At 38.8% G+C, this 288,358-nt stretch overlaps 5 protein-coding genes across 19 annotated transcripts; 1 reads left to right on the top strand and 4 right to left on the bottom strand.

Moving 5' to 3' along the window:
* Window positions 1-11,681: 11,681 nt before the first annotated feature.
* LOC100489510 (P2Y purinoceptor 8) lies at window positions 11,682-17,318 on the bottom strand. Its single transcript, XM_002933630.5, has 2 exons — window positions 17,139-17,318; window positions 11,682-13,150 (listed from the first exon to the last, which is right to left on the bottom strand). Exon 2 carries the CDS (start codon window positions 13,118-13,120, stop codon window positions 12,080-12,082), a length of 1,041 nt encoding a protein of 346 aa, XP_002933676.1. The 5' UTR covers window positions 13,121-13,150; window positions 17,139-17,318; the 3' UTR covers window positions 11,682-12,079.
* A 7,494-nt stretch (window positions 17,319-24,812) lies between these two features.
* Window positions 24,813-33,682, bottom strand: akap17a (A-kinase anchoring protein 17A). Its single transcript, NM_001134815.2, is given in 5 exon segments — window positions 24,813-25,869; window positions 26,075-26,315; window positions 28,561-28,709; window positions 31,019-31,793; window positions 33,565-33,682. Coding segments are annotated over 4 exon segments (1,986 nt in total). The 5' UTR covers window positions 31,781-31,793; window positions 33,565-33,682; the 3' UTR covers window positions 24,813-25,035.
* A 3,036-nt stretch (window positions 33,683-36,718) lies between these two features.
* Window positions 36,719-47,506, top strand: asmt (acetylserotonin O-methyltransferase). Of its 2 annotated transcripts, none has more exons than XM_012956873.3 (8): window positions 36,719-36,838; window positions 39,179-39,353; window positions 40,820-40,949; window positions 42,931-42,999; window positions 43,710-43,828; window positions 45,103-45,237; window positions 46,030-46,152; window positions 46,734-47,506. In XM_012956873.3, exons 1-8 carry the CDS (start codon window positions 36,767-36,769, stop codon window positions 46,943-46,945), a joined length of 1,035 nt encoding a protein of 344 aa, XP_012812327.1. In that variant the 5' UTR covers window positions 36,719-36,766; the 3' UTR covers window positions 46,946-47,506.
* Window positions 47,507-111,173: 63,667 nt separating this feature from the next.
* On the bottom strand, window positions 111,174-263,639 carry dhrsx (dehydrogenase/reductase (SDR family) X-linked). 5 transcript variants are annotated; one of them, XM_002933618.5, is made up of 7 exons: window positions 257,731-258,399; window positions 221,051-221,158; window positions 218,777-218,845; window positions 172,669-172,770; window positions 148,956-149,163; window positions 140,618-140,825; window positions 111,174-111,603 (listed from the first exon to the last, which is right to left on the bottom strand). In XM_002933618.5, exons 1-7 carry the CDS (start codon window positions 257,831-257,833, stop codon window positions 111,418-111,420), a joined length of 984 nt encoding a protein of 327 aa, XP_002933664.3. In that variant the 5' UTR covers window positions 257,834-258,399; the 3' UTR covers window positions 111,174-111,417. The 5 variants fall into 5 exon arrangements, with proteins under 5 accessions (XP_002933664.3, XP_004911797.1, XP_012813062.1 ...); XM_004911740.4 differs by lacking the exon at window positions 257,731-258,399 and adding an exon at window positions 256,045-256,666; XM_031896696.1 differs by lacking the exon at window positions 257,731-258,399 and adding an exon at window positions 263,559-263,639 and having other exon boundaries at window positions 111,176-111,603.
* zbed1 (zinc finger, BED-type containing 1) lies at window positions 240,405-257,817 on the bottom strand. 10 transcript variants are annotated; one of them, XM_012957604.2, is made up of 2 exons: window positions 257,731-257,817; window positions 240,405-244,245 (listed from the first exon to the last, which is right to left on the bottom strand). In XM_012957604.2, exon 2 carries the CDS (start codon window positions 244,192-244,194, stop codon window positions 242,113-242,115), a length of 2,082 nt encoding a protein of 693 aa, XP_012813058.1. In that variant the 5' UTR covers window positions 244,195-244,245; window positions 257,731-257,817; the 3' UTR covers window positions 240,405-242,112. The 10 variants fall into 10 exon arrangements, with proteins under 10 accessions (XP_012813058.1, XP_012813059.1, XP_012813056.1 ...); XM_012957605.3 differs by having other exon boundaries at window positions 240,405-244,248; window positions 257,731-257,815; XM_012957602.2 differs by lacking the exon at window positions 257,731-257,817 and adding an exon at window positions 256,045-256,132.
* Window positions 263,640-288,358: the final 24,719 nt, after the last annotated feature.

The following is a 288,358-nucleotide window of genomic DNA, read 5'->3' as shown; positions in this document are numbered from 1 at the left end:
TTTGAGCCAATAAATGGTTGTTTGTTTAACTGGTAAAATTGTCTATCATTTTTATTTATATTGATATGCAGGACCTATCAGTGAGACATAACTCTTAGATGGTCTCTTTCTCTGTCTATTATTTGTTGTGTCTCACACACAACCTGCTAAAATGTTCATCAGTATATCCTAAAAATAAATAAACAGTGCGTGTACTGACTGTCTAGTACTGACACAGGAAGCCAAAAGGGCCGCACCCTAATGTATAGGAACAGGAAGGGTGTTAGCCAGCAACAGGTTTCAACTTTTAGTGATTTCATGAATCTGATATAAAATCTACTGTAACAGATAGTCACACTGAAGCAATGCTAATAATAAGTGAAGGGTACACAAAACCTCAGCACACCCCCTGCCCTATCTGTCTGTTTGCAGTGTGACGGCAGTGAGATACAAATCTCTGCTGTCTGCTGGCAAAGCAATTTTTATAAAGTTAAAAGAATACTGCCATGGAAAAACGTTGTTTTTTTTTTTTTCTAAATTAATCAGTTAATAGAGCTTCTCCATATTTTAATAACACAAAAAGTTTTTTTATATTTAATTTTAATATATCAGCCATATTCTTTGTTTCCCAGGGTGCCACAGCCATGTAACCTGTGCTCTGATAAACTTCACTCACACTTTACTGCTGCGCTGCAAGTTCGAGTGATATCACCCTCCCTTTCCCCCCAGCAGTTGATCAGCAGAACAATGGGACGGTAGCAAGATACCATATATAAAATATTCTGCACTAAACTCAGTCTTTCTGATATGGAAAATCCAATAGTGCACAAACTATTCAAGCTTGCAGCTTCCTCTAGATACACCCCTCTGATCAGGCTTCAAAAAATACAGCAGAAGATATAGGGAAGTGCATAAAGAAAAATGAAACAAAATAACATGGTGCAATAAATTCAAAACTTATTGAGTGATACTCCCAGTGTATGGTGCAATGTTATAAATAAATGTATATATAAAGTGCTCTGTGCAAATGCTTAAAATTCCTCCACCGGTCACGATTTGGTAAGTTTGCCTACTCACCAGACCCTGGGGAATAATTCAATAAATTACTCCAAAGTGCCCTCTTCTGCTTTAGACTTAGCGATGAGGTCTTATGAGGAAAAGAAGAAAAAAAGAAAAGAGAAAAAAAAAAATATATATATATAGTGTAATACTGTTATTGCTTCACAATGTGCACTCTCATGTGCTTATTAACACCAGTGATGACTTTTACTTATATCACCCTTTTGTGCCCAGTTGTGATATCCCTTTCCGATTGCCAATTTACTTACAGACCCCCTTGGGTTTAAATGGCATCCAATTGGTTCGCTTGTAGCTCACGACTCTCTGCTTTCCCACCTCTTAATTTCAGGCAGTATTAGGAACCACTTCACATAGGTAAATTTCCAACTTTAGCAACTTTAGGAACTGAGGAATAATTGTCAAACATAATAAAGACTCAATCAGAAGCTCTGATTTACTGGAACAAGCGGATCAAGGACGAGCATACATATCAAAGAAAAAATGGTGAAATAGTGTAAAACTGTTTGAAATAAACATATATAAAAATATTGCTGCTTAGTACAGGCTACTCACAGTGTAGGATGAATCAGAAAGCTTATCACAATAACTACTCAGCTCAACGCGTGTGATATCGTCATCCCTCTTCAGGAGAAATCATGAATGCAAACTTTTTTTCGCCATTCATTTAAATACCTTCCCACAGAGATACTTCCTGTGACCCCCTTTTTTTCTCACATCGCTTAAATGGAAATGAACAGATTGCGCAATATTACAGATAGAAATAAATACTTTTGTTGGTTCAAGAATACACTTTTAAATGGCAGAGTGAATTGTTCTCTATGTAAACAGTGTAATTTAGAAATAAAAAGTACCCCATAAAAATCATGATAGAATCCCTAATTATAAGCATGCAGACGCTGTACATATAAAAAAAAGTATTTAACTGAAAGTCCTTAGTTAAATGGAATTATACCCCTAAATATTACAGGTCTCCATAAAAACATATTATTATTATTATTATTATTAACATTTATTTATAAAGCGCCAACATATTCCACAGCGCTGGGTTTCATACATTGGACATACAGAGTAACATATAAAGCAATCAATAACCGATACAAGAGGTGAAGAGAACCCTGCCCCAAAGAGCTTACAATCTACATATCTGATAAACCAGCCCATATGTAATCACTGTTTCATAGAACTAAAGCCTTTTTCTAATAGTGTGTGCCATTGGATAATCCTGTATTTTAGAAAAGTTAAGGGGGCAATTCATGTTTAAGTTAACTTTTAGTATTTTTTAGAGTGTGCTATCCTTAGCAACCTTTCAGTTGGTCTTATTTTTTTTAAAAATATTTGCTTATCTATTCTGCCTCTTTCAAATGGGTGAAACTGGTCCCAGCAGCCAAAACTATTTGAATCTCTGAGGCAAGAATTCTATTGTTATAGTTACTTTTTATTTCTTATCTTTATATTCAGGCCCTCTCTTATTCATCTTCCAGTCTCTCAGTCAAACCACAGTCTGGTTGCTAAAGTAATTTGGACTCACTACAACTAAAAGTGATTTTAAAGGGAACTACCCCTTTCAGTACCAATGCCTGTCCTTCTGGCTCCTGTAAAGCACTGTATAGGTATGGGACCCATTATCCAGAATGTTTGGGATTTGGGGTTTTCCAGATAAGGGGTCTTTCCGTAGTTTGCATCTCCTTCCTTAAGTCTACTAAAAAAATTATTTAAACGGCAATTAAACCCAATAGGATTGTTTGCCTTCGATAAGGGTTAATTATATCTAGTTTGGATCAAGTACAAGGTACTATTTTATTATTGCAGAGAAAAGGAAAGTCATTTTTAAAAATGTGAATTATTTGACTACAATGGAGTCTAAGTGAGATGGCCTTTCCGTAATTCAGAACTTTCTGCATAATGGGTTTCCGGATAATGGGTCCGATACCTGTACTAACACATGCATGCATACATTTGATCAGGCAGTTTAGACAGCTAATAGGGTTCTTAGTTATAGAAGAGAATTGCCTTTTCTTGTGTCAAATTAAGCTCCAAGCAGTTCAATAAGTGACCAGGAGGGGTCACTGATCTAAACTATATAAACATGTCAAAGAGGACACCCATGTAGTTATATAAGCTCCTCGCCATTAATTTACAGCTCATTTTGAGTTCTATCTAGGGACCAGCTACTTACTGCAAAAGGTGATGACACATGCCATAGGTAAAACATATACATTGCCAGAAATGGCCTTCCCCTGCTTTATAATTCACAATGAGACCAATGCTAAGGTTTGCCTCATATGCCTTCCAGTGCTCACAAGCAGGGGTGCCGCTTCACTTTGAGTTGAGAAACTTGCCTCAGGCAGCAGTGCCCCACAAGTTACCTTGGGCAGCAAAAGGCTGCTTCTGGCAACTTTAAAATCTAAATTTCCGGTCATTATACTGGGAATTTAGCTCTTTTAGTGCAGAAAGAGCAATGAGGCAATGAGACCCTCTGGACTCCCTCCAGCACAGGAAAGGTTAGCACTGGGGGGCAAGGTTCAGCAGCATAGCAGGAGCTACCTCAGGGCAGCTCAGGTAATAGAACATAGATCTGTTGCTCGTATGTCAGTTATGTACAGCACTGTGGAATATGCTGGTGCTTTATAAACAAATGTATAATAATAACTGCAGGAGAAAAAGTGTCCCCTTATATGCTGTAGATGGATCCCTTATATAGATAGAAGAGCCACTGTATATAATATAAGGAGGCATGCTTGAGTTACATATATTAGACACTATGTAGGGGCATATTTATTATAGTATGTAAGACATTACCGGTGATGTTGCCCATAGCAACCAATCAGCAATTAGAATTAAAGGGACACCTACAAGTTAGAAAACAAAAGCAAAGATGTGACTGGTTACTATGGGCAATATCACCGGTGATGTTGGCTTACACACTGTAATAAATATGCCCTAAAGTATGCCACAGACATAATAAAATATAGATAACTTTATAGGACATAATAGATAGTTCCCAGTGGTTCCTATAAATTGCAAGACACATAAAAAGTACGTCACTTGAAAACCGCTTCTCTGATCAGGGAGTAACTGGGCATTGGCATGGTTACCCAGACATTCCTCTGAACATATCCCAAAACCTACTTTGGGGAATGTTTCTATATAGTGCAATTGTACATTATTCAGTAGCAATTTTCTTTATTATTTTTAAAGGGATTGTTTACAGGGCCGGATTTCCAAATTGCCCGCCCCGAGGCCGCCCCCGGTCGCACGCCCCCCCCCCCCCGAGTGGGGAGAAGTCCCCCATTGCTCCGTATAGGTAGAAAACTTTTTAGATTTTGGTGCGGCGGGGCCTAGGGCGGCCAGGTTTCTGTCGCCCTAGGCCCGGGCCTTTGTGGCCTCTCCACAAATCCGGGCCTGATTGTTTACCTTTGGGTTAACCTTTAGTATGATATAGAGCAGTGATCCCCAACCAGTGGCTCAGGAGCAACATATTGCTCCCCAACCCCTTGGATGTTGCTCCCAGTGTCCCCAAAGCAGGTGCTTATTTTTGAATTTCTGGTTAGGAGGCAAGTTTTGCTTGCATAAAAACCCAGTGTAATTCCTTCTGCCTTCTGTATGCTGCCAGTCAACATAGGGGCTATCAAATAGCCAATTTATCTCTTATTGGCACCTCCAGGAAATGTTTCATGCTTGTGTTGCTCCCCAACACTTTTTGCATTTAAATGCGGCTCAAGGGTATAAAAGGTTGGGGATCCCTGATATATATATTTATTATTTGTATTTTTTTTTAGTTATTTGATTTTTTGTTCAGCAGCTCTTCAGATTGGAGTTTCAGCAGCTATCTGGTTGCTGTGATCCAAATTACCTTAGCAACCAGGGAGTAGTTTGAATGAGAGGCTGGCATATGAATAGGAAAGGACCTGAATAGAAAAAGAATTTAAAAATAACAAAGTGGTAGTGGTTTTTTTTTTTTTTTTGGCAGTGACCCCCATTTGAAAGCTTCAAAGAGAAGAAGAAGGCAAATAGTTCAAAAACTATATGAAACTTAATTAAGACCTATGGAAAAGTTGATTAGAATTGGCCATACTCTATCATACTAAAAGTTTACTTAAAATGTAACCACCCCTTTATGTCTATGGTATGAAACTCTCCATGAACCACCTAAAGTAATTATATACACATTTGTTCAAACAATTGATGACAAAGTGTGTTCTTTTATTTCTATTAATAAAATGCTTAGTTGGCTGCCAAAAACATTCTCAATAGGAAAACCCGTTATATACTTTATAATGAGTTTGTACGCTGCTTAGGTACAAGGTTATCTACCAATAGCTCTCAATGCTAAGGGGCAGATTTATCAAAATGTGAGTTTAAAATTTCACCCATTGATAAATATGTTTCTAAAAAAGGAATGAATAGAACGTGGGGGAGTTTTTATATATTAAGGTCTAAACTCACATTTAGCTAAATCTGCCCCTAAATGTGTGACTCGCAAAAAACACATCTTTGAAAAGATTATAAATATAGGGATATTAACAAATTATATTTTTAGATTTGTATCTTAAAATTGACACATAAGAGTAACTGATGATACATGTTGCAATAGAAATCTATGGAGCTTATAGTAGTTTATAGATTTTTAGTTTAAAAATGAGTTTGATTACAATACTTCCATATTTTTAAGTAAGGATCACAGAAGCACTATGGTTTTCCCAGCATGCCAGTGTTCCAATAGTGAAAAAATAGTGAAAAATCCAATTTTATTCACTCATTTAAAAGAACAAAACCTAACTAGTTTAGTGCATGAAACTAGTTAGGCTTTGTTCTTATAAATGAGCGAATAAAATTGGATTTTAATTGACTCCTTTGGATGGTCCTGGTGTATGAGCACAGCTATTTTTTCATGTATGGTTGCTTACCCTTTCAAGCTACAGGTTGGGGGCTTTTGCACCTGGACCACCCGTTGACAGTGGTGAGTTCCTTGCCTAGTAAGTTTTTGTTTTGACCTCATTTCAACCTATGTTTGAAGCTTGCAACTGACCCGGGGTTATATATACACCCGGGTCACAACTATTCCTAGGTACGTTTGCTCTAGGTTAATGTATTAACTTTGGGTCGCTAGTGATTAACAGTTATGATTTAAAGTTTAGTTTGGGTTGTTTTGTTTTCTCTTTTTTGCTATCAGTGTTCCAATAGTAAAAGGTGCATCTCTCAAGCTTAAAGTGTTCTTATTACTTATATCACTGCATGTGTTACTTCATGATCCATATAGAGGGGCTGTCAATGGCCAACAAGGTACATGTGGCACAACTTTTAGTATATTATTGAACAGAGGTCCCCAACCTTTCTTACTCGTGAGCCACAGTCAATGTAAAAAGACTTGGAGAACAACACAAGCACCATAAAAGTTCATGGAGGAGCCAAATAAGGGCTAAGATTGGCTATTAGGGAGCCTCTATGCACACTATCAGCTTACAGGGGGCTTTATTTGGTAGTAAATCTTGTTTTTATTCAACCAAAACTTGCCCCCAAGTCAGAAATTCAAAAATAACTACCTGGTTTGGGGGCACTGAGAGCAACATCCAAGGGGTTGGGGAGCAACATGTTGCTCATGAGCCACTGGTTGGGGATCACTCTTATCGAATGTCTTATTCATAGCAATCTTGCATTCAGTCTTAATTCCTTCTCTGAGGAGGTCAACGATCTTGGCAGCCAAAAACTATTTTTCTGCGAGGCCACAATTGTACTGTTATTGGCCATTATTATTATTGTCTTTCTAATCAGCTTCTCTCCTATTCATCTTCCAGTGTCTCATTCAAACCACTATGGAGGTTTGCTATGGTAAATTGGACCCTAGCATCCAGATAGCTCCTGAAATCCCACACTGGAACGCTGCTGAAGAAAAAATGAAATCATTAAAAAAACCACAATAAATAAATAAAGGCCAATAGCAAATTTCCTCAGAATATCACTGTCTGCATAATGAAACATTATAAAAATGACATTGTAATATAACTGTATTCCTATACTGACTGTAGGCTTTATCTGTTGCTTGTGTTTGAGACACTGAGTATTTACTTAGATTAGGCGAGGCATTAACACCGTACGTAATAAAATCTTCTCATTGGGCCAATCACTGGTGAATTTTCAGGGGCATTACCCCTGAATACACATTTGTTTTCTGTTGTATGTAAATAATTATGTAAATATCATGATATTTTACATATGTCCAGCAGGTGTCAGTATATATTAATAGATTCCACTTTGAAAATGAAAATGTCTGGCTGCATTTCTTTGAGTCAGAACCTCTTGCAACACAGTGGGGTCCCTTGGGGGTGTGTGGGCCCCAGGGGTGGCACATCATTGGGCCTTTCACCCCCAGTCCGACCCTGACCCCATCCACCCATTTACCAGTCCATCCTGACTATTTCCCCACCCTGTTACCTCATTGCCCCATGCCAAGTGACGTCACTGCCAGCCCCTGACTTGAAGGCTGAGATTTCCTGGGAAAAAGATGTGCTTTGTATACTGATCTAAATATTAGATCCCTACTCCTTTAATGGAATTTTCTCCCATAGAGGAGGGGGTTATTCTTCCCCTTTACAGAGCGCTGGTAAGGCCCCATCTAGAATATGCTGTTCAGTTCTGGTCTCCAGTGCTCAAACGGGACATTATTGGGTTAGAGAGGGTCCAGAGAAGGGCAACTAAGCTGGTAAAGGGTATGGAAAGTCTCAGTTATGAAGAAAGACTGGCCAAGTTGGGTCTGTTTACACTGGAGAAGAGGCGCTTAAGAGGTGACATGATAACTATGTATAAATATATAAAGGGATCATATAATAACCTTTCTAATGTTTTATTTACCAGTAGGTCCTTCCAACGGACACGAGGGCACCCACTCCGTTTAGAAGAAGGGAGGTTCCATTTAAACATTCGGAAAGGATTTTTTACAGTGAGAGCTGTGAGGTTCTGGAATTCCCTCCCCGAATCAGTCGTGCTGGCTGATACATTATATAACTTTAAGAAGGGGCTGGATGGATTCTTAGCAAGTGAGGGAATACAGGGTTATGGGAGATAGCTCTTAGTACTAGTTGATCCAGGGACTGGTCCGATTGCCATCTTGGAGTCAGGAAGGAATTTTTTCCCCTCTGCGGCAAATTAGAGAGGCTTCAGATGGCGTTTTTTGCCTTCCTCTGGATCAACTAGTAGTTAGGCAGGTTATATATAGGCATTATGGTTGAACATGATGGACGTATGTCTTTTTTCAACCCAACTTACTATGTTACTATGTTACTATGTGTGCACACTGGTTTATAGCATAGATTTCATTTAATTCTTCCAGTTCTGACCTGGGCACTGTCTGCAAAGAGTTTGCATGTTTACCTGTATCTTAGTTCCTTGTGGTTTTGTCTAGTTACTTTGGTTTCCTTTACATGTCTCCACCCATGATTCCTTGATTAAGATTTAAAACCACTCATTGAGGGAATGTTAGGTGTGTACAGTGATGCTAAGGTGATGATAATGATGATAAGTTACTACTTCCCTTATAAGAAGGCACTCATAAAAGGCAATTAAATAAGTCTGGCAAGATCTGTTAAACATAAAACCAAGCGGCACAAACTCACAGTATTGCGATTTGTAATGTATTCAAGTATACAATCCCTTATTCCCCCTTTCCAAAAGCTTTCCTACCACTGATGTCAGACTAAGGGCTCTGGGACACGGGGAGATTAGTCGCCCGCGACAAATCTCTCTGTTCGCGGGCGACTAATCTCCCCAAATTGCCATCCCACCGGTGAAAATGTAAGTCGCCGGTGGGATGGCAAACGCGGCGGTGTGATTTCGGCAAATCGTTGAAAATGCCTCACGAGGCAACTTCGGTGATTTGCCGAAATCGCGCCGCCGCGTGTGCCATCCCACCGCCGACTTACATTTTCGCCGGTGGGATGGCAACTGATTGCAACTCGGGGAGATTAGGTGCCCCCGACAGGGAGATTTGTTGCGGGCGACTAATCTCCCCGTGTGCCAGAGCCCTAACAGGTCTACAGTTTGTAGCCTGAGAACAGGATCCCTTGTTGAATAATGGCACCACATTAGCTATTTGCCAATCTCTTGGCACATTAATTAATCCTGAAAAATTAAGTAAAGAGGTTTGGCAATCACAGAGCTAAGCTTGTTTAATACCCTGGAACGTCTCTTTTTCTTCCTGAGTGACCCAAACATCAGTAGTTTTATTACTAGTACACAGTGCATCAATGCCATGTATTACAATTACAGACATAATTCATTGCAAAGAGTTAACTGGCATATTTAGAAAGGTGTGTATTCCAATTACACCCATATTTCACACCACTCTAGACTTGCTGTAACTCTAAATTTCATTTGACACATTCAGGAAACAAAACATTTCTGGTGTGAAAATTGTAAAAAAATGCTTTGTAAAGCATTTGTTAAGAAGTATTTTATGCAGCTTTTTTTCAGGCAGAATTTTACTCTAGTTGACAGCTTTGTTAAGAACTGAGATGCCACAAGGCATGCCATAGCATTAAAGTGATGATGTTTGATATACTCCACACTTCTGTAAATATGAACCAAATAAGTGATATTTAAGCAGGGATTTGAGTTTTGGAGCCCTTAGGGGATCAAATTGGAGCTCAGTAGAGCTAATGCCTTTGCTTATTGTGCCCATGTTCCTTCCCCATACACAGTGTGTGCTGCACCTACATGATTGGGTGCTCCCTAGCTTCTAAATGATGATCAAGTTAGGACTTTCCAGTGCATGCCCACATACCATCCACAGCCTGCACCCTTCCACCCTAAAGAGTTAATGCTAAAGTCCAAGGGGCTGTATAGACACAAAGTGGAGCAACATGGAGCTTTGTGCCATATTTTGTACTTGCCCTGTCATAGTAAATGAGCCTGTGTGTGTTTGCTTAAGGTAGCTCTTCATCTTTTCAGCTATAACCTTTCTTTTCTTAAGAGAATATAAAATATGGCTTTCTCATACCCACATACAGTATTTCCCTCAGCATATATAGAATACGCAGTTCACTGTTCTGTGAAGAGCTCTTTGGCTCCTTCTGGCCCTTCTTACCTAACTGTGATGTTTCTTCAGTTCCCTGCCCTTCAAGTCCTTCCCTTCAAAGACCATGTTTCAATATTTTGCACTGATGAGAGCTATAGAGATCAGGTTGCCTGCATGTTTAGATGTATGGCTTTGAATTATTAGGCTGTATCTTTGTTACAGGGACATTAAGGAGTACTTTCCATGCCTCCACCCATAATTCTCAAGTATGGTTAAAGCCTTTTATTTTAGGTATTAGCTATGTGTAGCATGACTCCCCAGTATTCACCAGGAATGGTTTTTGGTTGATCCAATGGAAAATCCTGAAAGATCAGAGTAAACTTATTAAAACTTTTAGTATGTTGTAGACTGGGCAGTTCTAAACAACTTTTCAATTAGTCTTCATTATTAATTTTTATAGTTTTTGAATTATTTGCTTTCTTCTTCTGACTCTATCTAACTTTTAAATGGGGGTCACTGACCCCAGCAGCCACAAACTTTTGCTCTGTAAGGCTACAATTTATTGTTACTTTTTATTACTTTCTTTCTATTTAGGTCCTCTCCTATAAATATATTGGTCTCTCATTCAAACCACTCCCTGGTCAGTATGTAATTTGGACCCTAGCAACCAGATAACTGCAGAAATTCCATCGTAACTAAAAGTTAACTCAAAGGTGAACAACCCCTTTAAAGCTTTAGAAATGGGCTGCAGCAGTGTTGTAGACTATTCACATTTTTGGTGATTATGTTCATGTGTGGCAGTGAGGTGTGTATGAAAAGTTCCAACTCATTTCTGAACCAGTAGGGTCAACCTGGATCAAAAATACATGGGTGGCCTTGTTTGATAGATGGAAAGCTAGTGTCTCTGAATATCGTAGTAATCTTGTAGCTGTGACCAGATGTTTGCTGGTAAGTAGATGGAAATATCTTACTGTAGTATAGTATGGTATGCTGGTATGGTGCATTGTGAGGAATGAAACAATAGCATAGTGTGTTTGTTCCAGGGGTGATAATTTTGAGTTGGTATGGTTAGGGCATAGTGTGGGACATACTGAGAATTTTTGAGGGCATGCTCACCAAGAATATAGATCTTATTTGTATACTTAAATGGGCAAAATACATCATTTTGAATAAATAGTAATGCTGAAGTATGCTAGTTTAAAAAAGTTTTTGAACAGTGGGGCAGGTTTTAGCGTTTAATATGTTTGTATATTCAGAATCCAGAACTTGGGTTGATCATCTACCACGAATAAACCCCTAATATTAATGCAAGTCTGTTACTATACACTGTTGTCATGTTGGCACCAACCACCTTATTTTGTTTTATTTTACCATTTACTTAGTACATCTTTGCATGCATGAATGTATACAGTATATGGTTATTAACTCCTCTTTACACATTAAAAATGAAGGCCATCAGCAATATGCAGCTCAATATGCAGTATTCAGGTTATAAATTGAAAATGTACTGTAGCCAGTTAAAAACTGGTATAAAAACTCTAACCCTGTAACCAAAATGGGAAATTACAAAAAGACACAATGAAATAAAGTGATAAAACAGTATATTATCAGTTACATTTTAATAGAAAAGCTTCATTAACATGCCAGGATTTTCTGGTTATATTATCTGGTGTTAATAGAGTATATGCTGTGCTTAGAAGATGGTAAATATACAGTAACCACTGTAATATTAGCTTTGTCTCATTTACAGTCTGTACAGTATACACAGTGTTTGCAAACATGCTTCTTATGGGTTTAAGGCCCAACGGGGTATGTGATCATACAAGTACAATAAGAGCAAGAGCTCTGCTTATATCAAGGTTGAAAATGCTTGTTTATAAACTTTCATCATTAACTCAATGCCTTTTAAACCACTTTGGCACTGACTTTCACACATGCACTAGAATGCCTAGCATTAAGACTAGTTTTTATTCAAAAGCTGTCTCAATGCATCAAATGCATGGACTCCATTTAATAAGATGACACAGGAGCTTTGTACTCGTAGGTCAATGTACGTGTATTTTCCTGTGCATTATTGTCAGATTTGCAGCAGCCTGCCTTATGCTGTACTTTTTGGCGAAACTGTTTAGAACCAAAGAAATATACCACTGGGTCCAAGCAACAGTTAAGACTGGTCAAGGCAAGAGAAAGCTTGTATTCTATGTACAGCGGCTTCCCCTTTGAATAGAAATGATAATGAGTGATTAGCAGTATGTTATTTGGAAGGTAGCAGACCAAGAACACAGTGAACAAGACCACAATAATATGAATTGTTTGTCTCTTTGTCTCTGCTTTGATAGTGTCGGACCGAAGAAGAGCTATAATTATAGACAGGTAACATATTCCCATAATAACCAATGGAAAAAAGAAAAACAATATAAGGCGGCATGAAATGTACAAAGAAAAATAAGTTTGACTGGAAAACAGTCTTTTCGGTAAGACATCAAAGCAAGTGACTATGTGTAGCTCTTGTACGTGGAATGTCAGTTTAGAAATCATAAGTGGTAAATCTACCAACAGAACAAGCGGCCAAATCAATAAACAAGTAAGCAGAGCCCTCCTGACAGTGACGCAGTTCTTAGAGCGCAAGGGAAGTACAATTCCGATGAAGCGTTCCACACTAATACTTGACATTGTCAGTATAGAACAATGCATGTTTCCATAGAACAAAATGGTTGCTACAGAACAAAATGTATCTCCAAATGGCCAGTCATTTCCTCGAAGATGATAAATTACCTGAAAGGGGAGTGTAATTCCATAAATCAAATCAGTGATGGCCAAATTGAGCAGAAATACAACTGTTGGTGTCCATGGCTTGTTACCCCAGAGCATGACCAAAGACGAGAAATTTAATGGTACACTGATGCAGAAGATCAACAAGTATAGGATTGGCAAAGCTGTTTGCAGCATTTTGCTTTGCAGCATCTCCAGTGTGCTATTAGGCAGAGTCTGTGAAATAGTATTATTGGCTGAATTATTTCCATTGATTCCAAACATGTGCAAATCAGTCATCTTTGCTTTGCATATACTGAGGCAGAGTCCCTAGATGTTGGAGAAAGGAAGTAACACATTACAATCTGAGAAAGCGTTCAGTAGTTTTCGTTATTAAAATACTACATAGCTCCTCTTCCTTGCACCGGCCCTTCACCCATCTTAAAGGGGTTGTAAAACCTGCGACACTGCACTGCTTAACCACCTTTATGCAGCTGTTGCTGGACTACAAACCCCAGAATAATGTAACATATAATGAAAGTAGAGGCATACTGGGAGCTTTAGTCCAGGAACATCAGGATTGTATTCTAAAAGGGGTTGTTCACCTTTCAGTTGGCTTTTAGTATGATGTAGAGAGTAATATTCCCAGACAATTTGCAACTGGTTCTCATTCCCTGTTATTTGTAGTTTTTCCAAAACTTTCCCTCAAATCTCCGCAGCCTGCAACTGCTTTAAAATGCAAAAAATCCTCCAATAAGAATCCCAGGTGATTTGTATAAATCTGACTCTCTGTTCTCTGTTCCTGCAACTGGGGTTGGAAGCATTAAGTACAGTTTCCTATCAATGAACAAGTCTGTCCTTTATTCCCATGTTTGATTCCACTGTAATATAATTATATTACAATGGAATCAAACATGGGACTTGTTCAGAAAAAAAAAACCGACATAATTATCTCTATATGTAAGATAACAGCAAGATGCCTGACATAGTGCTGGGAATCAGCATTCTCATTGGAAGATTCTTTTGCATTTATAAAGAAGTTTTTTGATCAGTAGAATGGTCATTGGTAAATTTTCTTCCACAGTTACATTTTCCAGAACCTTCTATAGCAAAACTAGGGGGCACATTGGGACATTGTTCGGTTTACAACCCCTTTATAGAGTCTGAAAGCAAGTTGTGGTTTTATTGTGCCTCTTGCTGTTCTTCCTGCTTGCTGACTCACAGCTGCAGATATTGTGCTCCAGATGTTTTTATGCACTTTCCTACAAAAACCCTGTGCTGGGTACAGTTCACTGCTCTTGCTTTGTCTAGGATCTGTGCTGTTCTCTACTGTTTTAGCTTTAGGAGACTGCACCTTGCCATTCTAAATCTGCTCCATTTTCTGGTTTTGGTTTTGTCCCTGGTTTTCCCTTTTAACTCTGTCCTGTATACCTTGAGCCTTATGTTTTATCTAAATTCAACATTTCTGGGCTTCTGACTTGTTGGCTTCTTCCCATTCTGCCCTTTTTGTCCCATACAGAGGGCAGAATGGGCTCCTTCCTACACTTATGTCTTAAATACTTCTGTTAAAGTTTGACTAGTTCTGTACCACTTGCTAACCCTAACCTTCCTTTGTGGACAATACAGGGATAGGAACTTGGTGGCAGCTAAATAGATGAGAGGGTTGGTTAAAACATAATAGGTGCAATGCTCCATATGCCAGTACTGTTATGTAGCAATAAAGGGTGTTCTAGCTCTATCAACTCTCTGAAAAGTACAATTAGGAAAATGTTAAGGTTATGCTCTGTATTAAACTAGGGTTCACTCAAATTTTAGAAAGTGGCTATAAAAAAGAATATATGATATACAGTATAGGTAAGGCTAGTATTAATATACTCAAATTACTTAATCATTTGCTGTAGCAGCTTAAGGTGGCCATACACGTTCTCCCGATATCCCCACCCTGGGGCCAAACGATCGAATTGTAATGGCTGAAATAGGCGCAGTCGGTTCTGGGACTGCATCAATGAGCTGATGCGGTCCCCGATCCGACTGAATTTTTTAACCTGCCAGGCCAGTCGTTGTTTCCCCTACATGGGCCGATAAGCTGCCTAATTGGTCAGATATCGGCAGCTACAATCGGCCCGTTTATGGCCACCTTTAGAGTCAAAAGGGAAAGCTCAGCCCATGCAGCAAGTGAAAAAATATTTGAAAGGGAACCAATGAGGGACCAGTTTTATGTGAGCCCTATCATGACTTTTTAGGCCAAGCATGAGTGGTCATCTCAGAAAGAACAATGATATTGTAGTAAAGGAGGGCTGTACTAATATTTAAATACATGTTAGTAAAAGTAGTAAGTATATCATGAATACTGTGCATGTTGGGATCAGTATGTCCATTATGTGTCTATAAACTATATACATTGTTGTACTGTCAGAGGCAAACATGAAGCTGGTTCATTCACTGGTAAGATATGGACAATAGTAGAGAACAATAGTAATATCAGACTAGCTGAGTCAAAACCTGCATTCAGTGTACAGAGTAGAGCAAGTGGGCTGGAAATATAATTCTGTCACTGAATAATACAAAAAGAAAGTATGAACTACATATATGGAATGTGTTATCCTATACCTGTACCTTAAATAGCAACACTCATCCATATGGATCAAATAATTCAAAATTTTAAAAATGATTTCCACTTTTCTCTGTAATAACTTGTATTTGATCCCAACTAAGATATAATTAATCCTTATTAGAGGCAAAACAATCCTAACGGGTTTATTTAATGTTTAAATAATTTTTTAGTAGACATAAGATCTGCAAAACACCAGGTCCTGAGCATTCTGGATAACAAGTCCCATATTCGTCCCAGACAAATATGTAGCATTCACCATTTGTAACTTTCCCTTTCATTTAGTCTAAAACAACTGGTCTTTTCCTAGTTTTCTTGAAAACGTTTCACCACTCATCCGAGTGGCTTCTTCAGTTTGAACAAAAGAAGCTACTCGAAAAAGTGGTGAAATGTTTTCAAGAAAATTCAGAAAGCCCAGTTGTTTTAGATTAAATTCTACTAGATACTGTATAGCATGACCTGGATGAATGAGAATCTTCATAGACATATTTTAACTTTCACGTTTTCCCGACCACATCTTTATTCTCACCATTTCTCCCACATGCTGCCACCTCATCGTTTGTCACCGTACCCAAATGACCGGTGACTTAATCTCATCTTTTCTCACCTCTACCTTTCCCCTTATTGGGGGTGTCCCTGCACCCAGGCTTATGCTAACGCAGTGCGTAACTAATCATGCATGTGTTCTGCCCAATAAAAGCAGCATAGTCAGGAATCAGCAGTTGGACAGTCTAGTTGCACTTGTGCTGTTGGCAGTTAGCCTGCATATTCATTTTTAGCTATTTCTCCCCATCTCCTATTTTTGCTGTGATGTTTGTAAAGTATTGAACCAGGGGAAGCTGCTGTGTGACTTCTAAATCCCACTGAATCTTTAATCTGAATCTTTAATCTATCAGTGGAATACTAATTATGCCACTAGGAAGAGAGGAATTTCAGATCAGTAGCATTCTATACTTTAAAGGGGAACTTTTCCTATTCCTAGCAATTTTTCACTTGGTCTTCATTATTTACTTATTTTTTTTATAGTTTTTGAATTATTAGCATTTCTCTCTATATCTTTCCAGCTTTCAAATGGGGGCCACGGAGCCCGGCAGCCAAATATCTGTTGCTCACTAAAGCTACATCTTTAATGTTATTCTTACAATTTATTATTTAACCTTCTATTCAATCCCTCTCTTATTCATATTTTATTCCTTATTTTTATAGCTGCTGAACAGAAAATTAAACTGATCAGGAAGATAACTGGAAAAGAACAAAAAAAATGAAGACCAGTTGCAACTTGTCTTTGAATATCAATGTCTATATCACACTAAAATTTAACTTAAAAGTGAACTACTCCTTTAAAACTCCCCAAGATTACTGCATACTAATTATAAACAGTTTTATAATCTTAGAAAAGTCTAATATATATATGTACGTACGTAGGTACGGGCACATTCTTACATAGTGCAAGTAACTAGTAAATAAAGTTTACAGCATACTGCTGGTATAGTTTCCCCATGTTCTCGCAGCTCCTGTCATGGTGCAATCACAATGCTCCTTATATCATGTTCATACCCCTAGATTTAGTCTTATCTAAGCAAAGCTAACACGGGTTGATTAGAATCAATACAAGGACGACTATCAGTCACTACAACCCAGTAATGTTATTTGCCCTTTAACAGTACATACATTGATAATATACATCTATATATTGCTGATACATACCTAGAAAAGAGACCACCGATGTGCGAAAGAGAAAATGTGGAGCTTGAAGCCAAGTACTTCCTTTTGTATCTCGTTTATGTGTCAACCACAGGACACGATAAAAAAAAAAAATACAAAACACTAAAATGCTGAAGCTCAATCCTAATCTCACTTTCTCTGACTGAAGCAGAGACAGTCACGCGAACATCAAAAGGTTGGTTCATTTTTTTGAGTAAATCTACTGTATCCTTGCTGAGGGTAATTTCCTGACAATGACTTGCAGTAGGTTGCTTAAAGGGGCGGTTCACCTTTAATTTAACTTTTAGTATGTTATAGAATGTCCTATTCCTAGCACCATTGAAATTGGTTTTGGTTATTGTTTATAGTTTTTTTTTTTCAAATTGGGTGTCCTGACCCCCAGCAGCCAAAAACTATAGCCCTGTGAGGCTACAATCATTGTTATTGTTACTTTTTATTACTTATATTTCTATTCTCTATTTCTCCTACTCATCTTCCAACATCTCATTCAAACCAGACTGGTTTCTAGGGTAAATAAGGCCCTAGCAACCAGATATCTGCCGAAATACCAAACTGGAGAGCTGCTGAACAAAAGCTAAATCTCTCAAAAACCATAAAAAATAAAGACCAATTGCAAATTGTTTCAAAATATCAATATCTACATCATACTACAAGTTCATTGGAAGGAACAGTAACAACAAAAAAATGGTGTAAAGTAATTAAATATAATGTACTGCTGCCCTGCACTGGTAAATTATATTTAATTACTTTACACCATTTTTTTGGTGTGTGTTTGCCTCAGAAAGACTACTGTAGTTACTAATTAAAATAAGCTGTTGTTTAGCCACAGGGGCAGCCATTCAAGCTGGAGAAAAGGCACAGGTTACATAGCAGATAACAGATACGCTCTGTAGAATACAATGGGAATCTATGCAACATGTCTGTTATCTGCTATGTAACCTGTGCCTTTTCTATTTTTTTCAGTTTGAATGGCTGCCCCCATGGCTACACAGCAGCTTTGTTTATATAAAACATAGCAAAGTTTGTTAGGCAAACACACAACTTTTACATTTTCATTTTTTTGTTAGTTCCTTTCAAGGTGAGCTACCCCTTTAAGTTGTGCCTCACTTCTTTTAAACTTCCGAGCAGAACAATGGCTATTAAATGCCATGACTCTAACATATATGAATATAAGGTTTCATTATTTAATGTAGTAGATCCAGTTGAAAAATCATTGATGAGTGAAAATGTAGCTCATGTGGTTGTAGGTTCTTTCTAAAGAGCAGTTTTATTTCTGTATAAGGAAGGTTGTACCTTACCATGTTATTTACAAATATCTATAATTTCTATAAAACATAATTTTCAAGTTCTAACTCGGCTCTTGTGACGCTATTTACTGTCAACGTGATAGAAAAGTGATTGCTTACTATTTCTATGTAATTCTTTTATTTGTTACCCATCTTCTGGGTTAGAGATAATGTGGAATCTGTCATGTGTATTGGAGAATGAACTACTCTTATACGCAGAGTAAAGTGGATAATTCATTCCTGCTTAAAAGGCGCCAAAGCATTCCTTGACAATACGCGTCTTAAAGGGGACCTGTCACCCAGACATACAGACTGTATAATAAAAGTCCTTTTCAAATTAAACATGAAACCCAAATTCCTGTTTTATTAACACATCTGTAGCAATTATGAAGAATATAGACATCCCAGCTGTCAATCGTATATTGCTTGCCCCGCCTCTATGCCTTAGGCATAAGGCGGGCCAGGCAATTCATTTCACTTTCCATTCAGAACTTCCTAGATATCACTGCACTCCTTACTTTCTCCCCTCCCTCTTCACTATCTAATTGTGTATCCTGTGCATGGGAATATACATCAGGCCCCCCATTCTGGCACATACACAAAATTTTGGTATGAGGCAAAGGTTGCCTTAATAATGGCAGCTGCCTGATTATATAATTTCAAAACTGAAGGAAACAAGATTTGTATTGTTTGTATAGTGTAATTAAAGTTTATTTTGCTTGACAAACACAATAGAAAAGAATATGAAATGATTTGTTAGGGTGACAAGTCCCCTTTAAATCTCCAGTGTGACTTATAATAGTACTAAAGTGGTGGAGGTCTTATTGTCACTTACAACTGTACTTTGTATTTTCCTGCATATTTAAAGGGGTTGTTCACCTTAAAATTAATTTTTAGTATGATGTAGAGGGTGATCTCAGACAATTTGCAGCTGGTCTTTATTTTTTGATTTGTGGTTTTTTAATTATTTAGCTTTTTGAGCAGCAAAGTGGACCAGTTGCACCAATTTGGAATTTCAGCACTAGTTGCTATAGTCTAAATTACCCTAGTAATCAGGCAGTGGTTGGAGAGGGAGACTGGAATATGAATAGGAGAAGACCTGAATTAAATGATAAGTACAGGTGCAGGACCCGTTATCCTGAATGCTCGGGGCCAGGGGTATTCCGGATAAGGGGTCTTTCCGTAATTTGGATCTCCATACATTGTCTACTAAAAAAATCAATAAAACATTAATTAAACCCAATAGGATTGTTTTGCATCCAATAAGGATTATTTATTTCTTTTTTGGGATCAATTACAGTTACTGTTTTATTACTACAGAGAAAAAGGAAATCAATTTTAAAAATCTGAATTATTTGATTAAAATGAAGTCTATGGGAGATGGGCTTTCCGTAATTCGGAGCTTTCTGGATAATGGGTTTCCAGATAAGGGATCCCATACCTGTAATAAAAAGTAATGAAACTAAAGTGTCAAAAAGCAATAGTTTTTGGCTCCCCATTTGCCACCTATTTAAAAGCAAACATCTTATTGGTTGCTATGGGTTACTGCTCCAGGGCAAAAGCTTAATTTTTATTGATTTTTAGATTTTCGAGAAAGAAGAAAACAGAGAGAATCATACAAACAATGCATATGAAGTGCCACTGAATGGGGTTGTTTTTAGACAGAAAGATGCATAGGAAACCTACATAATAGGTAAACATTGTGCCTTTTATTATACATGGGGGTAGATTTATAATGCTAGACAAGTGAAACTAATATAGTAAAGGAAAAAATCTAAAAAGGTCACCGGGTGTAGTCTACATAAAACTATCGGGATCTGCCTGAGGCTTTCTTTTTTATTGTGAATATTTGGCATTAAAAACTATTGTCAAAGATGTAGGGATCAGCCATATCATGTCTGGTCAAGTGAAATAGCCAAGACACAACAATCCAGAGAATCATGTAGAAGTTTGGGTTTGTTGCAATTCTGTGCAGCAATGCCTATGTGCTAACACCTCCTCACAGGATGCCTGGCAATACGTTGCATTCTATAAGTGCCCTGCCTGGCTGCACACACCACACAGTGCCCATAATTCCTCATTAATACACCCCATGCTAAACACACAAGTCAGTCTTCCCAACAAAGTGAATGGTTTGGAATGGCCAATAAGTCCTGACCTTATTCTTATAGAAGCACCTGAATAGGGCAGTTCATGTGGGAAAGCCCACCAACATACAGGGCCAACATACAGGGCTGATTACTTGTGAATGGAAGGGTTTAGGTAAATGGGCACATTATTGACAGCACACACACAACTTTGGATCATTTTCCTTAATAAATAAATGAACAAGAGTTATGTTTTTGGTTCATTAGTATAATTTTTCTTATTGTCTAGTTTTGGACTTTGGAAAAACAGATTCTGATTTAGGTCATATTTATAAAGGAATATTGGACATCTAAAAAGGTGCAAAACATTCAAGCAGCCTTGTATAAGGGCTTTCATGAACTACTGTGAATGATATCAGATAAGTTGGGCTTGGGAGAGCCCAACTGAAACCTGGAGGGCAACCATCAAAGTAAGAACTTTTTATGTAAACTGGAGTACAGCTTCTGATATAAACACAAAACTCTCATTTTATGGGGTTACTGGCCCTTTGGCTTTTAATTGTGGTTCATTGCTAATTTAAAGGGGACCCGTCACCCTAAAAAATAATTCCAAATTCTTGTCTATCATATTAGTTGAGCAGAATAAACTTTACTTACACTGTATAAAATGTTTACATTTTTTTCCCTTCAGTCTTAGAATTGACAGCCACAGCCCGGCGCCATTTTGTGTACACTGTTATTAAAGGAACAGTAACACCAAAAAATGAAAGAGCTTTAAAGTAATAAAAATATAATGCACTGTTGCCCTGCACTGGTAAAACTGGTGTGTTTGCTACAGTAACACTACTATAATTCTTATGATAAGCTGCTGTGTAGCCATGGGGGCAGCCAAGCTGGAAAAAAGGAGAAAAGGCACAGGTTACATAGCAGATAACAGATAAGCTCTGTAGAATGCAATAGTATTGTATCTGTTACCTGCTATGTGCCTGTGCCTTTTCTCCTTTGAATGGCTGCCTCCATGGCTACATAGCAGCTTATTTATATAAATTATAGTAGACTTTCTGAAGTAAACACACAACTTTTACCAGTGCAGGGCAACAGCACATTATATTTGTTACTTTTATACACTTTCATTTTTTGGTGTTACTGTTCCTTTAAGGCAAAGCTTTGTAGCACCCCAAAATCTTATGCATTTGCCATCTAGGTGATATCTGGGAAGTACTGAATGGAAAATTAAAGTAATTGCAAATAAAAATCTGAGCTGTCAATCATATATTGCTTGCCCCGCCTCTATGCCGCAGGCATAGAGGCGGGACAGGCAATATTTGATTGACAGCTCAGATTTTTAAATCCATTTAGAACAGGTATGGATGATTTAATTAAAAAAATAATTTGGGATTTAATTTTTAAAGGACTTTTATTATACAGCTTTTTATGTGGGGGTGACAGGTCCCCTTTAAGTCACTGCATATACATTTGCTTGACTTGCATATTTTATGTATGTGACTTGTGCCAGCATGTACTTGTCATGGTATTGCACAGCTGCTAATTTCTACTGAAGATAAGATTTTTGAGGTTGCAAGAGCATCAGCTGTAGCTGGACCAAAGTGTTGAAATGCTGCAGCAGATTACTTACTATATGTGCTGTGTTTCAGCATAATCATAAATGGAGAAGCTGCTGTATATCGTAGCTGGTTTAACGAGACAAGAACATAAGGTGAAGCATCTCTAGCATAAGCCTTTTTTGGGCATTAGTTATCCTTTAAGCCTATTAACTAAATCTGTTTCTTAAGCTGGAGAAATGCATTTTCTACTCCTTTCACATTAGAAATCTCTTTGTAATAGTTATTTAGAGAATGGAAGATCATGAATAACAGATGGGGTTAGTTTACCATTTAGTATGTAATAGAATGGCCAATTCTTAGAAGCTTTTTAATTGGTCTTCATATTTTATTTTGTATAGGTTTTGAATTATTTGTCTTCTTCTGACTCTTTCCAGCTTTCAAAAGAGGGTGACTGACCCAGACAGTCAAAAAAACTATTGCTGTTTGAGGCTACAATTTCATTGTTACTTTTCATTACTTATTTTGCTTTCAAACCTACTCCTTTTCATATTCCAGTTACTCATTCGAGCCACTGCCTGGTTGCTAGGGTTATCTGGACCCTAGTGACTATATAGCTGCTAAAATTCAAACCTGGAGAGTTGCAGAATATAAAGCTAAATAATTAAAAAACCACAATAAAAATTGAAGACCAATTGAAAAATACCTCACTCTCTACAACATACTTAAATTTAACATAAAGTTTAACCTCTTTAACAATAGAATTTATTGTGTAGATTAAAGCACTGATGTCTGCTACTGCTGGGTGTTCATTAGTAACCCCTAACTAGATAAAATCATTATAAAAATATCAGAGTGCTGTAGAACGATAAACACCTTTCTCAAAAACCAATATGATTTTATTAATAAACGGTGAACTGAACCCAGTCCATTCATTTACATTCTGTAATTCGGAGAACTTTTTTTTTTTTTGCATATGTACCATCATGGTTCTTAGTGGATTATCCACATATATTATGTGCTCCCTTAAAAACGTGTTATTTGACCAAAATGCCCTGAAATGGACCCGGATTTCCCCTGCTCTTCTTGATTTTAAAATCAGTTCATGCAGAGCTAGATTTCCTAGGCACATCATTTGCTTTCAGAAACAGAATGGTACTTCATTACAGCAGATCTTATATGAAATGTCAGTGAGGTACCATGGAATGACTAAGACAATGGAAAATAAACTGCCCACACACAGGCTTGCCTTTTTTTTAACCTTCTGCATAGAATTATGTGTTAATGTTTCTGTCTTTGAATGCCAGTGCCCTAGATTTTTTGCTTTCAGGTTGCTATTTGATGTATAAAGCCCCACGTGTAGTGGTAATATGCAGCACTTCAAGATCAAAAGATTTGCTAAACGGATCCTTTGCAGTGCAGAACATGAACAGATATTGATATATGCTGTCATTCCATTTGCATATGTACAACCATGACTCAGGGCAACATACCGTATTAGCACTGAAACTTACTATCTAGCCTATTTTTAGAAACTTAAATCAGCACATTTCTACTGGCATCTACCTGAATGTCAGGTACCTGAAACATATCCATCCCATATTCATTTTGTGAAGGAAAAAAAACCCAAAGGGCTTTGCAGGACCCACTGTTAAGTGATTAGGGCAATAAACTGACCAACATGGTATCCAACCTGGAGCCAAATGGAAGGATACTGTAACACGGGCCATACACAGGAATTGCCAAATGCTTAAGATCCGTTCACAGTCTGAAAAATCAGATCTGCAAGAAGAGATAATTTGCGGTGCAAACTTATAAAAACAGGGGCAAGTCACCATGTTTTTATATATGTTGACCCAAAAGAATTTGCTCATTGCTGCATGAGAAACAACTGCTATAGAGCTCCAATTTCTTTATGCAGCAATGCCAACATTCAGCAGCGCTGCAAACAAAAATTACATTCTATATTTAGAATGCACAACTAGGACCCCCTGTGGCTGACAGTGCTGTGCTCGGAGAAGGGTGCAGTAGCCAAAGTCAAAAGAGCTAAGCACAGTAGTTTGTGTGCCCAAGGGGTTCTGCAGTTGCACTTATCCCTTGTAAATAAGCCATAACATTTTCATTTTAGAGATATCAACTGCAATCCACCAAGGTTACAGTATGGTCTGTTCTTGAGACAGCCAATATGGTAGAATTTGGCTAAATGTGTCTGAGCATGTATGGTCAAGCATTAGTAATCTGCGCTGGGTTGGAAGGAAGCAACTGCTTCATCCAAATGTCAGCACAGCCTAGGAAACATATTTAGCATAGTATCATCTGAAGACCCCAAACTTACAGGAAACCCCAAATGGCATATTCAGTTAATTATCATGTCATTCACACAGCACCTCTAAACGAGAGCTACAAAACTAAAAGCCCATCATGAGCTGTGGAAATCTCCTGACATGTCCCTCCACTGGCAAAGAAACACCAGTGCCCACATTACTTTCTCTGCCACGCTGTCCATTTTGCACGAGGATTTGGGTGTGAAAACTCTAAAGCGTGCATTTTCAGGCCCAAATCATTTGTGTGTGTAAAGTGACAGATGCAAACAGTATTAGGTGGTCACTAGCATTTTTCCAGAAGTGGAGGATCTCCTGGCTATTTGACAGTAGAACCCCTTTAAGGCAAAATAACAACAGCCCATCATATGTAGAAATGCAGATATAAAGAGATGGAGTGTTAAAGAGCACCAAATAAGCATGTATTTTAAGGACAGATCAATAAAGATATCCAAAGTATTTCCCCTTGAAACCCTTTAAAGAAACAAAGACATTAAAATGACATTGAAATTAAAATGTTGACCACTTTAAAATAAAACATAAAAGAGTCACTATTTAATGCATTAATTATACGGAAATAGCCTGAGGTCCCCTGTCCAAGAGCCATGCATTAATTGGTCATTTTAGCTACTCCAGGATTCCCTCTCTCTACTGTAGGATCTTCTACGATGCCTTTTACGTTTATGATCATGTCTGTCCTTTAGATGTTTACTTTTATGTTTGGAAAATTTAGGGCTGCCACTACTTTGTTGGCGTGGGCTGCGGTCTCCGGAAAAATGGGTTTTGTTGGACTTCTTTACTTTTTTACGTCCATCAACATCACTGCTTACATCACGTTTGTGTTTTGACTTATGCTTGCGTGCTTTGTCCTCGGTTTGACAGTGTATTTCAAATGTCTGCTGTTCTTTTTCTTCCTGTTCAGTTCCATTTTTGTGAACTTCTGATTCTTTCAAGCTGCAATTTTGAACATTAACTGATGTGTTATGCTGAGCACTGTTACCCAGAATGCTGTGCAAAGACATAACGTGTCCAGGGATAACACTGGCTTGCTTATACTCCTGCAGAGCAGACATTTCACAACAAACTCCATTTTTAGTCGTTGAATTTGCATAGAGACTGTGTAACTTAAGGGGCTCATTGCCTGAAGGCGTTTGAGTGGAGGTAGATGTGACATAGTTTCGTGGTTCCTGATGTGTATCTTCATTAGGTTTAAGTGGGAAACAAAGGACTGGACTGCACTGGTCTTGCTTTTGATGGTCAGAACACATACTTCTATTAAGAAAACTTTTTACAAGCTTTTCTCTTAATTCTCTTTCTTTGCGCTGAAGCCCAAGAGCCCGTTGCTTTTCTTCTTCCACACGCTTAAGTTCTGCCTCCTGTTCCTTTCTTCGTTCTTCTAACTGAAGTAGGCGCAATCGTTCTGCTTCCATCTCTTCCTGCTCATTGAGCTTTGTTGCCTGCAATAGAGTTGTTGGGAAACTGCTTTTATTATCAAATACATTTGTCCCTACAGAGCTCAATAAAATTTTCTTTTTCCGTGACAAAAATAATATAATGGTGTTGCTGCTACTCTACCCTAAACTGATTTAAAAGCAATCTTTTAAACAGGCTTAAATCCTATATATCTTGTTTTTGCCTGGACAATTAATAAAACGTGTTTACCTTAACTTGGCTTAGCAACTCTGCAATTATCCTGATGGACTGCAAATTCCTCTGAGCCAATAAGAGTCTTCTCTCTTCAAATCTGATTTTCTCTTGCAATTTTTTTTGTTCCTCAGCCTGGATTTTCTGTAATTTCTTTTTGTTTCGTCGTGCTTCTCGCTCTTTCTGTTTCTCTTCTTTCCGTCTGATTTTCTCAATGCGCTTTCGTTCTTTCTCTACTTCTTCCAGCTCCTTCTGCTTACTTTAAAACACAAAAAAACTCAATTTAATTACACAAAATGTTGCGGGTTTCAGTCATTTTCTATATTGTTTGTAATATCATTAAGGATTCTCCCAATCTAGCTTTCATTTTGGGTTGAGTCAAGGTAAAGATTTTCTGCTTACTTTACATTCAGAGCTTGTGTCAAAAGTGGGGAAGTACATAGCTTTTGGTCAACCAATACATTTCCATAAGAGGAAGGAGCACTCATGTACATTTAAATCTGCTAGAAATATCCAAAAATGACCAAAGCAGTCATAATAAGGGTAAAGGCACACTCTGGGCTTTTATTTTTGTGCTCAATTTTAATTACAACATTAAAGTGCCCAAAATCGGCCAGTGCTGCCAACAATCATAGTAAAGCGCCATCGCAGACAATTCAAACCAAGCCTTATTGAGGGAGACGTAAGGCCACTTTGACAGTGGCATTATAGCAGACAAAAAGGTTTCAGTAAACCAATCAAAATGTAAAATTGCACTATTGCCCTCTGGGTTCTCTTGTACGGGGTCTAGACAAGGCAAAGTTGAAGTGGACTGTCAACTGCAACAGCAAATTCATGGAAAGCTCACCAGAATATGAGAAGACACATTCTTAGCAATACATATTTCTTTGCGGAGGGCAGTTATCTGAGGGTCAATTAGAGTGGGGCCTGGATTCTTATTTGCGAAGAATTTATACATATTTAATTTTTTGTAAGGGGGTGAGACAATAAAAATAAAAGTGCTTTAAAGTAATTCAGATTTAATGTAATTATGCCCTGCACTGTTAATACTGACCTGTTCCCTTCAGAAACCCTACTATAGTTTATATTAACAGGCTACTGTGTGGCAACCAAAATCAGGCTTAATGGAACATGTTAAATAGCAGATAACACAATTATATTCTACATAGCATACCATGCTACCTTGCTCTGTAACCTGAATGGCTGCTTCCATCAGATCATTTATATATTAGTGTTTCTGAAATACACCAATTTTAGCAGTGTAGGAGAACAGTAGATTAAATGTTAATTATTTTGAAACACTTTAAATTGTTGGTGTTACTGTGCCTTTAAGGCAACAACTTGCCTGTAAAGCGATTCTGTTGCGATTTTTATTGTGTACTTTTCATTTCTAAATTACATTTTTTACATAGCATAAAATTTTATTTCTGAACCAACAAAAGTTATTTATTTATTTACTTGTAATATTGGTGTTTAGGTGTCATCTCAGTGCATTGTGCCTGAGTCTGAGCTTTTAGAAAGAGCCAGCGCTACACATTAGAACTGCTTTCAGGTAACCTACTCCCATGTAACTGGAGGAGTCCCAAGGCGGACCTGGATTTCTTACTACTGAGTGCTATTCTGATATGTACTGGGAGCTGCTATCTTGCTCCCTTCCCATTGTTCTGCTGATCAGCTGCTGGGAGGGTGGATATCACTTTGCATTTTTGAAAAATGGATTTCAATGCAGGATTCTGCTGGAAGAAGCTTTATTAACTGATGTGTTTTGAAAAAAAAACATGTTTTCTTGTGCACTAAAAATGTTTTACAATCTGCACAAATTTTTATGGTAAAATTTAAAGCCAGAAAAAGAATAACATAAGAAAAGAAGATCTTAAAAGAAAATTATCAGAATTTTTTGATACAACATGAAGCAAATAGGATTTGGTGATGACAGTGCCGGAAGCCTAAATCATGTTATCTTTTCCTTTTTAAAAGTTAAAGGCACAGTATAGCCCTTTTACGATATTCTTTCATAGTATTTTATCATTTCCTACACATATTTCAAATACAACACAACAGGGAACACAGAGACTTTGCAAAGTAATGCACTAGGTAATTCCTTGGCACAGTTGTTGTGGATACTGTATTCCCAAGTGGATATTTGCATGAATACTTAGTGTTTATACCTGTACTGTGCATGATGCAATTATAATCAGACAAAAAGTGATATTGCTCTTCTCTTCATTTGTATAATAATTAAGCAATTACCTTTCATTCTATTTAGCTGATGAATTTTGTTGCAAATGGACAGTAGTACCACATCAATAGGTAAGCTTTCCATCACACTGGCCCCTGCCATTTGTAACGAGCATTAACTTTTTCTCCTGACACCAGTGCTGATGGTAGTGCTTACCACAAAGCAGCAAGAAAAGCATCACTTATGAAATTGCTCTAAATATGATATTGCCCTTAACAGCTTTTAGAAGATGCTACAGTTACTACCTGCACTTCCAAAACCTTACCGCTCTTCCTCTTTTTGTCTCTCCTCTGCTTCCTTTTCTTTTCGTTTCTGCTCTTCTCTGCGTTGTTCCAGTTCCTGCAGTTTCTGCCTTTCTAGTTGGCGCTTTTTAATAGATGCCTCACTTAGGTGTTTGGTTGAGTCAAAAGAGACCTTTATTGTAGAAAAAAAAGGAAATAAAGCGGTGAATAAAATTATAGGAAAAACGTACTTTTCTATTACTGGCTTCCTATAACGTTAGTGATATGGTAACTGAAACATATACTAACTAACTAACTATATGGTGAAAGTATGGATTAAGTATTGTTCTTCATAATATTAATAAAGGCAAGACTTACAGGATCATCATTCTTAAGAGATCTGCTCGTTTGCCAAATGAGTGAATCTTTTCCCGATATGCCCACCTACAGCTGGGCAGTATCAAGCTAATTCAACAGTATAAAAATGGCGGATATAAGCGCCGTCGGATCGGGGACCACATCAACGAGCCGATGCGGCCCCCAATATGACAGAAAAATCAAACCTGCCCAATTTCAGGCCAGATGTTGGTCGTCGGGCCATTGGGGGAGGCCATACATAGGCAGATAAGCAGCCGAATCGGTCTGAAGGATCGATATCGGCAACTGAAATCGGCCTGTGTATGGCCACCTTTAGTAATTGACCTCCATTATTATCTTCCTTATCACCTAACAGGGCCGCAAATGGAATTCTCTACACCAGGGACAACTCCTTTGTTCTCTTCTAGTTTATACAAATAGATACTATAAAATTCTGCACTCAAACGTATTCAAAAATAGTGGCTCTTCAAAGTGAAAAAAATAGTCCCTGGAAACCATGAATCACAATTCTCATTAAGGAAAAAAAAATAATTGAAGACTCTGAAACGGACAAACTGAAGCTCACTTAAGCTCCTTATAAACCTTAAATCGCCAAATGAGCAGATATTTCTCCCAATATGCCCTATAGGAGATATCTTGCTAATTTGATTGTCTGGCCCTAGGGCTATGGACTACAAGCCATTGGAGTGGGCAATGCATCTATGAGTCAATGCCGTCCTCAATCAAATGGTCAAATCAATTTTCTGCCTAATTTTTGGCCAGATGTCGTTGGGTAGGCCTGTCGGAGGGCACCATACACAGGCAGATAAGCTGCCTAATCAGTCTGAAGTACCTGAATTAGCAGCTTAAATCTGCCTGTGTATGGCCACCTTTAGCAGAGCTAGCACATGATCTGGATGCCAGTATAAATGCAGATATGTAGGCTCATGTACAAACATTGGTGCTAAAGATCTGTCTAAGTAACCCTATAGCTAAATGGGGAGATCACAGGCCAAACTAATTACACAATGGTAGCCACACTGGCTAATACAAGCCCTAACCCAATCTTACAGTTTTTCACTCACCTGAATAACTATCAGGAGAGCAACTAAAAATCTCTAACCCTGTGTATATACACAATCATTGACAAAATGGATTATCTGCCAAATAGACACGGGCAGATGTCCAACCATCTGATCAAAAATTAGCTGAAATTATCTTATTTAAGCCTGCTTGAAAGGAATGTTGACCTTCAGACAACCATCTTAAAATAAACAGCCTAGAGTTATTACATACATAAATGTAATTGTTTGCTCTTCTCTGATTCTTAAAGTGATATTGAATCTAAAAAAACCTCTTCAGAATATTAATATATGTAAATGTTACATATAGGCCATGTTGATGGCTTTCTTCTGATAGGGCTGCTTTTGTAAGTAATTGTTACTTGAAGTTCCTAAACCTGACTGTTTTGCCAACCTGACTTTTCCTTCTAAACCTGTCAGTTATAGCTTCTAATGTCACCGCCCTTCTGCTGCACAAATATGGCAGCCCCCTCATAGAGGACATGACAGATTAGACAGATAATGTAAAAGCATCAAATACTTTTACGGAAAAAAATAACTATCATGTTATAATGGAAGTAAAAAAAGTTTTAATTTCTGGTGTTGGTATCTTAGCCAGTGACTTCATATATGCCTCAAAATGTGCAGAAACAAATTGCTTCTGTGCTGCCACAAAGTTCTACTATGCCAGCCAATTAGATTAATGCAAGTAATCCTATAATGGACTAAGCATAGATGGTAATGATTCATGCCTGTATTCTCACATTGTCATTGGGACGGTTCCAAAAACACACCCCTAAAATGTAACGTAAGAATCAGAGCAGTCCTGCTTTAAAAAGCTTCAGTTTTGAAAATCTTTGAATTTAAAAACTGAAGATCAGTTGCAAAAAGCTTATTACTTAACCGTACACATAGATCTATAAATGGTTTCAGCCTTTTAGCAATACTAAGAATACATTGCCAGAAAGGCTTTAGTAATGTTTAATAATTTGCAGAGCAAAGCTCAAGTTGCTCAATAATTCCAAGCCTGTTCTAGAAGACCACAGAATGGATTTGCATGAAATAACGCTGCACAAAAGCACACCTTAATATTGCAGGCCACAGCTTTCCCATCTTCGCCTTTGTACATAAGTTTCATACCACGCAGTGCGTTCATGGCTTTTACAAATCCTACATATTCCTTGTATTGTACGTAGGCTTCAAAGTTCAAGTGGCCACCAAAGCTAAAAGTATGGAAACTCCTGCCTGTCATTTCCTCTCTGTAGGGATCCAGCATAGGTATGTCCACCATCCGAATTTCCCCAAACAAATTGAAAACCTTAATAAGAACATCTTCATTTGGCTTTTCTGAGCCAGAATCCTTCAACGCAAACCATTTGCAAGGCAGGCCTTCCAAATGAATTGTATCAGGTCTTTCTCCTGGAAGGCTCTCATTCATATCTTTTGCGTCACGGAAAAAAGAATCCCAGTCATGTCTGGTGGGAAAGTCTAATTTGTACTCAACCGCTCTGACTTTCAATATATCAGAGAACCCACTTAGCTTTATACTCTTCCCATCAAGAGCTGCTAGAAAAGTCTTTACTAAACTTTTGTTCTCTACTTCCCCTTCAAATCTGATGAAGTCCATGGTGCTTTTTGAAATGCGTAAGGTGGAAAATTGATGGTTGTTCACCATGCCTTTCAGACGTTCCATTACTTCCCAGTTAGATATGGACTTTCCAGGTTGCTTCAGCTGCGGTAGTGCCACGCTGATAATCATCTTTGTGATAGGCTTCAAGTAAAGCCCACAAGAGCCACACAGCTCTACAGCTTCCGATGTATCATGCACTATCGTAGCTGCAGCCATAATCTTGAAGGGGCTGTTAATATATAAAGTAGAAATGTTAGGTAATATCTGCAACTTCTTTTATTAAAATGTTGCCTTTAAAATCAAAAGACAAGCAAGTGAAATAATTTATATGTACCAAATTACACAGCACATATTCCTAATATATTAACAAGCATCCCATTTGTAAATAAAACAGACCTCAAATACTGTGTGTACTGCATACAGCTGCTACAAATGGCTGCATCCATACCAGCAAGTGAGACTGACTGTGACACCCTTGACTCAACTATGCCCCACTTACATTCACAGATGAAGGTAATTATGTACATTCACACTTATGATTATTGCTCTCTCTGCATCTCAGCAAAGGGTTCATACTGTCACTGTGATTGATTTTTAGAAAAGGTACCAGAGAAATGAGTAATTAAACGGTTACCCTACCAAACTCAATTGCTAGGTTGGTAGTTTTACATATCAGAAGGCAAAATGCAACACTGAATAATTATAACATGGTCTACAGGATATTTGAGCAATGGCAAACATGGCATCATATTTTTAGCAAGTCAATTTCCCAGACAAGATGCAGCGTAGCTGCACAGCCATCTCATTAGATTTTGAAAGAGAACTGAACCCTAAATAAGAATCTGTCTAGAAATGCTGTACTCTGTATTAAGAATTTGCTGTATGGGCCAAGAACTTTCTCACAGCTGTAACAGTAATGTTTCAGGCCTTCAGTGTTCAAAGCAGCTCCATATCATGAAATCTAGTTAGGCCATCTTTTGAGTGTCAGTGACATTGCACATGCTCAGTGTGCTCTGGGGTACTGCAGAGAAGCTAAGCTTAGGGTTCAACTCAATTCATAAAAACATTACAGAAAATAAGTTCACATCTGTTACAGAGGCTGATGCTACAGGGCTAACGCCAATTCTGCTGCACTGATTTCTGCGCTGCCATATACTGTGATCTGGGATATAATACCTGAATGTGCTGCCATATACTGTGAATTTGGATATAATACCTGAATGTGTTGCCATATACTGTGAATTTGGATATAATACCTGAATGTGCTGCCATATACTGTGATCTTGGATATAATACCTGAATGTGCTGCCATATACTGTGAATTTGGATATACGGTAATACCTGAATGTGCTGCCATATACTGTGAATTTGGATATAATACCTGAATGTGCTGCCATATACTGTGAATGGGATATAATACCTGAATGTGCTGCCATATACTGTGAATTTGGATATAATACCTGAATGTGCTGCCATATACTGTGATATGGGATATAATACCTGAATGTGCTGCCATATACTGTGAATTTGGATATAATAGCTGAATGTGCTGCCATATACTGTGAATTTGGATATAATACCTGAATGTGCTGCCATATACTGTGATCTTGGATATAATACCTGAATGTGCTGCCATATACTGCGAATTTGGATATAACACCTGAATGTGCTGCCATATACTGTGAATTTGGATATAATACCTGAATGTGCTGCCATATACTGTGAATTTGGATATAATACCTGCACTGTATTGTGCATTGTCACTAAACTCGGGTATCTGACCAGCAGCAAAATATGGGGAGCATTTTCAGAGGCATAAAGTCTTTCTAGCAGGTACACAAAACAAAATGAACTGTAGCATTCCTAGTCTAATTCATTGTTGAGGTTCAGTTCCCCTCAAACAAACCAGCAAGCGGAAGGCTTTGCGTGTGACATCCCGTATTGTTGTTTTCCCTACGCGCATGAATCCCAAGGAGAGGTAGTACAGGGCAGGTGCATACCGCTCTCCCGCTTTCCGTAACACAACCCGGAGTCCCAGACGGCTGCTTAAACGTCCCGAAACGCCATTAGCGCCCTACTCTCTAGATCCTGCCGTACAGCCAACTCCAACGTTCCGCCGCTCATCTCGCGAGACTATGATGTCACGGAGCCACGCAGAGCAGCGCAGTGACGCTAAATCCTTCCGCCGTGAGGCTCTGTCGTGCAAGGTGTCACGCAATCATGTCTGTGGGGGCTGCAGCAGGTCCCACTGCCCGCATTTCCTGAATTAGAGTGGGCTTCAGCTCCCAATATTTGGCCATTCATTGCTTTCTTCACTTTCTCTCCTCCTTACACATTTTAGAAATTACACCTGTGCCAGGAACAAAAAAACCTCCTCCTCAGGGTGGGGGAGCATATTTTTCACACTACATGGTCAGAACAAGGGTAAAACGGAAGTTGTATTTTACTCTTCCTTTATACTTTTATAAACTTGGAATTGTGCAGGTTCCTTCCCTAAGAAAGTTCTGGAACCCAAAAGAACATTGGCAGGGAGTTCCCAAACAAAATGAGACCCATTTCTTTGCTGCTTGCCAGCAATACCCACTACCACTGGTGCCTCTGCTCCCAAAAAATAGTAATTCATGTTCAAATTAAGGCAAAGTGAAATGAAGTAATCTATTTTTCTGAGCTTTTTGTGCAAATGAGGCAGATGTTTCACAGATTAGGGACAAAAGGGCTAATTTAGCAGAATACAACGAAAAGTTAACAAGGTTTTAGGCTCTTTTGTTTTATCCTTGGCTGAAACAGAAAGGCAGGAGCCTCTGCCATAAAAAAAAAATGTGCCAGTGAATTATACTCCTCTAAATATAGAAAGGTTGTGCTTAAAAAGTTGTGCTTGAACTGATTTATTGAGAAATTCCACCTAAACCCCACTAGTATGGGCCATCTGTCCCACTTCCTGCTGGGTGAATTCTCTGGATGTGCAGGGGAGCCACAGGCTCTCAGTACAGATACTGTAGTAAAGGGACCAATCAGCAGCTAGGCTGACCTGATAGGGAACTGAAGCCTGTCTTTGCTTGTGTGAGTGCAGGGCTGTGATTGGCTATCCCCCTCCTACTGTGCTTCTGGCAGGGACCGTTAGGACACGCCCACTCTTCATTTCAAACTCGGACAGAGAACTGATAGGATCTATAGGGAGCTCCAATAAAGGGGCCATTTTTACAGACTGTATTTAATTTTAGCCCAAAGTGAAACCAGCACCATATATTATTCATAATTGCCTACAAAATAAGGGTTTTTCCATTTATCCAATGAGTGTGTAGGGACAGAGGCAGCAGGGAATGTGTGATTTTAGAAGAAGAGAGAAGGGGTGGCACTCGGGTTCAACTTGCATAGATGTTGGTTTGCCTTAGGGCTAAACTACATGGGAGATTTTGTAGAATGGTACAAGTTGGATGTAGATGCATGGGTCAAACTAATCAGAATGATAGAAAAATGTGATGTGCAAACTACATGGAGTATTTGCCATCCAAATGGAACACTGCATGCTTAGTCTGCATCTAACAAGATAAAGCTTATGTTTTTAAAGGACTTTATCTCTTGTTGAAATACATTTGCTGTTGGATCTAGATGCGAAACTCACCATCCTATTTTGACTGATACAACTTGCTTAGCTGCTGTGGGGATAATATTTTGTAGGATCCTATAAAATCTTGCACGATTTTGTGGGTCAAATAAAATGTGGAGCATGGATTGGCAAACTTCCAAGAGAACCCTGATCCTTGTTCAGCACAAGTGTCTAGGATTGTCGCTGTACCCCTTGAGGGTCAAGGTCTCTTTCTCACAGCTGATGGTCAGTCTGCTCCAAGTGTGCATATGAGATACCCTAAAACAAGTTTATAAGTTCAGGAAACTGGTGGCAGTATTCCAGGGTATTCCATATACTCAGATCCACTCCATGCTTCAGTGGACCATTGGATTCTTCTCTCACCTTTCATCATCACTTTTATCGTAGCTGAACCCAGCACTTCCTCTGCAGAGGAAATCCTTTCCAACTCATTTGTGGATTTTGATACACACTGATTCCAGCACCACAGTATGGGATGGAGTTGGCCTGAAGAAGACAGCCCAAACGCTATGGCCTCTCTTTGGTTTTGTTGGGATGGCTCTTGAGGTTCTAAACCTGGGGTCCATTGTTGAAAATGTAACTTCACTGGAATACACTAAGAGAAACCAGCCAGTATTTTAATGAATAACAACTATTTGTGAAAGTAATATTTTAAATATGAATAGAAAGTATCTGGCTAATGGAATTATTTGTTGACAGCACTGGCCTGTTTTGATCCACTTATTGCCAGTTTGAGATGTATTGGTAGTCTGTCATTCACCATGCCAACAGCCAGTCTATGGCAAAATACTGTATGTTGTTGGGTTTACTTTCCTATATGCAGTTTTGTATGTCAAACTGGAGACCTTCAGGAGAATGGACTTACTGACCGCTTTTCAGGTTGGGTTTGCTTTAGGATAATGAGGTAACTATACTTAAGGCAAATATATAATTTTCAAAATATTATTTGTGAGGCCACCAAAATGGAAACATTTAAATGCATACAAATTAATAAATATATATATTGTGAGTGTAACACCAGGAGGAGCAAAGATTGTGTAGTTCTTAAACACCCCTCATACTATACATATATGTATCAGAAAATGTTCATCTTATGTACAATAAAAGGTGGGTTGCTTATCCATGGGTTTGACCTGAAAACAACCACAAAAAAACACTTTAAAAATATTTGATTTAATTTAATAAAAAAAAAGTCATGAAAGACGACTCCTGAAGGTGCAAGTGCAGGAATACTAAGGGGTGCAGCCTTTTTTGCACTTTGCCCACTCTGTGGGGCATTGTACATATGCCCTCTTAGCATCCAGACCAATATGTTTTAAAGGGGTAGATCACTTTTAAGTTGACATTTAGTAGTGCATGTTATAGTAAAGTATTTTTCTTCATTTTTGTTCTCTGTTTTTTCAATCATTATAACAAGCACTTATAATCAATGGTTTTGTGTTAAATACCACGTGGTATAGTTAAAAAAAATCAGTGTGGCTAAAAGAACACGGGAGTAAGTTAAATAGTTTAATACCTCAAGGATTTTAAATCCATAGTCCACAAAGCAGCTTATATAGATACACAGGGCTAGATCCCTTGCAGTCCAACTAAACATGAGCTCTGTACAGGATCTTGACTATCCAAAGCAACTCCTTGAATATAGAGATGGTTTTCTTTTTTCTAAGGTGAGTGTTTTTTTACTTTGTCCTTTTTGCTAACAATTTGGTTTGAAACCACATTCAATGCCTTCTGAATGATAAATGTGTAGACATATGGCAGGTATAAGCTTTGTTATAAAAGGTATTTATCAGCTACAAAATAGTATTTGTCAGCAAATTGACTCAAAACATCTTTGTCTTTGCTTAGTAATTCAGTCAGTGGCATATGACAAAGTAGCGATCCTCTTTAAAAATAGCTTCAAGCTTTTTTGTTTTTTGCAGCCATTTTTTTAAGTAACTGAACATTCTGCAAGCTGCTGCATTGGCCTCAGGCAGATCAGGCTATCACTTTGACTATGGTTGCTATTTTATTTATTCATTTAACTGTTAACTTGTTATTGAAATCTAATATGAAAAATACTTTTTTAGGAATTATTCAATCACAGTATATGTAATATATATAGTACAACCCTCATTTAGGGGACCAGAAAAAATGCTGAGAAATCTGGAAAAATGTGAAATAAGGGAAATGTGTTTAGGCAACTTGGGTTATAAGCACAGGAGTCAATTGAAATACTGAACAGGTATGGGATTCCTTTTCTGGAAACTCGGTGTCCATTATAAGAGCCAAATTATGGGAAGGCCATCTCCATTTTAAGCAAATAACTCTGTGTTTTTTAATGATTCCCTATTACTCTGTAATAATAAAACAATAACTTGTACATGTTGGTAACTAAGCTGCATGAATCCATATTGGTGGCAAAACAATTTGATTGGGTTTATTTAATCTTTAAATGATTGTTAGAAGCCTTAAATTCTTTCGATCCAAATTATGGGAGAATAATTTGTGCATTAAACTCCAGGTCCCAAGCATTCCAGCCAACAAACAAAAAATAGATTAAAAGGAATATAAAATCAAGGTTTGAAAATGTAGTTGCAGTCATATAAAAATGTTGGTGTTACATTTTAGAGAATTTAAAAAAAAAAAAAATGGTTATCTTGCAATGTGATTTGGAGGTATTTGGGTGATAAAAATATTAATTGGTCCCTATCATACAGTATTATTGGCCACATTGAATTTAATGAGAAATGGTATCTCTTTATTCAATGCCAATGTCTTCAGGAGATCACATAAATTGAATCTGGCTCTGTTGGGGGTATTGGGAGTTTTACTTTTCCGCAAATTGGAGAGCACACTTGGATTAATAACTCATGGAACCAGCATTCTCAAGAAAACAATTTTTTTTTTGCATATTAACCATTATAAACTGTATGTGCTAAATAGAGGAGCTGGTATTGTGGCATAAACAGGTATGAGATCCATTATCCGGAAACCCATTATCCAGAAAGTTCAGAATTACGGAAAGGCCATGTCCCATAGACTTCCATAGCAAATAATTTTAATTTTATAAAATGATTTCCTTTATCTCTGTATAATAAAACAGAACCTTGTACTTGATCCCAACTAAGAAATAATTAATCCCTATTGGGGGCAAAACAAGTCAACTGGGTTTATTCAATATTTAAATGATTTTTAGCTGACTAAAGTTATGGAGTTCCTTATCCGGAAAACACCAAGTCCCGAGCATTCTGGTGGAATGTATGGTTTTTTGTGGTGGTGGAAAATTGAAATGTTTGGATCACCTTGCAAGGGCTATAAAGGGCATTTATTAGAGAGCTATATTGAAAAATTATACTATTTTGTGCAAAAATGCTTGTAGTGAGTGCTTAGCTACCTGACCTGGTGCGGGTGCTCATTTTTGGCCACACATATGTACTCCTAGCTTGGTCATTATGCACATACATGTGATGTCATATCAGTATCAATACTGCATCATATATGTCAATTCTAAGATGAACCTCCCATTTCACCCCATTAATCTTCCTAGAAATGCTATGTATAGTGGAGTGGTTGATAGAAAGTAAAGAAGATCTTGTGCTTGATTGATTTCTCAGTTAAAGACGCCAACCAGTCAGGGGCGGGCCAAGCCGACCGGGCGCCCTAGGCAACCCGGTCGGCCAACTCCGCCCACCTCCCCGCGGTGCAGGGGGGCGATTAGATCGGTCATTGCCACTAATGACAAGCGGCGGAGGCAATGACAAAGTAGCACTAGGGGTAGGCAGGAGAGGCTCCTGCCTGGCACCCCTCAATCGTTGCACCCTAGGCAGCTGCCTCTTCTGCCTACCCCTAGTTCCGGCCCTGCAACCAGTTGTTGAATGATGTTGAAGGAAACTGTGCATTACAGCTCTACAAATGGTTGAATGTTGAACAACATTGTTCTGAGTAATATGTTATCAAACTTTTAGGCTTTTCTCACTACCTTTGGGACTACTAAATGCTCTAAACAGAGATATATACTTTTTTAGACTTTGTTTACAGCCTGTGAGCTGGGAATATTCGATTTGTTACATAAATCAGGTGAAGCTCTGTCTACCCTGGCTATCTCCTCTCAGCTGGGCACCAACACAGATGCAACAGATCGCCTCCTTAGTGCCTGCGTCGGACTAAAGCTCCTGAAAGTGGAGATGAAAAATAATGAAGGTAGGATATTTCAGAATTTTTTTCTTAGTGTGACTGACAGTTATGAATATACTTTGTATTTACATAATAAAAAGTTTGTGGCAATACAGGTATGGGATCTGTAATTCGAAAACCTGTTATCTAGAAAGCTCTGAATTATGGAAAGGCCATCTCCCGCAGACTCCATTTTAATGAAATAATTCACATATTTTAAAATTATTTTTTTTCTCTGTAATAATAAAACTGCACCTTGTACTTGATTCCATCTAATTTATAATTAATCCTTATTGGAGGCAAGTTTAGTTAATCTTTAAAGGACATGTAACCGATTAAATTGTTTTCTGGTAACCCCGAGAAAACAATTTAATCAGTGAACAGCCTTTTTGAATTCTTAAAATACCTGCCACTTCTGTTGTTCAAAGTTCAGTGGGCAATATCGGGCTAATCCCTAGGGCCAAACGATCAGATTAAAATGGTGGGCATAGGCGCTGTCGGACCAAGGACTGCATCAACAAGCTGATGTGGCTCCCGATCTGATGGGGAAATCAAACCAGCCCGATTGCGATCTGGTCAATTTTAGGCAGGGGGAGATTAGCTGCTGAATCAGTCTAAAGGACCCAAATTGGCAGATGAAATCTGCCCCTGTATGACTGCCTTAACCCCCTCGCCCCCTTCCTTAGCAATTGACTTTAGCTCTTGGCTTACTGAGCATGTTCATTTCTTCTCAACTGCCAAGAAGAGAAGAGATGGCTCTAGCTGTGCACTCTGCTGGACAAAAATGTTTTTTCTTCTAACCTCCTGTCCTGAGCTCAGATTAACCATTACAGGGCACAATCCAAGCAGAACTTTTTTTATCAGAGTAAGTTCTGCCTGTGTAAGCCGCATTTTCATGTGGTCCCCAATCGAGCTTGAGCATTCATATCCCAAAACGATGCGAGAGTTCCCAAACTAAAAAGCTTGGCACCTAAAACCTGAAGGCTCAAGCATTCATAAATGTTGCATGTTGTGAATTACAATTCAACATCTTGTTTCTCGCACTGTAACATCATTCTAGTAAACCCCACAAATTGTTAAACATGGATTGCTTCCAGCCTCAAGACTCTCTATAGTTTTTAAGTACTGTATCTGTATTCCCACCCATTCAATAGGCTTAAGAGGTTCCTACATTTTTTAATATCTGCATTAGCACCCTGCAAAACATTTCAATCGTCATTTCAATCGTAGAGACAAACTAAAATTTGTTTATGCAGAATAAATTCTGTAAACACAAAGGTGATGTTCATGTTACAAAATGAATTTTAAAACACAAAAATTATACTCATAGGATGATGGATTTGTTTCCAAGAAATTGATTTTTATATTCACAGAATGTTTTTGGGTTTTTTTGTGCTCACAAAATTACTTTTTTGATATCTGTGCACCAGTGATGTGTCTAAGTAGAATGTTTAACTGCAGCACCACATTCAATTGTTTATTTTCTTTTTTAGCTTTCTTTTCAAATACAGATGTCTCCAATATGTATCTGGTAAAATCAAGCCCAAGATCATTCTACCAAATGATGATGTATTATTCCAAAACTATATACATGTGCTGGCACTTCTTACCTGATGCTATAAGGTACAAATTACTGATATTTCTTATAACAAGTGACCTATTAAAATACAATTATGTAATCTGTGCTTTTGCAAAAAAAAAAAAAATTAATTTATTTTCAGTTTCTAAAAATAAAGAGAGCTATTTCATATATTTTATTGCAAGCTAAAATTTGCTGCATAAAAATATATATATTTTATATACATGACAACGAATGCTACTTAAACCTTCTTGTCCTTCCTTTAAGCATGGCAGCAGCGGGTGGCTCCACTGTTGCAGTTGACATTAGAGTATAGTGAGTCAGTATAGTGACATAGCACGTACCATCCTGTGATGCCAGTCACATCATAGGAGCTGTATGCTGCTGTGAATAGAGACTGAGAGCTTCCAACTGGCACCAAAAAAAATATTTTTTTGCTTACGCTGGCCATACATTATAAGATCTGCTGGTTTGGCACGGTCACCAATCAAGCAGGTCTTTCCCCAATATGTCCACCTAGAGTGGGACCTAGGGCCGAAAGATCAGATCACAACAATGGCTATTCAGGCTATGGGAGCGAGGACTCTATCACTGACCCGATGCAGCCCTAGATCCAAGGGGAAAAGCCTGTCCAATAGACATCAGCCATATTTTAGGCAAGATATCAGTCGGGTAGACCCATCGCAGGGCCCAATACACAGGCACAATGTGTCTGAAGGACCTGAATTGGCAGCTTATATCTGCCTGTATATAGCCACCTTTAGATGGTAGGGGAGCAAGTAGTGGTGTAAGTAAGTATATTCAACAAGACTGCTCATGTATTCTCCTTAATCATAAAATTGCTATTCCATCACACCAGTATCAATTTTTCCTTAGTTCTTACTATTAACAGTGGGCGTATTTTTCACAGGCTTGTGACTTCTTTCCTGTTTGCACTGTTTTGGCAATCTGACCACTGCCCAATGTATTGGTCCTACATGATGAGTCTCAAAATTGTGACTTTTTATATAGCCACATACTGTATGGTGGTCCCAGTTATTGACTTCTAGTCTTTGTTCTTTGGGAAAAATGTCTTCTGATTATTGAACTGGTTCTATAGGCTGATCTACTCCAGATGTGGCTTTTATGTGCACACATAGACATCCGTCATCACTGTCTGAACATGATCATCAAGGCAAACAGTATATCCTAAAAAAGCAGGAATATTTATAAGGACAGTATTGTTGAAAAGACAAACATACTTTTGCTAAGTCCTTCTTCTACCTCTTGCCTAGATGTTCTGTACTGCACCCAATGCTTTTTAGATTGTAAGCTCTTTTGGGCAGGGCCCTCTTCACCTCTTGTATTGGTTGTAGGTTTTTATGTTTAATGTATATACATATTTAATATACAACACCACAGAAAATGTTGGTGTCTTTATTACCTGATAGAAGTCCCAGTGAGGCCGAAACATTGCCAATCTGAAGTACTGTATGTCTTTTTGAGCATAAATAAATCACTTTTGAGCACAATTTGTCCAGTATGCTGCAGGTACTATGTATATAAAAATTATTTTTGTCCTTAGGCAGGATTGGGTCTATATACTGTACAAGCACCTGGAACCTAATGGTAGAGCCCTCTAACTATAAATGGAATCTTAGGGTTTCCTTGTCTGACCTCCCTCATCTTCCCCTATAGTATTGTTATGGCTTCTTTTTTACCCTCTAGTCTGCTAATGACCTCAGTTGGCACTCATCCAGTCACTTTGCTGCATGTTTGGTGATAATTTGGTTAGCCTTTTTCACTTTTTATATATGAGGTCAAGGCTTCCTCTTTTATATAGGTTGGGTTTAGGTTTCCACCTTTTTTATAAAATGGCCATAGACAGACCGTGCAGTTGCCAGAAAAAAACACAGAAAATAGATTCAGTTATATCATAAAAGGACAATGAAATGTTTAAACATTTAATTCTGTAAACAACTTCAATTTTTGGGTTATAACACATTAACATGTGGCCTTGCTAATACTTCCAATTTTTAATTTCAGGGAAGGCAAAAGGCAGTATGAACGAGCTTTTGGAATAACTTCAGAGGATATATTTAAAGATTTGTACAGGTAATGCATTTAAAACTTCTAAAATAATGTTTGAATTTTTATTTTGTCTTTTGTTTAGCATTCAAGTGTATAAATGATGAATCCGTGTTTTTCTAATAAGCACAGAATAGAGGTTTTTTTTGGTTTTGGAGTGGCTGCCTGATACCATGCAGAAACAGTTAGTGATGACCGAATCCGTACTGTTTGGCTTCACCGAAAATTTTGCAAACCTGCTGTGACTTTTTTTTGACGCAACCTCAACTTTTTTTGATGCAAATGCACCTTTTTCCTCACTGGACAAATTTTTGCTGCAGTTTAAAAAAATTGCCAATGGTGAAATCCTGAATTTTGCAGCGAACTTTGACCCAAAGTTGACATGTGATTATCAGCTTTCTGGTTTGACACTAGAAGCATTTAAAGGACCTGAATTTTTTCTCATGTAGTACATGAACTTAACCAGAAGATGTCAGTAGGATACCTGCTCAGATCTTTTAAGGAGAAAATCAGTATTGTTAGGTCCTGTAACTGGAGAGTACTGTCCTATTTTATAGATTTATAAATATTTGATTATACATATTAAATATTACAAAGTATTTTTTTGCAGGTTTCTCAGTTTTCTCATGGTTGTGTCTTGCTTTATTATCAGTCACAATCCTTTCTATTAACCAGTGCTATTTATTTTAATTGCCTGTACAACTGAAAAGCAATAATGTATGTATGTTTTTGATTAGGTCAGAGGAAGAGACGGTGAGTTTCATGCATCATATGGAATCAATATGGCATATATGTGGAAAAGATGTTCTTGCAGCCTTTGATCTATCTTCTTTTAAGGAAATCTGTGATATAGGAGGTAAATGTTTATATAGGATAACCTTTTTGGAAACAACTAAATCTTTGGCTGAGACGACCTTGTGGGTAGTACAAATTCTGAACCACATATAACCCATATCCTGTGCCCATAAACTTGATCAGAAAGTTCACATGATGCAATAGTACTCCTTTTCCCCAAATAATGTGTTTTATTCCTAGTTACTGCTGCCTTAAACTAAGCATTTATAGTAAAACTGTGTCCTGATATCTTTTAACTAGAATTAGTGGATTTATACATAATAGATCCTACAGCAAGAATTCTACCAAAATGATAAATTCAGAGGCTGAAATCTACTAGGCACCTTTTTTTTTATAATATAGTTGGTGGCTGGATAGGCACTGGCCAGTCAGCTTCTGGTTTGTGCTAAACTGGCTTAAGGTGTGTTATAAGTTACTTTATATTTAAACTATTATGACACGATAGTCAGCCCCTTGAGTTCTGTCTCTGCATTTGTTTATTGTAGGGACAATATGGCCGTATAGGCAGGAAGTTATATAAAATGGTTTGTATTTATGATAGCCACTTGCAGGATTCCGTACACAGCTGTGCCCTGTGGAAAAAAGGCTGAATGACCTGTGAATGCTCATTTATTTAAAAATTGTGTCTTTTTTTATTACAGTACATGTATAGCTGGACACTCACAGCTTGTTAATGTTAATTATTTGTTACACATCTTCTACTTATAAAGCAATGATACCTCTGCTTGACCTTAGAGAAAATAATTATTAGGATATCCAATGTAATAATGGTCACACTTGCACAGATTTCCTATGCAATCTTATACATTTCCATCCAAATACTTTATAGTCTGCCTGTGTGTATGGCCGGTAATATTTAGTTGGTCAGCGTCTGGAGCAATCATGCCATAGTGGAAAACTGGCACACATTTCTACTGTGTCATACACACTACTATAATATGTACTTTAATATACTATCATATCTACTATCATGTTAATATATAAGGATAAGTGGAAATAATTCACTATTGATGAAGTGGGAATTTTTCAATCATGAATAAAGAAAAATAAAATTCTGTTAGGGGAAATGGTTTGCAAAAAATAGTCAGCAGGGTCATTTAATACAGCCTGGGATGCAAGTGCAAGATGTGATAATTACTGGATCTGTGTCCTTTAAATAATAAATAATATACAGAGAAAAAAATTGCCCTTTAGCATTAAGAGACTAACATTTTTTATAGACTGTTTATGTTTGGTTTGTACCTTTTTACTCATTCCTATATTATGTAATTTTAGGATGCTCGGGTGGTCTTGCCAAGCATTTTCTTTCTCTGTATCCTTCTTCTTCCGTGACCATTATGGATCTGCCTGAAGTAGTGCAAATGGCAAAGAAGCACTTTATAACAGATGGAGACATTGTTTTCCTTGAAGGTAATGTCTTTTTCTCCCTGTTCTGCCATCAGCCTGGCTCAAATTATAGGCTTTTCTATGCAAATACAGTAGGTGTATTCTAGGGTGAAAGTCACCCTAAAAGTTCATAGGGTAAAACACACCCTATTAAGGGTGAAACACATTCATAAAATGTATAGCTCTATTAAATACAACTCGGTGGCATGAAACAGCATTGGTGCCAATACAGGAGCAGGTTTGAGGAGGCAAACAAGCATGCTGCACTACATTTATATCAAGCATGAAAATGGACTCCATAGTGTATATAACAATATCTTATATAAGCAGGCAGTAAACAAATCAGAGGACACACGCACGAAAAAGAAGGTAGGATGACAGCAAAAAGCAGTTTTCCATTAGGACATCGTTTTTTTGTATTTTGTAATGCTGCCAAGATCTTTTGGTGACATTTAATAAAAGCTTCCTGTTTGCTTGTTGTTTAGAAAGCATTTGTCACACATTTCTAAACATGCTGTATTACATTCTAATGTACCTGTAATTGGCAGCTACTGCAAATACTAGTGTTGATGTTGCTTCGAATACATGTAAGACTACTTTATAAATGTGCTTAAAATGAGTTGTCAGTGCAAACCACCTTAGAAACTGTTAGAAGCACTAGAATAGGCATTTTTATTTATAGGCACTTCAACATGCAGCAAAGCAAGCACAGAAATGGATAAAATGTGTGTCTAATATAATATTAAAATGAATTAATATGTTTTTGTAAGTTAAGTAAAAAAAGAAAATTTCTTCTTTTTTTTTTTTTTTCCAAAGGAGATTTTTTTAATGATCCCCTTCCGGAGTCAGACCTGTATATATTGGCTAGAATCATCCATGACTGGACAGAAGATAAATGCCTCCGTCTGCTAAATAAAATTTACAAGTCTTGCAGACCAGGTGAGTTTCTGTGAAAGTTACCACTTCTCTAGTACTTTGAACTAATTGTATTGTATACAAACAACCACTGGCACTGCCATGCTGGCACCTACTGGAAACAGGTGAGTGGGGGGTGAATTTTGTAGCTGAAAAGTAAGTTGAAGACTTCCATACAGCAGATCTGTGGTCTGGGCCCTCTTGTACCTCCTCTGACCACAGTGTCTGTTATAGTAGTTACACCACTGAGAACAATTGTGAAGAGTAGTGCAACTCACAGCAGTGCAATTCAAACAAATCTAATCTTATACATGCCCATTAGTTAATTTCAGATGTAAGCTATTTAATTTAGCAAGATAATTAGTAGTATATGAGGTGTGCAGGGTCTTTATTTTGAAATAGTTGAGCCAGACACACACACGTAGACACAGGGGGCAACTTTTTAAAAGGTTGCTCTGACTTATCGCCTGTGTGTCTTTGCCATTAAAAGTATAATTGAACCTGCTATTCCATACTCTTTTCTGTAAGTACAGATGATTAGGGTCTCATGAAGAACAGCATAAGAGTATTTAGCCCTGTGTGTTTTTATTCTGGGATAAAAACAGGAGGTGGGGTCCTGCTAGTCGAAGCGCTGCTGAACGAGGACAGAAGTGGCCCATTGTCTTCCCAGATGTTTTCACTGAACATGTTGCTGCAGACAGAAGGGAAGGAGAGGAGTGCATCTGAATACCACAAGCTTCTGGCTGATTCTGGCTTCAGGGAAATTCAAGTGAAAGCAACTGGAAAGTTCTACGATGCTGTACTGGGGAAGAAGTAAACTAATATGCATCCCTTCACTTTGTTGCCTGTCAGCAAAAGAACTGCATATTTTGTTTCACCTTTCTTGATTACTTGTTTAACATCTTTACTCAAATATTTACCCAAACATCAGACTAATTAGTAACTAATTGCAATCATTTTTAATATATATTTCATGGCGAGTTTTGAAGCCTACTGTTAATTTTATATTGATCAGTTTATATCTTGTGCAATAACTGATACATTTATGGAGCAGTATTGTACAGTTCACTTGATATCTCATATTTATCATTAACCCATGCTTGTGATATAATTCAGTTCTTACATGTAATTTCTGTGCTTATTTTATCGTGTCCTTGTTTACAGTGATATTCTCTCCAATTACACAGCCATCTCACATAACAGTGTAATGTAATTTCAGTGTTAGCACTTTCCTTTAGCTGACTTAGATTTGATGGTAATGACATTAAAGACTTGATTTACTGCATTATCCGATTATGCGATACAATTATTATTGTAATAAAACATGTAATGTGGTCCTTTGAAAAGCTCAAAATACAATCTTTTTTTCATTTCGCTACATCACTTTTTCTTTTTAAACCCTTTTCTACCCTTTCCCCATCTTAACTCTCTCTTACGTTTTTTTCCTTCAATCACCAGTAGGGTTTATTTCCTAGCGACCTCTATGACCCTGGGCTGGGCAATGCTCTAATAGACTTGAGTGACAATCACCCAGACCAGTTTAATGGAGGAATGTACACCTTTAAGAAAAGAGCTCTAAAGGGATAAACTTTAAAGGTCCATTTGACCATATCTTCTACAAAAGCTCTTCTAGCAGATTTGTCGTTTTAATAGACCTTTTTAGATAATTTACTTTACTAAGTAAGTCAAATTGCCAAGAAAAGTTTTGAAATAGGCCCAAATAGTACCAAATCCTGACACCCAGAGGAATTGAGAGAGATTACTTATCTGGGAACTAAGCATAGATGTATTTACCAAAAAGGCCAGAGAGACCCATGGAAGCAACTTTACGCACATTGATATTGTTCAAATTTGTATATGCATTCTAGCACTTTTTAGCCTTGCTATTTAGGGAAAGGGTTAAAACTGAAGGGATTTGTGAAGCTAAAAGGGGCAGAGAAAAATATTTGTATGGCATATTCCAAAGGGCAAGGGGTCACTATCTTCTATAATGGCCTAGGGTAGCCCAACTAAATGAATTATTTTGCTGCCAACACATTTGTTATATCTAGGACTTGGCTAAATCATTTTTTTTAAATGCACATTTAGGGTCATTTATGACTGCAGGTGCAGTAAGCAAAGTACAATATTCAGTGCAGTCACCATGTTTTTTCCTATAATAGTGTTTTTTTCCCAGAATTTCAGTGTTATTGTGCATGCCAGTGGGCGTGATACAAATGTAGTAGATGTATCAAAATTAAACCCATTGTACTTGTACTACATTGCAGTCACACCACTGATGCAGGGCACTGAGGGATACCCTGACACTACCTAGTCTTGATATGGCAATAGGTCCAGGGTTCCTCTGCATCAGAAGATGTAACTGCACTTCAGAATGGGAGGCAGGAAGGACTAAGTAGCACAAAGCACCACTATACAGAATTGCAAAGAGTAACACAAGTATGTGTAATAAATGGGGTTTTACGTGCAACTGTGCAATTTATGGGACTGAAACTGCCCTTTTGGTCATAAATAAGCCCTTTGTTTAGAATTTATAAGAAAACAAATGTTTTATTGTACTTTTTATATTTGTGTTAAAGGAGAAGGAAACTCATTTTAGGATTTTACTGCCAATAGATTTGCTACATTGGTGCAAGTTAGAACGCTATATTCTGCAGAAAGCTTTACCATACCTGCGTAAAGAGCCTTAAAAATACATGTATACGCAAAAAAGTCTGATACTGAAGTACATGTATACACAAAAAAGACAAGAAATCCTGTGTTTATTTTGATAGAGGACTCAGTGCAGCATTACTGTAAGTACTGATAAAGCTTACTTGGTTTTTACCTTTCCTTCTCCTTTAATGGAAGCACTGTCTCTGCTGTTAGGGGATCCTGGAAGTTGTATATCATCACTCTTTTTACTAAAGCAAAAATGTTATGTTGAGGGCTGCTGGTTCATCGCATTATTCTCAGATATGTCTCCTCACTTCAAAAAATGTGAATGTCTATGAGATGATTTTCCCTTTTGCTCTGCACCAACAATGATTCATGGCTTCTGTCATTGGTAGAACCTGATGGAAAAAAAAATTTAAAATCTTTATACAAACTACATAACTATATTATGGGGAAAATTTAGCAACTGCAGAATTTTTAATCTAATATTAATTTAAAAAGATCTTATGATTACTGCATATTTATTAAAGTACAAAGTCTTAAGAATAATTACATGGAAGTGGCCAAAAATTATTTCTTTGTTTAGTTTATTTTCCAATTTCAGGGACTTATTATGAAAGCTGTAAAGGTACCTTGATAATACAGACTTGTTTAAATGTGTTTTCTTCTAGTGAGGTCAGATGTCACTCCTTAGTGTATCATCAATCATTATATCCAATTTATTCAATCTCATGAAGTTAGAGCACCCTTCACCTTTGCCCAAATCTACATATTACGCACAAGGGACTCATGAAGACTCAGAGCAAATCACTAAAATGTATCACACTATAGATCCAAGCAAATGATTTACATTAGAGGCATCAGGGTCCAACTACACTCTGCACATGTGGAGATGGTTTGAAGTTTGGTTTGAATTTTATCATTTCAAATGCTATATGGTCAAATGACCCCACTGTATTTAATCAAGTAAACACATGCATGAGTGTGGTGAGTTTTAAACATTTAAAACTGCAGGTTAGAGGAATGTTTGATAGGGTGCTACTCTATTAAAGACCTGTCAATGTACATGTCAGGAAATTACCAGTGAGGAGGAAGGTCTAGGGATCATTGGACTCATGAAGCAGCCAATTCTAAGATAAAGATAATTTCATATGGTAAAGTTGGGAATTTAGATAGATAGATAGAATTATTTATGGGTAGCCAGTGTGTCGATTTGCATAGAGGTAAATTAGAGGTATTATGGGTGAGGTAGATAAGCCTATGAACTTCATTCTGGTCCAACTGTAAAGGTGACTTATGACTGTAAGATAATGCAGTAGAGGGAGGTTGCATTAGTCTAAGCAGGAAATGATTAATTGGTGGATTAGTATTCCAGTGCTTTCCCAAGTGAGAAAGGATATACTCTTGCAGTAATTGTATGTACCATGCAGGGACTTTGTGACAGATTCTACTTAAATCATCCAAGGCAGTGAACCAGTGTACTGGGCATAATGATAAATTTACAATGGCTTTTGGTCAGGCTTATGTGACTAGGTGGAAATACAGGAGTCATTTGTACAGTAGCACAGGAAATAAAAGTAAGGCTTTATGTTGTGTGACAAGGTTTTTGGTGTAAAAGATTGAGAACATACTGGATAGGGACATAGGGTTATGTGCAGAAATGATTTAAAGGCATTAGTTCAAAGGGGGAGGTGGTTAGATTTTATTAAGACTATTAAAAAGGGTGATTAGTTTTGTTTAACCTCTAGCACCTCATTCTGAATAGAGACATGTCCCTTTGAGAAATATACACTATATATTTATCATAGGGTGTAAAGAAACATCTCCACAAAATTACTGAAAAAAAAATGTCTTCACCATTTGTTTTTTTTTCAATTCATGTTGTTAAAATACTAAGATACTTTTTATAATTGAAATTTAAATTATCTGGCCTGGTAAAACACCTCCAGAGATCCTATTTCTCAGTTACAAAATATACAAACACAAAATAGAACTGCTAATGTGGGCATTCAGTGGTAATTTCCTTTTTCTTAAATTGCAGACTTTATAGGAGACCAAATAGCTTTTTAATCAAATGTTAATGAATGTACTCAGGTGGAACAGTTAATATCATGCATTACCTGTAGTCAGTTCAATAATGGTTTGGATGCACCATTATTTTCTTACCGTGTCATTTAATTATGCTAATTCCTGCAAAATTAAACTGATTGCTATATACATATACAAAAAAATAATTGAAACTACAGAGATATTGTTCTTTTCTAGTCTCTAATTTTAATAAGCCTTCAATGAATGATCAGTATTCAGAAGTGAGCTGATAAAATAGTATAAAATAAAAGTCAAAAATGGGGGGGACCTGTGCACTTGTTTTCAAGAGCAATTATATAATTAATTATTTAGCAAACTGTACAGTAGCACATGAAATAAAATGAAACAGTAGGCAAAAAGTATGTTCAGCACAAGCCCTATTCATTGCACTCATGTTGAACAAGGAGTTTACTGTCCCTTTAAAGGGGAACTAAAACTTAACTATAGCAGTAGGGCAGAAGTGTTGTACGTTAGGTTTTAGGCTTCTGTATCAGCCCAAGGCAACCTCAGCCCTTTAGCAGGGAAGATCTGTGCCTCCAAAGATGCCCCAGTAGCTCCCCATCTTCTTTTCTGCTGATCACTGCTCATGCTCTGTGCTGCTGTCACTTACCTGACTTAGGGGCCCACTCACAATATACTGTATATACAGAATAAAAATGACATAATATAAGGTAAATTACACAGATTATTAGTACATGGCAGCTCTGAAACCAGTGCAGTTACAATCAGAATGTAATAATAGCATCAGTCTCTATGATAGACAAACCTCAATTTCTGCTTGATAATTTGTGACAACCCCTAAGCTTAGCTTCACAACAACTGCCCAGAGCCCACTGTATTGTAACTGTATTGTTGCATGGGGATATAAGCAAAAAATTTGGTGGTAAGTATTCAGGCATGATGGTGATGCAGTGCTGTTTTTCACATTATAGGGAACATTCTAAAATGTCAATTGGCTATTTTAATACATTGCCTTTAGAATAAGAGTCACTGTTGCAGACATATTTGGATGGCCCCACCGAACAGCACAAGCAATACAGATGAACAGGTTTTCATTTGCCTCCTGGAAATGTCAGATTTACAACTTCATTGAATTCTTTTATCGGGACTTTGTGTCTCTAGCTCTTTAAAGATGCAGTATACACTAATATACACCTCTGTAAAAAATCAGCTCAATAAATAGAACTCCTATTGCGAATGTATTCTGCCAATTATTTTAATTAAAAAAATTCTTAATTTCCTTTTTTTTAGCCCTTATAAACCATTAATGGGAAATTGTTATGTCTTTCATTGACCACACACACCCCTTTCCGCCATAAACAGAGTTATATGTAGAAATGGAAAAAATACATACACCTGTCCCATACCCAAGCTGCAGCCTTTTTAATAAGAAGCAGTTCATTATGCAGAGGGCTTATCTGTGGACTGGAAATGTGTTTTATCATCTTCTCTTCTGCTTGGCAGAACCAGGAAATGGTGTATTCCAAAAAGTAAACAGGTATACATTGCCTTTTTAAAGGAACAGTAACACCAAAAAATTAAAGAGCTTTAAAGTAATAAAAATATAATGCACTGTTGCCCTGCACTGGTAAAACTGTGTTTGCTACGGTAACACTACTATACTTAACAATGATAATATGGAAGAAAATTAAACCCAATAAAAAGAGGAATGATGAGGACACAAATATATTTTCTTTTAGATTGTTCTGTTTGATTGCAGCGCCCTCTTCACCTTTTGTATCGGTTATTGGTTGCTTCTTATGTTTTTCTATATATTCAGTGTATAAGCCCATTTACCATACAGCACTGCAGCACATGTTGGCGCTTTAAGAAAAAATGTTAATAATAACTTTCTGAGGTGAGAAAAAATAGGGGCATTTCCTCTAAATCCTCCTGGGTTGCTTCCATAATTTATTAATAATTGGAATTATTTTCCCCTTTGTCTGAGAATAAATCAGTCTCTTTCCTTTTTGCTCTGGACAGGGACTTGGTTGAACCTTCTGCCCTAGTTATTCCAATACAGTGCACTATATGGCTCATTTACACCAGCACAAGTGCAAAGCACTAAACTGAGCACTATTTTGTGTGCACTCATATAAATGCTATTAACAAAGCTACTTGCATCTGTACATGTGCCTTATGAATTCAGTGCTGTATTCGTTGGGAAGCACAAGGCCTGCAGCTATTGTGCTATAAGCAATCCTAATGAGTTTATTTAAGTTTTAAATGTTTTCTTATGCAGACTTAAGGTATAGTGATCCAAATTACAGTCACATATTATCTGTAAAACCTTAGGTCTCAAGCAGAATAAATCCATACCTGTACTAAATGCCCCTTACAGTCTCTTGAACATAATAGGTTTGCCAGGTCTGGAACTTCTTTGATTCCTCTTTCACATTCAAATATGTATATTTGTTTATAGAGAGAAAAATATAAACCAGTTTAAATGACATTCTGACTGTGTTATTCTCATCTTTTTAGTACTAGTAATTGCTCATATTAGTATACATAGGATAACAGGTTATTCTGCATTTTGACACTTTACTTCCCCAGGTTCAGAAGGTACATATACAGGAATCATACCTTTATTACTCTCTACTTTCATTACTCATTGGCTATTGAAATACATTATTATAGTAAGTAAATAAGAAAAATGTGGTATTCCCTATTAATGATTTATATAATTTAACAGTAAAGTGTGATTTGCTTAAAGCATTTAAAGAACAACATCAATCTGTATTTATAAATATAGTTCATTCTAACAGACAGCCATGTTAAGGCTTGGATATGTACGTGGGGATTTTTGGACCAATGAAGTGTTGGGGAAAGACAGACAGTAAATATCAGGGAGATATTTATAATGGTGAATGGTGATGATGCTTCAGACAAAGCAGCAGAACTTAAATAGCTGCACAAAGACTGCTTTTAGATTGTTAGCTCTAGTGTGTAGGACCTTCCTTTCCCTTTGGATCAACATTAAATGTATGCGCCTTTCTGTTGTACAATGCTGTTAGGGTTACCGGCCTAGCCAGTAGAATACCAGCCGAGATCAGCATTAGAAATGTAGCTATGATGTACTTCGCCCCAGCATGCCTCCGCTCTGCCGCACTCTCTCCTCCCAGCTCCCACAGGCACTAGCCCAACAAATTCCCCCTCCAATTCAGCTGCTGACATCACAAACTCCACCCCTTTATGGCAAAACCCACCTCTTTGTGTCATAGACCCAACCCCACTTCGGATGGTATTATCTGGCAACCATAAGCTCTGCAGAATATGTTGTTGCTCTATAAATACATGTTGGTAATAGTAATAATAATAATTGTGCACAGGTACCTGTCAGTGATCTGATGCTACATTCTGGTCACCATTTGAAAACAATAAAATAGATCTAAAATCATTTGCAAAAATGTTGTGAAAGTAAATCTTACCTTTAATAACAATTTTTTTTTGTTCAAGCATAGTTTACAGAAAGACATGCTGGCATAATTGCTGTGCCAGTTTTCTACCTGCCCTTAATTGTGACCTATGCTGAACTGATATGAAACTAATCCACTTACTAGACATACTAAGGGTTTTAGCCAATTAATTAAGTAAAAAAGATTAAGTGGTACAGTGTTTATTTCAGGACCCAAGAGCATTAATCCTTCCTCATTAGATATAAGCAAACAGAATAACAGAATAAGCAACAATTATATAGAGAGAAAAACAGTACCTGTAGGGCGGGAGTTACAAGTCTATAATAGGCCCAATTTATGGTCCACTGGCCTCCTGTTCTATGTAATACCAAGGCCAATTAATATCAGGGGTGTACCTGTATAGTCTGTTATATTGTATATAATCAATGTATAATCCTTAGTGCATACTAAGGAAAATGTATTGTTCCATGAAACAGAATGATATAATCGGTCATTTACGGAGTGCTACCATAGTTGTGGTTGTGCAAATTTTGGGCATAGTTGTTTTGAAAAAAAACATTTATTACCGTTATTTGGTACTAAAGCTATTTCTTACACTTCTGCTTGGCACCGCTGCCTCTGCCCCACTTAGGGCCCAGCCAGTAAATCACCAGCTAGGGCTAGAGTATGTATTAACAGTTTACAAGCAACATACTTATGTACTACTAGTAAATTTGTAATACCCTATAAATGCTTCCCTCTTCTCAATTGTCCGATTCCCCTTATATGAACATTTCCCTGCCCATGATACCCAATTCCCCACCCGCCCTTCCATTTCCCTGCCTCATCTGCTTATTTCCCTACCCCATGTCATCATTGCCACCCCACACACCGGTATAATGCAAGCCAAAATGTAGCGACACTAGTCCCTTCTCCTTTTGCGAATCACATGCAGTGCCTCTATTTACATAAGGGAACCCTGGAGCTGCCACCCAAGGTTCCCACAGCAGCCTATTGCAGCACAGCAAAGAATCAGGCACATATGTAATTTTGATAGTAAGTGGTGGAAATGACAATATCTGAGCACTGAAGATTTTTGTTTTGTGTCAAAGCACACAAATGCAGTACATTAACTCTGAGCTTTATTTAGCATTTTTTAAATTCTATAATTATGCTGGAATTTTGGGGGAAATTGCTGCATGAGGGTAAAAACATGGTTTTCCCAAAATAGCAAAAAACTGTGTTTTACATACTGCACTTGAGATTGTATTTAGCCCTATAAAATCATGTTTGATCCTAGGTAGGTGTAATTTCCATCTCGACCAGTAGGTGTCACTTAGTAGCAGCATTAAAATGGGCTGTATTTGTTTGAGAAACAGGTGTCAGGGTAATACTCAATCTCTCAGCTTTTTTCCACATTATCATATACAGTTATAAAAAAATGTTAATGGTAAGCTTAGCTTTCCTTTATTCTCTTTTAGTTCTCTTATAGTCATCACTGCTGATCTGTATATATTAAGCTTCAAAGGAGCTCATTTATACATAGACTGTAGAAGTATGGGGCATGTTCCATTTGCAGAGCATAGTCACCAAAGACATTGGTCTGTGTAATGTCAGCTTTAGTTAGAGCCCAGCGCTTTGCTGGCACAAACAGTTGCCCATTTACCCATTCTGCTCCTATAAAAAGAAACATTTATGAACCTGTAATGCCAGGGGAGAATGGGGTATGGTAAACAATGTAGCATCCCGGCACAGCTTGCAGCTTACTGGTCACATCGTTCCTTAATGTATCCCTTTACTGTAGAGTTAGTGGAGGTCTCATACATTGCAGCTTGTGTCCTTGGGCAGAGTGGCCTGCATTACCCCTCACTCCATCTGTATCAGTGGGTTAATTCATTGACCTCTGGAGAGCTACTAACGTCATGCAAGGGTTTTAAAGTTATCAACACAATTAAACAGGCCTCCTGTGATTCCACAAGAAAATACTGCAAGACTGTGAGATTTGTAACCAATAAAAACATGTAATAAAAGGCCTTCTTTTCGAGATTATACCAATGTATATATGGCATTTGCATAATGAAGAGCGGTGGGTGCTGAGAGGCTGGTTGGCAAATGTTATCGGGCAGAAGGCTGTAAACACAAATGTCTGAGCAATTAGAGTAGATTGTAACATTTGCTTGCTTTCTCATATCTGGAAAGGAATGTTTTTTAACTTGCCCATAAACCATTTCAGCGTGCAGCTAAATGCTCTTGGAAGGTTGCTAAGCCCCTACCATGAATGGCTGCCATTTCTTAGTGAAACAGATGGTGATGAAAAGCCGTACTTAGGCTTGTACTTTCCAGAACATTTATTGCTTAATGGGCTAGGAGAAATGACTGCAAAATATATTTCATATGATACCGTAATAGGCTGAGTGGAGGGGTTCTGCAACATTTCTTTGAACCACATAATATGGCTGCGAAGATAAAAATAATCACTTTAAAAAAAAAATTGTATCATTATTTATCAACTATTTTCTGTGCTTTTTTATTTTTTAAGAGCAAATTTAGCACCATGGAACCCTATGACTACGTGCAATACAGTGAAATGATTGTTGGATGTTGTGAGTCAATCATCAAGCTAACGTTTCTCAGCAGTACTCTCCTCTGTGTGTCCTACAGGGAAAGTAACTTTTACGCTTAGGGGACAGATTTCTCAATGTCAAGTTTGAGTTTCTACTGCAGTTCGAGTTTTTTGGTGCTAACTAGGGTTTCAGAAACTCAAATGCTCAAGAAGTATATACGTTTCTATAGCAATGATTATAATGTGGGTGAGTTTTTATATATTAAGCTCTAAACTCACATTTTGATAAATCTGCCTCAGGAGTTTTAGAAATTCTTGTTTGTGAGTTTTAGAGCTAAAATAATTGAATTGTAGTGAAAACTTAATTTGGAATAATAACAAATCAGCCCCTAAACATGCATAAAATAAATACTCAAATATGCTAAGCTAAACTAAGAATGTACTTGTAATTAATAAAGATCTAATCACATATAAACATTGATGTGGTAAATACATCTATATACAGAACATTGTGCATGTACAGTAACAGTATCTCGGCACACAAGCAATCCTTGAAGTAATCTTCAAGCTGAAAACAATCCCCTACAGCCACTATTTATAATGTACAGCACTCTAAATGTATCCACATTGTCATCGGAAAGGGTAAATGTGCAAAGCAAACACGTGTAATTTGCTTTCCAGTGTACTCCAGGTTATAAATTAGAATAAGCTAACATGGTTATACAGTAGTAAGCTGGCATGACAATATTATGACATCTATGTTTCAAGGAAAGTGAATGCTGCAGAGCTGATTAAAATTGTATTTTTGGATGATAGTGTAAAAGTTAACATTTCTAGTTCTCATCTAAAGTACCAATTAAATCCTGTGCTGTGCAGTTGCAGTCCTATAGGGAAAAAAAACATTTCTTCTGATATCTATCAGTCCAGTTACAGTTTTATAATTCTGATCTGGACTTCTATCAGGGGAATAACAAAAGCCCAAAAGCACATGTAAGCACAAAGTATGGGGATTTCATAATATTTAAAAAAATATTTGTAATCCCACCCCCCAGACCACGTTAGGCCAAATAACACCTGTAAGTATGCATTCAAAATGTTCTTTTATAATGGCTTGTCCTGTATCCCTCCTACCATTATATCATATGTATATAAATAAAATGTATCTAAAGGAAGCTTAAGCTGGCCATATAAATACAGCTAAAAATCTTACAAAACAAAGTTTATGGTGGCATGACAGTCCAAATGGATATTTGTGTACTTCTGATATTGATAAACAAAAACAGAAGGTATTTACATGCCTCATGCTACACACATAATTGTCATGCACAATTCTATATTGAATGGAAGTATCAGCCCTACACCGAGCATCCCAGTTTCTCATAATAAGCGGAGGCTTAGGTTTGCTGTTACCTAACAGGGGCACCAATTCACACATTACTATGAATACATATTACCACCCAGTTTATAAGTGCAAAATATTGGAACATGGTTGCTGAGTGGGTAGGGCTTGAATGTTTCTCTGCTTTGCTGCTCTCCAAGTCTTACCTACTTAAAAGACATGTTCCAGTATCAGCGGTTCTGCCTCAGGGACATTAAAAGAACAGTAACACCAAAAAACAAAAGTGTATAAAAATAATTACAACATAATATATTATTGCCCTGCACTGGTAAAAGTTGTGTCTTTGCTACAGTAGCACTACTATAGTTTATTTAGTAGTGCTACCCTGCTGTGTAGCCACAAGGGCAGCCATTCAAGCTGCAAAATAGGAGAAAAGTCCCAGGTTCTATAGCAGATAACAGATAAACTATGTAGAATATAATGGCATTTTATCTGTTATGTAACCTGTGCCTTTTCTCCTGCCCCCCCCCCCCCCCCCGGCAACACAGCAGCTTAGTTTATATAAACTATAGAAGTCTTTCTGAGGCAATCACACAACTTTTACTAGTGCAAGCAACAATATATTATATTGTAATTATTTTTATACACTTTCATTATTTGGTGTTACTGTTCCTTTAAGGAGGAATTTGCATATCTGCTAAAATTCATTATGTGAGAGTTAAAACCTCTATTTTTTTTTGTTTTTTAAGTAGTGCTATGTGAGTAGCATGAGGTCGACCGGAGTGCAGCTGTACAAATCTCTGCTCCGTGTAGCTGCTCTCAGACCAATGCTGTGCCTGTTAGTGGAGCTAAACATAGAAGTGTATTAGAGTGCATCCACTTTTCCCCACCTGGAGGCAGGCAGAGTGCAGTGTGGCCCTCAGATGTTCCTATCCGATCAGGTCTCAATCAGGCAGGTTTAAAAATCCTAATAAAAAATGATGGTTCAAAAAACTCACTGTCCGATATTTATAAAGTACAATAGAAACCCGAAAACTTGAATGTAAAACCTGGCAAGTTTATGTAGAAGTCAATGGGATTTGTCCTAGGGAAAGTCAAGCCATATTTTCAATTTGAGATTTTTGAGTTTGTAAACTCACAAGTTTGAGGTATTCTGGTTTTTTTTATTTAAACGAGTTTGCCAAATTAATAAACAAGCATTTCACAAACTTGAAAATTAATAAATAAGGTCGTTACAGTTAAGAATCTGAGGCAAATTGTTATTTACAAATTTAGAAATAAATAGAATAAGTCTGATTGCTCTAGATATAATACGGTTGGGCTGTTTGGTATCCAGATGGTGGAAGACAATTTCCCTCTGCTACTGCTGCTTCTAAACTGAAGGGACATTAGAAACCCACAGTATACACATTAAAAAAAATATATCCATATCTTGGAACAATTCTATTTTGCCGTTAAAATGACAAAGGGAGGTGCAAGATCCATATTTGTGTAATAGCAGAATACGGCTTTTCAATATGTGATGCAAAAATCAATACTCGTTTAATTAACTGCCATTCTTTAGCACTTCTTCATCAGTTATCGATCATTTTGTGTGAAACAGACAGCTGGGATATCTGTTCTACTTTTATCTCCTGCTGCCCATAAAAAATCCCATGTGTATACAACAAGAAATAGTTACATAGATTGAATGGGTTTCAGTGGTTAAATCCAATTACAAGAAAGAGAAATGTAACACCTAATATCACATAAGTTATAAAACTATAACTAAGAATGATGTTCTTTAATTCACATTCTGAATATTACAACTACTGAGAGTATATCCTTACTGTATTTATACAATATAAGTCTCGTGACTACTTGTAAATAAAAGGGGAGAGGGAGATAAATAACTATTTGCCCTAAATTCAGAAACTAATACTACATTAACTATTCTAACCCAAGGAATTATTTCATTAAAATGGAGTCTTTCCGTAATTCGGAGCTTTCTGGAGGGTCCGATACCTGTACTACATTAATTTTCTGTTTTAGCCCAAGAAACATTTCTGGTAAGGTTAAACCTACTGTATGTGCAGTCCATTTTTTAAAAAGATGTGGTGAAAGAGGCACAGTGTGTCGGAAACAACTAGGTTTTGGTCCAGAATTTACACTATGATAGAGTTCAGCTAAAAAAAACCTGGCTGTTCTCAAAAATATATTGGAAGAATAAATAAATGTAGCAATAAATTAACCCAATTCGTATTAATTGCAGCAAAAAAAAATCTTGCCTAAAGCAAACTACTTCCATTCCACAATTTAGAGATAAGTTGGATATGATATAATAAATAAGAAACTTACCTGTTTTTGATGCAGGCTTCCTAGACATATGAGGTCATTTACAACCACAAGCGCAGTCAGTTGTGTGTAAAACCCCATTGTTAAAGGTACTTGGGACCAGTGTTGGACTGGCCCACCAGGGATACCAGGAAAACTCCCGGTGGGCCCAGGTGTCAGTGGGCCCTCTTACTTCTAACTATTTGCTGGAGTTGTATTGGTCCATCAGGCTACCAGGAAATCTGGTGGCCTGCTTCATGGTCATTCCCTATTCCTGTATGAGAACAAAAAGGAAAGACTAGGATAATATAGAGATTAAATGAGCAAAGGAGAAATAATAGTTTAGAGAGTGGGCCTGTGCTTTCCGTTCTAAATCAAACATTGCTGTGCCTATTGATGAGAGGGAACCCTGGTGCAACCTCTTGACCAGGTAACTATCTCCAGTGTTCCCCTCACACCCAGTGTCAATTGGCGCAGCACACTTGCACCTAAAGTTCTGGCACATACATCACTTGTGCATTAAAGATGACTCCATATGGACTGCACATTTGTGAGATGAAATTCGAGGAAAAAAATTGTAATTGAAGTTGAATTTGTTCTTGCTGACATAAATTACCTATATGGGCTCCACGGTTTAGTTATGTTGGATTAAACAATGATTATTCAACCAGTGCCTTCCTCTGCATATAAATCTAGACTTAATTGTAAGAAACATGAATGTATAGGGCAACATTCAAGTATGCATTTTTCACAATTTAAAGGAGACATATTGGATAAATGGGAAACCCCTAACCCTGTAGGCAATTATGAATAATATCCGGTGCTGGTTTCCCTTTGGGCTAAACATTAACCCTATCTGTAACAATGACCCCTTTATTGGAGCTCCCTATAGATCCTCTCACTTCTCTTTCCGAGTTTGAAATGGAGAGTGGGCGTGTCCTAACGGTCCCTGCCAGAAGCACAGTAGGAGGGGGAGAGCCAATCACAGCCCTGCACTCACACAAGCACAGACAGGCTTCAGTTCCCTATCAGGTCAGCCTAGCTGCTGATTGGTTCCTATCCTACAGTTCAGGGTATGGAGGGCCGCCGGCTCCCCATCTCATCCAGAGAATTCAGCCAGCAGGAAGTGGAACAGATGGGCGGGGCTAGTGGGGTTTTTGTGGAATTTCTCAATAAATCAGTCAGAAACACAACTTTTTAAGCACAATCCTTCTATATCTAGAGGAGTATACTTCCCTGGTACATTGTTAATTTTTATAGGATATGTCTCCTTTAAAAAAAGGACGCAGCAAAAAATGCAAATACAAATATTTTCTGAGACCTTGTTGGGATTTATTTAAGAAAACAAAAACGAAGTCACCAAAAAAAAACCCAGTAAAATTCGGTTTCTATAAAAGTCAATGGGAATTGTCAATGGGAAATTTCTCAGTTTATTTAAACATTCATGTTTTACAGTCTCACCGAAAATGAATGGAACAATGTGATTCTCACTTGTGAGTGTTTTTACAGTGAAAAAATGTGACCAAGAATATTCTGTTGTGGTTTTTTTCTTATGTAAGTTAGTGCCTGAGGGAAAAAATACGAGCCTTTTCTGTCCTCATGCATGAAAATGAGTAAATATAACAAGATCTATGGGTGCAATTTAAAATGCACAACCACTGAAGAACAACTTACATACGGATGAACCCTAATAACTTGGAATAGACATATATATCTTCATTTACTGTACAATACAAAACCTCCTGATACTTATTATTGTTACACTATACTTATTATTGATACTTATTATGTTATAATCTGAGCAAGTGCTGAGCACTGCGTTAAAAGTTCCTAAAACAAAACGACACAATCAGCTCTCCGGAGAGAGGCAGGCACTGTTGTTATGTTCATTTTCAAATTTCATTTTGAGAAATAATAGAAACCCTTCAAACCAAATTTGTTTCTATTAAATGTTAATTTTTATTTGTCTAGAAGAGAACCATATATTAGTAATGTACCTTATCAAAAAATCTGTATGATAATGTTATGTATATCATATCAATGATAATGTATATCATTTAAAAAATGATGTTAAAATATTTATTTTTAATAATTTAATAATTAATTTGAGATCATTTTTGTTGTTGGTTGTGTACAACCCATCCTTACCATACAGGTATGAAATCCATTGTACAGAAACCTGTTATCCAGAAATTACTGGAGGGACATCTCCCATAGACTCCATGTTCTGTCCTCACTATTTGTGTCCCTGGGGTAGTGTGTAGCTTGACATACAGCTAAACCTTCCCACACTCCAATAAAAAAAGACTGAGATAGGAGTCTGTTGAATTTTACTGGATGAAAGGGCAAGAGGTGAAACTGAAACAAATTGAATAAAATCCAATGAGGATAATGAATAATACTGCAAACAATATATCATAGAAACATGTACTGTACATTTATAAGTATATAACTGGAACACGAAACACATATACCGACACAAAATATGTACACAACAATGTCTCTGAGCTGCTGCCAAATATAATGGTGGCTTAATGCAGGTTTAGGTCCATTTGCTTACCAGCGATGCTACCACGGGGGAGATGGAATATGGTGTGCTTTTTCCACAGCATGGGATACAAAATGGAGTCTGGGCTCCCACAATGCACTGCAAAAGATACTAGAAGGCAGGTGGTTGCAAAGGGTCAGAGATTACACTATAAATGATTCCTTGCAGATACAGCAAACGAGCGGCAGAGTGAGTTCACCACAAAAGAGTAAAGAAATAACAGATATGGTGAAAGCTTACAGTATGTTGAAGATATGACACTCCATTTTAATCAAATGATTTCCTTTTTCTCTGTAATAATAAAACAGTACCTTGTACTTATCCTAACTAAGATATTGTATAATTAATTCTTATGGAAGGCAAAACACCCTATTTTTTTTCCTATATATAGGGGCATATTTATTAAAGTACGTCAGGTACACAATACAAAAAAATTGTATTTGTTCGTACTGTGCGTATTTTCTGCAACTTTTTCATATATATGCGCAACTTTTTCATATTTTGCGCGACTTCTTCGTACTTTGCAACAAAATTTGTGCAACAAAATCGTACTGTCGCACCGAGTACAAAAGTTTTGGATTCATTCAAGCTTCAGTATTGTGACTTTCCTTGGGCCAGGTTGGAGCTGCAGAGTGCTATTGAGTCCTATGGGAGACTTTCCTTGGGCCAGGTTGGAGCTGCAGAGTGCCATTGAGCCCTATGGGAGACTTTCCTTGGGCCAGGTTGGAGCTGCAGAGTGCCATTGAGCCCTATGGGAGACTTTCCTTGGGCCAGGTTGGAGCTGCAGAGTGCCATTGAGCCCTATGGGAGACTTTCCTTGGGCCGGGTTGGAGCTGCAGAATGCCATTGAGCCCTATGGGAGACTTTCCTTGGGCCGGGTTGGAGCTGCAGAGTGCCATTGAGCCCTATGGGAGACTTTCCTTGGGCCGGGTTGGAGCTGCAGAGTGCCATTGAGCCCTATGGGAGACTTTCCTTGGGCCGAGTTGGAGCTGCAGAGTGCCATTGAGCCCTATGGGAGACTTTCCTTGGGCCAGGTTGGAGCTGCAGAGTGCCATTGAGCCCTATGGGAGACTTTCCTTGGGCCGGGTTGGAGCTGCAGAGTGCCATTGAGTCCTATGGGAGGCTTCCAAAATCATGCACAGAAGGATCAAAGTCAGAAAGGATTTCCCGCCATTTACGATCGCTCGGATGCAAACATTTTGTGACTTTCGGATCGCCAATACAATATTATCATGACTAATACGATTTTGTGATATTTGCGATCATCAGATATTATCGTATTTAATGCGAATTTTCCCCATTTCAGGATTCAACTCGTACTTTGATGAACAGGCCCTTAATATTTATTTGATTTTTTTGGAGATACAAATTATGGTAAGACCGAAAAAAACCCCCAGGTCCAAAGCATTCTGGATAACAGTTCCCATACCTGTATATGTAATTAGTGCTTAGCCATTTTCAGATTAAAATATTTACTTTATATATTATTATGAGAGTATAAAAACAATTTATTTTGCAGTGCATGTTATACAACACCAATTAGAAACAGGAACCAAATTTTAGTTTTATAAGGGGTATTCTTTTGTCTCTGTGTAGACAAACATTTAAACAGAAATAACTGTAAACAATTTTTGGGTGTGATATTAGTATTTTATGTGTTTGAATTTGAAAATGCTATTAGAGCAGTGTCGGACTGGGATGCCAGAGACCCACCAGAAAACCTTAGACTGTGGGCCCACTCTTCAAATTATTTTTCATCCACTTCTCACTCTATATTGTCCTAGTTTGTTTTTCTTTACATACTATAATCTATTCTTCTTTATATTTAGTCTATTTGTTCCCATAGAGAAATAGGAAATTACCTTATAATTTATAAATTAGGCCAAATGGTTAGAAGCAGGAGGGCCCACTGACACCTGGGCCCACCGGGAGTTTTCCTGGTATCGATGTGGGCAAGTCCGAAACTGTTTTGGGTTTAAAAAAGATTGCTTTTAGAACTCAATTTAGCCCATACTAAATAGACCTTAATGTGTCCTGGTGGAAGGAATTCACCACAATTACCAGTGCTTAAATCAGAGCAAAAGAAGTTTAGGAATGCTATATGCACTGTCCAGTGTATGGCAGTCATAAGTAAGCCCCTCCCATAAGCCACACCCACTGTTATAGTACGCCTTGTTCACAAACACTTTCTACTTTCACCCACTTTAAAGCAAAGTCATTTTGCAATTCCCTTCTATTGAACAGTTTGCAAAGATTTACCAAATGATGTGGCCTGTAGGGACACCAAAATGAAAATAGTGCATCATTTTCCTGGCTGTCATCATCCTCTCACCATTCCTCACTGATACTGTTCTCTACATTTTCTCTATTTGTTTCTCCTAGTTTTTTCTTCTTTTCTCTTCAAAACTCTTGCATCCTCCCTGAAAGTACTCTATTTCACAGAAATAAAGAAATGGAGGGATGACACCCACCCCCGCATCCCTCCTCAATTCCAGCACTGACAATAACATAAGACAAAAAACAAACAGCTATTCTATCGGTGCTGAAAAGCCCTAAAAGATAAGTAAGCCTTAATTTTAAAATCCCCTAAAATTACTCTTTACAGCATACCCAGAATAACATACCGTTGCTGCATGATATTTGTTTTTTTTTTTCTCTATTTCAAGCAGCTGAACTGCAGCTCTTTTACTGACTTCCTTGTCTTAACGTGAAGCTCCGCTCCTTTTGCTTTCTGAGCCCTCCTTCTCTCTCCCTTTATAAAGACTTCAAAGAGGTACTACTGGGCTTGCTCACTGCCTCTGCTCCAATTAAAATCAATCAGGCATGCTCAGTAGGCATCTCTTTGAGGTCATCATAGTCAGAGAGAGAGAAGGAGGGCTCAGAAACCAAAATTGGCCAGAGGTTCACACTGGCTGTAATAGAGAAACAAAAAAAAATTTTAATGCAGGGAGAAATGTATGTTTTTCTGAGGGCTGTACAGAGTAATTTTTAAGATTTTAAAAAAAAAAGTTCACTTTAATTAGGCTTGCAGGCTACCAGCTCAGCATTATTTGGGTGCTCTTAGTACTTTTTAAACACATTTATGGAATGACTTTTTCTAGTCTTCATGCAAATGAGACACTCTGTGTACCTCAGTTAGATGATGTATACACAAACAGATCTGGGGAACAACTGTTTCAGTTATTTGATAATAGTCTCATTAAATGTTCTTGCAAAAAGCTCCCTAGGGAAAGCAAAAAAATATTGCAGATATGGAGACAATGAGATCCAAGAATGCATTAAAGTATGCTGAGAGTTTTAATTTAAATAAATGCCCAATGTTTATCAAAATTTAAGAAATTAAAGACTTGTACAGTGATGTGATATTTGATGGTAAACTAACAGAAGGACTAATATCACTAAGAGAAGGACAAACTTTATCTTTTATATCTTGCATATTCATTATGTCCTGCTATGTGTCTCCCTATTTCCACTGAAACAAATGCCAGTGTGTCACCTGAGCTGTGTGATGTTAAAGCAAAGTTTGTTTCATTTGTGTAGTTGTGTGTGTGAACTGGCAGCCTATAACCCAGTTGTTCTTTTGTTTATTTATCCAGGTGTTTCTATATGGCCTTCATTCTCAGCCCCCCCCCAATCACTGCCGTCGATACTAAATTGTGCAAAACTATAAGTTCCATGCAGGATGCTGCCACTTTGCAGAGCGATTTGACAAAATTGGAAAACTGGGCAGCAAACTGGAAAATGAGGTTCAATGTGGACAAGTGCAAAGTTATGCACTTTGGTAGAAACAATATAAACGCGAACTATCTACTGAATGGTAGTGTGTTGGGGGTATCCTTAATGGAAAAGGATCTTGGGGTTTTTGTAGATAGATGGTTTTTCACAGTGAGGGCAGTGAGGTTGGGGAATGCCCTTCCTAGTGATGTGGTAATCGCAGATTCTGTTAATGCCTTTAAGAGGGGCCTGGATGAGTTCTTGAACAAGCATAGTACCCAAGGCTATTGTGATACTAAAATATTGTGATACAGTTAGTATTAATGTTGGTATATATAATTTATGTATGTGAGTGTATAGATAGGTAAGTATTGGTTTGTGTGTGCTGGGTTTATTTGAAAGGGTTGAAAGGTGTTATTGTCGAGGTTGGTAAGAAAGAACGTGCTTTTAGGGCATTCAAGTTAGCTGGGACAGCAGAAACTTTCATCAGGTACAAGGAAGCAAATAAAGCATGCAAAAAAGCTATCAGGCAAGCTAAAATAGAGATGGAAAGGGATATTGCTGCTAGGAGTAAAAAGAATCCAAAATTATTTTTTAATTATGTGAATAGTAAAAAAATGAAGCAAGAAGGGGTGGGAACTTTATTATCACGGGGGGGTAAGTTGGTTGATGAGAACGGGGAAAAAGCTGAAATTTTGAACTCTTATTTTTCATCTGTCTATACATCTGAGGAGCCAGATAATGAAGGCTTCCCTTGTAATATGCCCAGTTCTAGTAATTTAGCTAATGGCGCATGGGTCACTCGGGAGGAAATTCAAAAGAGACTTGAACATGTAAAGGTAAACAAAGGTCCAGGGCCGGATGGGATTCATCCCAGGGTATTAAATGAGCTGAGCGCTGTGATTGCCAAACCTCTTCACTTAATTTTTCAGGATTCATTGAGGTTTGGCATGGTGCCGAGAGACTGGCGGATTGCTAATGTGGTGCCGTTATTTAAAAAGGGATCCCGTTCTCAGCCTGAAAACTATAGGCCTGTTAGTCTGACATCAGTAGTAGGAAAACTTTTGGAAGGGGTAATAAGGGATAGGGTACTTGAATACATTGCAGTTCACAATACTATTAGTTTGTGCCAGCATGGTTTTATGCGTAACAGATCTTGCCAGACTAATTTAGTCGCCTTTTATGAGGAGGTGAGCAGGAACCTTGATGCTGGAATGGCAGTTGATGTCATGTACTTGGACTTTGCTAAAGCGTTTGATACAGTACCTCACAGAAGGTTAATGATCAAATTAAGGAATATTGGCCTAGAACATAATATTTGTAATTGGATAGAGAACTGGCTGAAGGATAGAGTACAAAGAGTGGTTGTAAATGGAACATTTTCTAATTGGACCAGTGTGGTTAGTGGAGTACCGCAGGGGTCAGTCCTTGGGCCTTTGCTTTTTGACTTGTTTATTAATGACCTGGAGGTGGGCATAGACAGTACTGTTTCTATTTTTGCTGATGACACTAAATTGTGCAAAACTATAAGTTCCATGCAGGATGCTGCCGCTTTGCAGAGCGATTTGACAAAATTAGATAACTGGGCAGCAAACTGGAAAATGAGGTTCAATGTTGATAAGTGCAAAGTTATGCACTTTGGTAGAAATAATATAAACGCAAACTATCTACTGAATGGTAGGGTGTTGGGGGTTTCCTTAATGGAGAAGGATCTAGGGGTTTTTGTTGATAACAAGTTGTCTAATGCCAGGCAGTGTCATTCTGTGGCTACTAAAACAAATAAAGTGCTGTCTTGTATAAAAAAGGGCATTGACTCAAGGGATGAGAACATAATTTTGCCCCTTTATAGGTCCCTGGTAAGGCCTCACCTTGAGTATGCAGTGCAGTTTTGGGCTCCAGTCCTTAAGAAGGATATTAATGAGCTGGAGAAAGTGCAGAGACGTGCAACTAAACTGGTTAAGGGGATGGTAGATTTAAGCTATGAGGTGAGACTGTCGAGGTTGGGGTTGTTTTCTCTGGAAAAGAGGCGCTTGCGAGGGGACATGATTACTCTGTACAAGTACATTAGAGGGGATTATAGGCAGTTGGGGGATGTTCTTTTTTCCCATAAAAACAATCAACGCACCAGAGGTCACCCCTTTAGATTAGAGGAAAGGAGCTTCCATTTGAAGCAGCGTAGGGGGTTTTTCACGGTGAGGGCAGTGAGGTTGTGGAATGCCCTTCCTAGTGATGTGGTAATGGCAGATTCTGTTAATGCCTTTAAGAGGGGCCTGGATGAGTTCTTGATCAATCAGAATATCCAAGGCTATTGTGATACTAATATCTACAGTTAGTACTAGTGGTTGTATTTATAGTTTATGTATGTGAGTGTATAGATTGGTAGGTGTGGGTTAGGTGTGCTGGGTTTACTTGGATGGGTTGAACTTGATGGACACTGGACTTTTTTCAACCCTATGTAACTATGTAACTATGTAACTATGTAACTTGATGGACAAAGGTCTTTGTTCAAACCTATGTAACTGCTATTGTCTCTTTAGGGAGTCCCAAGCCTACTGTTTGGAAATCGCTGCTGTAATGTAACAGAAAGTAAATACTAATAAAACTTGTGCGAAAATAAAACAATTTTTTTCAAACAAGCCAAATAATTTCAACCTACTGACAATCACATCTTTGTTCCCTAAAAGTCTTGGCTCAGTATAAAATACGGATAATCCTATTTAATGTATTTCTCACTACAAAGTCATTCTAGCGTTTTGCTTTATGACTGTTAATTATATTTAATCAACATATTGTTTGTGTTTTATGCGCCCTAATGAAAGGATATAAAACTTTTTTGTAGCTACCTGTAATTAGTCTCAGTAGAATAACGTGTGCTCGCTGTGCTTATTTTATTGATATTATGTGAGCTAAACCAAAATGGCCAGATGAGAGCTTTGTGGATCTGTAGGCTGCAGGATATAATGCTTCTTACTGAACAGACTGTCCCTTAGCTAAAATCCAATTATGCCTTTCAGTGTTGGTGGGTACTCTAGGCTTTCTGCCAACAGAATTGGATGTATTATTTGCTTTAAAAATGTGTCCATCTTATCCATGCCAAATGCCTTTTAACATAATTCCAAGATTTTGTGTTCATCAGATTTGCACTCCAGCAGTCAAAATGCCTATTCATACCGTATGATTTCACATAACAATAAGATGTCTCTGATCCATATGCCCTTTCTCCACCCGCATGATGCTGCTAGTCAATGTTTCAGCGACAGTTTAATTAGGCCATATTGCCGTAAGTTTTATTAATAATATCCAATGGTCATAATACTTATTAAATGGTTTGGACTCAAGCAGAGTTGCAAAAATGACTGGAATTCTAAAATCTCAACAAGTTTAACCTGACATTTTTGGTTTTATATGTATGCATAACTTTATTTATAAAGTGCTATTAGGTTACACAGTGCTTTACAATTTTACAATATAGAAAAGTACACACATCAGTATATAATATACAGAGATTCAGTTCCATGTGTTCAGAGACACAGTAGAAAGGACGTCCCTGGCCCATAAAGCTTACAATATGAGTGGGTGAATAATATACAGGCACAAATAAGAAGAAAAAGGTTTGGGCATTCACCCTTAAGTTCCAAGACTGGGCAGGAAATGTTCTACTGCTCCAAATAGTAGGATCTGGGTATTTTGGAAAGGGTTGAGATAGTGTCACCTACAGGCAAATTTAGGGATAGACTTCTAGAGGTAAGGAGTGGCAAAATAGAAAGGCTCTGAGAGAAGGGGAGAAGATGACCAGGAATGTAAAAGGAGCCAAATGTAGTGAAAAGGTTATCAGATCCTATTCCCGTAATTTCATGATGGAAAAAATATTACTTTGTAATTTAAGGAGACGAAAATCTACATTTTATTACCAATATATTATTCACAATATTGCAAGCTAGAATGCTATGTTTATTTTGCAGGATGCTTTGCCATACCAGAGTAAACAGCTATTGAAGCTACCACTTTTTGTTTAAGATAGCAGCTGCCATTTTAGCTTGGTCTAACTTCATATCCGTGACTGGATCTCTGGGCTCAGATTACACTGTACATTTACAGTTACACTGACATCTTCCACTGTGAGTTATACATGATTCCACAAATTGTGAGGCAACTGTGAAGAATTATCTCTGACTCAAAATAACAATTTCCCAACCTGACTTATGCTATCAGTCACAGTCAGGCAACCACTCCCTCATCTTGTTAAAGGAGACATATGGGATAATAAAGAATCTCTCCAATTTTGTAGGCAATAATGAATAATATATGGCAGGACCGGATAAGCTATCTCTGGGTTCTGGCTAGTGCCAAAGGGGCTGCTGTAAGATGCCATATAGTCACTATCAATTGGGCTGGTGGGGGATCTTTATGGGCCTTTTGAACCAAGTCCAGACCTGAGAAGTGGTGTTGGTTTACTTTGGGCTTAAAATTAATATTATCTTTAAAAAAGATTAGTTTATTGCAGCTCCCTATAGATTGTACCTGGTCCAGTCCATGTTTCAAATGAGGGATGGTCAGGTTCTAATAGTCCCTGTGAGAAGCACAGTAGGAGGGGGATAGTCAATCACAGCCCTGCAGTCACACAATCAAAAACCGGCTTCAGTTTCCTATCAGATCAGCCTAGCTACTGATGGGCGGGACTAGTAGGGATTTTGCAGACATTTTCAATCAATAAGACCAAAACACTACTTTTTAAAGCACATTACTTCTGTATTTAGAGGAGTATACTGCACTGGCATATTCTTGTTCACACACTATATCTCCTTTAAGAGGTGGATTCTTGGACTCAAAGTCCCGTTGGTTTCCAGAAAATCTGTGCACCACCCACTATGCACTCATGTCCCAAACAAGCTTTAACTTCTACATATCAAACATGTCTGTTGATCATGGATACATCACAAACCCAAATCATTATGGGCAACCCCAGGGGCCAAACCCTGACAGCCTCCAAACCATCTTATCGTAGGTAACTGGGCTGGACAAAAATGTGATTATTTTTGTAACTGAAAACCCCATCTTTGATATTTCTTTCCAAGTACAGTGTAAACAGGCCCACAGATCTGCACTCTGTAATCATTACTTTTGATGCTTAGTTTTAGGATTATTGTGTGCTATGGAATTTCTTAAACACATTGATAGATGTTTGAAATAAACACTTGTTGAGAACCCTCTTGTTGCAAATAAATAAGCAGCTTCTCATAGACTTCCCATAAGTTTACTCTAAGTTCATTTTCTCAGCCAATCAGCCTTAAAACTATAGATGGGAGTGCTTGGCCACAATAGCAATCTACCCCTGTAAGGGCAATCTCCCCCTGTAAGGTTTGGGATTATGCAAGACACATGTTGTGAAATACCTCTAGGAGCTCTAAAGAGAGTTAAGTATACAATTATACCCAGATGATGAAAGGTGAAAAAGAGCATTGGGTCCAATTCTGCTAAACCACTCGAGATCCTACGTTGCTGCATAACTGACAAATACAATTTGATGCTTTCTGTTTGTACTGGATAGAAAACAGGATAGTGAGAGTAGTGATTAATTGACGATGATCTAATTTGCCTTGCAATATATAGGGAATACCTTGGGGTCCTGTATGTAATTTCTTTCATTAATTATTCTGACATTATGACTGAAAGCAAAGTCTGGGTATTTGCTGATAATACACAAAAGGTAAAGCGTTTCAGGCAAGAAGCTTCTACACTACAGAGAACTGAGACAAAATGGTAAATTATGTATCAAGGGGGACTGCGTAAGGTGACTAGACTGCTTAATGAAGACTTAGGGGATAATGCTGGGAGAGATGCAGCAAGTGTTGCATATTTGCTTTTGGGGGTAGATGCCTTCCTTTTTAACTCATTCAGTTTTAAGGTCTAAGGCCACCCATCTATAGACTACACTAGTACTGGTGGTTTTGCTATGTATAGTGCTTCTGGAGCATACCATTCCAGCGTACTTGCAGCTTCATGGAGAAATGTGCACCGACCTCATGCATCAAAACTAACTCAATTGCACATGAATATGGTAGCAAATAACTTAAGGCTAATATTTTCTGGATTGTGTCACTTACAGCACTCTCCAAAATTACATTTGGTGCAAGTCTGCTGTACCTACTGAAGCAACCTGCTGTGAGAACCCTGGTTTTAATTTCACATTTAGAAAGAAGAGAATAAATCATCTGCACTCACCCATTATCAATAAGCTTTAAGATATTAAAGGAAAACTATACCTCCAAAATAAATACTTAACCAACAGATTTATATTATGTTAAATAACCTATTAAAGAATCTCACCAAACTGGAATTATATCAGTAAATATTGTCCTTTTTCATCTTTTCCCTTGATCCACCATTTAGCGATGGGCTGTGTGCTCCCTCAGAGATCACATGACCAGAAATAATGCAGCTCTAACTGTAACAGGAAGTAGTGTAGAAGCAAAAGACAGATCTCTGCCCATTAATTGGCTGATGGGGCCTAGCATGTATGTATGCCTTGGCTTTTTTTTTGTTCACTGTGAATCCTATGATCCCAGGAGGCGGCCCTTAATTCTTAAAATGGCAGTTTTCTATTTGCGAGTACCCAATAGCACACACTACTAAAAAAGTATAATTTTAAGAAAAAGGTTTATTTAGATGAAGCAGGGTTTTATATATGGGCTTATTTATGCAATGTATTTTTATAGAGACCTACATTGTTTGGGGGTTTAGTTTTCCTTTAAAGGGAAACGAAAGTCAAAGTCACTTGGGGGTGCCAAAATGTTAGGCACCCCCAAGTGACTTTAACCGCTTACCTCGTACCCCGGGCTGGTGCCCCTGTTAGGAGAAAACAGCACCAGCCCGGGGCACCTGGAGCGCAGCGCTTCCGTCTTCCTCGCTTCCTTTTCCTGAGTGCCAGCGGTGGGCGCATGCGCAGTAGAGTGAAAAGCCGACTTTAACATTTAAGTTCGGCTTTTCACTCTACTGCGCATGCGCGCGCAGCGAATCAGGAAAAGGAAGCGCCGGCAGCTACCCCGGGCTGGTGCTGTTCCTTCCTCACAGGGGCACCAGCCCGGGGTAAAAGGTAGGCGGTCAAAGTCACTTGGGGGTGCCTAACATTTTGGCACCCCCAAGTGACTTTGACTTTATTTTTCCTTTAAGGCGTTCTGTTCATTAAGCTACCAAAAACTCCCTCCCCTTTAAACAAACAGGGATAGTTTTACCATATATTGCAATATATTCAAACAGGCCACCTACGTCAACCATGTGGTTGTTTTTATAAATAACCTCTATTGCTTCAACCAAACTCAGATATAAAACTACTAATGTGTCCCCACAGCAGAACCTAGTCTGTAGCTTAGAGAGCTGTAAAGCAGGAAGTAGAAGTTCTGGCTATTATGTTAGACATCTGCTCACTCCAGCCTTTATAGATTACATTTTTGTAACTAACTATATTACAAATGTTTTCAACGTTTCTATTTTACCCAGTTTCACTTTTACTTGAACAATTTCTTTCAAGTCAGTACTTAGTGTACTTGAGTGACAAAATGGCTTGCAGGGTGAATATACTGTAGATACCGATATGTTCTTTGTACAAGTGCTGAGAGTTTATACATAGTGAAGAAGATTTACTCAACCTGACTCATAAGCCTGGTCCCATAGGGACAATTGATTTTAGCCTGGGTGATATTTCACTGGCAATAAATGTGTACTTAATTTGAGACACACAATTGGGAAAAATCAAGTTGAACTTAAAAAGTAATAAAATGCAGACAAATCTATAGGGACTGTTGGGAGCTTGTGCCACTCTCTTTTATTCTTTGTTACCAAACAAAAAAACGTATTAGAGAGAACACTTAAAAAGCCCATTAAATCTTTATCCAATGAGGTGCAGTAAGAGAACACAATACTGATTGCACCCTTTGAAAGACACAAAGACAGAAAGATGTGAGCGATATGAAGAGTGTGTCCTTACTCTTGTCAATAGATAACAATGGTTTCATTTATTTTACTTCCTGCTGTTATCCCTTTATACATTTTCTTTTGAGAAGCATCATGCACAGTCATTGTTTCTGTACTAAATGGATTGAATAGTCTCTGATGCCATCTGGATATGTTGGCAATTCCACCAGCAATCATGCTTTTGGCTTTCTGATTCTTTTCTGATTAGAATGTTCTAATACCTTGGCTCTACTTATAAAGCAAGATATGAAGAACACATTGCATTAGAAAATGTCTTGGCTATTCGAATATAGTATTATATAGGGCACATGTTTCTCTTTTTCAATCTTCTGATTTCTATGTGATTCACCCCCCCCCCCCCCCCCGTCTGCCTATGGAACTCTCCTGCTGACTTAGTAGGTAATTTGTAACACTTGGAGTTCAAACTAATCATAAATATGGTAACCCTATCATTGAGAACCATTTTTGGGTCATGACTCATAAGTTAAAAACCCCTGCTAATATGGTTATGATTTATGTCAAGGCCAAGCTCACCTGACCCCCACCTCAGGCAACCGGCTGGCCACCTCACCCCCACCATAGCACTAGAACTAGAGGTAGACAGATAGAAGAGGTACGTGCCTGTCAAACCCCCCACCATTGTGCCCTTGCCATGTGCCTCTCCTGCTTACCCCTAGCTCCAGGATAAAATCATAACTTAAAAAAAAATTACACTTATAAAACTTAGCATTAGGATTAGAATTATTTTGCCAATTCCCTGAATCAACTGAAGGCTTGAAGAAGCAGCAAAAGTATCCACCTCACCATTCTTTCTAAATAAACTGGAAAGTGCCTGGGACAAAGATGTTCTGTTCTTGACAAATAAGGTCTTTTGCCTTTGATTTAACATTTATGTCTTTGACACATTATAGGAAAACTGTATTTACAGAAACCAGTTCTAAGGTATACACAACAGCCAGGAAATTAAAATGGAAAAAAAATCCAAAAACAAACAACAAGCAAACTGACAAACAAATGACAGCACATTGGGAACTGAAACAAAGGAACAGCCAGAACTGTCAGAAGTTTAAAAAAGAAATGTTCAAATAAAAGATGCCAATAAAGGAGAGGAATTGCTTTAATTAACAGTCGCTAATAAAAGAAAGCCCTAGGGCCAAGTTCAATGACGTTTGACTTGCTGTTTGCAAATGGTCATCTGCCCTCATATTATTTAACCACAGCTCCTAAACTAAATTGAAGCGCAGAAATATGTTGACACTTTTATTCAATTTCAGAGGAAGCGTCTTCTGCAGAATCAGGAACATTCAATGACTCATGAGTTGGGGTGGTGAGTTCAGATAAGAACATTGGTTCGGACATTTTGTTATATGTACAGCTCAAGATTTGATAGTATTGTTATGTTATATGGGAGAGCACCTAGCAAAGGGGAACATTCAGAGAGAAGCGGCCTATCTTGCAAAACATTGCTCTCCACCTGCACAGTGCTGCTTCCGTCTGCAGATGTGTTGTTAATTGCTGCCTGTACGATCCATATGCGGCCAATTAAAGAACTAAACCGGAATACAGAAAGACTTGAAGCAGAAAACAGCTGTTTTTATTTATTTATATCTATTTTAAAGATTTCTTAGAAGACAACATTTCAGCCAGCTGTTTGTGCGTATGAACACTGCAGGGCAGACAAAAGTAAGTCTTTGTCCTTGGATGTAATAGAATACTTGGAACAATAACACCATTTTAACAGGGGCCATTGGCAACAACAAAAAAAAGTTAATAAGTTAAAGGAAAACTCCAGCTTTTGAACCAAAATTTTTTAAAGAGCCCAACACAATACAGAAACCCCTAATATACTTAATATACATTGCACCCTTGCATTCTTCCGAAGGCAGGCTGGGGACAGTCGACTACTGTTATATATTCTCAAAGTAGTCAGCCAGATCAGCAGGGGAACAGGGGGCCAGCTTTAGGTAACTGTTCCAAACCATATTATTACATTAAACTTTATAAAAAGGCTGTATTTTCTTTAATAGATGTATACTGCAAGGTTGCTTGAAATTATGTTTACTTTTCAAAAAGCTTGTGTTTGGGGGGCGTTCCCCTATAATATGGTGTTATGATTTGCTTTAGGCATGGCCGCATTAATTCTATACACATACAGGATTAAAATTAATTATCTGGAAAGCCTTGAATTATGGCAAGGCCATCTCCTATAGAGGGCAAATAGTTCACATTTTTAAAAATTACTTCCTTTTTCTAATAGCGGAGATCATTACTAAAAAAGCAATGGCAACTATTTTCTTTTTTTTTCCCCCACGATTTTTACCTAAAACCTTCTGAGATTCTATATAAGCCAAGGGGAAGTTTATCTGACGCATTCAAGTAATTTGCTCCTCCGCACACTTCCTCCCAGATCTAAGGTTCCATTTCAAACTTGAATCGTCATGTGTTTTACCTACAATGCAGTGTATTTTTTCCCATAATACCAACGCAATTGTGTCCACCAGGGGAAGCTGCACTTTGACATCAAAACGTTTCAAACTCGTTTACATTGAAGTTTCGAATGAAGTCCAGATGGCGTCATATCTGCATTTGGGGGCTTATTTATGACTGCTTGACCCTCCAGGCTCAGGGTTCTTGAACCCCCACATGATTTATGTATCCGATTACTTTTGCTTTGAGCCATCCCTAGAAATTCCTACGTGGATTAAGTAACCAACTGTTCAAGCCCGGAGGCTCGAGCAATCAAAATCAGCCCCACGTGCCAAAAAGGTATTTGTGCCCAATTCCTTAGACACAATTTAACTTTTCATTTTTACTCTGACTACACCATCAGTGGGGTTCCCCAGCATAGCTTCCCTGCAATCACAAGGAATACAAGTATCTTTAATGAATGGTGTCAGTTCACATAATATGAGGCAATACTAGCACGACCATCACTGTTGTTGTGATTGCAAATGAGCCCTAGAATGTAGTTATTTATATTGTTTACGTAAAAAATGTATCTGTGAAGTGCTGTGACACAGTTATGATATATGAATTGGCAGGTTTTAGCACTGGAAAAATATGAATGCACCATGAACTTTTTGATTACTTGAGTTTACAGTATATTACAGTAGAAATCGCACTGAGATTATTTTATCCCATAATCCTTTTGTTATGGCCCTAGTTGGCAGATGGATGGTAAGATAATGGGATGTTCGATGGTTTTGATATGCAATATTATCTTATCAATAAAAAGGGCTATACTATGATCATTTCAAATACAGAACCAGGGAAACACGATAACTGACATGTTAGACAGCAATCTACAGAGAATAATGAAGCACTGATATACCCAGCCCCTAGAGAGGAACTCACATTCTAATTTGCCAATCACAGTCACACAAACATACACGAGGGTCAGTTTCATCAGAAAACTTTTGACTAGTCAGTATGTTTTAGCATGTGGGAGCAAAAAGGGCACCTGCTGGAAACCCATACAAACACGGGAGAACATACTGTAGAACCTCCTGGTTGGGATCAAGCCCAGGGCCCAGGTACTATTGTACCACTTTTACAGCTATGTCTATTTACAAGGCCAGCCATGCCAATATAACCTACTTCCCAGTAGATATGGAATTATTATATCATGCTGAAATACTGTCCTCATTTTCCAACACTCTCTTCTTTTCTAAAAAAGGGTTTTTATTTATTTCCTCTGATACTGTACTGATACTGCACTTATTTCATTCACATTTTTATTTTGTGAACTGACCTGATTTCCCTAAATCTACTAATTATCTCCTACCACACATTAACCCAACTCTCTCCCATCTCTAGTTTTTAACAATTAAACCTAGTTCTCCTGTCCCTGTGATTCCCCAACTATTCCTTCCATTACAAGTTTTGCATATATGTCTCTCAGCTTCTTCAATGACCTTAATTTATTCCTTCCCCTCCCATAAGTGCCTTCCTTTCAAGCTCCTAGGCAGGCTTGATTTTCCGATTGGATCGAGGGCTGCTTTGGCTCATTGATGTGGCCAACTAAAACCATGTATTACCACATTATAATTAGTATTATGTTTGTGTGTTTTCACACGTACATATAGGTATTCCATATATTTGCAGCTCCTGTAAATAAAAGAATCCAAAATGGTTACACTGTTTACATAGCAAATAATTAACTCTACACTTTAAAATGTTATTCTTGAACCAACAAATGTATTTTTTTAGCTGTAATATTGGTGTGTAGGCGCCATCTCAATGCATTGTGCCTGAGTCAGAGCTTTCAGAAGGAGCCAGCGCTACACATTAGAACTGCTTTTAGGTAACCTATTGTTTCTCCTACTCCCATGTAACTGGAGGAGTCCAAAGCTGGACTTGGATTTTGTACTATTGAGTGCTATTCTGATATCTACTGGTAGCTGCTATCTTGCTCCCTTCCCATTGTTATGCTGATTGGCTGCTGGGAGGGGGGTGATATCATTCCAACTTGCAGCACAGCAGTAAAGTGTGACTGAAGTTTATTAGAGCACAGGTCACATGGCTGTGGCACCCTGGGAAATCAAGAATATTGCTAGCCCCATGTGAAATTTCAAAATTGAATATAAAACAAAATCTGTTTGCATTTTTGAAAAACGGATTTCAATGCAGGAGAAAAACACACATTTTCCCATAACAGTATTCCTTTTAAAAAAAATGTACAAAGTAAAGGATATATTGAAAAAACATTGCAAAACAACTGTTTACTTTGTTATGCAAATGAAGTATACGGTACAGTGCTGTTATTTATCCAAACTAAACATTCCTCCATGTATTTATCTACTGTATATATCCAAGCTTAGACTTGGCAACAGACATTATCATTTGAAGCAAGTATACATTTTACATGAAGCTGACATAGTTGAACAGTTTGTTTGAGCTCCTGTACTGTAGCCAAATGATTCTCAGTGGAGACTTGTCCTGGGGCAAAATATCCGGGTTTGGAGTCTTCCTATTCGGCTGCCGTCTTGGGTTTGCTCTTGAATTTAAAAATGATTGCAGAACGTTTCATAGAGAAAGATTCACCTTCACACTGACACAATAGTCCTCCATTTATGTAGCCGCAAAAGATTTTTGACCTTACAATGGGTCTTTGATAATTGCTGGCATCTGAGAGGCCTTTGAGTCTCTGTCTTCCTCTTTTGTGCCTTTATTTTTCTCCCTCACCTACCATTAGCAAATCCAAACCTCGCAGGAGTCCCTGGATCAAGCTGCGTCCTTTTCTGCAATATTTATAGTCACTGTGACCATTTACTTTCACTGTCCACACACATACCTTTGTCTTTTCTGTCAAGCTGCTAAATATCACAAAGGCAGCAGAAACATGTCACTATTCCAGGCATGTTGTCTTGCAGACTGAATCACTTTGAGCATTATAAATACAGAAAACTGCTGCAGGGGATTTTATTCTCTTGACAAAAAAAAAGAGGGGAAAAAAAGAGAGGAAAATCTTTTCACTTTGAATCTATTACAGTAACAATGAATCTTCATTATTCAACACAGCAAACTCCTAAGGCTGCACAATAATAATAATTAGGCTTAACATGGTGCCCAAATAATTGGCGAGGGTTGTTTTCTGTGACACTAGCAGCCAAGCGGAGTAGTTCCAGCCGGGATCATCCGACAGATGGATGCTCTGCTACAACCACTAGTGGTGTATGCTGCATAATTCTAATGCTAATATGATATTTGTGAAGGCAAGATCATCATAATCCAAAGACATTGCACTAAGGGACAGATTTTCTTTCATGTGCTTGTGATAGTTAAAGGAGAACTAAACCCTAAAAATGAATAGGGCTAGTATATTTTATATAATGAACTTATTGCACCAGCCTAAAGGTTCAGCATCTCTATTGTAGTAATGATTTAGCCTTTCAAATTTGTCATTACAGCTCACCATCTTGGTTTTTATTAGAAGTGCCAGTGGCACTGCGTATGCTCAGTGGGCTCTGAGCAGCTATTGAGAAGCTAAGCTTTGGGGGTTACTGCAAATTGTCAGGCAGAAAATGAAGTTCCTTTGTCTTATAAGCTGATGCTACAGGGCTGATAATATGCATGGACTGCCTTATGTTATATTATGACATTATGTAATATATGTTGCCATGGGACAACATTTTTGCTTTGGGACAAATTTTGCATTTATGTGACAGAAAAATAGTGTTTACGAACACTTTGCATTTCTTGCACAAATGAGCAGTGTATATAATAAAACTTCTTAATGAAAAAGTCACTATTATTCATTAAACTCCATCTTCAGGCATGTGCAAACATTCGCAATGCACAAATAAAAGTCACAATGCAATAAAAGTCTCTTGTTTCTGTTAGGAATCTTATTAAATTCCCCCATTAGTGCCTTATATTGTGACAAAGAGGCACAGATCTTCCCTGCTAAAGGACTGGTGCCTTAGGCTGGTACAGAAGCCCCAAACATTATTTAGATGATGTCAAATTATGATTTTTTTTAAACAATTTTTAATATTTGATTAGGTATCCGGCCTATTCAGTATTCATGCGTCTCCAATTATAAATATGATACAATTGCAACTGTGGATAAAATGCTAGGAAATACTACAAATTGCATTTCAGCCTTTGATAGATCTCCCCAAGTCTTCCTCTCTGTTCCTGAGTTATTTTGATATTGATTAAACAAGGTCTAGCCAAGAATTCAGATTAAAAAAAAAAAAGCTGCATTTTGGGGGAAAATATGGTGCTCGGAATTGCACTTTGCTCACTGCACTTGCCGACGTAATTGAGCCTTCATATGTACGTGATCTACTTCCAAACAGTGTGGGACTGGGGTGCCAGGGCCCCACCAGAGAACCTTAGGCTGTGGGCCCAGTCTCCAAGCAATTTTTCCTTCTCTCTTCACTTGCATTATTTATTCTCTTAATCATTTTCCCATACATATTATTTATTTTTCCTTTCTTTTTATTTTTTTTGTTCTCATGTAGAAATGAGGAATGACCTTGGTAAAGGCATACAAGGAAAATGGCTGGGTGAGCAGGAGGGCCCACTGACACCTGGGCCCACAGGGAGTTTTCCTGGTATTCTGGTGGGCCAGTCCGACACTGCTTCAATAACAACAGTTTGGTGTAGAACTTCTGACAGTGTTTAGCATTCTGAATCCAGACGGTTTTCTTCTTTTAATTTCTTGAACTTACCCATTCCCTCTCCACTAATTAATAATACGTAAAGTCTTTCTTCTGACATTCAGGCACCGGTTGTCAAATCCCTCTCTCATATTCCATCAGGAGTCCTGAATGTCTGTTTCTTATCTAATGCAGTTTGCTACCAGCAGCCATCCTTACTGACTTCCCTCGCTTGGAAATGGTCTCACTGTCACTTACCTGCTGTATCTCTGCAATGTAATTCATTTCTGTCTCTGACATGAAAATCCCCCTTGACTTTTAGTTGTTGCTGGAAGTGAAGGACAAAACTATGAAAGCAAATGCTGCAGATTTCTGCCTTGGTGTATGCTGGGGTATGGCTGCACCATTTACCTAATGATAAAGAATTAGGCAAAATTTGTTTGTGATCTAAATCCTCCATAAAACTGTCCTACTGCACCTCTAGTTCTTTATAATAACTTATTTGCTAATGCGAATTAGCCAAGGAGAATGCTGCATACCAGCACTTTGTCGTCTTGCTGTTATTTTATGTATGGAAGCTTTTGGCTTCATATGCACTTTAATCAAAACATTAAAGGGAGGACATTGTGCGGTTTCTTTGATATAAACACTGTTTCTAAGGCTTCCAGCTGCAAGAACAAACAACGTGGAGTCATATTGTTATGGACTATTTGGAATACTTATTAAAGAATGATTTTGCATTTTAATTTCGCCATTGAATCTGCAGAGCTGGGGAAAAGTATTTTAGATGATCCCAGCATGCTTTGTGACTTTTAATTTATGACTGTGGCGATGATATTCTAGTTACCTGTAATCTGTGTCTAACCAGAATTGTTCCAGCCATTGAGGAACTACAATTTCTAGCAAAACTTGCTGAGCGTTAGACTAAATACACCTTCTCTACCAAGGATCATTGGATGAAAAGGTGCCTAGAATGGATATGTCCATTATGTGCTAATAGTTGTGTAACAGTGATCCCTATTGCCCCATAGTGTCGATTCAATTTTACCTCAATGCCTTTGGATTGTACAATAGTAGATGCTTAGATCTACAGCTCACTGTTCATTTTCATACCCCTAATAGGAAAACAAGGACAACTCTTGGATCTTATATTTAAATGGTATTGGACCAATGGTGGCGCAAAGTGGGGACAAGAGGTAACTAAGCCTTTCACAAGAACCTATGGTGCCCTCAGCAACTACCTCTTAATGTATGGCTTATACTGTCAAGTAACTTGATGTAACACTACCTTTAACCTAATTTGGTTTTATTCTCTATGTCATTGTATTATATTTGCACACCCTAAATTTTGCTTTCAGTGTACAGAAGAAAGAAATCATCAGTGCAGAGTTGGAATGTTAAATATATCATGTGTTGTGTATTTGCATTGACTGGAGCATGTGCAGATATTTCTCTGTCTGTGCTTTATGTTGCTTTGATTCTGGCTTTAATCTAAACAAGATCACATCTTCATTACTGTATACTGCATCCAACCTTTGCCACTGGCAGAAATCTAGCAGTCAAAAACAATTAGTTGCTTATCTGAATGGTCCAAGGTTAATTTTAGCCTCCTAAACTGTCTACTGCCTGATCTGATAAGTTTCTTCCTCTAGCATCAGCTGTCCCTGATGAGATTTGGCTACGAGGAGGATGGTATTATCAGCCCATGAACCATCTGCAGTGAGAGAACAGCGAGGTTGATAAATATTGATCACCTGTTCTGTTGGGTTATAGTATGATACAGATTGAATGTGACTTCTCTGTATTTTTCTCCCTTCTTTTTTTTATTTATGTTTTTGCTGCCTGAGAAATCCTATTTACAGTGGTGGCCAAAAGGGAAGAAGCAGACAACAACTAAAAATGCCACTAGTCAAAGGGTAAAAATAATACTACCTTACTCTAATGTGTTTAAATCAGCTTTCTGGTTTAGCAAGTCACTTCAGACAGTGGCCCGGACCTCCCCCCTACAACATTTTTTGGACAGACCTTTATCCCTCCTCAGTAGTAGTCACAGATGATCCACAATGCAAAACAAAAAATTGTAACATGCAAAAAAATGATGTGTGACCCACAATTTCATGTGCATTGCGGGCCAACAATAAGCCCCCCTACAGAATGAGCAGACCTGGGCCCCTCTGTATGCCACTGACTTCAGAGATCTGCAACACATCTATGGAGATGAGATCCAAATGCCTTGCAGGTAGTGCCCAGGTCAGAATTAAATTCAGGGCCCCAGTGCCGCTGTTCTACCCCCTATGTAGACATGTAATATAGTAAGGGCTATGAAACACATAACATGTTTCTTAGGGGAGACCTTACTAATCAAAGCTAAAGGACCTACTAGCATGCCTTCCCTTGTATTGTATGGGAAGTAAGCCTCCTATAGCGCATTACATAAATATTGCAAGAGAATCTTGATTCCTAGGTTCTTTTTTTTTTTTTTACTGTCATAATTTATTCAAAATATTATCAAACAGGGATAAATTACTAAACAAAGACAACTGAGCCATGGGCTTTATACTGCAAGCCTGATCTTACTCTGATACCCTGATATTTTGGGTTATAGCTCGTTTTCCTTTATCCATATATTTGCCATAGGTTGCCTAGGAATGTAGAATGATAGAGGCTATAGAGATCAAGCAATTTAGATTTCAGTGGAAGAAGCACAACTGTAGTATAACAATGGATGTAAGCATTAGTATAAACACACAAAATTGGTTGTGATTTAATAAAATAGAAATCACCACTAATCTATTTAGATTGTAAGCTCTCTACGGTTCAGGGACCTCCATCCTATTGTCTTGTTGTCACTTTAATGCAACTGAACTTGTTTATTTCTATTCGTTATTGTACTTAGTATTTATTTATCTATTATTGAAATTTCCCCCTGTTTGTGGAATTAATTGATTGTTGTGCAGTGCTGCATACATAAGTAACGCTATCAAAATATCCATACATCCATACATTGGGGTTATGTAATTAATGGCACCCAATTTGCCCAGGAGCAGTAACCCATAACAACCAATCAGCAGGTAGAATTTACTGGTCACCTGTTTAAAAGCAAACATCTTATTGGTTGCTATGCTACTGGGCAAACTTAGTACCTTTTATCACATATGTGGGAAAGAGTTGTGTATATTAGAAACCAGTGCCTGATGATATCAGGGAAGGGAAGTTTGGCAAGTGCCCTGTGTTACGATTATACAAAGGGAGGAGTTGATTTTTGCAAGGAGAATGGCCCTAAGCTACAAATAAATCAGTTAGTGGGTACCCTGGGGATTATCTCTACTACAGGAACCCAAGTGTGAAGGTTAGGGGTAGAGGGGATTCCTTCTGAAGTGGCCTGATTGTCCAAGCTTGTCAAGGTACCATGCAAAGGGAAACCCCAACAAGAGGAGTGATGGACACAACTATAGGGAACTGCAAGAAGTGGCTTAGGACACAATTCATTTAAATAAAGGGCATCAATGTGTGCAAGGATTGTGCTCATGTGTTTGTGTGCCCTAACTTGTGCAACAATATGCCCTTTCTTTTGTGATTTAGGCAGTTCTTTAAGTGACAATAGCTGAGCTAATTATATTGGCATGGGGGGATGCTGTATTAACCAACTCAATTAAGAATTTTATATTCTTTGTATTCAGATGTATCTCATTGTTCTGTAACATAACAATTACTGTGACAGGGGAAATATCATTCTGTCGGTATTCATTTATCTACAGCATGAACTACAAAAACAAACTCTCCTAATGCTGATTTTCAGCAGCCGCATTGTGAGATGATCAGCCATCGCTCCTAACAGATACTGTACAGGGAAAAAAACTGTTAGTTTGTTTTCACTGCGTCTCCAGGAGAATAAAACAAAACCTTAAGTCACATAACACCTTATAATGAGTTAGTCATATTGTGTGAAGGGTCGGCAGCCTGTGTTTTGGTTCCATACCTTTTCTGAAGGAATTGGAAAAATCCCTGAATGTTAGTATAAGAAATGCTCTCTCTCTCTGCTCTGTTGAATTGCAGGGGTGTAGCCAGTGGGCGCCATTTAAGATGGGGCACATGCTAATGTTCGGAATATTTGGAAACTATGGGATATTTGCCTCAAGCAAATGGCAGCCTTATTGGTTGAGTGGGGTAAGCCAATTAGGGCTGACTCAGCCCTCCTCACTTCCTGTGTCTGAGCATTGGCCATATTCCTGAGCACTCTAGCAAGGCCTTAGCTCTCTATTGGGCAATGGCTTTTTTGTATTGGCAATATCTGGAAAATATGTTTCCCCTTATTCTATTACATTTAATAGTTCATCCTTGGAACTAAACTGTGCATCTGCTGCCTCCCCACTTTATAAGTATAAAATGTATTATGGCTTCCCTCTTCTGTATTGGTGTAAAAAGTCCATATTGCTATATACTAATCCAAAAGAGGGCATGATAAACATCTGAACACACAGTGAGGCACAGCTCTTTGTGCTCCATTCTAGTAATGTACAAGAGGTAATTTACTGTTTATTTGCCCCATGCTGAGGGCCTACAAACACAGGTCTTTGCTCTTGTTGCTTTGAATTCTTTCCTGCAGCAAAATTTGCAACAGTTTTTTTACATTAAAATGTTATAATATGACAGACATAGGGGCACATTTACTAATCCATGAACGCTCCGAAGGTGTCCGAAAGCGTTTTTTTTCGTAATGATCGGTATTTTTGCGACTTTTTCGTTGCGGTCACAAATTCGTGCACAAGTGCGCTAATCCAGCCCATGCAGACACGCACTGAAGGATCAAAGTCAGAAAGGTTTTCCCGGCGTTTACGATCGTTCAATATGAAAAATTTGCGACGAAAAGTCGCGAAAAATACAAAAAAGTTGCGACGGCGACGAAAAAGTTCAGAAATTTTTGTTTCCAATACGAATTTTTGCCGTTCGGGATTTGGATTCGTGGATTAGTAAATGTGCCACTTATTCTTGCATATTTTCATGCACACTGGCAAATTTTATATGCCCGTTACCCATAGTTCCTATGCCATAGATTTGCTTCAATGCATTTCAGTATCTTTATTTCAATGAACCTTTCCTAACTCATTTCTCAGTACTATGATTTTTTTTTAAAGCCAACCATTGACTATTATATGCATATGACATAAAACTGGTACAGGTATAGGACCCATTATCCAGAATGCTCGGGACCAAGGGTATTCCGGATAAGGGGTCTTTCCGTAATTTGGATCTCAATACCTTAAGTCTACTAAAAAATCAATAAAACATTAATTCAACCCAATAGGATTGTTTTGCATCCAATAAGGATTAATTATATCTTAGTTGGAATCAATTACAGGGTTTTGTTTTATTTCTACATAGAAAAAGGAAATCAGTTTTAAAATTCTGAATTATTTGATTAAAATGGAGTCTATGGGAGACGGGCATTCCGTAATTCAGAGCTTTCTGGATAACGGGTTTCCGGATAAGGGATCCGATACCTGTACTTGAAGCTGAATTTATCAGTAGAATCACTGGGTTTTTAGGTAGGCAGGTTACATTAAATGAAACATCAAAACATGGACTGTGTGAAGTTACATGGAAATATAAAAAAATCAATTTCAATTATTCAGCCTAAATTGGATGGATTTAATGAGGTGGAGTAACCATATTACCACGTGTAATTAAGGGCATCTCTCTGCCAATCAAGCTATTTCTCTACCTGGAAACGTGACCTGTTTTATTTCTAGGAAGCAATTTAGCCTTTATATGATTGTAATAGTTGAGCCACTTGCACTCATATTTTGAGTAATGGAGATTACAAGAGTGTATCCTTAAATGGGAAATGGACTAGTCATTAGTAAATCTATCAACTTGGAATTGTATCTGGTCTTCATGGAAAGCAAATGATTCTCATGCAGTAATTAGTCCCATGCACAAATAACATCTACCCTAGGGGGTTATTTATCAAAATTCATATTTGTGTAATTTTTAGTATCTTTTCTACTTTGAATAACCTTGAAATTTTAAAAATGTGGATGTTACCTTATTTATTAAAAAATCAGAATAAAAAATTGACTAAAGCAGTGACGATTAAAACTCAAATACCTGTTTGTTCCCATTGACTTCTATATAACCTCACAAGCTTTAAGATGCTGAAGTTTTACATTCTTTTTTTTTTTGCTTAATAAATATAGAAAATCTGTGTTTTTTTAAACCATTATTCAAATTCATGATTTTTAGCCCCCCAAAAAATCAGATTGTGAAAACAAATATAAACATTGATAAAACCCCCCTCATTGTAAAGGTTTATTATAAATGAATAATCAGTGAAATAAAATATTGTTGGTACAGATATGGGATCCGTTATCCGGAAACCCCTTATCCAGAAAGCTCTGAATTACGGAAAGTCCATCTCCCTTAGACTCCATTAGAAACAAATAATTATAATTTTTTAAATTAATTTCCTTTTTCTCTTTAATAATAAAACAGTACCTTGTACTTCATCCCAACTAAGATATAATTAATCCTGATTGAAGACAAAACAATCCTATTGGGTTTATTTAATGTTTAAAGAATTTTTTAGTAGCCTTAAGGTATGGAGATCCAAATTACGGAAAGATCTCTGGATAATAGGTCCAATACCTGTATACAATCTAGAGAGTGTCTCCAACCCAAAAAGCAATAATACAAACCATATAGTGTGGCATCAAGCATAGTATCTACCGTGTGACATTGTGCAAAGGAAAGTACATAGAAGGTTCTGGAAATATAGAGTCTACATGTAATTATCCAGTTTTTATGTGCTTAATTATTTCTGAATCCTACCTTTTAAAAAACTGCAGAGCGAAGATGGACTGCCCTAGGAGATTTAAACTGTTCAAAATAAGTTCCATCCCTACAGTGAAGAAATATTTATATCTGTCACATGATGGTGATGCAATTCTTAAATCCTACTATGATATTACACCTGTGTCAATACCACTGTACCATGATGTCACAGCAAATTCACCTGCAAATCATAGAAATTTGGCTGTAAAAGGACTGGATTACTGCTGTTGTACTGGTATCTGAATGATTAAAGGGTCAGTAAACTCCCTTGTTCATCATGGGTTGAATGAATAGTGTGTGTTGAACAAACTTTTTGCCAATTGTTTTAATCACAAAAAAATCTGTGGTTTCTGTTATTCATTTAGCTAAATGGGGCAAGCAGGGAAACTGAAGTGACTCCATGTTTGGTCCTTGCGAGGCAGATAATTATAACAATTAACAAGAGGTGCGTTCAACAAAAGTCCTAATATGAATGCTTCTTGTCTACTGGAAAACCTACATACTTTAAAAGAAAAAAGTCCAATTCACTGAACTTATGTTGAACAAGGGTTATAGTTAGTGATGAGCGAATGTGTCCCGTTTTGCTTCGCCATTAAATTCTTGTCGCCTGTGTCTTTTTTGTCGCCTGCGTCTATTTTTTGTCGCCTGTGCTGACGCGATTGTGCCCCTTTTTTTGATGCGACTGTGCCCGATTTGACGCACGACAAAAGAAAATTCTGCACAACAAATTTTTTTGTGGCGAATTTTCACGGAAGTTTCGCGAAACAATTCTCCAATGGCGAAATGTGGAAATTCGCTGCAAATCCATGCCTGGCAAAAAAATTTGCTCATCACTAGTTATAGTGTCCCTATAAGAAGACCTTTGGTCTCTTGGGTCTTAAGGTCCTTTCCTGTGGTTTATTCAATCATTGCTCTTTTACTGCCTTCTAGCTGAGGATTATACAATATTAATTTATTTCAAACTAGTTGTGCCAGGCACTAGTATCATATTTTTCCATCTTTTTGTCTTACCCAAACACATTCAGGGTGAGCTGCGACATGACTGCACTTACACCAAATAAGAATCCCAGGGGGGCAGGCAGCTATTTATGCTTCTCCCAATCACCTGAGTAGCATCTGACAGCAATCACATAACCTTTTTCCCCAGCTACCGTCCCATGACAACCAAAGACCTCACGTGGCCTCTAGCTGCATTATAGTAATATATGGCATTTTCTGTTTCCCCCATTTCCATAAAGTACAGAGTGTTCTAAAGCATTGTCTGTGTCAGAAAAATAAAAACAAAGAAATATTATTGAATGTTAAATTTCATGGGGATATGTTTAGTCCTTTTTACCTATGTGGAACATCTTCAGTTATTTTTTAATCCGCTATATCCTTTAAGCCACTATATCCATTCTGAGGAACAAAGGGAAAGGAAGACTGCAAATCACAAGTGATTGAAAAATCCATCATGCTTATCTAGCAAAGCTCCAGATAGAAAATTTAGCATTTAGAATATGCTCCATTAGCTGTTTGATGTTGCAAATGACACCGTTGCTCCTACTTTGAAGGTATCGCCTTCTGTCTTCGAGAATATTTCTGTCACTCCCTTTTGCATACAGCTAATATTTACAGCCATTCTAATCACGGCTCTGTATTTCACAGGGAATAAAAAGCAGTAATAGAAATGTAATTATCATTCATGGAAAACTTCACAAGGAGTACCGAGAACACAATGACGTAATCCAATGAATATTTTAAGATGAAAAAGGTATATAGTTTAATAAGTTCCTCCTTCACAAAACTTGTAGATCCACATGGAAGAAACAATAAAATAGACAATAGGAGTAATTTATGGAGGTATCTGTAAGTGCTGGTGCTTTAAAATGGATGCTTCCAAGCATTTCCGCATACATGCCCCTCCTCCTCCGAACTGCGCCCAATTGCACCTATTGGTGCAGAGGAACCCTGGAGCACCAGAAATGACAAGTACCACACTCCAAGAATCGTTGGCATCAAACTCAACTCCTCCCCAAGGGCACAATTATGTTGGAAATATGAGCACAACCTGGCATTCTAGACAAAAAGACATTCTGACTTAGTAGCAGTTAGCAGTAACTCATAGCAACCAATTAGCAGAAGCATTTACCGGTTATCTGTTTAAAATCAAGCATCTTATTGGTTGCGATGGGTTATATGGGGGATAATATCAGATGTTTGAACTGCCCCTCAACATGGCACTACCCTACCCTACATGTTCAGTGAAGTGAAACCCAGGCTCCCAAGAGGAACAAACTGGATGTTTGTTGTCCCACAGACAAACCTCCATTAACGGAACCAGACAAAGCCAGTTGTGACTACCAACACTGATCTAAAGTTTTCACCCTATAAGGCAGAATACTTGGGGTGCAGTGCATGTATGACTTATATTTCTATCTTTAATCATATATTCTTTTTATCCTACAATAACATTATCACTGATTCAGTGCAACATCATCTTCCATATTCCCTTGTTATATGCCCCATTGTTAGTGGCAGTCATTGTAATCATTTATTCATTTGCCTGCAGATGAAATACTGGCTTTCATATCTCCCAGTAATGCTCTCCCCCAATATTGACCCACTTGGATCAATTCTACAGCAAGAGAAAATGACACTTTGATAGAATTATTCATACACAGTGGTCAAAGGTGATAGAGACTCGTATCATTGTCTATGTTCACTGTGCGTGCGAAATCCCCAATGTTAGAACTGGCTTTAACTTCTATATATTTGTTCCTAGTAACTACAGGTAATGCTATGTATCCCCCCCATGCCATTACTGTGAGTGGCATGAACCAGTGAACACATGTCAAAATAAGTTTCTTCATTAACCCTACCCTAAAGATTCACACAGAACTCTCAGATTTTTGCATATCAGCCCCCCATTGGAGTGCCCCCCTAACAGAGCACCGAGTTACACAATGCAGGATGCAGGGTTAAAGTATACCCTAAGGCAGAGGGTTGATTTGATTAAGAAATATCTGGTCCCATTTTTTCTTTACATCAGCTATGTCTGCCTTTTGCCTCAGTCTTTCTATGGGATGATTTGTGGTCTGTTCTTCCTGCTCTTGTGGGGAAAAAAAATTAACCTCCTCAAAACAAATGTCACCTACCTGCATTGGAAGGAGGGGAGTCTTAACATGCTAAACCCTGTTGTGTTCTTTGTGAACATTTTATTAAGTACAACTTCAGACACCTCCTTTTGGAGAAGCCTCCTTTGTGGGCAGATATCTTCAGCTTGGTAAAGAGTATAAAAATCCATCATAGCCCTCTCCCGCCTTATGTTGCAGGGGGTCTGAAAGTCATGTGATGATAGTGCATTACTGTGGGTGAAATCAAGTGCTCTACTAGAAAGGAGATCGACAGGAGGGTCTTGGGATCCTACTTTCATGCACCATTGGCCCAGAAAAATTGATGTGTTGAGAGCAGGGCTCTCTTTAGTAAACTCTCCAAGGGTTACATCCAAGTTCAAGGATATCGTCTGGCGCTCCTTCCATAGGAAGCTTTATGTTAATGGAAACGTGAAAAATGAGCGTGCCGATCGGTGACCATGACTGTCCGTGGGAGGAATGCTCTGGGAAAGTGGAGACCATGGACCACTTCCTGCTTCATTGTCCCTTTAACATTAAAGTATACAAAAAATCTCTAATGCCTTGAGCATTCTCTGCCTCTCTGGTTTAAATTACCAGTAGTGGGCCTACGGAGCATTCAGGCATCACCAGGGTTTTGATTTGAGCACACTTTTTGTAGTCAGTTCTGTTTTCCGCTTTTATACTTGGAATGCACAATGTCAGGTTTCTATTAGGCACAAAGTTCTCCCCTGTTCAGAGGTGGCAGGTACCATAATGGGTGAGCTTTGGAAGATTCGCTCTTTTGACAGGCAGAGGATGGATGCGGCAAGGTGGGCGTCTTTTATATTTTCAGCCTTTTTGAAACCCTTTATTTACCTGGCCCTATCTGAATAGTCTCTCTGGTGTGGGGCTGGTCTCTTTCACTCCCTATAGATTTTTTTTTCATTTCCATTTTATGATTGGACTTGTGCTATTTTAGGTGAGTAACCTGTGTCTGTGTCTTTCTGTCTTAAGGGTTGGACTGGGCTTTTGTATTGAGAGTAAATGCTTTCTACCTGCAGAGTTATCCTACCGTAATATGTATCCTACCGTAATATGTATCCTACCGTAATATGTATCTTTATACCTTGGTTGAAGTTGGTAAAATGCATGTAAATATATCATATAAGTTTATTAATGCACATTTTGTTTCTATTTAAGTTGGTTGTTTTTCAATAAAAAAAAGTGCAAAAAAATGGCCAAATGTAGACTTTTCTTGCACTTTTCACACGTACCCTGTATTGTAAATCAGCCCTAGTATGCTTTCATTCACCTTTTTGCAGAACTGAGCCTCAAAAAGTGGGTGGGATTATGGCGCAACAGGTGAGTGAGGCAGATATGGGGGTGATCTGGGTGAATTAGGACAGGGACACAAATGATACCAAGTACAAACATAGCCCTGTAGATATTTTTAAACAGTGCCCTTAATGTCAAAACGCCAGCAGAGAATGCATTGCTCAGCCATGAGGAACGGCCTCTGAAGCAATGAATCATCTTTTATACAGAGATTCAATATACAACTTTCAGCTAGGGATAATTCAGCCAACCTTTCTAAGATAATACTATATATATATCTACGGTGAAACACTTCTCTCATGTCTGTAGTTTGATTTTGTACTTCTAAAGGCATTCAGTTGTGTCAGATGGGGATAGACTCACACACATATGATATTTACATAGTACATGGTACCACGTTTCATTTAATTTGAGAGAATACAAATTTGTCAATCTTCTTGCAGATATTTTAGTTTTCTGCAATATTAATACTACTAACCATGTTGCTTTTTGATTACAAGTCTGAGATTGAGAGCTGTTCCTGGGGTTTTTCCACAAACTGGAAACCTGTAAATATATAACAGTTTGTAATAGACAGATACATTTAATAAATCTGAACTCTGGATGTTCTATTAGGTCAGGCCCCCAAGTCTCTGGGCAGTGACCTAATTAAAGGAGTGGGTCCTTGTCATGTTTGAGTGAGTAAACATAGTCCTCCTACTGTGTTATTCTTCCTTTACAAGAAGTCAGAGGACATAGCCTAACTACTTAGGGGTATGCTAAGACATCACCATGGCATAAACAATTGTAAACATCGTAAAATGGAACTAAAACGGGTCCCAACGTTAACAGGAACAAATCCAAATGTTGTTTATAGCCTACACCATAAAACCAGTATTTTACCAGCAAGGTAATATCATCACTTACTGTAAGTCCAAGCTTTAGCGTATGACACATTACAGTACATTTGTGTATTATTCTATTACTTTTAATTCTGTGCAATTTCTAGAAGCCGTCTGAGCAATTGCTTATAACCATGAATGCCGGTCATGTTCCAATGTGATATCTCATCCGCATTCAAACCCTGTGGCAGCTGCCTATATTGATTGATTTATATTATTCAAGCAAAACCTTCTGCAAAAAAAAGGCCAATTAAGCCACCAATTCCACCAATGCCGTTTTGTTGGTGGATGGCCGCCCAAATTTAAAATGAGAGACATCTTCAATATTATTTATATTTTTGACTTTAAATATCCTGTATCCATAGTTTAGTGGCTGCATTTAGAGAGAGCAGAAATGAGAGGGGTATAGATGGCACCTTTATCGGGTAACTGAGCAGATTCAAGGCGCAGGCTCAAGGCTACTCATGTCTCTTTGTCAGGCATATGGGATTATAAATGAAAGTGGAAGCATCTCATGCATTTATGCAGAAATCCAGAATAAATTGTATTGATGTAATGGATACTAGTACATGGCCATGAAATCTGTAATGCAAACAACTGACAAGGCTATGTAAATAAGGCTATTATTAGCATTGTCTCAAACTCTGCATTGTAAAAGGAGCTGACAATTGGTTTCCATTAAGTTGAATAGAGACATGAACATTGTCCAGGGTCCCTATGTTGTCATGGGCAAAATATAATATCTTGCGGTGTATAACATAGTCATGTGATTCTTTGGTGCCAGGGCTTGGGCACTCTGTTCTGGCCATACATACTACACCTATGTACTATCCCTATTCTCATGTGGCTATTAATGCTCCAGTGTGAGTTTGTCTGGTGGTGGTGTTACTAGCCCATTATAACCATAACCATACAAAGCTCTTGTTTTATAACTCCAGTGCTATATTCACACCTTAGTGCTCATGTGATACATTCTGGCTCCATGACTTTCGCTGAGAGTGATATCTCTCTTTGTGCAGCCTGTCTGTGAGGGTGTAACTGTGGGAAGAAGGCGTTGGCCTCCCTCCGGCCTAGCACTGGGCTCCATATTGATTTACTATAACTGACTGAGGTTACATGGACCATTGTTGGTCGGTTGGCCAATCACATATACATACAATCATAATTATTTACTTTATGAACAATACGCCAGATGAATGTCCATAATGCTCTAACTAATAGCATAGGATGTTTTGGCATTTAGACACTGTATAACAATTTCATTAAATGTTTTTAAAAATGAATCTCCAGCAGGTTGTTCTTCCATCTATAAAATCCAGTTACCTTGTATTTAAAGCTACACCATTTCTGTTTCTATTTACATATAAGCGATACTCTCTTTTCATACATGTTACATGTCATCACCCACTTTCCCTACATGCCCTTGTGTTCATGCACAGTTGCTATAATGTCACCAATCACCTTTGACATCCTACTTGTTTCCTATGACCTGCACGTAACCCGAACCTTCGCTATGACGCACATTTCACGTGTCTGGGATTTGCAAGTCCTGAGAAAGATCCCCGTGAGGAGCGAAACGCCAACTCAATATACAGCATGGTGTTTTGTGAACTAAAGACCCTGTGGAATGCTCCATTTCTCCTATTTATGACTCAGGCCTTCTACATGTGAGTACCAGGGCACTGGATACCTTCTAAATATAATTCAATCTATCTATAGATGTATATATATACAGTGTGTCCTAATCATACTTTCTATTGCAGCACATTCTACAAGATACAGTATAATATATGCAAACCTCTATCTCGGAGATTGCACTGCAATGAGTTTTGCACATAAGAGTAATTGTCACAAGCCTTCTTCACACCTAATTCCCTATTTATATGAAAGAACAAATCCGTGGGTTTTGCTGAAAAAGACACCTACGCTATAGGCCTTATCAAAATATTATTTCAAAAGTGTTAATCTTCTTATTTCTGTTCAGAGAGCATTTCCGACGGCTGGAGGCTTTCCAGTGGCGCATCACATTAGCGCAAATGAATGCATCTGTGAGGCTGAGCCGCCTGCTTCAATTGATTGATGAAATCCACGCTCAGGAGTGACTTGGAAAGCTGAACACCTGCAGACAGGCAGGAGCTGTTTTTTCTTTCTGTGCTCCAGATAATGCTAAAACAGCAAACGGGTTAAATTAAAGGTAATTGGTACAATCAGTTTAGGATTAAGCCGGAGTGTGTGCAGCAATCACCGAGAGTAGGCACGCGTTTGTGCCAAGGCGGCTGCTTAATGCCGCTCAGATTTTATTAAACCTATTGCTTCGCCTCGCAACAGATAGCAATTCTCATTCAGGCGTTTGTCTTTCATACGGAGGATGAAGTCAGTAAGGAATATACTTCTAGTGGACTCTCAGGCTGTAGAATGATATTTTTTATCATTGGAAATGGTAACCACTGGACATGTAGAAACTAGAGCCTCTGGCAGAGAAAATAAATTCCGATATACTAGATATGTTTTTGATATCTTCAGAATACTGTCTTTTCCCAGCTATCTCCCTGCCTGCTATAAAGTGACATTTTGCACTTAGGGTTCTCACCATACCCCTTTAATTCTGACCACATATTGAATCAACATCCTGCATGGACTTAAACTCGATATGCTCACCTTCGGGTGGACGATATTGGGCTAATTTGATCCTTTGGAACTGAGACCGAACGATCAACTTAAGGCTGATGCCACACCAGGGGGCACATTTACTAAGACACGAATCTGAACCGAATTGGAAAAATTCCGATTTGAAAACGAACATTTTGCGACTTTTTCGTATTTTTTGCGATTTTTTCGGCGTCTTTACGACTTTTCGGAAATTGTCGCGACTTTTTCGTTACCAATACGATTTGCGCGAAAAAACGCGAGTTTTTCGTAGCCATTCCGAAAGTTGCGCAAAATCTGGCGATTTTTTCGTAGCGTTAAAACTTGCGCGAAAAGTTGCGCCTTTTTCGTAGCGTTAAAACTTAAAATGTGCGACGTTTCGCGCAAGTTTTTACACTACGAAAAAATCGCAACTTTTTGCGCAAGTTTTAACGCTATGAAAAATCGCCAGATTTTGCGCAACTTTCGGAATGGCTACGAAAAACTAGCGTTTTTTCGCACAAATCGTATTAGTAACGAAAAAGTCGCGACAATTTTCCGAAAAAATCACAAAATACCGATCATTACGAAAAAAACGCAATCGGACGCATTTGGCCCGTTCGTGGGTTAGAAAAACGCTTGCCGAAAATTCAGCCCTATGCCTGCTACTTGTGCCTGCACCCGAATGAATGAGATACGCTCGGGTGCAGGCACATGTAGCCGATATACGCATGAACACGCGTGAGAATGCAAAGTCTCACGTTTTCATGCGTATATCGGCTACATGTGCCTGCATCCGAGCGTATCTCATTCATTCGGGTGCAGGCATAAGTAGCAGGCGTAGGGCTGAATTTTCGGCAAGCGTTTTTCCGCTTGCCGAAAAAATCAGCCCTACGCCTGGTGTGGCATCAGCCTAAAACAACAAGTTAAAAAGCAAGAGACCAAGGACTGACCCCTGCGGTACTCCACAACAACACTGGGCCAATTAAAAAATGTTCCATTTGCCGCAACTCTCTGTAATCTATCCTTCAGCCAGTTCTCTATCCAAGTGCATTTATTAAATGTGTCCCTGATTTTCCAAATGATCTGGAAAACTTACCTTATAGGTAACAATTTTTCCTGGATATGCTCAACAATAAATATAAGTGCAAATTTCTCATAGGTGTCCATTGTAAGAATGAATCAGTCCTGGGGCTGCTGCATTTTACTTTTTTTTTTAACTTACAAACATTTTGCTCATAAGTTCTAATGTTTTTCACTGTCTCAGACTTTGTTGAGGAAATGATGCTGAAACTGAAAACACTCTAGTAAATAAGGTCAAATTATTTGATTAAAACATTGCCCCCCTTAAGTAAACAAATTACTAATGAGTAAGGGGCTGTATACAGTTATAGTCATTTGTTTTCAGGACTTTTCTCTTACTCACAAATTTGGCCAATGAGCATTTTTTTAGTGGACTGATTGTTATGTTTTTCTGTAGAGGTTTATTAATCTTTAATCAAATAATATTGTTATTAATGAGCAACCGTTTTTAGTGGTTTTTATTATAGACATTGTTGAACTCTTGTAAGAGGACGGACTTTGAAAACTTTTGGGCTATTTTCAAGGTTATCAAATAGTTGATGCTTATTCTGGGTGTGGGCTAATATTTATCCATAGGGAGAAGTAGAACAGTGCCAACAGTTCACAGAAGGCAGAAAGGGAATTATTTCTAGATTCATTTTCAAGAAGCATCTCCTGCTTGTTTTAATCTAGATCCTAACAAAATAACCCCACTGGGGAAAGTGACTTCTCTGAAAAGTACCGCTGGCTATCTCATGGTGTATAAATAAAAGGATAATAGAGTGTGTGCAGGAGAGTACTTGAGATATGGTTCTGATGTGATGATTTCAAAGAACCAGCAGAAATCTTACTCTTGAGTATGATGTCCGTTACATGAACTTCTTCATTTATATTAATTTCTGGCTTAATTAAAAGCCATGCTGAATAAAAAACATCACATATGAAATATAAAGAAACATTGACACATCAAATTAGTTATGTATATTCAGAAATGGCATTATATCGGCCTCTTTACAATAGTGGAAAAAAGTGATTTTTGGTCAAGCTACTGGATATTGATCTGACAAATTATTGTTGGATTAAGATATTAAGCAAAGCAGAGAGAAAAAGGGTTGTTGATTTTTTTGATGCATACCCCAAATTCATAGGAATGACCACTTGTAAAGGCATCAACGGATCATCAGTATTGTGATTCACAAATCATCAGCTCATATGGCAAGGGTAAAACAGTTGCACAGCTTGCTACAACGCCTGTTCCCCCAGCCATCAGATTTTTTTTAATGATCAGGAAATCCCACCTACTTAATGGTTTCTATGAGTTACTAGAACTTTGGCTCTGACTCATTACTACAGCCTAGCATGGCAGCCATTTTACAAAGTCAATCCTCCTGGAATCGGCATATACTGTATATCTGGAAATGTAACATAGAACTTTTCAACACAGAGATGATTGTGTGCAAAAGCCTCAATCAATGTTGGGTAACTAGGCACTTTCAGGAAACAGAACATATTTGGATATGCTGCAGGTCTTCGCAAGGATTCTCTTGTAAAAACATGTAAAAAAAGCTAAATATGATAAGAGTGAACTATATTAGGGATAGTATAAAATGAACATTTATGCAAGTTGTATGGCTGATCTCTGTGTAAAAAGAATTCAAGGGAGACTTAAGACTGCTAAGTCCTAATGCTGATCAATGTTTTGAGGGTTGTGCTCCAAAACTAGTAGGGTTTAAACCCACTTAAACAGCCCTGTTGTGCCAATATTTGTGCTTGTTTCAGATTACAGTGGATGGTGTTGATCCCTCATTAAATATAGTGCACCAGACGGAACTTATGTGGCAATGCCAGGGTGTGTTGGTGAGTGTTATAAGTTTAAAAGTTGTGCTCACCATTGACTGTATTGACCCTTATTCCTATCAGTTTATATCTGTGATAATCTTAATTTCTTCTGATAATTATGTACGATTTAGAATTGTTTTTGTAGAGGGGGGCAGGGATGTTTTGCAATTTTAACTCAAGGTCTGGTTATGTATTGCAACCAATTAATTGTTTCCTTTTATTATTAAAGGACAAGGCAACCCTCTTTGGCAACTATTGATAATAAGCTAGAGCTCATTTTCCTCTCCCTTATCATGAACTTATTTTCACAATATACTTCTTACTTTAGTTCAAAGTATTTAACTCCAGCAGCAATTGCAGCTGCCCCATTGTCTTTCCCTTCATTTCCCAGATGGCTGCTAAACTAGTTATGTTCATACATGCAGAACTCACCAATGTGCAGAATCATGGTCTTGGTCAGAAGAAAAAATTTAAAATTATGGGTACTTGATCTTCTGTTACTCTTCAGTATTATAAAATTGCTGTTAGTGCTGCAAGGAAATGTGTCTATATTAAGGTGAATCTTCAGCGCATCAGAACAGAGTGTTGGTTGGCTAATCCGGTGACTCTGGGGGCCATTTATAAACACTGGGCAAATGTGCACCTGACTGAAGAGGCAATTTCTTTACATTGCCCAACTCAGACATGGATGTCCTGCTTGATGACAAGTTATGAATATGTTCAGACTTATAGACAACCCAAATATAGCATCATAATTCTATATTCTTTAAAAAAATGAATTGACCAAAAGACAATACAGTCACCAACAAATGAGATATTATTTCACAAGCAACACTACACACTGAAGCTGAGCTTGTGCATGGCAAGCACAGTATATGCACAATAATGTCATACTTACACATGAATGCATATATACAACTGTTTAAATACAGACATAACAAATACCCAAATATATTAATAGGAATATAATGGAGATAAATCTAACAGTATGTAAGGCAATAAAATATTATTGTATGTGCTATAGAAAGTTCAAAATTAAATGCCTGATGTATCCTGAGCTGATATATATATATATAGTTTTCACTTTTTATACATAGTGCATTTACTGCATGATGTTAGAGTGATCAGGTACAAGTTAGGCTGACAGGAATATTGTATTTTGATGAATGTCTTATTTAAGCCAGGCAATATGAAGAGTGAAGCAAACAACAGCATCATTTCATTCCTTCATCAAAATTCTATATCAATGTATACATGAAACAGTCTGAATTCCCTATGTTAATCCGTATATATCGCATCAAATTCATCTACATAAGGTCTACATTGGTCTAGGGCTTTACACCTGGCCAGGGGTAAATAGAAATGGCAGGGTTCTCTTGTGCTTTATAGCCCTACACAGCATCCCTTGTGCCCCTCAAGCAGGAGCCCCAAGTCCTCATAATGGTGTTCACAACTTGCTGATTTTGTCTCTCTCTCTCTCCTGATAACATTACAGATATCTCTGGCAGCTGCTGCAGCCTTAGGGCTGTGGCAGACGGGGAGATTCGTCAGCCGTGACAAATCTCCCTTGTCGCGGGCGACGAATCTGCCCGAAATACCAATATCACTGAAGTTTCCTCTCAAGGCAACTTCAGCGATATCGGCGCTGCGTATGCAACACCACCGGTGATTTACATTCTCGCCAGTGGGATCGCATTTCAGGGAGATTAGTCGCCCGCGACAAGGGAGATTTGTAATGTAATGTAAATTATTTTACTTTCATTAGAAAGTCAGTTTCTTCTGATAGTTTTAGCCCAGCAATAGGGAAGGCACAAGTGTGGGCCATTTAGCTCTGTTGGGTACAACAAGTGAACCTGGAGTAGTATTTGCTGTCATTTGTTAAAAGCAGGATCAAGCGAAGCCCCCACCTTCCAATTCTTTTTTATTTTCTCTTTCACCAGTCAGTCCAGTTATCACAATGTATAGTAATAGGATCTTGCAGCATATGGAGTAATTGGAGTATTTAGAAAAATAATATGAATAAAGATCTTAGGGACGTATTGTGAGAATTGAGGGCTTTCATCAAGGCCATATCCCAAAATGATGAGCTGGCCCTTTGCTTCCACTGCTAGAACTGGACTTTGCAGTGCTTCTTCAGGCCCAGCTGATATGCCATCTGTTCTGGACATTTCTCTGCCACTAATTGCAAGCGTGTAGCCAAAAGGCCTGGCTGCTAAAGATAAAACAAGGGACAAAAGCTCAAAATGATCATCTGTGTTCAGTGTGCATGACACATGGGCTTAATCCAAAATTAAATAGGAATCAGTGCCACCACATGTATTAAATGTTGGTAAATCATTAAGTAAAAGTAAAGATTCATTTTTCTTTCAAATACATGTACTGCATTGAAGATCTACAATTAATAGAAAACCTTATGGATCTTATTTTTAAAATTTCTTGTTTGGGGGGGTGGAAAAACCTGAGCGTGAGTTTCACTTGTCATTAGACTGAACAGAATAAGAAAATGTAACAGGTTCTAAAGGCGCAGGGTCCCTCGTTAAGGTACAATTTTGCTTATACAGATATCGACCCCTGGAAACCCATTATCCAGAAAGTTCCGAATTACGGAAAGGCCATCTCCCATAGACTCCATTTTTATCAAATAATTCACATTTTTTAAAATGGTTTCATTTTTCTCTCTATGGTATAATGTATGCTTATTGGAGCCAAAACAATTCTATTCGGTTTAATTCATGTTTAAATAATTTTTTTAGTAGACTTAAGGTAGGAGATCTCAATTACAGAAAGTCCCCTTATCCAGAAAACTCCAGGTCCCGAGCATTCTGGATAAAGGGTCCCGTACCTGTACTGATAACTAAATACATTGTGCATATGAAAAGGTGAAAGTTTTAATATAATAAATTATTCATTAGAAAACTTTCTAGGTTCTAGGGGCTTTCTAAAAAAGAAAAATATAACTTAAAGGACAGACTGCTGTCTGGATTTTGAATCAGAAGGGAATGGTCTATCTAGGCCACTTCAGAAAGCACAGACAAGGGCACTAACTTATAACTCATAAATCCGTGGAAGAAGAATTTGTAATAAAATTAAAATGTGTTAGGCTATAATATTCTTCAGCACAGATGTGACTTTTTTCTTTATTCGCTTGTAATAAATTAGATATCAGGTAATAGGGGTCATTAGCAAACACTTGGGAAAGAAGTATAAAAGCACTAAGGGGCATAAGAAGAAAAGTCCGCATGAGATACAAATAGCAGTGTTAGGCAGGCACTAAATACAGGGCCTCACTGTGGCCTGTGCCCACCACCACGCCATAACTTGCCCTCCTGATGAATACAGAGCTGCCAAATACAGGTGAACAGAGAGCAGGGACCTGTAGTCATTTTTCAAAAAGGAAGGCAATGTGCACAGTACAGATTGCACCTGTTTTTTGCACTTTGCACACTGCATTCCTGCTTGATAATGGCTCCTAATATGGCTTTATAAAGTGATACATCACTGGGACAATTAGCAAAGTGAAGCCCATTATATGAACATGTAGAATACAACTAATTAGTAAATGTACCCAATAATAATAATTTAGAAATTCTTAATGTTTGATTTATCTGAAAAGTTTGGTAGGTGGGGGTTAAGCTGACAACAAAGGGAAGTTTGAACAAATATGGGCAAAGATATAGCAAACAATTCTAAACCAAGAAAAAAAAAAATAAAAAAACCATGCTCATTTTTGATGAGAATAATCTATGATCTTTCCAACCTTCTATTGGAGAATAATCTTTATATAAAGAGTATACATTTCCTATAATGTACACTGTACAGTATTTCATGTCTGAATTTCATGTAGGCAGTTCCTAGATTCATCTTAGGACATAGGCATATGGGTCGACTGAACATGTTGTTTTGTTGACTTATTCCAAGCTCAGCGGAAACAAATGTATTGCATGGCCCCTTATTAATTTTAATGGCAATAATCTGCACCACTTTTAGCTTTTGTATTAGTCTGTATTTGTATATAAAGTGCATGTTTGAACCTTCTATTGTACAGCACTGTAGAACATGTTGGCACTTGATACATAGAGCTAGATTCAGTTCAGTGAGAAAAAGTTATCTCATGGTTTACTCCCAGGAAAACTCATGGACAAGATTCCGTTTGAGGAGAAAATATTTTCTCTTAGTTCAGCTCCATTTTCTTCCCATAGAGCTTTTATGTGATAACTGTGAGATGCATTTTTCTATATTGAGTTGCATCTCAAATTGAATCTCATCCATCGGTTTTCACGTAATAAACCTTTTTTCTCACTGAATTCAATCTGGCTCATAGTATGTTAATAATGAGGTACAGACACCTTATTTTGCAAAAATGTTCTAATTCTTCCAATGTGATATATGCCTATGATTAAGTGCATGAATGCACGAAACTCATCAGGCGTTCTGGGTTTTAAAAGGATGTGAATAAAGATTGGATTTTTACTTAGCCTCTGGCAGTCTGTGGTGCTTTGAGAGCCGTTTTCTCCTGAGATTTGAATTTGCTCCCTTGGGCTACGGGTTCAGGGCTCCAAGCACCCGAACCAAACTGCAGTGTCGGTGAGTTTCCATTCACATATGTGACTTCTATTGTGGGTGTGCTGGCTTCTTAGCGGAGGACCCAGGGTTTTTTTTTTTTTATCAATTCTTTATTTATTTTGTATTTTGTGGGGGGGTACAGAAGAAAAGAGGGAGAGGGAGGGAGGGGGGAGGAATCAAAATTTACAACAATTAGTATGATGAAGGTAACAGCAAGAACTGACAATAAGTTACTACTAACAAGCGATAGACTTTGGCTTATGAGAGTATATCATACCATTTTATCAATGGACAAAAAAGACATTGTTTATTCCTAGCAAATGGCCTTAACTAAATATCTTTGACCAAGTACCACTTGGTTCATAAGTTACGTACGTGGTTAATCCAAGGGGACCATATTTTCCAATAGTATGAACTATTGTTTTGTACCATGAAAGTTATTTCTTCCATTTTGCGGATTTCCTCTACATTTGTAAGCCATTCCTCGTAGGAGGGGGGGGAGGTGCTTTTCCATTTCTTGGATATGAGAGATTTTGCTGCTTGCAGGAGATGTCACGTTAAAGGGTCCGAAAGAGTGATGTTCTTGTCGGGAATGGTATACAGTAGAATTAATGACTGATTTTCAAGTTTAAGTGAAAATTGAGTTACTAAATTAATAGTATTTATTACCTCTTGCCAGAAAGGCTGGAGTAGTGGGCACGTAAGCCAGATATGTAAGTGGGTGCCTTCTTCTATATTGCACCTCCAGCATATCTTGGAGCTACTTGAATAAATTTTATGGAGCTTGGCTGGGGTGTAGTGCCATCTAGTTAATAGTTTATAGATAGCCTCTCTAGTACGTGATGCTCTAGAAGCTTTATGAGCCAAATTAAGTATTCTATTCCAGAGATTCTCTGGGATCGTTACGTTAAGCTCTTTCTCCCAACCTTTACAGAAGGGTTTCGGAGTATTAGATAGAGTGCTTATTAATGCTTTGTATATTTTTGATAAGGGCTTGTCTAGCCTTTGTTGTTTATCTAGTAGGTCTTCCCACACCGTTAGTGGTCTATTCCAGTCTTTCTGTTTCGAGGAGCATATAAAATGATGTAATTGGTTGTATTTCCACACATCTCTGGGGTGAGTACCCCACTTTTTCTGTATATCAGCTAGTGGGATCATTTTGTTTTCTTTAATGAGGTCACTTATTCTGGTTGCCCTATCTCCCCAGCAATCCCAGCTAGCAAAGGCGCCTGGTTCCATGCCAGGAGGGAAATTGGGATTATACACCAGGGGTTGTAGTATGTAAGGGATCATGGATAGGTTATACTTTTCTTTATTCTTATGCCATATATTTAAAGTTGCGTAAGTAAGGGGGTGCAGTTTTACTTCTGGTGGTATATTATCCATATTTACCCATAGTAAGTTCGGGAGGGGGCATGGAGAGAAGTTTTGTTCCAATTCAATCCAATCTTTCCCTTCTTTGTTGTTTACCCAGTTTAGTGTTCATACCAGATGGGTAGAAATGTAATAAGAATATATATCTGGAAGTGCGAGGCCTCCTTTGTCTTTGGGGAGAATTAAGAGATTATATTTCAGTCTGGGGTTTTTCCCCATCCATATGAATCTTGTAATCATGGATTTTATTGAGTTAAAGAAGGCTTGGGGTAATTGTATTGGAAGTACTTGTAGGAGGTATAAAATTTTAGGTATAAAGATCATTTTGATCGCCTGTATTCTTCCGAACCAGGATAATTTGAGTTTGCCCCATTTTTCTAGTAGTTTCTGGAGAGCAGTTATGAGAGGGATATAATTGTCCTGATAGCACCTTCCTAGGTCGGAAGGTAGTTTTATACCTAGATATCCTATAGAGGATTTCGTCCATTTAAATGGGAACTTTCCTTCTAGTGCGTTTTTAATTATATCTGGAGTATTGACGTTTAGTATTTCTGACTTAGCGTAGTTAACTTTGAAGTTGGAGAGTTCTCCAAATGTATTTAAGATTTTAGGTTTTGTAACAAACATTAAGAGATCATCTGCGAAAGCAGCGCACTTATATTCCTTTCCCTTTATTATTAGTCCCGAAATATCTGCATTCTTTCTTATGTGGGATAGTAATGTTTCCATGAGCATTATAAAAAGTATGGGTGAAAGGGGCCCTTGTCTAGTTCCGTTGAATATCTCTACCTTTGGTGATAATATACCATTAATCCTTATTCTAGCAGTCGGGACTCTATAAAGTGCTAGGATCCTTTGTCTGGTTGAGTGTCCCAAGCCGAATCCAGCTAAAGTTTTTTCTAGGAAGTCCCAAGAGACCCTATCAAACGCTTTTTCTGCGTCTGTTGTAAGTATAATTGAGGCTACTTTTTTCAATTGTGCATAGCGGATTAATGAGATTACTTTAGTTGTATTGTCTTTTCCCTCTCTTTTAGGTACAAAACCTGCCTGGTCAGGGTGGATCATTGAGGGTAAGTACTGCTTTAGTCTGTTTCCGATCATTTTTGCATATATTTTGAGGTCGATATTTATTAAAGAAATAGGTCTGTAGCTGGGGCATAGTTGGGGGTCTTTATTTGGTTTAAGTATTATTGTAATATGTGCTTCTTGGGCTTGGGGGTGGAAATTTTGGAGGCCTATAGAATTAAAGTAGGATAATAGAGGAGGGATTAATTCTGACTTGAAGGCTTTATAAAATAGAGCTGAGTATCCGTCTGGACCTGGGCTTTTCCCTATGGGGAGAGAATCAATGTTCTCCTCTAGTTCTGATTCTGTAAATGGTGCATCTAGTAGATGACTTTGTTCTTTAGTAAGAGCGTGCAAATTAGCTTCCTTTATAAAATCTTCCATTTTTCCCATTTGGGAATCTGATGGTTTGTGCTCTTGTAGTTTGTATAACGATTGGTAATATTTTTGGAACGTCTCGGCAATTCCCTTTGTATCGTATTGTGTGTTGAGTTATTTTGGTCTTTTATAGAGGGGATGTGGGTCTGGGGTTGTATTTTTTTAAGTATCCTAGCGAAGTGTTTGTTGCACTTATCTCCTAATTCGTAATTCCTTTGCTTACACCTCATATATGCCTTATTTATTTTTTGATCTATAAGTCCTTTTAATTGTATTCTTTTGCTTTCTAGAGAAAGGAGTGTGTTTTTAGCCAGAGTTTCTTTGTGGGATTGTTCTAGTTTTGTAATTTCTGCTAGTAGAATTGTTATTTCTTTTTCTCTTTCTTTTTTCAGTTTGCTGGCTATGGAGATCAGATGTCCTCTTACTACACATTTTAGAGTTTCCCACAGCGTGGGGGGAGATATCTCTGAAGAAGTATTGTTCTAGAGGGTCTGAACTATAAAATTCTGAATTTGTTTTTTAATTTGCTCTTTATGAAGTAGTGTTTCGTTAAATTTCCACGTATATTCTTGTTTAAGAGTTCGTGGAATTGTGAATATAGTCATAACTGGAGAATGATCGGAAACAGTACTACTACCTATTATTGTCTGATCAAAAAGGTGTGCCCATTGTTGGGAAATAAATATGTAATCTATTCTGGAATAAACATTGTTTGTTTTAGAAAAATGAGTAAAATCTCTTTTTTTGGGGTTATTTACTCTCCAGATGTCAATTAAAGATAATTCACATAGCCGTTTTTTTATTTCTTTTAATCCTCTATAGGATATATTGGTCCTCTTTGAGGAGGTGTCAATTAGGGGGTTTAAAGTAAGATTAAAATCCCCACCAAGAATAACAAGACCTTCTGCAAAATTTTCTAGTATCTCTAAGAATTTCCTAATAAAAGTGATTTGACCCTGGTTTGGTACATAAACATTTGCAATAGTGCATGTTAATTCAGCCAGTTTACCTTTGAGGATTAAGAATCTTCCTTCTTTGTCTGTTAGCGTCTCTTTGTGGGTGTATGGTAGGTCCTTATGGAGCATGGTTAGTACCCCTGTTGCTTTCTTAATGGGATTATTACTTACAAATATATGAGAAAAATTCTTGGGATTAATATTTGGAGCATGGTTAACCTTAAAATGAGTTTCTTGTAACATAACTATCTTACAGTTAGACCTATTACATTCATTAAAAATTTGTGCTCTCTTTACCGGTTCGTTTATGCCATTGACATTATATGAAGAAACTTTACATTCTATTGATTTTGCCTTAGCCATTGCGTAATAACCAAAAGTTGCCTATACTTATTGGCAGCTTGCAAGGGGTTGGGGGAGGGTAGAGGTTTAGAACATAGTGAGGTGAAGAAACCTGGGAGTAGGGGTTTAGTGAAATAGTATAGCCGAAGTAGACTTATTGGGGTATCTTCCCCTGGCTGGTGGTACAAGTGAACGGCGAGGGTAGAGTTTACCCTTAATTGGGTGGTTAGTGGTTGTTTGGAGAAGGGGGTGTGCATTGGTTCTAAACTCAAGTATTTGGGGTACATATCCCCCGTTCCAGCCCTTAGCTAAACTAGGAAGTAAGAAGGGGGGGGGGGAAAGACAGTTATGAAACAGCATAAACAGAGAAGCATAACATAAAACTCAACACATTAAGGGGCACATTTACTAACCCACGAACGGGCCGAATGCGTCCAATTGCGTTTTTTTCGTAATGAACGGTAATTTTGCGATTTTTTTCGGCGTTCGGCGTCTTTACGATTTTTGTGTAAAAACGCGAGTTTTTCGGCGTCTTTGCGATTTTTGCGTAAAAACGCGAGTTTTTCGGCGTCATTACGAAAGTTGGGCAAAGTCGCGATTTTTTCGTAGTGTTAAAACTTGCTCGAAACGTCGCGCCTTTTAAGTTTTAACGCTACGAAAAAGGCGCGACTTTGCGCGCAAGTGTTAACGCTACGAAAAAATCGCGACTTTGCGCAACTTTCGTAAAGACGCCGAAAAACGCGCGTTTTTACGCAAAAATCGTAAAGACGCCGAAAAACTCGCGTTTTTACGCAAAAAAACGTAAAGACGCCGAAAAAATCGCAAAAAATACGAAAAAGTCGCAAAATTTTCGTTTCCAATCAGAATTTTTCCAATTCGGATTCGAAATCGTGTCTTAGTAAATCAGCCCCTAAGTGTCATTACTTCTAGAAAATAAAATATAAGGTGAAAAAATCACGAACTACGGCCCAGGAAATGAAGGAAAAGATTATACAATAGTACCCTTAGTAGGCTGGGCCGACTTAGAATATATATAACTGAACAGTCTGTAGCATCCCTCAGATTCGGGTTCCTGGGGGGATTAACTGTAACCTGTAACAGAAGCTTGCATATCTGATTTTACCTTTATATTGGGATAGTTCAGTCTGAGTCTGATAAAGGAAGTCAGTTAGCTCTAGGAGTATGCAAGAGAGTTAAATGGAGATCCATATATTGGTCAGTCAATTATGAAGAGATCTTGATCTATCCCTCGGGGTCCTCGGTGTTCGTGGGGTTCGCTTTGGAGTAGCTGTTCTCTGCCATTCTCCTTGTATTTCAAAAGAGAGGTCGGGTGCTTTATCTTGATTAGGATACCATCCTGGGAGTTCTATTTGCGGAAGGTGAAATTTTTTAACAAAGTTATCTGTATCAGCAGGGTTTCTTATGATGGCTGAGATTCCATCTTTATTTGCCGTCAAGGAGAAGGGGTATCCCTCTCCCTTAAGGAATCCGTAAGAGGTTTCAGCAGTTTACGTTTAGTAAGTGTTGTTCTAGATACATCCTGAAAGAGTTTAATGGAGCAGTCCTCGTATGTGAGGTTGATGGCTTCTTTAGATTTTAAAATAATCTCTTCTTTCAGCGCAAAGCTGTGTAAACAGCAAAGTATATCTCTCGGGGCATTTAGAGGGGCAGCCTTTGGCTTCTGCACCCTATGTGCCCGTTCTATTTTTATGTCAGTGGCGGGGTCTCTTTTGAGAATGGTGTTGAAAATCTGTAGTAGTGCAGTCCTAATTTCCTCAGTTTGTATGATTTCTGGGACCCCCCTCACTCTTATGTTATTTCTCCTGCTCCTATTTTCTTGATCCTCTATCTGTCTCTGAAGTTCTTGGATTATAGAGTCTTGCTTTTGTATATGTGTATGTATTGTTCTTTGGTTGGAGATAGCTTTGCTTTGATTATGCTCATAATCGTCCATACGAGACGCCAGGGATATTATATCTTTTTTAATCTCCTGTATGTCCTCCTTTATAATGGAGGTCATTTCCATAAGCATGCCTTTTATATCGGCTTTTGAGGGGAGAGTAGCAATATATGCAGGTAAGTTAAGTTCTTCCTCACCTTCGCTCTCCTGCTCAGAAGTTTCCCTGTTTGTATCTGTCTCGTCCTCGTGGGCGATCGCGGGCGCCATCTTGGATTCAAGTCTGTCCGTTCTTTTCTTAAAAAACATCGGTGTTAATTCTGCTTGTGCGAGTAATTGTTTTTTCCCCGCTGGTCGCTCCTTCTCTGCTTTGCCTTTCCCCGTTTTCCCCATCTCAAAGAGTGCAGGAAATAGCTGGAACGGGTTTGTATGTCACGGAGCTCTAATCACACACTGCCATCCGGCTCCAAGGCAAGCCACGCCCCCAGGACCCAGGGTTTTTATACACCCGGGTCAGAATTTACTTTAGGTAAATCTGGGCCCTGGGCTATGTATTTACTAATAACTTTTTGATACGATTGTGTCAGCACACCAAAATTGCAATTTTTACTTTGAATTGGTGTATGTGTTGAGGTTAATGATATATGAGTGGGACCCACCAATTAATGCATATAATTCTGCATATAAAGCATTTAAGAAAGATACTTACAGAACATCTCTATTATCTGTATTATATCTAATCATCATTTTGGACCTACAGATGACGTGAAATCTGTTTTCCAAAAAGATAAATGGCTCAACAGTCCCCTTTTATATATCCTTTCTATAAATGCATTCTATGTATATGTAAGATATACGTTCCCACACTGAGCTATAGAAGAAAACATGGAAATAAGAGGCTGCTTGTCATCGTAACAAAAGATAAAACTGGGGACTGCATGAAATGATTGTGTTTACTGGAATTATAAATATAGTAATATACCCAAAGCAAACTGTAATAATGAATTCAGCGATGGACTTTCTGAAACAACAGTGGAGGTAGAAAATGAATATTCACACCAGAATGTCAAAAGGGATCATTTCCTTCAGGCAATAAAATGCTAAAGAGAATATTATTTGTGACTGAAAGTATTTTATTCACTCTTCACAGATAAACATTATATTACAAAGCTGGTCATATATTTTATTTTTTCCACACACGTATTCCAAGGCATCTGCCCCCAGTGGTGCCCCCAGATCTACAATTCATTCTCCCCTGTTGTTCAGGTGCATTAGAGAGAACTCCAAGGGGCAGAGTAAGGTTAGAAGGCATTGAACACAATCAGCGGCTACAGGATGGAACCCATTTAAAGCTTCATGCTGAACCAGGAATTCCAACCATCTTGCAGCTTTCATTCCATAGTTTTCTTTGCAGATCCTCGTTGTATGAGATGTCTGCAGATTTTGTTTTTTGTCCATTGTACAAATAACAGCCTCCAATTCCTTCTAGCTCTGGAGCGACTGATGCATAAATAGATGTAGCTGCTCCTTCCTCTGCAGTCTGGAAGAATAAAATTGGTACATATTACTGCCTAAATCAGTAGGGGGGTAAAAACTAAGCGTGCAAAAATAACACTACATTTCTTTGGCTATTCAAGAGAACGACAACTTTAGGGTAATCCTGTTCAGCAATGATTTATATAAATGATCTATGGGAAGTGTCACTAAAGGTAGAGCCCCAAAAATCTACCTGATGCTTTTTGAAGCAGCGTAAGTGTTTTTTTACAGTGAGGACAGTGAGGTTGGGGAATGCCCTTCCTAGTGATGTTGTAATGGCAGATTCTGTTAATGCCTATAAGAGGGGCCTGGATGAGTTCTTGAACAAGCATAGTATCCAAGGCTATTGTGATACTAATATCTACAGTTAGTATTGATGTTGGTATATTTGTTTTATATATAGTTTTTATATGTAAATGTATAGATTTGTGTTTGTATATATGTGCACTGGGATTTGTTTGGAAGGGTTGAACTTGATGAAAATTGTATGTATGTATACTACTTGTACGCAGAGCTGCACAGTAGAATAGATTACTACAACAGGGGGTTATTAAAATAACATAAATACAAAGTATAACAATAAATACAAGGTACAGTTAAGAATTAAAGATACAAGAGGATGGAGGTCCCTGCCCCGTAGAGCTTACAATCTAAATGGGAGGGTAACTTACAGACACAAATAGGAGAATATAAGTGCTGTAGGTTACAGGGGGTGACACTGCAATATAAGTGCTAGTTCCCAGATCCTAACTTAACTATGTAACTATGAACAAAAAAAAAATACTTACATTTCTGATATACTTCTCCTTTAAATTATTATGCTTTATTTATATATAGCTAACATATCCTAATTTCACTCATTATCAGTATACGTTAACACTTTCACTAACACTAACAATACCATTTGGTATGAATAGTGCTCTATTGGCAAGCATTTGGTAGCAACGCTCTTCAAGTCCACTTTAAGCTCCACAATTTACCCTATTCCTTTCTATCTTCTATTTCAAAATTGCCTTGAAGAGCTACTGCATAGCGTTTATAATTACGGTTTTCTATCATGTGAATAAGAAATACCTTTTAACAGTCATACTTTGCCTCTACATTATCTCCCGGCTAATGAGCTGATCTGATTCAAAGAAAGCGAGAAGCACTGCTCAAAACACTCATCTTCTCATTTGGTGCCCAGAGACAGCACTAGAGAGACAGCACTAGAGAGACAGCACTAGATTGTATAAAGCAAAAGGCCCTGCTCTTACAGCCAGTCATCCGATTGTCTGTGAATATTAAGTGGGAACTAAATGTAATCATGTTCCCTGTTGTAGGTTTGGAACATACAAAAAATTAAGCTGAAAAGGATACAAAATGTGTGATATTCACATCAGTCAACAAATAGGCTTGCCAACAACACAAGGGCCGGACATGTTCATCTTTTTTTTATTCTATTGATATTTTTAAGATTGGTTCCTTGGAAATATTCGAAACTGAGGAATAATGTAGGGATGCACAAAATCGATAATATTCGGCTGAATACCAAATTCTAGACAAAAGATTTAGATGAATACCAAATAGATATTCAAAATTTGCTGCATTCAGTTGTCAAGATCTTGGCTTGTTGAACACTCATAGGCTCATTTATTAATCTCCAGATTCGAGACTTTATAAACTTACTGCAAAAAAAATTGCAATTAAAATTTGTTTGGAAAAAGAAACTCTGCTGAAGTTCAAATAATCGACTTTTAGTTCATAAAACTGGAGTTCAGAAAGATATGACAATGTGCTTTTTCCCATGACTTTCAAAATTTCAATAAATGTAGCCCTAAGGAAAAAATGTGCTAGGATTTATCGGAATCACAAACTGAATCCTATATTTTGTTTAAACTGGTATACAAGAATTAAACAAGACATCCAGCTCTCTGTGATTCTCATGCTCCATAGGTAGGGTTACCACCTGGCCGGTAAAATATCAGCCAAGGCCGGTTTTACAAATGTAATTTTTAACAACTAGTGCTCCACTCCTGCCCTCTTTCCAGCTTCACCAGCTCCACCTCCAGCCTTCTATGCTTACTTAGTTCTGTTCAGTGCAGCCTTGATAATGTTTGGCTCCACAGCCAGTTGCATCAGGACTCCAATGTCATGGACCGGCCCTCTCTGAAACATACCCCCCCTCTGACAGGTATGAAATGAGCAAAAGGGCTGCAACCCCATCTATAGGGCCTACCAAAGAGGTTCCATTTCCATATTTTATTGACAAAAACTAAAAAAAACACAGCAAAGGTTACTAATGTTTTACTATGTAAGGAAATCAGCAAGAGGCTGTTTGTTTTGTCTCAGCGATACTGAGAAATACCTTCTATCCTAGTTTTAAAGAATATTAATCAGAAACATTAATGAAACAGCTCACTGAGAGTCCTTTACATACAGAAACTACATTTGAAAAATATGGTACACAGTACAATGCAGCAAGAGGCTCAATAAACTAATTAAAAACACTCCAAAACAATACGGACATCATTTGTACAAAGCAATCTGATGCATAGTAATGAGCTCCTGTAGCAGTAAATGTTGCAGGTGAAATACATAAGCATTATTTGTACAATGCACCAAGCAGAGCACTAATGTGCCAGGAATAATTATGGTACAGAGTAACGGCCTTTAAATTACATTTGGACATCTCTGTGTCCCTTTTTAACACATCATTGTTCAGCCAAGCGAGAGGTGTACAGGGAAATCTAACTTGCCGACCTTCCATTAAAGCCCAGTTGCAACATATTAGCACTGAAATATAATATATAATACTGTGTTAGCCATTCAGCTGGTATATAAGGACACGTTGGTTTATGTACCCATGTAAAAAAAATCTGTATGATCAAGGAAACAATAATAAGTATTTATGGGTTGCACCCCATCATTGCTTCATAAGCCGTTTCCCAATACATATACCCCAGTGTGCTGGAGATGTGAAGAGCAGAAGGGATTGTATATGCTCTGGGGGTGCCACAAGCTGAACAGATTCTGGGAGATGGTAAAGGAATGGCTGGAGAGGGTGACTATAGTGACTGTTAAACTAGACCCGATAACATTTATTTTGTGAGACAAGCTTCCAAGACTGAAAAATCCACCACAATGGATGGCCAATCATATTCTAATAGCAGTAAGGTAACGGACTGCAAAACATTGTAAATCCTACAGAACAGGAACTTCCAGATAGAATAAGATATGTAAGCATAATGGATTATCTAACGGCCCTAAAACATGATTGTTGGATCTCTTTAATAAAGTATGGTTCAACTGGAACATAATCAAACATCTAAATCATGCTAGAGCAGGAGTCCCCAACCACCGGGCCGGGAACCAGTGCCAGGCCATGGGCTGTCTGAACCGGGCCACCTCTGGTCCCAATCACCTGCGATCCCAACTCACTGATGTGTTGCACAGCCACAGCTATGCGAAGCCCAAGAAGCTTTCTACTGATTGCGTCAAGGACAAAAGTACTTAAAGCTCCATACTAACCAGCAGGGGATGTCACCACTTAGGTGGGAGTAAGAAGAGCAAAGCGGCTGGGTGCATATACTTGCAGGGACACAAGCTCGGGTCTCCCACTGATTTTGCATTATGATTAGCTGTATTAGAATTTATAATGTAATAATAATAACAAAAAATAAAGTGCATAATATAAAATAATTACATTAACATTATATATGTAATAAAATTATATACTATGCACTAGTAGCGCCCTCCAGTCCTTGGAAAAATTGTCTTGCTTCAAACTGGTCCTTGGTGCAAAAAAGGCTTGGGGATTTCTCTTAAGAGAAATGAGGGCCAACAAATAGACAATGGCCCATGGAAAGGGTAATTAGAAATTTGGAAGGGGGGAAATGTTGGAAAATAAAAATAAGTCAAGAATGAAAACAATGGAACTTGTGTCTTTTATTGGTAACAAATGAACACGGATGTCATGCATTTTGTATTTCATAGTTCAATGTACAGTGGAATAATGTACTAATGTTGCCTTCTTTGCTGTTACAAATGTTATTCTTTTATCATGTTATGGCCCTTTGGCGCAAGTTGTACGTTTAAAAAAAACAAAAAAAACACATGGGCAAGTTTGGGCCCATGGTTATGAAAGAACAGGAGCATTAGGGGAGTACAGGGGACATCCTGATGTCAACATAGCACATTGCTGCTGGGCAACATTCCTAACAGATCTGAGGTAACATCATGTATACAGAACAGATCAAACATGTAGAAGATATGTAACAATAAACCAACGACACAGTCACACCCACTGACGCAATATATTATACTGCTGCTTTAAAATAAATATGCATTTCGGTAACCTTCAAGCACTCCAAGCAAAGGAAAACCTTCAAAGCACTTTACAAAAATGCTAAATAACCATCAAAGGGAATATGTTAGCAAAGCAGCTCTTAATTAATTAGATATTTATAAGCAGTAATTTAAAGGACAAAAAGGCCAGCTGTGCTTGGAGTTTAGGTAAAAGGAAAGCATAATTCAAGCACTTTGTACAACTGCCGGCACGTACCATGCAACTGTTTTGTTTTTGTTGTTATTTTTCACTTAAAACATAACATTAACAGTATCAGTTTGAATATTATTCCTTCTATATTTTCCTGGTCTCCTAAAAATGGGAATTGTTTAAGTTGAAATTCATTTCTTTTCAAATGTAGGCTTTATATTAACCAGGTATATAGATATACAAAAATAAGAAGGTGCAAATAGTAAGGAGAGTAGAAAATATTTACAGAGATTTCAGGATGCTGTATACTGACAAGACCATTGGCCAATCTGCATTCCTGTTATATCAGGCACAGTCCTGTTATACAGTACAATACAATTTTGACTGCAGTGAACAAAGCGCAATTTTAAAGGAGAACGAAAGCCAAAAAAAATTAAGATTTCCCAAAGGTTCCTCAGTGCCCCCCCATCTAAACCCCTGCATTAGAAATTATATTATTGCTACCGTTATCGTATTACTGCAATGTTTTCTGTGAATGAAAGGAGAAGGAAAGGTAAAAACTAAGTAAGCTTTATCAGAAAGGATGTAAATACAGCCATAAGCACTCACAGAAACGCTGCACTGAGTCCTCTATCAAAAGAAACACAGGATTACGTGTCTCCTTTTTTGTAAACACGTTCTTAGGGTATCTGACAACCTCTTTTAGAAAAATCCTTCATTCCGGGGGCCAGAGTCTGCTTCTCTCCTGCTCCCCCCCCCATAAGAATTCATAAAACTCACTCCCCCCTCCCTTAGGAATGTGTAATCTGAGCTACTAACTGCTAGAGCTGCAGCAGGAAGCTATGAACACCAAGCTAAAATGGCAGCTGCAGTCAGAGAAAGGTCTTTACTCAGGTATGATAAAGTTTTCTGCAGAATAAATATAGGGGCCGATTCACTTAAGTGCGTTAAAACGATCGCTATTTATAGCATGCGTTAAAAATGTTATCACTTCTTATTTTTTGCGACTTAATGCACGATTCACTAAAAGGACAGGCATTATAATTTAGACGTGATGTTCTTTGCGTTATTTAACTCGCAATGAGCGTTTTTCTTGTGTTATTTTCCGCCGTGTGTGTTATTTCCCACTGCACGCTATATATTTCGCCGCGTGTGAAATTAGTGCACAATTTAATGCACGTAAACATTACTTTCAGAAAACTACCATTTCCCTGAAACTGGAGGCTGCATCACTCTAACACATACTTGAAAAAATCCCACTGCAAAGTCCATGTTGTGTTGCCAAAAGCGCACGAACCGCAATTTTCTTTAAGTACCTCCTGCCCCAAGTAGGTGTTAATTTACGCACAGGCTAATGCGATATTTAGTGCATTTAACGCTCATTATGTGTTTGTGAATCAATATGATATCTATGCGAGAATTAACACAATGCGATAATGCGTTTGCATTTTGCATGCAGTATGCTTTTTAACGCATGCAAAATTACTTTGATGAATCGGTACTTATTTATCGCATGCTTTTTAACGCAAAAAAGCATGTGATAAGTGTTTTAGGTGGCACTAATGGGGCAAATCTATTGGCAGTAAAATGCCAAAATGACTTTCCTTCTCCCTTAAATCTTTGGTGCTGCCATGTTTTTCTACCCTGTCACTTCCCCTTCAGCGATCCCAGGCTACTGCGCATGAACCCTCTGCTGACCCTGTGACGTCACTGAAGACACGCACATTTGTCGCATACAGACCTGATCGCTCCTCGGCTCACTGACACTGTAAACAAAATTGAGAGAAGGAGGTTTAAAACTTCGCCTCTGTTCAGGGAGTTGCTACTGTAATGCTCTGAAAAGAAGTGTAAATCTTATTGGCACAGCGATTAGGCAGGAGGGGCAAAGAGTTCACTAAAGACGCTTGGGTCACGTGACCAGAGCATCATAGAAAGAACAGGGAAAAGGATTTAATGTGCATGCTTGTGCCCTAAATCAGCTGATTTCTGCAAAAGAAGATAGATAAAATTGACACAACAGCTTTTAACTATTTGAAAAATCAAATGACTACTCGGAATAAGCCACAGAACCCTAGAAAAAATCCTTAAGAGTAAGTAGATCTACATGTATCGTCTAATTATTAGAGCTGTACTTATTTGTAACCTTTCCTTGTCCATTAAAGTGCAATTGCCATGTTTTTCTCCCACAATGCACCAACTTTACCCAGGATTCCGGCGTCATTACAGACTCAAATTGACAATTCTCTTAGCACAATTGTGCTGCGCCTACTGCATTTCCATCTGATTTGCTAAAATGGAAGCAACTATGCATGCATTTCTACGCAACAGATGCAATTACCCAAAATATTTTCTAAGCCTATCTGGCATGATGTATAGTGATTTATAATATAAATGACATTTGTGCCCTTTTCTTTCAGCATAAGGATTCTACACATATTGATGAGGCAACTCTGGAACTACCACCTGGTGGTCAATAGCCGCAGGTGTCAATAGCCGCAGAAGCGCCTGATTTGGAATAGCAAGAAGGACTGAGCGGCACCAATCACAACTATATGGAAGTGCAAGAAGTACATTTTGACGCAAGTTGGTTTTATGTGCAACTGACTCCAGGGAAAAGCGCAAGTTGCCCCCTGTGCTTGTTGACATAAATGAGTCCTCTGATGTGACAAGCTATAGTTCAAATTAGCAGACACAATCATTATTATATATATATTTTTTTCCTTCCCTAGTGTTTAGATGTGAGAGTTGTCTCTAAGTCACATGTCTTCTCTATTTTCCCCAACATGTTACTTTTGGTGATCATACCATTGCGCTAACATGGCAAGAATTTCTTTTAAATATAAAGGGAAGTGCAACAACTACAAGGGATATATTCAATAAGACTTCCAAAATATCAGTTAGGTGTTAGGTGCCTCGACAGAGAAAGTACTAACCAACACATAGCTTACACATCCGGCTGGAAAAAAAAAAACCTTAAAATGTTGGATAATATCATGTGTAACGTTATGCAGCTAACTGCACAAATACTTATTTGGCTGATTTCAAGCTTAGCTGGTCTAATTGCCAGAGCAGAGAGATTCGCAGGATCTTATAATTGGATTTATAGTTAATGTAAAACTCAAACCATACAGATTTCAAGCCCAAGATATCAATCCACATGTGTCATTAACTGTATAGTATAACATGTTCACATTGGGAGTTATTATTTTAGTTCCAAGCTTTTAATGCTGCTGTTTCCCAACCTACTCTGTTACTTTAGAAACCAAAACCAGCACATACAGGTCCCCAGAGATTTAGAAATAAATGATTGATAGTATATAAAACTCAATCGTTTGACTAACAGACATATTCATATGTATTTAGATAGAAACAATTCACATTTTTCTATCTCCCAAGACTGTAGGATTGTAAAGCAATAATTAGTGATTTAGAAGGGCCAAGATACTGAGAATTGACGGCAGGAGAATGAAATATAAAGACAGTTGTGGATGCACAAAAATGCTTGGTACTTGTGTCCAAAACGGTTCCATGCCAATGCACCCTGCCTTGGTCAGAATGCGCTTATTGGCGCTGGGAACCCTGGTGCTACTGCCACTTAAAGGTGAGGGAGTTCCCACTGTGGCCTTAAACAATCATGCACAGAAATTATTTTAATGCCGAACACCAGAAATGACAAACATCCAAGATTTTGCATTTAAACACAATTGCAATTTTGAGCAGTTATAAGGAATTGGCAAAAATGATGTTACAATTATGCGGAAAACTGTGTTCATACCCTGATTTATCAATTTTTGAGTCTTTTTTCAATTCAAATAATCTTGAAATGGTGCCAAACTCAGTTATTCATTTAAAAAATTCAATATACAAAACTCAAATTAAACCATGAAAAAAAATACCTCGGATTCATCAAATTTGTATTCTACTTTTCAGTGGGTCTACAAACTCTCGAAAACTTATTCAAAAAACAATTCCAATTGACTTCTACACTATATTCAAGTGTTTCAGTTTTTTTGTGTTTAATAAATAAATATTGAACATTCGAGTCCGAATCCTGCTGAAAATGGATAAAAATGGATATAAATCAGCCCCTCTGTGTTTTACTTATGATTAATGTAGCATTCTCATGGAAAATAAGCATGTTACTATTTAATGATGTAACTTTATGCGGGCTAACTCTCTTTTGTCAAATGCCCAAAATAATGACATTTAGCAGCACTGAGCACTGCCTTGTAGTATGTATTTATTATAAGCTTTCTACATGAAAGGGCAGAGACAGTGTATATTTTAAATGTATGTTATAAAGTCCAACTGTGCAGCATTCACAAATCAGAGCTCACAAATATATATTACAAATAAATTCCAAACAAAAAGGCCAGCATTGCAGATGAATATACTCAGACTACTCATAAAATGGTTTTCAGCTATAAAAGTGATGGGTGTATGATCAGTCATCTCACTGAGCCTCTTCAGACTAAAGCTTTCATGTCTTCAGCCTGAGTGCCTGGAAGCTTTTCTCTATAAGAGCTTCTAGCATAATCAGCAGCTGAAGCATTTTGTCTCAGGGTTGCACTGTAAGGGAAGGTTAAGAGAAGGTTGGTTTGGTCCCTTTGCCATCTCTTTATGGCTCTTATTCAAGTTACTTTATTTCCAAGATTATCTATTACCAGAAAAAAAAACAGATTGTAAGCTCTGTGTCCCATTCATACCTTTAGCAACAGCAGATTCATTTATTAACCATATTAATTCAGATAACACAGTTAAACCACAATAAAAAATGTAGTTCTCCAGAATGCAATCCTTGCTCCTATATATTAGCTAGCTATGATGGAAATGTAGTCAATAATCAGGCCATCTATAAGCAGCAGCACGCAGGGCCGCTCACTTACTGTAGAGTTCATCCCGGCAGATGTTATTAAGTGTTTGTTATTTGGCCACTCACTGTGCTGTAGCAGTGGGAATTATTATTATAGACATTACTAATGCCCTTCAGGATTGGCACAAATGGCATGCTATTGGCATACAGATAAGGTCACAACATGCTTGACTTGGCGATGGCACTCCCTTCATGCCTTGCCGGCACTGTGTACAGCATACCCCTTACGGATGGCCAAATAATGTGACAGCTTTACACATAGGGGTGGGCCCCTATCTAACACTGCAGAGTTCAAGGTTAATAATTACATAACTATGGTTGTATCTGGATGTCTATAACAGAATAATATTCTTAGTACCTGTAGAAGTCAACTGAAGTACTAATAATGAAACTGCATAACTTTATACAGTATGTCACCTTTATTACCTAGGATTCATAGGGCACCCAAAACATTTAGGACTCATTTATAGATGTTGGGGTAGGGTGCAAAGTTCAAAAACAGGACAGGAGCAGGCCAGCATGTTTTGCACTTTGCACCCTGCCCTCTGGGGGAAGCTGGAGCGCAAGGGCCAGGCTGTCCTCTACGGATACAGTGGGTAGGCTAGCATCCCCTAATGTGCATATAATTATTATGTGCACTATGGCAGGAATTATGCCTACACTATGGCAGGAAGCCAAGTACAAGGTTGCCTTGCATCCATCAGCACTGAACTCTGGTGCAAGATGCAAAGCACATATATGCCTTATGAGCAATAAGGGGTGCAATTTTGCTCTCGCTTCTAGCACATTTGTAAATGAGGCCCATTCATTGTTACCCATTACTGGCAATTGACTGCAATGTTTTTGGTGGCGTGTAAGCACAGAGGCCAATCTACCTCTATTTTATTTGGAAAGAAGTAGGGCTCATTGTGATGTTCCAAAGTTAAAATTAGGCATTCTAGTTCCTGGAAGCAAAATATATTATATAGTTATCTTACAATTTAAATATAAACATGCACAGCGAGAGGTGACTGAGGACCCTGGATAAATGTTTTATGTTTGTGCATGAACTGTTCTATGCAATATGTGGAAGTGCTTTTTACTGTTTGTAATGAACTATAAGACGTAAAATGACTGATCATATCATTTTCATGAGTGAATTACACTCTTTCTATAGACTCTTTCCTATTGCTTATCATGAAGGATTTATTCAAACAATGTGCAAGCATAGAACATTCGCACAGGACAACATCTTTCTGTTTAATTATGGAATTTGGCTGTTTTTTACCCTAACAGGCTATAGTTGGTTGCATGTGTGGATAATCATTGACGTTGGATTTATTGCATCTTATATTTGTATTTAAAGGGGACCTGTCACCCTAAGAAAAAATTCCAAATTATTTTCTATTGTATTAGTCAAGCAAAATAAACTTTACTTACACTATATAACTAATATAAATCTAGTTTCCTTCAGTTATGGAATCACACAATCACAGCAGGTAGACATGCACCATGTTGTGAACAGTTATTAAGGAAACCCTTGTATCACCCCAAAAATCTTGTTTATGTGCCAAAATCGGGGGCCTGATTCCCATGCCCATGCACTGACTACACAATTAGATGGTTAGGAGGGAGGGATGAAAGTGAGTGCTAAATGTAAAGTAAATGTAATTGTCTGCCCCTCCTCTATGCCCAAGTCATAGAGGCGGGGCAGGCAATACATGATTGACAGCTGGGATTTTTAAATGCCTTTATAATGGGTTTGGATGTGTTAATAAAAAAAGGAATTTGGGTTTCATGTTTAATTTGAAATACACTTTTATTATACAGCTTTTTATGTCTAGGTGACCGGTCCCCTTTAAATACAAATAAAATGTTTATGGTTGTCTTAACTGGTTTCAAAGTTATCCGTAAAAGTGATATCACAGTATCTGTCTGTCCCTTTCTCTGTTGTGCACTAATCCTGAACACACTGAAACCAAATAGCAATAATCAGCTCTTTTCCATCCAAGACTGCAATTCCCATAATGCCTTGATGTTCTGACCTGCGAGGAGACATAACTTCTAAAGCATTGGGTTATGGGAACTGGAGGAAGACTGACTACTGCAAAAGTCCTGACTATGGTAGAACATATATACAGGACAAACTGTACAAAGAATAAGACAGGGTTACATACTATATAAGTGGCAATTACAAATGACTGGAAAATCATTTAAAATATTACATGTATTTTGTAATGTTTCTTACAATTGCATTTTCTTTTATTATTATATTTGGGTGAACAGGCAAATACATAAGATGGCTGGATTGCATTTTTGGATACGGTAATTATTACCTAGTTATAAAACACAGTGCTATTGATATTAATACAAGGACTGGTCACTTTGGTTCCTTTTGAGGAAATCTGCAGCCGGGTGGAATGATTTCCCTTCCTCTGGAAGGGCTGAATTTTAGTGGATATGTGTCATTGTTCAGCCTCAACTTCTATGTTAGTATGTGTATAGCACTAACGCAGGGAGGTACTTTAAGGGGCCCATTTACTTACTCACGAACGGGCCGAATGCGTCCGATTGCGTTTTTTTCGTAATGATTGGTATTTTGTGATTTTTTCGGAAAATTATCGCGACTTTTTCGTTACCAATACGATTTTTGCGGAAAAACGCGAGTTTTTTGTAGCCATTCCGAAAGTTGCAATTTTTTTGTAGCGTTAAAACTTGCGCAAAAAGTTTCGATTTTTTCGTAGTGTTAAAACTTGTGCAAAACGTCGCGCCTTTTAAGTTTTAAACGCTACGAAAAAATCGCAACTTTCGGAATGGCTACGAAAAACTCGTGTTTTTCCGCGCAAATCGTATTGGTAACAAAAAAGTCGCGATAATTTCCGAAAAGTCGTAAAGGCGCCGAAAAAATCGCAAAAAATACGAAAAAGTCGCAAAATGTTCGTTTTCCAATCGGAATTTTTCCAATTCGGATTCGAATTCGTGGGTTAGTAAATCAGCCCCTAAGTGAGCAGATGACAGTCCTGATTTGTATGCGGCCCACATCACTCTGAATTTCCTTAGAGAAGAACTGTAACTTTGGTTAGATGGAAGCTAAGATCTGAACCCCAAAGTTATGTCTCTTGCGGCTCACCACTGAGGCTCCCAAATTTAGGGTACCTAATCCTTTTAGAATGGATACGTTACTTAGATACAGTAGTTCAACTGACAAAAAAGGTGACTATGCGGTTGTATTCATGGCTCTGGTATATTAGATATATATATAAGTGTACTCAGGGTCTTTGCAGTCAGGAGGACCGGTAGATTATTGCTTGGCACTAAAAGGATTTCTGAAGTATGGCTTGCGCCATAGTAACAAATAACTAGATAGAGCTCTCAGCGTGAGGCTGCAGAAGAGGTAGTTTATGTTGCATACAGAAGCCAGACAGTATTTGCTTTGACTCAATTCATTCTATTTATATAGGCCTCTGTTTTAATATCGCTCAATATCATAGTAGTCAGTTCTGTTGCTTGCCTGCTGAGCTAATGCTACTTGCTCTGTGCTGGCAGCCTCTCTCACTGTGAATACAAAGTGGTTTTCATTTCCTTTGTTCCAGTGAAAAACATTAAAAACAATGCAATCCACGCTGAGCGAAAATAACCAAGTGTATACATACTATATCATAAAGAAAAGCAGCCGAATGAGGAGCATGACAGCCAAAGGGAGAGAAGAAGTTCGGAAAAAAAAAAAAACGGCAAAGTAGCCTCAGTTATTCACAAAACACACAATTCTGTCTGTAACGTGGGGAGCTAAAGGCATGAATTCAAATAAGTATCCTGATTATTCACTGTAGCTTCAGGCTTGCTTTTAGAGAAAGGAAAAATGTAATCCCGTGGCATTTCATACAAACTATGGGTATAACCCTATTTTCTTGTTATATTTTGTGTGATTGTTACACATTTTTATTTCTCTCAGAAGCCGCATTTCATTGTCTAAACATGTCAGTCAGTAGTCCATCTGCCTTAAAGGGAAACTACACCCCTGAACACTGCAGGACTGTATAAAAATATATATTACAATGCTATATCTAAATACAGCATTTTCATAAAAATATAGTTTTCTACAATCTTGTGCCATTGAATAATCTCAAATAGAAAAACTGCCATTTTAAGTATTAAGGACTGGCACATGGATCGTCTGATATACACATACATGCTAGGTTACATCGGCCAATGAATAAACAGAGCTCAGTCTTTTACTTCCACACTTCTTCCTGTTAAAGACTGAATTATTTCCTGTCAGGTGATCTTTGAAAAACACACAGAATATCACAAAATGGTGGCCCAAGGTAAAATATGTAAAAGGCTAATATTTACAGATTATATATATATATGTATTGGAACCCTTATCCGGAAACCCATTATCCAGAAAGTTCCGAATTACAGAAAGGCCACCTCCCATAGACTCCATTTTAATCAAATAATTCAGATTTTTAATAATGATTTCCTTTTTGTCTCTAATAATAAAACAGTAGGTTGTACTGGATCCCGACTAAGATATAATGAATCCTTACTGGAGCCAAAACAATCCTATTGGGTTTAATTACTGTTTAAATAATTTTATTAGCAGACTTAAGGTAGGAGATCCGAATTACAGAAAGATCCGTTATCCGGAAAACCCCAGGTCTCGAGCATTCTGGAAAACAGGTCCCATACTAATAATAAAGGATTATATAAATCTAATTATATTACCAAGTGGCAGAGGAAAGGTAGGGATTGACTATGGACAGTCACTACAACTTCATGTGCACCAGTTCAAAATACCTGCAATGCGTTACGCCCAAAAAGAATCTATGAGAGACAATGGTTACAGACCAGAGGAAGAGTTAATTGTGCATCATGGAGGAGCTTCCTTTTATATCTGGCAAAAATACAAATCTGACCAGAAATTATAGGGCTCATACTGTAGCTGCTGCCTTATTGATGTGTTCAGCTTAAAAGCCTTGGAGTTGCTTATTGATTATAATTTACCAATGCAGCCCTGCTCTTAGAAAAATACTTGTTTTTGTCCTCATTTTACGAGACTCTTTTTATTCAATCTGCTAATGAAAAAGGGAATTAATTCTGTTATCACTCAAATTATCTTGGACTGTTCTGGTTACGTTACAGACTGATCTTGTAAGGCCGTGATTATTTAAATTGTTTAATGTAATAATGTCAGCATAGCTCCAACAGAGGGTGAACAATGTATTAATTTTACTCTACCCATAAAATAACAGAACTGTGACAAATTAACATTAATAACTCAGTAATTTGTTAGTGTGTCTGTGGGGTTCAAGGGATCACAATTGGATACAATGATATACAGTCTTTGTTGATGAGTGACCATCAACAAAAAATAAAAACTATTTAGAAAATTTAGAGAAACATATCATAAATATATTTTATTGTATTAATAAATCTACAGCTGATTTGGAAATTCCTTTATTTCCTGAGTGTGCCAGTGCCAAATATGTATAATTTTATAAGGATTTCTGAGTTGTACAGATGAAACACCTAAATCAGCACCCTACTGAATTTTTAAAACACTGCTCTAGAAATCAGAATACTTTATATTGTAAGGCCACAAAATAAATTTACCCTGGAAAACATATAATTCTGGAAAATACACCTCCACTGCGTGATTGGGCCCCTGCCTGCTTGTGTTGGAGGCAAGGAGTGGGGGAGGTAATCACATGGCAGACCCTGCAACCATCCAGACGCCCTTCTTTCCAGCCTCCCCCAGCTGTTGCTTGGTTTGTAGTGATGAGCAAAATGTTTCTTTAGACGTGGATTCACTGTAAAATTATGTGTTCTGCCATTGGCAAATTTTCTTCCAAAAGCCATTGCAAAATGTGTTGAATTGAAATGCAATGCATTTTGCATAAAAAAATCCATAAAAAATACATTTACTTAAGCATATTTTGTGTGAAATAAGAATGCAGCAAAAAATACCCACTGACTTCAATGCATTTTATGCAAAAAAAACCAAACAAACAAACAAAAAAAAACATTGGGTAAATGGATAAATAAGTCTTTCTACTCCGAACTGCTCAACCTTGCAAACATTATGCCAAAGGGATTCTCAGTAATACTGCTTTCCTTATGACTGTATCAGTGCTAAGTGGATAGCTCATGTGGGTTATAAATCACGTTAGGTGACCATGTAATGCATTCCCACACCGGAAAAACAAAATATACTGCGTATCTTGTGTATGTTCCTGCTTTTACTGTATGTCTGATTTCCCTCTAAAATTAAAAAAATCTCTACCTCTCAGCCCCCAAAACCTTTTTTTCATAAATGAAAAACTAACAATCTATATAAAAAAAGAGTAATATTGTTTTTAATCCCCAGGTCAGAGAAGGAGAATAAATTTAACTTTTAAAAAGTTCTTGCAAACACTATAGGAAAAAGATTTCAGTCAATTACAATCAATTATGCTTTGTAAAAATATGAACAATTTGGGGCAAACAAAATAATATTGAATAGAAATCATAATGAAAATTCTGTTTGGTAAAGTCTAATACAATAGATAAATCAAAATAACACATTTGACCCTGATGTGAAGGTAGCGCACCCCTGGCTGATATAGTAGCTCTGCAGCTGGGAGAGGTCTATTTATCAATATTCTGATTTTACTGGTTTTTATTTTATTTTTTTTTGAAACCACAAATAAACTAAAACCACAAATAAACTAAAACCACAAATATCTAGTCATTATTATTAAAAGATCCCGAATTGAGAAAGCACAAACAAATTGAAAAATGTTTCATTTTCTTAAGAATTTTCATGCGCTTACAAACAAAGAAAATCCCCACAAGCCTCTAAAACCGCAAATAAAATAAAGATTGTTCCATTTTGCCTAGGACCGCTCCCATTCACTTCTACATGACCTTGGCAACATTTTGTCCTTTTTTTGTGTTTTTTTCACTTAATAAATCACAAACTTTTCAAGTTTTTATGTAATTAGTAAAAAAAGATTTGTGAAAACAAACAAATTATTTACATTTCACTTCTCTGTAAATAATATTTGGCCATTGTAAATCCCATCCATTAGAATGATCATAAATGGGCATCTCAATGTTTTAAGCAGATCTATTGTATATATATATATAACACACATACATATATAGTAGTATTTAACATAATATTAAATTTACAGGCACGTCCCCCTCTCCCTGTAACCTTCTATAAGACAGATGTAAATCTAATACACATGGGGCCCCATTACAAAGGCTACTGCTGTAACCTCCTAAGGGAAACTGTATATACTGCCACCTGTTAGGGGTTTACTTTCACCACCTTACAAGCAGCAGATGATTTTAAAGCAGATTCACATCCCATGTGGTGAATCAAATGGAACATGTCACTTCCAGCACAATGACAGCACCACGCTGCCAGCACATCTCAAGGGAGATAGATGGCACTTTACAGGCAGTAAATATCTAGGAGCTTGACAAAATAACAAAACAAAATTCTGAAGATAGATGCCCCCCATAAAGTTATTATGTCTGCCCACAGTCACCGAAATCACACAGGGGTGCACCAATGTGGGCAGTGATTAGCAAACAGATATATACATTAAATCCCATGTATTATTTTTGTCACATTTTGCAACGGACTTGTGCTTGGGTAATAGAATACCCTGAGAACAATACATTCTAAATGTAAGAAGTGCACTAAAGTTGAAATCGGAATCCTGCAGGTGTTGATCAATGTAATAGTTCGATTTGAACAGAAATTTTATTTATTATTGTCCGAGCCTTAAGTTAGACCTAAAAACAGAAAAACTGGTCTGAGAAAACAATAAACCTTTTCAAGTCTTTCTTTTCTGTTGATTCAATCACTAGTGATATAAATCAAAATAAAGCCTTCCTGGCTGATCAGAATAATATCAATTCTTTCTGATTTGATTGCAATTGATTTTTTCCATGATAAACCCCCAAGTCATTATTGACTGATTGGACTTAACTGGTAACAATGACTGATAACCATAGAAGATACAACTAACCAAACAGGGGTAAGAAGGCAAGGAATACCAGATTACCATTTAGCATTAGCAAGAACAGTGATAATAACAGCCTAAAGGAGTTTGCATAAGCAAGGAATGCTTTTCCATTCCTGAGGATAAATTGGCAGTTGCCTTGCTAGAAGGGGTTGGCTATAAATGTTTAAGCATGTGCATCATTGCCACAAAACATAAATAGCTTTTATGTTGGATTTTGACTGATCAGATGCACAATTCATATTCTGTTTTGGGGGTTTTGCTACTGGAAATATAAGCGATATTCCTGGTGAGTCCTCCAATATAAATTAATTTTTCATATTAGCATGAAAGCAGAGCTCATCTGTGATATTTCTATTGTTATAAACAGAGAAGGGTTTTTTTTGTTCAACAAAACAAAATGCACTATTTTTCACAGGTTATTATAGGATAGAGATCCTGAAAGCAACAGGAGAAGAAAATTCTGCTATTTCAGTGTATTCAGGAAAACAATATCATAAGCAGTTCTATATAAGTTAAAATAATGAGATATATATATATATATACATACAAGTGTGTGTGTGTATATGTATGTGTGCTTTATATCTATACAGTAATAATTAATGGCTGATTTAATTTGATTTAATTTGGCACTTATTAAATACACAACCAGATACAGGTATGGGACCTGTTACTCAGAATGCTTGGGACCTGGGGTTTTCCATAACTTGGATCTCCATACCTCTACTAAAAAATAATTAAAAGGGATACTGTAATGATTTTTATGTTGTACGTTTTATTTCTAAACTACACCGTTTACATAGCAAATAATTCACTCTAATTTTATTCTTGAACCAACAATGTAGTTTTTTAATTGTAATATTGGTGTGTAGGCGCCATCAGAAGAAGCCAGTGCTACACATTAGAACTGCTTTCAGGTAACCTATTGTTTCTCCTACTCCCATGTAACTGGAGGAGTCCCAAGCCAGACTTGGATTTCTTACTATTGAGTGCTATTCTGATACCTACTGGGAGCTGCTATCTTGCTCCCTTCCCATTGTTCTGCTGATCGGCTGCTGGAGGGGGGTGATATCAATCCAACTTGCAGCTCAGCCGTAAAGTGTGACTAAAGTTGATCAGAGCACAGGTCACATGGCTATGGCACCCTGGGAAATAAAGAATATAGCTAGCCCCATGTGAAATGTCAACATTAAAAAAAATCTGTTTGCGCTTTTTAAAAATGGATTTCAATACAGGATTCTGCTGGAGAAGCTCTATTAACTGATGTGTTTTGAGAAAAACACGTTTTCCCATGACAGTATTCCTTTAAATAAACCCAATAGGATTGTTCTGTTTTCAATAAAGATTCATTATGTTAGCTGGAATCAAGTTCAAGGTACTATTTTATTATTCTAAAAAAAAGGAAACCATTTTAAAAAATATGATTCCTTTGATTAAAATTGAGTCCATGGGAGACTGACTTCCCATAATTTGGAGCTTTCTGGATAATGGGTTTCTGGATAGCGGGAAAAGTTTGTTATATAGATTATCATATACATAAAAGTAGAATGAAGTGTATTTTTGTCAAGTTTCTATAAATGAACACTCATTATTATTATGCATTATAATAGCCGTACACGCAATAAAACTGTGTTTTGTTACACAAATAGTATGTGCACAGATATGATCCATTAGAGCAAAGAAGCCATTACTGCCAATTTCATCGGAACTAAAATGATCCCTCGGAGACAGATGACAGTGTCATAATAAAGCAGTTGAATTGTCACAAACCATAATGCACAAGTGATACTGTAATTGCTTTGGAGACATTTCCTTACACTTTTTTGCTCCTAAGCTGGAAGTTTGCACTATTACTTACTATCAGTTGTGAAATATTATTGTTTGCAAAATGTTTAGAATTTTTTTTTTTAAATCATATAAAAATGGACAGAAAAAACAAAAACAGTTAATGTGTAGAATTTGTTATTCAGTAAGATAAATAAAATGGTTACGGTACTCTCTGTACCAAAATATCTGCAACCATAACCAATGGCATAAGATGCAGAAACATATCTGCAAAAATAGAATCAAATTTTAGAACTTACCAACTAAATATAAAAACGTTGTACGAGCCATTTACATGAAGAAAAAGAGTATTCTGATACAGTATGCAATATTATCTGGACCAGTGTCGGACTGGTCCACCAGGATACCAGGAAAACTCCCAGTGGGCCCAGGTGTCAGTGGGCCCTCTTACTTCTAACTATTTAGCCAATTTCATGATCATTCCCTATTTCTATATGGGAACATGGAAGCTTGATAGATGGAAGAATCCAATTTTTTTTTGTATTTATTAAGCGAAAAATGCAGAAAAGCTATAATGTAAAACTTTGGCATTTGACCCATTAAAAATGATACACAAACTATGAATTCAAAGTATTGGATTTTTTTTTAATGATTTTATTTGTTCACTTTTTTAATTCAGATTTTCTAACAAATAAGTTATCATTCGTGTTAAAATTTTGATACATTTGCCTTTAAGTTACCGTTATGTGGCAGGTGAAACACTGCGACAGCATAGATATGCTCAGCCCCCAATAAGCTGATCTCTGTGTTTTTATCAACTGTGCATGTCACAAGCATAAGGACTGACTTTTGTATAAGTGATTCCCAGATAAAGGTCACTGAGACAAAACTCAATAGGATTTTTTTGCCAATAAGAATTAATTATATCGTAGTTGGGATTAAGTACAAGGTACTTTTTTATTATTCCGGAAAAAAAGGAATAATTTATAATTATTTTATTGAAATGAAGGAGATGGCTTTCCTGTCACAAGCAAGCATCTAGTAGGAATATTCCACTGACATTCTATGCTCTGAAAGTGCCTCCTAGCCGCAGAATAGCATGTTGACTTATAAAAGTGATTTCAAATGAAAAAAAGCAGCTCAGTGATTTCAGCAGCATAAATAAATAATATTCTCAAAATTTCAGGGGGTGATAGCTGCGTTAACATGATTTTTTTCATGTTTTATTTAAATAGGCTATATGAATTAGTCATGATAAAACTGCAAATGTTTGGTTCAGTTTTGTCACCTCTCTTTTTGCTTAGCACTTAAAATTGCTCACTCCTTTGCCAAAATCTTCATTCGTGTGAATATAAAGGCAAGTTAATATATGCATTCATTAACTTATGAGCATTTTATGTACTGTGGCACATTTTTGCCCCCTCTCCCAGTTGCCCACAATAAATGTTTGGTCTCCTGCTCATTGTAATTGTGAACTTAAATAGCAGCTAACCTAATTGAAAACACATTTACCCAGAAAACTAGAAGCACTGGGCAGAGCTGAAAAGGATTCCTGGGAATGGTCAAGGTCATGACAGACAATGCCAAGATGAACCAAAAATAAAAATGTGTTGGGTTGGCATCTCTGAAGCCGTATTGCAATAAATAGTTGAATTTAAAGATGCCTTATGAGGACGAGAAAAAAAAGTGAGAAAAAAACTACTTGCATATTCAACAAATAAAGAATAGGAAAAGTTATCCGGGGTGCTCTTCAAGGTAAGAAAAATAAAGCTTGAACCATACAGGTTTCTACTAAAACTGACGCTAACATGTACATGTGTGTCTGGCAGGGATCTTAATTTATAAACTTCACTGAGGCAAAGACTGATGGGAATGAAACAACTGTTAAATGAATTGAACACTTTGCCCAACCACCAGCAGAAGGCCTAAGAGTTCAGACCTGAAGAAAAGAGGGGGTTTCCTGTAATTGGGGTAAAAGAAATTTAGAAATATAGCCTGTAGTTATATTTGTCTCATACACAGAGAACAGGTAAACATAGAATCAATAATGTCTGGATGCTAACCATGAGGGACCACAATAATGCACATGGTAAGATAGGGCAAAGTTGCTGTGCCAGAATGGACACCCATTCTGGAGAGTTTCAGTTTGTAGGTGGATAAGGGAAACCAGTTAATTGGCAATGTAATATTTCTAGATATCAATTATAGCTAATCTCCAGATCATTGTGTTTTCTTCACATAAGTGCCATACTTTTCATTTGCCCAGCAGTGTTCATTTTGTATTACTTTGCAGCCTGCACATTTTGCACTGTTTCACTGTTTCAAACACAGTTGCTTACAAAATTTAGTTTTTTCTAATTAGACCAGTCTTTTTAGTAGAGTGTATCATGGGAATACCTTTCCAGGTGATTCTATTAATGCCTTTAATAGTGGCTTGGAATTATTTATTGGACAATAATAATGCCCAGGGCTTGATCGCAAGACCTACAGTTAGCTTGGTGACTGGAGATAAGAGTTCTGTCTGGAATTGTGTGGGTATTGGGGATCATTTGGAGTGGATAACTGTTGGCTTTTTTCAACCAAAATTATATTATGTAGTTGATATGCTTTCTTCCCATTTCTTCTTTTATATGTGACAAACTAATGTACAAAGTAATATGTACTGATACTGTAACAGAACTGTATTTATTTTATTTATGTGCTAGATTTACATGGTGTCAGTGTGTTACGTAATATTATGGGGGTGAGTAGTGTCTCATTTCTGGCTATTACAAACCATTAATGTGTAACTGATAAGGGGTCTTTCCGTAATTTGGATCTCCATGCCTTAAGTCTACTAAAAAATCAATAAACCATTAATTAAACCCAGTAGGATTGTTTTGCACCCAATAAGGATTATTTATATCTTAGTTGGGATCAATTACATGGTACTGGTTTATTACTACAGAAAAAAAAGAAATCTGTTTTAAAATTCTGAATTATTTGATTAAAATGGAGTCTATGGGGGACAGGCTTTGCGTAATTTGGAGGTTTCTGGATAATGGTTTTCTGGATAAGGGATGCCACACCTGTACAGGTATGGGATCCCTTATCCGGAAACCCGTTATCCAGAAGGCTCCGAATTACGGAATGCCTGTCTCCCATAGACTCCATTTTAATTAAATGCTTCAGAATTTTAAAACTGATTTCCCTTTTCTCTGTAATAATAAAACAGCACCTTGTAATTGATCCCAACTAAGATATAAATAATCCTTATTGAATGCAAAACAGTCCTATTGGGTTTAATTAATGTTTTATTGATTCTTTAGTAGACTTAAGGTATGGAGATCCAAACTACGGAAAGACCCCTTATCTGGAAAACCCCAGGTCCCAAGCATTCTGGATAACGGGTCCTATACCTGTACTAACTTTCCAGAAGGCTGATGGCAAGAATGTGAGATTCTTTTTAATTGAACTATGTTTTATACTAAATGGCTCTATCTAGCTACAAACCTACAAGTGGCAGGGAATATTTGTAGTAAAAAAGGTTTGGTTTTTTTCAGGTACTATACTATATTTAAAGCAAGTAAGTACCTACTATTACCACAGGCAAACCAGTATTTTAGATAGAACAGTATTTTAGGAAAGGTATAAACCAGGGGAGAAGGTGAGGACAAGTGGGGATTTATAGGGTATTACAAGTACATTGCCGGTAAATTTGTAATACAGGTGCTGGCCCTAGCTGGTGATTTACGGGCTAGGCTGGTTGAATATCGGCCAGGTGGCAACGCTATACATGAATAGAAAAAACAGAACTATAGTATGTGCATACTTTGTTAATCAGGAATGAGTTCTAATGTACCACTACACTATAACCCACTCTTTATAGATGTAGTGCTAGAGGCACCAAAATTATTGGTGCCAAAATATTTTGAAAGTAGTGTAAAATAAATGGCTTGTATCTAGAACAGGATTTATCTTCACATGTGATTTTGCATTTGCATCGTGATCCCTGAAACCAACCATTACAAGAACTAGCTATGATATATAACACCTCTTCAGACCTAGTCTAAACCATTCAAGTCAATGGGGAAAGAAAATTCAGCAAGAAAAACAATAATGGCAAAAGCTAGATTTTTCTAGGTAATTTTTCAAGTGCCTGCTGCTTTTTGTGCTGGAATATTACACTGTGCTTTAATATGCCTCACATGAATGCATACCTTTATAAATATGACATATTTTAAGAGGCAATGCTTGGTGTATTATTATTCCATTTTTAAAACAGCTTTACAAGTAGGCCCCATAGTGTGCTGCTGCGCTGGCTGGAGATGGTTTTACCCAGCTGGCTGCCCACAATGACTGCTTTCCATTTTCATTTCTCCTTCATTTTGCATACGCCTCTGCTGTCCGAGCCTGCTAACAGAGGGGGGTTTCAAGTATAGGTGAACCCACAGGGTGCAACACATATGGGAAACCAAGGGAACATTTTTTTAAGGGCATAGATGTAGTACAGATATGGGACTTGTTATCCAGAATGCTCGGGACCTGGGGTTTTCCAGATAAGGGATCTTTCTGTAATTTGGATCTCCATAACTTAAGTCTGCTAAAAATCATTGAAATATTCAATAAACCCAATAGGCTTGTTTTGCCTCCAATAGGGATTAATTATATCTTAATTGGGATCAAGTACAAGGAACTGTTTTATTATTACAGACAAAAAGGAAATCATATTAAAAAATTAAAATGATTTGCTTATAATGGAGTCTATGGGAGATGGCCTTTCCGTAATTCGGAACTTTCTGGATAACAGTTTTCCGGATAAGGGATCCCATGCCTGTAATAGTAATAGAATAAAGACAAGTGGCACTGTTAATTTGTTGTTAATTAGATGTGGACAATTAACCAGCAATAACCAGCACCCCCTTTCCCAAAGTAGTTGCACCATATGCAGGTGCCCCTGTCACTTACCCCTAGTTCTGGCCCTGTTCCAGTGATAAATACCATATTTACTATGCTTTCTGTTCCTTCCCTTGTAAAATGAGTCAATCTATTGGAGCATGCCAGGTTCACATTAAAAGTTCAAGTGCGATGATAATCCAGGTCTCTGTGATTTATGGTCTCTACCCTGACCTGTTGCCCACTCAAGAAAATGCTATTAATTTAGTGACACTATAGTAAGTTCAAATCTAAAAGAAGAAATACAATTACAGTTTCAGGCTATAGGCACATACAGTACAGTAACTGCTGGCTTGTGAAGATGTTTCTATTAATCTATTTTCATACAAGCTATTATATATTACACAGGAGTAGAGATTAGAAGTAGAACAAATAACACAGTGAAAGATGGAATAAATCAATCTGCATGGCAAGACATAAAGCAAATAACTAAGCCATAGTACAGAAGAGTGTATTTGCACAGCAGTGGATTTCTGGTACAGAGCGCTACCTATTAGTCCCCTGGTGGGATAGTAGCAATGGTAAATCTCTATGACCTTCAGATATGAGAGGAGTCTAGCTGCATTACTATATTCATGGCCTTACCCATTCCTGGGATAGTAAAAATGCTCATTACAGTACTGTTACAATATTACCTAAGGACCATCTCTAAGCAAAACAATAACCAGGACAAACACTTTATTAAAAGTAACCTAGGGTCAATTTATTCAAGAATTTATTAAAAGTGACCTAGGTTATTATCTACTACCCCCCTTACTTCACTAGTCTATATGCAATAAATCAAATCAACATTCATCAATAAATCAAGTAGTCATTTCAGTAGTCAAATCACATTGACACATTTCCATAATTGAAAAGACTTCTTAATGATATTGCACAGATTTGAAAAACCATATCTATAGTATATTACGTTCATACATACAAGGTAGTACAAGCCTTGCAGCCTATAACAGGTCTAAACGCTGTGCTACAGAGGCACTGAAGCTGTCGCAGCCACTAACCCTGTTTTTCTGAATCTTGGCAGATGCTTGGCAGGGGGCTGCTCAGTGGGGATACTTTGCAATAGCAATGCACGTCTGGTGATGAGATGGTCCAGGCTGAATATGTTACCTATGCCATGTGGAGCAAATCCATGTCAATAACACCCAATTAGTGGTACTATAAATAGTTTTTATGAGCAAAATAATTCAGTAAGGTTAGAAATCAGCTAAATTCCTGCTTTTTGAGGAGAAAAAAATGCAATGTTTTATAAATGTGAAGCTGAATGTTTTAACCAACTTAACAGTATTTTTGCATTTCGGGAAACTGTCAGTGGTGCTTATGATCATCTGAGTAGAGATCCTTGAACCTGAATTATATTTCATTAATGTAACGAACAAGGGTGATGCCTTCCTATGATGCCAATAATTGCACTAGCAGAAAGGAGACAATTCTATATGCTGGTAAATGGCCATTGCTGTGTTTTCAGTTGCAGATTCAATATCTGAATTAGCTACAGAGCAACCATCCTTCACATGAAAAATTGTGTCGCATAAGCACAGGCAAGCAGAGATTTAGGGGGAATAAGTATTTGCCCTTGTAGACAACCTTGATATTATTAAAGGGATTCTGTCAGGGGAAAACTTAGTTTTTACAAAATGCATGAGTTAAAGACACTCCTCTAGCAGAATCCTGTATTTTAAATCTTTTTTTCCAAAAACCTAAAGCAGATTTATCTTTTACTTAACTGTGAAATTTGATGTGGGGCTAGCTATATTCTTAGTTTCCCAGGTGCTGTCAGCCATGTGACTTGTGCTCTGATGAACTTTAGTCTCTCGTTACTGCTGTGCTGCAAATTGGAGTGATATCAACCCTCTTCCACCCCCCCCCCCCCCCAGCAGCCGATCAGCAGAACAGTGGGAAGTTAACAAGATACCAGCATTACTAGAAATGCTCCCATGCCCAACCTAGTGGTAGATAAGAGAGTAGTAAAACACTTAAGTCTGGCTATGAATCCTCCACTTACAGTAATAATAGCAATAGAAACAGTAGCTTACCCAAAAGCAGTTCTATAGTGCACAATGACTTAAGGTGGCTGCCTACACACCAATATTACAACTGAAAAAAATACATTAATTGGTTCAAGAATAACGTTTTAAATGGTAGAGTGAATTATTTGCTGTCAGTGTCATTTAGTAATAAAAAGTGCAACGTAAAAATCATGACAGAATCCCTTCAATTAAAGAACCCTTGACCTTAGAGGGGGGTGGGGTAAATTGAAATCAGAAAACCAGTGATCTAGTCTTGTGAGCAAATTGATTGCTTTTCATTTTTTAATCTTTGCTCAGCAGATATAAATATTGGCATCTATAGTATGTGGTCGAAGGGTAGGGACAATTATAGGTAAAAGGATAGGCTTAATGACTACAGGGGTGCCAATTTCTGCAGTTGCTTTGGGCTATGCACAGTAGTATAAAATCTAAACTTAGAGCAAGGATCCCCAACCTTTTATACTTTTTTTTTTCCACATTTAAATGGAAAAAGAGTTTGGGAGCAACAAAAGCATGGAAAAAGTTCCTGGGGGTGCCAATAAGAGCTAATTGGCTATTTGGTAGCCCCTACGTGGACTGGCAGCTCATAAAAGGCTCTGTTTGGCTTTACACTGGGTTTTATGCAATCAATACTTACCTCCAAGCTAGGAATTAAAAAAATAAGCACCTGCTTTGAGGCTGCTGGGAGCAACATCCAAGGGGTTGGTGAGAAACATGTTGCTCATGAACCACTTCCTGCCTGAAAACTAGGTCATAACTACTATTATACAAAGGTTGGCGATTTTAAGAGGGTGAGTGTACTCCAAGCTCACTATCTGTTTGCTAAGTAATTTAAATTTCAGGTGTGGGAGAAGCAGAATAAGATTAAAAGATCATTTAAAAGCCAAAACAAATAAAAAAAAGTAAGCTGCTTAGAGTTTTTTCTGTCTACAACATACCAAATATTAATTTTGTGTCAGCTATTCCCATTTAAAGATATATAGGAAAAAAATAATCACGTAATAATACCATTAATTAGATTACTAATATACAAACCTTTCCCTTCCCCCTTGTTTGTGACCGTGATGCCGGGAATTACTGCTGCACTGGTGAAAACACCAAAAACATATCACATTGCAAACACAGCAAAAATTCAGCAATATATTTTATATTTGACTTCAGCACAAACATATCACATCATCCGTAAACCCCAAAACACCCTCTCTCTCTCTCTCTCTCTCTCTCTCTCTCTCTCTCCCTCAGAATATGGCAAATATGGCAAGTCAGTGGGTTCAAAGTACAAATCAGATGGTGCTCTCATTGCACAGTGGAACATCCCATGGCTGGTAAATGGACTCCAACTAAAAAAACATACATGGTTACGATTCCTAAGGAATATATGAGATTTGCTTCTCTTAGCAACTCAATATTTTAATCTCCAGCAGATAAAAGTGTCACTCAGAAAATAAACCAGATTCACAAAGTCTAATCCTCGAGGTGCCAGAGGAAAGTAATGCACATACTCAGTCAATGCTCAAGCTCTGTGTAAGAATCTTTCTGCGGATTATGTAAATTATTAATCACTGTCAAAATATGTGACATCTGTGTAATATATTCCTTATTATTACAACACACAATTGAATCCGTTTAAAAAGAAAAAATGATATAAATAGACAGAACATTGCAGTTGCAAAAACATCAATTGCAACGACAAAATGTGTATTTACTGTACTTGTGCTTTCTCCCATAGGCTACTGACACCATCTACACTACCTCTCTTATCATAATCTAGTCTTTATAGTAATGGCACAGGGGCATATCCAGGTGCAGTACGTGCTCTGTTTTTAAGTAGTCCAAAAACGTTTTTCAGGCCATAGTTGCTTATAATGCATTAGCTGGTATTTTGCTGCTGGGTCACAAAGTAAAGACATACGCATTCCTTATCTTACATAAAACACACATATATATAGTAGAGCTCTGCATAAGTCTGATTTACAGGGCCCTCCTTGAGGTGACCATAAACCTTAAGATCCTTATGTTTGCCAAGGTTGCCAAATGAGCGGATCTTCTGCCAATATCGGGAAATTGGGATGATTCTAGGGTCAAACATCGAATTAAAGTGCCAGGTATAGGGCCATAGGACCAAGGATGATGGGAAAATCAAACCTGCCCGCTTGACACCTGCCTGATTTTTGGCCAGACATCGATCAGGGGGGCCGGTCGGTGGTTACCATACACAGGCATATACAAGCCGAATCAGTCTAAAGGACTTGAATCGTCAGCATAAATATGCCCATGTATGGCCACCTTTACCCATAGCTGTGACTTGCAATATTCTATTCTTAGCAGTTTGAATCTCCTACCCAACCATCGGCAGCTATACCAACAACCCAACCTGCTAAACTGAAACAAAGAGGTGGCACCAACAGAGGGGTAGGCAAGAAGGATGGAGCTGACCAGAAGAGAAAGCTGTCCGACCCCACCCACAAGTAATAAAGATTTCACTCAACATCGCTAACTCCTTAAAAGATGAATACAACAAGTAAATTCTCATCTCTCCTCCAGGTGAAATTTCCCCAGTGAACATTCTCCAATTTACTATGAATGAGTTTTCCCCAAGAGAAATTTCTCCAGGTTCAGGCTATAGAGAATTTTCCCTACAAATGTATGGGTAAAATATACGCCAAGAGAAAATTCACCACATTTCTCTTGAAAAAAGTGTTCTTTTGTGTGAAAATACACCTGCTCACCTGAGATGATAAGCCGAAAATTCACACCTTTAGTAACTGTCTCCTGTTATTCGCACATACTATCTGCCTAATACCCGCCATGTACCAGAGGAGACTGTCTCACCTTTGATGTAGATATCACTTAAATGAATAAGTACACACAGACTGAATTGTAAGAATATCTGATTTAACTGTGGAAAAAGAATATACCTTAAAAAACAGCCTTGCTGCCATCCACTTCACCAACCTTCCTGGCCAACACACATTCCGGTACAGATCAGTGTTCACAACTCCAGGATCCACAACATTGGCGGTTACATAGCACCCATCTTCAGACAGCTGGCGTTGTAAATAATAGGTGAACATCACAAGGGCAAGCTTGCTCTGAGCATAGGCACCATGCGGAGAGTAGCAACAGCTGCCAGCAAACATGGAAAGTACAATTATTCCTATATCATGTATTCATAAGATGAAGGCAAAAATTATCAATTATATATATATATCATATACAGTATACTTTTAATATTATCTATATATATATATATATAAATGTGTATTATATTTTCATGAGATGTCTATTTACTTTCTTAATCCAATCTCTTTGTTTCCAAAAGGTTTTTAGCCCTTGTTTACTAAAAACTGCCAATTTCTAGCATCAATGCAACATTCTTTACCAGAATATAAGTGTAATTGTACATCCCCCAGTTGGGCTCAATTTTGCACCAGAATACCAGAGAAAAAAATGATTAGCAATGTTAGTAAATTGGAAGCAAATGGGTGCAACTTGGTGGCATGAGGGTAAGACAAGGACACGTATTTACACACCCTTCAATTAACTAGTGCAAGAGAAGTACAGGTATTGGACCCGTTATCCAGAATGCTCGGGACCAAAGAGTATTCCGGATAAGGGGTCTTTCTTTAATTTGGATCTCCATATCTTGTCTACTAAAAAAATCAATAAAACATTAATTAAACCCAATAGGCTTGTTTCGCATCCAATAAGGATTAATTATATCTTAGTTGGGATCAATTACAAGATACTGTTTTATTATTACAGAGAAAAAGGAAATCAGTTTTAAAATTCTGAATTATTTGATTAAAATAGAGTCTATGGGAGACGGGCTTTCTGTAAATCAGAACTTTCTGGATAATGGGTTTCTGGATAAGGGATCCCATACCTATATATATTATCTGTCTCCATGTTGGGAGACATGTTCATATTGGTGGTGAAATGATCCTACTGGATTTTTTTTTTAATGATTATATCATTTTTAGCAGACCTTTAATCTAAATTACAGAATGATCCCTTATCCGGAAAACCCTAGATCACAAGCATTCTGGATAATAGATCCTATAACTGTACTGCAATATGTGCCTCATGCACTCAGATAGGCACAACAGGCAAATTGGTGCACACAGTTTGTATAGATGAAGGTGAGCACTTTATGCATGGTGGTTTAATGGGTGTATTTCTCTGCTCATTTTAGCTCTTATTTAAAGTATATGAGCCTTTTTCCTATAACCCAGTTAACTGTAAAAGAATTATACATAGGGAACAGAGGGAGGCTTCAAAGCTTTACTTTTAAAAGTAAAACAGCTTATCCTAAGCCTTTAAAGAAATCTTTAAACATTTAGCTGTATTAAGGCAGAATTTTTGCTTTGTTTTGCATTTTCTAAGTTATAGAAATTTTGCCTTGAATGTCTTTAGAACAAAATCTGCCAAATTTAGATTTACATTGCTTTTTTTACCTATATGATTATTAGCATATAGACCAGGCATTTATAAAACAGCAAGTAGGTTATACACACAGCAGAATGATATAGTATTTAATTTGCAGGCCACTCATCTTGTTATACTGCCAATTTGCAGGATATCAGTCTATCAGCAATATACAGATTTGCAGTTCCCTGTTACAATGATAACTTGGCGCTTACATACTGAATCTGTTAACAGATCCAACTCAGACTGACTATTCTTGTTAATACCAACTTTAGGGGGATTAAAAGTTAATCCTGTCCCAACCGTGATTCATCCACTTATGTAGAGATTTCCTATGGAAGGAAGGAGCATCCTGTTGACCCAGGACCATAATTGGTTTATACAACTTAACATTTAGATTCCAATCTCTTGAGGGGGTGGTACTTTACTGTAGGGCCTGAGACAGAAGGTCTCAAACCTGAATATTAATAAATGCATACATATATGAATTGGTAGAAATTCTTGCTGTAAGAAGTGAAAAGATATATGTTGCACTGAGGAACATTGCTACAGGTGCATGTAATTCTGCTAAAGAACCATGTCCCCCTAAGGGTAGTACCATTTTTAAGTTAGATTATATTTTAGAATATTTAGTTTCAAGACCCCCTTTATGGTCCAACAAGGCCACCCTTAGGGGCTGATTTACTAAGACACGAATTCCGACCGAATTGGAAAAATTCCGATTGGAAAATGAACATTTTGCGACTTTTTCGTATTTTTTGCGATTTTTTCGGCGCCTTTACGACTTTTCGGAAATTATCGCGACTTTTTCGTTACCAATACGATTTGCGCGAAAAAACGCAAGTTTTTCGTAGCCATTACGAAAGTTGCGATTTTTTCGTAGCGTTAAAACTTGCGCGAGAAGTTGCGCTTTTTTCGTAGCGTTAAAACTTAAAAGGCGCAACGTTTTGCGCAAGTTTTAACACTACGAAAAAATCGCAACTTTTTGCGCAAGTTTTAACGCTACGAAAAAATCGCAACTTTCGGAATGGCTACGAAAAACTCGCGTTTTTCCACAAAAAACGTATTGGTAACGAAAAAGTCGCGATAATTTTCCGAAAAAATCGCAAAATACCGATCATTACGAAAAAAACGCAATCGGACGCATTCGGCCCGTTCGTGGGTTAGTAAATGTGCCCCTTAGTGTAAATAGTGCCCTGTACATAGTGCAGTGGGTACCACTTACAATCAGTGTAATAATGTGGATGCTGAGTGTTTTAGGTGAGTATGGAGAGTGTGAGTGTTTATGAAAAAGGATAACAGTCAGTCCAGCTTCTTTCTTTCATAGGTGGCCAAGCAGCATGCCCAACTCGAGGCCTGACTATGTCATGTATAGTCATTGCAAAAATGGTGAAACCTTTGTTTAATCAGTCACCCTGCTATAGTTTTTAAAAGACAAAAGATAAGCACATTGATCTATTGTAAGTGTAATTCCCATCATGGGTACTCACTCCACAGTTTGGGTCAGTCTGGAAACTTCTAAGTAAAGGCTAGCTGGTCCAGCAATGATAAATAAAAGGGAGGAGAGTTTATGACAGATATTAAAGTGGTCTCTATTTCTTGCCAAATGTGAAGACTAACACGCACAAAATATGTGTAGTGGGCTTTGTTGACATGAGTATGATTTTCTTTTTTGATACTCCCCCAGAAAGCACACAACTCCAGAAATGTAGCCCCGTATTTTGCCAGGCTTTGGTCAGTCTGCCCCTTGTTATTACAGGACTTGTACCCAAAACAGATAGTAAACTGAGTACTTTCTCTTTTCCATTAGTTGCAAAACAAAACGGATGTAACATACTCAAAAGAGTTTGAATTAGTTTGAATACCACTAAAATGATATGTACTTTTATTGTAGAAAGCAAAAGCTGACTCATTCCTGCACACTGCCTTAATGTTAAAAGACCCTTCCCTTCCACACAGAATAGATATTTGTATTGAATGCTGTATTGAATGTTTACAGGACAAAAAGCTTTTCTTGCTGTTTAAAAATACATTTCCAAGGTACTTTGTAGAGACAGAATCAACAAAGACACGCAAGGTCTATTATATGTTTAAAGCTAGGCCGAGCAGACTTAAATGAATATTGCCAAATTAAACACCAGTACATTTTAAAATATAAATTTATGCAAAAAAAAACTAGGGATTTTCATTTTTATATTTCCTTTCACTTTGCATTGGGGGGTGCATGCAGGGGGGGTGAGCCCTTTCTCTAGTATGTGCCATTGGGTACTCCTAAATAGAAAATTGCACTTTAAGAATTAAGGGCCGCCTCCTGGAATCATAGGATTCACAGTGCACACAAACAAGCCAAGGCACACATAGGGGCATATTTATTATGCTGTGTAAAAAACGGCGAGAAAATGCACCACGCATCGCCAGGCTTTGCCGTGTAAAAACGGCGTAAAATCGGCATAATTTTTTTTACGTGTTTTTTCTTCCACCGGAACTTATGTAAAATAACGGCGTAATATCCGGCGTTCAGACAGCGATTTTTTCCATTAATTTTACACAGCTTTTTACTCCATTTTTTGGGCGAATTAGTTTTATACAGCATAATAAATACACCCCATACAGTAAATGTTAGGTCACATCAGCCAATTAATGGAAAAAGTTCTGCCTTTTGCTTCCACACTACTTCCTGTTACAGTTAGAGCTGCGTTATTTCTGGTCATGTGATCAGAAATGAGGGACAGGGTCGGACTGGGGGGTGAAGGGCTCACCGGGGCCCGTGCCCATAGCCTCCCCCCCCCAGGGGCCCCCCTAACCCCCCTCACAGGGCCCCGCACCTGACGTCCTTCCCCGAGCGCGTAAATGGGTCGGGTCTAGGCCGCAGTGTCCCGGTGGCCCAGTCCGACCCCGATGAGGGAGCACACAGCCCATCACTAAATAGTGGATCAAGGGAAAGAATCTAAAAGGGCAATATTAACTGATATATATATATTCCAGTTTGGAATTTAATAGGTCACTTAACATAATATAACTTTCTGTTGGTTAAGTATTCATTTTGGGGGTATAGTTTTCCTGTAAGAGGGAGGGATTTTTTATTTGCTGAAAGATCTACTTGGTGTCAGTTAATAGGGTAAGTTAATAGGGTAGAGACCCTATGAAGTGAATAAGTTATTTTAGAAAAAATCCAACCTGACAAACCTTAATATTAATAACAAACAGGATAAACCACAAGATAAGCTGGGTTCTACCAGAAACAGATAGGATGTTCCTTAGTAAATACAAACTTTTTTCAAATATACTTTCTCCTCTCATTTTAGTAAACAGACTTTATTAAACTAAAAATGGAAGCTTGTTGGAACTGCTCTGCTTTGCCAGGGGTCTCACACATGGGTAAACATTAGGGATGCACCGAATCCCAAATCCTTCGTAAACAATTGGTTATGTGACAAAAAGTCATGTGATTTTAAGGATTCAGATTTGGTTTGGCCAGGAGTGTAGATTCAGCCAAATCCGGATCCTGCCAAAAAAGGCTGAATCTTGCTTCCCTAGTAAACATCTTCAGGAGATTAGTGGCCCGCAGTGGAGAAGATTTATCACGGGCGACTAATCTCCACATGTGCCATCGCCCTTATACAGAGACAAGAAATGAAGTCTAAATAAATACTAATTGGTAAAACTTGCTGATAATTTTTCATTCATGTAATAACTTTAAATTCCATTAAATCCTGAGCTGGGGAAAAGGCTTAAGAAAGAGACCTAAACAGACAGAATGTACAGAAGACTGTAAGTAGGAAAAACTGTGTGGCCTTATATTTGGTTTAAATGTATACTAAGGGCCCCATCTAGAATATGCATTAAAATATTGGTCTCCAGTGCTTTAAAAGTAATTTTATTGAAATAGAAAAAAAACAAAGAAGGGCAACTAAGCCAATAAAGGTTATGGAATGTCTTATTTATGAAGAAAGACTTAACAAGTTGGGTCTGTTTATGCTACAGAAGAGACACATAAGAAATATGTTATACATATAAACATATGAGGGGGCCGTACACAAAACTTTCAGATGCATTATTCACCGGTGGGTCTTTTCAGCAGACATAAGAGATTAGAAGAAAGGAAGTTCCATCTCAAGGTGTGAAGAGGATGTTTTTATATGATGAAATCTGTTGTGGAACTCTCCTTCTAAAGCAGTTGTACAGGCAGATACATTATAAAGTATATAAGAAAATGCTGAATCTTAGGTTGGCTTCAGATGTTTTTTTGTCTTCCTCTGGATCAACTAGCAGGCCACAAGTCAGAAAACAAAAGCAACAATCTGATTGGTTGCTATGGGCAACATCACCGATGTTGGCTTACACACTATAATAAACAAGTTAAAGGTTATGCAAGTTTGTTAAGAAAAAGTGAGGCAGAGAAATAGATCAAACTCCAGTTTATTGGGAGTTGTTGTGGTGTTACAATAACAGTTCATAGCAGCATAGTCATTACAAAGTACTGATTCCCATGTCAGAAGCAAAGTGACAGAATAAAGGAAAAAAAGCCAAGTGAGAATAAATGGATGGATGAGTTCAGAGAAAGGAACCAAGAACAGGTCATGGGTAAGTGGAATGAAAACAAAGTACTTTTCCTTTCCTTTTTTCTTATGGGAATATTGACTTCAGTGAAACAAAACTAAAAGACATCAGGAACATCTAAGCACCTTTTTCTTTGTCTTCTGGTGTATTCAGAGAATTGGCTTGTAGTCGATAACTATTCAGGTCACACATGGCATTCCCTGAAAAAGTCCATTCAAGCTCATGCATCAAACAGCATTAGAATGGATTGTGATAAAGGTCAAAGAATATCACACAATCTTATTCTGTCCAGCAAATGTTAAATGTAAACACCTTCCATTTCTAGTCTTATAAGCAAGAAACAGCAAAAAAAAAAATCAGCCTTAGCCTTTTCCACAGTCTAATTCACTTGAGCAAGAAGAAAAAGATCAATCAAATGAATAGGATCTAAAGAGTACACTTGGGGGAAGAATTCTGAAATATTGATTCTTTCATTGATCTATTCAGATGACAGCATCACTTAATACCTTTATATCCAAATGTTACTATATTTTTGTTCCCCAAAGCTTCTGCACATCACATTGCCTTCAAAGCCACTGACAAAGAGATGGATGGGGACCTTGGCTATCTTCAGATGACCCCTATTTTCTCAGAAAGTAGCATACCATCTATTTTTGAGTGCCTCATAATACTTTTGAGCAGAGGTACAATACATGGGTGCTAATGGAAACGATGTCCTTCATTACTGATACAAAAAAATATGGACTTCTATAGAAATAAAAAAGTTGTAATTGGCCTTAGGAGCTGTACTTGGTTTATTCCATGTCACTCAGGTTTAAAAGCAAATGGAGCAGGAGAATTGTTTGCACAGCCATATGGTGTTGAAACAGCGTTATAGTAGAAAAAGGAAGGCAGCATTGTAGGCAAGCAGAGGGCAGTTTCTAGGTGCCAATGCAACTAAAGCATACAGCAAAAAAATTGCAGACATACAAATGTAAATCTACCTATTTCAACATTACCATTCAAAGTAAACCCTTACAACACGTTACAATTTTTGAATTCCAGTTCTTCTTGTTCCCTGAGAAGGCACCTTGCTAACTCTTATAAACTCTACCCTTTTGGTTCACATGGTAGGGTTTTCAAAGATGTAAGGAAGCGGCATAGACATTTACACATGCAGGTAACTGCAGAAGAAAGTCCTCTTTTGACTGTCTTTTGACAGGAGGATATTGGTACATTCTGCCGAAACATCTTACCTTACCTAACAAAACTCACACAAACTTTCTTGTTTCCATTTATTTTATCTTTGCATATTTATACCACTGAATTCCCTTCACCTGAATTGTGTGTGCCATTTCTTAATAGTTTTGGGAGACTCCCCATTACCTCCAAACCATTCTTGCTTCCAAGGTCCAACATAGGTGTAAACAAAAGGAACAGATTTGCTTTTTAACCCCATGCTCCATTAATCCATAATAAATAAAGCTTGATATTGAGGGTTCTGAGAGGAACCACTAATGCAGCTTGCTATGCACATAGGGTCCATAATACTGCATTCCAGAAAAATGATTGCATTGTTCCTTGTGTGATATGAAGACTGCTGTAAGGGCTGTGACAGACGGGGAGATTAGTCGCCCCGCAACAAATCTCCCTTGTTGCGGGCGACTAATCTCCCCGAAATGCCATCCCACCGGCTAGATAGACCGGCCAATAGGATGGCATAAGCAGCTCCGCGATTTTCCGAAATCACCTAAATTGCCTTGAGAGGAAACTTTCAGCACTGCGTATGCCATCCCACCGGAGATTTACATTCTATTTTTCCAGCTCAAAAGACTTCAAAAAAGGCAATTAATATGATCTTTATCTGATTAAGTATTTTAATCAGGTAGTGTGGTTTATTACCTGTTATTATCGATCCGAGCACCTAACATTTACTAAAACACAGTAAGGGTAATGTTACATGTCTTCTCTTCCAGCAAAAATGCCCAATACCCAACGTAGTTTTGTTTTTTTTATTTTTCCGAAATGAAAACCACGTCCTTTTTAAAGGAATATTTAATGGCTTAGACTCGTACAGATAAAGATGTAAAACGACATTCACAAAGGCAAGAACAGTTCTGCTTTGAGACTGAGAGGTATCTGTGTGGATAAAGATCCCTGTTTACCTGCACTTCTATCAAGCACGACAAGGAAATAACAGAACTTAATAAACAAAGGAACTCCTAGGTTTCCTATTTCTAGGCAAATAGTAATATTTTGATGATCAAATACAGTAACAACATATTTTACCTGCTGTTGAGATCATCAAAGTTAAGCTCTCCAACATAATGGGTAGCAGATGAGACTGTGATGATACGAGCATTCAAGTTTTCCGTGCCTGATTCTTTCGTTGTTTTCAGTAGAAGGTTTGTCAGTAAGAAATGCCCCAGATAATTTAAGCCAAAATGTTCTTCAAAGCCATCTGCTGTTTTGCGCTCAGGTACCAACATTACTCCAGCTGCCATAAATAAGAGCACAAACAAAAAATGCAAAAGGATTATTTTCTGTCTTGCTATAAAAATAAAGAAATAATTGAAAATCCAGAAAAAAACACTGTGAAATAAAGTGGTTTCCAGTAATCTGAGTCAACTTCATTAAAAGTTTTTTTTTTAAATTAACTGTAGGAAATATCTATGGTAGTGTTTCAGTAGTAGGTATTGATTTTGCATTGTATTGCACTTTGCTTCTTTATACAAATGGAGGCTCAGTGTTAGGGGTGGGATTATAATCCAGAGTAACGGATATGGCCCCCCCCAGTTACCAAGGGTGTTACATTATCTTCATACTATACGGGGGCACATTCATCAATGTACTAATCCTAAAAAAATTTATTTTTTTTAAAGTTTTAGAACTGTGAGTATTTTCTGTGATTTTTTTGTACTTTGCGACAATTTGTGCGATGAAATTGTATTTGTCGCGAGTACGAAAGTTTCGGAATTCATTCAAGCTTCGGTATCGTGACTTTCCTTTTTTGGAGCTGCAGAGTGCCATTGAGTCCTATGGAAGGCTTCCAAAATCATGCACTAAAGTTTCAAAGTCAGAAAGGTTTTTGCGCCTTTTACGATCATTCAGAACGTTCATTTTAAAACTTTCAGATCGTACGTAATTTCATACGACCGCGATCCAAAATTTTCGTACTTTAAGCTCACATCAGAAAATATTGGATTCAATCCGAATTTTTTGTATTGTGCTTTTTAATGTTCGAAATTCAGAATTGCAGCTTAGTTTGGATCAAGTACAAGGTACTGTTTTATTTTTATATAGAAAAGGGAAATCATTTTTTAGAATTAGAATTATTTGTTAAAATCAAGTCTAGGGGAGATGGCTTTCCCATAATTTGAAGCTTTCTGGATAGCGGGTTTCAAGATAACATTTCCTATACCTGTACAGGTATGAGATCTGTTATCTAGAATACTTGGGACCTGATGTTTTCCAGATAGTGGGTCTTTCTGTCATACTGTCATGATTTTTATGGTATACTTTTTATTTCTAAATTACACTGTTTACATAGAAAATAATTCACTCTACCTAAAATTTTATTCTTGAACCAACAAATGTATTTATTTTTAGTTGTAATATGTGGGCAGCCATGTCAGAACATTGAGCCAGAGCTACACATTAGAACTGCTTTCAGCTAGCCTACTGTTTCTCCTACTCCCCATGTAACTGGCTGCCTACACACATGTAGATAATAACACAATAGATGTAACTGGTCACTATGGGGACTGTGATCGCATGGTTTTGTGCCGTTCCGACCTATCTTCTCAGCTTTGGTTGGGTGTCTTAATGTGGACTAGTCTGGGTCCGCAAGATGTGGGTGTGCAGCACTCCAGGGTTGAAGAGGAGGGATGGGCCAGATGTTAGTGTTTGTCTTTCTCTCAATATCCCTATGCCAGGACTGTTGTTTTTTATCCATTTTGGGCAAGCATTAGTCTGTGATGGCTTTTGATTGAGATCCTGACTTGGGAGCTCCTCAAAAACGTGGCCATCTACTGGGTCCACCCCCCAGGAAGCAATTGTTTTTTATTGTCTTTATTCGCTGTATAATTTTATGCTAATGATAACACTTATTGTGCTTTGCAGTCCATGTATTATGCTACTGTCTGTAACGGTTTATTGCTCTGTGTGTTGTACCCTCTAGCACCACCAGTTCCCGTATTTTACCTGGTGGCCCTGGCCGTCATGGGCCCATCAGACCCAAGACCGCTGCCAAGGCTCCCCTCTGCAATTGCTTTAGAGCAGCTGCAAGTTTTCAGTAGAATGTACACAGTGGGGCAGAAGGCATTTTGTGATGGATCATTTCATCAATTTTACTGCTCTGTGTGTGGTGCCCTGCACCACCACCAGTTTCTCCCTTCTCCTCTGCAGGGTTACAGAAAAAATGTCTCTTGGGCGCAAAATAAAAGAAAAACGGTTAATGAGAAAGTAGATAGAAAGGATTACAAATAAGAACATCAATGATATAAGGTCAGGGAGGTCTGTAAATAATGGAATGGATTAGATAGAAAGCCAAGGTTATTAGAGGGTCAGTCATTGAGATGACACTGGCAGCAACCTGTCAGCAGATCTCTCTGGATGATATAATTGTTTACACCACATATTTTGTAGATATCAATTACTATCATCATAATTATAATTATCATAGCAATACTTTAACCTTGGTTTCCACCTCTAATATTGCAATGCAATCGTCTGTCCGTATGTTTCTAAATAAACGGTTGTCATGGGCAAGTTCTAACAAAAAGGTGCCATATACATAAAATGCAGGATTAACTCAAGGCATTAAAAGAAATGAATTGTGAAATGATAGCTGTTCACGTAAGCAGCTAGAGCACAGGCCTAGATAGAAAGATAGAGTATCCAATCTTCTCTGTTGATCTTGCTGCAAATTAAATTTGTCACAGTGAATAATATGAGATTATTTCATACGGATCACAGAACTAGCAAAAATCTGTAAAAAACAAAAGGAGACATGAAGTATGCTGTTCTTCCAAAATGCAGGCTCTCTGAGTCCAATCATTATTGAAAAATGTCAGGAATATTTTGTTTTTGGCTTTTTGTGTCTGCAGTTTTTGCCGCATGACTATGCAGAATAAATCCTGAAAAAAAAAAAATATTATATGCTGCTGACATAAACTATGTGAGATATTTAGCAACATGCTCTATGTACAGGGTCTCCTCATTCTGTATCTTGGCCAGTACCCCCTACTGATGCAGGAGAACTGTGAAGCTACAAGCACATTCAAGCTGGAGTTAATTCCAGGTTTTCCTCTGCAGGCTGCGTCAACAGGGGCAGCAGAGTTGCACCAAGTAAATCATGTAGAAACATCATTACATTGCCGGAAATGACTCAATCCCGTCCGTTAAACTTTGGACACAATTGCATCTGATCCATAAAGACATACATCCACAAATGTGTAAGGTGTAACTCCGCACTTGGTTGCTATGACTCTGAACAAATTCTGCACAGTGGGTAAAGAATAAGGCAAATTGTGTCTAAAATGGTATTTGCACATTGCAACAGACTAAGGGGCCATTTACTAACACTTTTTTTCCCTGATTCAGATTTTTTTAGCATTAAAAGTTGGAGAAAAAAGTCACAAATTTTAAGAGATCTACTATGTAACAAAACGGCTAAAAATCATAATCCAACAATTTAAGAAAAATGAGAAATACTAGCGTTGTAGTAAATCTGCCCCATAGGCTTAGCATGGTGAGCTCCTTCATTATTTGTTACTATAGGTTCTCTAGTAAGGGGACAGCTTGGCCACTATCCTGAGTGCCACGATGGTCCTAAAGGGGTGGTCTGCCTTTGAGTTAACTTTTAGTATGATGTAGAGAGTAATATTTTAAAACAATTTGCAATTGGTTTGGAATTTCAGCAGCTACCTGGTTGTGCAGGTTCAGATTATCTTAGCAACCAGGCAGTGGTTCATGAATAAGAGTGAGCCTGAATAGAAACACAAGCAATACATGTAACAATAACAACAACATTGAAGAATCAGAAGAAGTCAAATTATTCAAAATCTATAAAAAAATAAATAAATAATAAAAGCCAATTGAAAAGTTGCTTAGAACTGGCCATTCGATACTAAAAGTTAACTTAAAGGTGAGCTACCAATTTAAGGTTTCTCATTCTGTCTTAAAATAGAAATGGCTATATACTTAGAACACTATACAATATATAAAGTATAATAGATATAGTTATTACCACAAATCTGATATTCCCAGATGATAATGGTGGCAGAAAGTAGGTGTTTCTAAGGTAGTAATCAGCAGTTTCGCTGCAAGAACTTCAAGGCATCTCCCTTCACGCCAATGCAGTGTCACCATTGCTAAACAAAGGGCATAGCAACTGCAAAAAAGAGCAAAGCTCAGCCTAGCATCAGGGAGAATGAGATACCCCATGATGTAAAGATTTCCCTTTGTGCCTATCATAGCTACAGATCTCCTTTCAGTGCATGCCTAAGGTAGGGAGCAGCCATGTTACCCACGCTCTCCTTGCAACGTGCCACAACATGTAAAACATGCCCACTAAATATAGTCTCTCCAAACATCCTTTTAAGCCATAGCTGTACCTGTAGCTAAGAAATGTACCCTGCCCCAACCTTAATTATTGCATTACAATATAACCCTCATATTGTTAACTACAATCATATACTATCCAATGAATTGCAATAAACCTGTTGGGCCAATGAAACAAGAGACATTTGGACCACCACATTGTTACTCAGGAACCTTCTTCCTGTGGCACATGCTGAGGGTTCCTGCGTGGGATTCTATTCCGTGCAATTCTTGCTTCTCGTCCATTGTGTCTCCCATAGGCAGAGCATTGGGTATCGGAACAGCCATGTTACCCACTCTCTCCTTGCAAGAACAATGTGCCACAACATGTAAAAGGTGCCCCCCATAGGCAGAGCATTGACGTAGTTGTGACAGCAAACAGGAAGCGTGTTTTGACCAACAGCATCTTATCAGTAATTCAGTGAATAAACTAAAATAGAAGCTAATTATTTTTTTAACGTTTCCTACAGAAACACCATGAAATAATGGAAAAAACCCTCCTCTTATAGTAAACAGCCAAATAAGCATTAGTCCCACGCATATCTAATTGTATTTGGCTAGACTAACCAGATAAGACAAATTATAATACATTTAAAACCATATCCATCATACTGTATTTCCCTACAGATATGCCTAGACTATGTTGCCTGACAGACTCACTTAATGATGTTCTAGATATTTAGAAAGTATGATTAAACTGAATATTTCCTGTAGCAAAACAAATCATGAAAAAGGAGAAATCATTTTTGGACACAATGATTTATTATTCTCATGTGTACAACAATCTCGCTACCTTTTTCATACCCAGCTCAGAGAAAAGACAGCAGAGAAAATACGCATTTTAAATGGACTAACAATAAAATGTATTTTCATTTTCTTTTTCATTCGTTTTTTATGGCTATAACTTGTTTATTGCAAGCTGACTAAATGGCTGCAGCAGATGCACTCCCAGCAGTGTAATAACCAAAGCCTGTTGGTGATGACGGAGTCAGATTAAGCAGATTAAGCAGCTGGAGGTTCCCAGAAGACTGTGCTGTGAAGTGACCGGCTGCAGCGTATGCAGGCAATACCGGTGATGCTTACCCCTCTGTATGGGCCACATTTTACAAAAATCAGAAGGTGGTTTGTTCCATGTTTTTTTTGTTTTATAATTCTTACAGAACCTTGAAAACATACAACTGAAAGCATGATCTACTCATTATCTTCGTAGTGATAGATGCTTCTGGGGGACTGTAGGCGGAGATGGGAGAACTCAAACAGGAAACAAATGGAGGGGATTTTTAAGGCATGGTTTTTGCAAAGCCCATCTGCAATTGGTATTAGGCTGCTCTTGTATGGTCACATTAAAGGTGGTCATACATTGGCAGATTTCAGCTGCTGATTTGGGTCTGTAAGACTGACTCAGCAGCTTATTTGCCCCTTTATGAGGCCCTCTGACAAACCTTCCTGATCAATTATTGGACAAATGTTGATCGGACAGGCTTGAATTTTCATTGGATTGGGGACTGCATCGGCTCGTTGATGGAGCTATTAGTTGCCATCTTCCCTTGGGATCTTATTAAAAGACTAATGAGCTCTTTTTTGCACTGTAACTACTTTGTCGTTGGCCATCTCCTAGAATCTTGTTTTTGCAGGTCAATGCTAACACTACAGCCCTGGCTGATCCTTTTACCTGGCCCTGAGAATAGTACTTTTCACTACTGTTTTCAGGCACCTTTGTAAGATATCACATAAGCCAATTCAGACGAACTATAAGAAATGACAACAGCAAGGAAGCAAGTAGAAAGTGATTTTAGCAAATAAAAGGGAGCCTCGATGAAGTCCATCCAAGTCACAGTTGTGACTTCTGGTCCCATTTTAGCCTTATACCTTTTTGTTTATGTTCCATAACCACTTACTGTTTGTAGCTCTCTTACTGTAAACACAGACATACACGGGCTGTCAAAAGCTGCAGACAGGAAACCGTGTATGGGGCCCATTGTCTGGCTTACCCCACCAATATCGGACAGGTTTAAAAATCTCATTGGGCAGAGGAGCCTGCATCCCGTCAATGTGAGCCAATCGTTTCTCCAAATTTTAAAGGAGAAGGAATGGTTAAAAACATGTAAGCTTTATCAGAAAGGTAAATACAACATTTTATACTCACAGTGCTGCTGCTCTGTGAAAAGAAACACCTCAATACTTTCCTTCCATTGTGTACACATGAACTTCGGTATCAGTGAGCTCTCAGCTCACCCCTCCCGGACATGGGCTTGAGCATGCTCAGCTTGCTTCTCTCTCCTTATCCCTTCTCTCTCTGCCCCTCCCTGCTGTAATCTGAGCCCAGGGCTCTAAACCAGTCAGAGACACAAGGGTGCAGGAGATGGAAGTGATGTCCTGCTGCTTTCTTAAACAAACACAGAAAGCTTTTAGGGCTATTAGGGCTGTACTCAGGTATGGTAAAGAATTCTACAGAATAAATATAGGGTTCTAGCTTGGACTATTGTGGCTAATCTATTAGGAGTAAACAACAAGTTTCAAATAGAAATATCAGGGATTTCTTTTGTGATTTTTAGTAAAATATGATCATCAACATCTTTTACTTAAACATACATAAATTCCCTGCTCTGGAGTAAAAATCAGAACTCTGGTCATACTTACTGTATTGCCTAAATGCAAAAATGTGGTTAAAAACAGTCCTGCTCGTAGAGGGAATTCTTTTTAAAGACTATAAGGGTCATTTATGATTGGGAACACAGTGTGCAAAGTGCAAAACCAGCAAATGGAAATGCCACGGGTCAGAGGACAGAGACCCATGGCTATGCCCATAAATACATTGTTACTTGCGTTTGGCTGTATTAATGAAGTGTGGGTGGGGATAGCACTTAGTGGTCTCCACCTCCCACCCCCTACCGGTCCCCTCCCTGACCCCACCCTCTCCCTGAGAGACATGAAATACTCCTAGTATATAGGAATAAAGAAGAAGTAGAGAAGACCATTTCAATGATCAGAGCAGGAAGCCCATAAGATGTGACATCCCTGCACACAAATATTTAGCATTGCGTATAACATATTTGTGTATACATAAATATGTCTCCATTTTAAAACCAATATACTGTATTCAACAATGTTCATACTTTATATAATACACTGTATAGGCTGCTGTCTGTGTTCAGCTACCTGTCAAGAATAGTGCCAACATTATTATTAATACAAGTTAATGAGTGCTTCTCCCAACATTCAATAAAGCCTTCCATTTGCCCACAAAGTTTTCTTTGAGATCACATACAGAAAACGATTTCTCAAGGTATATAAATCATTATTTAATCCTCTTAGTTTCTAGCAGCCTTTGGCCCTTTTTTATGACCCCATGATGGGCAGGGGGAATCCATGGCCAGAACAGCATAACTTGCTGGTTTCTCAGGCATCTGAAGAAGATGCTTTGTGTAGCTTACTGCACTGTGCACTGATGTCTCCAGCCATGCAAATAGTACATTTGTGCTCTCACTCTTATTTTGTCAGAAATCATAAAGCAAGGTTTTGATTCCTTTCTTGCTTCATATTTATTTAAAAACTATGAAGTCTATTAAGATAAACATGCTTTCCAATTCTTTATACAACACTTCAATAAATCTTTAATACAATCTAAATTCAAACGGTTACTGAATAGTTCATTCAGGTATTTTCTATGCATAAAGAATGAGGTATTGTCTACTGTGGATAACCAGGTCGCAGCTCACCTTGGCATTTCTTTATGTTAAAAAAATCTTTTATTTTCATTTATTTTAAATACTGAACTATAGAGTGACCTAAAATGCATTTTTTTACAGTATATGCAGAAAGGGATATTTTATTCCTTACTAAAGAGAAATATGACTTTGTATAGTTTTTATAGTAAAAATCAGAATGTAATGTTTTGCCAGACTTAATGCAAACTGTAGCAACTGGCACCCTACCCTACCCACATCCTACTGCCCAATGTCCAAAGGACTCCCCTCAGAAGTGTAATTAAGTGGGTTTCTATATTTGCAAGCACCGGGTCACCACTTTGTAAGGGCAAGTGATGAAATTTAAATTCAAGGCTATAGCTAAAACACTGACTTTTGGGCATTTGTCTGACTAGAGACAGTTCTAGACAGTAGGAAACTGACTTGCAGGCCCTAGGGCTGTGGATGGGAGGCAGACTGTACGGCAATCACTTAGAATTGGGATGAATAACAACACAGGACAAAACAGAAATCTGATTACGAACATTTCATACACCAGTGGAACTTACAATCTAAGCATTAAGAAGTGGCCTCTATTTTAAAGTGCAGGCTTTTTAACAACACATACTAATAATAACCCCTATTTGCTCTAACCAAAGGCCCATAAAGGTAATATAGGAAGAACCGCTAAACACTAATTACATTATGTTCATATTTTTCTAGTGTATTTGTCAACACCTACATATATTCAGATAAATGGAAGGAAGAAATCCAACATTACTCATAACGGATGTTTTTTGTTCTTCTATAAAGTCTGTTCCTTTCTCCCACGCACAGGCTGATATGTTCTACACCCACAACATCCTGGAGGACAGCCTACTGTAGACTCCATACATTGCAAATCAAGGAAGGATTTCCATGTCATTTTAGCTGGTTATATCTTCAAAAAGATCTCATACAAAGATATATTGCTATAATTGGCCATGCACAGGCCAATAATAGCTGCTGACTCTTCATAGTAGTAAGGGCTGTGTGTGGGACTGTGTACATGATAGGTTTGAAAATACTGTTGGGTGAGAGCTTTTGATGCCGGCATAGGGACCTGTTTTGGCCCATATGATGATCCAATCTTTGGACTGGGGCAACTCACTAGATCTTCCAAATTAGGCAAAAAAAATCTTGCATTGTTATTATAATTCTAGTCCAAAAGAACTCGCTTTTTGTAGTCAAAGAACCCCTTGGATTCGTTTATAGGCTTTGGGCTAACAATGCTGAAAAATTAGCTCTCACCTCTTAAAATCAGCAAAAAGTAATCATGTATATATCTGAGAAATTTGAACAATATGCATTGACTCCTGCAAATAGTTGTTTTTAGGTGCAGTATCCTACCTTATTTAAGTTATGTATGAGATAGAATATCTTATTACTAGCAACAGTTAAATTGGTCTTTAAGGTTAGTTTTTTAATCATTTGCTTTTCTCTTTTGCCTCTTTTCAGCTATTAAACAGGGGTCAGTGACCCTAGAAGACAAAAGGCTACTGCTCTTCAAATAAACTATTTCTTGGAAACAACTTTCCTATTTTATTTGAGAGAGGTTTTTATTCTATTGTTCCGTAGAGAGCCATAAATGACATTTGACCCCTGTTTTTTCTTTTCTTTTCTGTGTAAGAAATGAAACCACTGCATTCAACACAATGTACCAGTTACCAGCTATATAAACATCTGCCCCCTTTGCTACCAAGCAGCTTATTTGTATAAAATATAAGGCAAGTAACCAAAGTGGTTTCTCCACGAGTGTATAAAACACAGATTCACTTTGTTCCACCCTGACTTTAGTGTGCACTGACAGGCACCACATTTGGAATTTGTAGGCAGTGAATCTCTGTTTTCTCTGATAACATATTTAAGTTGGCAGAGAAAATGCACTGTGTAACATTAGCCTAAGAGCAATTGGACATAGTGTGTTATGTTGCCCACAGACATCAGAATGTATGGAAAAAAAATTGGTACTGCCGCCAATGTGAATCATTGATTGTCAAAGTGCCCAAACGATCAGATGCAGAGTAACAGTATGCTATATTAAAATGCATATTAACTTGAATTTTTTGAAGTTACAGGAACCCTAAAATTGTCTAAACAACACCTGAAGCCTCAATCAATTTTATCTGCGATCCATTGGGATCAAGTAAAATTTTTATGTGTTTGCCTGGTAAGGCACCAACCATATGGCATCTGCTTTTCAGTACAGTATACTCTAGTACTTTTGTCATTAGGGTTAGTTCTGGAGCCAACACATTTCATTTTAAGCACATGTATGCCTGCTGTTTGGTTTGTTGCCTATTTAAATACAATGCCTTCCTCTGGATCAACTACAAGTAAGATTACAGTACAACTGGCCCAATGGCATACATGTTTTTGTTGTAAAAAAGTTAATTATATTAAAATAAGACCATATTGATAAGAGAGAGGAATCAGAACTCATATTTGGTAAAACACTATTGTCTGGGCCTATTAACACAGGTGCTAGAAATAGAAATGCAAAGTGATTTCCAGTGGTTAATAAGAAAAAAAAAACAAAGAAGAAATACTGACTATAATTCATACTGCGGAGCTTGTAAATAATTGTACATATGCATACTGAGTATAAATGTAACTGTATATCTGAGCGGAGCAGTGAATGTCATTATGCTTGGGGTGGAAAACAATTTTAATAAGAATTAATAAATGTTAATATAATTTTCTCTGGCACTTAGTCTTTTGTGTGATATCAGGAAAGAAACAGATTTGTGGCCTGCATGCATAGCTTTTGTGAGCATCTGAAGAGTTAATTAATCTCTAAATGGCACTGGAGGACCAATATCTTTGTTGATGTGCACTTTGGCTGAGGCTATATGGAAACATCTACAGGGATTGTTCTCAGCTGCAGCCATCAAGAAATATTTTACATTGAAATATTTTAGATTGGTCTTATCTACTCTATGCAGAAACATTTAATGTGAAGTTTGAGTCACGCAATGGTTAAATAATGTGGCCTTTATTAAAACCTGTGGGTCAGCGCTGTACAAGAGATAAGCAGCATAGCTATGCAGACAGTGAGAGCTTTATTTGGCACTAGATCTTTCCTTTGAGAATGTGGACAATTATTACATTATTATTATTTTTCTTGTTCCACCAAATCCTGATACACATTTAATAAACTCTTCTTACTTTGAAAAGGATAAATATCAGACTGTCTCTTTATTGCTCTATTTAATGACATTGAAAGAGTTACCACATGATAAAAGTCTCCTTCCTGGCTCTCAGTCAGAAGGAATTCAAAATAAAACATTGCATATTGCTTCACAAAATATATGGGATGCTCCTTAAGGTGGCCATACACAATAAGATACACTTTTTTGGCAAGTTCACCAAACAAGTTGATCTGGCCACTACATTTCTTCACTGGTCTCCCTGCATGTTCCTGGTCATCTCCTCCGCTCCTCTCAGAGCCTCCGTTTGTTTACACCATCCACACCCACTGTGCTCTCTCGTCTTAAACCTTTCTATCTCGCTGCTCCTTACCTCTGGAACTCTATCCCTGAATCCCTCCGTAGGGAACACTCACCCACTCTCTAAGAAAAAGCTCAGCTGTTACCTTCTGGAGCACTAAAACATTATTTTGCCCAGTCCTGCGCTTAAGGGCAAATGCCCATACCTGGTGCACTCTTACCTTCCAATTTGTGCCTGTATGTTACCCAACCACTTAGATTGTAAGCTCTACGGAACGAGGAGCACATTGGCATGTTGATGCAGTGCTCATCCAGGCACCCTCTATCCCAGCAATGCAGTCCGGTCACTTGGCCTGTGAGCCAAATGATCAGATCAATCTGATATTGCCCACCTCAAGGTGAGCATATCAGGGAAAGATCCACTTGTAGCAACCTTGGCAAAGGAGCTGATCTTACTGAGTATGGCTACCTTAAGGTAGCCATACCTGATCACCTGGTTCTGGGGCCAAATGATGGCATCACAATGATGTGAATACGAGCCGTTGGAGCGAGCACCACATCAATAAGCAGATGCAGTCCTCGATTAGATGAGAAAACCTGGCCGATTTAAGCTACCAGGATCGGTAACTTAAATCTGCCCTTGTATGGCTACATTTAGCCATATCTTGTTCATCTGCAACTTCATCCCTATCTAAATCCCTAAAATGCTTAGATAGTATAAGTTTAGACACAAATATCTTTAAATGTATTATTATTTCCAATAAAATACGGTGCAGCACCCCGAAATGTTGAAACCAGTGAATTTTATTTGTGCCAAAGACTAGGCAATGGTTCCGGTAACCACCCTTTATCATTATTTCCTTTACAAACAAAAAGGAAAAACAGAACAAAATGTGCTTTATCCAGTACCGATAATAATTCATTGTACCAAGTGTACCATTTGACAAGCTCTTATCCCCATGTTTGCCGTGCTTCTCTCATGTCCTTCTTAAACCTCAAGAACTTCTTCTGCAGTGTCTGTATTTCTATATTCAGATCTGTTAAAACATACAGTATTCCTTTCTCCTAGCATTTGCATTCATTTTATCAAATATTCTATATTATTCTTTCTACTCATGAACTTACTATCCATAAGCTGGATATTTTCTAATTTGCAAGCTGCAGGGAACTATATTAGAAGCTATGTATATCTCTAGGGTATTGCACCTCACCTTTAACTCTATCTAATACCCTTTCAAGTCTTCAAAGCGATTCACCAGGTGTTTGCTGGGTACCTGTGGTTTCACTATTAAAAACAGCTTCTGCTTTCTTCTATTTAGCCATGGGATCCAAATAATCGTCCAGCAATATTTCCATGATTCCAGAACACACTGAATAATGCTTAAGAATTTAAATGCATTTTCAATAGCCAAAAGGGTTTTTACCAAACTACTACTTATAATCAATACTGTAACAATTTTGAATAACCCTGTATAGCTATACAACAATCACAAAATACTGTATAACATTATGCTTTAGAGAAACCAGTTACTAAGCACTAATTCATAATGTTTGATTAAGTGCCCCCAACAGAGTCCTTATACCAATGCGCAGATTTATTAAAACTCTAGAATTGAATAAACTCGTTTTCACAAATGTCGGTCATTTACTAAAAAAGTCTGAAATGAAAAAGCATGTGTGGGAAAAGTTGCAGAAAAGTTGCAGAAAAGACTTTTCGCATGACAACTGCAACTTGCTGCACAAAAATACCAGCGTCAAAAATCCAAAACCTCAAAAGTTTTGAAACAAAAGAAGGACGCTCCAGGGAAGGGACATCTGCCATTGACTTCTACATGAGCTGGGCAAGTTTTAGCTGGCGAACTGTCGTATTCGGATTTTTAGCCAATTAGACACATAGTAAATCTCAAAAAGTCATGACTTTTTGCACTAAAAAAATCTGAATCAGGGAAAAAAAAGATCCGACGGTAGTAAATGCCCCCCCAGCAATGTTACTATATCTGCACTCCCATATTGCAGTCAATACCCCCAGTGTAATAGGCTTGATCTGAACATGTGACTGCTTTCATGCTAAGCTTTAGGGCTATGTGACCCATAATTTTCCTAGATCTTCCACTAAGCAGCAGGAGCAACCAAAGTTATAATTGACCAACGTGGCAGGATGGTCGGAGTTTAATTTTCCTGTCCATGTGATAGGCCCATTTATAGCTTGTTGCATCAGTGTACTGTATATTCACAGCCCAAAGAACTACAGTCCTCTTACCCACACTAGATACCCATTTTTCTTAAATTGTATAACTTTTAGAGAAAGTCGCGTAAAGTGTTCTTAGAATCTTGCTCCCTTAAAACTTTAATAATTCTTATATACAGGGAATCAACAAGTGGGATAAAGGACCTTTTCCATGATGAGACTGGCCATGTATAGATCTTCCAATAAGAAATTTAGCTGGCACAATGAGTGTGATGCAAGCGGGGCTTAGCCCTTGCGTGTTTATTCCAGACACCAATGTTTCGGGAGTGTACCCCTTTGTCAGGGATGCTTGACAAAGGGGTACACCCCCGAAACGTTGCTGTCTTGAATAAACACGCAGGGGCTAAGCCCTGCTTGCATCACACTCTTTGTGCCGGCTCAATTTTGTATTGGACTGTGTTGAGAGTGTCGACTCTCTGGGCCGTGCACCGAGTATTAAGTATTGAAGGAGGTAAGGGTGTGCTGGTGGAACTTTTTTTTCTCATGTGTAGATCTTTACACTGCTTTTCAGCCTAACCCCTCACACTAAAATTGAGCTTATTATTTCTAGCTTTATACCAATAATTCCAATATCTGGGGGGCTTGGTAGTTAGTGTGATTAGTGCGATAGACCAGTTAGTGTGTTTTTAGGAGAGAATGCTTATTTTCTCTTCTATATGCTTCAGAAAACATAGTATGAAGGTCAATTATAATGACATTTGGGGTGTGCACTCTTTTACTATTCAATATATTGTTGGACACAACTGAGAAAAAAATGTGCAGGAAAATGTCACAAAAAAGCCACAAAACTACGACTTTTTCAAATTGTTTCGGCACACAAAAAACAGTGTCAAAAATCCAAAAAGCTAAGAAGGATCCTCCACGGAAGAGAAGTTTTAGCTAGTGAATTTCTTTTTAGCCATTTTGTCGCATAGTAACTCTCGAAACTTTTTTTCTGCAACTACAGTCACAGAACATTAAGGATTTGACTGAACAATTAGGATCCTGCAATAGTTCCATTCTTAATACTGTCATCCACAACTCACTTGGAGCACCAGAACACATCTAACAGCATATATATCCAATTTCTACCTTCATTGTTTGCTTAAGAACATCCTCAACATGTAGCTCCTGATTTTGCATCACACGTGGTCATTGAACACAAGGTCCCTAACCGACATGAGGGAAAATTATCTCCAGATTCAGTTCTGGATTTCATCATAGACTACAGTAGGGTTTAATTAAGCAATTGCATACAATTTTTTAGATTATTGTAGCTTTTCCAAACTGAAAAATAAACTGAAATTGTTATGATGTAAACGACAAAGCAAAATAATTATTTAAAAATAGAAATATTGCCTATAGGGTCATTTTTCATCTGTGACAGAAACAACACCTCTCAAGTGGTTTGCTAAGACCAGCTATTTACTAAAACAGCTGCTGCCGTATAAATAGCTACCAGGTGCAGCCAATAGTCACATAGTCACATGAGTCTTTGCCCAGTCCCAACTGGCATAGACTGTACATGAAGTAATGCCTATGCACCTGGTGATGTAAGGGTATAATTCTCCCCTCAAAAATATTTAATGCAAGTTTGTGTAATTAGCAGGTGGCCTATTCATCATATTGCAATTTCAGTATTATTGATACAAGTATTCCTTTTTCTGTGTATGAGTCTTGCTCTGTGCAGCATACAGTTTATATAACTATTAGGGTATACCTGTTAGCCTGCAGTCACATGATTATGGCATGGCGGATCAAAGCAGGTTTTCTTGCTTTGAAGACCAGTGTCCTGGCCCAGTTGCTGAGCCCATACAATGCCAGGTTTAGAATGTATGTGAGTGCATAGATAGGTAGGTCAGTATGGGTCTGTATGTGAGTGGATAGATAGGTCAGTGTGGGTCTGTATGTGAGTGGATAGATAGGTCAGTATGGGTCTGTATGTGAGTGGATAGATAGGTCAGTATGGATAGTGTATAGGTGTATGGGTCTGTATGTATGGGTGAGTGTATGTGACAGTGTATATGTCAGTATGTCAGTATGGGTCTGTTGTATAATTAGTGTTGTATCAGTATGGGTCTGTATCAGTGGTATGTGAGTGATAGAGGTCAGTATGATGTGCAGTATGGATGTGCAGTATGGGTCTGTATGTGAGGTCAGTATGCAGCAATCCATCTCCTGCTCCATACTGTGTAATCAGTGTCTGCAGTATGTGGTGTAGGAACCAGTATGCAAGTGCTGAATTTGCACTGCGGTCTCTGCACAACATCAGTAAATGAGCACTGCAGTTTTTCTTGATAATAAAAGAATGCTTTTCTTTAGAGGATTCTATAAGCAGGCTCATAATTGTTTGGAGTAATTTACCTTCATCCCTCAGACAACTGTAAATGATGTGGCCATCACAGACAAAAGATCAGTCTTAACATCCACTGTAATGAAAATCACTTACACGCTGTGAGTTTGCAAAGACTACATTCTTTATCTATGATAGGGAAGCTTTTGTGTTGTGTAGGAGAATGCATTTTAGGCATGGCAGAAACATTTCGAGCATCACAGGACATTCCAAAAGCATTTACATAAATTGCATTTGCAATTGGAAGTGAGCTATTCCAGATTGGAACACCTGAATATGAATACATTTTGTCTCTGTGTCTCACTCACAGTCAAACATTCAATACACCTGATGGTAAGGAGCAAATCATATTAAAATGATGGGAGTAAAGTACCATGAATTAGGAATAATATTTATATGTAACAAGTGTTTGCAATATCAAGTTTGCCTTATATGACCCTAATACACGTAGACCAGACCAGTAAAGCAGTAACGGCTGTGCGACCTCTCATCTCTAATTTTCTCCCACTATCTAACTTCTATATTTGCCAAACTGTGTTAAATTATCTTGATGCTTGATTTTTGTTCTCATTATAAGATAACAGAATTTTACCAACAGCTTGGGCAGGACTCCAGTACGATAAACAGATAACCCTAATTTGCTGACTTTATGCAAGAAAAACTGTATCCCAAAGTAGCTTACTAAGTACCGATCCACAGCCATGGTGGAGGAGACATTATCCAATTGGGACATACGGACGATATCCAATTCATCAACAACACAGCAGGTCCTTTCTAAATCATCGGTTCTCAACCTGTGGGTCGGGACCCCTTTGGGTGTCGAACAACCCTTTCACAGGGGTCGCCTAAGACCATTGAAAAACACATATTTCCGATGGTCTTAGGAATCATTTTATGGTTGGGGGTCACCACAACATGAGGAACTGTATTAAAGGGTCGCGGCATTAGGGAGGTCGAGAACCACTGTTCTAAATGGACTAATTGTTAGCCTGATATAAAATGTCATATGAGTTTTCTTGTTCAATACTTTTCTATTGTGAACTAAAATGAAAAGAAATATGTGTTGTATAAATAAAGAATATACAAAAAAAATTATGGGAGTAATACCCAGTAGCCTAACTAAGCCCTGAGCAAATGCCTTGGAAGCAGCTTATGGTTTGTTGCCCCCACTATATCAAAGTGCTGTAAGTGAAGGCACTATGAGTGTAATTTGTTTACGGTTTTAAAATTCTGTATTTCTGTAAAATTCTGTAACAGTTGCAATGTTTCTGTAATTTACAGATATTACTATATTTTGTGTAACAATTCACTGTTTCCAATAAACTGCCAAATATCATCTTAGCACAGGTATCTTATCCGGAAACCCATTATCCAGAAAGTTCCAAATTACGGAAAGGCCATCTCCCATAGACTCCATTATAAGCAAATCATTCTCATTTTTAAAAATGATTTCCTTTTTCTCTTTTATAATAAAACAGAACCTTGTACTTGATCCCAACTAAGGTATAATTAATCCTTACTGGAGGCAAAAAACGCCTATTGGGTTTATTCGGTATTTAAATGATTTTTAGCAGACTTAAGCTATGGAGATCCAAATTACGGAAAGATCCCTTATCCAGAAAACCCCAGGTCTCAAGCATTCAGGACAACAGGTCGCATACCTGTATACTGTTTTTATCAAGTTTTATCAAGATGTTATACTGAACAACACCCCAACTATATCAGTTTGATACCATTGCCATAATATTTACCCAGTCCTCCTTCTTTAGTTGCCATATGTCTAAAAATCTGCTAGAAAAATACACTTATGGATGGAGAATTACAGGAGCTCTAAGTAAAGCCAGCCATACACAGCTAACTTAACCATTCCTGGCCAAGTTGACATGAAACTGGTCTGTGTTAGGAGCTAAAATCAATATCTAAAGGACTGAAAATGAAATTGGTTGATGGCCGGATTTGGTCCTCTTCCAAAATATCTGCATGTCACCCCTACACAGTCAAGTCATTGGCCCAGGGTACAAAAGATCAGATCAGTGTAATTTGGATCACCACCTGGCCAACTTAAAACATGTGTTTTATTGTACAAACATAGGCATAAAAATCTTATGCTTAACAACTGCCTGTACAGCAATTACAATTCATTTCCCTAGCTAAGGACATTTTGATCACTGCTGCCATCAGATATAAAACAGCAATGGAAAATCAGTTTCAACCCATGTGTGCTTTTTAAGGAACCAAAGGGTCCCCTTTTCCTTTTTTTTATATATAAAAACATATAAACAAATACAAAAAAGTAGATATATAACTTCATGGACTTACAGTTACTACATGGAAGGACACCATAACTCAGTCATTCATCCCCTCAGATGCTGTATGTAATTCATAATCCAGGCTATAAAACATTAGTCAGAATATATCAGAGTTACTGACCCTTTAGGTTATGGTGCCAATAACAACACAATGGTAAGGTATTTTATCTGTCAGTATACCTGAAGTGGCAGCTTGTTATACTAAAAGCTATTTAGCAGAATAGTGTTTTGATTCCCTTCACTGGTATGTATTATATTAATCTCTGAAATATATATGCCCATAGGGACAGTTTGCCTTATGACAGAATGCTTTATCAGCAAGAAAGCTAAAACATGCACTGCTACACATCTGGACGCTCCATGTGGTCGCTGTCTGATTGAATTTATTAGAACAACTATAGAAATGCAATTTTGAACCTGAATATTAAGATGAAAAGAACGGCTGTGTCCTTGAATGATAGTAATTAAAGGTTACATTTTACCAAAAATGCTATATACTGTATCCCTGATGTAAAATGTGCACCATTTGAAAAAACATTAGTTAGACATTTATTGGTTAACTAATTAGTATAAGCTCACTGCATTGAACAGAATTGAACTGCATTGCCTTTACTTCAGCTGTGTGTGTGTATATATATATATATATAGATAGATAGTGAATAATGTACCCTCTATTGTAAAATATAAAGAGATTATGGGGGAATTTACTAACGTTTGTATTGTATTTTTTTCACAATTTGTATATTTTTGGTCAAAGATGCAACATATCCAAAAGTAAAAATACACCATCTAAAAGCTGTCACGGTCATGTAGAAGTCAGTGGCAGCTGTCTTTGATTCCAGCTGAAAAATCTTTTTGTTCTTTGTCGTACTGTATTAGAGGTTTTAAGATTTTTCAGACCCACCATTCATTGAAAAACGGAAACAATTTGTGGTTTCCCAACTCTGATCTTTTAATAAATGACTAGACATTTGTGGTTTTAGTGGAAATGAGTTTAGCCATGGTTTAAAAAAACTCTTAAACCACAAAAATGAGAATGTTGATAAATGGGCCTCATGTGCTACAGGTCATGGAACTCTGAGGTGACTCATAATAATATCCTTATTAATTATCCTTATTGTACCCCACTATGTACAATAGGGGGCACATTATTCAATATATATACACACACGCACACACACACACACACACAGTTCAAGTAAAAGCAATACAGTGCACATTAAAAAAAGTGAGCTTACTAACAGCTGTATTACAAATATAATAAACTTAAACCCTAAAGACAAATATGGTAAAATGGGGGAACTTATTGTACCACCCTAAAGTTTCAGACTGTATGTAACAGTAATGATTCAGGGGTCACCATCTTGGACTTTGTTTGGAGTGTCAGTGATACTGCACATGCTCAGTGCACTCTGAACTGCAAATGATCAAGCAGAAGAGGAGGTTTCAGAGCTGCCATGTAGTAATTATCTGTATTAATTACTAAGCCTTATATTGGAGGATTATTCTGCATATTAATGTAGCTGTTGGGCCTGAAGAGCTGGGGCTCTCTCACATGCATACACATAAGGGGCCCATTCATTAAAGCACGACTGACCACAAATGAGAAAAATTTGTATTTTTTCTAATTGTTAGAACTTTTCGTATTGACCACGATATTGTTAAAATAGTACGACTTTTTCGTGGTTTTCATTAAATTCCACAAAAAAAAAATCATATTTTTTGCAAAGACTACGACCATTTCAGAATTTATTCAAGCTTTGGTATCGTCACTTTCTTTTGGCCAGGTTAGATCTGTAGAGTGCCATTGAGTCTTATGGAAGGCTTCCAAAATCATGCATTGAAGTTTCAAAGCCAGAAAGGTTTTAGCGCTGTTTACGATTGTTCGGATATGAAAATTTTGTGACTTTCGGACCGCAACCATAATATTTTTGTACGACCAAGAAAAGAATTTTTGCACATCAGAAATTATTGTGGTTACTCCAAATTTTTTTCCAATCGTGCTATTAATTGGCGGAAATTCATGCTTTAATCTCAGACTCTCTTTCATCAGGTATGGTACCTAGTGATTGGAAGAAGGCGAATGTCATTCCTATATTTAAAAAGGGAGTAAGATCTCAGCCTGGCAATTATAGGCCTGTAAGTTTGACATCCGTGGTGGGCAAGTTATTTGAAGGCTTGTTAAGGGATCACATTCAAAATTATGTAGTGGAGAATGCCATTATGAGCAGTAATCAGCATGGCTTTATGAAGGACAGGTCATGTCAGACCAATTTAATTGCTTTTTATGATGAGGTAAGTAAGAAGCTGGACAGTGGGGATGCAGTAGATATCATCTATTTGGATTTTGCCAAAGCATTTGATACCGTTCCCCACAAACGACTGCTTTCTAAACTAAGGTCTATTGGTCTTAGTGAAGCCGTTTGCACATGGATTGAAAACTGGCTACAGGATCGGGTACAGAGGGTGGTTGTTAATGGCACATTCTCTACTTGGAGTAAGGTTCTCAGTGGGGTCCCTCAGGGTTCTGTACTGGGTCCACTTTTGTTTAACTTGTTCATAAATGACTTGGGGGAGGGTATTATGAGTAATGTATCAGTGTTTGCAGATGACACAAAACTCTGCAGGCCAGTCAATTCTATCCAGGATGTGACATCCCTGCAGCAGGATCTTGACCAACTGGCAATCTGGGCAGCTAAGTGGCAGATGAGATTTAATGTGGATAAATGTAAGGTCATGCACCTGGGATGTAAAAATATGCAAGCCCCGTATACCCTTAATGGGACTGCACTAAGCAAATCCATAATGGAGAAGGACCTTGGAGTCCTTGTAGATAATAAACTTGGCTGTAGCAAGCAATGCCAGGCAGCAGCTGCAAGGGCAAACAGGGTTTTGAGCTGTATTAAAAGGGGTATAGATTCACGGGAGGAGGGGGTTATTCTTCCCCTTTACAGAGCGCTGGTAAGGCCCCATCTAGAATATGCTGTTCAGTTTTGGTCTCCAGTGCTCAAACGGGACATTATTGAGTTAGAGAGGGTCCAGAGAAGGGCAACTAAGCTGGTAAAGGGTATGGAAAGTCTCAGTTATGAAGAAAGACTGGCCAAGTTGGGTCTGTTTACACTGGAGAAGAGGCGCTTAAGAGGTGACATGATAACTATGTATAAATATATAAGGGGATCATATAATAACCTTTCTAATGTTTTATTTACCAGTAGGTCCTTCCAACGGACACGAGGGCACCCACTCCGTTTAGAAGAAGGGAGGTTCCATTTAAATATTCGGAAAGGATTTTTTACAGTGAGAGCTGTGAAGTTGTGGAATTCCCTCCCCGAATCAGTCGTGCTGGCTGATACATTATATAGCTTTAAGAAGGGGCTGGATGGATTCTTAGCAAGTGAGGGAATACAGGGTTATGGGAGATAGCTCTTAGTACAAGTTGATCCAGGGACTGGTCCGATTGCCATCTTGGAGTCAGGAAGGAATTTTTTCCCCTCTGCGGCAAATTAGAGAGGCTTCAGATGGGGTTTTTTGCCTTCCTCTGGATCAACTAGTAGTTAGGCAGGTTATATATAGGCATTATGGTTGAACGTGATGGACGTATGTCTTTATTCAACCCAACTTACTATGTTACTACTATGTTTAATGAATGGTCCCCATAATGTGCAAACTGGGGCACTAAGTATAATTTGCATGTTAGTGTCACAACATGGCAGCCTGCACTGGGATCTCCCTCCTGTTGCTAGTGGCATAGTGCCCGTTAGGAGCTTTTTTTGCACAAAATTGTATTGATTCCCCCAACCAGAATGTGGGCTCTATTAATGCACACTTCCAGCAGGGTAAACAATTTCCCAGCGACAGGTGCCCTTTAAGAACAGCTGGTAAAGCCTGTGTTTATTAAACATCATGCAGGCATACGGCATTATTTACTGAACTTATGTTGAATACAGGTGTATATTAACACCTCGACGACTAGGTCATTAAATATGCAATACATACACCTTTAATATGAATCCAAAAATGTCCTTTTTGGTTAAATATATGCTCTATATGTATTTACATTTCTTGTGACACAGGTCTTACAAACAGACTTCACACTGTTGGGATTCATTCCTCTTAAATACTTCTTCCTCACTCAACAGGATTGATATGCTTTGTGGTATCTCTGTATGCTAATTCTAGTTGTGTCACACAGCTTACATTCCTATGGTCAAATTATGTCAGAAGCAACAGTAAGAGGCACATTTACTAACCCACGAACATTCCGAAAGTTGCGCAAAATGTTGTGATTTTTTTGTAGCGTTAAAACTGGCGCGAAAAGTCGCGCCTTTTTCGTAGCCATTCCGAAAGTTGCGCAAAATGTTGCGATTTTTTCGTAGCGTTAAAACTTGTGCGAAAAGTCGAGACTTTTTCACAGCTTTCGCGCCGAGTACGAAACATTAGGATTCATTCAAGCTTCAGTATGGTGACTTTTCTTGGGCCGGGTTGGAGCTGCAGAGTGCCATTGAGCCCTATGGGAGACTTTCCTTGGGCCGGGTTGGAGCTGCAGGGTGCCATTGAGCCCTATGGGAGACTTTCCTTGGGCCGGGTTGGAGCTGCAGGGTGCCATTGAGCCCTATGAGAGACTTTCCTTGGGCCGGGTTGGAGCTGCAGAGTGCCATTGAGCCCTATGGGAGACTTTCCTTGGGCCGGGTTGGAGCTGCAGGGTGCCATTGAGCCCTATGGGAGACTTTCCTTGGGCCGGGTTGGAGCTGCAGGGTGCCATTGAGCCCTACGGGAGACTTTCCTTGGGCCGGGTTGGAGCTGCAGGGTGCCATTGAGTCCTATGGGAGGCTTCCAAAATCATGCTAAGTCTGAAAGTTTCGCCCGCCGCTTATGAGCGCTCAATACGAAAAAGTCGCGACAAGATATGAGCGAATTGTAATGGCTACGAAAAACTCGCGTTTTTTCGCGCAAGTCGTAATGGCTACGAAAAACTCGCGTTTTTTCGCGCAAGCCGTAATGGTTACAAAAAAGTCGCGATAATTTCCGAAAAGTCGTAAAGGCGACGAAAAAAATCGCAAAAAATACGAAAAAGTCGCAAAATGTTCGTTTTCCAATTCGGATTCGAATTCGTGTCTTAGTAAATCAGCCCCTAAGAGTAAATGAACTTGGAGGCAACTGGAACTGACTGAAACAAAAGCATCTGTTGATTGAAATTAGGGGCACAGTTCTGAAAATTCTCACAAACATGTTACACGTTATTAAGTATTTATAACATCCCCAGTACTCTGCATTCTAATCATGCACCCACATGGCTTATTATTGGATTTCCAGTACATAAATATTATAGGACTCACCATTATTCACTAAAACATGAAGGCAAAGATTCTTCGCTTTGAAAATCTGGACGAACTGCCGGATGGACTTCATGGAAGCCAAATCACAATATAAAAATTCCACTGGCAAAGAAGAAGACAAAAAAAATATAAATACAATCAATCTGCAGTTATACTAAACCTAGAACACATAGCAGAGGTAACATTTTTTGTGGTGTTTCCTAAAGTCTCTAAATAGCTGGGCAATTCCACTGGATTTTCCAGTACAATATTATGTAAATCTGCCCCATTGTCTGTCATACGTGAACCAGTTGGATATTGTATATGAATGTGTAATAAGATACATCAGGAATAATATCCAATTTTGATCTTGGTAATTTTCCTGCAAAAATCTAAAAGACAAGGGCAGCTACTATGTGTCAGTGTATACAGTTTAGGTTTCCAGTATAAAGGTATGGAACCTGTTATTCAGAATGATCGGGACCTGGGGTTTTCCAGATAAGGGGTCTTTCCATAATCTGGATTTCCATATCTTAAGTCTTCTGAAAAATAATTTAAACATTAATGAAACCCAATAGGATTGTTTTAACTTCAATAAGGATAAATAATATATTAGTTGGTATTAAGTACAAGGTACTGGCTTATTATGGGAAATTCTCTTTAAAAATGTTAATTATTTGATTAAAATGGAGTCTATGGCAGATGGCCTTACCATAATTTGAAGCATTTTAGATAATGGGTTTCTGGATAATGAGTTTTTTTTTTACCTATACTATAAGGAAAGATTCTAAGAAAATAATAATACAAGAACGTTAGCATGAGTAGTTATATGACTCCAAGCAGGAGACGATTAGATGGGGGTTAATTACACAGGTTAATTAAAGTAAAAATCCCCAAAACCAGTACTATGTATTATTAACATGCCACATATTCACAGGCTTGATAATTCCAAAATGGCTACTGCATAGATCACTGGGCAAAATGCACATGTATAGTATGTTCCATTACCTGAATAAAAAAAAGTTTTTTTTTCTTTTTTGCATAATAAAAATCTAATTCTCAACAGCTTTGCAATATACATTGACATTTTTTTGATAATTAATATTCAAATGTTCCTTGTGAATTGCTGGTATAGCCCTTACTGAGTCCTGGGTAGTCCTGACACTTGTTTTTCTGTAGGTGCCTAGTAAGAATAAGGCCTAAAATAATTACACAATGTTCTGCATTTTGGGTCCTACAAGGTGATTAAATGTAAAATAAAGGATAAGGCTACTATCACATGTAGCTGATTCTCAGGCTGTGGGTAAACACAAGCCAGGAATCTGCCCCTACTCAAAGCTTCTTGAGGTGCCTGCACCAGCCCAGGTGCAGACAGAGGATTTCTGCACAACTCTGCTCTAGTATGCAGTTCTGCCCCAAAATCCGCTCCCTGTGCCTGCATCTGGGCCAAGGCAATGGCTCCGGGTGCTGGAACATCAAGAAGCTCTTAGGTGCATAGGTCAGTGGCCTAACTTTAGGTGAACCAGGTTAAATTCTCAAATAAGCAATTAATAAAATGTTTGCAGTAATAGTGTTCTTAGGAAAACAGATAGAGCCAGCTAGATAACTCATTATTAGGTATGTTACCACAACCAGGCAGATGAAGACTTGGATGTTGGGCAACCAAATGCAGCCAAGGAACATTGGGTCTTTTATAAACAATGGGCTATTTTGCAACCAATCAGTGATGAGCTTTTTTTCTGCCAGCTACTGGTAAAACAGCAAACATCTGATTGGTTGCCATGGGTTACTGCCCAGGTGCAAATTTGTTCAATTTTTATAAAGCCATTAAGTATGAAAAGCTATAAAACCTATAATTTCATAGACTGTTTATATATGCGGGCCACCATGAGATATGTTTCACATTCTAAAACCAACACAGTTTTAAATCCACTTTACTCATGTTTGATAGGACTGTTTTCCCTTTTGTGCCAAGTAGTATATCAAATGGCTGACAACAGTCAATGAAGATGCTAGAAATTCATAACACTATAACAAGAAAGATACTGAGTGGAGAAAGATTGATGGGCTTCTTTTTGGAGGACAAAATAAGAAGCAAAAGTTTCACTTCTACAGGAAAGACCTTGAATGCCCTACAAGTCTAAGAAACTCTTGTATTTGTGTTGTATTCCAGCACCTATTTTTTAAACTATAAAAACTTTAACTATATGTTAAAAGAAAAATGACAAGTTTGTATAAGTCTACGGATACCCTCTAAAAGTTCTGTGGCTTTAATAAACAGTATAACGAAGGTCAAGCATGCTTTTCAATTACAAGTATTTTTTTTTTTATTATTATTTATTAAATCCTCGCCTACTTAATGAAAAAATCCTTTGTTTGGAACTTATACATAGTGAAGATTTGGGCTTGGGTCCTTCAAAGTGAGAACAAAAATGTTTTACTAAAGATATTAAGGGCCATTTAATAAGCCCACAGACACTCAGTGCTAAAGCAGGGGCACAAAAGCACGCCCCTTACTGCTTATTTAAACACCACTTCCTTCCTTACTCTTACGCCTAATTGAAAATCCATAGCAAAGTGCTGCGCAGAAGGGTTCCCTCTCATACAGGGCTGCTTTGCATGATGCACTAGAAGGAATGTCTATGTGGCTTCCCCTACTAAACACAGGCAGCACTGTTTTCATGGGGGAATTGATAGTGAGTTCTGCACTTTGCACCCTGCCCCACAATCAGCACTGAGCCCTTATGTGTTTTCCAGAACTAGTGTAGATTATCCAGAAATCTATTGCATATACAGAACCCTGGAAGGACTAATATTGTGAATATGTGAAGCCTTACCTCTATTAATTCTGGATTAAAAACAGTATAAATGTAATTAAAGGTATAAATATAAAAGGCATACTTTTTGGGAAATGTAGCACTAAGACACTAAGGGGCATATTTATTATGCTGTGTAAAACACGGCGAGAAAATTCACCACACATCGCCAGGCTTCGCCATGTAAAAATGGCGTAAAAAAGGCCGTAAAATCGGCGCGTTTTTTCTTCCACCGGAACTTATGAAAAATAACGGCGTAATATCCGGAGTTCAGATAGCGATCTTTTCTTAAGCAGCACAAAAGTGCCAACAGCATTGGTATTTAAAGGACAAGGAAAGCCTAATTTACTTGGGGCTGGGGCTAAAAGTAAGATTCATTTCAGCACCACCAATGCATTAGGCTTTCCTTGTTGAAATGGGGCTCCACTACTAATATTCAGAAATACTCGGTAACTAACCCTATTATCAGATTTTATTTGCAACTCTGGTCATGCCTAAAAAGCATGGCTACATACATATGGTAGTCACATGGCTTGTTTTTACAAGCATTTGCTATTTGATGCAGTTCTATGTAAGAACATGTATGAATTAACGGATCTCTCGCTTTTCATGGGTCTGTACCCATAGGAAAGAGATTAACAACGATTAATAATAAATGCAATAAAAATTTAGCGAAACAAGTTTTTATTGTGTCTCCATTCCTGTGAGTAAAGCCCTACTAGGAAACCTAGTAAAACTTTATGGCAACCACACTATTAAATATGCAACTGTTATCCGGAAACATGTTATCCAGAAAGCTCCAAACTGGAAGGGCATCTCTCGTAGACTCCATTTTAATCAAATAATTAATATTTTTCAAAATGATTTCCTATTTCTCTGTAATTATAAAACAGTACATTGTAATTGATTCCAACTAAGATATAATTAATCCTTATTGGAGGCAAAACAATCCTATTCGGTTTATTTAATTTTCAAATACATTTTTAGCAGATTTAAGGCATAGTGATCCAAATAACAGAAAAATCTCTTAATCTGGAAAAACCCAAGCCCCAAGCATTCTGGATAACAGGTCCCATGCCTGTACAGTGTCATGGGTGACTGTACCCACAAAGCTGGCATCTGGGCTGGACCACTTAGCATCCCTTGAAATTAAATAGCAGCAGGAGAGGTAAGGGGCAGGGGTACTGATGTCATTAAAAAAAGAAAACCCTGTTATGCAGCAACTAAAAACACTGTTTTCCAATTAGAAAAACTATAAATCCTATTTAACGTTAATAACATCTGAATCACAGGATAACAAATGTTGGCAATTTAATTAAGAAAATCCTTCATTCTCGCAGCAGTCACACAAAGTGCAGATGGTAGCTCTTCTCCTGTGCAGTGAAATGAAGTGGATGGAAACATTGCCCTTTTTGCATATAACTAATTATAAAGATATAGGCATCATTAAATAAAATCTTATCTTAGAAGTGTTTTTTTTTAAATAATTAAGTAATTAATTACAGTGTACTAACTCCTGCTAACTGGCATGGAAATAAACTGTCATATAAATTCAGAGCATCTCATTCATACCCATCAGAGTATTCCATTAATAATTCAATATTATATTAAATGAACACCAAGGCGTAAAGCAGTTTATAGGACCTTAATTCAAGGAAGAGAGTTGGGGGCTGGACGCAAGTTTAAGCCATCATTTTTGCTTTCCTGAATATACTACACTTTTATTCTTTTCATGCCTTTTACAGGTATGGGACCTGTTATCCAGAACGCTTGGGTTTTCCGGATAAGGTGGGGTCTTTCTGTAATTTGGATCTCCGTATCTTAACTCTGCTAAGAAAATATTTAAACATTAAATAAACCCAATTTTGCCCCGAAGAGAGATTAATTATATCCTAGTTAGAATGTCAGTTATTTGATTATAATGGAGTCTATAGGAGATGGTCTTCCAGTAATTCTGAGCTTTCTGGATAACAGGTTTCTGGATAATGGATCCTATACCTGTATATTAGAAAAAATAAAGGTGTTTTGGGTTTGATTGCCCTCTAAAGAGCATTCAGCTTGCAGTATCTAGATTTTTTACTCACTCAAACTTGACATATGCTCTTTTATCACTAGCTTGGTCTGGGAACCCCAGAATAAACAAAGTTAACTTCAATAAAGAAATAATTTTGCAGGGAAGAAAGTGTGGTCTACTACACAATTCTATAATCCAGATCTTGACTTGCCAAAGTGGAAATCTTAAAGTGATACTGACACGAAAAAACTACATTTTTAAAATATGAATGTACATAAAAAGCTACCTATAGGTTGTGTTGACATTTTTTTGCTGACAGGTTTGGTTTTGTAAGTAATTGTTGCTTGAAGTTCCTAAACCTGACTGTTTTGCCAACCTGACTGTCCCTTCTCAGCCTGTCAGTTATAGCTTCTAATGCTAACAGACAAATATGGCTGCCCCCTCATAGAGGAACACGGGGGATGAGACAGATTATGTAAATGCCTCAGGCAAATATTTTTATGGCAAAATTATAAAGTTCTTGCAAAGACAATGTTATGATAGATGTAAAAAAAAGATTTACTTTCTGGTGTCAGTATCTCTTTAATGAATCCCACATTCTTCTTAATTTAGGGCAAAGTTAGGTCTAGTACATAATCCTGGTCTGAACCTGCCAAAGTTGAAATCTTTATAGAAGCTACTCTGCCTTAATTTTAGGTAGAAGTAGGTCCATTACACAATTATTGCAGACTCAGTTTGCCACAGTTGAAATTTTAATAGATTCTAGTCTTTCCTTAATTTAGGGAAAGCTAAAGATAATTGTGGTTTTATTAACCAACTACCTTAAGACATGTAACTATTTCCTAAGTTCAACCATGGTCTGCCTGTTGCCAAGACAAATTACAGTACATTAGGCCAGTCTCCTTTATTAATACTTGAGCTGAAAAGACAAATAATGACTTAGATGGTAGCAACATTTTTTTAGATGGTAGTAACATTCTTTTAAGTAATTTGCTTATACAATGGCCAGTACTTTACACTTAGCTTTGATATATCACTAATTACAGTGCTGCCCAGCTTTTTATGATACAGGTCAATTATCCTATTTACAACATGTTTATAGCTAGACTGTCCTGTGGTATGAGGGTGAGTCTATGAAGTTCATGCAAAATTCACAAGAAGTTCACATGCCCTAGGTACCTGAATTTTTAACTGTAGAGCTTAGCTTTTACATGTAAAGGATTACAAAGGGAAAATAGTTTTACAGATACATTAGAAACTCCAGGCATTTCTCAAAGTCTTAAGTCACACTTTTAGCATTCCTAAATGATGTGTGCAGATACACCTGATGTCATGTAAGGCAAACCCAAACCTCAGGGAAGTCTCTCGATTCTTGTCTAAATGTGATTTTCTGCCACCTTTGGCTTTGGTCCTGGCCCTATTTGGGTTCTGCCAAATCTTACAACACAAGAATCCAGAGAGTCCTACTGAGGCAAGAATGATTTTATAGAAGGAGCCAGTAAGGACAGAACTAGGCATTACATTTCAAAATTCAAATCCAGTGACAGCATATAAATGAAATAGTAAAATAACATAAAAAATGTGGTACAATATCCTGCAGTTGTTTGTGTTTAGTATCATGTATCCATAGAGGTAAATAACATCAGGCAGTCTCAAGCTATCATAACAGCGCAATTAACAATTTCCCTAAGATGCTTTTCCAGTCACTGGGTGTGGTATCCAAATTGTAATTATAGACAAGAAATAATAAATGGAATGACATTTATAAGGAAATAGGTCAAAATACAGAGATGCTGAAAATATTGCAAAATCAGCTATTTTTTCATGGCCAAGGACTGTATTTCAATAAAGCTTTTCAATGTATTAAAGATTTTTTTTTCTTTCTGTGACAAGCTTACTGCCCTCTTTTGCTGGTCAAATAGATAGACCAGTTCTTCAAACCATCACGTGATTTAGAATTATTTCTATTTAAATCCCAATAATGGCCCAATGAGGGGGCCATTGCTGTGATGAGATGGTATGATCTTCTATCATGGATCATGGTTGATGTTGTGTTCATCTTATTGCTCTACTTCCTTTTTGACAGTGATCTAAATTGATATAGTCACCTGTAGCCCAAGGAGATAGTTAGAAGTGTTAGAAATATGGATGATGGCTAAAATATACATCTAGACAGTGAGGCCAGTGAGTGAACAATTCAGTTGCTTTAACTGAAGGAATACTGCCAGTGCCATAGACTTTATGTCAGCGTTAGACCTGGCAGAATGCAAATAACATGCTAGAAACGATTGTTCATCTTTTGTGGTTTAGGTCCTCGCAGAAAGTCAACTGTGAGCCAGGTTTGATAACGCAACATCGGTTCCCACCGTCACTAATGCTCTTGTGATTGAATGGAAGCAATCCCGCCAGTGTTCCACATCTTTGCAGAAGCAGAAAATGTTGGACGTGCAGCCATCTGGATATTTTTGGCCACACAGTGTAAATAAAGTTTTATGTCCAGTTCTTAACTGAGTTTATTTGGCCAGGGCCAGCTGTCCAGTATAGAATATAATAAACATTTAGAAGAACTCAGGCTCAGATTTGAGGGAAGGCCCAATGGCTCAGGCCTAGGGCACCATAAAATTGAGGCAGAATGGTGCCCAGCCACATCTGTCTCTGGAGCACTGGATGCTTAGTAGTCTCTAGTCCCCAGTGGCTTGGAGAACTAACAAAGTAGAGGGTGGGCATGCATGCGACTGCAAGGACAAGGAGCATCAGATTGACAGGTTGAAAGGCGGACTTTGTTACCAGGCGGGTTAGTTGGTTGTTTTGTTGTTGCAGCTGGCCTAGGGGGGTGATTAGTTTAAGGGGAAATAAAAATCGGCACTTGAAGAACTTTTTGGAACGATGAGTTAGTTTCAGCCGAAATATTGTTTGTGAAACTGTAAATATTTTCTTTTAGTATTATACAAATTGCCTTAGAGAGTACAGTAGGAAAATAAAAAGGTCACAGTGTTTTCATTAATGTTTTCTCTGCCTTAGAGAGTACAGTAAGCACATAAAAGGTCAGAATGGTTTTGTCTGTTTGTTTGTTTTTTTTTGTTACCAATTAAAAATATTCTTTCTTTCATGTCCACTGGCTAGAGACCACTTTAGAATAAGCAAGCAGCAATGTTCCACAAATAATTTCTCATGTTCCATGTCATGTTCTTATACCATGAGAATAAGTGCACAGACATATGTTACCAAAGCAAGGACTGCACAAGGTTATGGACAGGTTGTAGAGGAAAGGTATAGAATGCTTTAACTGATCATAAATTCAAAGGCTGCTCAGTTAAAAAAGTTTCAGCAGTCCAGCTATATGACATTTCTTTTATTCCTCTTTATGCTCACACTAAACTACAGAGAACTCAAATAAAGCCTGTACCTTAGAAATCATGGGGAAAACATTCTGTGGCCAAACAAAGTTTTGGAGTCCATAATCAACTGTTGAATTGGTCATCTTGAAGCAAATTGCTCTATAACTATAAAAGTCAAAAAGCCAAAAGTCTCTTAGGCTTTGTCAAATTAACAGCTGCTGCAGGTTGGATACCTGGTTCTTCCATGTATCTTCTATCAGTGTTGGTGTATGTACTAGGCATGGCCCAGTATATTTAAACTCTCCCTGATATTCCACATGCATGACTTGCTAGTTTCAAAGATGATACTTTGGGATACTGCTAGGTACCTGTATTTAGTGCACAGTTGCCCATTTCTGTAACAAAGCAAATTAGTTTTTTCATAGGCATTTTCCAGTAAGCACCAGTCTGGTTGGCACAGTAACGAGAGTGTTACGGTGGCCATACACAGACTCAGCCCAGATATTACTGGAAACTAATTGGCCCATTTTTGGTCATGCCCGGTTGTTATCTGAGCAAAAATTGGCCAGATGGTAAAAGCCCATGATTGCAAATCCTGTTGGATAAGAAGGGCATTGGCGGGTTAATGCAGGCCTCTTTGGGTGTATTATCCAATTGTTAGCCTGCCCAATTTGGGCCTAGGCTCAGAACTCGCTATAATCCAGACAACTCTAGAACCTAGCACCAAAATATACATTTTTCAGATGCCCCACTATAAGCACAGGTGATTTTTTTTTATATATAACATTGCCAGTAGATGATGAAATTAAGTGGTTCATGGTTTTTAATTTGGTAATGCAACCAGGCCTTTTCTAATGTAGCATTGTTAAACATCAGAAGCTTCCTGCATTTAAAAGAAGAATCTATAAATCTAAAATACTGGCTCACATTCTGATGTCCTCTTGTAATTAGTATAAAATGAATATATCCAAAGAAAAATAAGACACAGAATAATTGCTTTAACAAGACACATGAGATATGGATGCATTACATTGGTTGAATAAGAAATTAGTAAAATGATGGTTCGAATTAAATCCATAAATAGTAATAATTAGAGTATTTGTGAGGTCTCATTCTCTGTCAACTTTGGTTGATACACAATTGCTTCTTGGCAAACAGCTGGTATGAATCTGCAATCATTTATTATTCCAATAAAACTGTTCAACCAGCTGCCTACCCTTTGACATACCTACTGCCCTGTGATCACTGATACTGGCAAGATATATTAATTGGCTTGTCAAAAGCATAACATATGGTAACAATTCAAATTTAGTACACAGCTCTTGCATCTTAATAATGATCAGCTGCAGAAAAGTTTAGTGAATTATTCCTTTTCCTGATATATACATTTCCAAGTAGCTACAACTATGCAACCCATAAGTAAATCTTTTGTTTAAAGAAAGTAGAAAAGCCCATAGTGTACATACCAAATATTAATCAGGGTATTCTCAGTAAATATATTCAATTTTTCATAGGATATCTTTACAGGTAAACTGCAAAACAATGTGGATGTATGAAGTTCATGTGACTGCCAACATATTAGGCAAGTGCTTTACAGAAATGGGTAATCTGTTATCCCCTTCAGGTTATATGCTCCTCTTTTTCAAATTACAGGTTGTAACCTCACCCAGGAGGACAGGAAACCTTTTCCAAGACAGAAAGATCCTCCACATTGGAAGGAGGTCCACTGAAAACCTAGAAGGCACTGTGCTTAAAAGGTAATCATTTAGAGGGATGAATTGAGGGTATAGAGAAGTATTTTTTGCATTTACTTAAACATACCAGCATGTACTAGGGTAACTGGGAGCAGGAACTTGGGCACACTTACTTGGAAAGTAAGTTTCAGTGATCTGCAACTTTGGACCAAGAGCCACAGTTGGGTTCCTGAGCATAGTTTTGAAATAATAAGTCACTGGATGGGATTTTGTACTACAGTGTACACAGAGTGAGATGTGATTTACAGCAAATGACCTACAGTCTAGTGATCAGTATTCTGATTCATTTGTTGCTTATTAGGGGATGGAAATGAATTTACTGCAAGACCATTTGCCTCTGAAACTGGAATGAGATTTGCAGTTGTTTTGTCCTTTTATGTACAACTTCCCTACGGTATCACAGGTTTGTCTGCAGTCACTCAATACAGCTGCAGGCTGTAACTGCCAGTAGTCATACAGATCAAACTGAATTCTGGGAACATTGGAAATACTGATACACACAATGTATGACAGGTCATGCTTAAAGGCAACATGATGTATTCTGTGCCTGTTAAAAGCAAATGAAAAAAAAAAAAAAGGATTCAGACAACAATCTATAGAACTATAACAGCAATATTTCTGTCATTTTCATACCTTGGCACCAATGTTTCATGTAATAGGAGATAAACATCTGTTTACTGTAGGCTTTAATAAACTATGCTGAGCAAATTTCATTTATCTTGGAATGGCCTATGGAGCTTTGTTCATAACATTGCTTCAGTAGTAGTTCTGTCGAGACAGGGAGAGATGCGATCTATAATGAGATGAGACAAAGGCGGGGGGAGAGGTGAAGAAAAGAATAAATTAACTTTATCTTCTGAAAAAATTCCAGTCATCCAGCTAAAAACAAGGGTGTAACAGTGAACCAGTAGGATCATATACATATATGTACAGGTTACTTCTACATCGTTATTTAAGCAAATACTCAGTAGATTTGAGCTGCCGAGTCCTTCAGACCAGTCTGGCAGATTATCTGCCCGTGTATGGAGACCCCAATGGGCCTACCAGGACGATATCTGGCCGATAAAAAGCCAGGTGTCGATCAGGCAGGTTTGATTTTCCTGCTGGAGCAGGGACCACATTGGCGCATTGATGTGCTCCTCAGTCCAACAGCACCTATGCCCACCATTGTATTTCAATCATTTTGGCCTAATATCACCCACCTTAGGTGGGCATATTGGGAGAATCGAGTGGATCTTAACTTGCATGGCCACCTTTAGGCTATTCAGTGCATATCTAGTATAAATAAATTTGAAGCAACTGGACTTGTTTAGTAATCATTGAAGACGTTTCACTACTCATCCGAGCAGCTTCTTCAGTTCAACTGACTGGTATGGGAAGTCCCCAGCATATATACTCTTCCACTAATCCAATCACAATGGCACTATGTAACTCTTCAGAAAGGTGACATCTGAAACTCACAGAGGTGTGAATGCTGTGGAGTTACTTTGAAAGGATTACCAAAGTATCATGCAACTCTTCAAACAGGTGTTACTTGTTAGAGTTGCATGAATGGATGTGTGAAGAGTTCTGAAACTGCCGGGGTACAGATGTTAGAACAGCATTGTATGTAGCAGACAGATGGTGTCGAAGTCCCCCGCCTCTGTTAAGGGATGGCTTCTCCACTTTGACATGAATGGCCTCTTTTACACCTCTTTCAAACCAGCGGTCTTCTTTGTCCAAAATTTGGACATTGCTATTTTCAAAGGAGTGTCCCTTGTCTTTTAGGTGTAGAAAGACAGCAGAGTCCTGGCCTGTAGTGTTCCTGGCCTGCGTGAATGCTGAGGACTTCCCATACCAGTCAGTTGAACTGAAGAAGCTGCTCGGATGAGTAGTGAAACGTCTTCAATGATTACTAAACAAGTCCAGTTGCTTCAAATTTATTTATACTAGATATACCATGGCCTGGATGAATGAAAATCTTCATAGACATATTCAGTGCATACTTTTCAGCTATAAAAATCTCAAGTTCTTGGCAAAATCTCAAGTTCTTAAGAAAATGCAGGAATGTATGGCTTTGCCTAGCAATAGAGTTTAAATAAAATATCTCTCAGTCACAGTAACAGAATTTTACTTAGCATACAAAGTTATTTAAAAAGGATTTCAAGATCCACCATTTATCAGTCTACAAGCCATTTAAGCAGAAAACTCTATACAAAAAAGGGATGAATAGGTACATTTATGACCATTTATTTTCATAAGAGATGCTGGCTTGAATTTACAGGTTAAAATCAAGGTGATAGCTGCGATAGCTAAATGCATCCAACCATTCATAAGTGTGCTGTCTGTAGCAGAAACTGCAAGATTAAGCACTCTAATACATATTTAAGGGCTGATTTTGTAAAGGAGTGCAAAATGCAAAAAAAATGGAACAAGTTGGCACGCATTTACCCACAATGCCACAATTATGAGCAAAATGTTTTAACCGGAAAGTAAATTACACGCAAATGGGTACAGTGTAGGAGCGCCCACCTAAAAGCAACTGCAACTGGTGCAACATTAAGCAAGTACAGGTAAACAAAATACTTTATTTACTGCCAGGTCAAGGAAAGTGCTAAGCACACACATTGTTGCACCTAAGCCTTTTGTAAATGAGCCTTACTACCTCTAAAACTATAATGCACAAAGGTGAATCCTGGCACACCTGGGCATCTAAAACAGATAACCTGGTGCGCAATCCTTTGGGGAGACGGCACTCCTCCAAGCAGTTTAGAGGTACTATACAACAAAAACAAGGTACTGGTACTCAAAGACTATTGCAATGGGGAACTAGTCCCTCGTGTTTAATGTGGAAAAGAAAAAAACAACAATGTTTCAGGGGGTGCCCCTTCATCAGGCACACCCCAAAAATGTTATACTTTTTTTGGTTGTCTAGTTCCTATAAAACTATAGCAGAAGTAACAGGTCTAATTGGGAAGGGGTGGAGGGCAATGAAATAAAGAGGTACAAAGTGGCACATTTTTTGTTACCAGTACAAAGAGTAACGTTCATGTTTCTCATGGGAGGGACATTGGTGTCATGATGAAAAATTCAGTTACTACAAAACTATCCTTTTTTCTCATACAACAAAAAATTAGCAGAAGCAGTTGCTTATTTTTTTCATTCTTTTTCCAGGTTTGTGGCTTTTATTCATTCCACAACACAATTTAAAAGGTCAGCTCTGAAAGCTAATCAGTGTTTTGTAGTCAGAGCAATGTGCTGCCCAGGGGCAAGAATAACCACAGCACTTGTTGTATGTTCTCCTAATGTTGCATAGCTAATTTATAGTAAATGAATAAAAATCTTGCAAACTGCACTGATTTCTAGGCAGAAAACTGTGCCAATTAGCAGTTCTGCTAGTGGATTTTGTATGTATAGTTTTAAAGATGTACTAACTCTTTAGACCTCTGGCTCAATAATACTGGTATGGGACCTATTATCCAGGATTCTTGGGACCTCGGGCTTTCTGCATTAGGAATCTTTAGTAATTTAAACATTATATAAACCTAATAGGATTGTGTTGCCTCCAATATGGATCAATTATAACTTAGCTCGGATCAAATGCAATGTATTGTTTTATTTTTACAGAGAAAAAGGGAATATGTTTCAAAATTCTGAATTATTTGATGAAAATTAAGCCTAATGGAGATGGCCTTCCTATAATTCGGAGCTTTCTTAATACTGGGTTTTCAGATTATGTATCCCACACCTGGAAAAGTTGCATTGAAATCTTAATGGAATACAAAAAAGCTGGCCCTGTTTCACCTTAAAAAAATGAGTTTAATTTAAATACTACTCTAGCTTCCGAAGCAAAAATTGTTATAGAGCCCCACACAATACAGAAAGCCCTAATATACCTATCACTGTAATCTGTTCCTTCACAAAAGTATGAATAAATACCATTTTTATATACTGAACACCAGCTGCAAAACAGTTCTTCTTCTATATCATTTAAAATCCTGGCAGGGAAGGAGGGACTAAAACATTCATGTTACAAACAACAAACAACTTCTCCACAGCTTACAGACATCATGTAGGAACTACATAACCCACAATGCATTGCACTGTGATGTTCCTTTCCTTGACATCACATGTGCAGGGAATTGTGGGATTTGTAGGATTCAGGCTGAAGGCAGGCTAAAGACAGTCTCAAATTAGAACAGGGGGCCAGGCTCAGGTTACTATTCCAAACCATGTTATTACATTAAACGTAATGAAGAGGCTTCATATTTTTTAACTTATGTCTAATGCAAAGTTGGCAGGTTGCACTGGTCCAGATTTTTTAGGACCCATAAAGCCTGTTTTATTGTAAAAGGGACTTTTACCCTATGAAGTGTTGGAAATGGTATTATCAAATGCATAGTCCCCTACGTTACACTGGGCAAGCTCTTAAACTGTGACCACTAAAGACCTGAAGTCCAATAATAAATCTAATTCTCAGAAGCTACATTACTGGACAATTTAAGTTAATAAATATGAAGTGGAAATTAATTCTGCATACACAAATTCTAAATACTTCAAAAATTGTCCTTAATCACAAAATAATTATAAATGTTTCAAATTTCTTGTGAACCTTCACATTTCTCCAGACACGCTTTAAAAATGACCGAATTGCTGGTTGAGTCCTTTGTTCTGGTCTTTGACCTTGAAAATTGTACTTGATTACATTTTTGCTATTGAAAATAAATTAGTATTATTTTCATTTTGCCTCAGAATGATCAATTCAGTCCTTAGTTGATTGATAACTAAATATCTTATCCAACAAGAAGTGTGCAGTGGTTGGGGAAAAATCCATTCATGTTATATCCATGTAACACACACAATAAAAACTAGATCCTATAATGATAGATTGTATAGAGGTGTCTGCAATTTAAATACAAAGCAGATTACTGATTAAAGTTATTAAACATATGTACTGGGAACAAGTAGAAAAAGCCCTGCAGATATGAAAGCCAAAAATAAACTTCCGATATGCCCTCTGTCATGTTTTGTTTAAATAAGTGCTAATATGATAGTGTTTGGGGAGAGTCAGTGTAATTATCTCACTGGGGAATTGGTGGGGAAAGGTCAGTTCATGTCTTGCGTTTCAGTACATCTTGCTCAGTGATCTGATAAAAGATGTCTGTCACCTCACGTCAAACATCCATTAAAATGGAAGAGAAGTGCGAGGAAATTTACAGCATCTGCCCGTTTGTCACAAGAGATCAGAGAAAGCTTTGTTTTCTATTTGGTTTGTCATTCACAGGTCTTATAGTCACTCCATTCAAAGCAGTATGTGTTGGTTTTGCATTGGTAGCATAAAGGCCAACTGTGCCTATCACCAGGGAGAGGACAACGTTTAAATTCTTTGTCCTGGAAACAATTGTCCTTATAAGTATGTTTTTCAATACTAAAGCTGACCAGCTGCAGAAGTTGTTCAATGGTCTTAGGAATAGTTTGTATTTTTTTCTGTGATTAGTGTTTTTTGTGTAAAAACACAACTTTTCAGGCAAAAAAAGCTATTTTTTTTGGCATTCACTATACAAAAACCGTGAATGTCAGTGGGAATTGTCCAAGGCAATATATTTGCAGTCCTTTTACTCTGAGGAACTTGAGTTTTTCGGGTTTTTTTTGGTGGAACTGTTTGCGCTACTGAAAATTCAAGATTCCAAGTTTTCACGTTTTTTTTACCCATTTTGGCATCTGCGTCACGTGTTTTAATAAATACGCAAACCTTCATGCTATTCTCATTTGTGAGTTTAGTCGTGGTAGAAAAAAACCCCTAAATCTATACAAACTGATATTTTGAAAACATTGCCTCCACAACTCCTAGTTATAGGGGGGGATGCTTAAAAGAGAACAAAAATGTTGTGCCCCTCTGAGGCCTCTGTTCCTCCTCCTGCACAGCAGAACTGAAGACCCCCTACAAATGCCCTGTTTGCTGTACCTGTTTATAGCAGCAGGGTTTGTGACACACAAGTCCTCTTCTCTTCAGTTGCTGACCTGGAACATGCACAGTTGAAGGCAGGTCTGTAAAAGCTTTAACTGAGCATTCCCCTATTCTTCCCAGATCACTGGGAAGAAGGCCTTAAGAAGTAAAAGTTAAGTTGTACAACAAACCAGGCAGTTTTTGAGGTGCTTAGTGTGGTTGTTTGGGAGAGGGAGGCATGGGTAAGGGGCCTAGAGTTTTTAACCAGTCTTTTATTCTCCATTCAAAATAAACTGTAATCACCATGAGCCCAAAGAATGTCAAATATTGTAGGGAATCCCATTATGTTACTTTCTGCATATCTCTCTAATGTCACAGAGATCAAGCAATAAAGACTCCCTGGATATTATTTTCACTTGCTGCCAGTTAGGTGTAGGTACTGTTTAAGATGGATAATATGCAGAGGTTTTAATACAATCAGTTCAGAACCATGTCCCTATTCTATAGCTTCTTGCATCAGCAGGTCAAAGTTATGTCAGGTAGGCAAGCTTAATGTAGGGGGAATGAAAGATGAGTGTTTGATGCTGACTACATTTCTCAGGATAAAGAATAAATATTTTACCCATGATTTTGTACATGTCTAGTGGGTTGCAGTACTGAGCTCCCTTCCAAATTTCTGAATTATCAGATATCCAGCTGGTCTTACTCCATTCAGAAGCATTTATGTTACAGTATATCCTTACGGATACTTAGGACATTTGGGTTTAAAGCCTAATAGGGTTGCCACCTGGCTGGTGTTTTACAGGCCTAGCTGGTAAAGTATCAGTGAAGCCTGGAGCCACCTCCTGCCTACCTCAATCCTGTCTCCTAGCTACCACTCTTTCCCCTGGCTCTTTATAACCCTGCCCTACCCACCAAATCCCAAGCCACCTGTTACATCAACACCCCACCTCCTTTCAAGGGAACTTTGTAAGCATAACTTCAGAAACGCATACCAACTGATTTTGGCATAGTAGTCGTACCCCCTTGTGTAACAAAAGGCACTAAGTTTGCCCAGGTGCAGTAACCAATAGCAACCAATAAGGCGTTTGCTTGTAAACAGGTGACTAGTAAATGCTTCCTGCTGAGGCAAACTTAGTGCCTAATTGCACAGCCCCATTTGACTACAAACACATTGGGTTCTATGTTCTATAACAGTTAGGTAGTTTAACAATAAGAAAAATGATATTGTCTTTACATAAAGGGTAGCTGGAAATGTAATTTGTGCTTTGTCACATGGAATTAAGGAACTTAAATACTAAACTAAACAAAAATGATGTACCCCTTCTAAAATAATCAAGGTACGTTGCACTCTACCTCTCAGCGATCTGTTTCTCTGTCAGATTTTGATTGACAGTTTCAAATACACTGATGTGTTCTCCCTTTGCCTAGAGACAATGTATTAGTGCTAACTGCCTTTCAAAATAACTGACTCCAACACAAAGTTGCATGGAGAGAGACAGATTGTTGAGAGGGGAACAATATAAATATAAGTTCAACTGTTTTTTCTGCCGCATCTTTTTTAACCACTTATGTCACCTCTGCTCTAACATGGGCTTTTCCAGCCAGCATCGCTGTAAGTGAGAATTTCACATATTGTGAAATTATTCACCTTTATGTTGATTCTTGGCAACTTATTATTTGGTCTTTTTTATAGTTTTGCAATTATTTGTGGCCTTCTTCTGACTCTTTTTAAGCTTTTCAATGGGGATCATTGAAATCTTTGAAAATTAGTGCTCTGCATGGCTACAATCTTATTGTTATAATTACTCTTTATTACTTTTCCTTCTATTTTGTCAAACTCCTATTCATATTCTATTCTCTATTTCAAACCACTGCTTGGTTGCCAGATTCAATTGTACCAGATCACTGCTAAAATGCCAAATTGAGAGCTGCTGAACATAAAGCTAAATAATTAAAAAAACTCAAATAAGAAATGAACAATTGCAAATTGTCTCAGAATATCACTCTCTGCTTCATATTAAAAGTTAATGTAAAGGTGAACAACCCCCTAAGCTGATCATACCCATGATTTTGCGTCCGGCACAATGGGCCAATTTATACTCCCATGACCATGGGTATAAATTTGCATTGGCCTATGGGAGCAGAGCAGGGATCAGCGACTGTAGTCCTGTGCAAGTTCCACCGCTGACATATTAAAGAGTAAAAAATAATCTGCATGGTGTAGTGGTAAATTTAAAGGACCAGTCACACCAAAACGTTAAAGGCTTTTATATGCATTTAAATATAATGTACTGTTACCCTGCATTGGTACTAATGTGTGTTTGATTCAGAAGCTCCACTACAGTTTAAATAAGCTGCAATGTAAAAATAGGACAGCCAATTATGCTGAATAGGGAGAAAAAACCCCCAAAAAACAATGGTTTCATTCTTACATGGCTCATCTATAGAATATAATATAAAATATATAAACCTTTTTTGTCTAAAATATATAGGGGCCGATTCACTATAGGCCGATAATGCTTATCGAATTCTTTTTTGCGTTAAAAAGCATGCGATAATTGAGTCCCGATTCATCCAAGTCATTTCGCATGCGTTAAGATGCTTATCGCAAAGCGTTTACCTCGCATTTCGTTAATTCTCGCATAGAAATAATACTAACGCATGATTCACAAACACATATGAAGCATTAAACGCACTAAATATCGCATTAGTCTGTGCGAAGATTAACACCTACTTGGGGAAGGAGGTACTTAAAGAAAATTGCAGTTCGTGAGCTTTTGGCAACACAACATGGAGTTTGCAGTGGGATTTTTTCAAGTATGTGTTGGCCCTAGAGTGATGCAGCCTCTAGTTTGCAGGTAAACGATCATTTTCAGAACAGGAGTTTTCCAAAATATATTGCGCGCAGTAGGAAATAACGCAAGAAAAATGCTCATCGCGAGTTAAATAACACAAAGAACATCGCGTGTGTCCTTTTAGTGAATTGAGCGTTAAGTCGCAAAAAATAAGAAGCAATAAAATTTTTAACGCATGCTATAAATAGTGCTCGTTTTATCGACCTTTAGTGAATCAGCCCCATAATGTGTTGCCAAGAAATCATTTGTAAGTGTTGGATAATAAGATACAAGTATTACATGTATAAAGCAATATTTTCTCTCTATGATGCTACTGGATTTAAAAGATATATTTTTAAACTAACTGCACAGCATCTGTATGTAAGAATTCTAATGCCGCAATTACAAGTTCAGTATCACTTTAAACAAAAGGCAACAAAAGGCAGGAAACCAAAATTACTTGTGATTTCACTGACAAACTACATGTGCAGCATTTATTTTGCCCAAACTGAAGTAATGTGCCCTTTTGTAAGTCTAATTTAACATTTTCCCCTCTACCTGGGAAAGTCTCTTTAGTTTATCTTCAAGATGCCTCAGCCTTCTAAATCCATTAAAAGAACACAGCATAATTACCATTTAGAGCTTTTAAACAGACTTCATCTTTAGGAGTTGACTCTTGTACCAACACTACAAATGAATAGCATTTTGTGAGCATATAAACAGGCCTGACATGGGGGAGGGAACAACTTGCAGGTATAAAGGCAAGGGAGGTCATGGAAATTGCAATACTTTATCTCTTACATATTTATTCTTCAGATAATAAGATTGTAAGCTCTACGGGGCAGGGACCTCCATCCTCTTGTGTCTTTGACTCTTAACTTATTGCAACTGTATCCTGTATTTATTGTTATACTTTGTATTTATCTATTATCTTAATAACCCCCTGTTTATATTAATGTATTCTACTGTACAGTGATGCGTACATAAGTAGCGCTTTATAAATAAAGATATACATGTACATACATGTCAATTTAGTATAGTTAAAGGCATTTTTAAAGGCCATATTTTTATATTTACACTTATTTCCTTAATAAATATGGCATGTGCTCCCAAACCATTCGAGGCATATGTGTAAATAGAATGAAGCCTAGTTAGGAGTAATACTTGGATTGAATGTTTGTAATGCAGTTGCTTATATAGTACAAGCAAACTGTAAGTATATAACTATGGCAGCACCATATTGGGTTGTATCTTAAATATTGGCACTGTTAAGATTATTTATAGGGATGGTGTACGGGAGGGTTGGCAATGCTATGTCAGTGCTTCTTGCTGCCACCTACACAACTCTCCCTGACCCCTCACTTAATCATTAAGGATATTAATTAGAAGGTAACGTCACTATCAGGAGCTCCATGGCACTTTGATGGGATTATTGCTGCTAACTGAGTGCTATCCGTTAGATGGTGTTACAGGCATCTGCTTTGGCTACTTCAGTGTTTCCTATCAGGTAAAAAAAAGTGTGTTTAAAAGAGATGATTCATTTGAATATGCCTATAGAATAAATGTATATTTACCCCAGCAAGCATACTTTACTCACATCCGCAGACTCATGCAAATTTACCTTAAGTTGATTGAAAGGTTTAAGGTGCCATAAAAGGAAAACACACACAATATAAAAAGAATAGAAACCTAATGTTGTTCTCCTGAAATTCTATTTGTTTTCTCAAAATAATACCAAGTACCTTGAGTATATCACACACCAGTTCTGCACCTGGAAAACCTTAGTGAGGGGAAAATATGTCGGGAAGCCTTACAATAAGACACACACACAAACACATATATATATATATCTCAACGTTTTCAGTCTCTGACTATTTAGGTCTATGTTTTTCCAATCCTTAACTGTATTACAATTCCTACAGATTGATACAGGTATTAGTACAGATATGGCTGCTACTCTTCTAACTTATGTTTAATTCTAGAGCCTCATTCAGTTGGGGCCCTGCGAACATGATACCTGTACCCTAACACTGCTCACTATACCTAATGCCTGGTATCTTATCTAGTGTAAGGTGTAGATAGCAGCCAGACCCCAGAAAGAAGTGATTTTTGCATGACCACTAAAGGGGGCCTAAAGAGGGCTTTATTAGTAGGATGAGCACAAAATAATATGATTTAATTGATCACCATTTCAAAGCCAGAACATTGTATACCTTATTTTCTTACTTGTTTCTGTGACATCAACAAATATCACGTGTTTTATTCATCCAGATATATCCATTTTGGCTATAACTGCAGTACTGGATGAATTTTGGAAATAAATATTCCACTGTACAATAAGATTATTTATAACTTGTTGTATAGAGTGTTTAATAATTAGGATAAAATCTGTAAGGCTTAGCAATCCTCTGAGCATCAACATATTCATATGAGTATAATAGCTCAGAAAGAATCCACGTTTTTCTTTCATTAACAAGGCTATTCCATTATACGATTTATAAGGCAGTCTGTCAACACTATAAATCATTAGGACATTTTAATACAGAGAAAATGGCTTTGTCCTATGCCGTCAGAACAAGGATACACTGCTGCGAGCAAGTGTGAAAAGGATTAGCATGAATGCCATGACAAAAGAAAAAGAATTAATGAAACATGACAAGAATTGACTTTTTAGTGGAAGGAAGCACTACACAGATTCTCAGACATACCAATTCAATATGCTTTGGTCACGTGCTCATGTATAATTCACAATAAAATGTTATACAGACACAGCAATGTTTATGGAAGATAACTGTTGGTCCACTTTTTTTGAAAAAGGCTGGAAATCTAGGAGAAATGTCGGACTGCGTTAAATCTTTTTTAGAAACTACAAGCCCTGCAAGTGTGGTTTGTTTTGGAGATTGGATATATGTGGTTAATAATATATGGAGACGTTGTTGTAAAGCTTGCTGTGCTGTTGTCAAATGATGTGTCATCCATATAATGCAGATAATTAGATTCCATAGTGGCCAATTCAAAACTGGTAAGTAAAATATGCCTTTCAAATAAATAGAATGAGATGTCTTCTGAACAACTGCAAAGGAGACATGTCTATTTGAAAAATACAGCTGCATTGCTAAATGTATCTCTCTGTGTCACTTCTTGGAGAAGGGAGGTCACCTGCCCAGAAGGAGAAGCCATATCATGGCCTCCATCACATTTGTCACACGGAAAAACAGAATGTTCTCTGTATTCCATTACATTCTGAAATGGTTCAGGGTTATTTGAAAGATCATGGAAGGCACAAGTATGGTATGCCTTATCTGGAAACCATGATCCAGAGAGCTCTGAATTATGGAAAGGCCATTTCCCATTAAATAAGAACTCTGGCTTTCCAACCAAAATTTGTTAAAGAGCCCCACACAACACAGAAACCCCTAATATACCTACTTCTGTAATATGTTCCTTCAAAAAGTATGAATAAATACCATTTTTATATACTAAAATTCTCTTTCTGAATCATTTGAAATCCTGGCAGGGGAGGAGGGACTAAAACACTGATATTACAAATTGTAACAACTTCTCCTCAGCTTACAGACAGCATGCAGGCACTACATAACCCACAATACATTGCATTGTAATGCTATTTTCCTTATTGATATCAAATTGGGAATTGTGGAGTTTGCAGGCTGAAGGCAGGCCGAGGACATTCGACTACTCTTACATTTTATTTGAGTCTCAAAGTAATTAAACAGATCAGCAGAAGAACAGGGGGCCAGGCTTAGATAACTGTTCCAAACCCTATTATTACATTAAAAATCATGAAAAGGCTGCATGAATTTATTTTGATGAGAAAAAGGATAGGAAAAAAGTGAATAATAAGTCACATTGGAGTCTCCTGTGGGACTGCAGAATAGTTATGTGGAGTGGTAGAGGAACACATACCTTAACATAAAAGGAAGAGCCAACACTGTGATAAGCAATCTGTAATATCTGACCCAGTTTGGTCACGTAGTATAAGCCCAGTGTTGGACTGGCCCACCAGGATACCAGGAAAAGGAGGAAAAATAGTTTGGAGAGTGGGCCCATGGTCTAAGGTTTTCTGGTGGGACCCTGAGGTCCCAGTCCGAATATAAGACAACAACACCATTTAACTACACTGCCAGATTTTTTCTGTCAAGGTTTAAGTTTCTCCTTGCAAGCCCTGATTGACAAGCTCCAAGGGACCATAAGAGTGTGTCCGAGTCCGACGTGCTCTTAAGCAACCTTTGTCCAATTTAGATAAAAAGTGGTCAAATTGAGGAAAATGGTTTAAAGGACATATAGGCACATTTTGATAAAGAATACAATTCTGGTAAGACTTGAGAAGTGTCACTATCCCTTTAAGTCAAATGTACAATTCTAAGATTTCTTATCACAGTCCCAGGAATCTCGGAAAGTAATACTGATCATCCGGCCTGAAGAGAATTTAAAATGACAGCGCCATCTGTGTTCCACTGTTCAGGCTTTGTAACATTTCCCAGTTATTCAATATTAGAATTAATTTATAAGACCTGCCATGACGTTTTATTGTTCTCCAAAGAATTCAGAGTAGAACCAGCATAACTGTACTTGTATTACATTTGAAAGATATTTTTTGCTTGCTTCCTAGAAGTAAATGGTCTAGCCGGTGTCTAGGCAAACAGCCAGGAGATAAAACTGATTGATTCTCAAAGTGCGCATGCATCAAATCCATAGCTACTGTACCCTTTATTCCAACAGCAAAACTTTCTACTCAAGGTTGCAAAACTACAGGGAAGGCATTTTTTTGAACAATGATAAAGGAAATAAATACAGCATTTTAAATGTGAAAAGTTTAAATTGAAAACTAGATGACTAACATTGATGCACATTTCTAACAATAGATGGAGCAAATGCATTACAGAAATAGGGATGATAAATACATATTTAAAGCCCAATTTAAAGCCTAATTCACTGGGGGTGCCTAACATTTTGCTATAGGTATGGCACCTGTTATCCAGAATGCTCCGGACCTGGGGTTTTCTGGATAATGGGTGATAATTTGTATAATTTCGATTTCCATACCTTAAGTCTACTAAAAAATAATTCAAACATTAAACCTAATAGGATTGTTTTGCCTCCAATAAGGATTAATTATATCTTAGTTGGGATCAAGTACAGGTACTGTTTTATTATTACAGAGAGAAAGGAAATTATTTTTAAAACATTGAATTAATTAGAATGTAGTCTATAGCCCTTCTGTAATTCAGAGCTTTCTGGATAATGGGCTTCTGCATAATAGATTTCATACCTGTATTTAATTGCTTAGATTTTCATCGGGACACTATCCCTTTTTGAAAAAAAAACTGTACTAGCCTAGGGAACCTTCTAAGGAAGGACCACATTGCCATCTTACCAGTCTCTTGACTTGAACATGCTGAATAGTTAAAAAAAAAATCTTATTTCACACTACTGAAAATTTAATTCGATGTGGGGTGCATAACATTTTGGCACCTCAACCCTGAACATACTTTGTTCTTTAAATGGAGTAACATGGTGGGACATGTTGAGCCATATGTGCTAAAATTCTAGCTAAAGTTTATTTCACCTGTATAAAAAACATTTATTTTAAACGTGTTATTGAATGACATAGCAAAAACTTGTTGTTAGCTTAGAATTTTGACTTTGATTTTGATTGTAAAACATGTTTGCTTACTTCCCCTCCCCCCCCCCCATTTCTTTCTTTACCCCCACCCATCCCCTGTTAAAATGATAAATAAAGAATATATAAAAAAAAACAACATTTATTTTCTTTGCAAATATTGCTGTGATGCAGAGTGCAATACCTGAGACACTAATGTCGGTCATTGGAGTTCTAAACCAAGTGCACCCCAGGATCAGTCATCTCTGACTTTGTTCTGCATAAAACTACAGTTTCAAGTTATCTGATATTAACTGTACAGTTCTTAAAACTTGAAGATGTACAGGTCTTAATACCTGTTATCCATAAAGTTCAAATTACGAAAAGACCACCTCCCATACAGCCCATTTAAAACAAATACTTCTTATTTATAAAAATGATTTCCATTTTCTCTGTAATAATAAAACAGTAGCGTGTACTCAATGGTAAATAAGCTGCATGAATCTATATAAATGGCAGAACAATTCTATTAAGTTAATTGAATGTTTAACTAATTTTTAGTAGACTGGAGGTATGGTGAGCCAAATTACAGAAGTATCCCTTATTCAAAAAAAACTCCACATCCCAAGCATTCCAAAAGCCTATACAGGTAAGGGATCCCTTATCCGGAAACCCATTATCCAGAAAGCTCCGAATTACAGAAAGCCTGTCTCCCATAGACTCAATTTTAATCAAATAATTCAGAATTTTAAAACCGATTTCCTTTTTCTCCGTAATAATAAAACAGTACCTTGTAATTGATCCCAACTAAGATATAATTAATCCTTATTGGATGCAAAACAACCCTATTGGGTTTAATTCATGTTTTAATGATTTTTTAGTAGACTTAAGGTATGGAGATCCAAATTACAGAAAGACCCCTTATCCGGAATACCCTTGGTCCCGAGCATTCTGGATAATGGGTCCTATACCTGTATCTGTATTATTAAAAATTTCTACCCTATCACCTCAATCAAAATACGTATTTCAAAGGTTTGATCCCTAATACTAGATTGCATCTTGCAAACAGAGATACCAACAGTGGACACACTATCCCCAGAACACACAACAAGCAGAGAACATTAATATACCATATACTGTTCCATATAATACAGCATGACTTCACCTCACTACCTCACATTTTTCTCTCTTTTAAGATAAAAGCTTATAAAACCCAATATAGGTCGACAGCTTCTCTTTAAACACTGGACTATAACACTAAACACTATAATAAATAACATACTTGCCAAAGAGCTCAGTATTCCACATTGCAGTTGCAGGGGTTTGCTTATTTTCTTGACATCAATAAATGACATGCCAGTACACAAAATAAATATTTTCATAGAGCTGAGAGTTCCTAAACCCATTTATACAGTACATCTTTATTTGTTGGAAAATAGGAGTTTCGTTGTTACTGTAAATGTCTTTCCCAAGGCAGAATATAGCCATTAACTTCTGTGTACCTCTGGGAAATGAGGATTTATTTTCCTATTACAAAACATATAACAACCCAGTCTCATGGGCTGAAATACATCACACTGTCATTTATGCAGTTCATAATACTTGCATATCCCATTTGTAGAATACATCATCATGACTGATTTACTGGCCTCTTGGTTACTTAGGGAGACTTATAAAGTGTTAGCTTATTTCAGAGACAAGTGCTCTAGATTAGGTCACATTGCATCATCACCTTGTCACAGCCAGTCCCTGGAGTAAGCAATCTATGTGCTAAATATGCAATCAGTGTTAAAGTTTGCACTGATATAGTAATACTACCATTCATCATTCCTAATGAAGAATATATTACAGCAAGTAACCCAAGTGCACAAAACACCTTCCATTATCTAGATTATATGTAGCTATCTAGCTATTATACCAACAGTAGATCTGGGGCAGGTATTAACTACTTCATGCCCAGAGAAACAATAGGATATCCATGAATTTGACTAAACCTATGTAGTTAAGCTTTAAAAAGTTGCTGCCCCACTCAAACTACAAGTAGTACAGGTATGGTATCTGTTATCGAGAAAGCCTGGAATTGTGGGAAGGCAATCTCCCATAGACTTTATTTTAATCAAACAATTCACATTTTAAACAATGATTTAATGTTTCTCTTTTATAATTAAACAGTAGCTTCTACTTGGTCCAAACTGTGATATAATTTATCCCAATTAGAGGCAAAACAATCCTACTGGGTTTATTTAATATTCAAATTCTTTTTTGTAGACTTAAGGAATGGAGATCCAAATTCTGGAAAGATCCCTTATCCTGAAAACCCCAGCAGGTCCCAAGCATTCTGGCTAACAGGTACCAATACCTGTATTACCTTCCCTTAAAGAAGAAGGAAAGGCATTTTGGCATTTTACTTCCAATAGATTAGCCACATTAGTGCCGCCTAGAATGCTATACTTATTCTGCAGAAAGCTTTACCATACCTGAGTAAAAAGCCCTAGAAACTCAATATGTTTGCTTAAGATAGCATCTGCCATTTTAGCTTGGTCTCAGTAGCTTCCAGCTTTAGCAGCTGGTAGCTCAGATCACACATTCTTATGAGAGGGGAAGTAAATTCTTATGGGAGGGGTAGCTAAATCGGAGGGGGAGAGGAAGAGAGGAGAGCGCTGCTCAGACTCCTGCCCCAACCCTGAAGGAGCCCTAAAGAAGAGGAAGTCTGATACTGAAGAACATGTTTACACAAAAGAGTGAGTGATTATGGCTGTATTTACATTGACTTTTCTGATAAAGCTTATTTAGTTTTTACCTTTATTTGTCCTTTAATGTACCTTTCCTGGGACTAAAGCACGAGCGCCTACATACCATATTAACACAAAAATAATTTCTCAAGTAGGGGCCATCTGTGGGTCAAAGGCAGCTCCCGGGTGCTGGCATTCTCAACAGAACTGCTGGTCACCTTCTGGGAGTCGTGCAGCTAGACTGACAGCTGATCCATTCCTCCTAGTGTTGGACATCCAGCTTGTGCCCTCTGGCTGAGCTCACCAGGGTCACCTTCCTGCAAGATCTTTCTCTAATGGCTGCTTTGGGTATTTTATAGTATTAAAATACAATGGGTGTGCTACTTTAGAAGCCTTACTCAGGTCTGCTTGCCCTGCACTGTACTGTGCAAAACAATTTTATTTATATTAGAAAATATATAACATCAGAGTATAATGTAATGTAATATTTATATAATTATTTTAAAAAAATGTACATCAATATAAGACATATGGCTTTATTGCTACTGATACCGCTTAGATGGGGCAAAATAAGGGAGAAACGATGAATACAATAAATTACACATATTTATATATATATATAGTGATTAGCTTCATATATTTCAACATTTCTGCAATACATGTTGGTAATTCACATACATATAAAAACTGTATTACTCACATTTTTTTAAAATGTTTTCTTTTTTCCTTATTTATAAAAAAAATCCAAATACAATCCGAATTGTGTTTTAGAGTCTAAATACACAATTTTCGTATGCTAAAAAGTTTGATTCAGGGAAATGTAAAAATATGAGCGTTGATAAATCTGCTCCTAAGACACCTAGGGACCTTTAGAAATACACTTTTTATATGTGTCCAAAAAAATCATTTTACATCCCAGTATATCTGCTATAAATGCGCAGCATGAATGTAAACCCCTCCCCAATACCCCACCCAATGCAATAATAATTATAATTCAAATAAGTAAATATTTAGAATGCCTACTAAATCCCAGAATTCTCAGTAGAAATTGAAGAGATAACAGAAATAGATTCTGATGCGTAGATTTCAGCATTAGTTTTTTTTCCATTAAGTTGGCAAAGCAAGCACTTAGATTACATAAAAGCCTGACCTGTGACTTCCATCTGCTTTCACCTTGCAGCTCCTGCTGGAAATCTCCAGTGGTTCTGTACAGTTATTTGGAGCGTTCGTGCCTTTCTTAAATGAAAAAAACAGGAGCAGACACTCTGAGGAAATGAAGTAGTATAGGTGCCAACACCTCAGCAGCTGGACAGGTGTATTAAAGCCCTTGGGATGCAGTCCTTGCAAACAAAAATACATCCACCAAAATATCCTAATGCATTTTACAGTTCAAGCCAAAGAGAAGGAGGGGCACACGCCCATAGAGTAAAATCAATTATACAAATTAACTGAATAAAATTTGTGCACTTACAGGTTTCTAGAAGCACATGTGTTTCGTCTGGGAAAGACTTCCTGTTACATAGTACAGTTTAGTTTGGTTTTCGTTAGGAAACAATAATTAGAGCATTAAAGATTTTGGGACAATAAAAATTTGCCCAAACCAGTTGTACTAATAATAATTCCATCCAAGATTTTAAAGTGGCAAATGACACCAGACCAAAAATCAAATACAGTCAATGTGCTGGTCACACTGGCCACTGACAACCATTATTGTTTGAAATAACTCAACCAGTACATTTGTAATATCATAACAATATTTATTAGATATATGTTATTCCTTATGATTTAAAGTACACTGTTATAGGCTTACTACTCTTTAATAACAGCTGGAGCATATAGTGTTCACCTCCTGCCTAAAGGGCAAATTGCTGAATAGGAGCAAATGGTTCTGAGACTCTTATTCTTAGAATACAGTCAATGTGCTGGTCAAATTTGCCACTGAAAACCATTACCGGTTGAGCACTCTGGAGTAATTCAACTAGTTGGTTTGTAAAATCAAATGTTTTATGTCTGATATCTGTTATTCCTTATGCTTTGAAGTACATTGTTATAGTACATTTCTTTTGTAAAAATTATTTTTAAAGGCAAACTAAGCCCTGGCAAACTTTCTTCTTCTTTGTGTATAGGTAATGGTTTTTTATCGTTTATAGCAGCTGGTCAACTCCAGATTGTGGGTTAGACCGAGCGCTGGCACAATAGTGTGTTTTTAGCAGCTGGTCAACACTACAGCGTGGGTTAGACCGAGCGCTGGCGATTTCTTTCTGTGTTTTGTGTACAAATTGTAGCCAAATTTTGCTTCTAGCTGCTATGTAGCCTTAAATCAATGAATCACTTTCATGTGTGTGCTAATGAGCTGGGGCTTAAAAGCTCCCTGCTTTTTCACTAGAGCCTTTTTGAGCTAAAGGTAGGTGCAATAGGTCTTACTACTCAGTCACATTGTTTGCTGGGGGACTTTATTTTAATTGCATCACAGACTCAAAGTCATTAGACAGTGTAGGACTCACGTACAATGAGGGGCCTTGACGTGGCACGGGAGCTTACATATTTTGGCCAAAGTGTGGTACTAACACCTCATTTTTTGTAAAAATTATTTTTAAAGGCAAACTAAGCGCTGGCAAACTTTCTTCTTCTTTGTGTTTTGTTATAGGCTTACTACTCTTAAATAACAGCTGGAGCCTATGATGTTAACCTCATGCCTAAAGGGCAAATTGCTTAATAGGAGGAAATAGTTTGTTGACTCTTATTCTGACATACAGTCTACGATTTCTACTTAAAATGTTTGCCTTCTAACAAACTGTCTCAGTACATATACATTTTATTTTGCATGTGGAAATATTTTATAGAAAACCTATAGGTTTGTAGCCTAAAACTAGCTCAGCCAGAAAAGGTTTCACATAATTTACCTATGCAGGTAGTTTTTCATGTGGGGCAAATGTTCTCCTTGTAGTCACTAACAAAACCTGCTTTACTACATAGTGTAATAAGTGCAACACTATTAATGTGATCTATTTAATATAAAAATGCTTCAGGCAATATATTTTAATATAATTTACTTTGTACATATACAGTACTATTTTTGTATATTTAACCTTTTACACTTGAATAAAGTGTTCTTTTCCTGACTGGTTGATTACAGAAAGGCTGTATTTGATTCACTTATTGGAGTGAATTATGTGAAGTATTCAGTGAGCCTATGGCTACTTTGAGCACAAAATGCATCAAACTGCTATAAAGAGCACCAACAGTATATGAACTAAATATTAGATTTTACAGGCCTGGTAGAGGTATTATTGTAACATGCCTGCCCAGTTGTGGCTTCTAGTGTCCTGCCATCCTAACTGAGGGCTCAGAGCAGTGTACCAGAGAGTAAGGGGCAAGCATTTGACAAGTACTGTCCCTGGACATAATAAATTACATCTGAAGCAAGTGCAGCAAGGAATATGCAAAGTACACCTCAACATAATTCTGACGCAATTGTGCAGAAAGTTTTCCAACTTCAGTTGGTGCAATATCTTTGGTTCATTGTAAGAGTGACATATACACCCAATTCTTTACATGCAAGTGTGCTGTGCCTACTGGCCTACTGAGGGAACCCTGGAGCTACTGCCACTAAAGCAGTACCATTTCATTTTCTGCCTTCTTAATCTACTTGACTCCTTTCATAGAATCATACCCTTATAATCTATATTGCATCTTGTAGAAGTTATATATGTACCAGATCATACAAGAACTTAAACAAATTCTGTTTTTATTAGATCGCATGAGAACTTCTGAGGTTGTGATGACCTTCTAGCACAGCGGTTCTCAACCTGTGGGTTGCGACAACTTTGGGGGTCGAACAACCCTTTCCCAGGGATCGCCTAAGACCATCGGAAAACACATATTTCCGATGGTCTTGGGAATAATTTTATAGTTTGGGGTTACCACAGCATGAGGAACTGTATTAAAGGGTCGCAGCATTAGGAAGGTTGAGAACCACTGTTCTAGCACCATATAATAGGTGGGAATTAGTGAACAGGGTTAGTGAGAACAATCCACAAGTGGAAGCTGAGTTCCAAAAAATATTTGTTTTGTCTATGAGCAAGTTGATGATACATATAGCATAATTAGCTTAAATTAAAAATGAGTCAACAGTATTTTTAGAATGATGTGAATTTGCATAGAGAACGTCTGTTGTTTCTCAAAACACCTTCGATCCAGCACAAAATAACATACGTTGAGAAGAACTTAAATATCATTCTTAAGCTGCCATGAATAAGCATCCCTTCTTTCTGACAATATGGAAATTGTATGAGTTTCGACACTGAAATTAGGATGTCTACTTGGCAACTGAACTAGCATTATTATGTAAACAGAAGTTGTAATTAATATGCTCTCATACAGCTACAATTTATTCTCATTTTCTAAAGAATTTGAATTAGGCCATGGACAATTTTCTGCTTGTTTTTAATTATGTGCTTGTTGCGTTAATAAAACAAGTGAGCTTAATAGCCGTTGAGTTAACTCATAGAAAGAAAATAACACCTAAGGAACAAATGGTTTAATTAAAATCCCTTTGCTTTCCCTTACATATACAACAATACTAATGAGTCAGAAGGTGGCAAAGTGCAACCACAAAAGAACAGCAAAGTATTGACTAAAAAGTGTATGTACAACAGTCTGCAGCTAATGTGTTCATCTGGCCCTGACTGTCCTCAATGCAGTCCCTTGTAAACTTTCCCTTTTAATCTCTATCTAGGGTAAGGATTCCATCATTTTACCTTTCATTTACTTAAAGGAGAAAGAGAAAGTAAAAACTCTGCTTTATCAGAAAGGTCTATGTAAAGAAACCAATACGAATTCACGGTTTCCTGGTGTCAAAAGAAACACCACATCTCTTTCCTTCTATTGTCTACACATGGTTCTCTGTAGTAAACTTCATTCTACAAAATAAATATAGCGTTCTAGCTTGCACTATTGTGGCTAATTTATTGGGAATAATCTGCTTTAGTAACTTTCCTTGTCTTTTAAGTCATCTTATTTGTTCATACACCCTCTCTATGTTGACTACAGAAAAATCACATATGCCTCTTGCCTTTCTGTTATATATACTATTGAGTGACCTATTGCTACTTTTAATTTTGCCTACCTTAAAGAACCCCCACTTAAAACCATTACCACTGGTATTCATACTATATTGGTTCATACCAATAATGTCACTACCTTTAGCATAGAGGTTTCCTGGCTCAGTTGTCTTTAATTCTTTAACACATTTTTAGTTTTTGATTCTCTATCACATAGTTTCAAAATTTTTATAGAATGACAAAGGACTATGCCAAAAGGTAAGTTTTGCCTTTAATTTCTCTATCATGGGAGATGTAAACTCCAGAAAAGATGTTGCTGAACAGAGAATAGGTTTTCTTTGGTTAGAGAATGTTGCTGCTGGTTCCTGGAAGCAGGAGTGTTTTGGAAGGAATTGATGGGCCTGACATTCCATTTAATTGGTCCATCTCACATATTGTAGCAGACTTTTAACAGGAAGGCTGTCCCGTGTAGGGTCTCTCTTGAGTAGGGTACAGATCAGTAAGACTACCTGCCTGTGTAAGGAACTCCCAGAGGGGATGGGGGTGCTGTCTGCCACTTCAAGGAGCAGACTAAGGGGCTGATTTACTAACCCACGAATTCGAATCCGAATTGGAAAAATTCCGATTGGAAAACGAACATTTTGCGACTTTTTCGTATTTTTTGCGATTTTTTCGGCGCCTTTACGACTTTTCGGAAATTATCGCGACTTTTTCGTTACCAATACGATTTGCGCGAAAAAACGCGAGTTTTTCGTAGCCATTCCGAAAGTTGCGATTTTTTCGTAGCGTTAAAACTTGCGCGAAAAGTTGCGCTTTTTTCGTAGCGTTAAAACTTAAAAGGCGCGACGTTTTGCGCAAGTTTTAACACTACGAAAAAATCGCAACTTTTTGCGCAAGTTTTAACGCTACGAAAAAATCGCGTTTTTCCGCAAAAATCGTATTGGTAACGAAAAAGTCGCGATAATTTTCTGAAAAAATCGCAAAATACCGATCATTACGAAAAAAAATGCAATCGGACGCATTCGGCCCGTTCGTGAGTAAGTAAATGGGCCCCTAAGTGACTGAGAGCCTGGGCATCCAATGAACTGAGGAAAGCCAGAAGACTGAACAATGCCCCAAAGAAGTATTATACATCAGTGTTCAGCTCCTGTACATTTATATGCCATATTTCAATTTTCAGTGTGTAAAGGTTGTGCCAAGTACAAAGTCATGCAGTATATGTCAAAACTAGCAAGTCTGTTATGAGATTATTAAAAAAAAGCTAATATCAGTGCCCCGTGTAATGAGTGAGCAGACCTGTGCCCCCCCCCCTCCGGCCATGGGGTCTACTTACTCTATAGTTACGGCACTAGCATGAATAATTTTTTATGCAAATAAAGGTACTGGGGGGCAACCATTAATACAGCTACAGAGGTATATGGGGCAAACCATATTCAGGTACTGAATTTAATTAGTTGTCTATATAATTAAAATGCACATATAGTTAAGTCCCTGTGTTTAAAATTTATATACTTCAAGAGTGATCAATGATATGAAGGGATGGAAAAGTCACTGGCCATTTTCTTGTGTGTTTATTTAACTTTCCCAGACTAAAATTACACTAGAACTGTGCCAAGATGTGTGGCTGCAAAATATCAAGATGTAAAGCTATAAGTCATTTACAAAAATACATTTCACATAGTGGAAACGGCACTGGGGGTCCTATATAAAGTTTGCAAAGTGAATTTTTTTTCACAAATGGTTGTTTTGCACATCTTCCCCTAAACCCCTTAAATTCTGCACTGCTGTGCAGTCTTTCCTTTTTTTTTTGCAAATCACAGTGAAATGCGAATTGCCCACAAAAATTTGCAAATGAGATTAGTCACTTTTTTACTTCGCAAATATAATTTTGCAATTTCCGCCACCAAAGTTGTGGCATAATATGGATGCTTAGTGTGCACATAAATATTGGCATTTAGCAGAGATTCCATATTTAAATAGCTCTCGCACTGTGAATAAAATAATTTGCAATTGTTTGAACATTACATGCACCAGACTTGTCCAGTTTTATAAATATAAACATGGAAAATAGGGCAAATATGTTTAATGTGCAAATAATTCTGCGCTGAATGAATTTAATAAATGACCCCCCTCTCCTATTTATCCTCTGCTCAAATTTGATTCCTTGAATTTAGTTAAAATTCCTACTGTAATATTCTACAGCTAAAGTGCTTTCTAACAAATGTTTCGTCTTAATTTCCACACTTTATATAGTCACCCACATGAATAATATCAGAATTCTAAGCAAATTCAATCAATCCACTATCTTGAATATGGATATATGGCTATTATCTTTCTTTAACCAAAAACGGGGGCAGATTACTGTATCATCTTGAGTAGGCAGGTATGTTCCTACTCGTATGTCTTCCATATGCTTATTCTTTTTGTTAATAATAATAAAAATATAGTATAATTGTATTTATATTGTTGAAAATTTCTGGGTGGAAACTAGGGTAAACGGCTGTTTATATATTTTATTTTATGGGCTGCAGCCTCTTTCATGTTAGCACAGTCAGAAATGCTGCAGTTATTCGGTATGAATTACAGTGAATAATCTATTTCTCTTTGCCTTTATAGATTGTTTCCTGTCTTAACAGCAAAATACATCTTAATTGCAAAATTCATTCTCAGATATTTATTATACTCTTGACAGTAAAAAGGTTACATTATATATTCAAATTACCCTACTGACCTCTGAGAGAACAAATTCAAGGACAAGTTGCATAGCAGACATCATGATTTATGGTTTTCATCTACAATTATACATTATCACCAAAAAATATTGCTTTAAAAAGGTGTTTACCAATATTTTCAGTTCATACTTATTTTGCTTTTCAGTGACACTGTTTCTATACAGAATGTAGAAATACAATGCCACCTTAAATCATAATGTTTTTAAATTATTTATTGACTACAATAACTGTTGTGGATGTGACTGCGCAAATCTGGCTAAAGGAAAGTTAAGGGGCCGATTTAAGAATGCTAGAGACTTTGACTGCTAAAACCACTGAAGAGTTACTGAACTCTTGTGTGGTTCTAAGAGCCAAAAGAATTAAGCATTCTTAAATTGGCCCCTTAATGTGATGAAAATCAACAATAACATTTTACCTAATGAAAAAATATATATTTTTAATGACCTTTCCAATAAACGTTAAAAAAGTTTCGTAATGGTTTTAAAGGTATTTGTACATGTAATTGCAATTGAAAGCAGTATTTGCCTTTCATTTGCACTGCACAAATTAGCTTCCCCCAGCCAAGGATACATTTCATGCTTTTCCATAGGTCTGTTAATGAGCTGGCTTCTGCTACATTGGCACAATAGTCAGAATTAGCAATGCAGAAAATAGCAAAGGCAGACATCTTGTTTTTAGAAGCAATTCCATTTATAACCAATTTAAAGGGTAACTATTGTGAACATTAAAATGTAATATGAGCTTAATCTCATGGAAATAGGAAACTTTCTAAATATAATCATTTAAACATTTTGTCCCGTTTCTAAATAATCAAGTTAATATTCACTCTCTCCCTCTCAGCAACCGGTCTCTTTTCATTCTCTCTTGCATGCAAAGGTAGGTGTAAGATGAGATGTGATTGGCAGGTAGGTCTTATGCATATGTTTTTATTCAGTCACTGATGATGGATCATCACTAAGCAGAAAAACAAAGAAACTTTTATTGTGTCAAAGCTAACGTTTCTGCTGTCTCCACAGCCTTTCTCAAAGTGTATATACAGTAAGTATATATATATATATATATATATATAGAGAGAGAGAGAGAGAGAGAGAGAGAGAGAGAGAGAGAGAGAGCCAGAAAGCAGCACACCATTAGCGCAAGATACTACCTGGGTGCCAGTGTAGGGATATAGTAGACATCTTCACAAGTACTGACAGCACAGGACATTTCACACAAGATGATAAGGTCAAAATATGAGATTGAGGTTTATTAATTCCAACATTTTAGTTCCTAACTGGAACCTGATGAAAATTTCAGTTAGGAACTGAAACGTTGGCCTTAATAAACCTCAATCTCCTATTTTGACCTTATCACCTTGTGTGAAATTTCTTGTGTTGTCACTACTTGTGTACTTGTGAAGATATATATATATATATATATATATATATTTTTTTTTTTTTTTTTTTTTACAAAACTGTGCTCCTTGTGATGGTCCTGGTGGCCAAGACGCATTGTTTTATGTAATATTTTCTGAAAAAATAAACCTGTCCAGGACCTGGAACTGCCCAAAAATGCTCATCTGATGCATAATTTATTTTTATACCACACAACTGTGCCACCAAATACATACTTTTGATTTAGAAACAACTCCCATTAAAAGTCAATAATATAATGTAGGGTATTGTATGGGTACAAGAAGTAGAACCCACATCTTTACCTTTCTCAGGGGACCTGAAAAAAATGGTGAAAAATGTGAGAAAATGTAACATTAGTGGATGTTAAACTGAGGTTTTAATGTATTACCTTTCGGTAGAGTTCTATTGTAACTGTATACTGTATAACTTAAGTGTGTTTAAATGAAGGGCACTTGTGGAAGTCATTGGCTAGTAGGATGATAAAAAGGACACATCATGAATTATTGTGGCTAAAATAATCCTGACCAAGGGGAACTGATAGCAACTTCACGTCAAAACACGCTCAATAGAGTCTTTTGCCCACGTAATCAACATTAAGTTGTGGTCTTTTTTTGCAACGGATATGAAAGGTAATAATAAAGTACAGGCTGTGTTGTCGCGTATAGAAGGAGAATGATGAGCTAGATAGAAGTGGCCAGCCACAACAACAAGCAGCTGAGAATTTCATCAACCCAAGAATAAGAAACGATTATTTGATTGGATACTTGGATAAAAGTGTTTATTATTTTCTTTTATAATGCGTCAACCTATTTCACACTACTTTGTAGAGAGCAATAAATCGTTCACCTCGGTCCCTGCCCTATTTACCTTGCAGTTTTATTATCTGGCAACTACCTTGCCACCCTTCCCAGACAAAGTACTTCTCCTATACCCTCAAACTTTGAGTGCCAAAAAGCATGGGTGACGTAGTATACATTGGTATTGGTTAGGGATAGGAGGGTATGGGGGGGAGGGAAAGTAGAGGGTGATAAGGTAGGGTGGGGCGGGATGGATGGGGAGGATGTATAAAACCTGGGAAACTTATATAAAAAAAGAAAAAAGTAACTAACAGCCTTGAAAGTTTTGGAGATTTAAGTTAGTTGAGGGAAGCATACACCTGGGATGAGCCGGGATGTAAAAGAGAGGATCTGCATATTGCTAAACATTTCATTGGCGAGGCCCCTGAACTCACAAATAGACCAGACCTTTAGAAAATTAGCAGATTTGTTTTGAAGCAATGCTATCCTATCCTCAAAGCGTCTATAGTTATTTACTCTAGTAATTACTTCTGATATGATAGGTGGATCTGTATATTTAGTTCAAGCTGTTTTAAGCATTTTACTCAAATGCCCACAAAGTTATTAGAAATCATTTGCTACCTTTAAAAATGTTTTTATTATATATAAATTTGCCCTTATTGTGCTAAGGAAGATGTGATGGTGCTCTCACTGTGTCAAAACACTATTGGTTTAGCAAGAAAATTATTACCATTCCTCAAAGACCACTACTAATGATCAGAAAATCCCATTTTAATTATCTAATGCAGTGATCATTTCATACAAAAACGTGACATACTGTAGCAGATTAGGAGTCACTGTAATTATTGCATTTACTTTAAACAAGACTGAATCTGGAGTTCAGATGGCACAATTTGCAGTTTATTTTACACAGCTTTTTCCACCATTTTTTTTGTCAAATGTTATTTTAATGGCATAATAAACTGGTCCTTGAGAGTACAGAATATTACCACAGGTTGCACAGCTATTAGAGCCATTTATAGATTTTTATATAAGATAAAACCCTGAAAAGGATTATTATTGTTATTTTTCATTCAGGTTAGCAGATTGTTTTAAAGGAGATTTGATTTTACCACTTGAAAGTAGATCTCATTAAAAGAGAGATTCTGTGAAAGTGAAATCAATATAGTTTTTGGCAACAGGTAAATAATTGACTAAGACACAAATGCAAGAGGTAATGATGGCAAATGCAAACAGATAATTGAAGGTTTAAACACGCACCATCAATAACACAGCTTTACCAGTAGTACATGTAAGGGAAACCTTTCCATCTCCACTTAACGATTTCTGGAAAAAGTATTTTGGCAGCTTTATGTATCCAACAGCTCCTCCATTTGCTAGGTATATACCATACCTGGGTTTGGCAGGATAAGTGTGAGTTTCTTTAAAAGAGGGTGTGTTCTTGTGGATGAGTTGGACTAAAATAGGTCTGGGCAACTGAGGTTATTAATTCCCAAATTCTGAAATAAGGATTTTTACAGGTTTGTATCTGTGATCTCTTGGGCATTGTCTTATGTGTCAATGTGCAAAGGCTGGCTACCAATTCCAGACACATTATTATGGCATTCTTTTTTAAAAAAACGAAATTGCACAAGTGTTCTGTATTTAATGTCAAGCATTTAATGTTGAAAGCAGTTTAGAGGTATCAATATTATTTTACATCAGTTGTGTTATGTATATGTTTAATTGCAAATATCTACTGGGTAGAAAGTAAATAAATATAGCATTGAGAGAAAGCTATCAGATCCCTGTTTGCCCCCTCACTTACCCAATTAGTATATATATAGGCACCCTGGGTTGCTATATAGCAAAATACAGCACTGATTGGTCTATGTAGCTTCATCCATGTATAGACATGCCCTGTGAGTGGTGTGAAGAGGTTACCACTGGTACATATATATAAATCAGTGATGAACGAAAATGTCACGAAAATTATTTTTGTTTCAATACGAAAATTTTGAACTCATTGTGACAAATACGATTTTGTCGCACAAATTGTCATGCAAATTGTCGAAAAAGTAGTGGAAATTAACAAAAAAGTCGCGGAAAATACACACAGTTCTAAAAGTTGGAAAAAATAAGCATTTTTCTATTCGTAACCAATTGTACATTGATAAATGGGCACCTGAGTCTACTAAAAATCATTTAAACATTAATTAAACCCATTAGGACTGTACCCCCAATAAGGATTATTTATATCTTAGTTGGGATAAAGTACATTGACATGTTTTATTATTACAGAGAAAAAGCAAATATTTTTTTTAAAAAATTGAATTACAGTAGAACCCCGAATTTACATCCCCGGATTTAACGTTTTCCCGCCATTTACATTTTGTTGTGGTCCCACCAATTTGTATGCATTCCTATGGGCTCTCTTCCCGGATTTTACATTTGTATTTCCTGCATTTTACATTGTTTTTAACATGCCTCGCCCTAGCAAATCGCTTCATTTTAATCTGAAAAAGGTGCTTACTTTAGGAAGCAAAGTTTCCCCCATGTCTTGCGATCTCAGGCGCCATCTTGGGAAGGTCATCGTCACTACTATCGCCTCATAATACACACTGCGCATGCGCACCTATCCGGGAGCTTACAAAATATCGCAAAAATTTGCAAAAGAATGAGGGAAACAGAAACACCAGTCCTTCATTAAAGGTACAAGTTACAAGCTCTGGATTTTCTTTAAAATGGTACAGATTTTTGTTTTAGGAACAAAATCTCGCAAATCAGAAACACCAGTCCTTCATTAAAGGTACAAGTTACAAGCTCCGGATTTTCTGTAAAATGGTACAGATTTTTGTTTTAGGAACAATACAGTGCTGAGTTATGGATGTACATTTGAAGTCAATGTTATGGGGTGTCTCTGTGTCAGTGTTATGTAGCAATGGGGTGTCAGTGCTGAATGCTCTTTGGGTAGAAGGGGGGAAGGGGTGCCTCTATGTCAGGGGTAGGGAACCTATGGCTCGGGAGCCAGATGTGGCTCTTTTGATGGCTGCATCTGGCTCACTGCCAAATCTTTAATAACAATAATAATAATAAAAAAAACCGGGGGCGTGGCCTGCGATCGGCGGATAGAAGACGTGTTCGAAGACGTGTACAAGCGTAGGCCACGCCCTCCTATGCATCGCATCTGGCATCCTTGGGACCCACCCTTGCCCCGCAGCATCCGTGGCCAAACATACTGTATGGCTCTCACAGAATTACATTTTAAAATATGTGGAGTTTATGGCTCTCTCAGCCAAAAAGGTTCCCGACCCCTGACCTATGTCAGTGTCATGTAGCAATGGGGTGTCAGTTGCAAATAAAAAATGGTTCCTGTAGTTATTTCCTTTAAATAGCTTACATTTATGTGTCTTTAACACATTTCCCTGATTTTACATTTTTTTTCCATGGTCCCCTGAAAAACATAAAATGGGGGTTCTACTGTACTTGATTAAAATGGAGTCTATGGGAGATGGCCTTCCCATAATTTGGAGCTTTCTGGATAAGGGGTTTCTGCATAACTGATCCTATATCTGTACCTGTACTATGATTTATATAAATAAGCTATGGGGCATTAAAGTGTTCAAGTTATACTGCTAAAGTTAAATACAAGAACAGATAAGGGACTAAACCACAGCTACCCTCAATTAGAGACATAAAAGGTGATTTTTTTTTTAACTGTTTAGCTTAGCAAGCTGCCATGTTTTCTTCACTTTGCACCCTGCTCTGCAATGAGCACATACAGATGTAGGTCTTTGCAGTCTAGAATGGAGCCCAAATAACTGCAATGAATATTGCACTCCCTGTGTTTGGGAGTAATTTATTGAGAAGGGTGCTGGGGGAGGGTGCACCTAACCTGACACATGAGTTGGAGAGCAGTGGCAGATACAAATCGAGGTGCAGAAATACCCCCCCCCCCGTGAGTACTCTGTAAATGACCTCTAAGAGCAAAGACACATGGGGCAAACAGCTGTGTCAAAAAACCACAGCGATTTCCCACCATAGGGTATTATATAAGTTGCTGCGACTAATCGCACACGGTTCTTTGCCGAACTTTTTGGTGCTCTAGAACTCTAGAAATAATTCTGTTTAGAAAATAGTAAATTAATTCAAAGCCATCATGGCTGCTCTGAGGACAACTACACAGTTTTAAATATTCTTCTCACTGCATGAAACAGATCATTTCACACAGTTAATACTGAGGAAGAATTACAATTATGTTGCTAAAAAGAGTAGGTTGTTGTTAGGTGCTGAGTTTTCTCTTATTTTTTCATTACTGGGCAAATTTCAAACATCTCACAAAATCAAATCACCTTTAAAGGAAAAAAACACATTTTGTTAAAATGCTCCACTGAAAGAAACTAAGGCAGGGGTCCTAAAACTTTTTAACAGGGGGCCAGTTCACAGTTCCTCAGACTGCTGGGGGGCTGGATTATAGTTAGTGCTCAAACTACAGACCGGCCTCCCCCCACCGCCCCTGCTGTTTCCCACCCCTGGCTACTACCTGTCTGCCTCAGTGTGGTCCTCGGGCCCAGCGCGTCACGTCACCAAGTCACACTGGCCTCTGCTAATGATATTGCGTCATTAGTGTTGGGCCGGTGGATGAGCACATCACATATCATCCCCCTGGTAGCGAATCTTGCTACCAACAACTTGAAACACAACAGCGTGTACTATAGGTATGCAATACATTTTAAAGGACGTATAAAGACTATGTTACTGAGGGTGCCAAAATGTTAGGAACCCCCCAGTGAAAAAGATTGCCAAGCTGTTCCTTGAGCTACTGTTCCTGTTAGCCGAAAACTGCCCAGCCCACGGAAAAGCTCTTCATTCTTTTTGGCGTTTGGTATTCTGCAAATACACAGTAGAGTTGATCTACTGGGTTTACTCTACTGTGTATGCATGAATAGGGATTGTCGCAATGGATGCCTGGGACGCCTGTCAGGAGGTAAATAAAGTGCCTGTGCAATGCTGATACAGTTTTTCTCCATAAAATTGTGCCGTTTTCTCCTAACAGGGGCACCTTTTGGCACTCCCTAGTAAAATAGACTTTACCTGTCCTTTAAAGGCTTTGAGTTAACTTTTAATATGATGGTCTTCACTTTTTATTATTTCACTTGTTGTTCAACAACTGGCCAGTTTGGAATTTTTAGCAGCTATCTGATTGCTAGGGTTCAAAATGTTAGGTGCACCCCAGTGATGATAACTTACCTGACACCCCAAGCTGGTGCTCCTGTAAGCAGGAAACTCGGGGTACTCCCGAGCGGCCACCACATTGAAATTGTCACCTTCTGCTTATTCTTTCTTAAATGGCCCCAGGCTGGCGCTCGCTTAGTAGAGAGAGAAACCCAACTTTTTGCATAAAGTTCAGCTTCTCATTCCACTGCGCACTCACACCAGAAGCAAAGATGCAAGAAGCAGGAAAAGGAACACGGCATGGGGCTCACCCAAAAGTACCCCAGGCCGGGGCAGTTTTTTCTGCAAACAGCAGCAACAGCCTAGGGTATCAGAGTGAATATAATTACTGGGAAGTCCCTAACATTTGGCACCCCCAGTCATTTAACCTTCTCCTTTAATGCAATACAGACTGGTCCCCATATTAGTGTGTTGTCCTCATTCACTGACTGGTTGCTGTGGAGAGAGATCTGTTTGTGTCCCATTTGCAGTTCCAAGCTATACCTCTACCCCCTGGTAGGTAAGGAGGATATAAGCCCACCATGTAGCAATAGAAAACTGTTTATAGTGTTCTGAGCACTTTTGCAATTTACTTGAATTAGAATTTTTTTAGATTTCATCAGCACTACAAGCAATTTTGTTATTTGGGGCAGGGTTTTTTTTTTGTCATTTGCTGTTCTTGACATACAACAAAAGTTGCCTCCTCCATCATTTTACAACTGAACATGGCTTGCAAACATTTTTGTATTTTGCATATAAGAAGCATGTAATTAATCATAAACCAGGGTATTATTTTAATTATATCCCACATTCCCTTCAGTAGGTTTTATTAGGTTAAAGATTTAGCTTTAGCAGTAAGTACAAATATTACCGTATTTTTTGCCATATAAGACGCATTTTTTCTTCCCCAAAACTGGGGGTATTATACGACAAATACCGTACCTTGCCAAAGCAAGAGCATCATTTGCTGAAAGCATTTGTACCCATTCCCTAACAGTGCCAGTTCAGTGTAATAGGGTGTAATACACACCCAAGAGAATGGCCCTCTAACAGAGAAACCTGAGCTTATTGCATCCATCCTTTTATTCCTTGTATATGTAATATGCGCTTGTTGCGCGCACCCAGCCCCCCCCCCGTGGACGACCTTACGCTGCGTTGTGCGCATGACATAATGCGTGGCGCGACGCTGCACCATCGAGGGGCGATTGTTTCGCTCGCCCGTACCATGTGTCCTCTTCCCCTTGCAGTGCCGATCGGAAGATGCGCTGTTAACGGCTGTGTCTGTGCGGCAGCCTTCAGCCCATGCAAATCACAGAGCCTCCTCCTGCTGCTGGGGCAGCCAGGCAGTAATCACATGCCTCATTATGTGCGAGCCCAGAGACAGGCAGGGCTGCAGCCCACAGAGGGAGGAACAATTAACACAGCACACAGCAGGATGGCAAGTACTTAATAATTAGTATATTATATGGTTCAGAATCTTTTTTTTCCAGATTTTCCTCGTTTAAAATTGGGTCTTGCGTCTTATATGGCGAAAAATACGGTAGTATTAGTACTGAAATCAAGCGTTAGATAGATTTGCTACATTAGTGCCATCTAGAACAATATATTTATTCTGCAGAAACCACTACCATACCTGAGTAAACAGCTTTAGAAGCTTTCTTTGTTTGCTTAAGATAGCAGCTGCCATTTTAAATAGCTTCCTGTCTGCAGTCTAACCATTATAGCTCAGATCAGAGAGGAGAGAACTGATCAGACTCAAGCCCCAAACCTGAAGGAGCCCTAAAAGTGAGGAAGTCTGATACCGAAGAACACATTCCCAAAGAAGGATACAAGAAATCCTTTGTTTGTTTTGATAAGAGTTCAGCGTTTCTGTGAGTATTTACATAGACCTTTCTTATAAAGCTTACTTAGTTTTTACCTTTCCTTCTCCTTTAAATAGCAAATAACACAATTCATTAACACAAACATAGCTAGTACATAATAATCCCTATAAGAAAGGACCATATGACCACTGTGACCTATAGAATAACGCACCACCACATGCACAGTTTACCACAGGCTATGCTTGGCGCCTATTGCTCCACCAACCCTACATTACCAAATTGATGATATTAAGACTTAAAGGGCACCTATCATCTCCATATTTTCCCCCACCGGAGGTGCAGGCTAACAGACCTGCATTTCATAGTTACATAGTTACATAGGGTTGAAAAAAGACCAGTGTCCATCAAGTTCAACCCATGCAAGTAAACCCAGCACACCTAACCCACACCTACCAATCTATACACTCACATACATAAACTATAAATACAACCAGTAATACTAACTGTAGATATTAGTATCACAATAGCCTTGGATATTCTGATTGATCAAGAACTCATCCAGGCCCCTCTTAAAGGCATTAACAGAATCTGCCATTACCACATCAATAGCAAGGGCATTCCACAACCTCACTGCCCTCACCGTGAAAACATTAGGGGAAACAATAGTTTTCTTGAAAAATAGCCCCGGCCAGCGCTTGGCTACCTGCACCAGGAGGGAGCTCATGGTGAGGGCAGCCATGTTGTGAAACATGTATGCGCAAAATGAATGAGTGCACATATGTGTGACGTAGGAGTCAGGCAAATGCGCATAACGAGCAATCGTGGGAGATTCGCTCATTATGCGTATGCACACCAAACAACATGGCAGCCCCCACCATATGCTCCCTCCCAGTGGTAGCCTAGTGCTGCCAGGGGCTATTTTGAGTGTCGGCTCTATTACTCTGCATCCTCCGGTGTGGAAAACAATATTGGGATGAGAGGAGCACTTTAAAAAATTGCGTGGGCCTTGGCAGCAACTTACAGGTGACAGATTTTGTACAGCACAGTATGGTAAGAAATATTTTACAGATGTTTACATCTCAGAAGGTATCATACAGTTATGCTTCTGCCATAATAAAATGTTACCTTGCTTCATTACGCTATGGAGCCTGAAGCACACATAAATGAACAAGCTCTGAAATAAACAGCCTTGAGAAAATGGTTGTACATCTTTTTCTATGGCCGGGGCTGTCCAGCTGGCCTACTGTGGCCCTTCTAGCCTCCAGCGAGCACAAAGGCACCACTGACATTTTTGTATACTACAGGTATAGGACCTGTAAATTCCAAATTATGCAAAGTCCATCTGCCATAGATTCCATTTTAGGAAAATTATTTACATTTTTCATAAATATTTCCTTTTTTCTCTGAAATAATAAAACAATACCTAGTACTTGATCCCAACTAAGATATAATTAACCCCTTATTGGTGGAAAAACAATCCTATTGGGTTTATTTAATGTTTAAATAATTTTTTAGAACCAAACTACAGGAAGATCTCTTATCCAGAAAACCCCAGGTCCTAAGCATTCTTGATAACATGTCTCATCCCTGTATCACCATTTCATTATAATCTGGTTGCATGGACATGTGGTATCTAAAATAATGAATGGACCCAGTCGAAGAAAATGGTTTTCTGTGTTGTCTCATAAGATTATAAGCCCCTTACAGAAACTCATTCTGGACCCCCTGACACTCTGGAGTCCACCTGAAGACAACACTATATATAATTGTATGCATAGGACTTCATTATTTTCCTCAGTAAAATTATTCACTAACTATCTCTCTGTTATATAAAAAAATACAAGAATTTGAGTTAGAAAATGATACAAGAGTTGTGTAAATTAAAGTTGGTTTTAAAAGGAAATACATTTTCTTTATTTTTATTATGTTTTTATTATTATTAGAACCAACAATAGTTCAGAACAGGAGCAAAGATTCATGATGGTCTTCTCCTCCCTCATTCAGGTCTAGTAATAAAAACTCTAATAACACAGATTGGCACCACTAGCTCCGAGAATGCTAAAACAGCGACTACATAGAAAAATTCTTACCTTTCTCATTGTGAGTGTCTTGTTGTATTCGTGTCACTGCTTCACTGCCTTCAGCTTCATTATTTCCAGCTATAATATAAAAAGAAAATGGTAATTTCTGATAATGAATGGAATGTTCAGAATCTATGAATACTGCTGTCTTTATATGTTATACATTGCTGCATTAGATACACACACTCTTCAAAAAATCGAATGCAATGCTTGTTTGCCTTTTGAAGCAATTATATACACATTCCTGTAATGTATGGGCATGGAAATTAGATTGCAAAGAAAAGTAGTGTAGCTGGGATCTTGAGGAACCAAATACATTTTATTGGCTCCCACCCCCACATGCCCTAGAGCTCGATGCAAGTTCATACTTGGCTTAAAGGGCCAATATATGCCCATTTGCCCAATAAATACAGGATTATTTATCACAATTCAAAATTTTTATTTAGAAATTTGACCAAACTGGAATGTTTGCTTACTTGTTAAAAAATGTAAATCTAAAAAAAAAAATGATCAAATAAAACCATCTAATTTGTATTCTACTCTTTCAGTTTTGCCTGGGACTTCTACATGAACTCACAAGCATTTAAAGGAGACCTGTCACCCTAAGAAATAATTATAAATCCTTTTCTCCGCCTCTATGCATAAAGGCGGGGCAGGCAATATAATGATTGACAGCTCAGATTTTTAAATACATTTATTACAGGTATGGTGGATTTAATAATAAAAAGAAATTTTGTTTCCATGTTTAATTTGCAAATTACTTTTATTATACAACTTATTATGTGTGGGTGACAGGTCCCCTTTAAATGCCAGTTTTACATCTGATGTCAGAAGCTTTACATTCAAGTTATTCTAATTTTTTGTGCTTAATAATTATCAAACATTTACGTTTTCGAAACCATAACTGGAAATCAGGAGTTTTAGTGCAATAAAATTGAAATCACAAAAGAATTCAGATTCAAAAGTTGATATAAAATGGTGCATTTAATTACCGTATATACTCGAGTATAAGCTGATCCGAATATTGGCCTCTTAACAGTAACAGTTAACTTACTCCTTGTCCTTCAGCCTGCTGTAAAGATGTTCCATATGGGATCTGCAGGGGCAGCTGGATGCGCTTCCTGTACATGAAGCCGGCGAGCGTGCACGCACGCATGCACGACCGCCCGTCCTTCTACGGGGGGGATGTGCATGCGCAGCGAATGTCATCTTCAAATCCATATACTCGAGTATAAGCCGAGGGTGACTTTTTCAGCACATTTTTGGTGCTGAAAAACTCGGCTTATACTCGAGTATATACGGTACATAATCACATAATCTCACATCCATAAATTTTAGAGCATTTTTGAGATAAGAAGGCATATAGTTAGATTTCCCTTCCATTAGGAAGGAGGCGGCTGCCTGTGGAGGGGTTGATTCTCAGCCTGTGTTTTTCCACAGGCCGAGAATCAGCCTTGTGTGGCATCAGTCTTAAACTCCTGTTTTGTGAATTCCTCTTTATTTATAATACTGACACACTGAAAGCAATTAAGAAGAGGGATGGACTCATATGTCACACATAGAAATCAGCAGCTGTCACTTGTAGCGAGTTTTCTGTTATCAAGTGGAGCAAACAATGATGATTAAGCAGGCATAAACTAAATCTGCAAATTCAAGGGAAGACGGTTTAAAAACAAAACTTTTTTAAAAGTTTCAGTGATAAGAAGCATGTTTTGTTTTAAAACAAATGGGGTTTAATTCAGCTTAATCATACCTGTTGTGAGTTTTGAAACAAACACCAAAGCACTTCTGGAATGCTGGACTGGTGAGCATGTATAAATATGTACACATCTTGTTCTTGCGCAAAATGTTGGCTCTTTCAAAAGGTTGCCATTTGGGCCTGCTCAACCAGCATCTGGCCTGAAATTGAGTAGATCTTAATTGGGCAGGTTTGATTTTATCGTCAGATCGGGGACTGCATCAGCTCGTTGATGTGGCCCCCAAACCTTTCTAATTCAAACCGAATTAGCCTGATATCGCCCACCCGTAGATGGGGATATTGGGAGAAGATCCGCTCGCTTGGTGACCTCACCACCATGTATGGCCACCTTTATTACACCCAAAACTGCAGATCAGATTCTCTTTTCCTTTTGGGATTATAGAGTGACTGCAAGACAGCCTCTCTAAGATTCTAATGGGGTTCAATTTCTGCTTTCTACTCACGTTGACTAAATGGTTGAATGTATTGAGCCACCTCAACTTATAAACATCTCTCAATATATCGGGTGTTATCATGGTACTCACCTATTATCACATGCATACCAAGACTTGACAGATGTTTTGCAGTGCTGTATCCTATTCCCTTGGCGCCCCCTGTGACTATAGCAACTTTTCCATTTTGTGATGGGATCACTAAAAAGGGCACAAAAAATATCAAATAAGTATTTGATCAACCACTTGGAAAAACATGGACAAACCACTTGGAAAAACAAGACATTACGATGGAATTCCAATGTCACTTTACATTTTGAAAAAAGTAACATGTGACACAAGTGATATCACAAAGTAAGGTTATTCATAGCTTCAAGTATTTACAATATCATTGAGATGTTTATAAATGAATCTGCTGCTGGTTTCTTTAGGACATATTTCACTTGCTTACATGCTATGTCACAACATACTCACAAAAAATTCTGCCTCTCTGTGTTTTGTTATAAGACTTATTTTGAATTAATTTTACTTATTCTTCTGACAGTACAACTATTCCTTAAGGAAAATACCTTTATTTCACATCTATAGTAACATCTGTAACTTTTTTTTGTTTCATATTCTTCTTATTATTAACATTTATTTATAAAGCGCCAACATATTCCACAGCGTTGTACAATAAGTGGGTTTCATACATTGGACATACAGAGTAACATATAAAGCAATCAATAACCGATACAAGGGGTGAAGAGAGCCCTGCCCAAAAGAGCTTACAATATATACTTTACATGTATTGTATCCAGAAATTGGGGTCTTCTGGATAATGAGTCTTTCCATAATTTGTAAAGCCATACTTTAAGGGGCACATTTACTATGGGTCGAATCTGAGTCCGAATGGAAAAAATTCGGATTGGAAACGAACGTTTTGCGACTTTTTCGTATTTTTTGCGATTTTTTCGGCGCCTTTACGACTTTTCGGAAATTATCGCGACTTTTTCGTTACCAATACGATTTGCGCGAAAAAACGTGAGTTTTTCGTAGCCATTCAGAAAGTTGCGATTTTTTCGTAGCGTTAAAACTTGCGCGAAAAGTTCCGCTTTTTTCGTAGCGTTAAAACTTAAAAGGCGCGACGTTTTGCGCAAGTTTTAACATTACGAAAAAATCGCAACTTTTTGCGCAAGTTTTAACGCTATGAAAAAATCGCAACTTTCGGAATGGGTACGAAAAACTCGTGTTTTTCCGCAAAAATCGTATTGGTAACGAAAAAGTCGCGATAATTTTCCGAAAAAATCGCAAAATACCGATCATTACGAAAAAAACGCAATCGGACGCATTCGGCCCGTTCGTGAGTAAGTAAATGGGCCCCAATGTGTACTAAAAAAATAATTTAAACATTAAATAAACCCAATAGAAATGTTTTGCCTCCAATAAGGGTTAACTATATCGTATTTGGGATCAAGCACCAGGTACAGTTTTATCATAACAGTTATTATAACAATTTTTTTTAAAAAAATCTATTTTACCCTGCTCCAATAACTGCCTTATAATGCACAAAGTTTATTATTCTCAATGCTTTAATAAATAATACCTGCTAAAACTCTGCCTTCAGTGTTTACAAATATCCTCCTACCCTTCTGACTTCTGCCAAAACCGGAAGTCCGTTGTTGGTGCTGTACAGAAGACTTTTAGCCTGCCTTTTAATAGTTCTCCATCTTCATCAAAATTCCTTCAGCTTAGGTTGTGAGAGAGGGGGCGTGTGGACAGCGTTACTTCAGTGTTGGTTCTTCAGTGTAATTTATTTCTGTAAGACCTGCAAGCAGTGGAGTGCATGCGTAAATTGCACCAAAGAACTTACACTGAAGTAATGCTGTCCACACGCCCCCTCTGTCACAACCTAAGCTGAAGAAATTTAGATGAAGACAGAGAACTGTTAAAAGGCAGGCTAAAAAAATCTTCTGTACAGGGGCAACAATTGACTTCTGGTTTTGGAAGGAGTTGGGCTAGGAGGAGATCTGGAGCATTGCATGTTGGACTGAGCAGAGCGAATATTGCCCTATCGCCTTATTTGAAAAGAATGGAAGCAGTGTTTTAGCAGGTACTTTTTCATAAAGCATTGGAAATAATAAACTTTGTGCCGCATAGGGAAATTATTGGAGCAGGATAGAATAGATCTTTTTACTTAAAAAAATTTAGATATAGTCATGTGAAGATTGGATAACAATTGTCACATGGTATAAATTGTATTTTTCACTTTGCACTATTTAACCTTAAAAAAGGCCCAAGCAGGTTAAATATATGTAATAAAGCACTTTAACAAACACAGATATTGTAGGGCGGACCACTTTTATTGTATTTATTATACCTTTTGGTTCTCGACACCCAGCTTTAAGGCTAAGGACCAACGGAGTGGTTCAGTCGCCCGCGATAGATCTCTGCTGTCATAGGCGACTAACTGCTCTGAAATGCCTTTCCACTGGCAATAACAGGAATCGGTGGTGGAAATACAATCGCATCTTTTCATTTTTTTGAAGTCGTGCAAAGTTTCCTCCTGCAAGATTACAGAAATCTATCACTGGCGACTGAGCTGCTCTGTGGGTCCTTAGCCTTAGGGAGTACAGCTTTCACATTCTCTCTCTCTCCTTCTCTCTGTGTATATATATATATATATATATTTTTTTTTTTTTTTTTCTAATTGATCTGAACAGCGTCATCACATCACCATTAAAGCATAAGATTTCATGTGCTGTAAGAAATGCTAGCAGTACAACTGCCACCTTGGGAGATAAGTTTGTATAGCATTTAAAGCCTGAAGGTAAATAGGATTTTGCTAGGAAAAAATAAGTCATGCATAACAAATTAATGGAGAGCTTCATCGCTGCCTCATATTGCAAATTTAAATTGCTACATTTCAGCATGTAAAAATACCCGACAAGAAAAATTAAGATGCTGAACTTACGCGAAAAGTTGCGCATTTTTCGCGTAAGTTTTAACGCTACGAAAAATGCGCAACTTTTTACGCAACTTTCGTAATGCATACGAAAACTCGCGTTTTTACGCAAAAATCGTATTGGTAACGAAAAATTCGTAAAGAATCCGAAAAAATCGCAAAACATACGAAAAAATCGCAAAATACCGATCATTACGAAAAAAACACAATCGGACTCCATTCGACCCGTTCGTGGGTAAGTAAATCAGCCCCATAGGCTAATGCCACAAGGAGCTGATTCTTAGGGGCTGATTTACTAATCCACAAATCCGAATAAGAAAATTTCGGATTGGAAAACGAACATTTTGTGATTTTTTCGTATTTTTTACGATTTTTTCGTCGCCGCTACGACTTTTCCGTAAATTGTCGCGACTTTTTCGTAACCGTTACGACTTGTGCGAATTGTCGCAACTTTTTCATAGCCATTTCATTTATCCACATAGCCTTAAGGCTAATGCAGTACCAGATGTTTTCTCTGCCGGAAGAAAACCATGGCAGAATCCGCCCTGTGTGCTTACTGACAGTTGGACGGTTTTCCTTTCAATACTCATACGCACTCCATACTCATACTCCAAAGTACTGTAGCATGTCTAGAGTTGAGAATGCACAGAGAGTTGGAATTTGAGGTTTTTTGAGCCTTTGCAACAGGCCTATTTTCCAAGGATTAACAAAGCATTTTTTGCAGAAGAGTCTGTTAAATATGAACTTATTGTAATTGTTTATTCATATAAATGAATAAAATAAAATGCTAGTGTGAAAAAAGCGAGTGTCCATTTCAGAAACCCTTGTGGCAGAGGGAAACCTTAAGCCCTTCGTTTAACAACAATATTTATTAAGATACTCATTACAACCTTTAACAGTAAATGAGTATGGATGGTTTTTGGAGTATAAACATAAATTCATTTGTTTTTTGGTAATGTGACACTGTATTATGTTTATATAAGATTCTAACAAAAAACTGACACAGATACTGTTGCACTCCCCACACTACCATTTAAAGTCTTTGGCGTAGGTATCATTTTGGCCATTTCCTCAAAAGATTCACTCAGGTTTTTAAGGTTAGTCAAATGATGCTTGCGCACCTCAGTTTTCAAGCAGAACTACAGATTCCTCAATTAAATCGATATCAAGGAAATTGCAAGATATAGACCTTATGATATCGAGCCACTGCAGTGTCTCTTTAGTTATGTTTGGGATCATGGTCTTGTTGAAAGATCCACTGAGTTTTTTCATTTGGTACACTAAAATAGGTTCTCTTGCAGGCGTTCTCCTGTATTCTGCACAATTGTGTCTTCCTTCTGTTCCAATAAAAAGCCATTTCTGCTGGTACACAACCAACAACATGATACTATCATCATATGTGTGCTGCACATATTGATTTAAACTATGGCCAGGACACCCATCTGACCACAAAGGCTTTTCCCACATTCTACATGTTTGCTTTCACATAGTTCCTTTAGTTTAATGCCTTCTGTTGTGCCAACCTCCAATACAGGCCAGTGTTGTGCAGAGCTTGTGGTATGGTTGCACATTGTGCCTTTAAGTCATAGATAGTTGTGTAAACACAGAGCTTCCATAACGCAGTAATTAGGCACTGTTATTGAAAACAAACAAAAAAAAATAGTGTAGCTATAGGAACCAATATCCTGCAATGTATTATCCTGAAAGCTCAGAATTATGGGAAGGCAATCTCCCTCCTCTTATTGGAGGCAAAACAATCCTATTGGGGGTTTTTTTATGTTTAAATAAATTTTAGCAGACTTAAGGCATGGTGGGCCAAATTACGGAAAGATTCCTTATCCGGAAAACGCCAGGTCCTGAGTATTCTGGATAATACCTGTAAATTTTAGTTCTTCATTAGTCAAGATCTTTTTTCCAAACATTGTCACATTAGAAAACAATTTTTTTTACCTGAGCTCTAAAATAGAATGATCACTTTATTATTAAACAATGATAATCTTATTATTAAATAGTAAGTATTTATTATTACTTGATTGTAGCTTTTGTTATTCAGTAAATATAACAATAAGCCAATGACCTTTTGAAAGGCAATGATGTGATGTATTACTTTGTGAAGAAAATTACCTCCCATTACCTCCCAGTGTGACCACCATGTTTTGGCACATGATTCATAATCGACAAGCTGGGGTGTATTTTATCAATTTATGTATTTGGCAAATATAACATTCACCCACTGATAAATACGCTCAGTATTTATCAGTGGGTGAATAAATACTAAGCATATTTATGAGTTTTTATGTATTAAATTCTAACCTTACAATTTGCATACTTGTGTCCCATAATGGCTGCTTGCTAAAAGGAGCTCCCTTCCAGTACGTGCAGCATATCGCTTGTGGGGTAATTTTTTAACAAAATAGTATTGTTTCCCTCAAAAGGAGAGTGGGCCCTATTATCCCACACCTTTAGAGGGGGTGGATAGTTTTCCACAGATAAGTGCCCTTTAAGTCAAACAATTGAATACTTTTCTTCCTTAATGTCAGTTTCCGGGAAGATAAATGCAGAATGAACACTATTCATAATAACAAAATGTCTTCAAGATAAAAATCTTGACACATGGAGGTAAATCTAAATCCAAAAATGTGAGCACTAACAAACATTCAAATGTCAGTCAAATAGTTTAGCTTGCCAAAGACTTAGATAATTCCTTGTGGCAGGTGTCCGTGACATATTAATGTTTCTGGCTATGTTACGAACAAAAGACAACAGCTCTGCTCCAATAGAGACAACTGAGCAGATTGTTTTCATGAGAGATTAATTGGCAATTAGGACTTTGTATAAAAGGATTATAGCTCTTGAAGTTCTTGAATCAGTCAGCAGACGTGTGTCCATTCACTGAATTATGATGCAGATCTACATTATATTTTGTTCTGATTGTATTGTAAAATATACAGTATGCTATGATCTAAATGTTTAGCAAACCAGGTGAAAGGGTGCTGTGGATTTGTGCAATAAGAGCTGGAGGATCACTGGTTGGACATTCCTGCTTTCAGATAATTAATAGAACTTTCTAAAATTCTGTGATACACAGAAGTTGCTTAGCTATTAACTACAGGTATGGGACCCGTTATCCAGAATGCTGTGGGACTAGGGCTTTCCAGATAAAGGGTCTGTCTGTGATTTGGATCTCCAAACCTTAAATCTACAAAAAAAAATCAATTAAACTTTTTTTTTTTTGCCTCATATAAGGATTAATTGTATCTTAGTTGGGCTCAAGTACAAGGTACTGTTTTATTATTACATGACAAAAGGGAAAAAAATAAGAAATGAATTATTTGATTAAAAAGAGGTCTATGGGGAATGGCCTTCCTGTAATTCAAACCTTTTTGGATAAAAGGTTTTCAAATAACAGATCCCATACCTATAATTAAAATCATTACACTAGGGGGCGTATTTATTATGCTGTGTAAAACTAATTCGCCAAAAAAACAGAGTAAAAAGCTGTGTAAAATAAATGGAAAAGATCGGCATCTGAACGCCGGATATTACGCCGTTATGTTCCATAAGTTCCGGTGGAAGAAAAACCGCGTAAAACAATTACGCCGATTTTACGCCGTTTTTACGCCATTTTTACACAGCGAAGCCTGGCGATGTGTGGCGAATTTTCTCACCGTTTTTTACACAGCATAATAAATATGCCCCTATGAGTAAAATATGCTAAATTTTTGCCTGTACATTTGTAGTGAGGATAATATGCCAGTGAACTTCCACCATAAATGAATGAGTTTTGATGCTTCACATCATTTCATGCCATATTTTCACCTGGCAAAAAGTTGTGAATGGGCGTCAATGTGCGGATGCTGTGGCAAATGTTAATTTTCAGCGAAAATACTTTAAATTTGAACATTTGCCCTGAGTAAATATGTTCTAAAATGAGATAGGGTTGTTTGTTGTTGTATAAACTGTCCATAAAAGTGTTGCTTCACATGTTGCTGGACTACAAGTACCAAATACTCTATATAACAAACTATTATGATGGGATGAGGCATGCTGAAGTGGTGGCTCAGTGATTAGAATTGTTACCTTGCAGAGCTTAATAACATGTGATTTAATGATCTGTGATGTAATCAGTGATGTTTTTTGAAGAAATTGGTCTTAATGGGGAGAGGGGTGTTTTGAATTCTTTATACTGACATTTGAATGTTTCCTTTGGTGCCTATGTTTAAGGGCTGGGTAAGCATGAAATGCGTTTGTATGAGGTTAATATATCTTTTAACCTTTTTTTGTAAACCTTAATTTGTAGTGTTACGATGAATATGTAGTTTACATAATTTGTTCACTATGGGTTCCATATACACAACTTTATTTAATATATGATTTGGGATATGCTTTGGTTGGTCCATATTTAATGCATATGCAACAGGTAAATGTAAATTATTTAGAGCAGTATCTTGTACTAAATACAAAAATGGCCCCTACCCTTGTATTTTTTTAAAAATTTTGAGATACAACCTTGAATTAAAATGGATGTTATTCAGAGTTTATGTGACATCCACACAAAACAGTGAAATATATTGAAGCCTGTATATTTCACCCCAGGTCCGGACTGGGATTCAAAACAGACCTGGCCTTTCAATTAGATAGAGGCTCAAACACCTCTCTCCTACCAGCCCAATAAATAATATATGGCATTTCACAGCAGCCTCTCTGGGATTTGGCAAAATCCACAGATTGCCAGTCTGGGCCTGTTTCCCTCTTTGCTGTGACACCCCTAAATAACCCATGGTGCAACCAACTTCCATCAGTTTTCTTTACCCCTGCTGCTCCAGTACAATTGTTGCACCCAGTACATAGCAGTAGCTGCTGTTTCTGCCCTAAAAGTCTTAGGGGCTGATTTACTAAGACACGATTTCGAATCCGAATTGGAAAAATTCCGATTGGAAACGAACATTTTGCGACTTTTTCGTATTTTTTGCGATTTTTTCGGCGTCTTTACGATTTTTGCTTAAAAAACGCGAGTTATTTGGCGTCTTTACGATTTTTGCGTAAAAACGCGAGTTTTTCGGCGTCTTTACGAAAGTTGCGCAAAGTCGCAATTTTTTCGTAGCGTTAACACTTGCGCGCAAAGTCGCGCCTTTTTCGTAGCGTTAAATCTTAAAAGGCGCGACGTTTCGCGCAAGTTTTAACGCTACGAAAAAAACGCGACTTTGCGCAACTTTCGTAATGGCTACGAAAAACTCGCGTTTTTACGCAAAAATCGTAAAGACGCCGAAAAACTCGCGTTTTTACGCAAAAATCGTAAAGACGCCGAAAAAAATCGCAAAATTACCGATCATTACGAAAAAAACGCAATCGGACGCATTCGGCCCGTTCGTGGGTTAGTAAATGTGCCCCTTAGAATGCTTTAGACCACAAAAATATTGCAGCTACACCGTTACTATGAGTTATTACATTTTGCTTTCTGTAACACAAGACCCCAATACTGACTTGCCAGTATTCTAAAAGAAGAGTATCACTGAGGAGTTGATGGCACCTTAAATGCAATCTTTATTTTTATTTTGACAACCAACCTCATTTTGGGAGTGACTGTATTAGTGTCTGCAGAGGTATAATTAATGCAAATGTACATCAATTTTACAATAATCAAATGGTTGCACCGTTTATCCTACAAAATGTAATGCTTGTTTCCAGTGGAGTAACTAGTTGCTACTGGGCCCCACAGCAAATTCTATTAGAGCAGAAACATTGGTAAATTGACCTATACTGCCAAGATATATAGAAATTGCTCATTAATTATGGCCTCACTGGGCCCTCTACACTCCTGCTCCCCCACAACCACAGGGTCTGCTTCCTCTGTAGTTATGCCCCAGCTTGTTTCCCTTATATGTAATGGGCTAAAAACTGCTGAGTCTATATTATACAAAAGCACACAGGTAACTGGGCAGCCTATGTCATATTTTTCACTTATTAGTTCACTGACAAATGACTAGAAATATATTTCCATATGTGTTAGTGTTCTACTGTTGCCGATTCACACTGACACCAGCGGAAAAGTATTTTGAGACCTTTTGTAGTTTAGACACGGACAAAACACATTATAGGGGTTTTGTAATAAAATGCACTAAGTTTGTCTAGGAGCAGTAGTATATGGCAACCAATCAGCAGGTAGCCTTTATTGGTCACCAATTTAAAAGAAAACATCTTGGCTTGGTTGCAGTTAGTTACTGCACTTGAGCAAACGTTGTGCCTTTTATTACATATGGGCGTTAGTGTCATTACCCTTAAAGGAAAACTATACCCCTAGAATGAATACGTAACAACAGATATATTAAATGTATTTATATCATATTAAGTGGCCTGTCAAAGAATCTCTCCAAACTGAAATATACCATATATATTATTAATATTGCCCTTTTACATCCTTTCCACTGAGCCACCATTTTGTGATGGACTGTGTGCTCCCTCAGGGATCACCTGACAGGACATAATTTAGCTCTAACTGTAACAGGAAGAAGAGTGGGAGTATAAGGCAGAACCTATGTGTGCCCTCGGGTTGTTTGTGTGCACTATGTATCCTATGATCCCAGGGGGCGGCCCTTTGTAGCTAAAAAGTACAATTTTATGAAAATGGTTTATTTAGATGAAGCAGGGTTTCACATATGATGGTTTATGCGATATATAAAGACCTACATTGCTCAGGGGTATAGGATTCCTTTAAGGTAGAAAAGTGTAGCGGCAGATAATGTATGATCCAAACTGTGCGCTGCTGCATACACACAAAAATGTTAATGCCAGTACAACACACAATTCTGTACATATTGGCCCCAACCACTGCCCTGTGTATGGCGTTTGGTGAATAACGGATTATTTTACAGGTAAGGGAAAAAACGTAAATTAAGAGAACTTGCCTTCATATCACATAACACTTATGTGTGTATGTAGGATGGAACATTTTACGTCATGCCCGTGTTACAAAAAGCAAAGTTTACGGGTAGTTTTACTGAACACTCACTCTATGCCTGTAAAACTGATAAAAGTTGCTTAATGAATAATTAGTGCAACTGACTGCAAAACATTACTGAGCACTTTCTTTTTATTTCCAAACAGGGACGTTACTGCTGCCAAGATTGCTTTTTGTATGATTGAGAATTCAGAGTTCAGTGATCCACAAAAAACAAAGGTTAAGAAATACAAGATTAAATCCAAGACTACATAAGATTTCACTTATCTGTGTATCTTATGAAATGCCTTTGTTGTGCAATATAAACAACCCTACAAGGACATTACAGATATATTACTGTGAACTATCATACAACTTAAAATGAAGAGACAGGCATTCCTGCTCAAAAGAAAGAAGGTATATATTTAATGGGAAAAAGGCTTTGGAAATTTGTGTAATTAAAAATGACCCAAAAAAATTACCAAAATGGGGTTCACTGCCACATTTCCTGTACTTAATTATACAATATACATTATGCCTAAGGGGCTGATTTACTAACCCACGAATCCGACCCGAATTGGAAAAGTTCCGACTTGAAAACGAACATTTTGCGACTTTTTCGTATGTTTTGCGATTTTTTCGGCGTCTTTACGAATTTTTCGTTACCAATACGATTTTTGTGTAAAAACGCGAGTTTTTCGTAGCCTTTACAAAAGTTGCGTAAAATCTTGCGATTTTTCCGTAGCGTTAAAACTTGCGAAAAAAGTTGCGCTTTTTTCGTAGCGTTAAAACTTACGCGAAACTTCGCACCTTTTAAGTTTTAACGCTACGAAAAAGGCGCAACTTTTCGCGTAAGTTTTAACGCTACGGAAAAATCGCAAGATTTTACGCAACTTTTGTAAAGGCTACGAAAAACTCGCGTTTTTACGCAAAAATCGTATTGGTAACGAAAAATTCGTAAAGACGCCGAAAAAATCGCAAAACATACGAAAAAATCGCAAAATACCGATCTTTATGAAAAAAACGCAATCGGACTCATTTCGACCCGTTCGTGGGTTAGTAAATCAGCCCCTAAATCTTGTAGATTGTTTTTTTTTACTGTGAACTATGTGCTGCACTTAGTAAATGACCCCTATTATATTTGAAAGAAAGAAAACAGCTACAATTAGGGGTATAGTAATGTTTTACTCCACTTTTTACACAGCATGATAAATATACCCCTTAGAGTAGGCTCGCTCTCCACGTATATGGAGAAATTAGGTCCTCAAAAAAAAAGATGGCCCCTTTTCGTTAATTTATTTCGAAAACCTTTGTCTGTTATTATGTTGGGTAATCCCCCCAGTGTTCTCCACGGAATTTTTTTTCCTGCTGGGTGTTATGAAAAGGTAGAAGGTAGGGGGGGGTTAAAAAAAAAATATATGGAATGGGATCCCTTATCTGGAAACCCGTTATCCAGAAAGCTACGAATTATGGAAAGCCCATCTCCCATAGACTCCATTTTAATCAAATAATTCAGAATTTTAAAATTGATTTCCTTTTTCTCTGTAATAATAAAACAGTACCTTGTACTTGATCCCCTAAGATATAAATACGGTAATCCTTATTGGAGGCAAAACAATCCTATTGGGTTTAATTAATGTTTTATTGATTTTTTTGTAGATTTAAGGTATGGAGATCTAAATTACGGGAAGACCCCTTATCCAGAATACCCTTGGTCCTGAGCATTGTGGATAACGGGTCCTATGCCTGTATTTATATACAATCATGTGCAATACATTGGTGCTTAAAAATACATGTTATTAATTATAGGTATTTGAATATATATACGAGTGATCCCATACAAACATATTCTTGTTATTTGAGGAATAACAGGCGTAAGTACACGTAAGCATTTCTATAGACACAAACAATCACCTGCTATGGGCATATAGATATACAAGTAGGCATTCATACCAACCTAACCAAGTTGACACAACCATACAATACATACGCACACACAGATATGTAGGTACAGAAATTGTACTGCACAATACTAGTTGCTATTATAACATGTCAAATATATGTTTACAAACAAAAATCTTAGAGCGTATCACTAACTTTCTTAATGCCCATAATTTATTAGACCCTCTGCAATCTGGTTTTCGGCCTGCGCACTCTACTGAGACAGCGTTGTGCAGAGTTACAAACGATCTTCAGGTTGCCAAAGCCAAAGGTCACTTTTCCATACTAATCCTCCTAGATCTATTGGCTGCATTTGATACGGTTGACCACTCCCTCCTGATGCAAACTCTGCATTCGATTGGTCTCCGTAGTCATGCTGCATCCTGGATCTCTTCTTACCTCTCTAACCGTTCATTCACTGTCTCCTACGCTAACAAAACATCATCTCCAGTTCCTCTTAATGTGGGGGTACCCCAAGGCTCTGTACTTGGGCCGTTGTTGTTCTCCCTCTACACGCTGTCTTTGGGAGATCTTATCCGTTCATTTGGCTTCAAATACCATCTGTATGCTGATGATATCCAAATTTATCTGTCGACCCCTACATCAACAGTTGAAACTGAGACTCAAATCTCTAACTGCCTCCTGGCCATCCCTAACTGGATGAACCAACGCCACCTCAAACTCAACCTAACAAAAACTGAACTAATGATCTTTCCGCCTAAGCCTGGTCCTACCTCCCCCTTTTCTATCTCTATTGATGGCACGCTCATCAACCCCGTCGATTCGGCGCGTTGTTTGGGGGTGATCTTTGACTCCAGTCTCTCCTTTTCTAACCACATTAACACCACTGTCAAAACCTGTCACTTTTTCTTACGCAATATTGCCACCATGCGGCCTCCATGTCTACATAGCAGCTTATTTATAAAAATTATAGTAGACTTTCTGAAGTAAACACACAACTTTTACCAGTGCAGGGCAGCAGCACGTTATATTTAAGTTACTTTTATACACTTTCATTTATTGGTGTTACTGTTCCTTTAAGTGATCCTATCCCAGATACAATAGGTCTACCTATGGGCGGGTGTTCTTTCTTATGAACTTTAGGTAAGTGATGGAACAATGGTACTCTGGGAGAACTGGGTACCAAGTAATCCCTAATCTTTTCTGTAAATAAACCACTAGCAAAGGCCTCATTCACTAAGTTCATTAGAATATTAGTGAAAGCAACTGTAGGATTGCTAGATAAAGGTTGATACGTAGACAAATCCAAGAGCTGACGCATAGCCTCATTTCTATAAGTTACACTATCAAGGACTACGACCATAGCTCCCTTATCTGCATTCTTTATTACCACCGAACGATCATCACGTAATGACTTCAAAGCGGATCGTTCACCCTTAGTTAAATTTGAGCAGAGAGACCTGCATCTTGTCTCCGCCTTTAAAGATAGCAAGCTTTTCTCTACTAGCTCCTGAAATCTGCCAACCACACTCCCCCTACAATGTATCGGATAAAAATCTGACTGAATATGCAATTTTCCACTTAATGATCTAGAATCAATTCCAACCCGGTGTGAACTTACACCTGATTCAATCTGTAAAGAATATAGATCATGAAGGCATCGTTCATCTTTGAAGAGAAGGCCCACATTAGCAATTCCTGAGTTAGTAAGATCAGATGTATATTATTATTATTAACATTTATTTATAAAGCGCCAACATATCCCGCAGCGCTGTACAGAAACAACCTCAATGTCATCATTTTTACTCTGGAGTGGATACATACAAACACATAAATTGTTTCAGCAGGTTAGGCTATAATGGAGTCCACTAGGAGTCTCAAAGCCTTCCTTTTAGAAAGCCTATGTCAGCATAACAAGCATTGCTCAGTTGACTTTTCTCTCATCAATGCCAGCTGCCAGTTTCCAAATATGCCAGTGTAATGATGAGAGGTAGCTTCTAGTGCATGGTATTACCCAGTGACCAAAAAAAGGCAGGACAGAAATGTTGTAATGAACATCCCCAGCAGTCAATTATTAGTCATATGAGACAATATTTGGGGGGTTCAGCTACTATTAGAGAAAAGGGGGACCACAAAAATTAGGGATGCACCGAACCCAGATTATCGGCCAAATACTGAACTGAATCCTGGACACTGTGCATCCCTAACAAAAATGGACAATAGCCTTTTCTTCTGAAAACCACGGCATGTCTAGATGCTAGTGTATTGGCACTCAAAGGGTTCACAAGAATCTTGTTTCAGCTTTGCTTAAGCAGCTCTTCTTAAGGACTGTAATCTTGGTTTGGAAAATCTCATTTGTGGGCATACACCTTCCAGCTGAAAAAGACAGGCCACATTGAGCTCTGACAAACTTGTCATTAGGGGAATTAGTTGTAAAACAGACTGAGATATTCAGAACATCAATGATCTTTTCTGGGCAGAATTTTCCCAGGCCATTCTGGATCACTGTAGGGCATTTAGAGATCACCTTAAGCAACTCCTACTTTATTACTTTATTTTGGCCTTGTGTTTTGGGTCGCTATCCTGTTTCAAGATAAACCTACCCAAGCTTCATTTTTTTAACCAGACTTAAAGGGGCAGTCATCCACCTGTGTAACCTTTCATGCTGAAAATGTTTATTATGACTATCATTTTAACTGGCAAAATATATGTTCAGAACAGACTCTATTCAATGAACACATGTTGAAAAAAAGAGGCATAGTGCCTCTGGTTCTCTTACATTTGTCCTTGTATTTTGCACCATTAATTCTGCACCAGTCCATGCCCCTCACTACAATGCTATCTTCACCAATTAGTGCTTTTTTAGTACGTGGGCAGTGTTAGCTATGCATTACACAAAATGCCTTGAACCTTCTTCTAAACATAGAATATAGGAACATACGGTAAGAGAAATATTGTAATTGAACAAAAACAAGTCTTGGGTGAAAGTTTCTCTCTCAGCAGCAATGGAGAGGCTTGTTGTAACGTCGGGTGCAAGCTGCCGATCCAACTGCTGAAGTTCAACTATAACTCACTGATAAACATGCTGCAGCACTCCGATTCTGTGTAGAAAGAGTTTATTGTGCCAACAAACCAGGCAACGTTTCTCCAGCCTCCTTGAGAAAGGGCTGGTGCCTGAAATGTTGCCTGGTTTGGTGGCACAATAAACTCTTTCTACACAGAATCGGAGTGCTGCAGCGTGTTTATCATTGTGTGCAAGTACTTTACTAGTTGAATTCTCTGGTCACAGTCCGACTATTTAGATCTGAACATGGAAAAATACCTGTGGCTCTGAGACCCTTTGCAAAAAAAAAAAAAAAATACTATTAACTAATTTACCCAAAAAGGTATATTGCCTATCTGCATTGTTCAATTTTTCTACAAATGGAGAAGACATGCCCTTTTAAAATCATTTATGATTTCATTCTTCAGTCAAAAATGTTGCTACCCACTTTATAGTGTGTGAATGACTCTTAAACATCTCTAATTTAAATCTTTTTGCAAAACTACAAAACACATTGGGGGCGATTCACTAAAGTGCGTTTTAACGTGCGCTATTTATAGTGTGCGTTAAAAATTTTATCTCGTCTAAATTTTTGCGTCTTAACGCACGATTCACTATAAGCATACTTGCGCTAATTTACGCGCGATACTGCATGCGTTATTTAACTCGCACAGACTATTTTCGTGCGGTATTTGACGGTACATGCGCTAAATAATGCACGCATATAGTCGCCGCATAAAAACAGTAGCTTATAAATAGTGTATATAAATTGTCGCCGCATATAAATAGTGTATATAAATAGTAGCCACATATAAATGGTAGCATATAAATGGTAGATGCTTATAAATAGTAGCCACTAGTGATGAGCAAATGTGTTCTGCTTATCTTTGGTAAAAAATTTGCAAATCTTTCGAAAGATCCACGAAACAGCAAAAATGTTTTGCGGGCAAAAAAATTGTGTCAATTTTTGGACTTGTGGTGAATTTTTTGCGTGGCAAATTTTTTCATGCATTTTGCCATTGGCAGATTGTTTTGCGAAACGCATGAAAAAATTGCTGTGGAAAAATTTGCCGCACGTCCAAAAGTTCGCTGCAAATCCATGCCTGGCGAAACATTTCATCACTTGTAGCCGCATATAAATAATCGTGCAAATAAACGCACGCCATGTTAGCCATACACGCCAATACTTGCGGGAAAATTACTGTATTAAAAATAACCATTTCGCTGCAAACTGGCGGCTGCATCAATCTAGGGGAAACACATACTTCAATAAATAGCACTGCAAAGTCCATATTTTATTGCCAAAAGCTCATTAACTGTACTTTTCTATAATTTTTCACCTGCCTGAAGTAGGTGTTAATTTTCGCATAGCCGAATACGATATTTAGCGCGCCTAAGTGATTGTGAATCATGCATTAGTATTCTTTTCTGTGCGCTAATTAACGCATGCGTGAAAATTACCGCATGCGATATGGCGACTTAACGCACGTGATAATACTGTAGTGAATCGCGTGCTAATTATCGCGTCTATTTTAACGCAAAAAAACTGTGAGATAAAGTTCATCGCACTTTAGTGAATTAGCCCTATTATATCTTGCAACAGAATAACTAAGCACAATTAGACTAATAACAGTAAATTTCCATCTGGGCAGCAACCCATAGGTTGCTAGGTTCTATAGGTACTTTAAATCTGTACAGAAACGTCTACCATTTCTCAAAATGATCATATTCACTGTATAATGACTTGCTAGTAACACAGCCATGAATATACATGTCAATTTTTAGGCATTTTAACCCTGGACTGAATTGTTGAAGTACTGTATATGAAGCATTCCCAATTATGATTTTTGCTTCATAACAAAGAACTATTTTTTTCTTCTAAAATTAATCTGATATATGAGAAAGTACTTTGTAAATTATACAAAAATTTCTTCCTCAATTATGTACAGTAGTTAATGATGTCAGGATTGCACTGCATGCAGTTTGTATGTTCTCATTGAGGAATCCCTCCAGGATCTCTGAATTAGGTCCATATTCCAAAATCATACAGGCAGTTTAATTAGTTGCTGAAGAAAATGACTTGTGCGTGTGTCCTAAAGAGCACAGCAAAATATAGATGTAAAAGAAAAGCATAACTAGAAGATTTTCTAGCAAGGCACAGAAAGCTGCTCAATATCACTAGTACTTATTTATACGTATTTAAACCATGAACCTTAAATGTTTCACTGGCTGTTACGCAATTACACAAACACACACAAATATAGACTTTCCATTTCTTGATTTTCTATGTTTTTTAATCAGTGTTCTTTCTGTTCTGCATATTTGTAACTAGCGATGTGCTGGTCAGAAAATCGTAACCCTCCCCCCAGCCATAACCCACAAAACCTTAACCCATAAAATTGCGCCATTGTAGGACCTGCACCCAACCCATACTTGCATCTTCCCGCTCCATACTCTACTTCTGTGTGCAGAGAGGGAATATTCTGATGCAGACTTTTCCAGTCTGAACCGCACCCAACCCAAAACCCACAATAGTTGCCAATATTTCAATCCAAACACACCCAACTCAGGGGGTTTGGGTCAACCTGCACATCACTATTTCTAACAGAAAATGTAAAAATGTTTATCAAGGTCACTGACTCCAGCAAGCAAAAACAGCTTGAGTTTTTTTTTTTTTTGCTTAGAATTCTGTTTTGCCCATCTACCATCTGTCTTCCAATCAGCTTCCAGGACCAAAAATTAGCCTTAAAGGAGAAGGAAAGGTAAAGACTAAGTTAGCTTTATCAGAAAGGTCTATGTAAATACAGCCAAAAGTACTTAAAGTAATGCTGCACTGAGTCCTCTATCAAAAGAAACACAGGATTTCTTGTCTCCTTTTTTGTAACAATGATGTTTGGGTGTCTCACTTCCTCTCAGAAAAATCCTTAATTCCCTGGACCAGAGTCTGCGCAGCTCTCTCTTGCTCCCCCTCCCATGCAGATGATATCTTAATGACTATAACCAAACCATTAATCTCCTTACCAAACCTAATTCACCTTTTAGACGCCTTTGGGAACATTTTAGTACTAACTACAAACCATAGTAAATCGGAAGCTCTAAACATAACCCTACCACAACATACCATTAAACTATTGAAACTAAACTTCAACATTAAATGGCAAAACTCAGCCATACATTACTTAGGAGTTAACATTCCATTAACTACCCTTTACCAAAATAACTATCCACAACTATGGAAAATGGCAAGAGAAATCCTACAATCATGGTCCAAAATGGACTTATCCTGGATTGGAAGAATCCACGCCTTTAAAATTACCCTTTTATCTAAGATTCTCTACTTGTTTAGAACATTACCAATCCCTATCCCAGACCAAGATCTTAAGGCCATGCAAAGAAATGTATTAAATTTATTTGGGCGGTTAAACATCCCAGAATTACCCGACAAACCATGCATAGAACTAAACATCAAGGAGGACTGGGCATCCCGCAACTACAAAACTACTATATAGCAGCACAACTGATTCCACTGGTTAATATGCATGCCCCTATTCCCCCTAAATGGGTCAATATATTAAAACACCAACTATATCCAATCTCCCCCTGTGCACTACTGTGGTCCCCTCCCCTAACACGCCCCATATACCCAGACCCATTTTTGACTCACTCGATGACAGTCTGGGATAAACATTCTGCCAAACTTATGTCACCAACTCTCCCAGCAGCACCACTTTTGGGCAACCCACTTTTTCCTCCGGGACTTACTCCTGCTTCCTTCCAATGGTGGCCGTTACATGGCTTTAACTTTATTTATCATTTTTATTCTCTCTCGGGGCTCAAAACCTGGCCAATAATTCAAAATAACTATAACCCACCTGCTTTGGAAGCCTTTCACTACCAACAGATAAACCATTTTATCCATACAACCAATAAGGATAAATCCACCCTAACCCCCACTTACTTTGAATCAGTTTGCATTAAATATCCGTATTCAAAGAAGTTAATCTCTAATTTGTATAATTAATTATTGAATGTACATTCAAAAATCCCTTTACCTTATATCCAGGCATGGCATAAAGACCTTAATACTGAGATCACTGAAGAAAAATGGACCCCAGCTAACGGTTTCCGAAATACCTCACTACTAGAAACCACATACCAGGTCCTAATGCGCTGGTATATGGTTCCCTCCCTCCTACATAAAGACTGTTTAAAGGAGATGTGGCCAGACTGGCTCAAAGATGCATGTATGGTCGGATTGACGAAATGTTCAAAGATTTTGGTCTAGAATATATAACATTATCTACTCGGTAACACAAATAAATCTGAGGAAAGACCCTCAGAATCTCTTATTGAATGTGAAAATATTAATAACCTTTATCTTTCTAACAGCCAAGATAACAATTGCTAAGTACTGGAAAACGACCCAAATTCCAATCTTTCACTTTTAAAATAAAATGAATTGGGTTATGGTTAACGAAAGGCTAACTAGCGTACTTACAGATAAACATGAAAAAGTTATGAAGGTTTGGGAACCCTGGTGTACTTATTCCTTTCCAAATGTAAATAATTTATTTTCATTTACGTCCTAGACCAAATGACGAAATAATACTCGAGACGCAAATGAACCAAAGTAAAGTTTATTTGGGTTATATATAAGCCACACTCTCACAGATGCTAACCCCTTTAAATTTTTCTTTTATATAATATGGGACCTCAAAGGCAATACTAGGTAAGGATAATTAGTTTTTATCATTAAGAAAACTGTCTAGTTAACTGATTTTTTTTTCTATTACTCTGTTTCTCTTTTTATTCGCCCTTTGGCCCCATTATCCACTAAAATGGGACCCCACTTTCTCTTCTCTCTTCCTTTCTTTTTCTTCCCTTAAGGGTGAAGACACACAGAGCTACTAGTAGCAGCTACTTGTCACGGCTACTAAAACAGACAATGCTGATCATTTACTGATAATTGTCTCTACATGTGTTTAGCAGAGGCAATTCTCAGTATTGTCTATGGCAGGGGATTTTCTGGCATATAGTAGCGGTGAAAAAGTAGCTGCTACTAAGTAGCTCTGTGTGTCTTCACCCTTAAAGATATATGCTGTTCAACAGGAAACTGCTCTATCTTGATATCTAACCTGTAAAAGTTAAATTGCAAATAAAAATTATTGAAATAAAATGCCAAAATGACTTTCCTTGTCCTTTAAAGGCCCCTGAATCCTTTATTATTTTACAGTATAATTTGAATTATATGGCATTAAATCAGTCAATTGATAACTATAGTCATACATGTTACAATAGAAGAATTCTGTTGTTTGAAATATTGAGCTTTTTTTGGTTAGTGTTGCCACTGGAAAACAAAAAAACAAACACAGACCTTAACTCCACTTTATTTCTGACTTTTAACAAATAGATGTTTTGTATTACTTGTGCTGAAGTATATCTTCACAATGCTACACTGCTATTGAACAAAAGTGTTGCATTTTGAGTATATTAACCTTTGACCTTAATAAATAATTTTAAGGTGTGAAACACTGTATAGCTTAGTACAGGGATCCATAACATCATACAGGGTTATCACAGCATTTAGGCAGTGAATGTAGAGATCTTACCCTTTGTTTAGGTGGGTCCGGGTGCTCATGCCCCAGACCTTCAGCTTAGGAAGCCATAATTGAGGAAATCACAAGGAAAAAAGTTGTAGGCAGGCACTCCGATAACCCAAAAAAACGGTCAGGAGATGAGGAGCAGCCACCAGAATCAGATTCATGTTTGCTATCATACTATCAAAGTCTGTACCAGAAAAGCTAACTCTTTTGTCTCTAGGAGTTTTTAGAATGGATTTTTGTATACAATCTCTATTTTTCTATTTATTAAATCTTTTGATTATCACTAGATTGAGACCAGTTATAAATTGTGTTCATATCATAAATGTTTTTGTCACTCTTAAACTTCTGTGTTGATTATTTCTTTCTCTAATTTCTCAATTTTATTTGTCAAGTTATCAGAAAGTTGTTGGTAGTCTGAATGCTCAGTTAGGTCTATATGACTGTCTTAAGTCATATTTTCCTTGTGATTTCCTTAGTCCGGGGATGTCCAACCTGCAGCCTCACTGTTATTTGGCTGTGTACGCTGGGAATTGAAGTTTAGGAACAGCAGCAAAGTAGGTTGGACGAGCTAGGCAAACACTATCTGTATCACTTTAGTAGACAACACATACAACATTCAGAACCAATTAAAATGAAGAATGCACTAGGGTAAAATTTTAAGTGGCTGGTAAAACAAACACCTTGCTGGAAGTTTTACAGTAGAATGTACCTTTTGAACAGTATATTCTAAATAAATCCATTATCCTTTATGGAAAAGAAAGCACTGTCAACATTAACCGAGTCACTTAAATTAAAAAACTGTTCTTGTTGCAAGCCCCACTCTCCTTCATCATCATCTTCTGGCTCTGCTTCAGAGCAATTGCGTGTGTTTTCATATAAAAATATCTGCTCATCCACATGAGCAGGAGCTAATCTATTTCTTTTTGAATTTACAACATTGGCTGATGAATTGAACAGACGTTCAGGGAAGACTCGGGTAGGTCTTATACACCAGTACTTTTGAAGTACCTTTGGTAAAAGTGGAAACAATGTCAAACGATCAGACCACCACTTAAGCGGATCTTCATTTAGACCAAGAACCTTTTGTGACTTAAAATTACTCAGTTCTTCGACAACCTGGGCATGCCATTCCTCCTGGTCTTCAGATGATCCCGACTGGCAAAAAATCTCAGCCAACATACTGTTGATGCTGCTGGTAGGGGGCGGGGTAGAAGAAGCCATTTTTTTCATTGGGGGCTCTTCTGAAATTATGAAAACTTTTTCTTCATTTTTAATGTTCTCTTTTCCTTTGTCTATGAAACATTTTGCCTCCTCTATCACTCTGTTCTCAACTTGTGCACGCTCAAATGCAGACAGAAAAGGCAGTTTTTTATATCGCGGATCTAAAAAAGTTGCAACATTTAGAAACATGTCTATTTCTGGTGTCTGCTGATAAGTGGAGGATAGAACTTTAGCAATCACTTCTTTAGCCATACTTATTTCTTTTGGGTCTGTCTCTTTGATGTTTAATGATGTATTTAGCAGCATATGGAGAAGGGGTTTGACCATACTAATTGTTGGATATTTTGACACTGACAACATCTCAGCGACTTGCTTGAACGGCTGTAGGAGGTCCACCAAACCTTCAATTGTATTCCACTCACTAGCTTCTAACATCAGATGATGGTTATTGCTATCTTCCACCAAAACACCTGCAATCGTAAATTGCTGTTCTTTAAGCCGTTGCAGCATCACAAGTGTGCTGCCCCACCAGGAAACACGGTCGCTTATGAGCATGCAGGGAAAGAGATTTTGTTGTTTCTGTTTCTCACAGAGCATGTACATTGCAATGGAGGACTGCTGAAAATACTCAACAAGTTTGCGACATCTGGAAAGCAAGCTAGACAGCTTTGGAAGTTGAAAAGCTTGCTGTATTCCCATATCAAATGTCTGCCCTAAACAAGGCATGTCTACAGGAATATCAAGAAGTGAACATGCCTTAACAATGTCTTTGCTAAAATCAGTTGTAGCTCCAAAAACTTTCGCACTGATTCCCCACTCAATGAAGGTTTCATACAGTACACGTGTAATAGTCTCTGCTTTGTTTTCCTCTGGGACTTCGAATGTTTTTAAACAGCGGGAGTTTACAGACAAACAATTAGAGGGACCAGTAGACATAAAGTAGACTGAGAGGGTCACATATGACCTGTTTTGAGTTACACTCTTCCACATATCTGTGGATATCCCACACCACAAGATATCGGTCAGATCTTTCAAAACCATCTCCCGAATAGCATTATATTTCTCTGGCAATACCCTGCTACATATATACTTCCTCATAGGAACCTCATACCTTGGTTCTGCTGTTTTTAAAAGGTTTTTAAATGTAGGTTCATCTAATATAGAAGCAGGGTACATTCCCTCACAAATCAGGCTGATAACAGAAGATGTTAGCTCCAGGTGTTTTTTATTCTCGAAGCTCTGGGTGTTTTTCATTATTAAAGTTTCCTGTACAACTTGCTGGGATGATTCTGGCTTTAATTTGGAAAAGGCTGTTGCAAATGCTTCTCTCATTTGTTCAGTATTGCTCTTTACAAATTCACAATACTCATCTGGGTGGTTTTTCTCAAGGTGATAAGAAAGGTTTGAGGTGTTTCCAGAATAGGCAATTTGGGCCATACAAATGCGGCAGTATATCTTCTTCCACTGCAATATACATCCCTCTGCGTTGGTGTCAAACCCAAAGTACTTCCATACCTTGCTCTTTGCTCTCGGGTGGGCAACTAGTTTAAGGTCAGGTTGCAAACCTTCTGCATTTTTATTCTCCATTGTGTTAAAGCAGCTGTTACGTCAGGTAATCCTTCACTCATTAATGAGTACCTGCTAGAGGCAGGAAGACAGATTAGAGATAATGAGAAAGTAAAAATTTGGACAGAAAAGTTCAGAGATTTAACAGATATACATTAAAGAACAGTGTATATGGGATTTAAATGTTTTTTATTAAAAACATTTAAAATATTTTAGGTGGAAACAGAAAATGGAGATTGCAGGGATGTAGGTGAGATTGTAACATGGAATTTAGATACAATGTGATTTCCTAAAATGAAAAATATTTGCAGGAAAATCATTAGTCAGTTATGTAATTTAAATGTAGATCAAAAATATATCATTGGTATTCATGTGTTGTCTTGATTTTCCATTATAGCCATACTCTCTTGCACTCCTATAGGAAATTATTTATTCCTGAATTATTTAGTAATATACAACCTACAGATTGGGCAAAACCATTTTGTTTTTTTTAATGGGTCACTTTCTTAGTTTACATTAGATTATTTGGTTTTATACATTTTTTTTTCAAATCTGATAGTGGTGGAATTATAAATAAAGCATATTGGCAATTCCAAAATACTCAGCTGTAATTACAAAGTGAAAGTTTATGTACTATTTAGTATGCTCAAGTCTTTGAGGCCGATAACGACAAAGTTTCCTTGATCATTAAGAGCAACTAAAAAATGTGGAATGGCCTCTGAAACACCAATGAGAAAACATATATGAAAGAATCTTGGCAAAATTATTAATGGACAACAATAACATACACATTAGTGTTGCTATAACATTGTTTTACCATTTCAGATGTAATGTTGTACTTATTAATATGACTATATATATATATATGTGTGTGATATAGTGTGGCGATTGTTAGAAATAAAAATGTCTGCACTGCCTTTATTGGAAAGACCACAATTAGATTAGATGTAGAACACAAGATCTAACAACAATTTCAGCTTGAAAAAATCTCTGCAAAATAGCTGTCTAGTGCAGAAGTGGGTAGCTTAGTCACAAAATAAATACTTTCTCAAACATTCTCCATATGTCTGCATGGGTTTACCCCATGTCTTCTGGTTTGTTGTCATGAGACAAAAACATACAAACAGGTTAATAGGCTTCTGATAAAACTGACCCTAGTGTGTTGTGTGAATGTAATAGGGAACTTAAACTGTAAACTCTGCTAGGGCAAACAATAATGTGAATGCAGAATAAACTCTGTAAAATAAAAGTAATATTTGCTACACATGACCCCTCCATCCAAACACTGGCTAACCCGAATATCAAGACTACAGAGAAATGGAAAAAAATTTTTGGCATCTTCGGCAAATCGTGGCACCGCGTATACCATCCCACACGCGATTTACATTATAGCTGGTGGGATGGCATTGCGGGGAGATTAGTCGCCCGCCGACTAATCTCCCCGTGTGTCACTTCCCCTAGAGATATGACACATGGTGATACAAAATGCCAGAAAATACCCTGCCATAGACATTGTCTCTGCTAAAATATACAATTACAGGTATGGGACCCCTTATCCGGAAACCCGTTATCCAGAAAGCTCCGAATTACGTAAAGCCCGTCTCCCATAGACTCCATTTTAATCAAAATTTGGAATTTTAAAACTGATTTCCTTTTTCTCTGTAATAATAAAACAGTACTTTGTACTTGATTCCAACTAAGATATAAATAATCCTTATTGGATGCAAAACAATCCCATCGGGTTTAATTAATGTTTTATTGATTTTTTAGTAGACTTAGGTATGGAGATCCAAATTACGGAAATACCCCTTATCCGGAATGCCCTTGGTCCCGAGCATTCTGGATAACAGGTCCTATACCTGTATTACTATTTTCTATTTTGTAGCCACAACAAGTAGCTCCATGTGTTATTGCCCTTAAACTGTATTTTTTTTCTTTATTTATCCAGCTACTTTAAAAGCTTCTTTTTCACTGACACCACTTTTGATCTCCACAGGGAGATTGATTCAGGAGTTTATCTACTAGGCAGGAATATTTATCAGTCAGAAACCTTCCTTTACAGCAGTTTTGTTTAGGATTAACTGATCTATTTGAGACCCAATATGTGGCTGTGGTCCCTTTACCTCATAACATGGTTACAAACTTAAAAAATATTAATTTGCCAGCCATTCAAACATAGCTTTAACAATATTAAGGATACAAAGTAACAAGTAACAAAGATACAAGTAACTAGGGGAGCAAATACATAATCTACCTTAATCTGTTTTTAAATGGCCTTCAGGCTTGACTGTCAGGTCTATGCCTTCCACACCGAGCAGGAGTTTCCATTTACATGACTGTAATATTTGTTATTTTATTTGGGGGGGGGAACAATAAATAAAGTTTTATCACTACAGCTCCACACCATGTTTATTCCAATAAATAAGACAAAAGGGAACGGCTACTTATAAAGAGCTAAACACGTGTCCCAAAGTGTGATAATTTTGTACCATTTCACTGCTATACCTCTGCACTCAGAAATGTACAGTTCCAAGGAATGAAGCAGAAGTCCAGAAACAATAGTGTTGCACTTCATATCTTTCTTTGTGTGTCATTTGGCAATATATGTTTGGCGCAAAAATAACAAAGCACATAATTAGAACAACACTATACCCTCAGTGAAGCATGGTGGAGGCAGCATCATGCTTTGGGGCATGAAGAGTGCTGTGCATAGGTGATGCACTTGCAATTCGACACATGGGAAACATTTTTGCAATGAGGAGTAGACAAATACTTATGTGCCAAACTGATAGACTCTTACTGAAAAAGACTTCGTGGAGTAATAAAATCAAAAGATGGTTCAACCAAGTATCAGTTTAGGTGGTATGCACACTAATGCAACCAGGTTTTTGTATGATTTTTTTTTTCCCTCTAAACTGTTTTTGATTTGTTTTCAACTTCTTTGAATAGATGGCAATTTTGCAATAAAGGTGGATGTCAGGGAGATGCCACTCACAGATGCGCCTGACACCGGGACGGGGTACTAGGGGGTTACATTTAGTCACCTTTCACCCAGGTTAGACTAACATCAAGCACCCCCAAACAAACCACCGCCCCAAATAACTATTCGCTGCCACCATCTATCATTAACAGGCGATAGAAACCTGATTACATAAATGTATCACGCACAAACTTTCTTACTGCAGTTAGGGTTAGTTCTCACTAAATTAACAGCACACTAGCAGCCACAGGGTTAAAATTACAGTCAAACCCACCCCCCTGCTAGCAGCCCACTAGTTAATTAGCATCTACACAGAATCTCTACCCAATACACATACACACAACCCAACAGTTGATACACCTAGGCCTGAGCAGTCATACAAGGTACGTGGGAATTGATATAGAGCCAAAGGACTAAACTTATTAAATTTTATATTTAATATTACCAGGGTAAACAGTGCAGTTTTAAAAAGATGTTACAGAAGAGAAACATACATGCAAAACAGTCAATAAAATAAACGGGGATAAAAACACAGAGAAAACCCTAGAACATTACCGAGTGATCTGTTGTGCCCCCTGAGGCAAGAGGTTGAAAGTCCTGAGCCCATCCCCCAACATAAGTTGCATAAGTTGAGGCCTCCAGAATGAGCTAAAGAATACCTGGGCATGCATGCTTTTATCCCCCGCTGGGCCCCTCCCTCATTACCGTATGCATGAGGAGGGAGTGCCCAGGAACTGGTCACATGACCCCTTTGGGTGGTCCCCACCCACCCTCTTTAGAGAGCTGTACTTCTCATGCCAGTTTCTTTTCATATAATATTGGTACTTGCCAGTAATTGTTTTAACCCATATGGGGGCGATCAAAATGATACCAAACATGGGGGGTGTCTCATGTCCCAGTCCCCCAGAAACTATAACTCCTAACTGGTGGGTATAGGAAGTCCCTGTTTGGTATCATTGGGAAGCCTGGGGCCTCCTCATAAATCCTATGTGTTTTATAAGTATGGGAACCCTAAAGCAGGGGAGATATGGACCCCTTTCTATAATCCATATTCTTCTGATAGCTGCACCCCCCTGCTGTTCTAGGCCCACAACTGGCTTTTTTGATCACAGATCAAAGAAACCAGCTTCCTGCTTCCAACGGGCTGGCCCCGCATTGTCTAATGAAGTTGTTTATGTTGTCACCTTTCCACAGTCCTGGTTGTGTCTTTAGGGGATATTTGTGAATTACCCCCTACTGGGAAGGGTTTCCCTCAAATGTGGATTTCAACCAGACTTTTCTATGGGGAGCCTTACTGCTCCAACATGACAGTGGAATACATTTTTTTATTAAACAAAAACCTGCCAGTTTGCAGGGGTGTGCAGATTTTTTATATCCAGTGTAAATACGGTAAGTTGTAAATTTCATCATGTCAGAAAATGTTTGCAACTTCAGAAGTACAGACAAGCCTGCGAGGAATCAAATAAGAAAGGCAGTACTATAAACTGGCACAAAGCAGGCTGGAGTAGAACTGTAAATTATTAACCAGAAAAGATCATAAGTGAGAGAGGAAAAAATCCAGACAAGGGGCTACAAGACGGCAGACAGAGTAACATTCAGAAAAAAAGACAATCTGTCAACCTGTCAGTTTACCTGTGGCAGGCTTCTGATGAATGATTCAAAGAGCAAGCATTCTACCAATTTTTGTTGGGATACATGTGTAGTCCTCCACATTGCTCTAAATTTTAAAATAAAAAAATATTTTTATCAGTTGTCAGAGTGTTGATGTTCCATGCTATTTCAGCCAGCACTCAATGTGTTTTGGTGTTATTGCTCCTCCATTTTCTTCCTATTTATAGTGATATAACTAAGGAGTGTGGCATTTCTAAAAGGGTTAATTAACTATTTTCCACTTCCAACATGCATCTGGTAAGATGGGACTACATGTAATTTAAAGGGGTGATTCACCCTTACATTAACTTTTAGTATGTTATAGAATGTCTTATTCCTAGCAATTTAGCAATTGGTTTGCACTATTCATTTTTTTTTTATAGTTTTTGAATTATTTACCTTCCACTTCTACATCTTTCCAGTTTTCAAATAGGGGTCACTGACCATGGCATTCAAAAACTATTGCTCTGGGATCTTACAATTGTACTATTATTGTTACGTGTTATTACTTATCTTTCTATTCAGTCTCTCTCATATTAATATTCCAGTCTCTCATTTAACCCACTGATATAAACATGCAACCATAATGTAGTAAATACCTGATAATTATATTTTTCTTATAATTTAGGGCAACATATAGTTTATTATTATTATTATGATTCCTCTGTCTAAGCTTTTTAGCTTAATGAAAACAAATCACCTATTCTTTTTATATGTAGAGAATTGTACATTGTTGACTAATGCTGGATTCAGCCAGATAAAGATCATTTTGATGTGTCAGTTACTGACAGAATAAATGTGTTGGTTGCAACAGCACAAAGAGGCTGAGGAACTCATATATTGAAATACATAAACAACTTAAAGAGCAAAAGAAATGAAGAATTTCTCCAAACTAACATTATGTAGAAAATAAATCTATACTGACACTCTGATGATGTTTCAACACAAATAAGGAATGACACCAGGTAGATTCCTGCACATGTGGACCCCCTTTTTTTTACCCACTACCAGATCCGACAGCTACTTCCTTATCTGGCACCTGGCCCACTGGTCAACATTAAAGGAAAAATAAAGGACATGTCAACCCCAAAAATAATTTTTGCCTAAGAAAACATAATTCTAAGCAACTTTCCAATATGAATTTATTACAAATTATTAGTGGTTTAAAAGTTATTTGTAAATGTATTTGCTATTGAAAGCAGCATTTGCTAAACTCCTGGAGCTTACTTTATATACAATGTTGGAGGTCAGACTCCACCAGCAAGACAGGTATGTCAGTCTGCTACCTTGTGATTGTTTCAAATGCCAGAGCCACCAGGAAGACAATAGAAAAGGACAGGCAGACACTACTTCTAATAGCAATTATATATATATATATACATATAACTCAAAAACCATTACAAATATGTAATGAGTCTACTTTGTGAAAAAATCTGTCAATGGCGAAACATGGAAATTCGCTGTGAATCTGGCACAAATTTTGCTCATCCCTATCTATTGCCCTTTTTCTCTTTTAACCCAAGCCTCTAAAGCTCCTGGAACATCTTGTCTTTTCTCATGTCTCTTCACCCATAATCTGCTGGACCCTAATCCCCTGTATTGTTCACACCTTTTAATCCCTGCATTGCTCACACTTTAGGCTCAGACTGTAAGCACCCACATTGTTTACCTGTTCACACAGACTGTAGGAGCAGTGCCAGCATTGTGTCACTGTATGCTTCTGACCTTCTTCCTACTGTGTCTCATACCATATGCCTCTTAATCTCTGTGTATTTGTACTTAATGTATTTATTATACTTGTCCTCCCTGTGTGTATAATTTTGTATATCGTAAGATGTACAGTGCTGCGTGTCCTTGTAGCTCATTATAAATATAAATATATATATATATATACGCACCATTCCCAGACCCTCAACATGGAGTGTATAGACCAAAAGGCAGCAACAAATGCGGGCATTCAGGTATTTCAACAGGGGCCATAAAGTATAAAAGTGGAGACGCTAATTGTTTTAATGCAGCTTTGACTGAAGACTTTTCACTTTTTTATTCTGTGACCCCTTTGGAAATGCTCTGAGTGCCTAAATGCCCATATTTTTTGCTACCTTTAGAAATTAACCTACCCACCCAGTAAAATTGATACTTGATGTCATTATTTAGAGGAATGCATATAAAAGCAAAATAGGAAAGCCAGTACTTTTTTCCAGAACAGGTGGACGAGACGGTCTGCCAACACTTAGAACATATCCTTTAACCCCTTTGCCTTGGTTTGGATTTTATACACTTCTGCTATTCCAAAATAAATTATTTGTATGGTTATAATGCACAGTGAATTGTCACGTTTGGCACAACTATATGTGAGCTCATTGTAATGAGTATAAAGAGAGCAGGCTGCAAAAATCAGCAGTAGTTAATATGTTAAAATGTCAATGGAGTATAGAATCAAGTACAATTATAATCAGCTAAAAATACATCATCAGCCACAAAACAAAAGCCATGCTATAATAACTGATCAGTTTTATTCATAAAAATTGCCTGGCGTGTCACAAATGACTCCGCTTTTTAGCAATGGAGTTATACATTCTTGTAACACTCACCAAGCTCTTGTCCTGTACTTCCATCAGTATATGCAATTGATTCATTTGGTGTATACACCCTTCGATTGTACAGCGCAGCAAAACTGTTAATGCTTTATAAATATGTTGTAATAACAATACATAAATTCAGCATATACACAGCAGCTGAATTTTTCACACCAACAGCCCAATAATGGAACCCTTTGCCCCCTCACGCATCACTTCTAATAAAACCTTTACAAAACACAGTGGAATTAGAATACAACCATCATGCAATGCGCCTGACCACAAAATAACCTGCACTTTGTGGCTACGTATGCAGTAATATCTGCACTGGAGCAGTTGGTAGTGCAATCACGAATCTAAAGGGGAGGGCATTAGTCGGAGCCACAGTACAAATGATGTCTGCGATAACCCTGCATATAGCACATACACACAGGGACCCGCAGTGCATGTGGCACATATACACAGGGACCCGCAGTGCATGTGGCACATACACACAGGGACCGGCAGTGCATGTGGCACATACACACAGGGACCGCAGTGCATGGCACATACACACAGGGACCGGCAGTGCATGTGGCACATACACACAGGGACCGGCAGTGCATGTGGCACATACACACAGGGACCGGCAGTGCATGTGGCACATACACACAGGGACCCGCAGTGCATATGGCACATACACACAGGGACCGGCAGTGCATGTGGCACATACACACAGGGACCGGCAGTGCATATGGCACATACACACAGGGACCGGCAGTGCATGTGGCACATACACACAGGGACCCGCAGTGCATATGGCACATACACACAGGGACCCGCAGTGCATATGGCACATACACACAGGGACCGGCAGTGCATGTGGCACATACACACAGGGACCGGCAGTGCATGTGGCACATACACACAGGGACCCGCAGTGCAAATAGCACATACACACAGGGACCCGCAGTACAAATAGCACATACACACAGGGACCCGCAGTACAAATAGCACATATACACAGGGACCCGTAGTCGGACACAGACATAGGCGGATTTTCCATAACGCTAGGGGAGGCTAAGCCTCCCCAGACCTGCTTGGCACATTAAAAGAAAAACAAAAAAAACCTTACTCCGTTTCTGCACTGTCCTGGAAATCTGTTCCTGCAAGCCCGTTTTGCTGTGCTCCGATTGGATCTTTCTTTTTGTGGATTCTCCAATCAGAGCACAGCTTTCTTGACAGACAGTAAAATTGACCAATCAGAGCACAGATGCACACAGGGATCGGGAGATTTTGCAAACTGGAAGCAGTGTGAGCAGAAATGAGGACTGAAAAGAAGAATCTGCAGCTGTAAACTTTACTTAAGAACCAACTCTCAAATTTTGCTGCAGATTTCATCCCATTCCCACAGGTACTATACACAGGTACTATACCCAGGTACTATACCCAGGCACTATACCCAGGTACTATACACAGGTACTATACACAGGTACTATACACAGGTACTATACCCAGGCACTATACCCAGGCACTATACCCAGGTACTATACAGTTCTAAAGAATCACTAGCTGACATTAAATTGTTTTTTGCCTGACCTGACATCTATAATAATTTATAATCTATCCCCTACCCTAACACATGGAGGGTAAGTTAACTCTTTCCCTCTGAAAAAGCTCATTGTGTGTTTATATATTTGTTGTTGTTTTTTGCACTTACTATTTTTTTTTTTTTTTGTCATTGTTTTGTTCATTTATAGTAAGTTACAGTGGGGCCAATGTTGTAACATAGTAACATAGTAACATAGTAAGTTGGGTTGAAAAAAGACATACGTCCATCAAGTTCAACCATAATGCCTATACCTAACCTGCCTAACTACAAGTTGATCCAGAGGAAGGCAAAAAACCCCATCTGAAGCCTCTCTAATTTGCCTCAGAGGGGAAAAAATTCCTTCCTGACTCCAAGATGGCAATCGGACCAGTCCCTGTATCAACTTGTACTAAGAGCTATCTCCCATAACCCTGTATTCCCTCACTTGCTAAGAATCCATCCAGCCCCTTCTTAAAGCTATATAATGTATCAGCCAGTACGACTGATTCGGGGAGGGAATTCCACAACTTCACAGCTCTCACTGTAAAAAATCCTTTCCGAATATTTAAATGGAACCTCCCTTCTTCTAAACGGAGTGGGTGCCCTCGTGTCCGTTGGAAGGACCTACTGGTAAATAAAACATTAGAGAGGTTATTATATGATCCCCTTATATATTTATACATAGTTATCATGTCACCTCTTAAGCGCCTCTTCTCCAGTGTAAACAGACCCAACTTGGCCAGTCTTTCTTCATAACCGAGACTTTCCATACCCTTTACCAGCTTAGTTGCCCTTCTCTGGACCCTCTCTAGCTCAATAATGTCCCGTTTGAGCACTGGAGACCAAAACTGAACAGCATATTCTAGATGGGGCCTTACCAGTGCTCTGTAAAGGGGAAGAATAACCCCCTCCTCCCGTGAATCTATACCCCTTTTAATACAGCTCAGAACCTTGTTTGCCCTTGCAGCTGCTGCCTGGCATTGCTTGCTACAGCCAAGTTTATTATCTACAAGGACTCCAAGATCCTTCTCCATTATGGATTTGCCTAGTGCAGTCCCATTAAGGTTATACGGGGCTTGCATATTTTTACATCCCAGGTGCATGACCTTACATTTATCCACATTAAATCTCATCTGCCACTTAGCTGCCCAGATTGCCAGTTGGTCAAGATCCTGCTGCAGGGATGTCACATCCTGGATAGAATTGACTGGTCTGCAGAGTTTTGTGTCATCTGCAAACACTGATACATTACTCATAATACCCTCCCCTAAGTCATTTATGAACAAATTAAACAAAAGTGGACCCAGTACAGAACCCTGAGGGACCCCACTGAGAACCTTACTCCAAGTAGAGAATGTGCCATTAACAACCACCCTCTGTACCCGATCCTGTAGCCAGTTTTCTATCCATGTGCAAACGACTTCACTAAGACCAATAGACCTTAGCTTAGAAAGCAGTCGTTTGTGGGGAACGGTATCAAATGCTTTGGCAAAATCCAAATAGATTATATCTACTGCATCCCCACTGTCCAGCTTCTTACTTACCTCATCATAAAAAGCAATTAAATTGGTCTGACATGACCTGTCCTTCATAAAGCCATGCTGATTACTGCTCATAATGCCATTCTCCACTACATAATTTTGAATGTGATCCCTTAACAAGCCTTCAAATAACTTGCCCACCACGGATGTCAAACTTACAGGCCTATAATTGCCAGGCTGAGATCTTATTCCCTTTTTAAATATGGGAGTGACATTCGCCTTCTTCCAATCACTAGGTACCATACCTGATGAAAGAGAGTCTGAGAATATCAGAAACAAGGGCCACTGCAATTCTGCCCCTAGCTCTCTCAGTACCCGAGGGTGTATTCCATCTGGCCCAGGTGCCTTGTTTACATTTATCGTGTGTATCAGTGCCAGTGTTATAGTGCCAGGGCCTGAATATCTGCAATCAGTACCCACTGTGTTTCACTGTATATAATGTGCTAGTTTTGTAAATACGGACTGCGTCTCACTGCATATAATGGGGAGTCAGTACCCACTGCCTTTCTTGCTATAAAACTAACATAAACACATCTAAAGGGGTGGTTCACTTTTAAGTTAACCTTTAGTATGTTATAAAATGGCCTATTCCTAGCAACTTTGCAATTGGTCTTCCTAATTAATTTTTTTGAATAATTTGCCTTTCTCTTCTGCCTCTATCCAGATTTCAAATGGGGGCCAAAAAATATTAACCCTGCATATAGCACATATACACAGGGACCCGCAGTGCATATGGCACATATACACAGGGACCCGCAGTGCATATGGCACATATACACAGGGACCCGCAGTGCATATGGCGCATATACACAGGGACCCGCAGTGCAAATAGCACATATTCACAGGGACCCGCAGTGCAAATAGCACATATACACAGGGACCCGTAGTCGGACACAGACTATTATTACAAGGTGATGGGACATACATACGATCACATGGCGGCGCCTAAGAACTAGCGCCTTAATATTGAGGGTGCGCACATGTGACGGGGGAGGAGCTGTAAGGCGGAAGTGGGATTACGAGATGGGGGCGAGGAACCTCGTATATCGATGTTACTTTATTTCCCGCGCCGCAGGAATTTCCCAATACAGCCCTCCGCATATATAGCCAATTATATTGTGTTACATTATAATATTATCGAGGTGCTGTTCTCTGTTGCTGTAGCCAAGGTCGCAGCGTTATTGCGCCCTATTGTCATTTACGATACCTGCAAGCCAATCGCTCCTAATCTGACTCCTAATCCCCGTTACCCGATAAGAAACCCACCTATATCGCGGACTGAGCAGCTGCAGAGACCGCTCTCCTAGCACACTGCATTCGGACGGGTGCAGCTCTTATGTCGCAAGCGATTGGGCGCCGTGTGACTACACGAACTAAATGAGTTATCGCGATACACTGTGACTATCCCGACTGGCTGGGCGCATGCTATTCATGCGGGATGATATGCAAAATGCGCGCCTGGGGGTATTGCGATACAATGCAGTACAGCCGTGTCTTAATCCCCACAAATTTCCCTGCCCGCCCCCCCCCTTATTTAGCGGAAAGTCTGACCTGGCAGGGAGAATGCGCGGCGGCCACACACTTGCTGGAGGATGACTGTCAGGCCTGTGTAATAGACCCTGAGGATGGGAAGGAGCACAGCCCTGAGCCACATGCCGGCAGCCCGGGAATAAGTGGCAGCCGGGTTACAGCTGGATGTACTGGGCGGGGAATGGACAGCGCTGAAGTAATTAAGGAAAGCACTGAGGGACTGTGGAGACAGCAAGGGCCCAATTCCCTCCAGCACACAAAGGGGTTAACGGCTCCTGTTACAGGCAGGAAGAAGAGAACACTCCTTTAGCTCCCCCCTCCCCTTTGCTCTACAGCTCTACAAAACACAGTGGAATTAAAATACAACCATCATGCAATGCGCCTGACCACAAAATAAACTGCACTTTGTGGCTATGTATGCAGTAATATCTGCACTGGAGCAGTTGGTAGTGCAATCACGAATCTAAAGGGGAGGGCATTAGTCGGAGCCACAGTACAAATGACGTCTGCGGCAGAGATGCGATAACCCTGCATATAGCACATATACACAGGGACCCGCAGTGCATATGGCACATACACACAGGGACCCGCAGTGCACATGGCACATACACACAGGGACCGGCAGTGCACATGGCACATACACACAGGGACCGGCAGTGCACATGGCACATACACACAGGGACCGGCAGTGCACATGGCACATACACACAGGGACCGGCAGTGCACATGGCACATACACACAGGGACCCGCAGTGCACATGGCACATACACACAGGGACCCGCAGTGCATATGGCACATACACACAGGGACCCGCAGTGCATATGGCACATACACACAGGGACCCCCAGTGCACATGGCACATACACACAGGGACCCGCAGTGCATATGGCACATACACACAGGGACCCGCAGTGCATATGGCACATACACACAGGGACCCGCAGTGCATATGGCACATAAACACAGGGACCCGCAATGCATATGGCACATACACACAGGGACCCGCAGTGCATATAGCACATACACACAGGGACCCGCAGTGCAAATAGCACACAGACTATTATTACAAGGTGATGGGACATACATACGATCACATGGCGGCGCCTAAGAACTAGCGCCTTAATATTGAGGGTGCGCACATGTGACGGGGGAGGGGCTGTAAGGCGGAAGTGGGATTACGAGATGGGGGTATATCGCTGTTACTTTATTTCCCGCGCCGCAGGAATTTCCCAATACAGCCCTCCGCATATTTAGCCAATTATATTGTGTTACATTATAATATTATCGATGCGCTGTTCTCTGTTGCCGTAGCCAAGGTCGCAGCGTTATTGTGCCCTATTGCCATTTACGATACCTGTAAGCCAATCGCTCCTAATCTGACTCCTAATCCCCGTTACCCGATAAGAAACCCACCTATATCGCGGACTGAGCAGCTGCAGAGACCGCTCTCCTAGCACACTGCATTCGGACGGGTGCAGCTCTTATGTCGCAAGTGATTGGGCGCCGTGTGACTACACGAACTAAATGAGTTATCGCGATACACTGTGACTATCCCAACTGGCTGGGCGCTTGCTATTCATGCGGGATGATATGCAAAATGCGCGCCTGGGGGTATTGCGATACAATGCAGTACAGCCGTGTCTTAATCCCCACAAATTCCCCTGCCCCCCCTCCCCTCCCTTCCCTTATTTAGCGGAAATTCTGACCTGGCAAGGAGAATGCGCGGCGGCCATACACTTGCTGGAGGATGACTCTCAGGCCTGTGTAATAGACCCTGAGGATGGGAAGGAGCACAGCCCTGAGCCACATGCCGGCAGCCCGGGAATAAGTGGCAGCCGGGTTACAGCTGGATGTACTGGGCGGGGAATGGACATCGCTGAAGTAATTAAGGAAAGCACTGAGGGACTGTGGAGACAGCAAGGGCCCAATTCCCTCCAGCACACAAAGGGGTTAACGGCTCCTGTTACAGGCGGGAAGAAGAGAACACTCCTTTAGCTCCCCCCTCCCCTTTGCTCTACAGCACTACAAAACACAGTGGAATTATAAGGTCTGTAGCATGTAATTGGTCTCCTGTCACTAAAGCAGAAACCCCAACAACCAACTTCCATCATATGACAATAATCATAATAATCACTCGGACAACATTATTAGTTTTTGGAAAAAACGGGGAGGTCATGTTTATTAAAAGTTTTGACCGAATAAAATGCGGGCCCCAAATCATTCCCATTTAAGGGAGAACACAATTTGCACCGTTACAAATGGGCAGGCCCACCACCAGTTGTCATAGTAGACATATATGGGCTTCTCCTGTAGGGATAGCTCCTGCCTGGAAGCAGAACCAGTGCCAGTGAGCCCCTCAGTGGTTGCCCCTCCAAAAACACATTTGGGCTTCTCAGGGGCGATTCTGGACATATCACCGCCTAAGGCGGCTCCTGGATGCCGCTCCCCCCCCCACTCCCCAGCGCTTACCTCCTGAGCGCAGGAGCGGGTCCGGTGGCGGTGAGATCACTAGTGCAGAGAACGCAATTGCGCTCTCTGCACTAGAAGAGCCGAATTTCCGGTTTAAAAACCGGAAATTCGGCTCTTAAAGTTACCAGGAGCGGCTTTTTGCCGCCCCTGGTAACTGGGGCGCTTCTGCCGCCTGAGGCGAGTTTCTCAACTCGCCTAATGGCAGAAGCTCCCCTGGGGCTTCTCCTGTAGGGATAGCTCCTGCCTGGAAGCAGAACCAGTGCCAGTGAGCCCCTCAGTGGTTGCCCCTCCGTTAAAATATGGGCTTTGCTTGGTTTATCCCCAAGGCCAGAAAGCAGAATCCGTGCCAGGTGGATTCCCAGCGGTTGCCCCCACACAGTTCCAGGGCCTGCCAACCACCATATGGGGCCCGCATTGCCGCCACAAACAGAGAGGAGTTTGCCAAAAAACTCCATCTCTGAGCCCCAAAACAAACACCTATACATGACCTCCAAGTTTTTTATCACATGCTCCATGATAGGATAAAGAAATCATTCTAATTCTATAAGGTGGGCACCATCTCATCAATCTCATACAATCCAGGAACTGTCATGATTTTTTTTTTTTTTAAGAAACCCCAACCAGAACAAATGAGCCCACTCACTGACTGGTTCCTTTCCCTTCTTGTGGTCTCTGTGGTTACTTGTCAGGTGTCACAGCACCACCCCATGTCAGAATTTAAAAGGATGCTATAAAAATTCTTAAAATACAAAACTAATCCTTGATGTAGGATATAAAAACTGCCTAAGCACTAATGCCCTAACCTTTTATCTGCGACTCAGATGCCCCATTTTTGGCAGCCTTTTTTTTTTTTGCTGCTCCTATCCTAAATGACTGTGTAGTTATTCTACTATTAGGGATGATTCCTCCTGAAGTACTAACAAAAATGGGGCCTTGCACCCTTGGCCTGTTCATTAAGTGGTCTTGTACTGCTTAAAAAACAGCTTTAAACAGTTGTTACCCAAAAGTGTCACTACAAAACTGTTGTAAAACTAAAGTTGCCAGCCTGTCTCAGGTTAAGGGTTTCCTGACCGCTCTGGTTGCACCTAGCTGCCTGGCCCATCCGTTTAATCTGGCAGCCGCTCTGACATCTCTAGTAGGTTTAACCACAAACCTTTTTGAGGAAAAACAAAAATATCTGCCTGCCATATGTGCAGTGACAGATGCCCCGGACATCTCTTTTCCTTTTAAAAAAGACTATTTATAGTGCAGCAAATAACTACTATCACCATTCTTACCACCACTGCCCGGTTCCTGTGTGAAGGACAGTCAAGCTTCCCAGCTGCTTATATACCTGGTGTTAGTGATCAATGAATCCTTAATGAGATCCTTTACCTGGGAGAGATAATCTGCCAAAGGGAGGTTAGACCACATTTTGCTTTACTTATTAGCTGCTGGGCCCACTATGAAACATCACCATGTCCCTCCTAAATAGTGCCTCTGCCACAACATTTTATTTTATTTTATTTTTTTTTTTAACCTCTGGGGCAAGTTTCACTCTAAAGTAAATGCTGTGTCTTGAAGCACCTGAGGACTATATGCATTAACATCAGTATACCCAGCTAGAAGCTGGCTGACAAATTGTTAACAATTATCTGACAATAAATGCTACCCCCGTGTCCCAGCTCTGTGACCCATATCTCTACTAGGAAAGGCGCAATGCTAGTTTTTCTGCTATATTTTAAAAACCACCACTGAGTGAGCTCTCTTGCCAAGTTCCTACCCCATTAATTGAGCTCAGAAAAAAAGCTCCCATACTCTGAGATCCTCCAACACTTGGTAATTAAGGCTAATTCCATGGTGTGGAGCAAATCCCCTAGCCAACAGTTTCTCAAACCTGCGATAAAAAGTCCCCTCTATCACATTGTAGGTAAAGTTTCAAAACCTAGTGCTGAACTTCCATAATATTAGCCATTTTTATTTCTTTATTTATTTATATATATATATATATATATTTTTTTTTTTTTTTTTTTTTATTTAATCTCCCATTAACTTTACAGTTTTTCCCTCTGTTAACCTACACAGACCTACTTTGGAACTCTATCTGTATTGCTACATGTTAACATGGGAGTGGGTTGTACTGACTTATCCTCTGCCATGGGCCCACCCTGACTCCTGCAGTAACTCATAGAGAATGCTGCTGAGTAGCTAAGGGCCAGCTAACATGAAATAATCCAAAGAATGGGCCCTGCATGCTCTTTTAGCTTTCTGCTCCAGACACTAATGTATAGGTGAACTGATTTTCTCAAAATATGAACACGAGATTGAACATCCCATCATTAAACATTTGTCAATCTAGCAACCTCCATTGAATTTACAACCTATACGGTAGAAAAAATGCAGGATGTAAGGGGCAAAAGAGCTCCCTGTTTATTTATTTATTTTTTTATTAAATATTGTACAGCTGCCATGTCAAATGACTGAAATGACACGCTACCCAATTCCTCCTATGTAAGGCTGATGCCACACGTGGCGTTTTTACGCTGCGTATTTTCGAATTCTCTCGGCGGCTGAAAAACGCCTGATATCATAATCCATAGAAATAGCTTGAAAAGACGCAAAGCAAACCACACAATGCGGAAATACGCTAGAAAACGCCTAAGCACGGATTTTTCAAGCGTTGGCTGAAATACGCCAGTACTTGCAAAGCAATCTATTCCTATGGATACGCAAAGGCAGCTGCCAGACCTAGCGGAAATACGCGGTGTTTTCTGCTGTTTCGCACTATTAGCACCATGGCAACAGGATTTGCTTACGTCACCAATTTAAGGCTGAAAAACGCCATGTGTGGCTTGTGCGGCGTTTTTAGGCTGAGAAAAAACGCAGCGTAAAAACGCCACGTGTGGCATCAGCCTAAGATTGAGGTTATATTTTCCCACCTTTTCTTTGGGAACTACACCAAGAGGCAATTATAAGAGTCTGATTGGCAGGCTAGGGAAGGATCTTTGCATTCTACCTAAGGGCAACTCTATTGTAGGTTTTACCTTTGAAGTACTTAGGAGAACTGATGGGTTGATTGAAGATCCCTAATCTTTTTTTCTTTTATTTTAGTGATTTAAATGGTAAAATCCAACCAAGCCACTGTTCCCATATCCTTATTACCAAACTCTAGGGCCAGATAGCATTTACACTAGGCATTTCTGTTCCCAGATCCTTATTACCAACGCTAGGGCCAGATAGCATTTACACTAGGCATTTTCTGTTCCCAGATCCTTATTACCAAACGCTAGGGCCAGATAGCATTTACACTAGGCATTTCTGTTCCCAGATCCTTATTACCAACGCTGGGGCCAGATAGGATTTACACTAGGCATTTTCTGTTCCCAGATCCTTATTACCAAACGCTAGGGCCAGATAGCATTTACACTAGGCATTTCTGTTCCCAGATCCTTATTACCAAACGCTAGGGCCAGATAGCATTTACACTAGGCATTTTCTGTTCCCAGATCCTTATTACCAAACACTAGGGGCAGATAGCATTTACACTAGGCATTTCTGTTCCCAGAAGGATAGACATTAATCATTAAATCAGTATTTGAGTACACTTAAGGAAACTGTTCTAGTTTTTTTATTTTTTTTTAGTAACTAGCATATACCAGAAAAAATCTTTTCTCAAAGACACAAAACAAATATTCACAACTACCTTCTTGGACTTTGGGTCCAAGTGACCATGAAGAAAGATGATTACAAAACATGGGAGTACCCTACTATAGCAGCTCTTTAGACTGTTGCAGTGGCTCTACTCTCTACTCTCTGCCCTTTGGCCCTTAACCCTCATTTACACTGCCTAAATTCCCTCTCCTTGGCAGGACCACTCACTTGTCCTACTGTTTGGACTTGCCTGAAGCTGCAACTGTTGTCCTGTTAATGCTGCAACCTGCTGTTCTGAATGTTTCTGAGCAATATGTTTGTATGGATTGGACCTGTAATGAGAGTTAGGGAGGGGAAAAAGAGGCACTGCATTCACTGACTGTGTATAAGGGTTCCATACCCAGTGGTGAGCTAAGGCCATTGTGTTCCTTATGGACCCCAAGCAGCCCAACATGCTGGCAAATAACAAGAAGCCTGACATTTGGAGCAATGCATTTTCCTACTTGGGGGCTAACTAGCTTGATCATGAGGCCTACAAGACTGGTATAACAAATAAAATGCATAATACATAACTACAAAACCACTGCTGACCTACAAATGTGTTTGTTGTATAAATTTGCCACATCCAGTCCAACATACAATCACTGTAGCCATACGCTTTTTGTGTCTAATAAACGGAAGTCACAAACTGCTGTACATAGGCCTAACTAGTCCTGTACTGTTCACAATGGAGGCAATTATAAAAAATCCTAACTGTACAGCCAACATAACCTGGCCACACATTTTCAGACCTGAAAACCACAGTGACACACATTTTTATATGTGTAATAAAAAGAACTGACTGATTCCTATGCCCTGACCAACCCTCTACTACAGGGCTTCCCAACCTTTTCAGCAGCACGGCCCGGTAGGAGGCAAATTTTTTTTCCCACGGACCGAGGGGGGCAGGGCGCGCCGCGTAATACATGCGACGCGCTGGGGAGGGGGTGCACTGCGGCCCACTGCCCTGCTGTCCACGGCCCGGAACTGGTCCGCGGCCCGGCGGTTGGGGACCCCTGCTCTACTACACACAACTGAGGAGGTTATAGAACCATCCTAACTATATAGCAATGTATAACATGTAAGCCGACCACACCCATTCTGATATAGCAACTGCCATGGCAAACATTTTGATATTCCTATAAACATAATTTGCCAATTTCTTTACAATGGCCTAACAAACCATTCACTACGGACCAATGTAGGCAAATAAATCAGTCCAAACTATAGGAAAAAGTAAGCTGGTATATAAAAACCACAGTTGCACACAAATTCTGATATGCCTAATAATACAAATAACCAACTACCATGCATAGGCTATAGTAATCATTATCTTATTTACTGGCAAGTACACATGCTATTGTTAAAAAGGGGATTAACATGATACTATACTTACACATACACTTTGTACCAAATCCTTCTATGCCTACTGGATGGTCTGGGATTCAAGGAGCTTCCTTGAAATGATGGGACTTTCCTGAGTTCTTTATAAGCCACTGTCTTGCTTTTTCCTAAGGAGAATTTACATTCAGCTTCTGTCCATACTGGATTTCTTGCTGTTGCTGCTCCATTCTTCAGGTAGTTTTTTGCTCTGGGTCGATGTATGTGTCTGCAGAGAAAAAACACAAGTTAATTATGATCCCTTTCTGTGTGCCACAACTTTACATTCCCTTGATACACCAAATCCCTACCCCAGATTTTTCCCCGCCTCCTAAACAGCCTATTGTTAAAAAACCTCCCAGAGTAGTCTGATTGCTTTAGTGCCTTTCCAGAGGCCTATTGTTTCCTACTCAACAAAGTTATCCTCCCAGACTAATCTGATTGTTTCAGTGCTCCCCCAGGGGCCTATTGTTTTCTAATCAACAAAATTATACCCCCCAGACTAGTTTCCCTATATTAGTGCCTTACCAGCAACCTATTCTTTTTTAATCAACAAAAAGCCCCCACAGAGCCCACTTCTGATAGCTTACCCACACAGCCCTTATGGGGCTTCTTTTGCAGACACTGCACACAGCTTCACCCATTGTGCATCAGTTAAGAAACCCCCCCAGACTGATTTCATCCGGCCTATTACCCACACAGCCCTTATGGGGCTTCTTTTGTATTCACTACACTCAGCCTCTTATGAATACAACCATCATGCAATGCGCCTGACCACAAAATAAACTGCACTTTGTGGCTACGTATGCAGTAATATCTGCACTGGAGCAGTTGGTAGTGCAATCACAAATCTAAAAGGGAGGGCATTAGTCGGAGCCACAGTATAAATGACGTCTGCGGCAGAGACGCGATAACCCTGCATATAGCACATATACACAGGGACCCGCAGTGCATATGGCACATACACACAGGGACCCGCAGTGCACATGGCACATACACACAGGGACCGGCAGTGCACATGGCACATACACACAGGGACCGGCAGTGCACATGGCACATACACACAGGGACCGGCAGTGCACATGGCACATACACACAGGGACCGGCAGTGCACATGGCACATACACACAGGGACCCGCAGTGCATATAGCACATATACACAGGGACCCGCAGTGCATATGGCACATACACACAGGGACCCGCAGTGCATATGGCACATACACACAGGGACCCGCAGTGCATATAGCACATACACACAGGGACCCGCAGTGCATATAGCACATACACACAGGGACCCGCAGTGCATATAGCACATACACACAGGGACCAGCAGTGCATATAGCACATACACACAGGGACCCGCAGTGCATATAGCACATACACACAGGGACCCGCAGTGCATATAGCACATACACACAGGGACCAGCAGTGCAAATAGCACATACACACAGGGACCCGCAGTGAAAATAGCACATACACACAGGGACCCGCAGTGCATATAGCACATACACACAGGGACCTGCAGTGCATATAGCACTTACACACAGGGACCAGCAGTGCAAATAGCACATACACACAGGGACTCGCAGTGAAAATAGCACATACACACAGGGACCCGCAGTGCATATAGCACATACACACAGGGACCCGCAGTGCATATAGCACATACACACAGGGATCCGCAGTGCATATAGCACATACACACAGGGACCCGCAGTGCATATAGCACATACACACAGGGACCCGCAGTACAAATAGCACATACACACAGGGACCCGCAGTGCATATAGCAACAAATACACCCAGGGACCCGCAAGTACAAATAGCAACATATACACAGGGACCACAGTACAATACACAATACCAGGGACCCCAAACCCATATTCACAGGGACCAACAGTGCAAATAGCACACATACACAGGGACCCGCAGTACAAATAGCACATATACACAGGGACCAACAGTACAAATAGCACATATACACAGGGACCCGTAGTCGGACACAGACTATTATTACAAGGTGATGGGACATATACGATCACATGGCGGCGCCTAAGAACTAGCGCCTTAATATTGAGGGTGCGCACATGTGACGGGGGAGGGGCTGTAAGGCGGAAGTGGGATTACGAGATGGGGGCGAGGAACCTCGTATATCGCTGTTACTTTATTTCCCGCGCCGCAGGAATTTCCCAATACAGCCCTCCGCATATTTAGCCAATTATACTGTGTTACATTATAATATTATCGATGCGCTGTTCTCTGTTGCCGTAGCCAAGGTCGCAGCGTTATTGTGCCCTATTGCCATTTACGATACCTGCAAGCCAATCGCTCCTAATCTGACTCCTAATCCCCGTTACCCGATAAGAAACCCACCTATATCGCGGACTGAGCAGCTGCAGAGACCGCTCTCCTAGCACACTGCATTCGGACGGGTGCAGCTCTTATGTCGCAAGCGATTGGGCGCCGTGTGACTACACGAACTAAATGAGTTATCGCAATACACTGTGACTATCCCAACTGGCTGGGCGCTTGCTATTCATGCGGGATGATATGCAAAATGCGCTCCTGGGGGTATTGCGATACAATGCAGTACAGCCGTGTCTTAATCCCCACAAATTCCCCTGCCCGCCCCCCCCTTATTTAGCGGAAAGTCTGACCTGGCAGGGAGAATGCGTGGCGGCCACACACTTGCTGGAGGATGACTCTCAGGCCTGTGTAATAGACCCTGAGGATGGGAAGGACCACAGCCCTGAGCCACATGGCGGCAGCCCGGGAATAAGTGGCAGCCGGGTTACAGCTGGATGTACTGGGCGGGGAATGGACAGCGCTGGAGTAATTAAGGAAAGCGCTGAGGGACTGTGGAGACAGCAAGGGCCCAATTCCCTCCAGCACACAAAGGGGTTAACGCTCCTGTACATAGTTACATAGTTACATAGGGTTGAAAAAAGACCAGTGTCCATCAAGTTCAACCCATCCAAGTAAACCCAGCACACCTAACCTACACCTACCAATCTATACACTCACATACATAAACTATAAATACAACCACTAGTACTAACTGTAGATATTAGTATCACAATAGCCTTGGATATTCTGATTGATCAAGAACTCATCCAGGCCCCTCTTAAAGGCATTAACAGAATCTGCCATTACCACATCACTAGGAAGGGCATTCCCCAACCTCACTGCCCTCACTGTGAAAAACCACCTACGCTGCTTCAAATGGAAGCTCCATTCCTCTAATCTAAAGGGGTGACCTCTGGTGCGTTGATTGTTTTTATGGGAAAAAAGAACATCCCCCAACTGCCTATAATCCCCTCTAATGTACTTGTACAGAGTAATCATGTCCCCTCGCAAGCGCCTCTTTTCCAGAGAAAACAACCCCAACCTCGACAGTCTAACCTCATAGCTTAAATCTTCCATCCCCTTTACCAGTTTAGTTGCAGTCTCTGCACTCTCTCCAGCTCATTAATATCCTTCTTAAGGACTGGAGCCCAAAACTGCACTGCATACTCAAGGTGAGGCCTTACCAGGGACCTATAAAGGGGCAAAATTATGTTCTCATCCCTTGAGTCAATGCCCTTTTTTATACAAGACAGCACTTTATTTGCCACAGAATGACACTGCCTGGCATTAGACAACTTGTTATCAACAAAAACCCCTAGATCCTTCTCCATTAAGGATACCCCCAACACACTACCATTCAGTAGATAGTTTGCGTTTATATTATTTCTACCAAAGTGCATAACTTTGCACTTATCAACATTGAACCTCATTTTCCAGTTTGCTGCCCAGTTATCTAATTTTGTCAAATCGCTCTGCAAAGCAGCAGCATCCTGCATGGAACTTATAGTTTTGCACAATTTTGTGTCATCAGCAAAAATAGAAACAGTACTGTCTATGCCCACCTCCAGGTCATTAATAAACAAGTTAAAAAGCAAAGGACCAAGGACTGACCCCTGCGGTACTCCACTAACCACACTGGTCCAATTAGAAAATGTTCCATTTACAACCACTCTTTGTAATCTATCCTTCAGCCAGTTCTCTATCCAATTACAAATATTATGTTCTAGGCCGATATTCCTTAATTTGATCATTAACCTTCTGTGAGGTACTGTATCAAACACTTTAGCAAAGTCCAAGTAGATGACATCAACTGCGATTCCAGCATCAAGGTTCCTGCTCACCTCCTTATAAAAGGCGACTAAATTAGTCTGGCAAGATCTGTTACGCATAAAACCATGCTGGCACAAACTAATAGTATTGTGAACTGCAATGTATTCCAGTACCCTATCCCTTATTACCCCTTCCAAAAGTTTTCCTACTACTGATGTCAGACTAACAGGCCTATAGTTTTCAGGCTGAGAACGGGATCCCTTTTTAAATAACGGCACCACATTAGCAATCCGCCAGTCTCTCGGCACCATGCCAGACCTCAATGAATCCTGAAAAATTAAGTGAAGAGGTTTGGCAATCACAGCGCTCAGCTCATTTAATACCCTGGGATGAATCCCATCCGGCCCTGGACCTTTGTTTACCTTTACATGTTCAAGTCTCTTTTGAATTTCCTCCTGAGTGACCAATGCATCAGTAGCTAAATTACTAGAACTGGGCATATTACAAGGGAAGCCTTCATTATCTGGCTCCTCAGATGTATAGACAGATGAAAAATAAGAGTTCAAAATTTCAGCTTTTTCCCCGTTCTCATCAACCAACTTACCCCCCCGTGATAATAAGGTTCCCACCCCTTCTTGCTTCATTTTTTTTACTATTCACATAATTAAAAAATAATTTAGGATTCTTTTTACTCCTAGCTGCAATATCCCTTTCCATTTCTATTTTAGCTTGCTTGATAGCTTTTTTGCATGATTTATTTGCTTCCTTGTACCTGATGAAAGTTTCTGCTGTCCCAGCTAACTTGAATGCCCTAAAAGCCTGTAACCGGCGGGAAGAAGAGAACACTCCTTTAGCTCCCCTCTACCCTTTGCTCTGCAGCTCACCCTGCAGCTGCTCACTCCCCTCATCTGCCTCCAGGGTCGGACTGGGTCGCCGGGACACCGGGAAAAATCCCGGTGGGCCCCAGCCCTAGTGGGCCCCAGCGGCCCAGTCTGACCCTTGCCGGCGCTCCCCCCTACTGACTGTTCCTCCCAACGCGTTCAATTTATACGCGCTCGGGGAGGACGTCAGGCGGGGGCCCTGCGGGGGGGGCACTTGCAGGGCCCCTGGGGCGGGAGCCCCGGTGGGCCCTGCTTCCCCCAGTCCGACCCTGTCTGCCTCTGCCTTCTTGCAACGCTCCTGCCATGAGCGACGAGCTCCTACAAAAGGTGCAGGCCAGGCTAGCGGCCGAGGGAGCCGACTGGCTGCACCAGCTCCTCGGCTCCCCCAGCACACAGGTACAGCCAATGCAAGCGGCGAGCGGCGCCAGCAGGCGGCCGCCTCGCCGCTCCCGCCCTCCCTCCCGCCTGAGTCCCAGTCCTCCCCGGACCGCCCGGCGCATGACCTCCGCCGCTGCCTCCCAACCGCCGACTGCCGTGTCGGCAAAGCAGCGAGCGGAGGTCAGGACCGGGGCCCGTGTGACGTCACGCGGCGCCGCCACTGCCACCAATGCGGCCCCCATACATAAGCCCTCCATTCCAATCAGGCCAATAGGGCTACACGCAGGCCCCCCCAAACGCCCCAGGCGCATAACTGGGCCTCTTGTAGACATGAGGCACAGGGCCCCTGTCTTACAGGAGGTTGAGGAAGGGGAACTCCTATTTGAGGAAGCTCTATCTAGGTCACCCAGCCTGTCACCAGACCATTTCTTCTCCACGCAGCCCACATCCCCCCCCTCCCCACCTGTATGATACAGCTCGGAGCTGTTCCCGCAAGTTTTCTACACCCAACCCCCGGCACAGGCACACGCCAGTCGCGCCCGGCAGTTGGCGGGCACACCCGCACCAAGAGCCCCTCAGGACACCGGGGCACGCAGGCGCCACCATTCCACTGGCACGACCAGCGGGGTGTCGGCCAGCCACCAACCGGGCACCACCCCGACTAGGAGCACGGTCGTACGGAGGGCTGCCTCTACACGATCAACCTCACCCAGAGCACCCCTTCATCATGGCAGTCCCAGCCCAGCTGACACTGGCTACCACCAAGGCAGACCTAGGCTATGTGACACATCTGGGTACAACCCGAGATCCCAGCCAATAGCTGCACCTGCATGCCCGGTTCCGACTAGCCACAACCGACCAGAGCACGACTGGAACCCAGCAGGTGAGCTTTCATGCGCCAGGGTGTGGGGCCAGCAAGCAAATAGTAGCACGGAAATCTTGGCTGCATTGCAAGCCATCATGGAAAAAATAGGCCCCTCTACCGCTCACACTAATATCTCATTCCCTTGTCCGCTGAAGGATACGTACTTCTGTGGGGTATCCCCCCTGGGCTGTCACCTGTCAGGGGAGACTAGGAAGAACGAGTACGTGGATATATGGTCTCTCGTCTCCCCTGAGCAGCCCACAGTGGACAATGAAAGGAGATTTGACAAATCAGACGACAAAAAGCCAAAGGTGGCAAAAACTTTTGGCAACTGGTTACAAGCATTCTCGGTCCTGGCCTGCATCATAGGTCAAAAATATCCGTCAAAATGCTCAGAGCTATTCGTCTACTTAGATTCCATTTACGGGGCCTATAGGACACACGGGGGCGCCTCATGGTGGCGCTATGATGAGGAATTTAGACACAGACTGGCCCTCAAACCAGAGCTGGGTTGGGATATGAAAGCCACTGATGCATGCCTAAGGATCATGATGACCCCAAAACCGCCCTTTCAGCACAGCCTTCCTCTACCGGGCCCCAAGGCGCAGCGGCAGCAAGACGTCCCAGAGTCTGCTGGCTCTTCAACGAAGGGCACTGCAGATTCTTCGGGAACTGCAAATTCAAGCACGAATGCAATTTCTGTGGCGGGGCCCATTCGGCCCTGCGATGCTTTAAAAAGACCAGGGTGCCACCAAAAACTCAGGCAATGGTTGGCGGCGAGGACGCCAGTGAACGTCCTAAAGATGTCTCCATGGCTAGACCAATACCACAGGAAGGGGGAAGCCGCATTAATTAGGGACGGGTTTACTTACGGTTTCTTTATCCCCTTCACACCAAATTCTCAACCAACTTTTGCAAAAAACCTGAAATCTGTCCCGGAGAACTGGGAAATAGTGGCAACAAAACTGCAGAACGAGGTAGCACTGGGCCGCATGGCTGGCCCTTTCCCATCCCTGCCCTTCCCAAATTTACGCGTTTCCCCTTTGGGTGTCGTGCCAAAAAAGGAGCCTGGAAAATTCCAGCTCATCCATCACCTCTCACACCCGAAGGGAAAATCGGTAAATGACGGGATCAGCAAGGAAGCGGCGGCAATCTCATACGTATCCTTTGACCAGGCGGTATCCCTAGTGAGACAGGCAGGAAAGGGTGCGCTACTAGCCAAGTCAGATATCGAGTCTGCCTTCCGCCTTCTCCCGATACACAGCGACTGCTATCATCTATTGGGTTGCCAATTCGAAGGCCAGTTCTACTACGATTTGTGCCTTCCCATGGGCTGCTCAATATCTTGTCGCTACTTCAAGTGCTTTAGCACGTTCTTAGAATGGGTAGTGAGGCACGAAACCGGGCATAACTCCGTCATCCACTACCTGGACGACTTCCTGTTCATAAGCCCCCCAAACACCAGCGTGTGCCAACTGCTGCTGAGCACGTTCCAATTTTTCATGGCAAAATACGGAGTCCCCTTGTCAAAGGAAAAAACGGAATTTTTTATCCTTTCTGGGCATTGAAATCGACACGGTGGAGCTAGTCTTCCGCCTCCCCGACGACAAACTGCAAAAACGAAAAAGCACAGTAGCCGAAATCACAGTAACAAAAAAAGTAACGCTCCGCAGCATGCAGTCCTTACTGGGTCTGCTGGTCTTTGCTTGCCGCATTATGCCCATAGCACGGGTTTTCTCGCGGAGGCTATTAGTGATGTAGCGAACATCGCCGAAAATGTTCCCGAACCCGTTCGCGGACTTTCGCCAAAACTCGCGAATATTCGCGAACTTTGCGAACCCCATAGACTTCAATGGGAAGGCGAACTTTAAAACCTAGAAAAGCCATTTCTGGCCAGAAAACTGATTTTAAAGTTGTTTAAAGGGTGCCACAACCTGGACAGTGGCATGCAGGAGGGGGATCAAGCAAAAATTTCTCTGAAAAATACTTTGTAAAAAAAACGCAAAAAAAAAAAACGCAAAAAAATAACGCCAAAAAAAAAAAACGCCAAAAAATAACGGCAAAAAAAAACGCAAGCTATTCTTATGTATATGCATAGGCGATAAAACGCGGCGGAAAAACCAAGGCAAAAAACCGCGGCGAACCCAAAGTGGCGAACATCGGCAAAAAGTTGCGCGAATTAGTTCGCCGGCGAACAGTTCTCTACATCTCTAGAGGCTATCCTTGTCCACATGTGGCATTAAGCAGCCCCATCACTTTATTAGGATAACAAAGCAGTTATGGGAAGACCTGAAGGTCTGGCAAACCTTTTTAGAGCAATACAACGGGCACACGTGCCTCATGGACACGGAAGTGTCTAACGAGGAACTGGGTTTATTCACTGATGCAGCCGGCTCCACAGGTTTCGGAGCCATCCTGGCCCGGAGCTGGTGCGCAGAACAGTGGCCCGATAACTGGGCCCCGGTAGGGCTATCCAAAAACCTGACTGCTGGAACTGTTCCCCATAGTGGTGGCGGTGGAAATCTGGGGTCATAGAATATCAGGAAAAAAGATCTGTTTCTGGACAGACAATATGAGCGTAGTATTCGCAATAAACAAGTTAACCTCCTCTTCACTACCAGTACTCGCTCTGCTAAGACATCTGGTCCTTCGCTGCCTTGAGCTCAATATATGGTTCCCCGCCCGGCATGTGCCGGGACGTGTAAATGTTGCTGCTGATGCTCTCTCTTGTTTTCAGTGGGGGACCTTCAGAGAATTGGTGCCGGATACGGAACGGGAGGGAGCAGAATGCCCAGTATTCCTATGGCGTCTGGTGGAGGACAACTGCTGAGTCTGGTTAGGTCCTCGGTCACCCCGGCAACGTGGCAAGCATATGGTAACGCATGGAGCGAGTGGTTACAATTTGCTAAGGGCAGGAACGGCGAGGATACTTGCAACAGTACTATTAATTACCTGGTAGCGCTGCGAGCCAGGGGCGGGTCAGCCATTTCCTCGCAAAGGCGCCTCACCGGCTTGGCCTTCTTCTTTAAGCTTCTAGGTTGGCAGGATGTCACTAAGCACTTCATAATTACACAGGCCCTCAAGGGCTGGAGGCGAGAGGGGAAGAAGGGTGACACGCACAGGCCGGTGGATTTCCAGCTGCTACAGCGCTTGCTAGCCACACTTCAGGTAATCTGCAAGTCTCCATACGAGACTGCACTATTCCGAGCAGCATTCAGCCTTGCCTTCTTCGGGGCCCTTCGCATTAGCGAGCTTGTCCCCCCGAGCGCCAAAAAGCCGGGCGGCCTGAAGCAAGAGGACATGATTGTAAACGAAAAATTTATAAGGATCCGGATAGGTAGGTCAAAAACCGATGTTATGGGAAGGGGCTGCTGGGTGACCATCTCCGCTATCCAAGGCCATGCTTGCCCAGTACAACTGATTAGCACCTTCGCGGCGCGGTGAAGCGCGGGCTCAAATTTCCTCATACACGAGGATGGTTTCCCCCTCACACGCTATCAGTTTAGCCGCCTGTTCAACAGATGCCTGGAGCACCTGGGTCTGGAAAAAAAGGAGTTTGGCACGCACTCCTTCAGGATTGGCGCTGCGACAGAAGGATGCTTACAAGGCCTTAGCAAGTCGTCAGTAAATTCAGTGGGAAGGTGGAAGTCAAACTGCTTTGCTGCATATATCCGTCCCAACCTGATAATTAATCAGTTCTCTCCCCAGGTTCCAATACGCCAGTAATCCTATTGGTCGGGCATTCCTACCTCCGTCGGGCAGAGAGGCGGGCGGCTATTCGGCCAGGAGGCAGGAACCTCGGCTTCCAAGAGGTTGACATGGTTTGGAAGGGAATTAGCGGCTTGCGGTGGCTACAAGTACTACCAGAAGTGTTCACCTTTAGCAAAATCTATAACGGCCTACTGGTATTGGTCATTCATGCAGGGGGCAATGACCTAGGCGCGGTTAAGGTGTCCCAGCTAATAACAATAATGAAGTCAGATTTAGAACGCTGCACCGCACTGGTCACTAACCCAATCATTTTGTGGTCGGAAATTGTCCCCAGACTAACATGGAGAGGGGCTAGGGACCTAGCTGCAATCGATCGCGTGCGCAGGCTCCTTAATATGAGGATATCCCGTTTCGTCAGGAATAAAGGATGGGTAGCATGGCGGCACATCCACCTTGAAGGTGACACTTATAGATTCATGACACAGGACGGAGTACACCTCAATGACATAGGGCAAGATATTTTCTTGTCCGGTTTACAGGACGGCATTGAAAGGGCTCTAGGGCTCTTGGTGGGTGGGGGTCGGCGTTCAAGTAGGGATACATGAACTCCTCCTGGTGGGGATAGTCCTTGGCCATTTAAGTCCGGTTGGTTTGGTGTTTTTCACATGCCCACTGTGTTTGTAGTGGCCGGCATCCGTTATAACAACAGATAAGTTGTTTGTAATGTTGGGAAATTTTGAAATACATGGCGAGGACTATTTTTCGGTTGTATCTCTTTAATAAAGCTGTGGCCGAACCCTACCCACAAAAAAATCTTGGTGTCAGTGTACTTCTTCCTGTGTCAAGTGGTTACATTGGGGGAAAAGGTTTTCTAAGGGAGGGAACAAATCTCCGCAGTCTGCTGGGAGCCGTACGGTCTGAGGAACTGGGCCAGGGTTTATTCACTGTTTCCTCAGAGGGCCCATATCATGGCCAGGCGGGGTGTAGGTCAGAGTTATGAGTCATGGCCCAGTAACCGGAATAGAGTTTATGTACATGACTTCAGTTTCAAGTTTTATTGTCATTTACTTATATAGATTGTATATATATATATATATTTATATAGATTGTAAGCTCTACGGGGCAGGGACCTCCTTCCTCTTGTGCCCTCGACTCTTAACTTATTGCAACTGTATTTATCTGTATTTATTGTTATACTTTGTATTTATCTATTATTATCTTATTAACACCCTGTTTGTATTAATGTATTCTACTGTACAGCGCTGCGTACATAAGTAGCGCTTTATAAATAAAGATATACATACATACATACAAATAACAATGAAGCATCATTACCATAATGAATTTTTTTTGACCCGTGTTCCTCCCAACTTTACATTGACAAAAAAACCAAAATACAAATATTAATAACAAATTATGTAATAACAAGTGCAATAAAGTATTAACAATAAAAAATGCAATGAAATATCTGGAATTGTGCAGTGAAGATTTAAAGTGGCTTTGCTTAAAGGAACAGTAACGCCAAAAAATGAAAGTGTATAAAAGTAATAACAATATAATGTACTGTTGCCCTGCATTGCTACAACTGGTGTGTTTACCTCAGAAAGACTACTATAGTTTATATAAGTAAGCTGCTGTGTAGCCATGGGGACAGCCATTCAAAGAAGAAAAGGTACAGGTTACTTAGCAGATAACAGATAAACCCCCATTATATGGTGCTTATCTACTAGTTATCTGCTATGTAACCTGTGCCTTTTCTCCTTTTTTCCAGCTTGAATGGCTGCCCCCATGGCTACACAGCAGCTTATTTATATAGTAGCTTTTCTGTAGCAAAAACACCAGTTTTTTGCAGAGCAACAGCACATTATATTTTAATTACTTTAAAACACTTTAATTTTTTGATGTTACTGTTCCTAAAGTGACACTGTGAAGAGTCTAGTAGTTGTGGTGAGTGTGTGTTAGGCAGAAGTCAGCAGTTCAGAAGCCTGATGGCTTGTGGGTAGAAACTCTGTCTCTGTCTCTGTATCTGCTGGTTCGGGACTGGATGCTCCTGTACCGCCTGCCTGATGGTAGGAGCGTGAAAAGACTGTGGCTGGGGTCAGAGAGCATCCGCTGCATCTTCCTCCTGTGCCTGTTGCAGAGATAACGCACTCTATTCATTGATGCAGGGCCGCCATCAGAAATCACGGGGCCCCTCACAACACAATTTTCGGGGCCCCCCTCCTCCCACGCCCTGCCCCCCAATGGCCCCTCCCATCAGTACAAAGGACACACAGCATTGGTAGCCAGGGCCTTCCTAAAACATTGGTAGCCTGGGCCCTGCAGCATCCTCCAGTTACCCCCCTCCCCAGTCCTCCAGCTTCCCCCCCAGAGTCCTTCCCAGCATCCTCCAGCTCCCAAACCCCCCCCCCAAGCATCCTCCAGCTTCCCCCCAGCTCCCACCAGAATCCTCTGGCTCCCCACTGCATCTACACAGCACCTCCCCCAGCGTCCGCCTGTGGCTTCCCTGTATCCTTCAGCTCCACCCCCAGCAACTTACTCCGGCTCCCCACCCTCCACCCCAGCTACTTACACCCGCTCCCCGCTCTCCACCCCAGCTACTTACACCCGCATCCCGCCCTACACCCCAGCTACTTACACCCGCTCCCCGCCCTCCACCCCAGCTACTTACACCCGCTCCCCGCCCTCCACCCCAGCTACTTACACCTGCTCCCCGCCCTCCACCCCAGCTACTTACACCCGCTCCACGCCCTCCACCCCAGCTACTTACACCCGCTCCCCGCCCTCCACCCCGGCTACTTACAACCCCTCCCCGCACTCCACCCCAGCTACTTACACCCGCTCCCCTGCAGCTTCCTCTGACAACTTCCTTCTTCTGCGCCCTCTTCATGTGTGCCGGCTCCACGCTGCATCTTAACATTTTATAAGGTTGCGTACGGACGCACGGGGCGCAACCAATCAAATTTCCTGCTGGCCACCAATGACAGGGCCCGGAGTTCTTTAAAGGGGGCCCGAGCTAAAAAACTGTATCACAGCCGGGGCCCCTTTAAAGCAACTGTCTTCCGGGCCCGGGACAACTGTTCCCCCTGTGCCCCCCTGATGGCGGCCCTGCATTGATGCCACAATATAAACAGCATAAGGACATACACTTGGTTCTTAATTCATAGGTTAGGATTAGGAATCCCTGGATCCTGAAGCATACCTCTGAACATTTTAAAAATGGAAAGAGTGACAAAGATAAATGCTGCTCGAAACGTGGCAAATTGCTTGTATCTTTAGAGGTTTCCAGTGTCTCAGGCACAACACATTTACTGAAGTGTGAATACATACCTATGTGTTGGAACTGTAACTGACATTATTCCTGAAGTTAATTTTAAATATACTGAAGATCAGATGCATATTAAAAGGGCATGTCATAATTGAACCCACATTTATGTGATTATTAGGTTTGTGTAGCTCATAATTGTAGTGAAGGTGTGTATACCTATGACTGGTATTGTTAGAGAGTATAGTGTATACAGTAAGTATAGAGGCCAAGCTTACATGCAGAAATATAAAAAGGAAAGTATCCTGCAATAATTATAAAGGACACTTTATTTAAATCCTAAATGTGTCAGGTAGTACTTTCTGGCACTAGTTAATCTTGCTAATGGCAATTCGCATGATTGTGCCTTATTACAAGTGCACATATCTGCCATCATTTGAAAATCAGAAGTTGGGCCAAATTAGGCTATGTACACAATATATCAAGATGTAGTTCAGACATGCCCCCAACATACCCCTTTTTCTTTGTCCACAATTTGGAAACAACCTAAATTTGGACCATTGGGGGGTATACATGTCCACCAGAGACACATTTAGACACAACTGCTGTAGCAGTATCAATTTGCACAATAACAGTTTACATCAGTGCTCCAGCCTACTAAGGGGCAAATTTACTAATCCACGAACATCCGAAAAGCGTCCGAATGCGTTTTTTCGTAATGATCAATATTTTGTGTTTTTTTCGTAAATTGTTGCGACTTTTTCGTAGCCGTTACGACTTTTTTGTAGCCATTACGACTTGTGTGAACTGTCGCGACTTTTTCTTAGCCGTCGCGCCGAGTACCAAAGTTTCGGATTCATTCAAGCTTCAGTATCGTGACTTTCCTTGGGCCAGGTTGGAGCTGCAGAGTGCCATTGAGCCCTATGAGAGACTTTCCTTGGGCCAGGTTGGAGCTGCAGAGTGCCATTGAGCCCTATGGGAGACTTTCCTTGGGCCGGGTTGGAGCTGCAGAGTGCCATTGAGCCCTATGGGAGATTTTCCTTGGGCCGGGTTGGAGCTGCAGAGTGCCATTGAGCCCTATGGGAGACTTTCCTTGGGCCGGGTTGGAGCTGCAGAGTGTCATTGAGCCCTATGGGAGACTTTCCTTGGGCCGGGTTGGAGCTGCAGAGTGCCATTGAGCCCTATGGGAGACTTTCCTTGGGCCGGGTTGGAGCTGCAGAGTGCCATTGAGCCCTATGGGAGACTTTCCTTGGGCCGGGTTGGAGCTGCAGAGTGCCATTGAGCCCTATGGGAGACTTTCCTTGGGCCGGGTTGGAGCTGCAGAGTGCCATTGAGCCCTATGGGAGACTTTCCTTGGGCCAGGTTGAAGCTGCAGAGTGCCATGGAGTCCTATGGGAGGCTTCCAAAATCATGCAAAGTCTGAAAGGTTTGCCCGCCGTTTACGAGCGTTCAGTACGAAAAGGTCGCGACAATATACAAGCAAGTCGTAACGGCTACGAAAAAGTCGCGACAATTCGCGCAAGTCGTAACGGCTACGAAAAAGTCGCAACAATTTACGAAAAAGTTGTGACGGCGACGAAAAAAATCACAAAAAATAGGAAAAAGTCGCAAAATGTTTGTTTGCAATCCGATTTTTTCCCATTCGGGATTCGGATTCGTGGATTAGTAAATCAGACCCTAAGGGGCTGATTTACTAACCCACAAATCTGAATCCGAATTGGAAAAATTCCGATTGGAAAACGAACATTTTGCGACTTTTTCGTATTTTTTGCGATTTTTTCGTCGCCGTTACGACTTTTCGTAAATTGTCGCAACTTTTTCGTAACCATTACGACTTGCACGAAAAGTCGCGACTTTTTCGTAGCCGTTATGATTTGCTCGAATCTTGTCGCAACTTTTTCGTATTGAGCGCTCGTAAGCGGCGGGCGAAACTTTCAGCATGATTTTGGAAGCCTCCCATAGGACTCAATGGCACCCTGCAGCTCCAACCTGGCCCAAGGAAAGTCTCCCATAGGGCTCAATGGCACTCTGCAGCTCCAACCCGGCCCAAGGAAAGTCTCCCATAGGGCTCAATGGCACTCTGCAGCTCCAACCCGGCCCAAGGAAAGTCTCCCATAGGGCTCAATGGCACTCTGCAGCTCCAACCCGGCCCAAGGATAGTCTCCCATAGGGCTCAATGGCACTCTGAGGCTCCAACCTGGCCCAAGGAAAGTCTCCCATAGGGCTCTATGGCACTCTGAGGCTCCAACCTGGCCCAAGGAAAGTCTCCCATAGGGCTCAATGGCACTCTGCAGCTCCAACCCGGCCCAAGGAAAGTCTCCCATAGGGCTCAATGGCACTCTGCAGCTCCAACCCGGCCCAAGGAAAGTCTCCCATAGGGCTCAATGGCACTCTGCAGCTCCAACCCGGCCCAAGGAAAGTCTCCCATAGGGCTCTATGGCACTCTGAGGCTCCAACCTGGCCCAAGGAAAGTCTCCCATAGGACTCAATGGCACTCTGCAGCTCCAACCCGGCCCAAGGAAACTCTCCCATAGGGCTCAATGGCACTCTGCAGCTCCAACCTGGCCCAAGGAAAGTCTCCCATAGGGCTCAATGGCACTCTGCAGCTCCAACCTGGCCCAAGGAAAGTCTCCCATAGGGCTCAATGGCACTCTGCAGCTCCAACCCGGCCCAAGGAAGGTCTCCCATAGGGCTCAATGGCACTCTGCAGCTCCAACCTGGCCCAAGGAAAGTCTCCCATAGGGCTCAATGGCACTCTGCAGCTCCAACCTGGCCCAAGGAAAGCCTCCCATAGGGCTCAATAACACTCTGCAGCTCCAACCTGGCCCAAGGAAAGCCTCCCATAGGGCTCAATGGCACTCTGCAGCTCCAACCTGGCCCAAGGAAAGTCTCCCATAGGGCTCAATGGCACTCTGCAGCTCCAACCTGGCCCAAGGAAAGTCTCCCATAGGGCTCAATGGCACTCTGCAGCTCCAACCTGGCCCAAGGAAAGTCTCCCATAGGGCTCAATGGCACTCTGCAGCTCCAACCTGGCCCAAGGAATGTCTCCCATAGGGCTCAATGGCACTCTGCAGCTCCAACCCAGCCCAAGGAAAGCCTCCCATAGGGCTCAATAACACTCTGCAGCTCCAACCTGGCCCAAGGAAAGCCTCCCATAGGGCTCAATGGCACTCTGCAGTTCCAACCTGGCCCAAGAAAAGTCACCATACTGAAGCTTGAATGAATCCGAAACTTTCGTACTCGGCTCGAAAGCTGCGAAAAAGTTGTGACATTTTGCGAAACATTCGTAATGGCTACGAAAAAGTTGCGACAATTTCCGAAAAAAATGCAAAATACCGATCATTATGAAAAAAACGCATTTGGACGCCTTCGCACCGTTCGTGCCCCTAAGTCTTGGCTTCATGCCTGAAGAGTTATCCCTGGCTGACACCCATACCCCACAAGTGGCTCAAAGCAAGAGGGAGGCAATGTTCTTTAGCACATATTCTATTAAGCTTCTTAAAGAAATACACATGACATGTTCCTGGTAAAATCTACAATGTATCAATAACAATAAGAGGCAGATTTATCAGAATTTGAGTTTGTGAAAAAAAACGTGACAGAATATTCCCGCACTAATTTTGTTTAAAAAAAAAAAAGACAATAAATTGAGAAAATAAATAAATAAAGTTGTTAGAGACAATATCCATTGACTTTTATTGAACCTAGCCAGCATTTACTTGCCAAGTTTTTCCTTATAACTTTTCGCATGTTTTTTTCTTCAAGAAATACCGACTTTTTTTTTTTTTTTTTTGCTGCATGTGTCGTGAAATAATGCTAAAATTGCTAAATCGGCCCCTAAGGGTTATATTTAACAAAGGCAGCTAAATTTCTTATGCTAACAATATTGTTACATTTGCAATATATAAGATATAAAATTTGGCATAAAATAGTTTATTTGTAAAACACCATTTAAGTTTCCATATGCCCATAAATGCCAAGCATAACTAATTCTGGTGTATCTCTAAAGGTGTGTATATTTCTGCAAAACCACTAGTCATCCATATGCACAGTATTGTAGGAGAATTCACTGTATTCCGCATACATAAGTCTGGGAGAAAAAAGGGTAAGATGGTTTTGATATATAGGTTGTAAAATATGAATAGGTAAATACCTTCTAAATTGATTCTAAATGGGGAATGTAGGGCAAGCCATGTGACACACTGAGACAATTAAAACACATGCAGAGTTCCACAATTTAATTGTCAAAATGCTATTTATAATATGACCAAGCATGAAAAAAGTTTCAACCCGCAAATGAGTTCTGTAAGTCTGAACAATTTCATGAATCACCCATATGCAAACATATTCATGTGCACAGGCCTGTCAGGCACAAAACCGTCCCTGGTAACTTTGAGAGGCAAATGTCCACTTTTTAAAATAGAAATTTAGCAATGTGTCCCCTCATTGACCTCCTCTGACCTCAGGCCAGAAAGGCCCGGGCCTAGGGTGGCACAAATTTAGGGGCGGTATGCCGCCCAAGATGAACTGAAACTTTGCTCACATGAAGCAATGGAGACCAGGCACATAGAAAACCTCTCTGCATGAGTTAAAGGGACGTTCATGCACGGGGCGGGGAAAGGGGGAAGCCTCGGGGCACCGTATTAACAAATCCAGCCCTGTCCGACCCCAAAGATGTAAGTGTAGGTGAGGGGAACTGGCATTGGGGCAGCTAATTCAGGAAGTAGATATACTACAAGTATTCTCCAAAAAATATGGTTTTTAGGGGTCTGCATACTCTTCAGGGGTTTATGACACATAAAATGTATGTAGAATTCCTATTTTGTAATCATCATGTTAATCAAAAATATGTGTATGCATTATTTTCATTCTGCTCAATAGTTTAGGATAATTAATTTTGGTTTCTAATGAAACGTGGAAGATAAGATGCTGCAAAGTGGAAGCTTTGAGGCAATTTTCAGAAATTTCAGTAATAGACATGATAGTTCTTTTGTAGCATATTCATTCTAAGGCCCTTGCATGCCATATACTTGGTTAAAGTGTTCAGCAGATCCCTGGCATTCATATTTAGGATGTTTTACTATTATCTTAGTACCTATTGACATGTGGAAGATAGGATGCTGTAAATCAGAATGCATTCTTTCCAAAAATGTATGGTTTCCTGGGGTAAACTTACAGTTATTGGAATTGTTGACCTGAAATCTAGTATGCTGTTTTTTGAAGTGGTGCTTTGGAAATTCAGCAGTATTCTGCTGGGAGATTCTACATATTTAAAACTGACATATTTATTACTGGGGTGTGTCTAAGTTCTTCCTTAGACTGGTGCTGTTCTTAGGAGAAAACTACCTGTGGAAAAACAACACTTTAGCACTTTGCTGGCATGTCCTTACCATAAAGGTAAAACCAAAAAATGAAAGTCTTTTAAAGTAATGAAAATAATGTATTGGTACAACTAGTGTGTTTGCTTCAGAAACAATACTATAGTTTATACATGTGGGGGCCATTCAAAGGAGAAGAGGCTAAGGTTACATATAAGTATACAGATAAGTTCTGTAGAATATAAGGGCACTGCCACACAGGGAAGACTCTGCTTGCAGATAAACCCAGGTCAAGGATCTGCTAAGCACTTGAGCAGTTTTGGGCCGATGCAGTGGCATCCGAGTAAGATTGTTAGTAAGATTTTTGGAGCATAGGGGAGGATTCTCATCCTGATTTTATCCGCAGGCTGAGAATCTGTTCCCATATGGCAGTGCCCTAATGCTGTTATCTGTTATCCACTATTTAACCTATGTCATTTAGTCCTATTTCAATTGCCTCCATCGATAGTTTATATCAACTATAGCAGTGCTATCCAACTGGCGGCCCCCTCTCTGTGTGGCCCCCCACCTGTCTGGCTGCTTTGATGGTTTACCCTTGTATAAGCATTAAATAGTATCAGTACTGAGATTAACTGCCCCCCTGCATGGTTATCACCTCAGATTCAGACTGTAATTCCCCTGTATTGTTTAAACATGTAATCCCCTGTGTTGTTCACACCTTTTAATCTATGCATTGTTTACCTCCTGCAGTGTTCACACCTCAGGCTGTAATCACCCACATTGTTCAACTGTTCACACCTCAGACCTGTGTGTAGGCAGCATAGGGTAGGCAGAGTATGGCACATAGGCAGCATGGGGCAGGTAGGGTATGGCACAAACAGATTATTGAAAGTAGCGCCAAACACTCCGGACACCAGGATACACTTTAAAGTTCAATCTTTATTCATCCATTTAAAAACAAAAAACGCCTGACGCGTTTCGTACACGAATGTACTTAATCATAGGCAAAGTAAAACAGAACGTGGGGGGGTTTATAAAGCAAGGTAGAAAGGAATTCAAATTACCTTAACAATGATTGACAAAACAAAGCCCAACCCATCTCAGTAAAAATTAAAGGGAAACTAAAGACCGAAAGTATATCCTGCATTATTGACATCTAACATAAAAGCGAAACAAATCAAACTTAGTTACATAAGTATATGTCTTACACTAATAAAGTTAATCTTGGGATTAATCAAGTTAAATCCATTAAGGTTGCAACAAGTCTAGTTAAAAATCTATTTGGGTCAGAGAAAAGGTCATTAAGATTTAAAGTCAACTACTCAAGTCAAATAATTCAAACAAGGGGTTATGTAGCCCCACTACACATGTGACTTAAGCATGGCCTGTGACCTAAACATAGCACGTAACGTCAAAAATAGAGTTTAAGCCATTGGGGTAACGTGTACCTAGTTGAAAAATCCAGTTCACTTCAAGTCGCAAGAGCCTCTCATATTTGTCTGAACCTCGTTCATCCGGCAATACTCTATCTATGACTTGTATCTGTAAAAAGGATACTTTTGAATCACAACATTGGACAAAGTGTCGAGATATAGGGCTATGATTATCCTTAGCTATTATATGTCTAATGTGTTCACGCATCCTACACTTTAATGCCCTGATCGTGCATCCCACATATTGGATGTTACAATTTAAACAAGTCAAGAGATACACTGCATATTGCGTGTTGCAGTTAGCATATGACCGCATGTTGAAAAATTTACCTGAAACAGAGCTCTGAAACACATCTGACTGTTTAATATAAGTACAGGTAACACACCTTCGTGCACCGCATGGATAGGTACCCTTTGACGATAACCAGGTGGTTCTCATAGGTTGTGTTCTCCATAATGTTGTATCTCTCCAACATTATGGAGAACACAACCTATGAGAACCACCTGGTTATCGTCAAAGGGTACCTATCCATGCGGTGCACGAAGGTGTGTTACCTGTACTTATATTAAACAGTCAGATGTGTTTCAGAGCTCTGTTTCAGGTAAATTTTTCAACATGCGGTCATATGCTAACTGCAACACGCAATATGCAGTGTATCTCTTGACTTGTTTAAATTGTAACATCCAATATGTGGGATGCACGATCAGGGCATTAAAGTGTAGGATGCGTGAACACATTAGACATATAATAGCTAAGGATAATCATAGCCCTATATCTCGACACTTTGTCCAATGTTGTGATTCAAAAGTATCCTTTTTACAGATACAAGTCATAGATAGAGTATTGCCGGATGAAAGAGGTTCAGACAAATATGAGAGGCTCTTGCGACTTGAAGTGAACTGGATTTTTCAACTAGGTACACGTTACCCCAATGGCTTAAACTCTATTTTTGACGTTACGTGCTATGTTTAGGTCACAGGCCATGCTTAAGTCACATGTGTAGTGGGGCTACATAACCCCTTGTTTGAATTATTTGACTTGAGTAGTTGACTTTAAATCTTAATGACCTTTTCTCTGACCCAAATAGATTTTTAACTAGACTTGTTGCAACCTTAATGGATTTAACTTGATTAATCCCAAGATTAACTTTATTAGTGTAAGACATATACTTATGTAACTAAGTTTGATTTGTTTCGCTTTTATGTTAGATGTCAATAATGCAGGATATACTTTCGGTCTTTAGTTTCCCTTTAATTTTTACTGAGATGGGTTGGGCTTTGTTTTGTCAATCATTGTTAAGGTAATTTGAATTCCTTTCTACCTTGCTTTATAAACCCCCCCACGTTCTGTTTTACTTTGCCTATGATTAAGTACATTCGTGTACGAAACGCGTCAGGCGTTTTTTGTTTTTAAATGGATGAATAAAGATTGAACTTTAAAGTGTATCCTGGTGTCCGGAGTGTTTGGCGCTACTTTCGATAATTTGGAAATCTCCCCTTGGCTGCGGGTTCGGGGCCCTGAGCACCCGGACCATCACAGGACTACGGTGAGCTTTGTTTTATGCACACAGATACATCTGTAAATTTTTGGATCGTATGATTGACCCGGGGTCTCCACACCTGGGTCTCAGCTGTACTTCGGTACGATTTTCTGATCCTCATTTACTATAACACGTGTTTATCAAACTTAGTACTTACTATCTATTTACTTGGTTATCAGTTTATTTGTTTATAGTTTTGTGCAGTTTTTCTTTAAATATGGCACAAACAGGCAGCATAGGACAGGGAGGGTATTGAACACACAGGCAGGGTAGGGCAGAGTATGGCACACACAGGTAGGGTAGGGCAGACTATGGCACACACAGGCAGCATATGGCAGGTAGAGTATGGCACACAGGCAGGGTAGGGCAGATTATGGCACACACAGGCAGCATATGGCAGGCAGAGTATGGCACACACACAGGCAGGGTAGGGCAGAGTATGGCACACACAGGTAGTGTAGGGCAGGCAGAGTGCTACCCTATGCTGCCTGTGGGAGGTGAACCTGGCAGGGGTTTGTTCTGGGAGTTTGTTAGCAATTGGAAATAGCCAGTAAATGGTCCCTAAGGTGTGTAATTATGTACTGGGGGTTGCTGTGCTATCCACAGGGGAGGAGTCATATGGATTTTAGGGTGTGTCTTAATATGACATAATGTAATTCTTTCACATATGAATGATGGTTGATATCCCTGCAGTGAGGACCAAGCATTTGGGTTTTTGCTGCACTACCACCATTGTGATAAAATTGGTGTGGTTTAAAAGGGGGAGTGGCTTCCATTAGCGGCCCTCCGCCATGTATGTGCGAGAAATTCCGGCCCTCGGCACCGCAGAAGTTGGACAGCACTGAACTATAGTGTTCCTAAAGAAAACACACCAGTTTTACAAGTGTAAGGTGAGAGCACATTATAGTAGTGAACCAGCCTGGCAAAAATCGTTATTGATTTGTTAGGATGGGGGTGAGAGAATAACATTTTGGCTTCCCCAGTGAAATTAGCATTATATGTCCTATAAATAATATTGTTTTCACTCTGTAAAGATCTGCACAAATTATCACTGTTTGCAGTATCTTTTTCTACTATTGTTAAAAAAATATACATACGGGGTGCTTAAAAGACTGTGTACCCTTTAATATTTGCAATATTTTTGCATAATATATATATATATATATATCTAAAACTAGATAATGAGAACACATTGGATCATTTGATCAATATATAAATGAACAAGCACTAAATTTTGATTCTTGTTTCATTGTGTTCTCATTATATAGTTCTAGGACCATTAAGTTTTAGGTCATATTTATGCAGAAAAATCACATTTAAAAGGATTCACAATATTTCAAGCCCCACTATCTTATGCTAAATACTTTATTGAGCACTCAACATTATGGCAGAAGGTTTAAAGAGGGATGGGGCATTGCATAAGCAGTGAAGATGCAGCAGTAGTATAACTAGCTCAAGCTTAGAGGCAGGAGATGAAGCCATCAATGGTTCATGGCTTGTAATATGTTTAATTGTCTATTATGCTTCCACAGAGAACACTAAAACGCTTGACAATTGTACTGTAACTCTTCATTGAACAGGACATTCTGAACGAATTGTGACTAAATGTATGTCTATAGTGCCTTCACAGATGGATCTCTACAAATTCACAATTGTGTGGGATTTGTTATTTAAAAATAAAATACAAAAATTGCTCATGGGTCCAAGTACCAAATATGTGTTTCTTTAATTTAATTAGCTTCTTGTCAAACATATATTGTATGTACCTGCAATGCTGTTCTTTTAGATATAAACAGGGAAGTTGCTAACCATTACCGCCAACGGAGGGTTTATTGCATATTTTGCCACCTGCCAAACTGGAAATCACACGTTTGGCAAAATACTTGCAATCAACCCATCTGCCAGTGCCTTAACCTAAAGGACCAAGCTAGTGGGACAGGCCATGGTATGTATGTGTGGCCCCCACTGCTGCTTTCAGAACAGTGGCCCGTGCACAACTGAATAAAGTACACTGCGTTGGTTCCAAATAGTGAAGCGGATGATGACCTCCCAGCCTTGCTGGGTAAATGTAAAAACTATCTGCAGTTTGGGCATTTCAGTTAACAGTTTTGTGCACCATTCATAGATGAGCATATCTGTGTGTCCCAAAAGCTTTCTATTTTCAATTTTACCCTACAACTGGGTGGAAAAGCAGAAAGTTCAGCACTGACAAATAAACCATTAGAGGTTGCTACCTGTCCGGTTTTAAACCAAAGAATTTTGTTTTTGTGGTTGTTTGTTTAATAACTGTTTGGGCTTCAGCATTTGAAAACCCAAGCTAAAATCAGGCCATTACCCACCCCTGTATGTCACTACTTTGTAATTGGCCATCCAGATGTTTGTTTTTTTGTTAATGGTGGCAACCCTAACCTGGAGCCAGATCACACTGTGTGCAAGTACAAAAAAATGTATAATGCTTCACTATAGTGTGCGCTTGTTGTAACGTCGGGTGAAGGCTGCCGATCCCACTGCTGAGATTCAACTATAACTCACTGATAAACACGGTGCAGCACTATAATATTAACTAATTTACCCAAACAGGTATATTGCCTATCTGCATTGTTAAATATTTCTACAAATGGAAGACATGCCCTTCTTTTAAAATCATTTATGATTTCATTCTTCAGTCAGAAATGTTGCCACCCACTTTATAGCCTCTTAAAGGTGTGTGAATGACTCTTAAACATCTCTAATATAAATCTTTTTGCAAAACTACATAACACATTATATCTTGCAATAGAATAACTAAGCACAATTAGACTAATAACAGCAAATTCCCATTAGGGCTCTGAATTAGGTCCATATTCCAAAATCATACAGGCAGTTTAATTAGTTGCTGAAGAAAATTACTCGTGTGCGTGTGTCCTAAAGAGCACAGCAAAATATAGATGTAAAAGAAAAGCATAACTGGAAGATTTTCTAGCAAGGCACAGAAAGCTGCTCAATATCATTAGTACTTATTTATAAGTATTTAAACCATGAACCTTAATTATTTCACTGGCTGTTACGCAATTACACAAACACACACATATATGGACTTTCCATTTCTTGATTTTTTATGTTTTTTAATCAGTGTTCTTTCTGTTCTGCATATTTGTAACTAGCGATGTGCTGGCTGGTCGTAACCCTCCCCCCAGCCATAACCCACAAAACCTTAACCCATAAAATTGCGCCATTGTAGGACCTGCACCCAACCCATACTTGCATCTTCCCGCTCCATACTCTACTTCTGTGTGCAGAGAGGGAATATTCTGATGCAGACTTTTCCA

The sequence above is a fragment of the Xenopus tropicalis genome, chromosome 2 (assembly GCF_000004195.4).
Source record: "Xenopus tropicalis strain Nigerian chromosome 2, UCB_Xtro_10.0, whole genome shotgun sequence".
In the NCBI taxonomy this organism is placed as follows: domain Eukaryota; kingdom Metazoa; phylum Chordata; class Amphibia; order Anura; family Pipidae; genus Xenopus; species Xenopus tropicalis.
This window is presented reverse-complemented; position numbering and strand designations above follow the sequence as displayed.

What these genes read in the sequence shown, in the direction of transcription:
- LOC100489510 (XM_002933630.5), bottom strand. Translation starts at nt 13,120, where the DNA reads ATGACTGATTTGCACATGTTTGGAATCAATGGAAATAATTCAGCCAAT.
- asmt (XM_012956873.3), top strand. Translation starts at nt 36,767, where the DNA reads ATGAGCTCTGTACAGGATCTTGACTATCCAAAGCAACTCCTTGAATAT. An exon ending in ATATTTAAAGATTTGTACAG is followed by an intron (nt 43,000 to 43,709) that starts GTAATGCATTTA and finishes GTTTTTGATTAG; the next exon opens with GTCAGAGGAAGAGACGGTGA. An exon ending in GGAAATCTGTGATATAGGAG is followed by an intron (nt 43,829 to 45,102) that starts GTAAATGTTTAT and finishes ATGTAATTTTAG; the next exon opens with GATGCTCGGGTGGTCTTGCC.
- zbed1 (XM_012957604.2), bottom strand. Translation starts at nt 244,194, where the DNA reads ATGGAGAATAAAAATGCAGAAGGTTTGCAACCTGACCTTAAACTAGTT.
- dhrsx (XM_002933618.5), bottom strand. Translation starts at nt 257,833, where the DNA reads ATGTGGCTCAGGGCTGTGCTCCTTCCCATCCTCAGGGTCTATTACACA. An exon ending in TTTGATGATCTCAACAGCAG is followed by an intron (nt 140,826 to 148,955) that starts GTAAAATATGTT and finishes GTTTGCTGGCAG; the next exon opens with CTGTTGCTACTCTCCGCATG. An exon ending in CAGCAAGGCTGTTTTTTAAG is followed by an intron (nt 111,604 to 140,617) that starts GTATATTCTTTT and finishes TTATTCTTCCAG; the next exon opens with ACTGCAGAGGAAGGAGCAGC.